The sequence below is a fragment of the Microcebus murinus genome, chromosome 21, assembly GCF_040939455.1.
Source record: "Microcebus murinus isolate Inina chromosome 21, M.murinus_Inina_mat1.0, whole genome shotgun sequence".
Lineage (NCBI taxonomy): Eukaryota > Metazoa > Chordata > Mammalia > Primates > Cheirogaleidae > Microcebus > Microcebus murinus.
In genome coordinates, this window is record NC_134124.1 from 12,896,807 (window position 1) to 13,142,718 (window position 245,912).

The window sequence follows — 245,912 nt, forward strand, 5'->3', positions numbered from 1 at the left end:
TGAGGCCAGGAGTTTGAGACCAGCCTGGGCAATGTAGTGAGACCCTGTCTCTCAAAAATAAATTGTTTAAAAAATTGCTGTTCTTATAAAATCACTTATTCTTCAAGTGATTGTGCATTAAGAAGGGTCATTCATACTAAAGAATGAGTAAATTTTCATTCTTTTCAAACATTTTATTTTTATTTTATACATTATGTAATTGGCAAATAAGCTGTGTGTGATCATTTGTTTTGAATTGATCGTAATTGATCCTATATATATTTATAATAAATATTAGTTCTAGGAATTTTTGGAGGAGGCAGGCATAAATCTGAACACAAGTTAACATCTGTTTAAGAGTAACAAGTTAAATGTTTCACTAAAATTGAGGTCTCATTAATAAAAATTAATGATTTCTTGTGATGTTTTTACAGATTTTCATATAAATTGTGCTAAAGCCAAGGATAAATTTTGAATCATGAACCCCAGCATACAGTCTAGTCTGGATCTAGTTGTGTTACAGTAAACAGATATGATTGTGTATCTCAGTGTATGAGATATTGGATGACAGAGTCACGGTTGCTTTGGACCAAATAGACTAACATTATCTTGCAGGGCAGACCTCATTTTATATTCAGTTTTAGTCTTAGAGACCTACTTGAGGGGCCAACCAATGCTGACTCAAAACAAAAAAAGGGGGAAAAAAGGCTATATACTACGATTGCCTTTGTTATGAATCACCTTCATTTATGCTAAATTGATTTTATTGCCAAGATATCTCCTTTCAACAGGATGATCTATTTGGCCTCTTACCTTTTCTGCAATCGACCCTAGGTTAACTAAACCATCCTAGCATTCTGAGATAGGCGACTTGATACAGGTGAAATTAAGGTCAGAAGAGTGTTTGATGATTGTTTGAAAGATATTTGTAGTTTGCATGTAAGCTTTTGCAAACAGATTTTTTGTTTTTGGTGGTTGTAGGGATGGCCCTTAAACATGATAAATATTGCTGTCACTTTTTTGTATTTATGTTATATTATCTTTTCCTTTGTGAAAGAGCAGCAAAGAAAGAAGGCCTTAATCTAATAGCTGTTTAGAGTTGGGGTTATGATTTAGCACTTGATTGTTCAAAATTATTCTTTACTCAATTCTTTGTAGGAGACTAGGGGTGGAAACAAGCTTTTTGATTGCTTAGCCATGTTTCTATTGATTAAATTCTTAACACTGCTTTGTAAAAACTGTATAAAGATGAATGTCTTATTAATAATTTTCTAAAGTCCTTGTGATTTCATTTCTTCTTAGTTTGCCCCCAAACTGCTGCTATTGTGTGATAGTGATATATTTCTTCCAATTATGAATTAGATAGTAAGGGCTAACACAGATCTTGCCTATTTAATTTTGTTTCTTGAGGATGATTTGGCTTCAAGATTGAGGCTGCTCACATGTTCAGTTTGAGTTCTTAGACCAAGTGCTGCCTATTTATTTATGTAAACATATATTCCTGCATAAATTACTGAATGCTAATTCTGAACCACTCTCCAACAGAAGGGTTATTTATTTACTGTAGGATTTAAATTCTTGACATTTAGAGCCTGTAGAGGGCTCCAAAAGGCAAAATTTAGTCTTAGACCAGTGACTGAATCTTTCACAGCAACTCACAATGAGATGTTTTGCATTGCAACACAGTACACGCACACCCCAAACAAAAATTTACAACACCCTTACTACCCAATACCCAGTACCCTTACTACCCAATATGCACCTGGCTTTCAAAATTGCAGTTTGGAAAACTAGCCTGCAGGGTAGACTGCATTTTTACATCACTGTCGTCCTTGCTGTGACATCATAGTTAACTATTATGTTCTGTATTTTGCTTGAAAAAATAGTCTGGAATCTGAAGTTGACCTTTAGTCTAAAAAGTGAAAATAATGTATACATCAACTTCTTAACTAGTTACTTGATGCTCTTCTTGAACATGAAGGGTGTTTTTAATTTTAAAAATAGACAACTTCTGAGTGACTTTTTAAACTTGCCTATACTTTTATATTTTGTCATTATTTGTCCTGGGAAAGAGGTGGAATATTGGTATACTGGTGCTAATTTTTATGTAATTCAAGTCACTTTGCAAAAATTATTCATATATTTAAAAGGGAGGTGGCTATGAAGTCCATACAACTATGACTATTTAAGGTTTACAAATCAATAAAAAATTATTTGGCTTTGAATTTAATTTTGCACTTAATTTAGAGTTCACCTTAGTTATCAACTATTCAAAACCAATTTTGGTCTGTGGGAAAATTGTACATACTCTAGCATTGTGCCATTGAATTTCACTCTTTTCAAACATACCCCTGTAAGTTTATAAGAAATAGACCCTTGTATAAAAAATAATTACCTGTCTTTGCCACTTTTTTTAAAACCTTGAGCAAACATGTCATTTGTCTCTTTACATGCCTGAGCTTTTCCAGTTTTTAAAATGTGAAGAGAAGATTGGGAACATGACCATGACAATGTTGCAGTGTCTTCAGAAATGCATAGAAGGAAACCATTAAGTCTGCAAAGTAATGAAATCAGCACTAACCATAGAAACATAAGTTCCTTGTACATTTCCATATTTCTACCCTCTTGTCCAGGTACTTTCCTTTTGGGATTCCTTAAGCAATAAAACCTAACTTTCATATAATACCATGATACCAAGCAAGTATTTTCAATTAAACTGGTTTATAATTTCAAACTCACTTTAAAAAAAAAAAAATAGCTGGCATGTGTTGAATGCAAGCTGTGATTGAGGTGGTGGGCTAAGTAGTTTGCCTATCGTTTTGTGATTACAACAGCCTTTGAGGGAGGTGCTCCCTGTTAAGCTTTGAAAACACTTTTGGAGGGATTAAGGGGCTTCCCCGAGGTTGCACAACCTGTATTGGGGGGATAAGGATTTGAACACAAGTCTGACTCCAGAGCTCGTGTTCTTAACCTCTGTGCTCTACTGCTTCTAATAAAATGGAATATTGCAACTTTGTAGAATGTCACTGGTCTTTTTTATTAATGTCTGTCAAACACTGCCATTCTGGCTCCATCTGTCTCATCTGCCTTGTATTGGCCAGACTCCCTTGGGGAGCAACACCGTGTTTTTAGGTAGCATATTGGAAACCATAGAGAACAGTGCTTACTTATGCTAATTTGTGGGGAAACATTTTGAAGTAATAATTTTCTGTGACCTCCATAATGTACAGCCAGCCACTTTGATAACATTTCACAATAATTTGGCTGTATCATAACCTATGTTTATTTTATTTTCAATTTTATCTTAAATATTTTCCCTGTGACAAACTAAATTATGATAATCTTGCAGTATTTCTTCTACCTTGCTTCTGTATGTTTTTCAATATTTCTGGTGCCTTCTTCCTTTTAACCTTGGCTTTAAAAAAATCATGTTGTACATAAGTAAGTTTACATGCTTTAATTTAATGATGTTTTCATATAGTATACTGAATTTTGTAGAGCGAAAGTGCTGAGAATAGCAGTGTTCATTTATAGTTATGTTTATGCCATAGATTTTTTAAAAATATATTCTCAGCGAATAAAACCAATGTTAATGTTATTGTTCTGCTTATGGAGTTATTTGATTTCTACGTGTTTAGATTTCTTATTTCAGTAAGGTCATTCCAAATCTTTGTGGATTTCTAATGTTTGCTATTTTGGCAACTAGGAAATTTTTATTGGCCATGGCTCAAACCTGTAATCCTAGCACTGTGGGAGGCCGAGGTGGGAGGATCCCTTGAGCTCAGGAGTTCGAGACCAGCCTCAGCAAGAGTGAGACCTCCATCTCTACTAAAAAAAATAGAAAATATTAGCCCAGCAACTAAAAATAGAAAAAAATTAGCCAGGTGTGGTGGTACGTGCTTATAGTTCCAGCTGCTCAGGAGGCTGAGGCAGGAGGCTCACTTGAGCCCGAGAGTTGGAGGTTGCTGTGAGCTAGGCTGATGCCACGGCACTCTGGCCTGGGCAACAGAGCAAGACTGTCTCAAAAAAAGGAAAAAAGAAATGTTTATTGACTAATCGTTGTTACTGTTTTAATTGTCATCTGAAAAAAAAGAAGAAAAGATGTAAGTAGCCTTAGGGGAAAGTGAACTTTTTATTCTTTGACAGCCCGTGAGAAAACTAGGTGTGTTCTAATAGCTTAAATGGAAAGCTTTTTATTCTTGATAAATTTTGTAGCCATAGGGAATATTTCCAGTATAACAACTGTATCAGGGAAATTGCTAAGACAGAATGATTATAACATTCTGTTGGCAACGTAGTACATGTTTTAAGGAAGGTGTTTTCCCCTAAAAATAAAATTATGTCATATGTTTTAAAAAAATGTTACTGTCATTGAATGCTATTAAAAAGCATGCATGTTGTTATTAAAGTATTGTCAACATATTTTTGCCTTGGCATATTTATGAAGATAGGGAAGGAAGCTTTTATACATAGAAATTAATTTCTTAGAATTGTAACTTCCTCATATTTTGAAAATTTTTTACCACTACCTTTAAAGCACTTCTCTCCCTGATTTATTTAAATCCTAATAAATTATACATTTCTGCACTTTAGCCATTCATGTGAAAGTTATTTGGAGTCATCTCAATAGAATAGTGCTCCGTGGTCTCCTGAGGACTCAAGTATGTCAAAGAATTTTCATCCACTCTTAGTTTTAAGTTTTCAAGTGAATATTATTGGTAAATCAGATAAAACTATAGAAAAGTCTTTAAAGATTGAGGTAAAGTGTTAAAATCTACTTAAGAGTGAGGACTTAGGTAAGAACTCTATTTTTTTTTTTTTTTTTTTGAGACAGAGTCTCACTTTGTTGTCCAGGCTAGAGTGAGTGCCGTGGCGTCAGCCTAGCTCACAGCAACCTCAAACTCCTGGACTTGAGTGATCCTTCTGCCTCAGCCTCCCGAGTAGCTGGGACTACAGGCATGCGCCACCATGCCCGGCTAATTTTATATATATATATCAGTTGGCCAATTAATTTCTTTCTATTTATAGTAGAGACGGGGTCTCGCTCTTGCTCAGGCTGGTTTTGAACTCCTGACCTTGAGCAATCCGCCCGCCTCGGCCTCCCAAGAGCTAGGATTACAGGCGTGAGCCACAGCGCCCGGCCAGAACTCTATTTTTATGGAAAGCTTCTGTGATGAGTTCCTAGGATTTTTGGAAAACTATTTGTGAGTGGTAGACACCTGTCAATTTCTCCGAAATGGCCTCACCCAGGAAAAAAAAGTAGAACCTGTTACATTCAGACACATTCAGAAAACTTTCAACATCACCTGTAAAAACAGCTACACAGCATATTTTGCCTCTCCTGTTTTACAACCGAGCAGGATTGCCTTTTTATTCATTTTGAGGTTTTGCTTATTGCTGGCAGTAGCTTCATGCTTCATAGACTCAGGGTGGCAAAATTGGTTACAGAAAATGGTTTCACCTGTTTTCCTTTCTTTGTGGCCTACATGAATCAGACTCCAAAGAAAATCTGCACATTTAAAATAGGAGAAAAGTATCATACAGTGAATTCTGTATGATACTTGTTTTGAACATTTTAGTAGGGTCAGCTTATTCTTGCCCAGAAGTATGATGGATTTTTGTGTGTGCCACAAATGAGAAATTAAGATAATAGATGAGACTGGAGAAAATATTCTGCACACAGAAGCCCTTTAATAACTGTTGAGTAAATGACTGAAGAACCAGGAGAGGTAACAAAAAACAACCTATCTCTGCCTTGTATTTGGTTAAGTCTTGGTTTCTTTAAGCATGGCTCCATTTTCGTTCAGTACTTTCAATGTCAGTATTCTTGATCTGCAAGAGGAATGGCAAGCAGAACTCCAAGGGCCCACCGACCTTTTCCCACAACTTGGGCATTCCTCAGCCTCGATGATCAAAATAATATTGTTGCCACTCCATTGCTCATTATATGACTCACTGTGCTGAGTGGTTTTTAAACATTTAATCCTTTCAACAACTCTGGGGTATACTATTATTTTTCCTTTTTTGTACAAAGGAAAACTGAGGCAAAGAGGTTGTGTCCTCCATAGTCTCAAAGCAAAGTCAAGAGTTGAAAACAGGTTGTGTCTGACGTCAAAGTAGGGCTTTTAACCATTGCTTGATACTATGTTTACATCAAGATTCTGGCTACCGGTGTGAGCTGGGATTAATCACTTAGTCTTTTGAAGAACTGTTTACCATAAAGGGGTTATTATAATATTAAAACCCATTTAACATTCACAGGACTGCAATGAGCATTCCCTGAGACACCACTGTGTCTTTGTGAAATGTGTATCACTATTCGCAGATCTAAGTTTCATCAAGTTGTCTAAATGGAGTGATTTTCAAGTACGATTGAATTTTTTACCTTGTGGAGTTGCTCAAATATATGTGTTCGTAATACTGGAGAAAAGAGAAGGGAATACTGCATACCTGAGTTTGCACCTCTATACTTCTCTAATGCTGTACACCACGATAATCGACTGAATAAAGACATCTAGACTCTAGGTACTGACACTCTCTAATCCTTAGCAATTATAAATGGACATTACGTGTAGTCATGAGGTAAGCCAAATATGGTATGTTTGACAGTCTTAAGAGTTACTTAGCAAAGCTGGTAGAAGGGGCTCACTTTCATGACTGGAATCCTCTCTTGCCAGTTTTCCTTATACAACATTTTAAAAGCATAAATGTTTCCCTAGTATTGAGCTCTTTGACCTGGGTATTTAATAGAGTCATACTTCAGAGTCACCGTTACCAGCTGTTCTGTTGTGTCATAAGATCTGTTCCAGCCTGATAAATCTTTTTTTTTTTTTTGAGACAGAGTCTCACTTTGTTGCCCAGGCTAGAGTGAGTGCCATGGCATCAGCCTAGCTCACAGCAACCTCAAACTCCTGGGCTCAAGCAGTCCTTCCGCCTCAGCCTTCCGAGTAGCTGGGACTACAAGCATACGCCACCATGCCCGGCTAATTTTTTCTATATATATTAGTTGGCCAATTAATTTCTTTCCATTTATAGTAGAGACGGGGTCTCGCTCTTGCTCAGGCTGGTTTCCAACTCCTGACCTCGAGCAATCCGCCCTCCTCGGCCTCCCAGAGTGCTAGGATTACAGGTGTGAGCCACTGCGCCTGGCCCAGCCTGATAAATCTTATAGTGTGAATCTTTAAGTTTTGTAAAGTGAGATTTTTCTTTGTAAAGTGCATATACATATACTGTAAAAGGTGGCCAGTGAATTATGCTTTAGGGTGTGGCCAAAGGAAAACAAAATAGAAAACTTATTTTGCATAGAGAATAGATTTGTTTGGGGGAACACTAGAATGGCTATTCAATAGATAGATCATTAATACAAAATATGTGAAATAACTTCACAGATCATGGATTTTTGTTTTTCTGGATAAAAGGCAGAAAAATACTTAAAAGCAAGCTGTCATTTCCTCCACCTTGTAACTTTTATAAAATTATCATCCAAACAATACACGCTGTGGAAAGAATCGTGTTATTAAAACTATCCAACATTTCCTCTTTTTTAGTGGGTTCTCTCGTGACCATTTAAGCGAATGTGTTGATTTATTGAGCATCCTGGAAGATAAAGATGTTTTAGACACTCGAATGGAAAATACACATTTTTGCCTGGAAATGATGAATCTTTATGATGCTTTCTTTCCTCTCCTCATGTCTAACATCCACGCCATGAAAGTGACCAGAGGAGACTTTTTCTTCTGTAAGACTGTGTTTATTTTACACTTCCTTAGGATATCATCTGTATTCATAGAACTCTAATCCTTTTTTTTTTTTTTTTAAACCCATTCCCAGTAGCAAAGAATTCCCCTTAGGAAGAAAGAAAGGTGTGGCAGTACAGGTTCCCTTGGCCAGGAACACTGCTTCACTCACAGGTGGTCCCTCTTCATTTTCTGCCTGCTTCTTTCTATTGTTGGAGTGATCAGCTTACTGTGACCACCCAGAAGCCAGAGGCAAAGTCGTTCTTCAAATTTAAAATCAAAACAGGATAGCAGGTATGCAGTTTTTGATAATCGATAGTATTTGTGGATTCCATTCTAGCACCACACTGTAACCCAAAAGGGGAAGCACATGCAGAAAAAAAATAAGCCTGCCTCATAACCGACACACTTTTTTTTCAAGCAGCAAACCTAAACATTATGTGATCATTCAAACCTTTACAATGTTAAGAGTACTTTCCAGGCCGGGCGCGGTGGCGCTCGCCTGTAATCCTAGCACTCTGGGAGGCCGAGGCGGGCGGATTGCTCAAGGTCAGGAGTTCGAAACCAGCCTGACCGAGAGCGAGACCCCGCTTTCTATTTATCTACCCCTTTCTATTTATTTAAGACCCCTTTCTATTTATCTACTATAAATAGAAAGAAACTAATTGGCCAACTAGTATATATAGAGAAAAAATTAGCCAGGCATGGTGGCACATGCCTGTAGTCCCAGCTACTTGGGAGGCTGAGGCAGGAGGATTGCTTGAGCCCAGGAGATTGAGGTCTCTGTGAGCTAGGCTGACGCCACGGCACTCACTTAGCCTGGGCAACAAGATGAGACTCTGTCTCAAAAAAAAAAAAAAAAAAAAAAAAAAAAAAGTACTTTCCACTATGAGATCACAAGTTACGTGGAAGTTTCGGCTTTCATGTAGGAAATTCATGTATTGGTAGTAATACTGAAAACCAAGTTACAGAATTTTTATTTATTTTTTTCTTTCTTTTTTTTTTTTTTTTGAATGTCTAGGTCTAGAGAACAGAATTTTTGAAGAACTTATCACACTCCCTGCATCATGTCAGGAACAAATGCATGTTATCTGCACATTTGTTTCAGGAGTATATTCAATTCTCCGATAAGCACAGAGGAAGCTCCTTTGGGGATTCCCTATACATGCTGACTTTGCATAACCTTAGTAGCTCAGTTTTTTATGAGAACTATCTCCTTTTTCCAAACAATCCTCAGCTGGCAACACTGGGAACAAGAGAAATTCTGGAATAGCTGTTTAATTTGTTTTCCTTTCTCCCACTAGCTGGTTTAATTGTTATTTAAAACACCTTGCAGATATTTTAGTAATCATGGTGCGATTCTGGATGTTGCTTTTTAAAGGTGATAGTGTATCTGTCCTAGAGTAAAAATACTCAAGCATAAGTTTGTGAAGATCAATTAACAAGTCCAGAAATCAGCACTTTGAATACATGCATAGGCAAATCAGAAAGTTTTGCTGCCATGTGGCACAAAACACATAAGTATCACCAGTTTTGGTAGTCATCAAAATACTTAGCTCTTCACTCAACCTTTTTCCATTTTTGTGGTTTATAAAGTGTTTGTGATTCCCCTTCAGATTAATTGCTTTCTGCTCTGTGAGAGCTTATGTGTTTTTATAGACCATACAGCAAATAAGCACGTACTGTGAGTTAGGGAGACAGAAGCGTGACCATTGTGAGTAGAAAGACCTAAATACAATGTTGCCATGCAGCAGAGCAGCTCTTGGAATTCGGTTGGTCTTACACAGAAAACAGTGCCAGTTACATGGCCTGACAGGTCGTGGTGTTTAATAAAACATAGAAGTGACACAGAAAGCTTTGGCTGCACGTTGGGTTTGGTTTTGTTAGTACAGCTAATGGCATGTGGGCTTTGCCAGCCCACATTTGGACAAATGAGCTAAAGTGCCACTTCCAGGGAGCTTGGTTTTCTGTCGTAGGCTCTCTTCTCCTTGTGGTTTTTCTAATTTAATTTCACAACCTAACAACTGCTTCTGGAATCATTGATGCTAAATGGGTATGTTCATGGGGGTGGGTGGAAAACAGATGGAGGATGCTACTGAAAGCCATCCATTGTTCTTGTGTTGTTTCATGTCTTTATTTCCTCTATAGCCTCCTATAAGTTGGCAACTGAGGTCATCCCAGTTGAGCAGGCACGGGGAGGAAAGCATACAGGGGCGCTACGGAAAGGTTGATTGTGGGGTGAGGGAGGGCCCATGGCAGTGAGGGGGTCTAGCTTGAAAGGTGAGACAGTCATTCCATCTCACAGTAGAATATGCCATTTGTCAGACTAGACTAGAGCAGGGTCCTGCCTTGCCCCCATCGGTGTGTCTGGTAGGATCACATGAGCAGTGCATTGTCCTGACAAGCTATTGAAGATACCACCGGTCCACCTGTATTCTTCTGGTAAGTGAAGCAGTATTTCAACCGCCTTTATTAACAGCCCATCAGTGGCATCAGTCATGCAGACTCCTGGGGAGATCAGACAGGATGCCAGTTCAGGAGTGGCAATAGCGCTCCCTCTTCCCCATGCAAGACGGCAGTAGGGAATTCGAGAGAGGGAGAGTGACTTCCATGGAGGGCTAGCCTTAAATCTACCCTATTCTGTGACAGCGGATCCTTCACAAAGGTTGGACACTTTTTAGATCAAGTGTGCCCTGACACGGGATGTTGAGAATCACTGCCTTGGAACAGTAGCTCTGACATCAGACTACGAGCCAGAGAGTTCCTAGGGAACTTTTCTAAAAATTCAGGTTACTGGGTCCCTAATTCAGTAGTCCTAGAGAGGGGCTTGAGTACACAGGCACACACGCACACAGTACGTGTACATGTGTGTGTGTGCCTGTGCCCATATTCAAACTTCCCCCAAGTGATTCTGTCATGGGAAGTGCTTCCTAGGATCACTCCATATACTGATGACACACAATACAGCAGGCAGGACATAGGTGACCTTCCCCAAAAGGGGTAAGGACATACACCCTTGACAACTTGGATACAAAATCTGAGTGTGGCAAGTGCCCCAGTCACCAGTGGGGGCCGGGGCACAACACTGAAAAGGACAAGGTTAGCAAACCACGTCCCCTGTGGCCCCCATTCCAGTCATCACGCTGGTACCAACCATCCTGCAAACCTTCCTCAGAACGCGACGGGAATTGTGTCCTGCCCAAAGAACCGTGAGAGAAACATCCTCAGGTCGGGGAATATGAGTTAGGAGGCAATGCGGAGCCCGCCACCATCGTTCCATCCTGAATGCTGCAGCTGCACAGCTTGTGAATTTCATGTAAAATGCCAGGGCCGTCATTCTTTTAGATTCACCACGGTGAGGCTATCTTGATAATAATAATAGCAACTCACATAAACTAAGCACATGTTTTGGGCTGTTCTAAAAACTCATTTTATAACTTTTTGAGGTGGGTACTCTGATTTTTGCCAATAGGGAAATTGACGTACTGAGAGGTTAACTTGCCCAAGTTACTACCAAGCTGGTAAGTGGTAGAGCCAAGATCTAAACCCAGGTGGTCTGGCTTTCAGAAATAGCCCCACCTTACTGGGGGCTGTGTTAACAACCTCTATGCATCTCAGAAAAAGGGGCCAACAGATTTTATTCTGATCAAATTTGGATGAAGGCAAAAATGAAGGTTTGAATCATTTTGGATTTGTGTATGACGATTTAAAAATTGACAACCTTGCCATTTATTTAACACCCATGAAAGAAGCTCCTTTTAGAATGTTTATGGGAATCGGGCAGCTACCTAAATGCTGTTTTAAAAAGGAGTCTAATTCTCTTCATTCCGAAGCATTAGTTTAAGTTCCCACAAATTCAACTCCTATTATTATTGCTTAATATAATATTTAAATATTAGAAATCAGGAATAGAACTCTCTCTGACAATTTTACTGTGCCTTGCAGTTTAAACAAATATTGTCTTGGGGGCAGTCATGCATTCACTATTATTATTTCCTGCCATTGCTGTATATATACATATTTTTTCTACTTGTGCCTCTTTCATACTCATTCTATTCTTCAAGAATGTCTTTATGAAGATACATCTGTTTAGCTTTGGTGATTAGCAGAAACATTAGCAGACCTACTGTTTCAGGGCATAAATAATTAATGGATGTTCCTCATTAATTTCTTCTGAGAGTGACTCTTGTTAGAATACAGTTAGATATATTTCTTGAATTAAGAACAGATATAAGGAGCAGGGACTCTCAGCCTGTTTTGAAAATAAGCCATTTACTTTTGAGGGAAAATTATGACATCTGAGTCCCTCGGTGGCAATAAAAGAAAATCTATTTTACTGATATGCAACACATGTCTTTTGTTTGTGAAGGGCCTTATATCACAAGGTGTCTGTCCTACAATCCGTTTCTCTAATTCTCTGCACAAACCTGCCTTTTAACCAAACAGATCTAAAACACAACTGTCCCTCCAATTCCTACACTTAACATCCTCCCTTTGCTTCCTCCGTTCATTGGCTGCTGGGGGTATCCTCTGACCTTATATATATGTGTATATATATATATACACACACACACAGTGGAACCCTTGCCCTGCTTTAGTTTTTGGTTCCCACCTTTGCTATTTATTAATATACATCCCTTTAAAATAATCTGTTCCAATTAATGGCCAGACAATAAAAATACAGGTTCTGAGGCAAATAGCCCAGTGAAATACTTCCCTGAGGGCTTTAGCCTAATTAATAGTTAGGTTTCCTCATATGAAAAGAAAAAACTCAATTGCAAGTCAGTGTTTGGCTGGTTCCAACACCCGGGGTGTTGGAACCAGCTTATTTCCCTAATAGCAACAAAATATCCTCTTGGTCTTTCCAAAGACCTCAAGAAAGTATTCAGCCTAGCTGTAAACTAGGCTACATTTTACCCAAACAAAGGCAAACTGTGGTTGGTCTAAAAAGAAAACAACAAACTAAACGAGTGGAATAAATTTGTTACACAGAAGTGGGAGCCTCAAATGTAGTGCTAGCTCCCCTATGGCTGTGCTAAAACTCCAAGTAATGGCAACCGTTGCAGGAGAGAGAGGCTGTATTTCTTAAACGTTTTCTTAGCCACGCAGGCACCTGAAGATTTACCCCAAGGTAACAACGCCAGGTAGTAATGAGAAATGTTGGTGTCAACCTGAAACACCAGCAAAAGCAAGGTGATTAAATAAATTATAGGCGGGTGATACAATCAAATAGACCCCCACCCATTATAAATGACATTGTCATAATAAAAATACCTATTTTTTTGAAGACACGTCAGTCATGGTGCTAAGTGTTAAATAATAGTTTTACTGTTTTTTTTAAAGTCTCATTTGGTTTTACGATTTATGATCCTTAAGGTACATATTATTATGCCCATTTTACAGATGAGAAAATTAAAGCACAGAGAGATTAAGTGATTTGCCCAGGATCACACAGAGAAGAAATGGCAGAAATGGGCTGTGAATCCAGGTAATATAAAATTTTTTCAAATGTCCAAATGGATTGTTAAAGGAGAAAAGCCATGTAAAACTGATTATCCAGCAAGCTCTCATTTTAATTTTTAGAAAAAATAGGTTTTTTTTCTTCTTTTATTAGTGATCATGTATCACCTTTGTATTTTTACAATTGGAAAAAATTACTTTTATATTTGAGATAAAACGTTTTGGGTTATATTTGGCACAGAACATGGCTTTTTATAGGTCTACACTACAATGTCTATTTGGTGTCCATTTAATGACGTCAAGATGACATTCCTTCCCTTGAGACTACTGTCTAAATTCAGAAAAGAGCAGGCAACTTGTAAAAAAAAAAAACTCTAGAAAAAATATAAAGCCTTAATTTGCTGTTACGTTCATTTTTACTATAATTTAAAATTTATGTTTAGATAAGCATAAATGCATAAAAGCATTGATGCATAAAGAAAAAACTAGGCAATGACTCTTGCATGTCTAACCAACTGCAATGTATCCTTCAGGTTGTGGCTGAGAGCCTGCATGGCAAGAGTTAGATGAAGGTATACAATAGGAAAAGTGCACACCAGTGCACTCACAACTCAATCTCAATATTGGTTTTTTTAATAAATGGAGTCATAAAGTTGTATTGAAGTGAATATACATTATTAGTATCGCTTACCATGTTTATGATCCACTCCACATCAAAGTGACATAAAAAGCAGAGTTAGTACCAATTAATATCCAATTGCTCATCAAACTTTAATTTGTATTTGCTTTCCCCTGATTGATACATCTTTTATAACTGAAAGGCTCCATCTCTTTATAACATATGCTATCATTCAAGGCCACTTGTTTTAATCACTCTGCAAACCAGCATGAAATTGTCTAATAATTCACCCAGGTTTTGTCACAAGTGCCTGAAGTTACAGCAGTCTTTTAAAAAGAGCAGCGGTCTTCCTTAGAACACTTGGAATTATTAAAACAGCAGATCAGATCCTTGGTTAGGAAGCAATCTTGTTTGACTGATTAATAAAATGGTGATTTTTTTTTTTTTCAGAGGCATGAAGTTTATTTCTTTTTTCACCCACTGGTTTGGATTGCGGTAACACAGCTGCAGGATAGAATTAATAGCTGCAGGGCTGCTGAAGGTTTTGGGGGGAAGGTTGCAGCTGAGAAGTGTTACCTGTCAGCTGGGCCCTGCAGCAGCAATTTGTAATAGTTACTGATCCACAGCCAGTGCTAATTTGGATTGGACATATGGCAAAACAAACAAATACACAAACAAATACACACTGATACCTTTCAGTTCATCTTCTATCAGGCCTTCCGCAGATAGTGAAATCAGAATTATCCGAGAGTTTTCTTCTTGTTAGGGTGTTGCACCAGCTTCAGAGTCCTCCGGGGCACCGGAGAGAATTCTCAGCACCCAGGGAATGAAATACAAGACCCTGGGGCCTTCCCCTCGCACCAGAGAGGAAGTGGGCCTTCTCAGCGGTCCAGGACACTCCCAGGTTTTAAAGGCTCCCATATATTTTTTTAAAAACATGAAAAATACCAAAATGGCACTATGACATAGGCATATTTAAAATCTTCACATAGGCCGGGCGCGGTGGCTCACGCCTGTAATCCTAGCACTCTGGGAGGCCGAGGCGGGTGGATTACTCGAGGTCAGGAGTTCGAAACCAGCCTGAGCAAGAGCAAGACCTCATCTCTACTATAAATAGAAAGAAATTAATTGGCCAACTAATATATATATAGAGAGAGAGAGAGAAAAAAAATTAGCTGAAGCCGGGCGTGGTGGCTCACGCCTGTAATCCTAGCACTCTGGGAGGCTGAGGCGGGCGGATTGCTCGAGGTCAGGAGTTCAAAACCAGCCTGAGCAAGAGCAAGACCCCGTCTCTACTATAAAAAAATAGAAAGAAATTAATTGGCCAACTAATATATATAGAAAATTAGCCGGGCATGGTGGCGCATGCCTGTAGTCCCAGCTACTCGGGAGCCTGAGGCAGAAGGATTGCTTGAGCCCAGGAGATTGAGGTTGCTGTGAGCTAGGCTGACGCCACGGCACTCACTCTAGCCTGGTCAACAAGCGAGACTCTGTCTCAAAAAAAAAAAAAATTAGCCGGGCATGGTGGCATGTGTCTGTAGTCCCAGCTACTCGGGAGGCTGAGGCAGGAGGATCGCTTGAGCCCAGGAGTTTGAGGTTGCTATGAGCTAGGCTGACGCCACAGCACACACTCTAGCCTGGGCAACAAAGTGAGACTCTGTCTCAAAAATAAAAATAAATAAAATAAAATCTTGACATAAAATAATGTAAATGCTCTTAGCATTCAAAGAGCAAGAAGAGGAGGAAGAAAGGTGAGAAGGGAAAAGAAGAATGACAATGATGTTAAATATATGCTCATTTAGAGAAAAACCTCAAAAGTCTAAAGGCCTGGCCCAAATGAGTCTGCTGGCCAACCCCCGTGGCAGGTCCCAAGCCCTCCTTGTGTAGAAGGACAGAAACTGGGCAAGTGTCTGCATTCAGTGGGGTGGCAGTCAGTGTAGGGTGGTTCCTGGTCCTTTGAAGTTTTCTTTTCTTTTTTTATTTGTTTTGGAGACAAGATCTCTCCCTGCTGCCCAGGCTGGAGTAGAGTTGTGTCCCCAGCTCACTGCAACCTATAACTCCTGAGCTCACGTGATCTGCCTGCCTCAGCCTCCTGAGTAGCTGGAGCTACAGGTGGGCATTTCCAGGCTTGTCTAATTTTTAAATTTTTTGTAAGGGTCTCACTATGTTGCCCTGGCTGGTCTCAAACTCCTGGCCTCAAGTGATCCTCCCACTTTTGCCTCCCAAAGTGCTGGGATTACAGACGTGAGCCACCATGCCTAAAGCCTTTGAATCTGAAAGTGTTTTCTTCACCACGACTATAGTGAAGGAGGGTTCGCATGAAGGGTACCATCCCTGTGCTCCTTTTACCCTTCCATCCTACAGTTGGTGTCTGGGTGAGAGTATCTTGGGGAGGGAACAGGCAAACTGAGAATGTCCAAACCAAGCCAAAGGCGACTGGGAAGTTGCTCTCCCAACTATGAAGCAAGGTTATGGTGGGGAGAAGGAGAATCCTGGAGGCCTTTCAAACTCTGGCTCCACACCTTCCTAGCTGTGAAATGTTGGCTTGTCACCAAACTTCTGAGCCTCAGTTTTTTGTTTTTTTTTCTTAGCTAGAAATGCAGGATAACAATGACACCCTCCTCCCTGTAGGACTGTTATGAGGATTAAACGAGATCACCTTCTCAAAGCACTGGGCACAGTGCCTGGCATAGCATAAATGCTCAATAAATACAACTAGGTATTATTACAAAACAATGACAGGCTGAGCTCAAGCCTACAGAGCTGTGGCTGAATGGAGAGCTGTTTTTTGCCACCTACCAGCCGCAGTCAAGTGTGGCAGCAAGATGTGTTATGTTATCCAGAAAAACCCAAAAGATAGCACTTGCTTTATTTTTTTTTTTTTTTTTTTTTTTTTTTTTGAGACAGAGTCTCACTTTGTTGTCCAGGCTAGAATGAGTGCCGTGGCGTCAGCCTAGCTCACAGCAACCTCAAACTCCTGGGCTCGAGAGATCCTTCTGCCTCAGCCTCCCGAGTAGCTGGGACTACAGGCATGCGCCACCATGCCCGGCTAATTTTTTTATATACATATCAGTTGGCCAATTAATTTCTTTCTATTTATAGTAGAGACGGGGTCTCGCTCTTGCTCAGGCTGGTTTTGAACTCCTGACCTTGAGCAATCCGCCCGCCTCGGCCTCCCAGAGAGCTAGGATTACAGGCGTGAGCCACCGCGCCCGGCATGCTTTATTTTTTAAATCATGAAATATTTCAGACTTCCTATGAAGTTTAGCAAAGAATATAACAAACACCAGAGGTACCCATTCCTCAACTTAAGAAATAAAACATTGCAAACAATAAAATTCTCTGCAGCCATTAAAATGAATAAACTAGAGCCATGTGAATAAATCTCAAAAACATAATGTTGATCAAAAAGAGCAAGTGGTCTCTCTGGGAGGCCAAGGGGGGTGGATTGCTCAAGGTCAGGAGTTCGAAACCAGCCTGAGCAAGAGCGAGACCCCGTTTCTACTATGAATAGAAAGAAATTAATTGGCCAACTAATATATATAGAAAAAATTAGCTGGGCATGGTGGCGCATGCCTGTAGTCCCAGCTACTTGGGAGGCTGAGGCAGAAGGAATTGCTTGAGCCCAGGAGTTTGAGGTTGCTGTGAGCTAGGCTGACGCCGCGGCATTCACTCTAGCCTGGGCAACAGAGTGAGACTCTGTCTCAAAAAAAAAAAAAAGAGCAAGTGGCAATAGGATACATACAATATGATGTCATTTACATCAGGTTTATAAACTTGTGCGGTGATGCTGGATACGCATTGTCCAGTGTTGGATGTGCAGGTGTAAAAGTGTCCGGACGTGCAGGGGAATGATAAGCAATGCTTTGAAGGACGGAGCCCTTTAATTCTCAGGTGTCCTGGCTTTGTTCTCAGCAGGGCCTAGGTCAGGAGCTCCCCTCCCCGCTGTCTGTACACAGATGTCAGCCCCTGCGGAGACAGAACTCCAGGGAAGCAGTGTTAAATATACTGAAAGCAAAATTCTTCCTTTGAATGTGCTCGCTCCCATTAAAGTCCAGGGGTGCTCGCTCTGCAGGCCTCAGTTTCTTTCTGACGCCGCACGATGCCTCCTGTACATCATGACATGACACATCCAACCTGATTTCTGAAGGTTGGATGTAACATAAAAGCAGCCAACCAACAGCATAAATGTATATGAAATGAAATCAATAACAAGTGTATTTTTCCCCTCTATTGAAGCTGGTCCTGGGAGGGTACATCACAGGAGCTAGGATGGTGCTAACAGCAGGCAGGAGGCAGGGAGGGTGTGAGCAGGGGTGGAGGAGGGGGGCGGCCAGCGCGCACGGTCACTGTGTGAATCAGGGCTTAGTGAGAAAGGGCCTTCCCTTCCCCTCATCACTTGAAAACAATCCCTTATCCATACCCATGTGATGAAATAGGAAATTCTGCTTTTGTTCGTTCCACTTTATCCTGAGAGCTCATCGTAATAAGAATTTTTTCTGAGATCCCATTGATTTCTGTCCCAAAAGGTTGATAGCAGATCATGAGCTCCTGATAACATTAAAAACTGAAATCAGGCAGAGAGAGAGAAATGGTTTTGTTCAGGCATTTTTTGTTTTCCTGCTAACACCGCAGTGGAATTTTTATATCTTGTAATAATAAAATGCCAGGCATTGCAGCAAGTCCTCCGTGTGTCGGTGATTTCATTTATCCCTCGTGATAAATATATAAGGTGGTGTTGGAGAGCTTACATGCAACCAGAGACAAACTGTAAGCTCAGAGTCTGACTCCAAAATCCACGCTCTGTCTATCAGTGCACAGTATACCTACCTGCGCCGGCACTCATGCTGCCAATAAATGTTCTTTATTTAGTAACAATTATTCTCAAGCTGGTTTGGACTGAAACTTTACCACAGTGCTCTATGGCTGGCAGGGCTTTGGAAATTATCTAACGCGAGCCTCTCTGTTATCAAGCTTGTATTATAAGGGATATAATGTGTTCAGGTAGTTGACCTGGGCACCCTTTCTCTAGTCCCCTCTCCTGTTCTAAAATTACCTCCCACAGCGGACACCTCCTTCCTGGCTCTTGCCATCACCTCTCATAACTGTCCTCTCCTCTCCCGGGGCTGTGCCTTTTTATATTTTTATGTTACATGACACTGTCTGTCTGTGACCTCAGATGATTGCACTATACAGGTGGACAACTGACCTTGGGGAAAGCAATCATTACTGGGCAGAATCAGCCAGACTGTCTTCTTGGAATTTGGACAGAGAAAAAGAGAGTTGAGAAATAATGTCGTCTCCTTTCTTTTTTTCTTTTCTTTTCTTTCCTTTTCTTTTCTTTTCTTTTCTTTTCTTTTCTTTTCTTTTCTTTTCTCTTCTCTTCTCTTCTCTTCTCTTCTCTTCTCTTCTCTTCTCTTCTCTTTTCTTTTCTTTTCTTTTCTTTTTTTTTTGAGACAAAGTCTTGCTCTGTTGCCCCAGCTAGAGTGCCTTGGCATCAGCCTAGTTCACAGCAACCTCAAACTCCTGGGCTTAAGCAATCCTCCTGCCTCAGCCTCCCGAGTAGCTGGGACTACAGGCGCTCGCCACCACGCCCAGCCAAGTAACTATTCCTAACGAAGTCCCTGAATACGTCTACTTGAAGTCAGGAAATACCTGCTCCCCTTTACTTAACTTCTTTCCAGTGAAAACAAATCTTTCATATTACTCATTTGGATCGTGTCCATATATATACAACATAGCAGCTTCCCGGTTTATTCTCTATTTAGGTTCACAAAGATCATTGTCCTCTAAAATATTCATCACTTACTCCAAAATAATTTTTAGCACTCGGGTAATTTATGTTCATTGTAGAAAAATCAGAAAATATAGATAGGCCAACAGGAAGAAAATGAAAACCTACAGAAAATGACTTGATAATTTTTTGTGTGTATGCCTCTGGATTTTTCCTCCTATATGTAATGTATTAAATCTATATGTGCTCACAATTTTCAAAGATGGAATCATACTGCTTTCATTATCTTTTTCATTCAACAATAAGTTATTATCTTTCCATAACTCTAAACAAATAATCCTTGTACATTGTTTTCATACTTCCTATGAGCTTCATATTCTAATATTACTTTTGCTTAATTGTTTACTGTGGAGATAAAGAAAAAAAATTTCCCCACTTCTTATTTTTCATTGGTACCTTCAGTTTGATTTGTCCTCTTTAAGTTACCTTTAAAGCTAGACTTTTTGGAAAGTGGCATGACAAAAACTCTGACAAAATGGGGGACTAAAAAAATTAATTGCCCTGGATGCCGAGAAGTGTTAAAAGTCTTCAAGCACTTGCATGTATTCTGTAAGTGGAAGCATTGTTGTTTCCATTTTACTGCTAAGAAAAAGGAGACAGACAGTATTGAGGCCATCGGAGAAGTCATTGGCAGAGCCCAAAAGAGAACTCCAAGTTCTAATGGCCCAGTCCTCTAATCAAACCACAAAGCCACACTGCTTCCCCTTTCCGCCTCTTCAGGGCTGGGCTCAGAACGGAAAGTGCTGCCTCCCACCGAGGGCTGAATGGTGATTTGCCATTCACAGTCTGGGTTGCTCAGTCACGAGAGGCGCAGACAACCCAGCTCTCAATTGCGGGCGAAAGCTTGTTATCATGCGCAGGACCCATTGATCTGTTTCGACAATGACTCCTGAATTATATGGCCCCTAAATGTTTGCTGCTAGAGAGATCTATACTGTGGATTTGATGATGGGTACTTACTGGAAACTATTGCGTGATAGATGAGTTTTGCTGTTTTGTCTCAATGAAATATCCCTGTGCGCTTGGAGATCTCTTTCCTCCAGACTCTTTCCCTGGCCTCTGCTATAAGTCATTGAGCTAGAAAATACTGAAAGAAAATGGCTTTCAAATGTTCTAAATGTTTAAAGTAAAGCCAAATTGGGTGTGAGTACTGAGCGGCTTTGCTGAGAAGGATCTGTCAGTGCATGGAAGGAAAGAAAGAAAGAATGAAGGGAAGGAAGGAAGGGAGGGAGGGAGGGAGAAAGGCAGGAAGGAGGGGCTTTGAAAACCCATTGCATACCCATTTACCCCGTAAAACTGCTTTGAGTAATGTATCCAAAGCAGATAATGGTGGAAGAGTGTGAAGATTTAATTACAAGGGTCTTCTCTTTCATGTCATTTACTGTAATGAAAACATTGAAGCCATTTCAAAATTAGACAACAGGAGATTCGTTAAATGAATTATGACTTGACTATGTAATGACATGGTATCATTACAAATTTGTGTTAGAGTTTATCATGACAATGAAAGTTGTTTATGATATAACATTAGGTAAAAAAATAAGCTATGAAACAATTTAGGTTTGATACCTGCTTTGTAAAAATAGTACATGCATACACACTCTCTCCCTTGCACAAATGCACAAGCACACTCGGAATCCTGGCCCCGAGCAGGCCTCCCTTGCTCTATCTCCAGCCATCCTTCCCCTTGATTTTTTCCTGACACCCCTACCATGGGTCCATTACCAAGGACGTTTGTTCTGCACAAACATCTTCCTTCTCCCACCTGGGCACTTCCTTCTGATCTCAGCTCAAGCACCACTTCCCCAGGAAAGCCTTCTGACCCCACCAGGTAGGGTTCAGCTCCCTGTTATTTGTCCTTTGAGTCACCATAGATGAGACAGACATTTTCTGCGTAGCACCGTGACAATCCTTAGTGCTGTTGACCCAATATTGGGTGGCCAAATCTCTGGAAACAACATAATCCCATCACATATTAGAATTCAGTAAACTATGTATTTATTTATTTATTTATTTATTTATTTATTTATTTATTTATTTTTGAGACAGAGTCTCGCTTTCTTGCCTAGGCTAGAGTGAGTGCCATGGCGTCAGCCTAGCTCACAGCAACCTCAAACTCCTGGGCTCAAGCAATCCTCCTGCCTCAGCCTCCCGAGTAGCTGGGACTACAGGCACGAGCCACCATGCCCGGCTGATTTTTATATTATATATATTAGTTGGCCAATTAGTTTCTTTCTATTTTTATGGTAGAGACGGGGTCTCGCTCAGGCTGGTTTTGAACTCCTGACCTTGAGCAATCCGCCCGCCTCGGCCTCCCAGAGTGCTAGGATTACAGGCGTGAGCCACCACGCCCGGCCAGTAAACTATTTATTATGCGTTCTCTTATGCTTTTAGATTTTATGGACATGCTGTACTTCTTTTTTTTTTTTAACATTTTTATTAGAAATTTAAGGATACTAAGAGATTACTAATAATTTTCTTAGGTGAGATAAGTTTTGTGATTATGTTTTAAAAGATTCTTATCTTGGAGAGATATATTCTCAAATATTTAAAGAAGCAATAACCCAATGCCTGAGGTTTGCTTCAAAATAACACAGGAGGGGACAGGGTGGGTTGTGGGCAGCTGGTGGTCACAGCTGCATTGTAGAGGGGATATGGGGATTCATTGTACTATTCTATGGATTATTGAGTTTGTTTGAAATTCTTCCTAATTCAAAAACATAAAAAGAGACTTTGCCAAGGTCTGACTTCCCATTTCCCTTTCCAGTCTTACTCAAACTTTTTTCTCCTGGACTAACCCTGTAATTTGGGGAGCATTCATGTGTGAGTCATCCCTGCCCCCAGTGCCCTGCAAATAGGAAGCTCCTCAATGGCTCAGTGATTTGTGGCCCTTAGGCATTCAGCCTGAGCACAGATTCAGCCTTGCCCATGCATGCTTTATTTTATTTTATTTTTTTGGAGACAGAGTCTCACTTTGTTGCCCAGGCTAGAGTGAGTGCCATGGCGTCAGCCTAGCTCACAGCAACCTCAAACTCCTGGGCTCAAGCAATCCTGCTGCCTCAGCCTCCCGAGTAGCTGGGACTACAGGCACGTGCCACCATGCTCGGCTGATTTGTTTCTATATATATATTAGTTGGCCAATTAATTTCTTTCTATTTATAGTAGAGACGGGGTCTTGCTCTTGCTCAGGCTGGTTTTGAACTCCTGACCTCGAGCAATCCACCCGCCTCGGCCTCCCAGAGTGCTAGGATTACAGGCATGAGCCACCGCACCTGGCCTCCATGCATGCTTTTGATGTTGCTCTGCTGACACTGGTCCCTGTGTGCCTTGCCCCGGGCTTACTGTGGGTTGGGGAGGCCCCAGGCATCAGGGAGCCCCAGCCAGGCCAGGGCTGGAGCTGCCTGCCACCCAGCAGGGCTGCCAACCTATGGACTTGGCCCATTAGGGGACTCAGGGATCCGGCCAAGAAAGGCAGGTCCAGCCTAGTCATGCTGTCCCCTCTGCCCTGCCCTGTACTCCCGAGTCCCCTCCATCTAGGCACAGGACTGGATCATGCTTCTTTGCCTCCATGGAGTTAATGTGGCCATGTGACTTGCTTTGGCCTCTGAAATGGGAGCAGAAATGATAAGGACCAGTTCCATGTAGAAGCCTTTAAGAGCCCAATCTATTCTAATCTCTTCCCCCTGCCAGTGGACTAGCAACTGTCCAACTATAGAGTCTCAGTCAGCCTTCATCACTGAGTGAGGATGACCCTGGCAGAGGCTACCTCCCACCCCACTGGCGTATGATGGAATGTATTGTGAGAGAGAAACGATTCTTTGTTATTTTAGATGACTGAGGGCTGCAGCAAAACCCAGCCTATCTTGACTAACGCAAACACTTATCACAGTTGTGGTTTTGCATTTGCTAGTGCAATTCTGAGTCAACATCTGTCTCATCTGTGGTGTGTTTCCTATGAGACAGTCACCGTACTAGAATTGAGAACCACGGCACTGAACAAGATAAACAAATTCCCTGCTCTCGTGGAGTTTCCTTCTGGTGGAGGAGACAGACAATAAATGAAAAAAAAGCAGAGAACGGTGTGGAAACAGGTCATGCACATACTTTGGGAGCAGAGAGTTCCAGACAGAGGGATGAGTATGCTCAGAGTGGCATCCTGCTCTTGCTGTGGCTGGAGCCCAGGGGGCAGAGAGGGGAGTGGGAAGTGGTGGGGACGATTAATGCAGGGGCCATGGGGTAGGGGAGTAGACCTGGTAGGACTTTGCAGGCCCTAGGAAAGCCTTGGGATTTTATTCTGAGTGTGCTGGAAAGCTATCGGAAGGTTTTGAGCAGAGATACGATGTGATGAAACTCTTTTAAAAAGGGTCAGTCTGGCTGTTGTTTTCCCAGACCGTCTTCCAGTGGAGCCAATGGGTGTCCTGTGTGTGCATCTTCTGGGCCCTTGTGTAGGAGAGGAACATTCCTTGCTACTCTTTTGCCATTTTTGTACTGCTGTGAGCACATCCTGATGTGGCCTTTCCCAAACTGTAGGACTATCGGCCAGAGCCCGACAGAGGCTCAACGGTTTTATCTGCACCTGCGGTTTTCAGCTGCAGCCACTGCTGTGGGCTGACTCCACACAAGGGTCTATGGGGGACCAACTCTGTCACTGCCTGGGAGCACTTCATCTCAGCCTCTGTTTTCCAAATCTGTGAATCTGAAGACTTTTTGGAGGTTATTATAGTACCAAAAGTTCTTTTCAGGGGTGGTTGGTACATTAATTCTCTCTCATCCCATTCTGTTTTAAGGAACAGAATTGAGGCACCAATTTTTTTTTTTTTTTTTTTTTTTTGAGACAGAGTCTCACTCTGTTTGCCCGGGCTAGAGTGCCATGGTGTCAGCCTAGCTCACAGCAACCTCAAACTCCTGGGCTCAAGGGATCCTCCTGCCTCAGCCTCCCGAGTAGCTGGGACTACAGGCATGCGCCACCACGCCTGGCTAATTTATATATATTTTTTTTCTTTTTTTTTTTTAGTTGGCCAATTAATTTCTTTCTATTTTTTTTTTAGTAGAGATAGGGTCTCGCTCTTGCTCAGACTGGTCTCGAACTCCTGAGCTCAAATGATCCGCCCACCTCAGCCTCCCAGAGTGCTAGGATTACAGGCGTGAGGCACTGCACCCGGCTGAGACACCAATTTTATTACCACCACACACATTCATGCCACAGACAGTTAAGTCATGCTCATAGTTTCACAGACACAAATCTGAAATGCCAAGTGCAAAGGGTCTAACAATTATGCTTTCATTCACAGGAGAGCAGAATGGATCCCGCGGGGAAGGGCCGTGACACATGCGTTATGGATGGCACGTCCTCCCATGTCCTCACGGCCCCTGTAGTGGACTGAAATGGCCCTTTGCAAAGTGTCGCTTAAGTTGCCTGATAAACCTTCTCCCTCCTACACCCCAGAAGCCTTGATAGCTGTGTAATTACAACAAGGCAAATGTCACAGCAAAAGTAATGGGAAAGGCCGGGCGCTGTGGCTCACGCCTGTAATCCTAGCTCTTGGGAGGCCGAGGCGGGCGGATTGCTCAAGGTCAGGAGTTCAAAACCAGCCTGAGCAAGAGCGAGACCCCGTCTCTACTATAAATAGAAAGAAATCAATTGGCCAACTGATATATATATAAAAAATTAGCCGGGCATGGTGGCACATGCCTGTAGTCCCAGCTACCAGGGAGGCTGAGGCAGAAGGATCGCCCGAGCCCAGGAGTTTGAGGTTGCTGTGAGCTAGGCTGACGCCACGGCACTCACTCTAGCCTGGGCAACAAAGCGAGACTCTGTCTCAAAAAAAAAAAAAAAAAAAAAAAAAAAAAAAAAAAAAAAAAAGTAATGGGAAGACACAATAAAATATATGGCAAAGCTGTAACCTATGCATGCAGTTGGAAGAGAGACACAGTTTTCTTTGTTCTCATTACAGTGATTTCAGAAAAGTCTTCAAACTTCCAGGGAAAAATAAAGGCTGTTACTTCCTTTTAGAGCTGGCTACATGATATATTCTTCTGCCTTAAAAAAAGAAAAACCAAAAAACCTTGTATATTGGGAGAAGCGATCCATTACAATAGGTTTGAAATTATGATATGCCTTTAAAATGTTTATATGATATTTAAAATGTTAAATGTCCAAAGTTAAATACATAAGGAACTGCCTTTCAGTGCCCAGATGAGTCCCAAATGAAGCTGACTCATAATCACACCTATTTGCACGTGTCTGTGGATTCCTAAATAGACCATGTGCCCATCTCAGTACAGAATGGGAAACACTAGGGAGGACTCCGTGTTTATGTGAGGTTTGGGGCCAAAATTCACACTCAGGCTCTTAAAGACATTAGTTAACTAGCAGAACAATAGTGTTTGCCACTAATTGCAAAGAATAAATGAAGAGATCTCGTTCCCAGTTTAGAGGGGCATCACCATGTGCTTGATCTCTCTAGGGTGCTTAATTAGTAATAATATGGGAATTTGTTGTTGTTGTTATTTAAAGGTCAGCTAGGTGAGGCTTTCTTCAATAATCCTAAAATAGTATTCCACTTACATCTACAAATGTGTGTGTTTAATGAGTCTTTTCAATATCTAATTATGTTTTAGTAGCCAGAACAAGTGGCTGCAAGTACAAGCTTTAAAAAATATTTTCTTATTATTTATGTGATACATAATACTCATTCTAAGAAGTTCAGAATATACAGATGAACAAATAAATCACGAACTTTATCTTTACAATGGAATACTATGCAACCACTAAACAGCGAAGGAAAAGCTTATGTACTGACGCGAAGGATGCCCATGGTAGCCACTGCACCACCATAACCAAGGTAGCGGCTGCTATTCATTGAGGGCCTCAATGTTTCTGACACCCAGCACTTTGCAGACATTAATTTATTTTTCCCCTGAAAGCAGCCCTATGATTAGAATTAGATACTAAATATTATTCTGTGAATGCAGACAAATTACATCATAAATTTTTTTTTTTTTTGAGACAGAGTCTCGCTTTGTTGCCCAGGCTAGAGTGAGTGCCATGGCATCAGCCTAGCTCACAGCAACCTCAAACTCCTGGCTCAAGCAATCCTCCTGCCTCAGCCTCCCAAGTAGCTGGGACTACGGGCATTCGCCACCATGCCCGGCTAATTTTTTGTATATATATTAGTTGGCCAATTAATTTCTTTCTATTTATAGTAGAGATGGGGTCTCGCTCTTGCTCAGGCTGGTTTCCAACTCCTGACCTCGAGCAATCCGCCCGCCTCGGCCTCCCAGAGTGCTAGGATTACAGGCGTGAGCCACCACGCCCGGCCCTACATCATAACTTTTTTACCCAAGGGTAAGACTTTCTGGGCCCTAAGCTTGAGCTGTATTTGGGACTGAACAGCTGAGCTCCATCTGGGCCCGTTGTCCATCTATCCATCTATAAGTCTCTGCAATCACTTTGTGGGAAAAATGGACACAATTTAAGAAGTGAAGTTGCAACAAGATATTTTGAAACCAAAGGATATAACGGACCTGTCAATCTAATAAACTTTACCCAATGTTCTATGTCAAAACAGTTCCTTTTGCTGGTGTAGACAGGCCCAAGCATTTGCACTATATATAGACTTTTGCTAGTTCTTAAGATGCATGTGATGGGAACTTCTTAAAATTAATGTTATTTACCTGCTAGGATGTAAATGCTAAAAGGATGTGGTCTACATTATGGACAAGGGCTCTGTAAAATGTGATATTAGAAAATGGAAATTTTACGAGTTCTGGGAACAGAAACAGGTGATGAGATTGAAATGGGGGAAAATTCTAATTTTTGGCTGCATTGTTAGAACTTAATAACTCAAATACTTTTTTATAAAAAATTATGAATAATAGAACGATCACATTCCACTACCAGGGTTAATTGTGCTCACTTTGGTTCCATTAAGTTGCTTGTTCCTCAAAACTAATCCTTCTGCTTAAAACAATGGTTCTTTACATGGCTGTTTGGTGTTAGTGGGGCTAGATGCATATAATTTCAAACTATAAGGACACTCAGGGTTGTCAAACCCAACCCTGGTCTGAGGCATGAGTTTTTCTTTGTTGGGTGGTTGTATCACTTTGCATGGAGACTTTCAGGATGAGTGGCAATAGAGTATGAGACCTCCACACACTTTGTTTTCATATGATCCTCAATAGTTCTGTGACTTTGAGTGTTGCTTGGCCTCTTAGGACTTGGTTCAACTCATCTCTAAAATGAAAATAGCACCTACCTCACAGGACTGTTGGAAGGGTTCAGGCGTCCTCAAACTACGGCCCATGGGCCCCATGCGGGTGTTTTTGCCCATTTGTTTTTTTTACTTCAAAATAAGATATGTGCAGTGTGCATAGGAATTTGTTCATAGTTTCTTTTAAACTATAGTCCGGCCCTCCAATGGTCTGAGGGACAGTGAACTGGCCCCCTGTTTAAAAAGTTTGAGGACCCCTGGGTTAAATGAAGAAATCTCAGTAAAGCCTTTGGTACAGTGCCTGACATATATCAATAACTATCTTCACCTTCATCATCATCATCATCATCATCATCATCATCATCATCATCATCGACATCACAATGAGGGTTGCCCATGAGACAGCTGTCACTATGTGGGGGACCAAAGATGTCGGCTGCTGAGGTAGTGACAAGGCCCCAGGGCAACATTAAGTCACAAGCCACCCACCCCATCTTGAGCTGGGGGCCAGTTGCCATGAACACTCACTATGCCTGGGTTCTCATGAGAATTCCGCCCCTCACTTTTAAGGAATCTTTATAATACTCTTCTCCTAGTTCGAATATTCCTTGGCATCAGAAAGAGCTACTTCAAAGGCTTTCAGTAATACGGACAGAATAGGAAAACAAAATAAAATCCGCAAAAAAAGTAAATAAGCTGATTGATCCTCCAACCCTCAGATTAAATAAAGCCTAATTCTGTGGGTATGATGCTAACTTACAATGTAATTATGAGTCTTTTATAAATATATGGTGATTTACAGTTTGCAAATGCTTTTTCATACTTTATCTCATTGACTACTTGCAAACTTGGGAGGAAGACAGAGTAGAGCATATATTATCATCCTTGTTCTATAGATGAGGAAACTGAGAGAAAGAAAGCTGCCAACTTGCCTAGGACATGTGGTTATTACTGACGGAATTAAAATCAGAGTATCTATGTGCAGGAATACCTTGTTTTATTGCACTTCACTTGATTGAGCTTTAAAGATATTGCATTTTTTTACAAATGGAAGGTTTGTGGCAACCCTGTGGGAAGCCAGTCTAAATTTTGACTTTCAAGGCTTCTTATTTAAGAAATACATTTTGTAAGGCCATAGCTGCCAAAGGTAGTGATTCCTCTGAGAGATCTGGGCAAAATCAATTGAAAACCTTCTGGGGATGTCACCATTCTTGATGCCTTTAAGAACATTTGGGATTCATGGGAGGAGGTGAAAAATCTCAACATTAACAGGAATTTGGAAAAAGGTGATTCCAAACCTCATGGATGACTTTGAGGAGTTTAAAACTCAGTGGAGGAAGTCACTGCAGGTGTGGTAGAAATAGCAAGAGAACTAGAATTAGAAGTGGAGCCCGAATTGCTGCAATCTCATGATAACACTTTTTTTTTTTTTTTTTTTTTTGAGACAGAGTCTCGCTTTGTTGCCTAGGCTAGAGTGAGTGCCATGTCGTCAGCTTAGCTCACAGCAACCTCAAACTCCTGGGCTCAAGCAATCCTCCTGCCTCAGCCTCAGGCATGAGCCACCATGCCCAGCTAATTTTTTCTATATATATTAGTTGGCCAATTAATTTCTTTCTATTTATAGTAGAGACAGGGTCTCGCTCTTGCTCAGGTTGGTTTTGAACTCCTGAACTCAAACGATCTGCCCGCCTCGGCCTCCCAGAGAGCTAGGATTACAGGCGTGAGCCACTGCGCCCGGCCTCATGATAACACTTGAATGGACAGGAGTTGTTTCTTATGGATGAGCAAAGAGAGTGGTTTCTTGAGATGGATACCCTTGGTGAAGATGCTATAAACATTGTTGAAGGCCGGGTGCTGTAATCCTAGCACTCTGGGGGGCCGAGGCGGGCGGATTGCTCCAGGTCAGGAGTTCGAAACCAGCCTGAGCAAGAGTGAGACTCCGTCTCTACTAAAAATAGAAAGAAATTAATTGGGCAACTAAAAATATATAGAGAAAATTAGCCGGGCATGGTGGCGCATGCCTGTAGTCCCAGCTACTCGGGAGGCTGAGGCAGTAGGATCGCTTGAGCCCAGGAGTTTGAGGTTACTGTGAGCTAGGCTGACGCCACGGCACTCACTCTAGCCTGGGCAACAAAGTGAGACTCTGTCTCAAGAAAAAAAAAAAACATTGTTGAAATGACAACAAAGGATTTAGAATGTTATGTAAATTTAGTGGACAGAGTTGTAGCAGGGTTTGAGAGGATTGACTTCAATTTTGCAAGAATTTCTATTGTGGGTAAAATGCTATCAAACAGCCATTGCATGCTACAGGAAAATATTTCATGAAAGGAAGAGTCAACCAATTTAGCAAACTCATCTGTTGTCTTATTTTAAGAAATACCACCATTCCAACCTTCATCAGCCACCACCCTGACCGGCCAGCAGCCATCAACATTGAGGCAAGACACTCCACCAGCAAAAAGATTAGGACTCGCTCAAGGCTCAGGTGATTGTTAACATTTTTTAGCAATAAAGTATTTTAATTAAGTTATGTACATTGTCTTTTAGATATGAAGCTATTTGCTTACTTAATAAACTACAGTATGGTGGAAGCATAACTGCATAGTTATATACTGGGAAACCAAAAAAATTTGTGCGACTCACTTTGTTATAATTTTCACTTTAGTGGGACGGTCTGGAACCAAACCCACACTATCTCTGAGGTATACCCGAATAGGTTCCTAGTCTGTTGTCTTTTCGCTACACCAGAGAAAGCAAATATGTAGCCATTCCCTCATTCTTTACCTATAATAGACATCAGTAATCACTCATAGCTTTCTTTCCCACCACCTGAACTCAGGCTCAGAATCATTCTTATCACAAGTCTGCAAACAGCCATTGCCAGTTGAATATAAGTGGCACAGGAGCTACAACAAAGCTATTAGCCATTGCTGGGCAAGACTATCTAGGCTTCTTCGTTGACTGAATCATTCAGTTAACTTAGCATATCAAAGCTGGAGGGAGAATTTTTTCCATAGAAACCTTATGCCAGGTCCTATTTCCAATGGGCTATGTGGTCGACGTTGATTGTGTGCTCCTCCAGGACAGAATCCTGGTCATTTTCATATCCTGTAACCTAGAATGGAACCTGACACAGATAGACACTAAACTACAGTTTGATGGATGGATGGACGAATGGATGGATGGATTTAATGATTGAAAAGGCCCATAGAAACAGGTCCAGGGTAGAAAAGAGCCTCCACTACTGATGGTTTTATAGACTTTCACTTCGGATGATGGCTTGACGCCCTTGTGTCTCCTAGGATCGAGCTGTCAGTCTAGAAAGCACTGTCCATCTTCCAAACACCATTTATCTCCATTTATCAGAGGATATTATTAGACATTGTGCTGCTGAGGTAGCAAATCAGTTAGGGCTTTTAGTTCTGGGCCTGCGATAAGGATTTGGGGAAATGTGCTCTGCCAGGGGAGGGCAGGTACATGGTCTCTCTATTACTCTGGCCCGATGACAGCTGCCAGCACTCTGCTGAAGGATCAATAACTGGCTGCCAGTCCAGTTACTCTTTGCTGGCTATTTTAAGGACTGCCACAGAGACCTACCATGGACTCATGCGAAAATGTTCTAGAACAATGAAGCCCATTGTGCTTCCTTCATACCAGGGTCAAACTTTGACCTCGGTCATAGATCCTAGAGATGCGTGCAAACCAGGAGTCCCTTCAGAGGGGTACAACTGAATGCCACTTATGACAGAGCAAAGAATCAGTCATTCCCATATACTTAACCATCGATCGAGGAGCTGTCCTGCCGGCGCCTGGACTTTGGCATTGCTGGTGAGAATTTGAGGTGAGAAGGCTGCTTCTGCCTTCCCTGGCTTGCTTTTCATTTTGGCTGCCTCTACCCCAAATAAAGATAAAGAGAATTTTCCAGGGGGTCCAGCCAATCACCAAAGGGTCCTAGTTTAGAAGAAGAGTTGCTTTTATAAGGATAGTTTCAAAAGAAAAAAAAAAAAAGAGCATTTCTTTCCTTTACTTACTTATTTTATATAACAGAATCCCTGGGAAGAACTTATAGGACTGAAGAAAAGTTTTGACCCAATAAAAATTTTTGTGAGCTTGCAGTTTATTTACCCCGCGATATGTGATAGAATTGGTACCACCTATGTATTTCCATTTCCCATACTCTCTTGGAAATCAGATGTTACAATCTCTTCTCTGGTAATGGTGGCTAATAAAAAAATACTCAGTATAGCTTCAGTTAGTTTTTTTTTTTTTAAGTGAAATACTTTAAATATATAATAAACTGTAGTGAATAAGCTCATGTATGTATCTCCAGCTTAGAAATAAAACGTTATAGGCTGGGCGTGGTGACTCACGCCTGTACTCCTAGCATTCTGGGAGGCCAAGGTGGGCGGATTGCTCAAGGTCAGGAGTTCGAAACCAGTCTGAGCAAGAGCGAGACCCCGTCTCCACTATAAATAGAAACAAATTAATTGGCCAACTAAAAAAATGTGGAAAAAATTAGCTGGGCATGGTGGCGCATGCCTGTAATCCCAGCTACTCGGAAGGCTGAGGTAGGAGGATTGCTTGAGCCCAGGAGTGTAAGGTTGCTGTGAGCTAAGCTGATGCCACGACACTCTAGCTCGGGCAACAGAGTGAGACTCTGTCTCAAAAATAAATAAATTAAAATAAAATAAAATAAAATGTTATAAACACAGCTGAGCCTCCCCAGTGATACTCTTTTCTCAAACCTCACTCCCTACCCCCAAGGGAGCCACCATGCTGATTTGAGTGTCCGTCATACCCGTGCTTGTCTTTTTACTATATGTATGTATCAATACACAGTAATAGCCTTTTGCATATTTCAAAATTTTATTTAAATGGCATCAAACCAAATATATCTTCCTGGGAATGGACTTAACTCATCAGTATATTTGTGAGAATTATTTTTTTCTCACTGATACATGTAGTGTAAGTTAACTTTTGACATCAAGCAATGCAATTTTTTTTTTTTTTTTTGAGAGACAGACTCACTCTGTTGCCCAGGCTAGAGGGCCGTGGCATCAGCCTAGCTCACAGCAACCTCTAATTCCTGGGCTACAGCGATCCTCCTGCCTCAGCTTCTTGGGTAGCTGGGACTACAGGCACGCACCACCATGCCCAGCTAATCTTTCCTATTCTTAGTTGTTTGGCTAATTTCTTTCTATTTTTAGTAGAGACGGGGTCTCGCTCTTTCTCAGGCTGCTCTCGAACTCCTGAGCTCAAGCGATCCTCCCGCCTCAGCCTCCCAGAGTGCTAGGATTACAGCGGGAGCCACCGCGCCCGGCCGCACGCAATGGATTTTGCCAGAGATCTGAAAGTCAAAAGTGGTGGGCATGGGGCTGGGGGAGTACATTTCTGGAGTCCCAGACCAGGTGAGGTCTCCTGGTTTATGAGCTCCCCCACACACTGTTCTTCTCTCTAATGTGGAATCACAGGGTTTTTAATTATTTTTGTTTAATGGTAAAATAATACGTAATTTTGTATTTATGTTAAGTCTATCTTTCCTGCTAGAAGGTAAGCTCTGTGAGGGCAGGGGCCATGTATGGCTTGCTCGCTGCTGTGTCTGTTGCATTTAGCCCACGCCTGGCACACGCCAGACAGATAAATGGAAGACGTTTTATTGCCCAGAGTATAAAACTTAGATTCCTCAGAATTACATGCAAGGTCTTTTGTGATCTGGTTCCCATTTCCATCTTGGGACCCAGTTCCTGTCCCTCCTGTCGCCTGCCCCCTAACCCTTTGTCCTGCTAAAACACCTGCAGTTCTGGACACTCTTGGGCCTCTTGCTTTTGCACATGCTGTCCCCCGAGTCTGGATGTGCCCACCTGTGTCTGCTTGTTGAGCCCCCTCTCAACCCCCAAGGCTCCTCCGAATGGCAGCTGCCCGATTTCAGGCAGAATGCAGTGCTTGGCCTCTGTGCTTCCACAGCACCATCAAACTGCCCTGGTACTTTATTCATATGTTGAAAAATATTTACTGTGTTCTTGGCCGGGCGTGGTGACTCACGCCTGTAATCCTAGCACTCTGGGAGGCCGAGACGGGTGGATTGCTGGAGGTCAGGAGTTCGAAACCAGCCTGAGCAAGAGCAAGACCCCGTCTCTACTATAAAAGAAAGAAATTAATTGGCCAACTAATATATATATATAGAAAAAATTAGCGGGGCATGGTGGCACATGCCTGTACTGTAGTCCCAGCTACTCGGGAGGCTGAGGCAGCAGGATTGCTTGAGCCCAGGAGATTGAGGTTGCTGTGAGCTAGGCTGACGCCACGGTACTCACTCTAGCCTGGGCAACAAAGTGAGACTCTGTTTCAAAAAAAAAAAAAAAAAAGAAAAATATTTACTGTGTTCTTATATCGGCCAGGCCTTGGTCTTTGTTCTAAAGACACAGGGATGACCGAGATACAGTCTTGTTTACCAATACATCAACCGGATCTAGGAAGAAAATAAATGGGGTGGTGTGACAGAGTCACGGAGCAGCCTTCTTGGGGGGTGGTGGCTGAGGAAGTCCTGTCCGCGGGGCTGATGTTTGAGCGAGACCTAAAAGGATGTGCACAAATGAGTCATGTGAAGAGCTGTATGTCCCCGTGGCCACTCTGCCACCTTGAGGGTAGACATTGCATATAATTTGTCTGCATTCTCAATGCTTGACATAGTGCCCAGCACCCAGTAGGTGCTCAGGAAATGGTCATCATAGTGTTTCATGAATAAATGAACCAACCATTCGTTGGCTCAGAATGAACCTGAGTGATCAAGCTCGCAACGGCCTCGCTTCACATGAAATATTCACATCAACCTAAATCAGGCCCTTCTCAGGTGCTAATAGTTGTGAGGAGAAAAGAATCCCACTGAACACTGAGCCCAGGCGACAGCCAAGTGCAGAGAGAGAGAAAGGGGTTTGCCTCGTTTTGGAGTCTGCATGCCTCTATTGCAGCTGCCCCATGCAGAGGCTCGGTGCAGCCCGGCCCCAGAGCCACTAACTTGTTAACACGTCCACAGCGTTAAAGAGAATTGCCCCTGATGGAGTGGTTACCTGTGCCAGGCACGGTCTCATTCAGTCCTCACCAAACCCTATTATTATTTCCAGTTTACAAATGAGAACATGGTGACACATCAAGGCCTTACACCCAGAAAGGATGAAGCCCAGGCTCTCACCCTGCTCTGTGTCACTCAGGAGGCTCTTAACCCTCCAGCCCCAGGCCGGCTTCCCAGCGCAGTTGCTCAAGGCCCCGTGCGGAGAGGGACTCAGTGCTTGGTTGAGTGCTCTGCTGTCACCATCTGGAAATTCTTAACAATTTTTGAACCAGGGATCCACATTTTCACTGTGCGCTGGGCCCTGCAAATTATACAGCTGATCCTGCCCACCCCACACCGTATCGACACGTCAGACGTGGGGACGTGCTGACCTTTTGATGACCCTGTGTCTCATGCTGTATGCGCTGAAGCCCAAAACACAAACTCCTTTCCTTAAGATCCGTATGCTCAAGTCTAAAAATACTTAAGTCTTTTTTCTGATGATAAAAGTGATACACACAAGCAATGAGGGTGGTAGCGAAGGGGACTATCGTTCTATATAGAATGCAACGAGTTTGCATAAGAAAAAAAGTTAATCTCATTGACCATATAAAGCTCGTGTCCTCTATATAAACGTTTGTGTCCTGTTTTTTTATTTTTTTATTTTTATTTTTTTATTTTTATTTTTTTATTTTTTGAGACAGAGTCTCACTTTGTTGCCCAGGCTAGAGTGAGTGCCATGGCGTCAGCCTAGCTCACAGCAACCTCAAACTCCTGGGCTCAAGTGATGCTCCTGCCTCAGCCTCCCGAGTAGCTGGGACTACAGGCATGCACCACCATGCCCAGCTAATTTTTTTCTATGTATATTAGTTGGCCAATTAATTTCTTTTTTATTTATAGTAGAGACGAGGTCTCACTCTTGCTCAGGCTGGTTTCAAACTCCTGACCTTGAGCAATCCACCCGCCTTGGCCTCCCAGAGTGCTAGGATTATAGGTGTGAGCCATGGCGCCCGGCCCTGTGTCCTGTTTTTAAATTTCCTTATCCTTAGGAAGATTTTTAGATTCGTTCTCAGATGGATGACCGAAGAGAAAAATACAAGAATTTGTATCACCCAGGGAAATATTTGTTATATTTGTTGTCTGCTTTTTGTTCAATTACAGGGAAGATAAGCATCTTTAACTTTTAACTAAGATATTAATTAATATGTGTTGTGAAATATTCTTATTCCTCCTGGTACAGCTCCACCTCATTTGGAAAAAGGGCCTGAGCTCGTATCTTGCACATTCCTTCTGCCTCCTCTAAATCCAGCCCATCCGCCCTCAGCCCCCTTCCCTTTGCTAAAGCCAGAACGAGCCCCAGTGGGGTTCACCACTTGATCTCTCCTGCTGATGATCCCGGGGGCCCTCTCTCGCCATGAAAAGACTCATATTGTGGAGGTTGCAATGTTGTGACTGGTCGGGTGACTTCTGTTACTTAGCAACTTTCTCCAGCTTTGTTAAGTTGGGCTGTTCAATCTCCTTAATGAATAAGAGCATCAAGCCAGGTAATTGATGCCTGGACGTTTAGCTCATGAATAATTGACTGTCTGGGTAATCCTAGATACATTTCCTCGATCAGAGTGTACAATGGAACAGTCATGTCATAGCCAGTGTCGACTTTTTTTTTGTTGTCTTAATCAGTTTTATGATGTCAGAAATCTGCTTTCTTGACCCAAAGGCTCAGGTGAACAATGGAAGCAGTGATCCTCCCAAAGCCAGCACACGCTTCCTCTTTCCTCCACCAGAGCTCAGCATTTCCCTTTTCGTTTGGGCTTAGAACAGGTTCAGCTGTTCTTGCTTATCTTTTCAGGTATCTTTTCCCACATACATCGGGAAGGCAATGTGGCCCGAAGGGGAGGAGGCAGCTGGGAATTGAGTTTCCTGGGCAATGCCAATCACTTTGCAGCTCCAGGCCAACCTCAGCTTGTCTGACTCACTTACTCATTTATTCATACACTCAGCACACATATTGAGCACCTGCTGTGTGCCAGGCACTGGGCGTTCCATGACAATGACAGTCAACCTTATCTGCTTTCATGGAGCTTATACTCTAGTGAGAGCTCACTGGTAATAAACAAGTAAACCAGTAAAGGAACAGATTATTTTCAGGTAGTGGTAAGTGCCAGGCTGAAAAATAAAAATGGAGTAATGGGATAGAAAGAGACTGATGGAGGGGTGGGGCTGATGGAAATAATTTCGATTGGTGATCAGGCAAGATCTGGGAAGTCCTCTCTGATGAGGTGACATTTGAGCTAAGAACTGAATGACCCAGAGGAGCCAGCCAGGTGAAGAAAGGGGGAAAGAAGATTCTAGATAGGGGAACATGAAGGCTCAGTTTCCGAGGTGGGAATGGGCTTAGCATGTTTGAGGGACAGAAAGAGGGCCATGGGGCTAGCGCACACCTGGCCACTCACCTTTGGTAGTACCTTCCAAGACCACGAAAGAAATGTAGCCTTCCCTGTTAATCACGGGTGGGCTGAATGAGGTGATATGGATGGCATATCAAAATATGTGCCTTGCTAGTCATATAGACAGTGGCATTCTTTATATATGAAAATCTGATGTTGTCAAAACTCAGCTCAAACTGGGCACAGTGGTGTGCACCTGTAGTCCCAGTTACTCAGGAGCCAGGAAGGTTGGCATCAATATGGTGACCTTGTTCAGGAGCAGGGAGACCACTAGCTTGCCTAAGGATGGACGAACCCACCTAGGTTGGAAAAGAAGCAAGTCAAAACTCCCATCCTAATCTGTGGTGGGATTGTACCTGTGAATAGCCACTGAACTTCAGCCTGGACAACACAGCAAGATCCTGTCCCTAATAAATTCTAAAAAAAAAATCACTCAGCTCAGGTTAATTCATTTATCCAGCACATATTTATTGGATTCTAGGCAGTGTTTGTGGCATTAGGTATACAGAAATGACTAGAATTAAGTCCCTACTTTCACTGAGCTTTATCTTCTATTAAGAAAATAGACAATATACTAATAAATAGGCAAAATATAGCTATAAGGTATATAAAATGATAAGCGCTTTGCAGAAAAATAAAACAGGGGAGGGACATAGGAATGGGGGAGGCGTGGAGCAAGATGCTTGAAATGTTATATATGGTGGTTAGGGGAGTTTTCACTGAGAAGGTGACATTTGAGCTGGCACGTGAAGAAAGTGTGACTTGTGAGCCAAGTGCCTATCTGGGAGAAAGAGCCTTCCAGACATAGGAGGCAGCAAGAGTGCTACCTTTTTCTGGAGAACCCCTCTGCCACCTGCCTGCCTCTAGTCTGAGTTTTGTCCTCTTGTATGAGACTTTTATCAAAATATGTATCACTCTTCTGCTTAAAACTTCCCACTGCACTTGGAATAAAACATAAATTGCCTACCAGGGCTTATTGGGTCCTATTTCATTTCTTCGCCCATCTGAATTTATCTCCCTTTCTTCTCCTTATTCCATTGGCTTCAGCCTCAGTAGGCTTCTTCCCGGTCCTTGAACATGCAAACCCATTTCCATCTTGGGGGGCAGCGCTAACTATTCTCCCTGCCTAGAATGCTCTTCCCAGAGATTGTCGCATGGCTGGTTCCTTCTCACGGTTCAGGTCTTAGCAATTCAGAGAAGGCTTCCCTGGCTCACCCAAACCCTCTGGCCACTTCCCACCACGTAGCCACTCCCTGCTCATAGCAGTTATCAGCGTCTCTCTGATCAGGGAGACTTACCACTTATTCACAGATGATGTAGTCATTTCCTTCTGCAATGAAACTGGCCGGTTATGTGTAATGTGCTCTTCGGAGAAAAAGGAGGTTATAAATGTGAAATGAAATGAAACACAGTACCCATCTACCATATTGTGAAGTTTACGGCCCCTGGAATGACGTTCATTTCCAGGTCCTTCTATTTACCAGCAGACCTGGTTTTGAATTTTAAAAAGATTCATTTACAAGTGCATGCACAATTTTCTACACTGTTCCAGAAGATACACGAGAAGAAGAAATGGACGAACTTCCCTTCTTACAGACATTAAAAGAAAGCCTGTAAAACCAGCAGAGAAGAGCTTTTAGGTTTTTCATATTTATAATCAACTACAACATGGATGTGGAACTCAATGATTGGGCCGGACCTTCATTGTCTTATTTGTCAGATTAAAAAAAAAATTGTTTGAGAAACATAATAAACCCTAGATAAATATACATGGGAAGAAATGAAATGGAATAGTATTTCCTTAGTATTTTGTTTTGTTTACCAAGTGGTGAAGAGTAAGGGGAAGACAACTGTCTGCAAAACCCTTCTTGGGTAATGTATTAAAATATGTCAGTGGTAAAGTCAAACCATGTCAAAAGCTGACATAAATCCTTGACTCCAGTTACCCCAAATGGGTTAGACCAGACAGAAGACATGAGTCTTGGAAGGTGAGGTCTCCACCACCACCAACATCACCACCAACACTCCCGCTCCAACTCCTACAAATGAATTTACTAAGTGGAAATATCGCCATTCCCCAGACGGGCAACTTTCAGTAGTCCTGTGTTTACGGCCACAGGACAAGTAGTGGGGCAGGGGTGGGATAGGTGGATCAAAACTAAACAAGCCCACAGACATTGGTGGAGTCAAGAGGTCACTGTGAACGTTTCTTTTTTTTTTTTTTTTTTTTTTTTTTTTTTTTTTGAGACAGAGTCTCACTTTGTTGCCCAGGCTAGAGTGAGTGCCGTGGCATCAGCCTGGCTCACAGCAACCTCAATCTCCGGGGCTCAGCGATCCTACTGCCTCAGCCTCCCAAGTAGCTGGGACTACAGGCATGCGCCACCATGCCCGGCTAATTTTTTGTATATGTATTTTTAGTTGGTCAATTAATTTATTTCTATTTTTGGTAGAGACGGGGTCTCGCTCAGGCTGGTTTCGAACTCCTGACCTTGAGCAATCCGCCCGCCTCGGCCTCCCAAAGTGCTAGGATTACAGGCGTGAGCCACCGCGCCCAGCCCTGTGAACGTTTCTTTTAAAGCTGCTTTGGTGATATGTTACCAGAAGATGGGAAATCAAAGAGCCTGAAAAAGAGAGCTGTTTGGTTTCTCCTCAACAAGGAATGCCTGCTTTGGGAGGCCGAGGCGGGTGGATCGCTCAAGGTCAGGAGTTCGAAACCAGCCTGAGCAAGAGCGAGACACCCCCCCCCCCCGTCTCTACTAAAAATAGAAAGAAATTAATTGGCCAACTAAAAACATCTAGAAAAAATTAGCCAGGCATGGTGGTGCATGCTGTAGTCCCAGCTACTCGGGAGGATGAGGCAGGAGGATCGTTTGAGCCCCGGAGTTGGAGGTTGCTGTGAGCTGGGCTGACACCATGGCACTCTAGCGGGGCAACAGAGTGAGACTTTGTCTAAATAAATAAATAAATGGAGAAGGTTCTCTCTGAGCCACATCCTGACCAAAAAAGCTGCTCAACATGCCCCACTGGAAGGAACCCAATCAAGGAAGAGAAACAAGGTGGCTGCTCCTCATCCCCTATCCTCTCCAGCCCCAGCACACACTCTCCCTCCCTTTCCAAAGGTTTAACCACAAATGAGTCATCACTGTTATTTCCAATTTGGTGTATTTTTTTTCCCTTTTCAAATTCAGGAGACCCATCAATTATTTAGGGCTCTGCGATGATCTCAGGCAGTGACACCTCTGTCAGTCTGTATGGCTTTTCTGAAGGGAAACCATCTGGCCTCTCTTAACTTGTTCCTCCCTGGGCTTCTCTCCCCACTGGTTAAGGTGTGGCAGTCACAGTGAGTGCCAAAACCATCAATATTTCACAGCCGTAATTAAAGTAAGCCGAGAACTGTCAGCCTCTTGCAACTGGCTCCCTTTTCCAAAACAGGAACCCGCATCTTGAGCTGGGGGCGCAGAGAGAGAAACAGGGCATTTTGGCTAAAGTTGGGGTAGGGGAGTGAGGGAGCCCAGGATTTCATTTAACCAAACCTCCCGGAAGTATAAACCGGCTGGCCAGCGTGGGGCAGTACATTCCCTGGTGCTGGCAGAGGGCTGGGAGAAGAGAAGGGGGGCTGGCCTTGTGGGCTCTTTTTTGGCAGTTCTAGAAAGGGACTAGAGAATGGGCACTGGGGAGCCGGAGCATCCTTCAGTCCTACGTGAATTAAGCCCAGGACCCTAGCAAAGAGTTCCCGAACCAAGGGGGGCGGGGTTGTGTGGGTGAGTTGTGGTGCAGATCTCTTTGCTGCTGTCTCCCCCTCTCCCCCTTCCTGTCCCCAAGTGCCAAGACCTGCGCCACCATCCTGCCAGGCGGGCAGGAGAGCCCGGAGCCCTGCGATTTATACATCTATTAATTACCTCCAGCATGGAAGAACTGCCTATAAATACAGTGGCACTTTAGATAAAACTTTCATGCAGCTATTTAGATCCTTTAAAATATAAATGATTTCCTCTAAATTTTTTATCATAAATCAGGGCATGGAGCTAGGCGACAAGACGCCGATTTCCCCCCTGATGGGAGCAAAGCCTTCGCTTGTTTTCCCTCTTTCTTTTTCTTTTCTACCTTTCTTTTTCTTCTTCTTCTTAAAAAATTTACAGAGGCTGGTTAATGGCTCTGCTTTTTCCTTTCCGAGTCCAGGGCCCAGGGGGAAGTCATCAAGTGATGGCAGGTTGAACTCCCTTTTCCCGGAGGCTGCCTGTGGTGGGGAAAGCCTGTGGTCTCTGCTCAGCAGACCTGAGCTCAAATCCTACCCCTGCCACTCATTCCTGTGTGACTTCAAGGAACACACCTAACTTCTCTGAGCCTCAGTTCTTCCCTCTGTAAAAGAGGGAATAACAGTACCTCCCTCATAGATAAGGCCCTGTGAGGATTGACTGACATAATGCACTCAGCCAGGGACCAAAAGAGCCCAAAAAAGCAAAGAGCTGTGTGCTGGGAGACAAGTCATTTCGCCTCTCTGAGCCTCAGTTTCCATATCTATAAAGATAAGGTGAGGGAATAACGCTCACTTCTAGGGAGTTACTGTGAAGGCTGAATAAGACAACAGTGGTCTCTAAATTTCTTGAAGCAGGAATCACGTGGACCTTATTCAGCATTGTGTGCCCAGAGCTGGGCATGGAGGAGGTGCTCAGTAAGCTTGTGATGAATACATGAAGCAACAGAGCTCTGCTTGCTGAGGACTCTACCGAACCCTCCGAACTTGATTTCCATTTATGATGATGGGTTTGGCCTTCATCCTCTTTCCCAGATCCACACTTAGAACCGTTTCTTCTTTTTTTACAATATTACATCTTATTTTATTTTTAATTATTATGGGTACATAGTTGTATATCTTTTTTTTTTTTTTTTTTTGAGACAGGGTCTTACTCTGTTGTCCAGGCCACAGCAACCTCCAACTCCTGGGCTCAAGCGATCCTCTTGCCTCGGCCTCCCAGAGTGCTAGGATTACAGGTATGAGCCACTGTGCCCGGCCTAGAACCTTGACATATCTCCACTAGAAGGGCCCATGGAGCCTGTCTCCCTAGCCTTCTTGTAGTGAAGAGAAAACTGAGGCCCAGAGTCCATGAGTGACTTGTCTCGGGTCATGCAGCAGATTATCCGTGTGTCCATATTTGATTCCAGACCTCCTTTGCTCTGTCTACCTTTCTCGCTGCCTCTTCGTATCCAAGCTGGCTGGGTAAGAGAAATAGCCTAATTCTTTGGCCATGGAAGAGATAAAAACCAACTAGGTTGCCTGGGGATTGACCTTATGACCTTGAACTTTAAGATGCCTATGAACCAGAGAAGAGGAAGGCACAACCAGTCCTCACTTGCCAGGAAGAGGACTATGTGATCATTGAGTCCAGACAGCACAGAGCTAGCCATGAGGCTGACGAAACAGATACTCTCAAGTCTAGAGTTCAAAGGTGAAGGCACAGCAGGACCTATGGGTAGAGGGGGAGTTTAAAAAAAAAAAAACCAAGCACTGAAATGTAGGATGTTGTTAGAGTCTCTTGAGCAATGACAACTCAGATCCAAACTATTGACACTGATTCTCCACGAAGCAGTAGACTAGACCCAGAAAATGAAGGAACCTCTCTCTCTTCCACTCTGGTCCTCTAAAACCCAATTCCTGCATAGCCACCAGAAAGATACTGTGACAGTGGACCTCAAGTCCTATCACTGGCCTGCTTAAAACCCTCTGATGGGTCCCAATTCTTCTCAGAATAACCACCACCACCCCCTTCCCGGCCACAGGATCTCACTCCTGGCCAGCTCCTTGCCCACCGTTCCCACTGTGCTTGCTACACTCCGGCCCCCACCGGTGCCTTCTTGCTCTTGCTTGTCTACCCCAGCTTGCTCCCCCTGCTGCATTTGCACTTGCTGTTCCTTTTGTCTTTCATTTTATCTTAAGGTCACTTCTGCCTTTTATGCCCATATCTTCTCTATTCCATCGCTCTGATTTATTCTCTCTGTAGCAATTGTCACTATCTGGGGCTATCTTTTTATTCCTTACTGTTTGCAGAAACCTCAGCTCCAAGGGGGTTCTGGGAGGGTGATGATCTGTCCTGTTTGCAGCTGAGTTCCTATCTCCTATCCTAGTGGGTGCCTAACAATAGGTGCTCAATAAATACACGTTCAGTGGAAGAATGTAACTGGGAAGGGCTCCCAGAGATCCCTTGGCTGGTCTGCTCACTTGTCAGATGGGGAAACTGAGGCTGGGAGGAGGCAAGCACCGGCCTGGAGTCCTACTGACCCGGTCCCAGGGCTCTGTTCACGGCGGGGCACGGGGGAAGGGGAGGGCTCCCGGCGCGCTGCTCCCCTACGGATGCTCAGCCTCCGCTCAAGTCCCTCTGGGCGTCTCGGGTCGTCGGAGCCCGCGCAGACAATGCGAGGCAGCGGCCGACAGGCGAGTCCCGCGGCAGCTGCGCAGGCGGCCTGTACATGTGAGAAGTTTGTGAAAGGAGACGAGAGAAAGGAAGAGGGAGGCGAGGCAGGCGGCTGCGAACACCTGGCCAGGCAGCCCCGCCAGCTGCCTCCTACGCTGTGGCATCTTGAGTTCGAGCCTTCCTATCTGGCCATCTCCCATTCCATCCACCCTGCCCCCCTCCAGCTCTCCAAGCTGGGGCTTGGCGGGGAGCGAAGGTGGTTGGGTTGGTAGTGCTGGCTTCTCCAAGGGCTGCCTGTGCCGGAAGCAGGCCTGGAGCCCGGCCAGCCTCTGAGCCTCTAGAAAGGAGAAATAAAACCTGCTCACCCCACTTCCTCAGCCCCTGAGCTTGGGCAGCAGGTAACTGGCGCCAGCCCAGGATGCCAGGATATTAGCTAAGTGTATGGACTCAGGAGTCAGATGAACCTGGGTTCCAGTCCCTGCCCTGCCACTGCCTCATTTGTGGCCTCGGGCTACCTACTTAATCTTTCTATGCCTCAATTTTCTCATCTGTAAAATGGAGATAATAATATCAACATCATAGCTTTGATGTGGAAATTTCCACAGGCACTGGAAACACAGAGACAGCTAAGACTCATCCTCAAAAAAGTCTTGGAGTCCTTCAAGGACCAGAGACCACAAAATATCATGTTCTTGTTAAGAGATAATAGAGGAAAATGCAAAAGACATTGGGAGCTCAAAGAAGGGAAACTCTCTTTGAGTCTCTGTGAATAATGAGACAAGTGACAAACATCCAGAGCAAGTTTTTCAAGTTGAGAGTCTGGGTCACCTGCATCCAAATCATGGATGTCTATTGAAAAGCACTTTATTCCTTGCGGTCAAAATCTTCGCATGTGGGCCTGGGCTGTTGTATTTTAAGAGGCTGCAGATGATTCCTATTCACGCTGAAGTTGAGAACCACTGGCCCATGGGGAAAATGCCTCCGCCCCTCTCGCACCCCTACCCCTTTGCATCTCTACAAGGCTAGTCCTTCTGGAGGACGCAGCACTCTGTGCCCTACCTTGGCTTTGTATATGTCCCCGCCAGACTCGGAGATGCTGAAGCAGTTTCCTCTATAAATGAGGGATCCACCACAAGACTCTTTAGAAGTTTCTTGTAGAAGGATGAGAATGTCCCTCTTTGTGCCACTTGCATAAATGCTCATGTGGACCTTACTTGGTTCCTCAGACGGATTTTTTTTGGCCCATAAATACTATATGTGTGTGTGTGTGCGCGCGCGCGTGTGTTTAAATTGTAATTTAATGCCATGGGAGGGGCTTGTGCTCTTCAGTTTACCACAGTCCCAATCTCCCCTTGTATTGGCCAGCTGGAGTCACTAACTTATTTTACTGGACTTGCCTCCAACAGAATTTAAGTTTGCAAATCCTGGAAAGTGTACAGGCTGTTGACAACTATCCTCTAAGGTTCTCCTTCCCCATTCCTTTCTGTATGTGTGATCTTTTTTTCCTCTGGTCTTCTGTTAGCTGCAGGGGCTTCTCAAAAACAGGGTCCTTAAGGATGGATGTCATCTTACTGTTGGCTGCCCAGAGCTGCTAGTAGACCTTCTTAGAGGAGAGCACGGGAAGAACTCAGGAAACACAGGGGGCTAGGCACAAGTGTTTTTTAAATTTGTGGTCCTAATACTAGGGGATGCTAGAGTGGGAGCTGGTAAGGTAAAAATTGGCTTTAGAGGCATAAGAGGGCCAGTTGGTTTTGTCCTGTCTCTGACCCTTGCATGACCTCTACCCTGGCCAGTATCTCCCAGGCCCCCTGAGGGGACAGAGCAGAGAAAGGAGATGGATGTGGATGGACCTTTCCCTCCCAGTTTCTGGGATTTTGGCTTCACAGACAACTAGAGTATTTTATGCAGTGAGTGTGGGTCTCAGGGCATCCTGAGGCCAGGCAAGATGCATAACCAGTATCCACACTTTTCATCCTCCCTTTCCCTTTGGGCTTCTAGTGTGGGGCAGAAAACAAGACTGAGTGATCCCAAATGCTGGTGAGTGATAAAATAATTCTGCATTTAGCTTCTGGGGAAATGAGGCTCCCTGGAGAGAAGCTCCTGATTTGCTGAAAATATGTTGCATTCAAATTAACCAGAATAGTAGTCTTTTGTTAAAGCTAGAAGTGCTTAGCAATCATCTCATCCGGATGGGTAAACTCCTTGTGGGTAAACTGAGGCCCAGCCAGGGTCACCCAGACTAAGTGTCAGAATGTAGCCCAACACCCAGCCCTCCTGAAGCCCATGTTCTGCTGTGTATCCTGCATTTCAGTAACCCCACTACCCATGCTCTGTGCCTTGTTCATGAATCTACATGTTCTGCACTGCATTGCCAAGTTTCCAGTCAATCTTCTGCTATCGATTTTAGACTGGCCACTCCTTGAGGGCAGGGGTGGAGTATGAACCACATATTTGTCCCAGCCCTCGGCATGGGGATCTGGCACAAAGCAAGTGTTGGATGAATGGAGATCAAGGAACCAGCTGTGCACCTGCAGAGAAACCATTTTCCAGGGAGATGCCTCTGGCCACTCCCACTCCCAACTTTCTTTTTAAGTTGAGAAAGAAGAGAGGAACTAACATTTATTCTATGATTTCAATGTGCCAGGCACTGTGCCAAGTGCCTATCTCAGTGTTGCCTCACGACAATCTGTGGGAAAGAAACTGCCATCCCTGCTTTATAGATGAGGACACTGCTATCCAGAGACTTTGAGATCGTGTGGTTGGTGTCAGGGTCTCATGGTCATGGCCAGCAAGAGGCAGAGGCACATTCCGAATCCAATGGCAGGACCTGCGCCCCAAGGCCCCAGAGGGTGAGGAAGTTTACTGAGCACTAGCTTCCGTGCTCAATGCTTTTCTTACTCCCATAGCTGGAAACATCTCCACCAAGACCCAAGGAGGCAGACAGCAGCGCAATTCCCATTTTAGAGCCAAGGAAACCAAGGCTCAGAGAGGTTTAGGGCTGCGCTTGGCCTCCCGCACTTGGGCTGAGTCCTTTTCCCCACTCTTCCAGCAGGATCCAGCTCAGGAGCCGGCTCAGGCCAAGAGAGAAGCAATTGGAGGGCCCCGAGGTGAGCAGGGAGCCCGGGTCTAGCCAGGGCTTCCTCTTAGGCCCAGGGCGGTCCTTTCCACCACCCTGTCCCCAACTGAGCTAAGACTCTGGGAAACCCGTACCTCTCACCCCCTCCCACCCCCCCGCACACGTGACCTAGCAGGCTGGGTGACATCCCCAAATCCCGAAGACTCCTCCCCCGGGGAAGGCAGCCATCGTGGCGTGGGGGGCTCAGCTGGGAGCGTGGGGTTTCTCTCCCCACCGGCGAGGAGTGGCAGTCCCAGGGTTCCCCATCCATTATTCACGACGTTTACTAGGGGGGTGGGGGGTGGGGGTAGCAAGAAAGGAGAGGGAAGGAGAGGAAAAGAGGGCGTAAGGAAGAGGAGTACTAACCCAGGGCCCTCAAGTTCCGAAACTTCAGGTAGGAAGACCAGGAGGCTGAGTGAGTAAGAGCCCAGGAAGTCAGGCATGGAACCTGGTTTACAGTCGGCCACCAGGAAATACTGGTGGGGTGGACGACTGGAGGAGTGGGTGAATGGCTCTGCTCCCAAACAGCCATGTGGTCTTGAGCTCAACACTTAACCCCTCTGACCCTTATCATCCTCATCTGTAAAATGGGATAACAGCGCCTACTCCATTCGGTTGGTGTGAGGGTGGCATAAGCTAGTAGCCTAAATGTCTAGCACTTATTAGGAGCTCTTAAATGGTGGTGGTTGTTATGGGGAGTGGGGCTTGGAAGCGCTGGCTGCCCCCCTGAAGTGCACTGACTGTCTCCCAAGGCCCGGGGGCCACCCTGAACTGTCACTAATCTAAGAAATACTCAGTAAGCTTCACTAGGCTGAAGGGTCGAGGAAAGGGGGCCCAACTGTCTTTTTCAAATGAAAGCAAGAAAGGCAAAGGTGGGGAGGAAGCCACTCCTGGACCTGGAAGGCAGTTGCTGCCCCTACTTCCACCCTGGCGGGGGGCTGGCGGGGAGGGCGTCGCCAGGGGCTCATTCTGGCAGCCCCTCGCCCTCCCCGGGCCGTCTGGGCACTTGGAGGCGCCTGCTCGCTGCGCCGCGGGGCCGGACTCTGGTGGACGGCTCGGGCGTGGGGCCAGGAGCGCCCTGGAAATGGGCAGTTTGGCGGCAGCCGGGCCGACGGGGGCTGTGTGCGTGTGTGTGTGTGTGTGTGTGTGTGTGTGTGTGTGTGAGCGGTGGGGGCTTAGAGTAGGGTCAGCTTCCGGTCCTCTGCTCAGCCCAAGGCTTCCCTTCGATCCCTGCAGTTCGAGTTGGGACAGGACAGAGAGGTTTGGGACTTTTGGAGGAAAAATAGTGCAGGAAGAAAAAAGGACTCGGAAGGTCTGCAGGGCTGGAGCCGGGCGGGGCGGGGCGGACTGGAAGAGGCCAGGCCAGGCCGGGGTATAAATGCCGCGGAGGGGGCGGCCGCCGCGGGCGCAGAGAGGCGCGCCGCGAGCTGCGGTCTCGCCTCGCCTCCCGGGCCGCCCCTGCGAGTCCCGAGCGCGCGAGCACGCCTGCGCGCGCCCGGGCCCTTCCTGGCAGGCTGCTTGTAAGATGAGTGAAGAAGCAGGTGGGGGAGAGGGGAGGCAGCGAGCGAGAGGGCGAGGGGAGCGCGGGCGCTGAGCGGCGCTCACTTGGAGCGCAGCGAGCTAGCAAGACAAGCCTGATTCCATGTCCCCCGCTGCCACCCTACCAGGCGTGCGAAGATGATGGCCATGAACGCCAAGCAGCCTTTCGGCATGCACCCTGTGCTGCAAGAACCCAAATTCTCCAGCCTGCACTCCGGCTCCGAGGCCATGCGCCGAGTCTGTCTCCCAGCCCCGCAGGTACGTAGTGGAGCATAATTACCGCTCTAAGGCACATTTTTTGACAGGCACTAGCTTCATGTTTTTTTCATGTCGCCCAGAACAATCGCCGCTGTCTGAACCCCTCTCCTTGTCTCCCCCGCGCTCTCTCCCGGCGCGCTCTCTTTCTCATTCACGTCTCTGATCCACACGTCTGTTCCAGCAGAGCTGCTGCCTCCGTATTAATTTTTATGACCTGGGCTTTGAGGAGAGGCATCTCGGTTGCTTGAAAATGTGTTTTAATCCTGAGTTGACAGTATTCCCCACTGACCGTGCTGTGCGCCTTCTCGCTTGCAGCTGCAGGGTAATATATTTGGAAGCTTTGATGAGAGCCTGCTGGCACGCGCAGAAGCTCTGGCGGCGGTGGATATCGTCTCCCACGGCAAGAACCATCCGTTCAAGCCCGACGCCACCTACCATACCATGAGCAGCGTGCCCTGCACGTCCACCTCGTCCACCGTGCCCATCTCCCACCCGGCCACGCTCACTTCACACCCGCACCACGCCGTGCACCAGGGCCTCGAAGGCGACCTGCTAGAGCACATCTCGCCCACGCTGAGTGTGAGCGGCCTGGGCGCCCCGGAGCACTCGGTGATGCCCGCGCAGATCCATCCACACCACCTGGGAGCCATGGGCCACCTGCACCAGGCCATGGGCATGAGTCACCCGCATGCCGTGGCGCCTCACAGCGCCATGCCCGCGTGCCTCAGCGACGTAGAGTCAGACCCGCGTGAGCTGGAGGCCTTTGCCGAGCGCTTCAAGCAGCGGCGCATCAAGCTGGGGGTGACCCAGGCGGACGTGGGTGCAGCTCTAGCCAATCTCAAGATCCCCGGCGTGGGCTCGCTCAGTCAGAGCACCATCTGTAGGTTCGAGTCTCTCACCCTCTCGCACAACAACATGATCGCGCTCAAGCCGGTGCTGCAGGCTTGGCTGGAGGAGGCCGAGGCGGCCTACCGGGAGAAGAACAGCAAGCCGGAGCTCTTCAACGGCAGCGAGCGGAAGCGCAAACGCACGTCCATCGCCGCGCCGGAGAAACGCTCACTGGAGGCCTACTTCGCCATCCAGCCCCGTCCCTCCTCCGAGAAGATAGCAGCCATCGCTGAGAAACTGGACCTTAAAAAGAACGTGGTGAGGGTCTGGTTCTGCAACCAGAGACAGAAACAGAAACGAATGAAATACTCGGCTGTCCACTGACTGCGGTGGGGCGCCCCGTTGGGAGCCGGGAGAGCCTAGCGCACATGCCCCCTGGGTTGGGGGGACGGTTATGGGGAACTCCAAGGCGCTTCCGGGCAGGTTAGGCTCTCTCCCCCGAAGCCACAGACTTTTCCCTTTATCCCGCCTGGTTGCCTCCCGGCCTTCTCTTTCTCTTTCCTTTCTGTTCTCACCAAAAAAAGTTTTGGCGCTTGGAAAAAATTCAAGAAGGGCGGGCCCGGAGGGACTCGCGCTGTCCGTGGTGCTGAAATTTGCCCCGGCGCGACCTCAGGGCGGGAGCTCCCGGGCAGAGGGTGGTGAATTGGCCCCACCGCCCGAAGCTAGGGTTAAAGCGCCACTTTGCTAAGCGCAATTAAGCGAGGGGTGAAGGGATGGAAAGAAAGCGATAAATAACAATACAAAGTTTAGGATATCTAAGTGGGACCCAAACATGTACTGGAGATTTATTAGAGTATATAAAAAATACACGTATGTTTCCAAAGGATAGCCTTATACTCCCTTCTTTGCCTAAATTCTATCCATCTTATCCTTTGGTTTGCCGTAAATTCTCATAAGGTAGCATGAAGATTAGGTTCAGGGAAAGTGTGCGGGGAGTTTCAGGCTTCGAGCTGTTATTCTCCGCGGTAGGTAGGACTCCAGAAAAATGTGAACCCAGTCTGGCGACTGAAAAGGCTGGGATCGCTTGGCTGTCTGCAAGCCCAGCGAGCACCAACACCGGCCCTGGTCATCCCTCACGACCTGCTGGCGTTTGAGAGGTAATTACCGCTTGCTGGAGAGCCGGGGTTGGCAGTTTTCTGTACTAACTGAAGACTCGCCCACCCCAGCTCTCTGCTTTTACCAGGTTGCGAACTCAGCGTGGAGTCAGCTGCTCGAAAGTGACTGTCACTTCTCTGAATCATATGCAAGTCCTTCCAACACATCTAACCTCGTTGCCCGTTTATTATTATTGTTGTTGTTAGCATTATCAATTCCTATTATTTATTTAACTCTGTTTTCTTCCATTCCCTCTATGTGGGTCTCTTGGTGGAGGTTCACTTATAATTTTGTGAGAGAAGAGGAGCAGGACCACTGGCCTGGGCCCTTCTCTCCCCAGCCCCTTTGGACCAGTCATATTTTATTTTTTCATTCCTTCATGTAGTTTGCGTGTTGCTGTGTGACCTTTGGTTTCGTTCTCCGAATAGATACAAATAAAATATTAAGTTTTCTTCTCTCTTTACCCCTTGAATTAACTTCTTAAAATAAATGCTTTATTTTTCAACCCGAATCGCAGTGGTTTTCTTTCTCAAAGGCTGAGGGGTACTAGTCTTGGAAAGGACTTAAAAATGAGAACCCAAAAGGGCTAGGCTGTCATTTACTGCCGAGCAGCCCCCAGCCATCTCTCCTCTTCCTCCATGGTCTCACGCACACACTCCCACCCAGATCTCCTCTAGGGAGATCCAGCCGCGGTCTCTGGTCCTCAAGGTTTCAAGGCACTTTCCTCCATGCTTCCCTCTCTGTGCCGTATCCATCAGACTCTGTTCCTCAATGCGACTCAGAGAGCAAACTTTGTAGCCTGACTGATGGGGGTTCAAGCCTCAGTGTCTCCACTCACCGCCTGAACCATCCTGAGGCTAGTTTTTCTTTTTCTTTTTTTCTAACTTGTGTAAGTTTCCTCTAAGATTGATTGCAGAAGGAAGGTGCTAATACTTATCTCTCAAGATTACCATCAGGACTAGGCAAGATTGTTTATTTAGGGTGTTTAAGAAGTGCTTGGACTTAGAAGGAAACAAATAAATTATTTTAAAAAATTGAAATGGCTGGAGAGGAGGTGTGGGGATAGAGGCAAAAGGGAGGAAAGTGTTTGCTGGGACAGAGTCTCTTGTGGCCCCTTCGAAGTCCCTTCAGAAATGCATTTGGCATTGTCACCCAGAAGGGTACTCCCTCCGTGGTCTCTCTTGGCTTCTCTGTGGGAGGGCTGATATATCTGCTGCAAAGCACCTGGCATAGTACCCTGGGTGTAATCAACAGATGCCAGGGCTCTTGTCTCTTTCTGCTCCCTCTGAAAGGGGACGGAAATGTTTTTATTTGTGAACCATAGAAACATCTTCCTGATTTAAAAATTAATGCTCGAAATCCAGGATTCATCGGCACATTCCTCTGCTGCGTCCTCAAACAGCTCTAGGTCATCAGACCCCAGCCCGAAATCCGAAATTCGGAGCAGAGTAGGTTTCCCTTCCTAGCAGCGCGCCCCTCCTCCACTGCAAAAGCAAACTTGCGGATCGCCCCCAGCTCCCTGGGCCTCAGCCCCTCGCCCCCACCGCGTGCAACAGCCCCAGCGATTCCTCCACCTCTCTCTCCATCGGGTGTCCTTTAATAATAAATGCCCTTATGCCATTACATTATATTGTGGGTTTTGAAAATTTAAAATACGGCTGATGCAATATTAATTGCCTATAGTGGTATAAAACACAGGGCCGGAGCCCAGCCGGGATGCAGAGGAGGTGGCCTCGAGCGTCCCGCGCCGAAGTGAAGCGCTCCAGAAGTACGCGCTTTTGCCGGCTGCGAGGTTCCCTGCAGGTAAGAGCATTCGCATTTTCTGGCCCGGGAAAGAACCAGATATCTGCCTCCACTCCCTTTTCTAAAAGTGCACTGCTGTTATTTATTTAGTTTTTTTAAAAAACTAACAATCGCAAAAGTTTGGGAGACTTTTTTGGAGAGGACGAGAGCAGTCGCCTTCATGCAAAATCTGCTCCAGGACCGTCCGGATGCGCCAGGTTACGAGTACCAACCGCGCCTCTGCGCTTAGTTCCTTTCGGGCGCCAGGCACCCTGGCGGGCAGGATCATTTTGACCAGTTTCTACCTGCAGACTGGAGCTGCCGTCCGGTCTGCGAAGCGCTTCACCCTCTCCCTCCCCCTGAGTGCGCCCGGCCGGCGCCGAAGTCTCTCTCCTCCGGCTCGCTCAGGAAGCAACCGGAGATGTGGTTTCCCCTGGATTGTGTGTAGTCGCCTCTGCCACTTGTCCCGCAGAGGCACAGACCTCTGGAAGGGTGGGGCAGAAGGTTGGGAGTTCAGGTAGGCCTAGTTTGCCTCCTCGGTAGACCATTTCATAACCGTGCGACCTTGGACAAGTCCTTGTGTTTATTTCATAGCCCTTACTCTCCCCTGACAGTACCCTCTGCTGACTGTAAAATGTCCCAACATTTATACTGAAGAGTAATTGAAAGTGAATCCCAACAGCACCTGGAGCAGGTTTTCCTTCTCCCAATCCTGCCCGCTTGCAACACTCACTGTGCAAGGCTCACTCAGCTGAGAGTTTCTTTAACCTGTGCAAAAGCAAGTGAGGTCAGCGCTTTGGGCTGTTGACATGGAAAGTTGCATGGAGCCTTGAGCCCGCCTGGCTTGAACTGGGGCCTGATGTGGAAGGAACCGGGGGTACACACTCCAGCTTGGCGGAAGTCCTGGCAGGCAGAACTTAGAGGCAAGAGGCCTGGGCTCCTGTGCTGTGTGATCTCCGGCCAGTGGCTGCCTGTTGCTGTGCTTAACGTGGTGTCAGTTTTGTTCACTATTTCATGCCCAGCGTCCAGCTCCGGGTCTGGCCCAGAGTGGCAGACATTAGGTATCTGTTGAAAAAATGAATAAGGCTTTTGTTTTGTCAAATGAAAACACACCTTCTGGCCCAATCCTCTCTCCATTTTAGGGACTGTAGGGAAGCTAGAGAATAGAGACCATCAGGGGTAGGTGAACATCCCTGGGAATGGGGATCAGGGTCAAGGTGGTGGTCTGTGTCAAGGAGCTTTCCTTCAAAGGTGGCCAGTTTCCTTCCTGTTTAGGTGGAAGAGGCTGTACCTCACCCTGTGGTGGCCGTGAGTAAGGCAGGGGGTACTTAGAGACATGAGTCCTTGAAACTTAAAAGAGATGTTAAGGAGAAAGACCAGGGGGGGTAACCTCTGCCGGGGCCCTGTCGCCTGATCCTCTCTTGGCCTGCCTTTGAGTTTGAGTTCTTTCACTTTCCTGCTGGGAGAGAAATAGCTCCGGCTCTAGCGTGGACAGACCTGGAGTGGAGTAACTGCTCCATCTCCTGCTTGAGCAAGTGACCTGATCGCTCTGACCCTCGGCACCCTCATCTGTGATACTGGGAAAAAGACTCTCATGGTTGCCCTGATGATGCACTGAGCTCGTGCAAGGCCTGGGCCTGACACAGAGCAGGCATTAGTGGATATTTAGTTGCTTTAAGCCATCGTTTCTACTCAGGAAAGTGAGCGATAGCGTTGCGGTGCAATTTCAGGGTTTGGAATCAGGGGGAATCAACGTTTTCCCTCTGTGAGCCACAGTCTGGTCCTCTTTAAAACGAGGGCAACAGTGCCTATCCGCTCGCTCGCGGCGTGGTGGTCAGGGGCGAGACTGGACGTGCTTCGCACACGGGGCGGCCAAGCTACGGAAGGGAGCATGGATTCGCTCTCCAGGAATGCGGGGTGCAAATGCACCGTTCCCACTGAGAAGCGTGGCCCTAGTCAGCGGCTCCTTGAAACCCAGACTCTCCTCCCACCCCTACCCCCGCCCCGTCGGAATTTCTGCAGGAGTCAAGCGCTCTGAAGGGCTGGAGACTTCGCGCTGCGCTCCTCTCCCAGGAGGGGGTGGGGTGGGGTCTTGGACTCCCCTTATCCCATCCCGCCCTGCTCCCACCTTTTGGCCCCGGCACTAGAACAACTGAGCCAAAGAGCAGAACGCCTAAAAGCCCGTCTTTTTACCGAACGAGAGACAGAGGCCCAGAGAACGGGGATGGATTTAGCCGGCTCTTTCTACCCAAAATAGCTCTTCCCCAGCCGAGCTATCACACCACCCGTTTTATCTATTTCATAGTCCTTACTACTTCCCGATAGCACCCTGTTTATTTATTTAGCATTTATTATTACTTATAAATGCGCTCCGGGCGAGCACGTTCTCCCAGTTCGCCCTGCCCCCCTGACCCCAGCGCAGGCCCTGGCGCACAGTGAGCGCTCCACAGATGTTTGCTCGATGAATGAATAATAGTATCTAAAACGTACGGACGGATTCCCGTAAGCCAGGTACTGTTCCAAGCTCTTCATGTGCGTTAATTTCTTAATTCCTAAGCAACATCATCAGCAGGTACAGTTTTAAATCCCATTTTAAAGATGGGAACACGGAGGCACAGAGGGTTTATGCAACTTGGCCAGGGCAAGCTGTGAACACAGCAATTTAGAGGAGGGATCTGGCAAAAACCCGGTTTCTTCGCCTCTTCCGTTCCCAAGCGAGACCCAGCCCAGGCAGGGGCAGGGGAGTGGGCCACGGGGAGAGGGGAGGCGGAGGGGGTGCAGCGGGGGTGAAGGCGGGGCGAGCAGAGGGGCGGTGGGAGCTGGGGACGCCCGCTGTCCTCCCCAGGTTTTGGGGCCCTCCTCTCCCGTCTCCCCCTCTCCTGTCTCTCGCCCCTGGCCCCGTCTGCGTCCGCGAGTTCCTTGCCTGCCGCTCACCCTGCTCTGAGCTTCCCTCCAGGCTCGCGGGCGCGAAACTCTGACCTCCAAGTGCGGGAGCGAGGCGCGCGCGGAAAGCCCCTCCCCACCCCCCGTTCGGCTCTTCCGCCCAGCGGCGGGGGCCCCCGCGGTAACCCCGCCTCGCCGGGCAGACGGAGCCAGCGAGGACCCCGGCGGACAGATTAGTCTCCCCTTCGATCGCTCTTTTCCGATCAGGTCAGGTTTCCCTGCGTCCCCTGACGGCGCTTCCGCACCGGCCCGGCTCGCAGCGCTCCCCGGCGGGGCCAGGGCCCGCCGGCTCCTCCCGGCGCCTCCGGAGGGGGCTTCCCCTCCGCGTCCCGGCCCGGGGAGTCCCCTGCGCCGCCCGGGGGCCCTGGAGCCTCCCGAGTGGTCCTCCCCACCCGCCGCTTCCTGTCCCCTGCGCGTGCAGCTCTGGTCTCCATAAACCCTCAGCTCTCTGCCTGGCCACCCCTCGGTTCAGCCCCCGCGGCCCGCCCCGCGGTGCGGGCAAACTGGGATGGAAACGGCTCTTTTTGTATGGACCGTATACGTATTTTAGAATGTAAAAGATTTCAATTTTTAGGATTATCATACACACACACATTTCCAAGTGGTCATCCTGGGGAAAAAAAATCAGATTTTTGTTGGACTTCTTTATGCATATTTAGGATAAAATACTGTTTCTACTTTGAATTCCATAGGGAAGGGGGAAGCACAATAAATTCACGGAGGGGGGGGGCATGTCTCTGGCTGAATCCCATCGCCAATCCCACCATCTTCCTTTCCTCCACTTTCCTTTCTCCTCCCTCCCAAGACACACATCAGACCTGCTCTAAATCCCAGCACCCCCGCCCGCGCCATAGCCCACTAGTGCCTGAGGCTTTGCTAGGCGGCTCACCTCTTGCCAGATATAGTTAATGTCCAGCCCTCATAAATCAAGACCATAAAAAGCTTACTTTCATATGCACTCAATTTCTACCAAACCTAAACTAATTGCATAAATTCCTTTAGGCCACTCAGAGCTGCTCTCTGGGTTGGGATCTGATCAATTAGTCATTAGGCACTCCATTAGCTGGGGTTTAAGCTGCCTCATATAAATGTCTCCTGTCAATTTGCTTGTAATTGAATGAATAAAAAAAGGATACAATTATTAGCACAGAGGATCAGAATGAGGAGAGGTCAATTTTATTCAAATATTCTAAAAATGTATTAATATAATAATAACGACAATAACAATAATAATTAGAAAGCATTTACACACCAGCCTCTCCAAGAGTCCCCATCCAGGTTAAGCAAAGATCTGGCCTGACGCACAGAAACTCAAATGTGTATCTATACCCTGCCACCTTAGGAGGCTGTAGGTCCCACCCTTGGGGCCTCAGTTTCTTTTCCTGTAAAATGAGTTGGCTAGAGGTAATTCTCTTTTCTTTTTTTAAAACTAGTTTTATACTTTGTCAAATTAATTTATGCATATAGTTTAAAAATGGAATAAATAATACAGAAGGGCAATTTGACCAGACCCTCACCTTCAACCACTTTTAACTGTTTCTTCTGGAAGTTTATGAAATGTTTAAGTTAATATATTTTTGACATTTTAAATCATATAGAATATACATTTCTTTCTCTTTTCAAAATTCAAGGTTTGTTTATTAATATTTTAATTAACATGATTGAAATTCAAAAGAACTAAAAGGTTTGCAGTGAAATGTCTTTCTACTTCCCTTGACTCAAATCACCCAGTTCCCTTTGCTGAAGGTAAACAACATTGTCAGTTTCTTGTGAATATACCAGAGATATGCTATTGGCTGCCGTTTATTTCTTGATTTGTTATTCTTAGTCGTTGGGCTTTAACTTTTTGCTATGATATCAGAAAATCAGAGATATAATAATCTTGAATGGTCATTTCACACCAAGGATCATAGGAAGTTTTACATAAAATCAATAATTTTAAAAAATGAACTGAAGGGGCAGTTGAAAATTCTGTGATTTTACAAAACTTTTTTTTTTGGAGGTTGATTAAAAAGAATTCTTTTGAAAATAGAATAAAAAGAGAAAAAAATTATATTTAAAATATTATTTAAAAAAAACAAAACTTTTTGTTTGACAATTTGGAGGTGCAGACACTATAATGTATAAAAATCACCTGCTCGCAAAGACAAAGAGTGTTTACAAGTTAATTCGAATTCTATCTCACCTCCCCCTAAGTAAAATTTAAAGCAGCCTACCTGTTACTACTATGGAATTAGACACTACACCTATAATTTTGCTACCTTTATCTACTGGATGTTTCAGTACATGCAGTCCTTAGTTTTATTCAATTTCCTTAAAAATGTATCTTCACTACTTCAGCTCCTCCAAGTGAGCCCACTTTTCCAATTGGAAGAGCTTTTCTTCGGTGTACACAGCTGTGATAGGATAGGGCTGGGGAAGACACTGAAGACATCATTTAATGATCCACTTGATGTTGGGATTGGGCTAGGACTGCAGACTGCAGAAACTAGCTGAGCTCCCAGCTGTGAGGTAGCTAAGAGTCTTGAACTCTTGGACAGAACTCCAAGGTGGTCATCCTGATTTCCTGCTGGCAGGTAGCAGGGAACCATTGTTCTCCACCTTTAAGTGATTTGTATTGAGCCCTGCATATTCCCTCCCCTTAAGAATTCCTCTTCTAGCAAAAAGAATGGGTTGGAAGAAAGCTAACTGAAAGAGATAGTATCATTTCTGCTCAGAATATAACACCCAGGCCTCCTGGTATAATGAGCAAGAACCTGGAATGTGCACAGAGATCTGAGTTCCAGACCTTACTCTGTTCTGTGTGACTGTGGCAAGTTTATTCACTCCTCAGTACCTCAGTTTCCCCACCTTTAACTTGGGGAAGTCCAACTAGATAGTTCAGTTTGGTGAGGATTCATGGACTCCCCTGAGATTATGGGGAAAACTGTTTTCCTAACTGAGAAAAATACACCTCTGTGCACTCTCAATTTTTGCTAATTTCTTGAAGTTCAAACATGGATCCCCTGGATTCAACGCTGTAAGTTCCTGGGTCTCAGAACTAGATGAACCAAAGCCCTTTCTTTATGTGACTATCCAAATTTAGGGCCAAATACCCGTAAGCAATTAAACCAGTTTAGCAAACTGGGAAGAACTTTACAGAAGGCTAAAATAAAGTGCCAATTAAATGATGAGATAATTGCCAATCAAGACTCCAAATGGCTTTGACAAAGTTATTTTGCAGATCAACAGTCAGTCTCCCAAGAGACAGCATGGTAGAGTGAAAAAAGAAAAAGCACCACCTCAGGAGTCATAATCTAGGTTAAAAAAAATTTTTTTTTTAACTGTTTCTGCTAACAATTAGAGTTGAAATTTTGAGCCTGGAGCTACCCTGCTCTGGTCCCGTCTCTTCTCTAAAGCTGCCAGATGTGACATTATATGAACTGAATTATATAGGCATTGGCATGTCTTATATTTGGTATTTATTTTGGCTAATTTTATTTTTCTGTTTTGTCTGAGAAAAGATAGTTGTGCAGTCAAGTTAGAGCTGGACGAAGGGGCAGTCAAGTGGCCGTGCTCTTGCCCATAAAGGAGGCAGGTAGTTTTAACCCCTGGCATGGGACGTCACAGACAGTGGTTTCCACATTGTTGGGGATCCACTTAACAAAATAGCCGCTGTTCTTGTTTTGGTCATTAAGCATTTGTTTGTCCACCTCCTTCACGGACACATGGCCCCTGAACGCTGCAGCCCCCAATGAAAAAATAAAAACACCAATAATTGTTAAGTTTAAAAATAAATGGCAAGGTAAGTGTAGGAGGTGGGGTGAAATTAAAATATTTTGTGAGAATGGTCCTGGCACAGCCAAGCCAGCTCCTCAGTAGTTCTGGGAAGACTCAACACAGCGGAGGGCAGAGGGACTGGGGGTTGTTGTGGGCTGGGCAAGGTAGCACCTGAGCCTGTCCCAGCTCTGGCAGGAATTCACAGATAAGAGGATGCTGACCAGGAGGGCGGAGCAAGATGGCGGCCGAGAAACACCGCCAGCCGCAGTGTCTCTGCCAAAAAGACAGATTTTAGAAGAAAGTGGAAGAAATAAGCAAGCAGACAAGCATACATCCGATGAGGGTCGGAAGGAGGGGTACCTGAGATTACGGGAGACTCCATGGGAGAGGAGGTTAAGGAGGAGAACTGGAAGCAGAGAGCCCCCGAGAGGCTTGGAGACCAGCAGTAAGGGTAGGTAGAGCTGTTAACTTCCCCCTCCTTTGCGTCTGGGACTGCTGGTGAGCTCCCCGGTGGTTGGAGGGACCTGTGGACGCCAGCCCAGAGACAGCTGCTGCCAGTGAGCAGTGAGCCTCTTGTGGACTGGGCACCAGGCTCCCAACTCCTTCAGGGCACATCCCTGTGCACAGACCCCAGCAGCTCGGCAGGCGCCATGTTGCTACATTCTCCCCTCCCCCTTCCCTATCCGCGGCTGCTGAGAGAGACAATTTAGCCACCACCTGGAGGCATCTCCAGAAATTGGGACCTTTCGTTTTGGGGCCCTACAGCAGCCTGAGGGGTACTGAGACTGTGAGCTCCCTACCCGCCAGCCCTCCCAGGTGCTGCTGGCCTGGTGACTCCAGGAGAACAGGGCAGATCCTGAGGCTGAGAGACATCCATCCAGCTTTTGCACCCTGTGGGTGACTTAGGACAAGCAGGTATTGAATTCTGGGGCCCAGAGGTCAGACCTGCAGGCCAGATCCCGTGCTGAGGTCTCACATTGCTCCAGGGCACAGAAGGGATATTTGTGAATGACCCTACTGAGGTGTGTGTGCCTTCAGGGGCAGAACAACGTGCTTGAGGGGCAACCCTCCTCCCACAGGGGGGCCTAGCCCAGGCTGTGATCCTGCACAGGGAACCTCCTGGCCCACATCACAGCCAGGGGAGACCCACTGGCATGAGGTCCTGCCTGCTGGCAGAGGCCCAGGAGAAGCCTCGGAGAGGGGGAGGGTGGAAAGGAGCAAGGTCTGCTCCAGACTGCAGGTCTCGGACAACCCCACCCCCACACACAGACTTTCTGGCTGAGTGGAGCCATTCCAGCCCCTCCCTGACAGCTTTCCCTCCCCCCTTCAAGAAGAGAACAGAACTTTGACCCCTGGTAACAGCATTTGTGGTGCTTGAGGGCAGGCTTTCCCAACCCAGCTCTACCCAGACTCACTCCAGGACCAGCCCTCACTGTGGTAGAGAATAAGGACACACCTGGAAGTCCCAGGGCCCCACCCCATCACCTGAGGCACAAGAGTGCCTCTCCAGAGGAACAAGAGCTGGTTACAGGACCCAAAAACAACAATGTAGCCTGCTCCTCCCAGCAAATGCCACCTACTGACAGGGAGGTCCTTCTGTACATCCTTTTAGTGCATCTACTGATTCATCATACAGGGTGTGGTCGAATCTTACCCACAAACACCACCTACTGGCTCAGAAACTAAACAGGGAGTGTCATCCAAACAAAAATCTAAAGGTAAGAAGCAACAACTGATCCAGATGGGAAGAAATCAGTGAAATGACTCTGGAAGTGTAAAGAATCAAACAGAAAGCACACCCCCAAAGAGGAACGCCAGCTCTCTAGAAATGGACATCAACCAAAGTCAGAACACTAAAATGACAGAAGAATTTTGAACACGGATTGTAAGAAAGCTCAATGTCATGCAAGAAAAAATGGATAACCAACACAAAGAAACCACACAAAAAAATCCAGGACCTGGAAGAATTTGAAATATTAAAAATCAAACTGAATTCCTGGAAATGAAAAATCTATTCAGGGAACTAAAAAACACAGTGGAAAACCTCAAGAACAGGGTAGATCAAACAGAAGAAAGAATCTCAGAGATTGAAGATAACACCTTCCAATTAAATAAGTCATTCACAGAGAAAGAGCAGAGAAATAAGAGAACAGAGCAAAGCCTACAAGAAATGTGGGATTATGTGAAGAAACCTAACAGGGTGGGGGATGGCAGAAAGGGAAGAAGAAAACACACAAGGGTTGGATAATCTATTTGAAGATATAATAGAGGAAAATTGCCCAGGCCTTGCTAAAAAATCTAGATATACAAGTACAAGAAGCTCAAAGGACCCCCAGGAGATTCAATGCAAACAGGAAGACACCACGACATGCAGTCATCAGACTGACCGAAATATCAACTAAAGAGGTCCTTCTACACGCTGTAAGGTGAAAGAAGTAACATACAAAGGAAAGCCAATCCGAATAACCAGACTTCTCTACTGAAACCTTACAAGGAAGGAGAGACTGGGGCCCTATTCTCACTCTTCTGAAACAGAATAATGCCCAGCCTAGAATCTTGTACCCTGAAAAAGTAAGTTTTGTACATGAAGGAGAAATAAAGACATTTTCAGAGGAGCAAAGACTGAGATAATTCACCAAGACAAGACCAGCCCTCCAAGAAGTACTCAAAATAGTGTTACCCTCGGATCAGCACAATAAACACTCACGAATGTAAAACCACTCAAAAGCTAATGATCAAAGGCCAGATACCACAATGGCTCAAGAAAGAAAAGAAAGCAACAAAGTTCAACCCAACAGAATGAACAGAAATCTGCCCTACCTATCAGTTCTCTCAATAAATGTGAATGGCTTGAACTCCCCACTCAAGAGACATAGGCTGGCCAAATGGATAAAAAAATACAAGCCAAGTATCTGCTGTCTTCAGGAAACACATCTAACCTGCAAGGATGCATTTAGACTAAAGGTAAAGGAGTGGAGAACAATATTTCAAGCAAATGGAAGCCAAAAGAAGGCTGGTGTGATGGTTTTGATTTCAAATAACTTAGTTTTTAAGTCAAAAGTAATAAAAGACAGAGAAGGTCACTATATAATGGTGAAGGGTACAGTTCAACAAGAAGACATAACAATTCTAAATATGTATGCACTCAACTTAGGTACACCCAGATTCATAAAGCAAACTCTACTTGATCTAAACAAATGGATAAACAACAAGACCATATAGCCAGAGACATTAACACCCCGCTGACAGCGCAGGAAAGATCCTCAAACATAAAATTAACAAAGAAATAATGGACTTAAACAGAACTCTAGAACAAATGGGCCTGACTGACATTTACAGGACATTCTACCCAAAAAAACACTGAATATACATTCTTCTCATCAGCTCACGGGACATTCTCTAAGATTGACCATATCCTAGGACACAAAGCATGTCTCAAACAATTTTAAAAAATAGAAATTATACCATGTATCTTTTCAGATAACAGTGGAATAAAAGTAGAAATCAACCCAACAGAATCTCTCATTTCTACACAAAGTCGTGGAAACTAAACAACCTTCTGCTGAATGATCACTTCATAAATGAGGAAATCAAGATGGAAATCAAAAGATTCTTTGAACTAAATGACAAAGGAGACAAGTTATCAAAATCTGTGGGACACAGCTAAAGCAGTCCTGAGAGGAAAGTTTATTTCCATAAATGCCTATATCCAAAAGTCGAAAAGATCACAAATAGACAACCTAATGAATCGACTCAAACAGCTGGAAAAAGAAGAACAAACTGACCCCAAACCCAGCAGAAGAAGTGAAATCATTAAGATCAAATCAGAACTAAATGAAATTGACACCAGGGAAATTATACAGAAGATTAATAAAACAAAAAGTTGGTTCTTTGAAAAAAAAACAAAACTGACATGCCTTTGGCTAGACTAATGAAAGGCAGAAAAGAAAAATCTCTAATAAGCTCCATTAGGAATAAAGGAGAAATGACAACTGATGCCACGGAGCTACAAGATATAATTTGTGAATACTACAAAAACCTTTATGCATACAAACTGGAAAATGTGGAGGAAATGGACAAATTTTTAGAAACACACAGGCTCCCTAGGCTCAGCCAGGAAGAAATAGAATTCCTGAATAGACCAATATCAAGTACTGAAATTGAAACAACAATAAAAAAGCCTTCCTAAAAAGAAAAGTCCCAGACCAGATGGTTTCACACCCAAATCTTACCACACCTACAAAGAAGAACTGGTGCCTATCCTGCAGAAATTATTCCACAACATCAAGAAGGATGGGACCCTCCCCAACACATTTTATGAAGTGAACATAACCCTGATACCAAAACCAAGAAAGGATGCAACAAAAAAAGACGACTATAGACCAATATCCCTTATCCCAGATTTAGGAAGAAATGTCTTATACTTAAAATTTTTTTCAACCAACGTGCCCAACACTGGAGTCTAGGTATATAGCCTGAAACACAACATTTCTTGCAATTCTCATTACATTAAAGGTGGTATAAATTTTGCGTTCCACTTCAGAACACATCTGTGACTTTTTTGCCATGCACACACAGACATGCATGTACTTGCACATGTCAGCTTGGACTGCAATAACAAATGCTACAGACTGTGTGACCGAAACAGCAAACATTTATTGCTCACGGTTCTGGAAGCTAGGAAGTTGAAGGTCAAGGTATAGCAGATTCGATCTTTGGTGGAGGTCCTCTTTCTGTTTTGCAGATGGCTGCCTTCTCACTGTGTCCCTGCACGGCCAGGAGAGGGAAAGATCATTTCCTCATGTCTCTTCCTACAAGGGAACTAATGCAATTCATGAGGGCACATCCTCATGACCTGTTTACCTCCTAAAGGCCCTGCCTCCAAATATCATCACAGTGTGGATTAGTACTTCAGCATATTAATTTTGGGGTACACAAAAATTTAGTCCATAGTGTGCACACAAATGTGTGTACTCACATGCACACACACACAGATACTCAAACTGCTGTGTGTCGTGGAGTACATTATTGCAGCATCCAGAACCGTTGGCAGAACTACAGCCCTGCACACTGACATGTGGTTCATAAGAACAACTAGCCTAGTTTGAAAGCAAATTCTAGTGCAACCTTTTTGTAGGGCAAAATGATATGTTATAAAAGCAACTTAGTAAATATATAGTAAATAACAATAAAACAAGAAAGTTCTCTACTGATCACTTTAGAGCAGGCGTTCTCAAACTACAGCCCGAGGGCCACATGTGGGTGTTTTTGCCCGTTTGTTTTTTTACTTCAAAATAAGATGTGTGCAGTGTGCATAGGAATTTGTTCATAGTTTTTTTTAAACTATAGTCTGGCCCTCCAACGGTCTGAGGGACAGTGAACTGGCCCCCTGTTTAAAAAGTTTGAGGACCCCTGCTTTAGAGGAACAAATATTTTGCGAATATTTGAACTTTAGTCAACGAGTGAGCTGTTCTTGCTTATTATCCTCCCCACGATACCCCTCTCCCAAAAGGGTTAGGCAAGAAAGGAATTTTAAAAGGTCTGGGTGTCTCTATATTCAAAGTGCTCACCCTTTTAAGATGTTTCATATACTTAGGTGAAGTATATGTATTATATCATGTATTTTATGAATGAGGTACCAGAAAGGTTAAACAACTTGCCCAAAGTCAAACAACTGACAAAAGATAGAACCCAGAAGTCAAACCCAGGACTGCCTGCATTGAGAGCTGTACTCTTCCTACTAGGCTTGCAGGAGAAAAAGCACTTATGTTTCTAGGGGTGAAATCTGAAAAGCTTTTTTGTGAAAGAAGGCTTACTCTTTTTCTATGGGGCCCCTAGGGATAGAACTAGATAGGAAATAAAAGTCCCAGAGAGAAATGCTTTCCACTCCATACAAGGAAGAAAGCTCTGACAGTCAACATGGCCCAACCAGCGTGCTGTCTGTGAGTCCCTGTCTGAGCTGCCAGCAGAGATTCCAGGGTTATACTGTGGGGGTGGGGGAGAGATTTTGGCATGAGATATGTATGGTTGGGTGAGATGACATCTTATTCCGTACCGAGAACTGATGCTGCTATAGGTGTTCATTCCTTCCAAGATCCCTCCAGTGAAAAATAGAAAGATACTGTCTCAGCTGGGCGCGGTGGCTCATGCCTGTAATCCTAGCACTCTGGGAGGCCATAGCACTCTGGGAGGCCGAGGTGGGCAGATTGCTCAAGGTCAGGAGTTCGAAACCAGCCTGAGCAAGAGCGAGACCCCGCCTCTACTATAAATGGACAAAAATTAATTGGCCAACTAATATATATAGAAAAACATTAGCTAGGGATGGTGGCGTATGCCTGTAGTCCCAGCTACTTGGGAGGCTGAGGCAGGAGGATCGCTTGAGCCCAGGAGTCTGAGGTTGCTGTGAGCTAGGCTGACGCCACGGCACTCTAGCCTGGGCAACAAAGTGAGACTCTGTCTCAAAAAAAAAAAAAAAAACAAAAAGAAAGATACTATCTCATTAAAATTTTTTTATAATTTCCTTAAAGTAGCATGGAATATTAATATTACTATAATGTTTTCATTTTTTTGTGTTTGCCTTTGGAATACCAAGATATATACTTAATACTACTTCTAATAAAAATCTTACGCCTGTAATCCTAGCTCTTGGGAGGCCGAGGCGGGCGGATTGCTCAAGGTCAGGAGTTCAAAACCAGCCTGAGCAAGAGCGAGACCCCGTCTCTACTATAAATAGAAAGAAATTAATTGGCCAACTGATATATATATAAAAAATTAGCCGGGCATGGTGGCGCATGCCTGTAGTCCCAGCTACCTGGGAGGCTGAGGCAGAAGGATCACTCGAGCCCAGGAGTTTGAGGTTGCTGTGAGCTAGGACGCCACGGCACTCACTCTAGCCTGGGCAACAAAGCGAGACTCTGTCTCAAAAAAAAAAAAAAAAAAAAAATCTTAGACTGTGTTCCTTTATTAACTTACTATAGTAGAAAAACTCAAACACTTTACAATCTAAAGTGTCAGTATACTAGACACTTTACAATCTAAAGTGTCAGAAGCTACTAGAAACTTCAGGGGAAATGCCACTTCAGAGCTTTCATTTAAAAATGGTTTTGAAGCCAGGCATGGTGGATCATGCCTGTAATCCCAGCACTTTGGGAGGCTGAGGAAGGAGGATTTCTTGAGGCCAGCAGTTTGAGAATAGCCTGGATGACATAGGGAGACTCTATCTCTACAAAAAAAAAAAAAAAAAAAAAAATTAGCCGGGCATGGTGGTGCATGCCTGCAGTCCCAGCTACTCTGGAGGCTGAGGCAGGAGGATCCCATGGGCCCAGGCATTTGAGGCTGCAATGAGCTATGATTGTGCCACTGTACTCCAGCCTGGGTGACAGAGCAGGGAGAGTGAGTTTTATAGAGTAGGGACTAGAGGGCTTTGATTGCCTTTTGCCTACTAGCATCTTCTCTCCAATCTTTTCTTCCTTTTTGTAAAAAGAGCCTTCCATTTTTGTCCCCTCAGTTCTTCCTCACCCTCATCCTGTCCCCCTGTACCCTGTCCCCATCTTCTTTTTCCTGATCACACACTGTGAAAGTGCTTGGGAAGACTGGCGACTGTTTTTAAGTTTTTCATTTGGGCCTTCGAATTCCTGAGGCAACAGGCTACGTAGAAAGCTCTCAGACGGGGCTCCATTACCTAAAGGCAGACTAAGTGTGCACTTAGGGGATTTGCAAGACAAACATGCTCAAAATGAGAAAAGGTGTTTTGGAAGACTTCAACATTTAGTATTTAAGTAAAAAAGCATCCTGGTAGTCAAATTCAGAATTGTGCTGGGCCTCCTCTTCTGTATTTTATGAGGTAGTGTTTTTGTATTTAATTATATACAGGGGAGGCTGGGCTTAGTGGCTTATGACTGTAATCTAGCACTCTGGGAGGCTGAGGCGGGTGGATCGCCTCGAGGTTAGGAGTTCAAGACCAGCTGAGCAAGAGCGAGATCCTGTGTCTACTAAAAATAGAAAGAAATTAATTGGCCAACTAAAAATATATAGAAAAATAAATTAGCCAGGCATGGTGGCACATGCTTGTAATCCCAGCTCAGCGGTGTGTGCCTGTAGTCCCAGCTACCTGGGAGGCTGAGGCAGGAGGATCACTTGAGCCCAGGAGTTTGAGGTTGCTGTGAGCTAGGCTGACGCCACAGCACTCTAGCCTGGGCAATAGAGTGAGACTCTCTCTCTAAAAAAAATAAATAAATAATAATACTTATATACTGGGAAAAGGGTAACATAAACTATTCAAGCTTAGGGTTTCTAAAGACCTTCATTTGACCCAACATAAAATAAATACATTGATTAAAATGATTATGAATACCCTGAACTGTGCATTTATTTAGTTTAAATGGCAATAAGTTATATATATTTATCATATATAACATATATGAAATAAGTATACCTTGTGGAATGGCTAAATTGAGCTGATAACACATGCATGACCTCACCTACTTGTTATTTTTAGTGGTGAATGCACTTGAAATCTATTGCTACCAGAGATTTTCAAGAATACAACACATTGTTACTAACAATAGTCACCATGTTGTACAACAGGTCTCTTGTACTGAAATTTTGTATCCTCTGACCTACATTTCCCCAACCTTCCCAGCCCTTGGTCACCACAATTCTACTTTCTGCTTCTATGAGTTCAGCTTTTTTAGATTCCACATATAGATGAGATCATGCAGTATTTGTCTGTCTGTTCCTGGCTTATTTCATTAACATAACGTCCCCTAGGTTCATTCATGTTGTCGCAAATGACAGGTTTCCTTCTTTTTTAAAGCTGACTCCTGTGCCCTTGTGTAAATATGCCACGTTTTCTTTATCCATTTATTCATCCATAGATACTTCGGTTGATTCTATTGTGCTGCAATGAACATGGGACTGCAGATACCTCTTTGACATACTGATTTCATTCCCTTTGGACATACACCCAGTAGTGGAATTGATGAATCATAAGATAGTTCTATTTTTAATTTTGGGGGGAACATTTTTAAAAAAAATTTTCTAGCACAAGTTGACCAAAGATCTGAAGAAAAATGGAGTCTCTTTCAATGCCTCTGTAGATACCTGGCTTTATCAGAAATAGCTATGGTCTGGAAATACAATGAGTTAATTCAAAAAATATTTGTTATATTACTACTCTGTGATAGGCTCTGCTCAAGGTGCTGAGGACTCAGAAGAGAACTTGATCTTCAGCCCCTGCTCCCATGGAGCTTACACTCAAAGTGGGGACTAGTGATACCTCATTTCCTGGGGCTCAAGACCAATTCATGGGCTGACCAAGTTAACCAGATCTTTACCTCTCTATAGTGTTTAGGAACCAGTCCCAACCTTCCTAAATGCCCCTGTTAGCATACCAATAATCTATGAATGCCACCCCCCACCCATTTCCTCTTCAGAGAGAGAGAGAGAAGGCGTGGAGCTATAAAGTGACAGAAAATAGCCTCCAAAGCCCTGCGATTTGGCTTAATATTGGATGGCACCATGTCATGGAACTTGACTCTGATTTTTTTTAAACAGTGACAGGAAGAAGTTACCAGTCACCTGGAAAGGGAGGTGTGCATTCTTGGCAACCAAACTAGACCACTGCACTGCTGGAGCCACTTCTTCTGTCTCCCCAGTGGCCACCAACTGCATGGGCGAAGCTTTCGTGTGGAGTGCCAAGACGGACACATCTTCTCCAGAGGAAACCATCTGCTGGTCTGTGTGTAGCTGGACCCTTCAGAGTTTAAACCCAGTCCCCTCTGGTTTCGTAGGGTGGGTGGGGGGAATATAAGAAGAGTGGCATCTTTATGGAAGGATGGGAGGTTGGATGCCTACAAGGGAGTTGTCACAGGCTGTGTTCTAGGACTGAGAAGGTTAGGGAAGAACTAGGTGATGCTTATGTTATTCTCAAGAGTCAGAGGAGGAGGCCTTTATTTTTAATTTGTTTTTTAATGAAGTTGTACGTGTCCATAGTACAAGGATTCAAATAGCTTAGCAAGGCTTGGTATGAAAGATAACTACCATGTGGTCTTCCTCCTCTCATAGTTTGATTCTTCAAGGCAACCACTTCAGCTCTTTTAGCCGATGTTGATATTTACATCACTGTCTCTAAATGGTGTGTTTATAACGCTGCCTCATGATCGTTCAGTTGTAGGCATTCTATTCACTGCCCTTTCATAAAGGTGAGGATGGAGCTCTCTCTCATTCCCTACCCCAGTTCCCATCCCCTCACTATTCCAATATAGTTGAATCTTAATTTTGGTTAGATCAATATTCAGTGGTCATGTTTTGTATGCAAACGACACTTATTGTTAAGCCACGTAAGATACTATCGTTACTTTTCCTTTCCTGTATAATATTTTATTTTCTGGGCATTAATAATTATGGTTTTTTTCTTGGTTTTGTTTTTTTGTATGTTTATTACTAATTAGCTCCAATTTCTCCCCACTTATGTAAATCTCCTCTCAATACTCTCAAACTCACCAAGTGTTCTATCAGTTTAATCTTGTTGAAGAAACCTGTACTGGCACCTTCTGACCTGCTTCAGCCTAAACTATTTTTTTTTTATGATTTTTTTTTCTTTTTTTGAGACAAAGTCTCACTGTGTTGCCCAGGCTAGAGTGCCGTGGCATCAGCCTAGCTCACAGCAACCTCAAACTCCTAGGATCAAGGGATCCTTCTGCCTCAGCCTCCCGAATAGCTGGGACTACAGACATGTACCACCATCCCTGGATAATTTTTTCTATATATTTTTGGTTGGCCAATTAATTTCTTTCTATTTTTAGTTGAGACAGGGTCTCGCTCTTGCTCAGGTTGGTTTCGAACTCCTGACCTCAAGCTATCCTCACGCCTGGGCCTCCCAGAGTGCTAGGATTACAGGCGTGAGCCGCCGCACCTGGCCCAGGCTAAACTATTAATAGTTAGTTTCTTTTTAGGCCTACTGATAGCCATTCTCATTCTTGACTTTTGTAGGAAACCTATTGTATCTCTCTGGACACTTATAGGATATATTCTTTTTGTTTATGAGTAATTTTTAATATTGAAACTCATGATTTTCATTCTGGGGAATTTTCTTGCATGACATGATTTCTTTGAAGTTTGCTGGGGTTTTTTCCCCTCATATTTTCATATTTGTGGAATGCCTATTATTTTGATATTGGACCAACTGGGTCAATTCTCTGATATACTTGTCATTTCTTTACTATTTTTTCTCTTTGTCTTTTTGTTCTTTTGAGCCTTCCTTGATTTTTATCTTTCAGGCCTTCTATTGAGTTTTGCATTTTCCCCTATCATTTAAAAAAGTTCTAATGGATATTTTTGCACTTTAAGTTAAAGAAAAAAATGTTTTTTCTTATTTCATGGGTGTTATCTCTTCAGTTATATCTCTGAGGATATCACTAACAGTTTTGTTTTATTTTATTATTATTTATTTATTTATTTTTTGAGACAGAGTCTCACTTGTTGCCCAGGCTAGTGTGAGTGCCATGGCGTCAGCCTAGCTCACAGCAACCTCAAACTCCTGGGCTCAAGCGATCCTCCTGCCTCAGCCTCCCGAGTAGCTGGGACTACAGGCATGCGCCACCATGCCCGGCTAATTTTTTCTATATATATTAGTTGGCCAATTAATTGCTTTCTATTTATAGTAGAGACGGGGTCTCGCTCTTGCTCAGGCTGGTTTTGAACTCCTGACCTTGAGCAATCCGCCCGTCTCAGCCTCCCAGAGAGCTAGGATTACAGGCGTGAGCCACCGTGCCCGGCCTAACAGTTTTGTTTTAGATTCTTCTCTCAGATTCTTCTCTCAGAGCCTGTTTCCTCCGAAGTGTTTTTATTATGTTTTAAATATGTCTGTTTTGGTCTCTGTCCCTTGTATCAGACACTGTTTAGTTACTTAGGTAAAAAGTTTATTGTAAGCTCTGTGCACATGAGTTGGTTTTGTTTACTCTGGTTTTCTATTTAGAGTGATCTGGCTGGGGTGTTTCCATGGGGATTCTCTAATGGTAGTATTTTCCCCCCTTTTTTGAACTGATTCCCAGAGAAGACTCTTTCAGTTTCCTGCTTGGAGTATCTATGTCTGTCTGCTCATGATGAGTGAGTGAGTGGAGGAAGAGGAATGGGTTTTGGAAGAGGAATGGGTTTTTTAACATTTAGAATGTGTTATTAATTCTTCTGTTTTCAGTATGGTTTCCCACCCTTAACTGTTGTTGCTGTCCCAACCATAAAATGACTTTTATTATAAAATAACTTTTTCCAATACATAAGTTGCTAGTATTCTGACAGATTTGAGGACAGGCAGTTGCCTACTGTGCCAAATGGCAGGAGTAACCTGGGAATCTAACTGCTTCTTAAACAGAGTCTCAACCAATCCACCCATTTGCAGCCTCTTCTTAACTCCCACTTCCAGACATAGCAGTACTGTGTTTCCCCGAAAATAAGACAGGGTCTTATATTTATTTTTCCTCAAGAAGACACTCTAGGGCTTATTTTCAGGAGATATGTTATTTTTTTTAAGTACGGTTCAACAATCTACATTGGTTCAAATATAGTTAAGTCATGTTCTTCTGGAACATCATCATAACTCTCCAAACCCCGAATTCCATCCTGAATTTCTTGTGACTCTGTTTCCTTTAGAACCATTGGCCCCAGTCTCTCATGTCAAGTAATAGAGCTCTCATGAGATGGCTGAGAGATGAGAAGGGCTGCTCGTCTTCTTTCCCGCTCCAGACGAAATCTATGGGTTGTGCAGATGCGCTGCGTAGCCACGTCCATCACTAGGTCTTATTTTCGGGGTAGGGCTTATGTTGCACAAATGCTTAGAAATCCTGCTAGGGCTTATTTTATGGGTAGGTCTTATTTTCGGGGAAACACGGTACCATCACTTCACAAGTCTTTTAGGGAATCTGCAGTGTAATTCAGGTTGCTTCTCAACTTTTTCCACTGTGTAGGATTCAGGTTTCTTGAGTCTATTATACAAATTACCTCTTATTTATTTGCATCTTTTTTTTTTTTTTAAATTGTGTCCCTTCTCATTTTCTTTGTCCCTGGGGACTTAATGCTTTAAAAATCCTTTCATTGTTATTTTAAGGTTAGGTTTTCGGAGAGAGTAGAGCTGAAGTATGCATCCAATCTCTTATTTTTTAACTGGAAGTCTCCAAAGCAGGGGTTCTGAATGAAGATCTGAGGAGTCTGGGGAGAGGTAGGGATGTGGTGGGGTGCTGTACAATAAAGGCGCGGTGGCTCACGCCTGTAATCCTAGCACTCTGGGAGGCCGAGGTGGGCAGATTGCTCAAGGTCAGGAGTTCAAAACCAGCCTGAGCAAGAGCAAGACCCCGTCTCTACTATAAATAGAAAGAAATTAATTGGCCAACTAAAAATACATAGAAAAACTTAGCCGGGCATGGTGGCTCATGCCTGTAGTCCCAGCTACTCAGGAGGCTGAGGCAGGAGGATCGCTTGAGCCCAAGAGTTTGAGGTTGCTGTGAGCTAGGCTGATGCCACGGCACTCACTCTAGCCTGGGCAACAAAGTGAGACTCTGTCTCAAAAAAAAAAAAAAAAGAAATGTTCTGAATCCGCACTGTCCAATATGGTAGCCCCTTGCCACATGTGGCTACTGAACACTGGAAATGTGACTAATGCAACTGAGGAAGTGACTTTTTATTTAATTTATCCAATATATCCCAAAGAGTGTTATGTCTCCCTCCATGGTGGTATATAGATAATTAAGTAGGTACACAGAAAAACATGTCTATTTTTATAGCTACACCCACCACCCTGCACATACACACACACACATGCACATGAAACACAAGGGTTCATGGATATTGTTGCCTAGTTGAGAACAAGTTGAGAAAAGGAGTAAATTTAAAGAAAAAATGTTTTTAGTAAATGCATTCAATAAATAGTATGTAGGTAGTACATACATGTGGCAAATAACATAAAGGTCATAAAATGACTGAAATTTTGGAATCAATGAGCTACATAGATACTTATCAAATTCTGATCTATATATCACTGGTAACTCAAAAAATATTATTTTACCATAAAAAGCATTCCATAGACAAGTAAAATAAGTTTGGCAAATTTTCCAGGAGGTTTTTTTTTTTTTTTCCTATTGTTGTTGCTGTTTATTTTAACAGTAGAACTTTTGAGTCTTTTCAGAATAGAGCATTTCTCAAATATATTTGATCAAACAATGACCTCTTCCCTTTAATTTTCTTAATGGCCACCGTTGTTTTGAAGGATGCTGGTGTTTCTCAGAACCCAGTTTGGGAAACAATGTGGCAGACTTTTTCTACAACAAGCTAAATAGTAAATATTTTAGGCTTTGTGGCCATATGTCTTTGTGGCAACTACTTAACTCTGCCCTTGTAGTGCAGAAGCAGCTGTGGGCTGCACAAAAACCAATGGGCATGGCTGTGCTCCTATAACCCTTTATTTATAAAAGCAGGCATTAGGCCAGCTTTGGCTCACAGGCCATCATTTGCTGACCCTTGGTCTAAATGTGCTCCGGGGGTTTCCCAGGTCTTTTCTATCCCAGACCTTTCCCAGTCTTAGGTGGTTCCTAGATCTTCTGAGGCTTCTATAAGCATCCTGAATATTCTGCCCCTTGCTCTTTGGGTCATATATGCTCACTTGAGTGGTCTTTGGTAGAGACCATGGTCCCGGACAATGCTAAGGTAGAATCTTACATTTTCTTTGTCTTTTTGACTTTTCACTCTGAAAAAAAAAAAAATACTCCTGCTCCACAGAGCCTCCCCTAGCATGCCTTCTGATTTTAAAAAGCCCCTTTAAACAGAGAACAGCATGTTCCTATGCAAGGAAGAATGAATGGCACAGACTCTTAGAAAAAACTCTGGATGGACAAGAAGTCTTCTATGTAACCCAGGCAACAGGTCATTTGAAACATTGAAGAACCATGCTACATTTTTGCAAAAATCCATTCCAACCTCCCGACAGACTCAGCCTGGAGCAGAGTGGTTGACACTTTCCTGTGACTCGTGGCCTGTGTAGAGTTGTCCTTTGACAACATTGTGCCTTACTGAAACCTACTGAAGCCTGTCACGAACCCAGTGTGGAGAGCGTTGTGGTGGAGCTCGAGAACTTCAGAGCCCTAGGAAGTGGAGGAGGACATGCTTCTGAGCATGGACTGCTCGGTCAGAAGCAGCCGCTAGGAAAGGTAGCCCCAGATCTTGGCCACCGCCAAACTACAAAACTAGATAGAATAGGGAGGAGGATGTGGTAGAAGGAGCAGTGTCACAAGGATCATTTTCCCAGTTTCTACTTTTGCTATTAACCTGAATTTCATCTCATGGTAACTTGGAAGTTGGCGTAGTGGAAAGAGCATGGCTTTGGGGTATGAACGCCAACTGTGCCACTTACTAGGGACATGACCTTGGGCAAGTTACTCAGCCTGGCCTCTGTGCTCCTATCTGGAAAATGGGAGTGATCGTAATAGCAATTCACATTTGTTGACAATCTACTATTTGCCAGTTGTGCAGTGTGCTAGGATCTGAACACGGGCCCTCAGGGTTCCTGTCCTCACGGAGCTTATGTTTTAACTGGGGCATGGGGAGAGATGGGGCAGTACCCAGGTAGTCTCAAGAGAAATGGACTGTGATACCACATGAAGGAAATAGAGAGTAGTAGGATAGAAAGTTACTGCCAGGGTTGGAAGTGCCCACTTTAGCTAGGGTAAAAAAAAGGGACAGGCTCTCTGTGGAAGTGACATTTAAGCTGAGGCATCGAGGGCATGAAGAAATAAAGAATCAGCCTTGTTTTTTTTTGTTGTTGTTTGTTTGTTTTTAGAGATGGGGTCTTGCTATGTTGCCCAGGCTGGCCTCAAACTCCCGACTTCAAGTGATCCTCCTGCCTTGGCTTCCCAAAGTGCTGGGATTACAGGTGTGAGCCACCACACCCAGCAGGAGCCAGCTTGTACTGATGAGTCTTTAACATGAGCCAATCATCCACCCTTAAATGCAAGACTGCATTTGAGGTAAGCACTAATATTATTCCCGTTTTACAAATGAGAAAACTGTGGCATAGACAGGTCACAAGCTGTCCATACAGCCAGGAGGGGCCAAGTAGGGACTTTAATCAGGACTTTCTGACACCAAATTATCTGCTCCTTTCTTTACACCCGACTTACCTCCTAACGTGTGCTGAAGCTCAGATAAGATGATCTGTGGTCCGACTGACACACAGCAGGTGCTTACTAAATGTCAGCCCTGCCCTTCCTCCCACCCCCCGAGGTCTGATCCTTCAGGGTGACTTCCTAGAGTCTTCAGGGTAAGCCACTAGAGAGCAGACCCCCACGCCTTGATCCTGGAGGGTCCTGTGGGTGTCTCCATTGGAATAGATCTGTATGAAATGGAGGAGGTTCTGCAGCTTGAACCCCGCCTCTTCCTGACTGCAGCCCAGCGAAGGGGCGAGGGAAGGGAGGGTTAGATCAGGGCAGGAAGACATTAATCGCTACCTAGACTTCCAGGCGAGCTCAACAGAATGTGCATGGTGGCGAGACCGAAAGTGAGGGACAGGCTAGGTCTCTCAAGGCAGGCTTCTGAACCCTGCACCGTCCTTACCACCCCTTCCCATTCTGGCTAGCTCCCTAATCCAGTACCCTGCCCTGCCTCTCCTGAGAGCTGGTGCCTGGGAGATGAAAGCCAGGAAAACGCAACAAGCCATCGGCGGCGCTCACTCAATTGATTTTTACACAAAATTTGCCTTCATGCACGAACGATGGAAAAATGATCCCATAAATAATGGATAACAAAAACAAATGCAGGGAGGAAATCAATAGTCACACACTTGATACTGCAGGGAGATGGGAGAGGAAAATATGGAGCCCGTTCCAGCTAAACGGCACCCCGGGGAACCCCTTTCTGGCTCTTCCTGCTGGGGAGGGAGAGGCGCATTTTGCCCTGGCGAGTCCCTGGAGCCAGGGAGCTGGATCCCCATGGGGAAACTGGGAACAATAAGGCCTAAGGAGCCTCTGGCTTCAGGGGGTCTTTGGGAGGCCTGGGCTCTTCCCAGTGTCTGAGTCAGTCTCAAGACATTGGAATCATCTGTCCCTCAGGGGGTGCCCTGATTTTGAACCCCCAGACCAGGGTGCATAGCCTCATTCTTTCCCTGAGCCATCTATGATTTCAGGAACTCAGGAGGTCTTTCAGAGCTGCCAAAAGCCTTTTATGTTCTCCCCAAAGTTTCTCCTTTTATCCAGCAAATTGCCCCCAGATCTGGTTACTAGCTCTGGTGTTACAAAACCCCCCAGTGTGGTGTGTGTGTGTGGGGGGGCCGGTAGGAGTTTGAATCCTGGTTCTACCATGTACTGTACCTGGGTGACTTTCGTTAAATCACTTAACCTCTTTGACCTTTAGTTCCCTCATCTGTAAAATGGGACAACTAAAATCTCTTATGCTGGTAGGAAGGATGAAATGACTGCATGCGCATAGAGTGCCTGGAATATAGTAAATTCTCAACATAAGCTAGGTAAAACCATCTCCAAATGATACCTGAAACCCGCGCCCTTCCTCCATGCTCGAGACCACCCAGTTCCGGGAACCACACCGTCCGTGACTGCACATGCGCAGACGCCTCCTCCCCGCCCTGCCTCTAGTCTCTTTCCTCCTGGGTTCTTGCTCCTTCCAGTCCTCACTTTCCTGAAAAACATGTCTGACTATGTCATATGTCTTTTTGAAAAAGTTTTAATTGTATTTGATTTGTTTGACTGGGTCTTGTGTTCACATGGTTCAAAATTGAAGAGGTGCATAATAGTATATGGTGAAAATTCTCCTTTGTACTCTTCCCATCCACCCAGAGCGATTATCAATGTCCTGTGTTTCTTTCCAAAGAATTTTTATTAATGTAAGCATATATTTGCTTGTATAGGTGTATATGTATACATCTATATCTACGTGCATATGTTTTCATGTGTTCTTTTTTCCCCAGATAGTAACAAACTATGCATACTGTTCTACACTTTTTTTTTTTTTTTTTTTTGAGACAGGATCTCACTCTGTCACACAGGGTAGAGTGCAGTGGCATGATTATAGCTCACAGCAACCTCAAACTTCTGGGCTCAAGCGATCCCCCTGCCTCAGCCTTCCAAGTAGCTGGAATTACAGGCACCTGCCACCACACCTGGTTAATTTCTCTCTTTTTTTAAGAGGTTGGGTCTCACTATGTTGCCTAGGCCGATCTTGACCTCCTGGCCTCAAGCAATCCTCCTGCCTTGGCCTCCCAAAGTGCTAGGATTACAGGCATGAACCAGCCAACACTTTTCTTATTACACTTAATATATCTTGGAAGTTGTTCCCTATCAAACCCCTATACAAGGGGTTTGCTCATTTTTTTTCCAGATGCCATTGTATTTCATTCGACAGATGTATCATAATTTATTTAATCAATTCCTGTTGATGGAATTAAGTTTTATTTTGTTCTAGTCTTTTGCTTTCGTGAGCAATGCTGTCATAACTAAACTTGTACATGTGTAATTTTACGGTATATCTACATAGTTAAATTCCTAGATGTGTAACTTCCGGGTCAAAGGGCTCATACATTTTTACTTTAGATAGAATTTGTGCTCCATAAAGGTCATGCCTTAGGAATACGCCCAACAGAAACGTGGGAAAGTGCCTATTTTCCCACATTCTTGCCAGCACTCCCAGAAAATCTTCAGCATGCCATACAAGTTCCTTTACCTATTTTTTCAGCCTCCACTTCACTTATACTCAACAGGAGCGCTCTGCTCCAAATATTCAGAAGTATCACTGTTTCCCCCACTGTGTCATGCTCTTCTGCTACCATCACTCACATGCTGTTCCCTCTGCCTGGCAAAATTCCATTCATCCTTCAGGTCTTTGCTCAAATGCTACATCCTCGCTGATACCTCCCTCTCTTCCCTAGGCCGGGTAAGGCAGTAGCTCCTTCCTCTCTTCCCCCACAGTGCTGCGTGCCTGCCGTTTTTACAGCACTTACCACACTTATCGTACTCGTTCACATGCTAACACTCCAGACCTTACTCCTCTTTGTATACTCAGTGAGAGTTGTAAGCGTTGAGTTAAAATATACTTGATGGATGTGCAAGGTGCTATACTAAACTCTGTTGGGAAAACAGTGATGAAAAAGACAGGATTCCTGCTCTTGAAGAACTTGTAGAGCTTTTTAGAACTCCCTGGCTCTGGATAAGTGGATATCTGTTCATTTTAATAATTTCTGTAGCTGTCAAAGAATTCAAATGAACCTTGCTGTACATGTACACAGAGATGCTGGAATGCATTTGCACCCTAGAAGAAAATATACACCCAAGCTCATCCCACCCTGGTATTAAATAAGCCTCCCTCCCTCCCTCCCTCTCTCCCCCCCTTCCTTCCTTCCTTCCTTCCTTCCTTCCTTCCTTCCTTCCTTCCTTCCTTCCTTCCTTCCTTTTCTTCTTTCATAGGAAAGAAAAAAAATGACTTTGCCAAAATAAATAAGAGACTTTGATATGTTAAGGGCATGACAAAAACACATTATCTAGCTCTGTGCTTCTCAGAGAACATATTGCATCATAGGCCAAATCAGACAGTCAGATGCCAAGAATAAGTGATAGCAAGCAGAGTTTACAGTTCAAGAAACCACATGAGGAAGGAGAAAATGTTGAGATGAGAAAGAAGCAAATAGTAAAAAGTTAAGCTTAAGCATGCCGGGACCACTCACTTAACTGAACCAGAAGAGAGTTTTGAGCTTCTCATTCTCTTGACTACCCGATTTGAAACCCCAAACCTATCAGAGGAGCTTGATCCTTAATGTGGATTATTATTTTATAAATTATTAAGAAGAGCAATATCTCTCCATTTACTGAATGTCATAACAAAAGAGATAGGAGGGAAACCAAGACATTGTCTACCCAAAGAGCCCAGCATTTGGACAGTGTAAAGTCACTAAATAATTCAGCAGCTATTTGAAAGTATAGTGTTTTGTAATTTCGACAGAACCGTCTTAGTCTGGCTCTCTGTAGTGCGGAATTTTAAAAAGATGCTCGCCTCCGTGAAGATCTATTTCTAGGAGGAATGGGAGTCGGTGGCAACGCTCGTCAGGAGAAAGAGGGCTGTCTAATTAGAGAGCCTTGTGTTTACTCTGATTTTAAATTTTCATGAGACTGACGAGGTCTAACCATTTTCTAGTAATATCTTTTATTTCCTTCCCTGTGCCCACATGTCTGTGCACTAACTGTACCTATCTGTGCCCTGTTCGCCCATGGAAGGGGACACTGCTGTGTGGAAGGTGATTGTCGCAGACTGGCAGAAAGAACAGCGGCGCAAGCAGATGTAGCCACGAGGAACTGTTGCAGTCAGGTTGATCATGTCCTGGTCTGGCTTATATCAGAGCAGTCGGAAACTCCATGACACCTGGGAGAGGGAGGTGTCACCTCCCCGACAGAGCTGGGCTGGGATGAGACAAAGCAGGGAAGGACTGATCCTAAAAGAAGCTACCATTTGTCACTTTATTTTTTTAATTTTTAATTTTTTTATTTTTTGAGACAGAGTCTCACTCTGTTGCCCAGGCGAGAGTGCCCTGGTGTCAGCCTAGCTCACAGCAACCTCACACTCCTGTGCTCAAGCCATCCTCCTGCCTCCCAAGTAGCTGGGACTACAGGCATGCACCACCATGCCCGGCTAAGCTGTTCTATGTATTTTTACTTGGCCAATTAATTTCTTTCTAGTTTTAGTAGAGACAGGGTCTCGCTCTTGCTCAGGCTGGTTTCGAACACCTGACCTTGAGCCATCCTCCTGCGTTGGCCTCCCAGAATGCTAGGATTACAGGCGTGAGCCACCGTGCCGGCCTTGTTTGTTTATTTGTATCTGACCTTGCTATAGACAGGATTTCATACAGCTTACCATGGTACATAAAATTAAAAGAAAATATTCTGAGGATGACCGGAAGACAGAATAGCATTGTAAATAAGAGGCCACCTGGGTTGGTATCTGGGCTCTACCACTCACTGGCTGCATGAACTTGGGCAGGTGGCTTAATTACTCTGTGTGCTTCAGTATCCAGATCTTGAAGAGGCGGACCATAATCACTCTTACCTCCCAGGGTGGTTGTGAGGATTACTCTAGAAAATAAAGTAGAGTAACAGAACAATGCCTGGCACCTGGTAAATGCTCAATACTTGTCAGCTGCTATCATTCCTTTGTCCTCTGCTCCTCTGACCCCAAAACTTAGGGTAGGTAAGTAGCTAGTTACAGAGAACAGAGCTCTGTGTTTAATGTGGCTATTGAGTGAGAGCCTTCTACAAGTGCTTATTGGCAAGACAGACTCCTGTGGATGAGTTATGTAAGTGGCATCCCAGAGGTCCCAGCATGGATGCAAACCAATTAAGTTAAGCACTTACCGCAATCACAAGTGCAACTCATAGGTTTAAAAGTGGGAAGAGAGTATATGTGAACTTGGCTTTGTAGTACTTTCCTTTGTCAAATCTATTAGAAATATAGCCTGTGAATCCTTCACTCCAGTTCTTCTAAAGTCTGGAGTACTTTGTGTCTAATGAGGCATAGAATTCTGGATCTGCCTCTTACTAGCTGTGTAACCTTTATTTATACTAAGACTTCATTTCTTCATCTGTTAAAAAATTTTTTTCATATCCTTAATGATAGCATTTTAAAATAAAAAAATAAATAAATAAAAAATTTTTTTCAGTACAGGAAACAGAAATCATCCTAGGAATTTTGAAGCACAAAGGGAGTTACTACTGGGAATTAAGTGCTTTAAAAATTATTGGAAGGGCTGAAGACATGGGCTCTAGGTTGGGCATGTAGAAATGACTCCTAAAACATTGTGAAATACCTTGGGAGCTACTTACTACCTTTGTCACAACTGGGATGGTGAGGAATCAGCAGCTTGCCCCTGGAGCAACTGAGGTCTAGGACATACCATCTTGGCTACGATTCAGACATCAGGAAACCTCTATTGCCACTGCAATTAGGAGGACACTGCAACCACTGAAACCAGCTGCCAATACTGCTACAACTGCCCCTGAAAGCTGAACACGAGACAGTAGAATCTCCATGCTTTCTCTTGCTAGGCGGAAACAGGAAACAGCAGGAAATTGCCCTTCCCTTCGTTTCTGCTTTCTGAATCTTACCCAGATGCTTCCACTTCATAGAATCTGTCTCACATCTAGACCCTAGCTGCAAGGGAGTCTGGGAACGAGTTAGCTTTCTAACTCCTGGAAAACAGGAAGGCATCTTAAGGAAGGTGTTGCTGAGAAATTGATGCTGAGTGCTAATTGACCATACCCATCTCAGAAAGTAGTGATTGTAATTACCTTATAGAGTTAATGCGGGCGATTACATAAGATAATGAAAAACTTTGAACAGTACCTAGCAAAACGTGGGTAATCAATAAATTAATTATTTCTGCCATCTCTACGGCAGTGGGATTCAATACTTTCAAAAATATCCAGAGGGAGTTATTCTTTCTTGAGCTGCCAGGGTGACTTTCCTGCTAGGGTTGGAGAGTTCTCTACCTGGCCAGTGCCCTCACGTTAATGGCTTTAATGGCTTCCTCCCTACCTGAGATCATGCCACAGGTACCTATAAAAGCCCTCCTTGTCCATGTGCCAGAGCCCAGGGGGAACATTTGTAGGCCAGGCCTCTTCTCCTCCATTCAAACCCCCCTCTCTCTATCCTGGAGTGTGCAGTCCCCATTCTGTCGTTACAGGCCAAATTTCTGATTCTCGCCTTGCCCCCTTCATGGTGACACGGGAGTAGAATGAATTGCTTGGTTTTATTCTGGTCTCATCTTTGGCCAGTATTTTTCCCACTCCATACCCAGCTCAGGCCTCGGAACCCTCTTCTAGAAATGGAACCTAAAATTCCTAGGAGAGGAGTTCAGCAAGGAAACTATACATAATTAGATGGAAGAAGGGAAGAAAGTACCCCGAACTCCAAGATAAATCTCTAATAAAACAGGTTGGTCCAAAGCAAACAAAGAAAGAAAATTTATCTTCAATGTCTTCCCACTTCCTTTGTGGTGTTCTTGAGTGTTTTCCATTTACATATTGAGCTTGGGGGTTGTCTTTTTACTCAGGATCATAGCAGCCATTCTCAACAAAGCTTACTTATTCTACATTTCAATTTTTTCAGAATCTTATAAAGTGGTCAGTTACTTCGGGGATTCTCAAGCCTGCCTGGGTCTCGGCTCATCTCATTTGAATCGGAATCTCAAGGGGGCAGGTGAGGTCCAGGCAGCAATATTTTAAAAAGCTACCCAGGAATAATAATTATAATGGACAGCTAGAGTTGAGAACCATGGGGCTAACTAATTTGACAACGTAACTAGGGTTGACATGTTAATGGGTGCAAATGTATTCATATACTGCCCTGACTAGGGCACTTCTACCTCTCTTTCACAGTAACTGTCTGCAGATAATACCATAAGTCAGAAAGCAAATTCACAATGGCACCTCCAGTTCCCGTGGCAGTATAAACCAATAGGTAAAGTTTAGGGCAGGGCAATATTTTAATATCCCTTGGGCTATATCATTCAAGCAGGTAATTTTTCCATCTATGCAGAGAATCAGTCCTGGAAGCTAATGGTTAATTCTTGGTAAAAAAAAATATTTTATTCTATAAAAGGAAATTATGTTTTATTCTCTATTCTTCTGTGTAATCCTGGGCAAGTTACTTAACCTCTCTTAGTTCCCATTTCTTTCTTTATTCAATAGAAACAGTAATAGTAGCTACCTCAGAGAGTTGTCCTGGGAACATTATATGTAATGTATCAGACACCTTAGAAGTGAAAAATAAATTTGACCTATTACCGAATTATCATTTATTCACTGGCACCGTGTCTAGGAGCCATTTGAAAACGAGGTGATGTCAGTGGGTAAATAAATTGGATATTCTCAGGTCTGTGATCAGTGGAAGAAATTAAAATGTGTCCCCTCCAGGAACCCCTGGAATACTATTCAGCGTGGAATAACCTTAAAGGAAATTTCCTGTAAGGATGGCAAGTTTAGGGTTACTCATTGGGTTTGTATATCCAAGTCGACCTGCCCTGCTTGTAAGTTGCAGAGCCAGTGGACTAGGGAACCTGTTCTGAGTTACTTGCTCTTCCACTTTTCATGTGAACTAGATTGCCAGGGTTCATTATATGAATGAGGCCAATACAGATGCAGAAAGAGAAGGGGTGATGGGAAATCTAAGATGTCTTAAATATCGTGTGTACACCATGGCACGAATGACAATCTTGAAAATTTGGAAACAACTATACAAAAAATGCCAAAGTAAATTAGGGTGTGTTTGCTCATTGGTTTAATGAGCCATAATGAGCACTTCATGTTTGCTGGATGCTGAGTTAGTGTTATGAAGAGAAAATAAGACATAAACCCCAGCCCTCAAGAGGACAGGGACCTCTGGAAGAATGAGAAAAAAGATAATTTTTAAACAATGCCATTGAAAGTAATGGTTTGGGGACTATTTTATAACATTGAAAGAAGAAGGAGACATTAAGTTAAAAATGTAAGATATAAAGTAGTAGAGTGTAATTCTCTTGACATTAAAATATACCTAGAAAAAAGATTGAAAAGAAATACAGTATATAAAAATGGCAGCTAGTAAATTTTATTAAGGTGGTGGGATTATGGCTAGATTTCTCCCTTCAATTCTCTATTTTCCAAATTCCTAAAATTTTTTCATATATTACTTTCTTAATAAAGAATTTAAACAGAGAATATTTTTAAAAGGAACACTGATTTGCAAAAGATGTCCTGAAATTAAATCAGAAATTATTCCTTTTCTCTCTCTTTGCCATCTCCAGCTTCATCTCTGCCCCAGTTTATGTTTTCTGAAAGCAAAGACCAAGACACAAACTTGGTGCAGTTATTTTCTTTGGGAGGAAATCCCAGGAAGCCTGAATAAAAGAATAAGGAAAGTGAGACACAACGAAGAAAAGCTAATAAATACAAAGTGCATCCTTGAGCTGGTTACCATCAGCACACTGGAGCTCAGCCTCCCTGGGGACCCTCTGGGGACTCATGTAAACTGTGCCTTAGTTGCATTGTCCCTCTGAAAGATGGGAAGCTGGGCATTTATCCACAGACCTCCATGCCCTATTGACTTAGGATTGTTCTTGGAAGCTTTAACTGTCCCCCACTTCCAGGCTGTGCTAGGCCTAGAATAAGTGGCCATCCTTGGCTTTGGAGAAAGACTGAAAGCAGAAGAGCAGAGAGACACCAGAGGTGGGGCTTGAAGTGAAATGCTGCCCCTGTGGGCCAAGTTACCCACCATGGTGGCGAAATCAGGTGGACAGAAGGCATAGGCAAGACACACAAATCCCGCAACATCCAAACATTGTGTCAACTGAGAGGCTGTCTTCATGTCTCCTGTTCATGTTTATCAATGACTCAGAAACCTGGAAGGGCAGGCAAATTTGGGAACAGTACAGAGTTGGGAGTGAGAACAAAATTCAATGAGTAACCAGGTTCGGAAAGATCTCAAGAGATCAGAATGATGAACCAGATTTAAGGGCGGAATTTAAATAGGGACTATGGCAAATTAAAAATTTATATATAGTTCCAAACAATCACAAAACAAAGGATTGGAAAAACATGGCTGAACAAAAGAGAATTTGGTGGAACAAAATAGGTGTGGGTTTGAGTTAAACATAAAATATGTTTAGGCTTCTGTTTCCAGCAGGGATTTCATTCCACTTCACATTGCAATCGCTGTGCCGAAGGAGTGGATGAGAGGCCCGTGGTACTCTGAACTAACCAGGCAGAGATGCTGGGCTGGCTTGTGGGCGCCACCCTAGAAGCCGGGCAGTGGGGCGTAGACCAACTGGAGTGGGGTACAGAGAAGAATCCCTGGCGTTGGCTATGAGTAATAGGGAGGCAGAAACTAGGGGCTGAGGAGGTTTAGCCTAGAAAAGAGAACCTTCAGGGAGGCAGGCAGGCAGGGAGGTGAGACATGAGCACTCAATTCAAATAGCTCAAGGACCCTTGAGGGGAAGGAGTAAGGGGAACAGTGTATTGAACAGTAGAGGCAGACACACCTGGTTTGTAGGAATCCTGTTCTGATGCTTACCAGCTGCACAGCCTTGGTCAGGTTATTTGTAAAGTGATAGACTACTGATACCTACATCATGTGGTGGCCGTGTGGGTTAAACGATAGGCGTATGTAAATTGCTTAGCACAGTACCTATGCACGCATAATAGGGGCACGAATAATAGTGACAGAGAGAAACTAACATAAAAGAGGAATTTTGACTTGATCTCTGTGGCCACAAATTGTTCACCTAGGACCACCAGAAGTGAGCGATTAGAACTTCATCTACAGAAGGCCTCTGGCCAAAAATTGGTCCAAAAATTGGTCCAAGAAGTGGTCCAAAAATTGGATAGGCTGCCTTCGAAAGGGCGAGGTCCCTGACACTGGCCGTAGCAGGTCAGATGGCCTCTGGCTGGACCCTTGGAGGAGATTCAAGAGCTCTTTAAGTCTTCTACATCTGGGCTCTTCACGGGGCCTTTGCGGTCCCCTGTGCTTGACCGGGAGTCACCAGTTTTAAGGGTTTCCATGGGAACCATGAGAGGTTCAGAATTCTGTGTCTGAACACTACACATCCCAGAGGGAAGAGACAAGCACTGAAGCAGACTCCCAGTAATAGTATGCATTTTTTAAAACTGTCTAATTAAATATTAACCCCAGAGACAGAGCACTAACGGGTCTCCTATGTAAACTTTGCGCATCTCATAACCACCCGGGAAAGGTGGAACACACCAAGGAAATTAAATCTGTGTGCACATCTCCTTTCTCCATGTCGTCACTGACAAAATGGCACACAGGGCTGCCCTGGGGTCTCTGCCCTCTCCGTATCTCCTTTATTGACCAGAGCCGCTCTTCGCCCGGTGCTTGGGGTGAGGGTGGGGTGGGGGTGTCAGGAGGGAGGGCCCGGAGCAAACTCAACGACTTTGATCCTTTCCTGCCTTTCCTTCTCATTTGCTTCTTTTTCCATCTCTGGAGTCCCAAAGTACTGGATTCGCTGGAGGGGATGGAGGCAAGAGGCGGAAGAAGTAGGGGGTGGCTGCAGGGTTAGAGAAAGTAGAGACGGTGGGAGACAGGAAGGTTCGGTGGAGTAAGTGGGAATCAGGAGACAGGCGATTTGGCCTAAGCTCCGTGATCCTGGACAAATTTCATTGATCTCTCTGGGCCCCAGGTTTATCTTCTGAAAAAAGAAAAGAGGATCTGAACTTGCGACTCATGGATGTTTTGAGCAAACGCTTTTGAGGCTCTCCTATGTGCCTGGGTTACCAGTTATTAAATAAGGCCCAGTTCCTACCTTCGAGGAGCTCACAGTGTAGACCAGAGGGTCTTAATCTGGGGTCCATGTATCCTTCAGTGATCAAAGTGTGGCCTCCCAGGAACCTGTGAAACCCTTGCATTTGCACCCCAAATTTGTGTGTGTATTTTTTGGCAGCGGGATGGGTTGGAGAGGAAAGTCCTCTGCTTTCATCAAGCTCTTACAGGGACCCACGACCCTCCATACAAATTAAAAATCCCAGCCCCCTTGCAGCTCTGCCCAAACCTCTGTCGTCTGTGCGCCCTTTATCATCTTTGCCACATCTGCATATCACCCGTGCATACTTTAATTTTTCTTTTTTCCTTTAAAAATAAAATTGGATGCAAGATTTTACCTACTTGAACAACAGTACCTATGAAATGGTGGGTTTGGTGATAGATATAGTATAGATACATAGGTATATAAAATAAACTTTACAATACACACAAATCCATTAAAATAAAAAGCGCTCCTTAGTATGCGACCCCAAATTCTCTGGTTGCCACCAATGCTACCCATCTCACCAGCGGCATACTGCGGGGAAACGCGGGTCTGGTGGGTCCCCCCCAAAACCACTCTAGCCGTAGGCACGTTAGGAATTTTCCACCCACTCCTACCACCTACCCACTCCCCAACCCCCCACCCCCCGCCCCTGCAGCCAGTCCAGGGGCAGATGTTCCCGTCTCGCCTGTCCCTGTCGCCTGACTTTGCGGTCAGATCAGACGTCGTGCGAGGCAGCCGCCAACCCCCCGCGCTGTCCCCAGCGCGCAGGCTGGCGGCCGGGGCCCCGCGTTTCCACCCTGAGGTCCCCTCCCTGCCGCGGAGGCCCGCGCTCCTGGCCTTGCCGCCGCCCGGCTGGCTGTCGTGTGAATGACAGGGGCTGGCAGGAGGCTGGCAGTGAGGGGAAGCAGTCCTGACACCCGAGCTGCGTGCGGCGCGCTAATTACACTGGTGCGGGGTCCGGGCCGCGCAGCCCTTCGCTCAGAGGAAGGAGGCGACGCCGGCGCGGGGAGCGGGCGGCACTACAGAGGAAACTGGGGAGCCGCAGCACCTAGGCGCATCCATAATTTATAAAATGCCAGCAGCAACAAAGGCAAAGAGGGACCAGAACCAGGAGAACAGAATAGCATAAAGCTTTTTAATGGTCTTTTTCTATTAATGTCAGCTGGGCGACCGGTTTTCAAGTGGGTGGAAGGGTTCCAAGGCCCCCACAGTTCAGTCACAAAAGCTAAATGCTGCCATTTACCCCTCCTCCCCGAGCTTTAGCAGTCCTGCAAGCCAAATGCAATATTTGAGGTGCAAGTGGGCATCTGATCCTTCTAGAGAAGCTGCCTGCTCTTTGAAAGGAGTTTCTAGCAGGAAAAGGAAAACGGGTTTGTTGTTTTTTGTTTTTTTGTGTAATGGCAATATCACCAACAATTTAGTATTTCTACCGTTTACAAGAGGGCCCCATAATGTGTATTTTAAGACTGCAGGCTCTGGAGTTAGAACTCACTACCTTGAGATCTTGGAAACCTCTTTAATCTCTCTGCGGCTCAGCTTCCTACCACCTACCTCTTGAGAAGATTGGGACGCCTTGGTGACAATGTGTGTAAACTTGCAGCGCATGTGGTTAGCAAGCTCAAAGCTTTTGATGCTTTCCAAGTGCTTCCACATTTGGTCTAATTTTTCTGCTATTCACATTCCCCTAGAAGTAACCACTATGTTAAAGTTATGTTGTGTTTTTACCCATGCACATTAAAAAATTGTTTTTGCTGAATAAATATTTTTAACTCCACATTTTTGAGATTTGTCCATGTTGCTACACGCGGCTCTGGTTTATTTATGAACTCTGTTGTACAGAATCCCATGATTGATTTTTCCATTCTTCTATTGCTACTCAAAATGTGCAATAATTAAGCCATTCAAATTCCTTTCCTTTACCTATAACCCCACTCTGTCTGAATTTCCCTCTACTCTTTCTTGTATGGATTTTTTCACTTGGCTTTCAAGTATGGAGCCTGCATCATGCCCCCGGAAGTATCTTGCCCATTGGATCAACATGTCTTAGGCATTCAAAGTAGGAAAAAAATGCCTTTGACCAAGATTTTCTTCCTGTACATTTTTTATTGGCAAGTTTTCTCCAAGGGCTTCCCATTGAATCCAGGAACACCTTGGAATAAAGGATATTTCTTATGCCTGATGTATCCTTCCCATACTTGGCTAAGTCACTGAATACTAAAAGTGAAAAAAGTAATCTTACATATCAAGGAGGAAAAAGGTGAATACTCTCAGTTATGTCAAATAATAACTAATCACAGAAGGACTGTACAAATGTTTTAGGATCAAAGGAAATTCAAGGGCTCAGTGGATGGAATCAGGCTGAAAGAACAAAGGAATGGTAAAGAGCTAAAAAACAAAAGACAAAATAGAAACCACCCAGGGTGACAAAAGGAAGAGAAAATGATGCCAATGCCAATTTGAAATATCCACGAACCTCAGATCATTGATATTTAATTTGATTGCCAAGATGAAGCATTCCAGCATGTGTCAGTTTCCCAGGGTTGCTGTAACAAAGTAGCACAGACTGGTTGGTTTAAACAACAGAAACTTACTGTCTCACAATCCTGGAGTCTACAAGTCCTAGATCAAGGTGTTAGCAGGGTCGGTTCCTTCTGAAGGCTGCGGGGCAGAATCTGTTCCAGGCCTCTTTCCTAGTTTCTTATGGTTTCTTGGAAATCCTTGGCATGCCTGGATTTGGGGATGCGTGCCTCCAATCTCTGCCTTCATCTTGGCATTCTCCCTCTGTGCATGTTTAAATTTTCCATTTTAATAAGGACACAGTCATTTTAACTTGAGCATCGACAAAGATCCCATTTCCAATTAAGGTCACATTCACAGGTACCGGGGGTTAGGACTTCACCATCTTTTTTGAGGACAAAGTTCAACCCATAGCACAGTGCAAATTGTATTCTTTTTATACTTTCCCACAATTTCTCAAGCCAACGTCATCATTCAGTCCATGTAACAGATTAGATGGGCCCTGCATTCAAGGAGCTTACAATGTAAGCAAACCACATGGACACAGCTAGCAGGTGTGCCTCAAAATAAGGAAATCTGACTTTTGAGAGCAATTCGGTAAAATCTATTAAAGTTGAAGACGTGCATATCCTATAACCCAGCCATTCGCATCTAGAGATAGGGAAGACATGCACAAGGATGTTCGTTACACTATTGTTTATATTAATAAAAACCAAGAAACAACCTAAAATTCCAGCAATAGGGGAGTGGATAAATCCGTTATGTGATTTTGCATGACAGATTAAATAAATGCACTCGAACTATGTGTAGCAACACAGATAAATCTCAAAAATATAGTATTAAGTATACTTGTATAGCAAAAATACCTTCTTAATTTACATTAAGATAGTGGTTTCTTCAGGGCAAAGGAATGAAACGGGATGGGGGAAGGATTCAAATGTTATGCTCACTGTAATATTTGGATCTGGGACAAATATGTTAAAATATTGATTTGTAGTTTGTGTGGTAGGTCCTTAGTTTTATTACATAATTCTCTGTGCTTTTTTCTTTGATTGAAATATAATAACAAATTAAGCTGCTTTACGGAAAATATTTTAGAGATCTACTACAGACTTTTAAAAAGTTTTTATTAATACTTTTTAGAAGAATTCACTACATTTATTTACACAAAAACACATACATGAATGTTCATAGTAGCATTATTCATATTAGCCGAAAAGTGGAATCAACCCAAATGTCCATCAACTGGATGAATGCATAAACAAATAGTTTTACACTCATAAAATGGGATATTATTCAGCCATAAAAGAGAATGAAGTACTGATATATGCTATGATATGGATAAACCTTAAAAACATCATGCTAAAGGAACTAAGATAGATGTGAAAGCCATGTATGATATGATTCCTTTATATGAAATTTCCAGAATAGACAAATTCATTCAGGCAGAAAGTAGAGTAGTGGTTGCCAAGAGCTGGGGAGAGTGAGGAATGGGAGAGACTACTAGTGGGTATGGGGTTTCTTTTGGAGATGATGAAAATGTTCTTAAATTAGAGAATGGTGATTATCGCACAACTTTGTGAATATACTAAAAACCACTGAATTGTACACTTAAAAAGGGTAAATTTTATGCAACACGAATTATGTCTCGATTAAAAATTTTTTTTTTAAGAATTCACTTATATGAGTAGGGTTCCCTTAATTAACAGTCAGTTTTCTTAGTATTCTGAAGAAATCAGCACAAAAGGGGCATCTATATGCATAGAGACATCAGAATGTTAGGGATGGTTACCTCTCAGTAGTTGGAATAAGGGTGGCTTTTTGGTCTTTTTAAGAAATTCCTTTTCTATATTTTCCAAGTTTTCTATAATACATGTATCCTAATTTCATAGTAAAAAGTTTTTAAAAGAATTGTTTTCAATTGTTTGCAGAACATAGCTGGAGAGCACAGAAATGTAAAGAGCTAAAAGTAAAATTGGTAGGGTGCTCACTTCATGCCAAGCTTCGTGCATTGTGCATTTCTCACTGAGACAAGAACAAACCTTGTTTTACAAATATGGAAGATGGGGCTCAAAAACATTAAGTGACATGCCCAAGGGGATATAGCTGGTAAAAAGTGGAGTGAATTCCAACTCGGGCTGGCTGCCTCAAAAGCCATAATATTTTATTGCCACATTATCGTGCTTCTAAAGACTGAAGGCTTAGGCAAAAATGAAGCCATTCTGAACTCATTAGCCTATGGGAAAATGAGTACTAGTTAATTCAACAGCAGCAACAACAACAAACTCCTTAAATCATTGACGTGTATCTTTCCAGAAACACACCTGTTTTGCAAAATAAGACACACTTGTGTAAGAACAGTCGTATTTGCATATAACCTTTTTTTGCAACTATTTCTCCATAACCGAGTTAAATAGAGAAAGATCTGGACATTTCTTTTTGCATGCAATTAAGCAATGGCCGGGATACATAAAGGGCCATTCTAGTCTGGGATAACAAGGAAGTGTGTGAGGTTATTTAACTACAAAGGCATTAGGATTCTCAGCCTGCTGCATGTGCCCAGCACAAAGAAAAGTGGGTGTTTGATTGCTTTCCAGTTCCCCTGTCTGGGGACTGAGCCAAATGGAATAATCCATACTCAACACATACTTTGGGGTCTGAATTTTCTATTTCACCTGTCTCCACTAATCCAATGAGCCAGGTAGGGGAGGGACACAACTCAGATGCCCCATACATCAGTGTCCCAGGCTGAATGTTGGGATTTGAAACTCTTATTCAGAGGACAGAGAAAGATTGGTCAGAGAGATGGCAACCGCATGTCCTGTTGTAGTGCATGAAGATCTGTCTATGTGTTTAAGCCCGGGAAGGAGATGGAGCATGAAGAGGCAGGTAGTAAGGAGGAGTGTTGCTAGCAAGGAAAGCTACACTGTAGGAAATCTTGGTGTAAATTTTTGTTGTTCAAGGCTCAACTACATGAGGTGTTGCATGTAGCTAAATACTCTAGTATTTGATCTCCTTAGAGGCTATAGTGAATGTTCAGTCTCTGTTCCCTCTTGTGGCACCTCAGTTTTCTTTGGGGGACATCCACTCCCCCTCTGGATGGAGCTGTCAATTAAGGCATCCTTCTCTCTCCTGGCCAAAGGTTAGTGTTTTATCCAATCAGGCTGCATCCTGAGAGTGTTACCTTCAAGAGACAGTTCTTATAGCTCCTGCTACACAGACGCCCAAGACTGCTTTGGTTTCTGTCCCTTCTGGCTCTTTAGCTTTGTGTTTGTTTGGGTGAGCTCCCCCATAGCCTCTGGATAAATCCCCTTTTCTTTGTTTTGTTTTTTGTTCGGCCAGTCCATTTCTGTCACCTAGCTGGTGAGTCCCTTTTACGCTGCGTATTGCCATGGTGTTTCAGTGGTTTCAGGGACACTTGAAGAATTTGGAAACTATTCTGAAGACAGTCACATAAAGGATTAGAGGGTGATAGATTTGTGAGGACTGCATAAAGAAATACAATTTTATTCCAAGAAAAGAAGTTCGAGATGAGTCCGGTTGACTTTGGCTGAGCATATGCCCTGAAACGAGATGGAGTGTTGAGGAAATGATCTGGGAAAATCACGTGAAGATGTTTCTCCTGAGATATTTTGACACCTGGGAAACACTGTGTTTTTTAAGAGATAATCTGAGTGAAGATTTCCCGCCAATTCTCTTTTCTTCCTTCCCATGTGGACCTTAAACACTTCTTCAAAGGATTGTTTACATTTGTTGTCTGCAATGTTTTATCTCTGAGTTACTCCTTAATTCACTGCAGTCTGCTTTCTGCCTTTGCAGCCACCAGAGCTAAATCTAACAGGCCCTCTCCAGGCTCTGTTGTGTGGCCTCTTGGCCAAATGGGACACTGTGGACCACTCCTTCCTCTGGCTTCCATGACTTAACATTCTTCTGATTTCTCCCTCCTACTTACCTGGTTGATTCTTCTAAGCTTCTTTAGATTCTTCTTCCTTCTTCTGCCCATCCCTTAAATGTTAATGTTCTTTAGGATTTTGATTTAGGTCTTCCTTTCTTTGCCTTTTCTTTTTCCTTTTCCTTTTTTTTTTATTGAGACAGGATCTCACTCTGTCACCTGGGCTAGAGTATAATCACAGCTCACTGCAACCTCAAACTCCTGGACTCAAGCAAACATCCCACTTCAGCTCCAAAGTAGCTGGGACTGCATGCCCATGCCACCAAGCCCAGCTATTTAAAAAAAAATTTTTGTAGAGACAGGGTCTCACTTTGTTGCCTAGGCTGGTCTTGAACTCCCAGCCTCAAGTGGTCCTTCTTGCCTTGGCCTCCCAAAGTGCTACGATTAACAGGCGAGAGCCACTGTGCCTAGCCTAGGTCTTCCTTTCTTCATGCCCTACACAAGTGATGGATTGTTCTATTTACTTTTTTTTTTTCCTTTTGAGACAGAGTCTTGCTCTGTTGCCCCAGCTAGAGTGCTGTAGTGTCAGCCTAGCTCACAGCAAACTCAAACTCCTGGACTTAAGCGATCCTCCTGCCTCAGCCTCCTGAGTAGCTGAGACTATAGGTGCTCGCCACCACACTGGCTGATATTTTCTATTTTTAGTAGAGGTGGGGGTCTTGCTTTTGGTCAGGGCTCAGGCTGGTCTTGAACTCCTGAGCTAAAGAGATCCTCCTGCCTTGACCTCAACAAAGTGCTAGGATGACATGCATGGGCCTGTTTTATTCACTTTTGTGGCTTCAATAACCCTATGTTTGCAGATAATTCTTTTATTTTATTTTTTATTTTTTCAGTATATTATGGGCAGATAATTCTTAATATGCATCTCTCTCCCTTTCCCTCCCTCCGTCTCCTTCTCTCTCCCTCCACCCCAGCTGTCCTCTCCCCTCTGGGATATTCTTTTGCCTATCTCACAGGCACCTCAGACCCAAATTTCCAAAACAGATTTATTCTCCTGTGTGCCGTATTTCAGTAAATGGCATTACTCAGTTTTCAAAGTCAGAAACTGAAGCATCCTCTTGACTCTTTCCTTCCCTTGACTCTCCAAAGCCGACAAATCACCAAGACCTGGCGATTCAACCACCTGAAACATCTCGAGTCCATCCGTTTCTCTCCGGCTACATTGCCACCTGCCTAGTCCAGGCTGCCATTGTCTCTCAGCTCCATGACTGCGACAGCCTTCTAGCTAGTTTTGCTGTCCCTAGAGGCATTTTCCTCCAACTCTTTGACCACATCCAGCAGCCAGAGTGAACCTTCAAAGCACGAATTAATGATGTCGCTCTTCCGTTCAAAGCCCATCCAGGCTGCCCCGAGGATAAAGCCCAGATTCTTGGTAGAATGGCTAACCCTTCCTAACACGCTCCTGCCGCCTCTCTGGCCCATCTCCATGTTGTTTCCTCCTGCTTCCTTGTGCTCTGGGCGCCACATCCTGCTCTGTCTCCCGACCAGGCGTTAACACATGGTCTTGTGGCCTGGAACCCTTTCGTCCCTCTTTCTTTTCACCTAAATCCTGCATGTTTTTTTCCTGGAATCCTTCCATGAGCTTTCCCCTCTCTTCTTCTCCCCCTCAACTGGGTCAGTGTCTCTGTTATGTGTTCAGGTAAGACTCTGCTTCTCCCCAGTCATATCCCATACTTACAGCCCAGTGAAATCACCTGTATTTAGCCACGTGACTATAAAGTTGGGGAGACAAAGGAGCATGGTTTCCCACCACTGTATACCTGGTACCTAGCTCATCGTGAGTACTCATTACACATTTGTTGAATGAACCAATTACTAATGTAAAAAAGACTATAAGAAAAGTTGGGCCGGGCGCTGTGGCTCACGCCTGTAATCCTAGCTCTTGGGAGGCCGAGGCGGGCGGATTGCTCAAGGTCAGGAGTTCGAAACCAGCCTGAGCAAGAGCGAGACCCCGTCTCTACTATAAATAGAAAGAAATTAATTGGCCAACTGATATATATATAAAAAATTAGCCGGGCATGGTGGCGCATGCCTGTAGTCCCAGCTACTCGGGAGGCTGAGGCAGAAGGATCACTCGAGCCCAGGAGTTTGAGGTTGCTGTGAGCTAGGCTGACGCCACGGCACTCACTCTAGCCTGGGCAACAAAGCGAGACTCTGTCTCAAAAAAAAAAAAAAAAACAAAAAAAAAAAAAAAAAAGAAAAGTTGACCAGTTATTTTTTTATCACTACCAAGAATGCAAGGAAAGGAAATGTTTAAATAGGAGCAAGTGGCCGGGCGCGGTGGCTCACACCTGTAATCCTAGCATTCTGGGAGGCCGCAGTGGGTGGATCGCTCGAGGTCAGGAGTTCGAAACCAGCCTGAGCAAGAGCGAGACCCCGTCTCTACTATAAATAGAAAGCAATTAATTGGCCAACTAATATATATAGAAAAAATCAGCCGGACATGGTGGCACATGCCTATAGTCCCAGCTACTCGGGAGGCTGAGGCAGGAGGATCGCTTGAGCCCAGGAATTTGAGGTTGCTGTGAGCTAGGCTGACGCCACGGCACTCACTCTAGCCTGGGCAACAAAGCGAGACTCTGTCTCAAAAATAAATAAATAAATAGGAGCATGGGAGGTTGGATTAAGCTCTTTGAGAAATAGTCCTATACGTTTGAATTAATAAACATTAGTCTTGCTCTTTCTGGGGAGTGGTGGTCATCTCCTTGGAAATATAAAATACAAAGAGAGAGTCTTGTCTGCTTAGGAATGCAGACGGAAGAAAGGACTAGGTGACATCTCCAGACCTATATTGGTCCTATGAATTCATGAAAAACTCGCCACATTTGGGATCTAGCTGATACAACAGAGTGCTTTCTACCTACTTCTTTGTTCTAAAAGTATACCTACATTATAAAAATGCACATTATTAAGAGGTGAATAGCTTACATTCTGAGAGACATTTTTGTGATTATTCCTTTGCATCTGTCAATTACCACGTTCCTGCTTCACTTCATCATACCCAATCTAACATCTCCCCACTCCAGGCAGCCCGTATCCATGCAGCTGCATGTGCTGGAGAAACCCCTATGACCACATTGGCAGGTCTCAGTTTAAAGATGACTTTGACACTTAAGCGGCCCCTTATATGCTGCCAGGCTATCATATTGTTTGCCCTTGATCCATCCACTCTCCTGTATCCTAGGCAACTATTTCACACATTTTCCCCTCTAGGTCTCCACTGCCTCCTCCCCGGTCCTCATTTTCAACTGGTGAGCTAGTTTTTTACTTCATTCAGAAAACCAAAGCAATCAGCAACCAAACCTAAACCTCCCAACATTTTCCTCTGTCTACTCTGCCTTCCTTCTTGTTACCATGGATGAAATTTCCATACTCTATTTCTTTCTATTCTGTACTAAATCTTTTCTCCTCTCACCTGCTCCAGCAAATCTGTCCTCTCTCCCCACATCATCAATGTTTTGCTCTCTATGACATATTGTTCCCATCTTACAGAAACCTTCTCTTGGCCCATTCCCCTTGCCAGCTAATACCCCACTTCTTTGCTCCCCTTTTCATCAAAACTTCTCAAGAGCTGTCTGTGCTCTTTTGTCTTCTCCCAATCTCTCTTGAACCCGATCCAGCCAAGCTCCACCCAAACCACTCTCATCGTGTTTACTGATAACCTCCACTTGGCTAAAGCCAATGGTTGGTACCCATCAACCCATGAGCCATATTTGACCAATGGGTGAAATTCTCTTCGATACACTTTTCCACTTTGCCTTCTCTTGGTTTTCCCCTACTTCACTGGATAATCTTTCACAGTCTCCTCTCCTGGGAACTCCTCTTCTCTCCAAGCTCTTAATTGCAGTGTCCTGGGCCCAGTCCTTGGGGCCTCTTCATCTACATGCAATCTATGTGTCATCATGTCCCATCTCAATTCTGTGGACTCACACATCTTCACCTTGAGTCTTGATTTCCCTCCTGAACTTAAGACTTATATATCCAACTGTTGATTCAATATCTCCACATATATGTCTAGTAGGCACCGGAGACCTAATGTGTCCAATGCCCAACTCCTGGTCTTCCTCCCCAAGCCTGCTCTAGCCCAGACATCCTTCCCCAGCTCAGTATATTGCAATTCCATCCTCCAGTTGTGCAGCCCAAAACCTTAGTGGCATTCTTTCCTCCAGTTCATCAGCAAGTTTTGTTAACTTTTCCTTAGAGATACATCTGCCCACACTTCTCAGCACCTCCACAGCTACCACCCTAGTCTAGGATGTTTCTTACAGCAGCCTCCTAACGGATGGGTTACCTGTGTCCACCCTTGCTCCTCTTTGGGCTATTCTCAACAAAGCAGCTAACATAAATCAGTTCATGTCTTACATCTGTCAGGGTAAGTATTCATGTCTTTACAGTAGCCCACAAGGCCCTGCATGCCTAGATTCGTGCTCCCCTCTTGTGACCCACTGCTTCCCACACTCTGGCCTCCTTGTTGTGACATGAACATGCCAGGTCACTCTGCCTTAGGGTCTTTGCTGTGGCTGTTCCCTGTGCTTGGAGTGCTCAGAATGCTCTTTCCACGGATGTCTATTTGCCTGTCTCTCACACTTGCCTTAAATCTTTGCTCCATTCTCACCCTACCCCCACTTCTGGCCATCCTATACAGTACTCCTCATGCCCGTACTGTTGTTCTCCTTGCCCTGTTCAATTTTGTCGTTTTTTAAAAAAATAGTACCTAACACTTTCTAACTTACTTATTATTTTTATAGTCTATTTTCTGGTTCCCTCTAGAATTTATATCCTACAAGAGCAGGGATCTTTGTCTGTCTTGGGATGTAATTTTCCCAAGCCTGTAGAATAGGATTTCTCATCCTTGGCACTATTGGCCTTTGGGCTGCGTCATTCTCAGTGGTGAGGGGCTGTTCTGTGCATTGTAGGATGTTTAGCAGCGACCATGACCTCTAATCACTAGCGGTCAGTAGCACCCCCTTGTAACAACTAACAAGTGTTTTTAGACGTTGCCCAATGTCCCCTGGGAGCACAAATAGTCCCCAGTTGACAACAACTATTCTAGAAGAGCACTTGACACTAACAGACATTCAATAATCATTTGTTGAAAGAAAGAAAAAAGAATGAGCAATTTTTAGGTACATGTATTCCTCCAGCATTCATGACTTACCATAGCCATCACCAGGAGGGCTTTCAACCCAGAGCAGTGAAAGGCTAAATCTCAGGCACCCACAGGGTGCAATGGCTGCCTGTGTTATTGCTTTTGTGAAAGATGGTTTGTGGGGGAGAAAGGTATGAAGTGAATGGTAGTCAAATGAAAGTCGGCATCAAGATAAAGACACACCGACAGGCGTGTTGCCTAGGAAGGTACTGCTTCTGGGAGTTCTGTGCATTTGCTCGATAGGATTTACAGACCTTGAGACGATGAGCATTCTTCCACACTGCTTCCGTTCCAATTCATCGCCATCTTTCTCCTCAGCATACCTGTGGACCAGTTTGAGGTTTCAACATTTGGTTCTCTCCAGGTATACTCGTAATAAAAATAACATTAATAATAGCAATAGTGCTTGTTGAGCACTTACTGTGTACCAGACCATATGCGATAGCATTTAATTTACAACAATCCTGTGAGGCAGGTCCCACTGTTAGCCCCCATTCTACAGATGAAGAAACCAAGGCTTAAATAATTTGTCCAAGGTAGCACAGCTAGTAAATGTTCAAGGTGGCACGGCTGAAGTTGAGAATGGGCTGGAATTATATATAATAAGTATATGCAATATTACTGTATATAAAATAGGTATAGTATAAGTAATATAGCAACAATAATAAGACCTGTGCAAGAGCCAATTGATAGCTATGTATGCCATCTGAGGCCATCAACTCTTTTTTTTCAGAAAAGAATTGCGCATCAAATCCTAAAGACAATAGTATTTGAAGACTTCTTGCTGGTTCTTTGATTTGAATGTTTTTTTTTTTTATATTTTCAAAGGAACAATATTCTGTAGGAAAGAATGAGGCTGTCAGTCTTATTCAGTGAAAAAATTCAGTGGGCATTAGCATGATTTGAGGGGTAAGGATAGGTTGCCTGGATGGGCACAGTGGCACATGCCTATAATCCCAGCTACTCGTGAAGTCGAGGTGGGGGGATTATTTGAGTTTGAGACCAGCCTGGGCAACATAGCAAAACCCTAGTCTCAGAAAAAAAAATTGGTTGGCCGGGCACAGTGGCTCACGCCTGTAATCCTAGCACTCTGGGAGGCCGAGGCGGGCAGATTGCTTGCGGTCAGGAGTTCGAAACCAGCCTGAGCAAGAGCAAGACCCCATCTCTACTATAAAATAGAAAGAAATTAATTGGCCAACTAAAAATATATAGAAAAAATTAGCCAGGCATGGTGGTGCATGCCTGTAGTCCCAGCTACTCGGGAGGCTGAGGCAAGAGGATGGCTTAAGCCCAGGAGTGTGAGGTTGCTGTGAGCTAGGCTGACGCCACGGCACACTAGCCCAGGCGACAGAGTGAGACTCTGTCTCAAAATAAAAACTGGTTGTCTGTTATGGAAGAGTATTTTCCCTGAAGGGTGTGTCCCAGGTTCCAATATTCCTGTCATTTAAATTATTGTTTTTTATGTTGAAGGGAAAATCATGCACATGGTACAAAATGCGAAAGAAATGAAAGGACCCAGAGTGAAGATCAAGTCTCCCTCCCTCTCCTGTCTCCTAGCTTCCGAGTTCCTCCTTCCAGAGGCGACTCCTGTCTCAGTTCCACGTGAGCCCTTCCAGCTCATGGTTACACAAGCACATGGGTGAAGTCAAGGCTTCATCGGCAGAGGGCTTCCCTGTTCCCAGAGCAAGCCCACATGCGTGTTCCCATCCGATCCTGCCAGCAAACACCCCAGCTGCATGGAGGAAATTAGTTGACCATGCTTGTCCCCTTCACACCCTGCATCCAGGGTCCTGAAACATTTAACAAGGGCTAGTGTTTCTCCTACAAGTCGCTGCTCCCTCTCAACCTTCCTGGAAAAATCTGAACACGAAGTGTCCCATGGGCATTTAGTCATAAACCCAAATAAAATGGATACACACTTGCTGAGGGTTGTTTTTTATTTATTTTATTTTTTGAGACAGAATCTCGCTTTGTTGCCCAGGCTAGAGTGAGTGCCGTGGCGTCAGCCTAGCTCACAGCAACCTCAGACTCCTGGGCTCAAGCAATCCTCCTGCCTCAGCCTCCCGAGTGGCTGGGACTACAGGCATGCGCCACCATGCCCGGCTAATTTATATATATATATATTAGTTGGCCAATTAATTTCTTTCTATTTTTTTATAGTAGAGACGGGGTCTCGCTCAGGCTGGTTTTGAACTCCTGACCTTGAGCAATCTGCCCGCCTCGGCCTCCCAGATGTTTTTTAGTTTTAAGGTAATGATCCTCGAATTTCCTTTCACACGCACGTTTCTCCCCTCCGTGGCTGGGCTCAGATGCCAGCTGTACGTTGCCATGGTCCGAAGAAGGACCTGTGGGTCTCCCCTGGCAGATGCTGCCACTGTTTTAGCCTCAGGGCCCTGCAGGCAGCCCCTGGCAACATTTTTAATTCAACATCAAACTTCAACTTGAAATCTGAAAAAGAGGGGGAAACATGACAAGATGTCAGTGTCTCAGAACCTAGCAAGCAGGGCTTGTGAATGTACCCAATTTGGATTTCTTTGAGCTGGGGGAAGTTTCTCATTCTTTGTGGCCACTGGGAGTGACTATCCCCCATCAAAGAGACCCTAAAGGATGCTGGCAGAGCTCAAAGGGGATACTTTGTCTTTCAAAGAGACCTCTAAATCTGGTGAGAGAGCGTTTTAAATGAAGGCAAGCAGAACGCTGGCCAGGGGTCCATTTTTAAGTAAAAAAAAAAGGCAGGTCACAAAACAACACATATGAAGGTCCCGTCTTAGGAGGGAAACGTGTGTCAATGCACACCAAAAAGTTTGGAAGGCTGTACTCCTAAAATTCATACTTCTAAGATTGTATAATATTGAAAATTTCTTCTTTATGTTTTTTTCTATTGTCTGAATTTTTTTTACAAAGATCCTATATATTATTTTTATAACAGAAAAAAATGCTATTTGTATAGAATTTGAAAATAATACTATTCCTTCAGTACCCATGGTCTCCCAGGACAGAAAATAGCCAGTCCTCAATCACCCGCCCAGGCAGCTTGGCTTAGTGCTTGAGTCTCCAACTATATACTGTGTTTCCCTGAAAATAAGACAGGGTCTTATATTTACTTTTCCTCAAGAAGACACCCTAGGGCGTATTTTCAGGGGATATGTTATTTTTTTTTAAGTACGGTTCAACAATCTACATTGGTTTAAATATAGTTAAGTCATGTTCTTCTGGAACATCATCATAACTCTCCAAACCCAGAATTCCATCCTGAATTTCTTGCAACTCTGTTTCCTTTAGAACCACTGGCCCCAATCTCTCATGTCAAGCAATAGAGCTCTCATGGGGCAGACGAGAAGGGCTGCTCGTCTTCTTTACCGCTCCGCGATGAAATGCATGGGTTGTGCAGATTTGCTGCATAGCCACGTCCATCACTAGGTCTTGTTTTCGGAGTAGGGCTTATGTTGCCCAAATGCTTAGAAACCCTGCTAGGGCTTATTTTATGGGTAGGTCTTATTTTCGGGGAAACACAGTAGTTCAGGGAGGTGGCTCACCTGGCAAAATGCTTGGCACAATGTGAACAACAGTTTATAACTTCCATGTGAATAGAACCTCACAGTCACCATTGTTTTCATCATCTCCTTTGACCTCCAAAGCTGCGGAAAGTATATGGAGTAGATGCAACCATTATTTTAAAATGTTTTTTTTTTTTTAGAGACTGGGTCCTGCTGTGTTGCTCAGGCTTGTCTTGAACTCCCATACTCAAGGGATTTCCACTCCCCACCCCCGTGCCCCCGCCTCAGCCTCTTGAGTAGCTGGGACTGCAGGTGTGCCACTATTTTCATTCTCGATTTACATAAAAGAAACTGCAGCTCGGAGGAAGTTAGGAAGTAAGCAGAAGGCTTGGACTGAAACCTTGTCTGCAGGCTTGAAGTGCACAGCATTTACCACTCCAAGCTTTAAGCTGTTGTGCATCAGAGAACAATCTTGTTGATTCCTGACCATATACACTGGCCATTTGGATGGTGATGTGAAAACTTTCCTCCAGAACCAGAAATGTAAATTTAGGAATCATTCGAGGCTAACGCTTCTCAAGGCAATGTCCTATTTCGCCCCTGGGAGTCGCATCGCTCGAGAGAAGGCTTGCTATACGCTCAACCGTGCCATCCCACCTGGCCACCAAAGATTTCACAGGAGTTTAAGGAGCTGAAATTCTGGCAGGGGCTGTCTCTTGCTCACCAGCCTAGCTCTGGGACCTCGCACGGTGCTTGATGCCATGTGACAAATGAATTTGGCTCAGAGCTTTAGGGGAGGGAGAAACTTTCTTCTCTTCTCTAGGCTCCAAGTCTGGTTCTCCCTCTGGCTCACCTCTGCTCCTCTCTGCTCCTCATCGCCTACCAGGCTGACACCTGTCCCCTGATTAGAACTTTGACTCCGAAATGAGTGAAATGGGCCGGGCACAGTGGCTCATGCCTGTCATCCCAGCACTTTGGCAGGCAGGGGAGGGGGGATTGCTTGAGCCCAGGAGTTCGAGACCAGACTGGGCAACATATAGATATGCCTTCTCTACAAAAAGAGAGAGAGAGAGAGAGAGAGAGAGAGAGAGAGAGAGAGAGGTGAGGGAACACGGGGAGTACAGGAAAAAAGACATGCTTAAGAAGAGAGGTGAGTAGTAAAATCCAAGATGTTAAAAAAAAAAAAAAAAACAACTAATCCTTTTGCTCACTCCTCCCCCAGAAAAGAAATGCAATTTCCCCTCAGTTCTAGCTGCTCAGAGCACTAGCTATAAAAACAAAAAATGAGAAATGGAGTCAGTTGTTGTCATTTCAAATACAAATGGGCATGGACATTCAGCGTTTATGGCCAGATAACTTCCACTTCCAGTGCTCGGTATTTATTGGCTTTGACTTATTGATAGAACATCCTGGGGCCTGAAGTCCTCCTTCCCACAGAGTAAAGACACCATCAGCAACCGCTTTCTCCTCTCAACCCATGAATAATAATGCGGATGATGATGACGGTGTTATTATTATCATTTGGTATTTAGCCAACGTCTTTCCCCGAAGTACTTAAAGCACTTTATAGGCATTGCCTTATTATTCCTCACAATACCTCCCTGGAGAGAGGGTCAGAACAGAGATTTTGATTTCCATTTCGCTGAGAGGAGAAGCTGAGACCCAGAGCAATGAAAGGGCTGCTCCAAGGTCACCTGGAGAAACTGGGCTGAGGTTAGGACAAGAACCAAGGGCCACGTAATGGTTGTTTAAGGGCGCCTTCCACCCGCCCCCGGGGAGGATGAGCTCATTCACTGAGTTCTAAGTGTAATAAGACATTAAGGGGGAAATTTTGGCAGAGGTATTATTCTAAAGGGAGGTGCCGGAACAAAATACAAACATTTTCAAAGTAGGTGGCTGAGAAGCCCCTCACTTACCTCAATGGTATAAAAAAGCCAGGAATTGGAGTTTAGAGGATGTTTAAAGTGGATTTCTTTAACCCCAAGGGGAGAGGTGGGGGCTGCCCTTTATCTCAAAATGACTTCACGGATATCACTCAAAGAGCTTCAGATGAGTCCTTTGCTGTTTGTGGCATGTGGTGGACAGGTGTGAGCTGGGTCTGAGAAATCTAAGGAACAGGGTGAGGTTGTTGGAGTGGCCTCTGGCCCCTGGATGGAGGCCTGAACTTGGCAAATAATTGCTCTCCTAGAGTTTAATGGAGCAAAGGATGCATTTGTGTTTCCCTTGACCAGAGGTGGATTTTGCCCATCTTATCTTTTGCCCAAGAGGACCTTGACTGAAAGAAGGCGATCCAGGATGCCCAGGGGCTATGGGCGGGGCCACGTGCAATCAGCCAGCATAGCAAGCCTTCACGTCAAGGAAATTGCAGCGAGCAATCGACATTGATGGGGAAAGAGTCAGGGTCACACTTCTGCCCAGGTGACAGAGCGAGACTTTGTCTCAAAAAAAAAAAAAAAAAATTCCACTGTTGGTTTCCTTGCAGCATGGACAGTGTCCAGAAGTTCCCATGTGCTCTGTGGAGGGATGAGGTGGAGCTGTTTGGAAACGTTACTGGTCACGGAAGAGCTGTGGGCTGCAAGGGTTGAATGGAGGTCAAGGGCAGACTGCCAGGGGCTGTTCAGTACCAGCAAGGCCAAGGTCAGGGTGCATCAACAGGGCTGGGGTGCTGAGTGTCGAGGAGCACTCCTGGGGTTCGACAGACACGCTCGGCAGCCACAGCCTTCTGTGGCAGGGGAGTAGCGGGAGGAGACCAAGTGCCCACCAAACCTCAGAGGCCACGAGAGTCTCACCACGACCTACACACGGGTCCAAGGCCCTCCCTATGCCCCAGAGGCTATCTTGGGCAGGAAAAGGAATAAATCCTGGCACTTTCCTGAAAGGCAACTGTTTAGACTGGAAGAAACTGAGATATGAATCTTGAAAAGTCATGTTTTCTGCCCAAGTTAGGAAAAGTTTAAGATTGGATCCATGTGAGGAAGTAGCTACTTTTTTACACATCTCAGTGCGGTTGAGTAAAATGTCAACCCAAGTGTATAGCATCCAGATGACATTATCGCCCTACGAAAAATCCTTCAAAGGTTTCCCATTGCAGGTGACTTAAATCTAAGCCCCTGCCCACGGCCTGCAGGGCTCAGCCTCACCTGGCCAAGCCAGACTCCCGCAGCTCATCTCTGATCTTGCATCGGTTCTTAGAACATACACACCGCTTTCCGAGGGAGTTGTATTTGCTGCCCTCCCTCCCTGGGATCCTCTCTGCCTTGCAATCCCACCACTGGATGCTCCTCTCTCTTTTTGCTTCAGGTCTTAGCTGAAAGGTCACCTACTCAGAGAAGCCTTCCCTGACTACCCAACCTAAAATAGGCCTCTCCCCGCTTGGCCATTCCCCTTTATCACGATGCTCTGTTTTCATCAGAGCGATGATCACCATTTGGAATTATTTTGTGTTCGCTCATTGGCATGTTCACTGCCTGTCTCTTTCCTTACTCTCTAACCTCCATGAGGACAGGGTTGCTAATAAATATCTGTTGAGGGAAAGAAGAGAGGAAGGGAGCGAGGGAGGCGGGAAGCTCCTTTAAGGGGCATTGCTTGGTCCTTCCATCAGACAGTGCCCAGGTGTTGGCTGCTACTGGCTCACATGCTTGTTCTTTTCTAGAAAGGTCCATCCTTTGGGGCAGAGCCTCTTGGTGGGAGGTGCCTGGGAGGTTACACCCCACCTCAGGGGCAGCGCATGGCACTGGCTGATGAGGGGAGCATAAGAGCCCAGTCCCTTTTCCCGGGCAGGGCCCCCCTGACATGCCACCGATGCTGCAGATCTCCCAGGGGGGCCAGGTCTAGGCAAGACTTTTCTGTGTGTGTGTGTGTGTGTGTGTTTTAAACAGAGTCTCACTCGGTTGCCCGGGCTAGAGTGCCGTGGCATCAGCCTAGCTCACAGTAACCTCAAACTCCTGGGCTCAAGCAATCCTCCTGCCTCAACCTCCTGAGTAGCTGGGACTACAGGCATGCGCCACCATGCCCGGCTAATTTTTTCTATATATTTTTAATTGGCTAACTAATTTCTTTCTAGTTTTAGTAGAGACGGGGGTCTCGGTCTTGCTCAGGCTGGTTTTGAACACCTGACCTTGAGTGATCCTCCTGCCTTGGCCTCCCAAAGTGCTAGAATTACAGGCTGAGACTTTTCCTAAACCCTACCTTTGCCCACTCCTTTCTCTGCTCTGTCCTTCTTCCCTCCCCGCCCCCAGCCCCCACCTCGGGTTTCTTGGGAGGACCTTCTCTCAGTTAATTACTTGCACAAGAATCCTCTGAGTCCAGAGAACCTCGGATGAGCCTCTTTCCCGGGCGTTGTGCTGGACGTGGGGCAAGAAGAGAACAGGGGGTGAAGCTGGGCAGGGACCGCGGCTGTGTCGCCTTCCTGGGCCCCATCCTTGCCGCCCTGCTTCTACTGTGCAGATGCCATGGATGTGCCACTCAGAACGCCATCAATTATTGAAGAAGCTCCGAAAGGAAGGAATGTAAGCGAAGATGAAAGATTCCAGCGGAAGACAGACAGGTCCCACTGCTTGGGGAGGACCTAAGCTATCATGTCTGGGAAAAAAGCATTTTAGTTTCCTGCCGTGAGAAAGCTCCAAACGCTTTGCAGGCTGAACAAGAAGCTCTGACAAAGACAGGAAAGAGCGGGCAGGGCTGATGGGCCCTTTTCATCTCCCCCCTTTTGCGGATCAAGAGGCAGTGCTGTAAACCTGATGGCGAGGCCCGAGATGGTGGCAAGCCTCCTGTTATCTCCCCAGCTGGTTTTTGGAGACAGGAAGGAGTAGGAAGGCAACCAGGAAGGTGACAGCCTCCAGGACGGGGAGGGACCAGGGCAGAGGAAGTCTAGCCCTGGTCCTCCGGCTAGGTAGGAAATGACGGACATGCCGTGTGAGGCATGAGACCTCGGTCCCTTCTGAGCCATCCTCAAGGTCACGTCAGGCACTTTTGCAAGCGAAGGAAGGTCAAGTGTAAGATCAAAGCCGAAAACACTGATAAAGAGATATTTAGATAAAATGTTTTCATCTGAGGCAACTTACCCCCTTTCTTTTTTTGGAGGCTTAATTGTCAAACAACAACTACAAATATTTATGAAGGACTTATAATAATTCAGTCACCACACTGGGCATTGAAATAAATCCTAACCCCAAGCCCAGAAATGCTCGGCCAGGGTTTTAAAACCAGCTGGGGAATCCAGTCGTGCCAAAGATGTGGCCCTTCCACCAAATCTTTGTAATTCAGGCTTGATAGGGAAGCTCAGTCGATTGTAGCTCCCTGAGAGCAGGGAGCTTTGTCTGTCTTGTTCTCCCTGGAGCAGTGCCTGGGACCTAGACGGGGACATAGACATCTGTGAACGAAAGAATAAATGGTTAGGATGTAGTGCGCTGACTTTGGATTCAGTTTATAACCCAGTTCCTTTTCTCACTAGCAAGGTTTCCTGGGTAAGATTTCTTGAACTTTCTGAGTGTCAGTTTCTTCATCTATAAAGGGAGGGGAAAAAATAGTACTACCTTCAAGGCTTGTTACGAGGTTGGAATGAGCTGGGATGTACACGGCATAGCAGATAGCAAAGTAGGCGCTGGCAAAGGGCAGTTACTATTACGATTAAGACTTGTAGATTTCTTTTGACAAATGAGCAAGGAAAACAGAATTTCACAGGAATAAAAACTAAGTTCTAAGAAGATCGGTGAATAAATAAAACAAAACACGGCAGTGAAATCCCAATTTTCCTGGCCAATTGTTGAAAAAAGTACCAGAAAAAGATAAAGGCCATTCCCAGTTGTCGAGAAACCTAAAATTTTGAAATAAAGCGGTTTTGAAGTAAAGGAAGCGGTAATGTGTTACACAGTCCAATGTGTCTGTTCACATCTATTTCAAAAGACTCAAAATTAAATGATCATAAAAAGGTCTTTGAGAAATACCATTAAGGGAAGAAAGCAAGTTATCCAATTATGTATTGTGTGAATGATATCTAATTCTAATCTGAATTTAATATAAATATATTCGCTTATAATAGAAACCTAATGATGATTTAAAAGCATCCTATCCGGCTTTGATTTTAAAGTGAAATACTTAATCCCTCACACAGATTTGATGTGATATGTCTAAGAGAGCCTATGAATATTCATAGCCAGCATATGAACGACACGTCCACATCCATACAGTAATACATTTCTTACTCAAGCTGAAAGATGCCCCCTTTTTCCTCTGGAAAGAAAATAATTAGAGTGCAGTTGAAAATTGAAAAGCCGAGGCAGTCCCCTAAATAAAAGTTGCAGCTTCCAGAGGGGCTGCCAGGCTAATAAATTGTTTGTTTAACCGGTTTGGGAGGATGAGGTTGACAATCCAACATGAAGCTTAAAAAGGAAATCTGCCAAGGTGGCCGGTATGCCTGGGGCTCAGGCTGCCTCCGGTGCCTCCAGCAGGCACGATGAAATTCTCAGAAGCCCCACAAGCTCTGCTGGAAGCAAAGCACAAATCGCTGACCGGTGTCAGTCAGAGATCCTGCCTAGCCCCTTCCACCTGCAGGCAATCCCGACCCTGGGGCCAGGAGGCTCTTCTGCACTTACTGCTGCATCTGGCTGCTCCGCCTCTCAGAGGACAGCCAGGTGAAGACGTCTCAGATAATAGTTTGGGGTCCTGAGCAAGGAGGTGCCCATACACCGGTGCACTACCTTGTACTCACGAGCTGTGGTCCTCCAAATCATTTGTGTGGTCAAAAAGGTTTGTCTAACTTGCCGGCTGTTTTCCACTCGCAGTGGAATATATTGTAAAAGAATGGAATGGTGAGCTCTGTTGCACAACAAGGGTTGTTTTGGGAATGCTGCTTTCTGTTCTGTAGTGATGGGGGGGGAGTCTGGCACTCAGCGAATACTGGGGAATGGCCGAGCCATGAAGTGCACGATCAATCTTTGGAGTCACACACCCTACATTTGAGTTGAGATTCTGCCACTGAGTTGGGCAGGGTTGTTTGCCCTTGCTAAGCCTCAGAATAGAGAAATCTTCATCTCTAAAATGGGCGTAGTAATAGCTGCCCCATAAAAGAGCTGAAAGAATGGAAGGAGCCTGGCGACACAGGCAGCACCTCATTAAGTGTTAGCACTGGTTGATTCTACTTGAAGTGGGAGACGCATCCCATAGGAAGGCAGAAACTCCAGGCAGATCTGACTCATCCTTCCCTGCTCCCCAGCCTTGGCTCGAGCCTCTGTGGATCCTCTAATTGCACTCTTGCCTGGTTGTTTGCATGTCTGTCTTCCCATACAAACTGCAGCTCTTTAAGAGTCTTAAAGAGCTCTTTAAGATGTTGGATGTTGCGTCACTAGGGCCCAGCACAGTGCCTGGCATACACTAAGTGTGGAACTGAATTAGTTCAGATTGCTATTTTAAACATCCCGAAGTGTGGTTTTGGGCATCAAGAAAAAGGGAAAAGAAGATCCTGTGAGTTAAGATTCTTTTGCTTATCATCACAATAAACCCAATTTAAATGGGCTTAAAACACAGGTAACTGAAAAGTCCAGGAGTAGAGTTGGCTCAAATGATCCCTCCAGAACTTGGTCTCTCTTCCTCTATCTCTTGGCACTGCTTTCTCTGGTTGGCTCCATTTCAAACAGGCTTTGCCTCTAGCTAGCATAATTACTGCATAGCTCCAGATCTAACACCTTGCCACTTTCCAATCCAGCAGGAAAGAAAAATCATGAGTTTTTGTTTGAGCAAAAGACTCATTGCAACTTTAATGTAGTCATGTGTCCATTTCTGAGGCAATCACAACGTGATGTGTTGATTGGCTTAGATTTGGGTTGTATATTCTTCCCTGAGATGCAGGTTAGAACCTCTTCTCTTTAGTTAGGAATTGAGATTGCAGCTGCAGTGGGCTCTCAGGGTTAGTACTGGTTTTAAAAGGGACCTGTGATTCTGTTTTTATACAGGTATGGTGAAGCTAACAGATAAGGAGACGATAGCCCATTGAAAAGACAGTTGTTTATTGGCCGGTCGAGGTGGCTCACGCCTGTAATCCTAGCACTCTGAGAGGCCGAGGCGGGCGGATTGCTCAAGGTCAGGAGTTCGAAACCAGCCTCTCGCAAGAGCGAGACCCCGTCTCTACTATAAAATAGAAAGAAATTAATTGGCCAACTAACATACAGAGGAAAAAATTAGCCAGGCATGGTGGTGCATGCCTGTAGTCCCAGCTACTCGGGAGTTTGAGGCAGCAGGATTGCTTGAGCCCAGGAGTTTGAGCTAGGCTGACGGCATTCACTCTAGCCTGGGCAACAAAGTGAGACTCTGTCTCAAAAAAAAAAAAAAAAGACAGTTGTTTATTCACAGTTCCCAAGAGAAGGGGCCATGCCATGCTAGGCAGGGCCCCACAGGGAAGCATCAGGGTTGGTGAGGAGGCAGGAGGGAGGAGAAAGTAGGGGCAAGAACCTTTGTCATTGGTTTTCGTGGGAAGGAATGGAGGAGGCATTGTCAGCAGTTGAGCACGACCAGGATTGCACAGATTGAATGATTTTGACGAGCTCTGGGCTATGGGCGTGGTCCCTGGTTGTCTGGTGCCTGGCCTGGGAGTGACTTAGGGCAGGGGGACAGTGTCCTGGACCGCTAGACCTGACACAAGAAGGTGGGTGGGGATACGGGCTAGGGATTAGTTCCTTTGCATTTCAAAGTGGTGCTCAAAGGCAGGTTGTTTGCTGTCTCTAGGAATCAGCTACCCCTGGGAGGAGCAGGCCCTCCCCAGGTCCACAAGGCCTCAAGAAGTCAAACCATCATAAAACACAAAATACAAAAACACAGTACTGGGTGGCAAAAAAACCCCACAGATATCTATTACATAAAGTCCAAGGTCTAACAGAGAGACCATCTTGGCCTGGCGCGGTGGCTCACGCCTGTAATCCTAGCTCTCTGGGAGGCCAAGGCAGGTGGATCATTTGAGCTCAGGAGTTCGAGACCAGCCTGAGCAAGAGCAAGACCCCCGTCTCTACTAAAAAAATAGAAAGAAATTAGCTGGACAACTAGAGACCATCTTATTCATTTAACCATGCATTAATTCATTTACTCATTCATTTATTCATTCAACTTCTTTTTACAGGAGTGCGGCATTCAACGTTTATTGAGACTCTCCCTTGTGCTAGATGCAGAAACTAGGTGCAAGGGACATAGAAGTGAACAAGCCAGATGTGGTTCCTGATTATTTTGTCAGTGCATTCTGGGCCATTGTAGAAAAGATCTGATACTCATAGATAAAAATACCCCCACAAGTGAGGATAATTGTTCATGACTTGTGTGGCATTTTAGAGATTACAAAATGCTTTAAGTGTTCTCATTTATTCCTCACAATATCCCTGTTATATAGAGATTATTATCATCTCATTTTTACAGCTGGGGAAGCTGAGGCTTTAAGAAGAGGTGAAGTGATTTGCCCAAGGATTTAAGATCAGCAAGTGGCCAAACAGGGCTCAAAACCAAGTCCAGTTCTCTTTCCACTTTACTGGTATTTTCCAAACTGTGGGCCCCCTGCCAGTGGCACACAGAGCATCAAAATGCACGGTGCCTGTGATCCTAGCACTTTGGGAGGCTAAAGCAGGAGGATTCCTTGAAGCCAGAAGATACAAAAAAAAAAAAAAATCGACACACTTGCCAGGTGTAGTAGTGAGTGCCTGTAGTTACATCTACTAAGGAGGCTGAGAGGCAGGAAGATCGCTTGAGGCCAGGAGCTGGAAGTTGCAGCAAGCTATGATGACTCCACTGTACTCTAGCCTGGGCAACAGAGTGAGACCCTGTCTCGGGGAAGGGGGTGGGGTGGGGGGTAGAAAAAACAAACAAACATGACTTCACATAGTGAGAACTTTATCTTCATTTCAATTCTCCCTCAACACTTTTAGTTCTATGGAGGGCAAAGTCTCATATCTGTGCTGATATATCTTTAACACCTTTCGCTTACTCATCTTTCTCTCTTTAGGAAACAAGAAAGTACAGGACTCAGGCTCAGAACTGTTGGCAGGCACAGCTGAGGAGCTAGACCTTAATATCATCATTTTGTTTTATTTATGGCAAGCAACATTGGTTTTTCCATTCGTGGTTGAGATTATTAAGTTTCCCCTTTGAAATAAGTTTATTTGTGAAGTTAAGAAAGTGTCGATTAAAAACAATACCAAATAAATAATAATAGAGGTGGTTTGTGGCTGTGTGCAAGTCATGGTACCCAAATTACTGCCACCTGGGGACACCTCGGAGCCCAAGCAAGTAGAAAGAGCCTCCTGGAAGGGAAAGTAAAGGGTTTCTATTATTTCTTTCTTGTCCAGGGAGGAAAAGAACTGGGCCAGATCCCGCTCCTTGTAAAAGACATGATCATGACCCCCTAAAACGAAGGTTCTCAGGCCAAGGTCCAGAGACTGCTGCTGACCCAAAACGAGGGTTTTCAAGTCCTTTGTGAAAAGAAAAAATCAAGACATCGTATATATCAGTGCAAGAATGCCAGTTGTTCTTTCTTAGGTAAGGATGTACTTTATTCTGGAATTTTCTTCTTATTTATTTTTGTATGAGTGCATGTGTGTTAAAATGCTCGTTCTTTAGTGATTGGTTTATGAAAATAGAAGCCCATCGTTTATTGTGATTGTTCTATTAATAATATCTTGGCAAAACAAAAAGCTGGTGACCCCTTTTCTTAACCATGCCCCCCAGCCCCTCGCATTTTTTTTCTATCACTGAAGCTCTGTTCTAGGAGACTTCAATGGCAGGAAACAGCTTGCCTTCTATTGCTAGAGGAAAAAGATATTGATAGACCCAGCATTATAATTGTGGTTACTAGCAATGCAAAACAGCAAACCATAAATCCTTACTGAACTCAGGCGCTGCTGTTTACCATTGAAGAGATCCTTCTTTCTCTCCAGTGTAACTAAATAAAGACAGGAGATTAGAGAAATAAGATAGCTGTTAAATTAAAGAGGAAAAAAGTTCAAGTTTCAAGGAGGCTGTTACAAAAACAAACAAACATGCAAACCAACCAATCCCTAAACTCCTAGACCAATATGTAGCCCTGGGTGACCTAGCAGACAGTCTTACTTGAGCTGGGCTAGCTGACAGCCCCTTCAAAATGACAGCCCCACCCCTCTCATACTCCAGTGGTGGAAATGTAAACTGGTACATGTATATCAGGCTAACTCTTTGACCTAGCAATTCCTTTTTTTACTTTATTTGTCCAAGAAAAATATCATAGGTGGGCACATATAGTTACAAGGATGTCCTTCAAAGCTATCATTTATTACACACAAAGGCTAGGTACAACCTTACATATCCAACACCAAGAGACTGGCTGGGCAAATCATGGCACATTCATAACACTAGAATACTGTGTAAATATATAAACGATGTCATAGAGGGATACTCAGTATTATGCAGAAATGTTAAGAATGTATTGTTAAATGAGAAGAGCATTAAAAACCCAAAAGAGTGAAACATTTACAGGATATCGGATACAGTATGATTTAATTTTTATTTAAAAGACTAGTATAATACACAGTACATCTGGGTGGTGAAATTATTGAGGAAGTTCTATTTTCTTAGTGTAAGGGTATTTTCTAAATTGTCTAAAAATTATTAAAAATAAATGACTTTTACTTTAAGAAAAAAAAGTGATTTCTTTAAATCGGCCCCATTTAACCTGTTTAAAATGGGTCAACAGCCCTTTGCATGAGCTTAAAAGTGTGCATTTGTGGACCTGCATTTTGCAGTGCTGACGTGCTTCCCCTGGAACCGAAGGGAGACACGAAACCTCTCTGTAAACTCTTTGTAGATTCCCATCTGTGACTTGATAAATATTTGATGCAGCGGCCAGTCAACATCCCTACATTAGTGAAACTTCTGCCCAGGAGCAACTGCACAGCTCTCAGCGATGAGATCGGAGTAAGTTAAAAAGAGTGTATTCATTAGCCACTTCAAAGGGTTTGGTGTTTTTTTTTTTTTTTTTTTAGCTGGCAATTTTGCAGCCTGGATTATTGGCCCTGCTGTGTACTGCGTGATGACCAAAAATCATACTAGTGCAAGGAGGAGCCCGCTTCTTGCCTTAACAACATTTTCTTTCCTTTGTGTTCACAGCCCAGGAGGCAAATGCAGCATGCATCACCTCCCTGTCTTCCCCTTGGTTAAACAGCTGCGAATATCTTTAAAATGAGTTCAGGATCTGCCCGGCAACTTTGATGCCAAAACCCTGGACTCTGGTTCCCATAGCTGATGTGGTTTTGTACAATGGGATGGACCACCTTTTTCTGTTTACATCTCTACGGTTACAATTGATAATTAAAAAGTCAGCACCTTTGTCCTTAAATATCATGCATTGACAAGTCAAATGGATGAACAAAATGTAGCAGGGCAGAGAAAGGATCTGAAGCTGCCCCGAATTAATCACAACGGCAGGAGTTTTCAGACGGACCTGAGCAAACTCCTACTCATTTTTCAAGCCTCATTTTAAATGTCACCTCTTCCTAGAAGCCTGCCAGGATCCATCTCCACTGTCCCAGGCATGGGACCCCTCCGCTGAGCTCCCATAATGTCTGTGCTGCTCCTGTGAGTCACTCGGCTGTGTTAGAATTACCTGCTTGTTTTTACCTCCCCCCAGCAAGCTGAGTTTCATGAAGACTGTCCTGTCCCATCACTGCCTAGCATAGTATCTGACACTTAGAAAAGTGCTGAATACATATTTATTGAATGGAGTACATTTTTCTTGAAATTACTGCTGCAGTGGACTTAGAAAATTGTAGGATTATGGGGCATTGAATTTGAATTTCCCCCCATTCATTGCTTGAAGCCCTACCCTGCTCCCCGTAGCTCTCCGAGCAAGCAGTTGTCTAGTCTGCCTGCACACTGGTAACGGCAGAGTTCACCTCCCTTCAAAACAGCCCAAAGGTAGGGCCGGGCGCGGTGGCTCACGCCTGTAATCCTAGCACTCTGGGAGGCTGAGGCAGGTGGATTGCTCGAGGTCAGGAGTTCAAAACCAGCCTGAGCAAGAGCGAGACCCCGTCTCTACTATAAATAGAAAGAAATTAATTTTAATTGGCCAACTAAAAATATATATACAAAAAGTTAGCGGGGCATGGTGGCACATGCCTGTAGTCCCTGAGCCTAAGGCAAGGAGGATCTCCTGAGCCCAGGAGATTGAGGTTGCTGTGAGCTAGGCTGACGCCATGGCACGCACTCTAGCCTGGACAACAAAGTGAGACTCTGTCTCAAAAAAACACAAACAGGGCCGGGCGCGGTGGCTCACGCCTGTAATCCTAGCTCTTGGGAGGCCGAGGCGGGCGGATTGCTCAAGGTCAGGAGTTCGAAACCACCCTGAGCAAGGGCGAGACCCCGTCTCTACTATAAATAGAAAGAAATTAATTGGCCAACTGATATATATATATAAAATTAGCCGGGCATGGTGGCACATGCCTGTAGTCCCAGCTACCCGGGAGGCTGAGGCAGAAGGATCGCTTGAGCCCAGGAGTTTGAGGTTGCTGTGAGCTAGGCTGACGCCACGGCACTCACTCTAGCCTGGGCAACAAAGCGAGACTCTGTCTCAAAAAAAACACAAAAAAACAAAAAAACCACAAACAGCCAAAGGTAGACTTTGAAATGACTAAGGAAGTTGAGTGAAATAAGAGACAAACAGGGCAGATAAATCCTCAACTAAATTGAGAAGCAGTTAATCCAGGTGCCTTGTCACTTCTAGCTCCTGTCTCCACCTTATTCTTGCTTCTTGAGCTCTTTCTCCTCTTCCCCCTTTTCTGCTGGGCCTTGCTCTCCGCGGAGAGTCAAGTAACACCCCCCCCACCCTCCCACTCCTGTGGCTGCCAACAGCAGCTTAAGGCTTTGCTTCTCAAACCAGATCAGACATTATGCCAAGGAGTCCAAAATGAGTTTGGACTCCAAGATGAACACGCAGTCTCTTCTGAAGCATCATTTTTATTTGAAGATCTAACGTTTTTATATTAAAATGTGTATATATATATATATATAGTTTAGAGAGGAACATGTGCATGATTTTAAACAGCACAGACTGCAAACAAATTGATCAGACTCTTTTGGGCTGAGCCCTCACACTTCTGGGGATTAAGAGTTCACTCTTGGTCTGATGGGTTACTTTGGTGGAGAAAATATGAGACGTACTGGTGGCTTAATATGCTATCATATTATGCCCCCTGGGGGCATTTGCATTTCCATTTTTTTCTTTCGGAGACTGATAAGGCTTTAAAACCAAAAGGAATCAATGCATAATGGTGGAATTTCAGGCTGCATGAACTGGGGTCGAGGGACAGAGATGACCCGGCAGAGGCATCGCATTTATAAAGCCCATTCCCTAGTAATCTGTCAGCCTGTAAGAGGCAGTCCCATTTCAGGATGGGTACAGTCAATGTCCGTGTGATTCAGCTTTGACAGTGTGTGTGCAAGGAACTTAACACCTCCCAGCCTCAGTTTCCCTAGATGGAACATGAAATTAGAATATTTACCTCATAGAGGTGTTGTGGGCTACTGTATAAAACGTACCTCACTCAGTGCCCGACATAGAATAAGCACTTAAACAGTAGTTCTTATTAGCATTAACTGTAAAATTAATGTATGCTCAATCAGACCTACTCCTAAATTCGTGGGCCTGGTGCAAAAATATAAATGGGGACCCATACGTTAACAAACTGTTAACAAGCTAACAAACAAGCTAACAAACTGTTAAATGTGATAAAATATATTCTATCCTTTCTACTCCTGAAACAAAGTTGAGAATTGTTTTTTATATGACTGAATATCAGCAAATTTTAAAGTTGACTGATTTTAATTTTTTGCACATAGCTGGGAGTTCTGTTGTTTGGATGATATAAGGAGGAATAATAACAATAATAACTCATACATTACTATATATTTATTACAAAAATTATTTTTTCTTATCTTCATTTGAGCAAAATTACTAGTTATGCTGTTATAATCAGGATTTTTACATAAATTTGTGTTCTGATGACAGTAATGCCAAATTAGACACCCTTTCTTAAGCCATTGTTGTTTTTATTTTTAAATTAATTCCAGTATGGAGAAAGCTTGCTGTTCAGTCAATAGCAACTGACATTGTCAATAAAGTTATTGTAACATTTACATACAGAAACCAGCAATGGATTTTACATCTAAAGATAAAATAGTATGATGGGGTCTTATAGTAAATTATAATAGAAAATATTATACAATATTTTAATTTGATAATATAAATCTACCACTTATATTGCAATTTTCACCTTCTCTCAAAGCAATATGCTGGATCCATAAAACATTTTGCAAGTTCTTTTATCTCAAGGATGGAATATTATAAATAAAACCAAAAAATGGTAATATGTTCCATGATTTATTCAAATCTCTCTTTAAGACTATACCTTGATCTTTAATAACTCCAAAATAGTCTCAATAGAAATTAGTTTGAGGATTATTTGTATGTGAATATTCTCTTTTATAATGTTGCAAACATTTTTGTTTACTTGTTCTAATTTTTTAATATTTTATAGGAGTTTATTTCAATTTAGGGAAACTGTTTTCTCTAAATTTAAAAAATTAATCTTAAAAAGCCAAAATAGCCAGACTCATTATTCATTCAAGATTTTGGAGTTTCTGCAAGCTTTTGCTAGCATTATTAACAGCAAACAAGAAGAATTCACTCCAAATAACCATGGCTATCACAAATTCAAAAATAACTTTTTGCCAAAGATCACAATTTTTAAAATTTAAGCATTACATCTTATTTTTCACATTCTTCCAGTATATCTTATACAAAGTAAATTTTATTATTTTAATAGCATTTAGTCAGCATTCATTTTGTGTGTCTAAAAGTAGTTACAGTGACAAATGTGATGTGTTTTTCAAGATATTTTATCTTTGGGCAGATACAGAAAGTATTTCATATAATCATTGAATTGTTTCAAAAATGAAATTACCTATTGGCACAGTTGAGAACGTGTCTCTTAATAAGAAAATCAAACTATGCATTGTACAAGGTTCACAAAAAATGTTTGTTCCTTACCAACTCCCTTTATCCTTAGCTTGCCCTCATTCTTTTAAATCAATGCCTAAAATTCAAAGTTATTTTTTCAATTCTACCTTTTACAATGGATATAAAACCAATAAAATACTCAATTTTGACTTCCTCAATTTTGATCTTCTGATGGTTTGTCATATGATCAATATTACTGTTCAATATGATTTTATCCTAATATAATTTACTTAAATTAATTATTATTAATTTATAAAAAATTATATCAATAATTTCTTTTTGTCACTTTTAATAGTATTTTGAGTTCCTCACTTTTAAAAAAATCTTTTTTTTTTTTTCTTTTTCTTTTTAATCATATTTTTCTTCACTACAAAAAAAAATCTTTTAAAATTAGTTTTTATCTATCATATGCCTGGTCATTCTGGCATCGAATTTGAAAGTTATTTTCTCTACTAGACTAGAAAATTTCCATTGTTTTTTATCAACATTGTGCTGTTACTGTGTCACACAGGCTTCACTAAATATGGAATATTCAATACTATTCTCTTAAGAATCTTAAGAATATCACAGCAATAATGTTTGTTGAATACTATTGATCATTTGCTGTTATTTCAGGCTTTTTTTTAATTCTAGTATTTGTAGGGTTTTTTTGGAGACAGGCTCTTGCCCTGTTGCCTAGGCTGGAGTTCAGTGGCATCATCTTAACTCACTGCAACCTCAAACTCCTGAGCTTAAGCGATCCTCCTGTCTCAGCCACCTGAGCAGCTGGGACTATAGGTGTGTGCCACCACGCCTGGCTAATTTTTCTATTTTTTGTAGAGACCAGGTCTTGCTATAGTGCTCAAGCTGGTCTTGAACTCCTGGCCTCATGTGATTCTCCCACTGCAGCTTCCCAAAGTTCTAGGATTATAGGTGTGAGCCACTGCGCCCAGCTGTGTTCTTTTCATTGAGAACCTAAGTGTTTCCAGTCACAAATTTCTTCATTGGACGAAGCTAACTATGAAGAGAGACTATGAAATATGTAATAATAGCAACAAAATATTTTGTCTTTCAACTTAGAATGTACAAAAAGTTTGTATAGTTTCTTTCTCCTTTGGAAAAAAATTTCTGATAATATGAAATATTAAATTTTCTGCTGTGTTTATTCAATGGAAAATTCATAACCAATAATTCAATTCAACTTATATTTTTCTCATGATTTCAGGAGGATATTACAGACTTTTTCCAGGATCACCTTCCAATAAACAGTAAAAAAGCAAAATTTTTATCTTTCTTGTCAAATTTGCCAATTTCCCAGCAATTTCTTTGTCTTCTAATTGGCAGGACAGACTTGCAGCATTTGTTTCTTCTGAGTTGTGAATTTGATATGAAAAATTATCTTTTGCATTGTCTTATAATATTTTGATCAGGAAAGAATTTTCATTAGTAGTAAAGAACATGAAGTTACAGGTGTTTCATCTGTCTTGTCCAAGTTGTGGATTTGCTAAGAATACTTTTCTTGCTTATTTTCATTGTTTTGCTCAGTAACTAAATCTTCATTAAATAAGGAATGTGTAATGCTGGTTTGTGAATTGTATGCAGGTAGAGCTCGGTGGACTTCTGCTTACTCTCATTGTCTGCAGTTGAAAAAATGGAAGCAGACTACCTGTCAAATGTTCTTTTTTCTTTTCCATCTTTTTTTTTCTGAACTTCACTTTCTTATTTGTAGTTCTATCCCAATCTCAACTTGTTCTCATTCTCAATGATCCAAAGAATTAAAAGGTAAAATGTAATCATATTCAAAGGGTTCCAAATTTAAATATACCCCATCAAAAAATGTGATTGAACTGTAAATAGTAAAATATTTAAAAATTTAAAGTTTTCCTATGTGTCTCAGAAAGTTATTTTTCTTGTAAAATATCTATAATTATGTATTAAAATTCAAGTGCAAAATGCAAATAGTAATAAATGAATATTAACATTTATATAAAAAATTTCAAATAAAGCTTAGTTTTTATTTAGTTTTAAATTTAACTCATTAAATATTTGTATAGATATTAAATTATTTGCAATTCTTACATTAGTTGCTAATGAAAAGAGTTGATATTATGCTTCATGCTTCAAGCATGCCATGTCTAGATTATGCATAGAAAAATTAAGAATAACATTGCTTAAAATTGCAAAATGTTCTTTGTCTGCCAAGTGTAACTGCTGCAAACACTGCAGTAATTTGTGAGTCCTTCTAGGCCCACAGACTGGAACTTGAAGAAAGCAGGAAAGTGGATGCTCATCACTCCTGGGAAATGATACCATATTATGCAAGAATCTATAGTATCCATGACATCTGGGAGGAAGGATTTGACAAATTAATTAATTTGTCTTTTCTCTTACCTAAATGCTTCCACAGCTTAAATTCTCCTCACACATTCCTAAGCAGTGAACTTCTGGGATTTGGGAACAGCATAACCCACAATTCTTCGTGGCATTTAGATAAAGTCACCTTTTGTTTCCAGGACAGAAGGCAAGAGACGGAGAGTAGTATTTCTGGTGGCCTGAACAGTGTCTGTCACCAGAGTGGTTGTTTAGGGTTATGGCTGCTGTGTGCTCAAAAGGGTCACCCAAACTCACGTGTTCTTTAATAAATTTACCTTTTCATTGTGTGTGATTTTTTTTTTTTTTGATTCTCTAAACATGAAGTTCAAGGTAGAAGCCCTTCGTGACCGGGCCCAAGTGCTGTCTTGAGCTCAGTGAAGAACTCCAACACTACTTGTATGTACAACCCACCTGTATAAAATAGAAACAGGTTCCCTCCAATAATTACCATGTAAGTGGTTTGGTGATTATTACCAGGAGGATCGCTTGAGCTCAGGAGTTCGAGACCAGCCTCAGCAAGAGCGAGATCCTCATCTCTACTAAAAATTAAAAAATTAGCCAGGTGTGGTAGTGCACACCTGTAGTCCCAGCTACTGGGAGGCTGAGGCAGGAGGATCTCTTGAGCCCAGGAGTTTGAGGTTGCAGTGAGTTATGATGACACCACTGCACTCTACCCAAGGCAACAGAGCAAGACTCCATCTCAAAAAAACATATCGGAAAGACATGCTTACAAAAGTGATGGAAAGTGTAATTTACTATTTCAAAATGAGCTACAAGGCTAACAAAATAATATTAGGTAGAAAGGGACTATATAAGTCAGAATTAGAAAATCTTAGAAACAAGGTAAAAGAACTCAGAATTAGAATTAATATTAATCATTTCAGAAATGGAAGGTACAGAAGTAAAATAGAAGGTACAGAAGAGTGAACAAATTCAGCATATAATGCCTGAAATAAAAGGTAAAAAAGAGAGGATTTCAACAAATCAAGGAGAAAATAAAGAGCTAAAAAGGATTCAAGAGAAAGTGGTAAATATAAACAGTAAGCAAAAAATATACATGTATATTCAACATATGTATAAAAGGAGAGCCACAAAGAAGAAAATAAAAAGCAATGGAAATTAAAAAATAATTAAACTTTTTTTTTTTTAGGGACAGGGTCCAGCTCCGTTGCTCAGGTTGGCATGTAGTAGTGCAATCACAGCTAGATTCCAACTCCTGGGCTCAAGCACTCCTCCTGCCTCAGCCTCCTGAGTAGCTGGAACTACAGGCACGCACCACCATACATAGCTAAGTATTTTTTAGTTTAGGTGAGGTCTCAAGGTCTTGCTATGTTGCCCAGCCTGCCTGGCCTAAAAAGTACTTTCAATTTGAAAAGCTAACATTTAAGAAAACCCAAAACCTCTCTCTCTCTCTCTCTATATATATATATAGATATATGTATAGATAGATGGAAATATGTCCAATAAACAAATGTAGCTAAATGTTAACAATGGGTGAGTCTAGGTGAAGAATATTTGGGAGTTTGTTGTATTATTTTAAAAATTGTACCATAGGTTTAAACATTTTCAGAATAAAAGATTGGAGGTGGTGGAGACATAAACACATGGGCTGGAGGTGGCTGCCTGGCCCCAAGGCAACCAATCTACAGACCTGCCGGCTCGTGACCCAGGACCTAAGTGGCCTGGCCTGAAAAGACGAGCTATTCAATACCTGCCAGGATCCCTTTGGCTTCAAGTAACAGGACACCCGAGTCAAAGTAGCTTCAACCATAAGGACACCTCTTGCAACAAGAAATCTAGAGGCAAATAAATGGCTGCAGGGTTGGTTCATTTGTCAGCTCAAGGATGTTCATGCCCTCTTCTGTCAGTTTCTCCGAAGTTCTCCTGGCTTTACCCATGGGCACGGCAGCTTCATGTGTTAGTATCATGTCCTCAAATGGCTTGTCCAAAGCAGGCAGGAAGGGGATGGCTAGCTCCCGCCTGGCTTTGTCCTCCTGGATGAAGGATAAGAGGACACTCCTTCCCACAGTCGCACCCCCAACCCAGAGATCTCTCATATGTCTCATCACTCTTACACTCCCGTAAGGTTCAGCACCTGGGCTCGTTCACCTGAATAAAAGTGCCGAGGAGGGATGCTTGCTAGTGGGCAGCCGGCAGTGTTGGCCACACAAGCCAGACTCCTTTGCTTGGGGACCTGAGCCCAGCAGCCCGGCTGCACTTGCTGTTAGCCGTCCGCTAATGGTGAACCGACGGCAAGAAGTTTAGTTGAGGCCGTGGCACTGCCAGGCCAGGCACAAGCCAAGGTTAAGACAAGGTAAAAATGCTATAGAGAGGGCAAGGAAGCCGTTTGGGAGAGAAAGGAGAATGGAGCACCAGGCTGGAGTCAGTAAAGCTGCCCTGAGGGTTAGAAATGGCTCCCTCTACTGGGGAAGGTGGCTCACGCCTGTAATCCTAGCACTCTGGGAGGCTGAGGTGGGAGGATCATTCAAGGTCAGGAGTTCGAAACCAGACTGAGCAAGAGCGAGACCCAGTCTCTACTAAAAGAAAAAAAAAATAGAAAGAAATTAATTGGCCAACTAAAAATATATAGAAAAAATTAGCTGGGCATGGTGGCGCATGGCTGTAGTCCCAGCTACTCGGGAGGCTGAGGCAGGAGGATCGCTTGAGCCCAGGAGTTGGAGGTTGCTGTGAGCTAGGCTGATGCCACGGCACTCTAGCCAGGGCAACAGAGTGAGACTCTGTCTTGGGAAAAAAAAAAAAAAAAAAAAAAAGAAATAGCTCCCTCAACTGCCAGGAGCCGGATGTATTTTGGTTATGGAGTTGAGTTCCAGACCACATGGAATGTCCTAGTTAGAACTTCTTATTTACCAGTAACAGAAAAAAATGCTGCCCTAGCACAAAAGAGGAGTTCGCTGTAAAGGTATAGGAATGTCTTAAACTACCCAAGGCAGGAAGTGTAGCCAGGCTTTAGGAAGCGCTAGAACAGGAAAGTGCTGGCACCAGGCAGCTCTCCTCTCTTATCTCTGTCTCTCTGCAGTGCATTTCATTCTTATCTCTGCAGGAGATAAGCAGATATTCCTGGTCCCCAGGTTGCTACGAATCCACCCACACCTCCTGTATTTGCACTAAAGCTTTGACCCACTAAGAGTCCACATGGAGTCAGTCCCTCAGTCCTACTTTCGAATTCCCAGAGGAGAAAAGCTGAGAGGACTAAGTTGGAGCAGATGTCCAGTCGGCTTCAGGTCACAGCAGAGAAGCACGGGGTAGGGAGGAACAAACAGTGCAGGAGTATAGCCCCAAAGGTATCCACCCTAGTGTCCTTAAAGAAGTGGTTCTCTAGATTGGGGGCAGGAATTTTGGACCCCCACCCCTCACCTTCCACCAGCTACCTCCAAGAGAGTTTTGGCAATGTCTGGAGATATTTTTGTGTATTACAACTTGGGGGGATGGCTGCTACTTGCATCTAATGGATAGAGGACCAGGGATGTCGCTAAACATTTTGGAATGCTCCCACAACAAAGAATTATCTAGTCCAAAACGTCAGTAGTGCTGAGGCTGGGAAACCCTGGCACCCTTTTCCTTCTAGTAACAGTTTTTTCCACCCCATGGAGCATGTGTATTCACAGAGCACAGACCCACGCCTGGCATGTATGCAGTAGGACTCTAAGTATTTGTTCCACAGCAAGTGAGTGAAAACACTGTTTCCACTGCTGATGACCTGGGCTTCAGTGTGCACTCTTGGGGACAGTCCCCTGGGGGCCCACAAAGGCAGGGGACATGGCAGTGCTTGCCTTGAGAAGTGAGGGTGTCTTGGGGGTGTTAGACAGGAGGAGAAGATGGAATAAGCAGAGACAGATGCAAACTGAAGGCGGAACCGTAAGCACACACACACAACTCCAACTTGCAAGTGCTCACAGCACAAACGGCAGTTGCCTGGCTGGTTTCCGCTCGTCCCACACGCCAGAAGGGAGAGCTGTACAGCCTTAGGTGCTGAACACCTGGAGGCCGTGATACAATCATCTCCCCCCACCCCTAATAACATGTCAGACAGGCAGGTACAGGTCCCAGGCCAGTGGGCTTCTCTTTGGCTTAGTCCATACAGCATGTGCTTTTTTTTCATTGTCAGCCTGAGATCTTTAAAAAAAAAAAGAAAGAAAGAAAATCCTGTAAATGATTCAAAGCGGAGAAGACGCCAGGAAGAATGAGAAGGAAGAATTTGTGAGGCTGAATATTTCCCTGAAATGTCTAATAAACCCGAGTGTGCCATTTGGCAAAGAGGAGCAAGTTTTCTCAAGTTGGGCACCAACGCTGTAAGTTAGCTAACTCAGGGTCTCTGCTGCCCTCTACTGGTTGACATGAAGACTAGCAGGCGGTTTGAGAACGGGAGAGAGGCCTTTCCATACTCCGTTTCTTCATTTAGTTTTTCAACACCTATTTACTGAGCCCACACTTTGTGCGCAGGCGCTGTGCGAGGCATTGAGCACAGTGGGGGTGGGGGGGGATGCGGAGGAGATCCCTGTTCTCATGCAACTTCCATTCCAGCGAAGGGGACCGATTTTGTATAAAGGTCAACACATAGGAGACATTTTAAGGTTCCTCAAAGTGCTCTGAAAGGAAAGATCCCTGGGTCCTTGAACTCCTGGCGGGAGCAGAGGGCAGTGTGGAGGGGAGGCCAGAGAGGCCAGCCAGGGCCACATCACAGAGGGATCCAGCAGTTTGCAAAGGAGCTGGGATTTTGGGGGGGTTACATTTTATTCAGAAAATTGTCTGTGGCCATACCACCCTGAGCAAGCCCGATCTCTCTCATCTGATCTTGGAAGGTAAGCAGGGCCGGGCCTCGTTAGTGCTTGGATGGGAGAAAAGGAAGGTATCAAGGGTTGCTATTTTTGCTTATCACAGATTCTTTCTTTCTTTTGTTTTCTTTTTTTTTGAGACAGTCTCACTCTGTTGCCCAGGCTAGAGTGCCGTGGCGTCAGCCTAGCTCACAGCAACCTCAAACTCCTGGGATCAAGTGATCCTCCTGCCTCAGCCTCCCAAGTACCTGGGACTACAGGCGTGCGCCACCATGCCTGGCTAATTTTTCCTATATGTTTTTAGTTGGCCAATTAATTGCTTTCTATTTTTAGTAGAGACCGGGGGGTCTCACTCTTGCTCAGGCTGGTTTCGAACTCCTGACCTTGAGTGATCCTCCTGCCTCCCAGAGCGCTGGGATTACAGGCGTGAGCCACCACGCCCGGCCAGATTATTCCTTTTCAATAGTACGGACTCCCTGTACGGTATCAAGAAAGACTCTTTTCCAGAAATACCAGAAAGTTTAAAAAGTGCATCCATTAAATAAATACATAAACATCTAGAGGATTACTCCGTTTCCCGTGTGGACGAAGGATGGTGGGGCAGAGGGACGGGAGGAGACAGAGCTGCGAGGTGCTGCGTGTGACTCAGGCGGGGGAGATGGGCAGAAATGCATGGATTTAAGGTGCCTCTCGGGTTTCACCTTCAGGACCTGCTGGTGGGCTGGATGTGGAGGGCAGTGGGGGAGAGCCAGCGAGCGCTGCCAAGGTTGCCAGGGCGAGAAAATCAGCTCCCACGTGCATCTGAAGAGCAGCAGCACCGCAGGCTCCCTTCCTGGCTCCTTGCAGGCCAGTGCTGGAGGGCCACTTCCTGTGCGCCACGCTGTCTTTCCTTCTGCCCAGTCTGGGTGACTCCACCTGACAGGGCTCAGGGAGTCGATGGCTGCGAAGCCTTTTGCTAATACAAAGCCTCCCATAAACGTCAGGTGATGAGAATTACAGCCCCGCAGGCTCCTAAAAGAGAGAGCGTGTCGCGGCTTGAGGAAGCCGCAGCGACAGTGAGGGCACCGGGCTGTCTTTCCCAGCCGCGTTTTAGTTTCAGGGAAGATATGCCTGGAGGAAGCGGAGTGCTGGCTGAGGCCACCGTGGCTCAGGGCCTTTCATGAAAGGTCCAGTTATCAAATCTGTCAGCAGAGCCTCCCTTCGCCTGGCCCGGGGCTCCTTCAAGGTGAAGTGGAGCTTATTCTGAACTTGTGAGAACTCAGCTGGAACCTGGCCTCAGGCAGCCTCTGATTCTGGGGAATAAACAACACACCGTTTCCCACCTTTTCCAATCCTCGACCCACCTGGCAGCTAATTAGTACATAGCCCAGGTGTTCTCTCTGCCTTGAGCGGCTCCCCTGCTCACCATCTGTCTGCAGCCCTTTCATGCACCCCATATGTCGAACAGCCCCGGCCCTCGACCCCTTTCTTTCTCCCTTTTTATTTCTCTCTCCTTAATATGCACTCAACATTCAGCTAGAAATCACTGGGATCCTAAGATAAGCACGGCATTGTGCTGAGGTCACGGAAACTAGGCTGGGGGCAAAGAAATACAATATAAAGGACCCCTCCCAGAAGGAATTACACATTTAGCTGCCAGCCAGCTAGATGAGAACTTCTTCTGTGTGCACGTACGCACGTAAGAAGCAGAACATTGATAAACCACTGTGGCCAGTGTCTATATTAAGGGTTGACTGTATGTCATGCACCTGCCAAGGGTATTATCTCAAGTGGTCCTCATAACAAGCTGGTGGGGTGAGTTCTATTGTGATCCCCATGTTCAGATGTGGAATCTGAGGCTTGGGGAAGTGGTGACTTTTGCAGGGTGACATAGCTAGTGAGTGGTGGAACTTTTTTCAACTCCAGTTGGCCTGATTCTGAAGCCTGTATGAGGCACTGCTCTGCTCTGGTGGCGCGTCAGCTGGGATAACATGGATTCCTTTTGTATTTATTCATCTATTTTTAATTTTATTGTTTTTTAAAGATGGGGGGGGTCTCACTGTGTTGTCCAGGCTGGACTTGAACCCCTGGCCTCAAGCAATCCTCCTGCCTCAGTCTTCTGAGTCACTGGGATTACAAGTATAAACTATTGCAACTGACTACATGGGATTCCTAATAGCACAGGGGTATTCTGCATGCTGCTCCAGTTCTAAGGCTACTCTGCCTTTTGTTCTCCCCTAACTGCTCTTCTACAAGCCTCCCCATCTTGATCCATACCTGCCTCCAATCTCTTGAACCCTTAATGATATTTTGTGGGGTTTTTTTTGAGACAGAGTCTCACTCTGTTGCCCAAGCTAGAGTGCCATGGCATCAGCCTAGCTCATAGCAACCTCAAACTCCTGGATTCAAGCGATCCTCCTGTCTCAGCCTCCCGAGTAGCTGGGACTACGAGCATGCGCCACCATGCCTGGCTAATTTTTTCTATATATTTTAAGTTGCCCAGATAATTTCATTCTATTTTTAGTAGAGACAGAGTCTCACTCTTGCTTGGGCTGGTCTCAAACTCCTGAGCTCAAGCAATCCTCCCGCCTCGGTCTCCCTGAGTGCTAGGATTACAGGCGTGAGCCACCACGCCCGGCCCCTTAATGACATTTTGACATTGAATCAAAATTTTATCAACATGTTGCATGCTCATTGAGGGAGCATTTTTAGGAGCAAACACCAATAATCCCAATTAATTTCAGTAAATTCAAAAAATAATAAACCTTAAAAAAAAAAACCCTATACATACCAATAAATTTCTGGACCAATTTTTCATATTATATACATTTTTCAATTTTTGCTATTAATTTTTTTGTTTATTAAAGTTATTTCTTTTCATTTTTTCTTTTTCCTTTTTCAGACAGAGTCTTACTCTGTCTCCCTGGCTAGAATGCAGTGGTGTCAGCCTAGCTCACAGCAACCTCAAACTTCTGGGGTCAAGCAATCCTCCTGCCTCAGCCTCCTGAGTAGCTGGAACTACAGGCATGCGCCACCATGCCCGGCTAATATTTTTCTATTTTTAATAGAGATGGGGTCTGGCTTTTGCTCAGGCTGGACTCGAACTCCTGAGCTCAAGTGATCCTCCCACCTCGGCCTCCCAGAGTGCTAGGATTACAGGTGTGATCCACTGCACCCAGCCCAAATAACTTCTCAAATAGTGAGTTATTGCTATGGCAATAAAAAAATTATTTCCTCGGCCCATATCCTGAGACTGGTGTGGCGCTTAATGACATACTGCTGGCACTGAGTTTTGTTAACTGCAAGAAACAGATAAGGCTTTCAGTCAGATTTAATTGAGGAAGCACAATGTTGAAAGACCTGGGTTCTGGGTCTCTCTCTGCCACTGACTGTACTTGTGATATCATAGGAAAGTTAAAAATTAAACTCTCACGGTCTCTATTCCTCATCTGTAGACAAATATTATACAGGATGATCTCAAAGATTCTTTCAGCCCTTCAATCAACAGCTTTTGTGACTTCTCAAGGTGGTAATTTGGGAAACTGTATATGAAAGAAAATATATGAAACAATTGCATTATAATAGAGTCTTAGCTATTGCCTTTTATGTAATATTCATGACATTTTATTGTTATTGTTTTTAATTTTGAGAACAGAAAAATATTAACAGTAGGATTTTAGAACTGGAATGAACCATAGAAGAGATGCAAGAGAATAAAAGAGAATCTCCCCACCAACCTCCCACCCCCAAAAAAAAAATTCAGTAAAAGAAATAGCACTGACTTCACACAATGGATTTGATTAACTCTTTATGTTAATAAGCCAAGACACCGTAAATGTGTCATTAATTGTTCTAGGACAAATTCAAAATTTCCTGCGAGTAAAATGCACATACAATGCACTTAGATATAGTCATCTATGTTAATAAAAGAAGAGATTGCAAATGTATGGTCGGTTCTTTCAGGAAAAATACAAATAAGGGTGATCTTAGAGAATGTGATCGTCGTTTAGTAAGTGGAAACTTAAATAATCATATGGTATCTTACTGGGAAAAGGTTGTGGAAACAAACATAGGTGGTCATCCTGGAGCAGTGTACTCGAATCTGTGGCTTACAGATTCCAGGTGGTCCCTGAAATTGCCTTAAGGGTTTTTGCAAATCCCTGAGTTCACTAAGCATTCATTGTCTGTTGACTGAATCAACCAATGGTGCTAATAATACAAATAACTCTCTCTCTTTGTTTCCTGTAAAGCACAACAGAAAAGAACATACTTCTTTTTTTTTTCCTTCTAGCTGGAGAGGTAGGTTTAGCTATCTATGCAAGGAAGAGGTTCTTGGGTAGGGTAGAGAGTTCCTCAGTGCAAGGGCAGGCACATATGATCCCAATGGAAGGTATATATCTATTTTGAATATTGAATTATCAGGCTATCATGGCCCAAAGCTATTAAAAATTCAAATCAAATAACTTACTGCCCTTGTTCTGCTTCCAGTCTCCTTGAGCTGCTTTTTGATGATTTTGTTGGCTATCTAAGTTTGCCCACAGGGAGGACAGGAACATCTGGTCCACATGACTGTTGTGATTCGCTTTGTAAATTAATCAACTGACATTCTGTTTATGAAGATGATTTTCTTTAAGTGCTCAGTTTAATGTGTGTGTTATCGACTTTGGTTCCAGTCTCATTTTGCCAACAAAATCTATTTGGGGGACTCTAAAGCTAGGAGTGCAATCATTAACCACCTGTATTTCTCAAGGTCAAGGGTAGCTTGAGGGCGCTCTTGGCACCCACATAGCTGAGCTTTTTCTGGGGATGCCTCTGTGTACCGTGGCACATTGCTTACCCTTACCACGGGATGAGCATCTTGTCTGATCCTCCCATTTTGTAGATAGATAAACTGAGGCATACATCATAGTATGGCTGTGGTTTCCACCCTCAGTACTTAGCACCTTTGAGAACTAGCTCTCTGAACACTTAAACTTTAAAAAACTTATTATTTTGAAATTATTTTGGATTTACAGAAGACTTACAAAGTTAGCACAGAAATACTCCACACCCAGCTTCTCTTAACATGTTACAGAACCATGGTGCATTGATCGGCATGAAGAAGTATGACAGTAACTAACAACAAACTTTATTTGAATTTCCTTAGTTTTTCCCCACTGGTGGCCTTTTCTGTTCCAGGATACAATCTGGGCTACCTCATCACATTCAGTTGTCATATCTCCTCTGTTGCCTTAAACCTATGACAGCTTCTCAGTCTTTATATTCTCATGACCTTGATACTTTTGAAGGGCACTGGTCGGGTATTTTGTAGAATGTCCCTCGGTTTGGATTTGTTTCCCGTTTCCTCAAGTTTCGTCTGAGGTGGTGGATTTTGGGGAGAACGTCACAGAGGTGAAGTGCCCCTCTCATCACATCGTGGCAGGGGTGCATGCTGTCACTGCTGACATTAGCCTCGATCACTTGGTTAAGATGGGGACTGCCAGGTTTCTCCACTGTAGGTGTAAACTTTTTTGGTTGGAAGCCAGTCATGAAGTCTAACCCACACTCAAGGAGAGGGGAATTAAAACCCATCTTCTGGAGGGAGTGTTAGGTTGGGACGAGGAGGAAGGGGAACAGGTGCTTTGTCTAGGGGGTGTCCATTGAGGAGCAGGTCACACAAGGAGATGCTTTGTGTACAATAGGAGGAATAAAGTGACCAGAGGGGACTTCTAAAAAGAACAGATGACGTGTCAAGGGGTTTCCAAGAACTGAACAGATATTTGGTCTTCAAGGACTGACCAACCAGAAAGAGGTAGAAAGGCCACCAAGTGGAGATATGATCAAGGCCACCAATGAGGGTCTTTGGAGCATGCGTACGAGTAAGTTACCCTCAAGTGACCTACCCTAATTACCATAGTAAAAATCATACCCATAACAGTTTACAAATACCATGGCAACCCCCAGAAATTGCCTTATAAGGTTAAAAATGGGGCAGGGTTCCTACTTCTCGGAATTCTCTGCTCCTTTCCAAGAAAAACCATGAATATTCTGCCCCCCACTTAACATAAAATTAGGGAATCAGCATAGAAGGGAAAATCTTGTTAAACTCAGGGTCTCCTGCACTCTCAGGGGTTGACCCACTCCTTCTCTAGAATGTTCTATGCTTTAATAAACTTTGGCACTTTGCTTGCAGCTGCTTGGTCTGCTCCTTTGTTCTGTGCACTTGGTACCAGTAACCATTCATTCTTCGGTACTGGGGACCAAGAGCCAGGGAACACGGGCCTGACATCTGGTTCCCACACCTGACAGGACAAGTATCAAAGAATTTGTTGACTTATGTTAAAACCTCCACAGTATTTTATAAATTTTGGGTGGAGATATTTTGAGGCTATGAAACATCCTGTTTCTCCTTAAAGCTTTGTCCACTCATTTTAATGTTTGTCAGTAGTTCTTGCCTGCAGCAATTATATTGTGATTGTTCTAAGAGTGAGTTTTTCTGTTTTTCTAATTTCTTCTACATCTATTAGAAACAATACCCTAGCACGTTTTGTGACCTGGCCTATCTTTTTATCTGGCTCCTCAACTTGGTCGACTTGGGTAATTCCTTCTTTTGTAGGTAATCCTTTCTTCTAGAAGGTTTTTCTCTCCCTCCCTTTTGTGCTCATCAGATTTCCTATAAATTTTGGTGTTTAAAACAGAATTACCTCTGACATCATTGTCAGCTTTCCAACATAAAGTCAGACATGAGATTTGTGTTATCATAATGTGCTTTATGAAGATGCTCTTATTCTTTATGTGTCTAACTCAGCTTGCATTGGGATAGCTGGTATTATGATTAATCTTTACTTCCTTAGCTGTTGTTAGACTATAGACCAATAATGTAAGCACATACATTTTGCTGTATATCAGTTTAAATACTTTCATATGGGGGCCGGGCGCAGTGGCTCACGCCTGTAATCCTAGCACTCTGGGAGGCCAAGGTGGGTGGATTGCTCGAGGTCAGGAGTTTGAAACCAGCCTGAGCAAAAGCGAGACCCTGTCTCTACTATAAATAGAAAGAAAGTAATTGGCCAATATATATATATATATATATATATATATATATATACACATATATATATAGAAAAAATTAGGCGGGCATGGTGGCACATGCCTGTAGTCCCAGCTACTCGGGAGGCTGAGGCAGCAGGATTGCTTGAGCCCAGGAGTTTGAGGTTGCTGTGAGCTAGGCTGATGCCACGGTACTCACTCTAGCCTGGGCAACAAAGCGAGACTCTGTCTCAAAAAAAAAAATTAATTAAAAAAAATAAATACTTTTATACGGTATTCTGCATAAAATGTTCTTTACATTTTAATGTTTCAAGGGCCTAGGATATTTTATTAATGAAAAATTTCAAATATTAAGAAGTAGAGAGAATAGTACCATAAATGTTCATCTGCCCATCACCTAGCTTCAAAAAGTATCAAAATATAGTCAATTATACCTTTTAAATCTATAACTACCTCCACCCACCCCCCACTCTCACCCCACCCTTCCTGCTTCCCACTCTTGTATCTTTTGAAGCTAATCCCAGATATTATATTATTTCATCTGAAAGTATTCAGGAGGTATTAGAATGTTTTTTGGTATCAACTAGAAATGATAATCAATTAATTAATTTGTCAATTGACTTATTTATTGATTGGCACTGAGCTACATTTAGGGGAAACAGTGATTAAGAAACATGAACACATTCCCTACTCTCTTGGAGTCTAATATTCAACTGGACATTGAAGTTACTATCTTCTAGTAACCTTAGTTACTTAACTTCTTAGCTCCTTAGTTCTTAGTTGCTTAATTTCTCTTTGTGTCAGTTTCTTCATATATAAAAAGGAGATAGTAGTAATACCTTATTTAGATGACTGTTGTGAAGAGTAAATGGATAATGTTTGGAAATTTGAGCATGAAAATGATTGTAGTTGATCGAAACTTATTTAACCTATTGAAAATCCATGAGTCCTTAATAATATTTAAAGAAAGAAGAAATCAGAAAAACTCATTTGTCTACAGTGGAGATGCATATCAAACCATCTTTTTCTTTTTAAAATTGATAAATAAAGGAAAAGAATTAAGCATTTATCTACTTTTTAAAAAGAAACTGTATTTTAGGGTAACTAAATAGCCTCTGTTATTGAAGGAAATCTCTAATTTACAGAAGACTGTCAGGCAGTAAATGTAGAAGGTAACATATAATTAGAAAATCATTAGTTTGTCACCCCTAAGGAAAGTATTGATTCAAGAAAGGGATAAAACCATTAAATCATTAGGTTAATGGTTGACAGGTAGGTTGACCATTTATCTCATTTTGCCTGAGATGGTCCTAGTTTACGACTGTTCTCCAAGTGTAATTATTAATAGCGCCCCTTTCAATCTCAAATGTGATGGTTCAGATAATAAATTATAGGGTCATCCTATTGATAGGGAACCAGACATTTGTATTAAGCCAAAGTAATATCATGCAGATAATATTGTGGTTACAATGGAAGGATTGAACTGTCATTACCTTTAACCCAGTGTTAATCTTAGCATCACTTGAGATATTCATGTATCTCTTGATATGATACAACTGAAGTACACAGCACTACCTATGAAGTTCTGTTGATAAAAATTTAAATCTGATCAAATATTCAGATCTATCTTCTTGCTTACAAGAAATACAAGGGTTAGAAGTAGCAGTCCAACAGATCCAGAAGGTGAAACTGGCCTGCTATTTAGAAAGTCAGTATCAGGCCAGGTGTGGTGGCTCACACCTATAATCCTAGCACTCTGGGAGGCTGAGGCAGGAGGATTGCTTGAGGTCAGGAGTTCGAGACCACCCTGAGCAAGAGCCATACTGCCATCTCTACTAAAGAAAGAAAAAAAAATTAGCTGGGCAACTAAAAATAGAAAAAAATAGCTGGGCACATTGGCATGCATTTATAGTCCCAGCTATGTGGGAGGCTGAGGCAGGAGGATCCCTTGAGCTGAGGAGCTTGAGGTTGCTGTGAGCTAGGCTGATGCCATGACACTTTAGCCTGGGCAACAGAGTGAAACTGTGTCAAAAAAAAAAAAAAGTATCATGATAAAAGGATAAAAGGTACTATTCTAGGTTAAAAATATCTTAAGAGACATAGCAACAGAGGCATTGCTTGGTTCTGAATTGAATCCGGATTTGGCTAAACCAGCTGGAAAGGATGTCTTGGGGACAGTTGGGAAAATCTGAATATGGATTTGGTATTAGTGATAATTTTGTTACGTATGAAAATATTATTGTTGCCATGTAGAAAAACTGTGGGCTATTCTTTTACAAAGAGATACATTCTGAATTTCTTAGGGATGGAATATTATGATGTCTATAATTTACTTGAAAATACTTCAGCATTAACAGCAAAGTGAGTTGGCAGGCAAAGAAATAAGATAAAATATGTAAAACATATTGAACACATAGTAACTGTTCAATGTTACAATATGTAGCACAGTAACAAGTGGTTGGAATGTTGCGGAGATATCTAGGGTGCTTAGGGGAAGAATTTAACAGGTGAAACTACCTAGACAGTGGTGGCAGGAGGTCGGATTTTGCTCTCTGAAGAATGATGTTGAAGGATCTGCTTCCAAGTTCACTCTCCTGGTGGTTGACACGCGTGAGTTCCTTATAGGTTGTTAGACTGAGGACATGCCACAGTGGCCCCTCCATGGGGCTAATCACAACACAGCAGTGCCCTCCTCCTGGCACAAGCAATCTAAGAAAGAAAGGAAGAATTATCTCCATGAAAGCCACAGACTTTCTTCTCCACTGCCTGGAGGAAGTAATGTGTAAGCCGAGATCTGAAAGACAGCGTCATGGTAAGGTGGTAGGGTCCCAGCGATCCCGCCATCCCATATTCAGCCCTTGTGTAATCCCCTCTCCTCGAGTGTCTGGACCTACTGACTTGTTTCTAACTAACAGACATGGCATAGAAGTGATGGAATTTCACTTCCAAAATTAGGTTACAAAAAGTCTGTGGCTTCCATACAGGTAATTCTTCCTTTCTTTCTTAGATTGCTTGTGCCAGGAGAAGGGCACTGCTGGGTTGTGATTAGCCCCATGGGAGGGGCCGCTGTGGCATGTCCTCAGCCTAACAACCTATAAGGAACTCATTCGTGTCAACCACCAGGTGAGTGAACTTGGAAGCAGATCCTTCAACATCAGGTGGATGAGTCTTCAATCCTGGCTACACTGTCATGAGAGACCTTGATCCAGAAGCACTTTGGCCATGCCTGGATTCCCGACCCATGGAAGCTAGGAAATAATAAATTGTGTTGCTTTAAGCTGCTAAGTTTTGGAGTAATTTGTTATGCAGCCACAGATAGCTAATACAGGTAGGAAAGAGTCATTTGGGTGAAAGATGGCAAGAAGAGCACTGTAGGCAGGCATATTGAAAACACATGAACTAGCATCCCAGGGAAAAGGAATGTGAATCTTTAAGGAATGGAAAGAAACCAAATATGATTAGAATTTAGAGAGCAAATGAGGAAACATGAAGCTATAGAGATGGGCATGGTGTAGATTTTCAGGCCTACAAAGACCTAAAGTCTGTTTTTTTTTCCCTGCTGGGCAATGACAAGCCACTGAAAGGATTTCAGAGAGGGCTGTTTTAGCAGCTTAATTGGATGCTTCACAGATAACAGAATAGAGGGCGCAGAGGTGGAAGCTAATCTGGGGGAAGAGCTGAATCATCCAGGGCCGGGTGTGGAAAACAGATGCCGTTGCCTTTCTCATCTCATGGACACTGGAAAGGTCAGAACTGCTCTGGCTCTCATGCTGGTTACACAAAATTGGTGCAGGGAGGGACATACATATCAACGACAGGTAACACACTGGCTGCTCCCCAATGGCCAATCAGGTTTTGTCTCTGAAGGATTTGCACCTGCAGATATCAAGAGATCTGGCAGTGAGGTGAGCTGGACGCTGCATTTAGACCCATGTGGAATGGGATGAGTGAGAGCAGGAAGTAGGTTTCCAGAAAGAAAGAGAAGACCAGAGCAAACGGGCAGAGGTCATCCAGAGGAGAAGCCACGTGGCTCCCGAGGAGGAAAGGAAGAGGAAGGGAAGCTCTTTAGGTCCTTGCAGCTTCCTAGGCCCCATGGAGGTCAGGACAACCACTCTTCCCGTCCACAGATCTCGAGAGTTCTCAGTTTCCTCACCAACACTCATTTCACAGGAGCTCATTTGGGATTTTTTCCCCTTGCAACTAAAAGATTGTCTTGACTAGATTAGATGTCTGCACCATGATTGAAGAGATAGTTTGACCTCCGTAGATTTAAAAAAGTATGTGTGTGTGGGTGTGTGTGTGTGGGGTGGTTGGATAGAATGCAAATGCCCTGTCTTCTGTTATTCCTAACACTTGCATATTACTGGAGACATATCTTGGGACTCGATATACTCATAAAAATGCATTTACTTCAATTCAGGAATTCTCAGCCCCATCCAGGCAGCCCATATGCTGATACTACATAAAGGTTGGAACATAAAACAATGATTTCCTATTTCTCTCACATCCTTGGATCCAGTGGAGATTTAGGTGATGGGAGGTGAAAACTTCTTGTTCTAAATTCCATAGTTAAGTCACAGGCCCATGAAGGGACAGATAGAAGGTAGATGCAATTGACATGCCGTCTGCAGAAGTATTGGTTGCTGCCTTCAGACAACCATACAGAAGGGCAGTAGCCCCAGAGAGACTTTATACCCTAATGATTGGTTGGGAGTAGAGCACATTGGTTATGAACGTGGACTCGTGGCCTGATGGCCTAGGTTTGAATTCCAGTTTTGCCACTTACCAGCCGTGTGACTTGGGGTGCATTACTTAATCTTTCTGTGCCTTTACTATCTGTAAAGTAGGATAATAAAAGTGCTTACCTCATAGGGTTTTTTTTTTTAAAGGCTCAAATGTGTTAATACATGTAAAGGGCTTAAACAGTGCCTAGCACATGGAAAATGATTGGTAAATATTACTAAGTAAAATGGTTATATAACATGCTTAACATACTAGGGGCTCAGGAAATGTAAGACACTGTTATTGTTTTCCGCTCTAATCCTGTATGTTGATTTAGTATGATGTCTCTTATTCATAGAGTAATATTGTTTTTGTAGTCCTAGTTTCTTGGCTCTCCTAGTGTCTTCACTTATATGTGTGCAAGAAGCTGGAAACTATCTTGATTTTGACCATGTTGCTAAAGAACTAGCTAGCAAAATGCCCTATCTTAGTCTGTAAGTGGGGGCTGGTGTAACAAAATACCATAGACTAAGTGGCTTATAAACAACACAAATTTATTTTTTACAGGTCTAGAGGCTGGGAAGTCCAAGATTAAGGTGCCAGCAGATTTGGTGTCTGATGAAGGCTGGCTTCCTCACAACCTTCTCACTCTAACCTCACATGGCAGAAGGGGGTGAGAGTTCTCTCTTGGACCTCTTTTATAAGGGAACTAATCCCATTTATGGGGGCTCTGTCCTGAGGACCTAATCATCTCCCAAAGTCCCCACCTCCTAATATAATTCACCTTGAGAGTAAGAACTTCAACATATGAATTTTGGGGGGACATAAACATTCAGACCATAGCAGCCCCAAATCACCCCCATGAATAAGTATTGCTTATTGATGATTTTTAGTTGCTGCCTATGCCATGGTAAATAGTTTACTTATGAAATCTCACAGCAACTCTTTGTTTTCCAAATAAAGAATTTGAAGCTACGAGAAGTCAAGTAACTTGCCCGAGATTATACAGCCAGTAGTCAGTAGAGCTAGGACTAGAATCCTAATGTCATTTATACCGAAGCCTGTTAGCAACTGCTATCTACACTGCCTGTGAGGTAGCTAGCAGGTGTATCCAGTCCAGTACTCTCCATTTCTGAGATCTCTTTAAGTGTTTCGAAGACCAATATTTCCAGTCAGGAATAATATAGCTTCACAGTAAGTAGACATTGTTGACCATGTGAACAAACACCTTATTAGGAGCTGGGGATTCAGCAAGGAAAATAGCCTTTCTAAAGTATTTACAGTCTAGGAAAGAAGAAGAAACGACATATTAGCTATAGTATTTTTCCGATTTGGGTGAGAATCGGGATTTAGTGGTCCCCAATTGTCTTTGGTGAGAGACACACTTGTGTTTGAATTCTGGTTTCCCTTTTTTTCAGCTTTGTGAATGTCCCCTTGAACCAGTCCTGTAATCTCTCTAAGACTCAGTTTCTCCATTTGTAAAATGAGAACAATACATCTGCCTTGCAGGGCTGTTGAAAGGATTAGAAATCATGTATGCAAAGTACTTATCATGGGTTTAAGATAGGTGTCCAAAATGGTAATGATTTAAAAAAAAAAACACCCTGATTCTTCATTGGAACTCCGTCTCAAGAGTCACTTCTGAAGAGTGTCTTCATAGTAGGACTTAAGCCCTCACAATATTAATTTGTTTTAAGCCAACACTGTCTCTTCATTTCACTTTGATGCACTAATTTTGGTGGCCTATGATTCAATTGCTGCCAAGTGGGCAAGGCTATTTTTTGCTACTCTGTTCTGTGCAGCTGTGTACATCATCAGTATCCTAAGAGTGATCAAGCGTTGACTAAAGGAAAGTCCATTTGATCTCTTAAAAGATGCCCTCATTCTCCTCAATTCTTTTCTCACATTTGATTCCACAAAATGGTTCATTCTAGAATAGCTGTGTAGACACAGCTCAGGTCAGATATTTGCAGCATGTTTTATGCAACTATTGAGCACAAACTACCTGAATCTTAAGGACATGTTTATGGGAATACACTATAGCAATGAAATAATGAAATGAATATATATGAGTACCATATATATATATATATACATACATATACATATATGTATGTATACTTAATCTATTTAAAAATAAGATGGCCAGGCGTGGTGGCTCACGCCTGTAATCCTAGCACTCTGGGAGGCCGAGGCAGGCAGATTGCCCAAGGTCAGGAGTTTGAAACCAGCCTGAGCAAGATCGAGACCCCATCTCTACTAAAAATAGAAAGAAATTAATTAGCCAACTAATAATATATAGAAAAAATTAGCCAGGCACTCACTCTAACCTGGGTAACAAAGTGAGAATCTGTCTCAAAAAAATAAAAAAAAATAAAAATAAGATAATACAATAAAATATAAATATCTTGAAGTATATTTAGATATAAATAACATAATAAAAACCATCAGATAATAAAACTTTAAGTACATCTGCAAGGAGTTCCTTCAGATTGACAGTTTGTTTTCATCTTTAATATATACCAGTGACTCACTTTCTATAAGGAGTCCATTTTGAGTTATTTTTTTCAGTAGGAATTAGTTTATAATTAGCCACCTATAACAGTATTCTTTTGAGAATAGTTGGTCAGAACTTGGTGATGTACACTGGTATTGAAAAAAGGGATCTAACCTCCCCCACTTTTAGTCAGATCACAGTTTGTCCAAATATCACATCTTTTTTTTTTTTTTTTTTTGAGACAGAGTCTCACTTTGTTGCCCAGGCTAGATTGAGTGCCATGGCGTCAGCCTAGCTCACAGCAACCTCAAACTCCTGGGCTTGAGTGATCCTTCTGCCTCAGCCTCCCGAGTAGCTGGGACTACAGGCATGCGCCACCATGCCCGGCTAATTTTTTTTTTTTTTTTTTTTTTTTTATCTCCTGACATCCAGTTCACCGGCTAATTTTTTATGTATATATCAGTTGGCCAATTAATTTCTTTCTATTTATAGTAGAGACGGGGTCTCGCTCTTGCTCAGGCTGGTTTTGAACTCCTGACCTTGAGCAATCCGCCCGCCTCGGCCTCCCAAGAGCTAGGATTACAGGCGTGAGCCACAGCGCCCGGCCAAATATCACATCTTTAATGAAATTTTCACCATCCTTTCCTTCTCCAATTAAGCATGCTCAGAACTCTGTATTCAGCCCTTATCACAATTTATCACATTTATTTTGAATATTTAAATGGATTCAGTATAGCATAGCGGTTTATTTTTTATTTTTATTTAAAAAAAAATTTTTGAGACAGAGTCTCACTCTGTTGCCTGGGCTAGAGTGCCGTGGCATCAGCCTAGCTCACAGCAACCTCAAACTCCCGGACTCAAGCAATCCTCCTGCCTCAGCCTCCAGAGTAGCTGGGACTATAGGCATGCACCACCATGCCCAGCTGATTTTTTCTATATATATTTTTGTTGGCCAATTTCTTTCAATTTTTTTTTTTTTTTTTTTTTGAGACAGAGTCTCACTTTGTTGCCCAGGCTAGAGTGAGTGCCGTGGCGTCAGCCTAGCTCACAGCAACCTCAAACTCCTGGCTCAAGCAATCCTCCTGCCTCAGCCTCCCAAGTAGCTGGGACTACAGGCATGTGCCACCATGCCCGGCTTTTTTTTTTTTTTTTTTTTTTCTATATGTATTAGTTGGCCAATTAATTTCTTTCTATTTATAGTAGAGACGGGGTCTCGCTCTTGCTCAGGCTGGTTTCGAACTCCTGACCTCGAGCAATCCACGCGCCTCGGCCTCCCAGAGAGCTAGGATTACAGGCGTGAGCCACCGTGCCCGGCCAATTTCTTTCTATTTTTAGTAGAGACAGGGTCTCGCTCTTGCTCAGGCTGGTCTCGAACTCCTGCACTCAAACAATCCTCCTGCCTCGGCCTCCCAGGGTGTTAGGTTTACAGGCGTGAGCAACTGCACCCACTAGCATAGTGGTTTTTGATTAGAATAGAATTCATGGCTGGGCATGGTGGCTCATGCCTGTAATCCTAGCACTCTGGGAGGCTGAGGCGGGCAGATCGTTTGAGCTCAGGAGTTCGAGACTAGCCTGAGCAAGAGTGAGACCCTGTCTCTACTAAAATAATAGAAACAAATTAGCTGAAAAAAAAAAAAATATATATATATATAAATTAGCCGGGCATGGTAGCGCATGCCTGTAGTCCCAGCTACCTGGGAGGCTGAGGCAGGAAAATCGCTTGCGCCCAGGAGTCAGAGGTTGCTATGAGCTATGATAATGCCACGGCACTCTAGCCCAGGCAACAGACTGAGACTCTGTCTCAAAAAAAAAAAAAATAGAATTCACATACAATAAAATTAGTATATTCACAAAGTTGTGCCATCACTGCTATCTATTTCCAAAACATTTTCATCATCCAAAAAGAAACTCCATATCCATTAGCAGTCACTTCCAATTCCTCACTCCCCTCTACCTTGGTAACCACGATTCTACTTTCTATCTGTATGGAATTGCCTATTCTGGACATTTCAGATAAATGGAATCATACAATATGTAGCCTTTTGTGTCTGTTTTCTTGCACTTAGTACAATGTTTTCAAGATTCATCCATGTTATAGCATGCATCAGTACTTCATTCTTTTTCATTCTTTTTTATGACTAAATAATATTTCTTTGTATGGTTATACTACATATTCTAACCTTTCATGAGCTGATGGACGTTTGTTGGGTTAAGGCTATTAGAAATAATGCTGCTATGAACATTTGTGTACACGGTTTTGTGTGGTTCCAATTACTTTGGCTCATGGTGTTTAAGAATGGGACTTTGATACCACACTGCCTTGGGTTTAGGGCATTTACTAGCTATGTGACCTTAGGGCATGTGAACTATGTGAACTATGCGAATTTAGGGCAAGTTACTTCTCTGTGCCTCAATCTCATTTATGAACTTTGACTATGTACACTGCTCACCTTAGTGTTTTTTGAAACTTAAAAGAGATAAGACATGGGAAATACTAAGAACAGTGCCTGGCATACATGGTTAGGTCCGGGTAAAATTTATTATCTGTTATTTATTTTAATGTTTGAGCTCTTTAATTATAGAGTTCATCTTTATTTTGAAATTCTAGAGTGTTTCAAACGTTTTTCTTTAATAAAAAGTATTCAGAATTATCTGGATATAAAAGTGTGCTAATTTTAGGCAAGTGCATTTTGATATTGAAGGAGATATTAAAGCTATAAATTGCAAAAAAGGCTTGTCTTCTCCAATTTACCTCTCTTAATGCAGAGACTTATAACACCCAACAGACATCAACTAATTATTTAGTATAATTTGGGAGATATCCTTGTAATTAATAAAATATCATTTAATAACATGGATATATATCCGGGTGGTGACTTAAGACTGCTGTTACTGTAAAGCTGGGGAAATAGTTCCTTTCCACAGCAACTCTACGATGGGTTTAGGCGCGACCCAGGTCGATTTTGATTGGCTCACCTAATGGAAACGGTCTCGGCCTGACCTACTCCTGGCCAATATGGCTCCACAATTGGCTCTCCGGGAAGCCGCCGGACACGTGGCCACCACAGCCTGGGCCTAACGTGGGAGGACTGAGTTATCCTTACCGCGAGAGGGCGCCGGCGGTTCCTCGTTGCCAAAGTCCCATTTCCCATAAAGCCTGCAAGCGACCAATCAACTGGCTGTCTCCATACCGCTTTCAAAGTCGGCGGGCCCTGTGCCCAATAGTAAGGCAGACACCGCCCCAAACTCGAGGATTGATGGAAAGCTTCACCAATCACATCGTAGATCTCCGTTGTCTCCGCCTCTCTTGTACGGGATTGACGAACTTTCCGGCCAATAGAGGACGCCGAGTCGGCGGGTGGAGGAACGCGGCCCTCTGTAATGGCGGAGCGTGGCGGGGACGGGGGGGACGGCGAGCGATTCAATCCTGGGGAGCTCAGGTAAGGAGTGCTGCCCTCCCTTACGTCTCGGCTAGCGGGGGTCTCAGGGGCTGGGCCTGCTGTGCGGAGAGCCGGGGCGGACAGTGGGCAGCAGAGCTGCGGTGGCTCTGGGTCAGGACCGCATGGGGTTTGAGAAGGTGGAAGGGGAAGGTGGCTTGAATGAGAGAGTCGGGCCGGGGCTGGGCCGCGGCCTCCAGCGCGTTCTCGGGGCGCTCCCTGCGGCCTCCGCGGGGCTCCGCCGCCCCTCGCGGCCCGCCGAGCGGGCCCGGCGCTCCCGCCTTGGGGCCCCGCCTCGGCCGCGTGCCGCCTCCGCCTCGGCCGCCCTCAGCCTTTCTCCTGGCTGCGCTCCGCCGCGGGCCCCGTTTTCCTCATCGGCGCCCCTCCACCCTGCAGTTAGCTCCCCGGGATCCCTCGCCACTTCTGGCTCGGTCCTCTCCACGCTCTCCGCGGCTATTTGGAGTCCCACGTTTGCCCTTTTATCTTGTCCCCCCCCTCACTTGCCTTTCTTAACTTCGTGGGGATTTTCTTCCTTTTTCTCATCTCTTTATTGCTTATTATTCTGCAGTTGTGAACAGTAAACAATAGCAGCAACCGTTTCGTAGGCGCTTACTGTGTGCCAGTAAGACCTTTTTGCTTAGAGTTGTCTCATTTAGTCCTCACAAGCCCCCTTTTGGAGTAGTTAGCTCTTCTCATTTTGCAGGCCCCACGCCCGAGGCATCTTCCGTTAAGTTACTCGCCCATCTTACAGGTGAGGAAACTGAGCCTCTCGTAGAGGTTGAGTCAGTAGAACAAGATTGCATAGGTGGAATGGTGGCTCCAGGAAGTGGCTTGAACCCAGGCAGTCGGGGCTCCAGAGCTTGCGATCTTGATCGGTGTTCTATTTGTCTGCCACCCACGCCATTGGTTGGCCTAAAGAGTGCAGTGACTTTTCTTCCTCCCTGACCTTAGTGCCTATGGAATTTATAGTTAAAATTTGATAAAATTAAGAGTGACTTGGAAAAAAACATATATCTTTTGGTCAGTGTTTTTTAAGAGAAAAAGAGGTACTAATTTTATATATGTTTGGTACATTTTTTTTTTCCTGGGTGGGAGAAATGTCATTTCAGATGATCAGCTCCCATTCTGAATTGTGCTATTGTCAGCATTTGAAAATGAAAAAGAGCAGTGTACATTCTGAGGACTCTGTAATGTTGTCTAGAGCTTAAGATGAAATTGTACATGGGAATTATTATTCAGGGTTTTAGAAGCAAGTAATGTCTTTCAGATTCTGAATTGGCATACAAAAATCCCTACTTTGGCAGGAATAAAATTTTGCCTTATGTCAGAGATGTATCTCAAATCCTTTAAACCCCACACGTACATGTTAATAGTGACCAAAGTGTGTTGTGTCTTTCAGTAACGATGGAAAGTTTATTCTTGATTCTAATCTTAAAGAGAGGTTACTTAGCTAGTGTCAGATGGATTTATTAGGGAACATTATTTTGTGTTTTAGAGAGTATTTTTCTTCAGTTTTGCAACAATACATCTTTTAGATTTTATTAATAGTCTAGACATTGTTGTAAACTGATTTGAATAGGGCTTAATGTGCAAATTAATTTGCTCTCCTGCAAGTATTTTTTACCTTCGCTGTTGGGTTGGAAGTTGCCTGCAGAATATATTGTATAGATCATTATTTTAGTATTTCTCATGATTTATGAGAAATCAGCTGTTTATGTGACTGCTTTGATAGCTGAAGTGGGGCTTAGTTTTTGTATTTGCATCTTAAGTGTATTTGATGGTGTGTCTATATAGTGCCTGGCAAATAAGGTTTTTAGTAGGTTAATGGTAGATAGATAAAGATAGGAGATTTAGAGATGGTTCACTTATTGGGCTGACATTTGTTGTGTACTATGTGACAGTTACAGACCTAGGTGCTGGTAGTAGAGCCCTGGACCAGACCAAAAAAGTCCTTTGTCTTCATGGAGCTTCCAGCCTAATTAAGGTTGATCTGAATTCTAAACTAAACAGAATGATAGAATTAGTCTGCAAGTGTGAAGAGACTTATGCAAGGTCAATGAGTAGTTGGTAGAGTCTGGACTAAACCCTAGGTTTCCTCAGTTAGTTTATATAAGTTGTCTCCCATATATCAGTAGCATCTTTTTTATTCTTGCAATTTAAGTATTAGCAGTAATGTCTTCATCATTGGGAAGATTATATATCCAGATAGAGTATTCTAGAAAAAGAGATTACATTTCTGTTTCCCTGGTGTTCTTATGAAATATTTTTATTGTTTCTGTTCATGCTTATAGACTTTCGTTTTCCAAAAAGATTGTATGGTGATAGGAATGCAAATCATCTACAATAGATGGAAAATTCAGAGATTACAAATGCCATTCATCCCTTTATTGTTGAGGCCATTTAAGTAACTTTTAAAGTCATATTTGTATAGAGGCTTTATATAGGGCCTTTACCTATTAAAACTAATGACAAGGTACTTGCATTCTAAATTTCCTCACCTATAAAATGAGAGTAAAAATACTCTGGTGTTACCACTGACTGGCTGCCTTAAGCAAGTTTTTCTATGCAGTAGTTTCCCCTGTAAAAATGGTGCCAAATTTACCTCATTGGGTCGTGAGAATTAAAAGTTAGTACAGGTTATGTCCATGTAACTGTGCCTAGTATACAGGAACTTCATTGTTGTTAAAACAGTGTGTTGTAGCAGTGTACCAAAGGGAGCTATATACTGGTGGATAAAGCTAATACAAAAGTAAACAAATTAGATTTCTTCATAGCATTTATCATAATTGAAAACTCAAATTGGATAATGAATCAGAGAGGGTCTGGGAGAGGCTAGAGGTAGGGAACCAGTGTGAGGCGACATTTGAGCTGAGGCTGAATAATGAGAAGGAGCCAGTCATGTAAAGATCTGGGGAAGAACATGCCAGGCAAAGGGAACAAATGCAGAGGCTTCAAAGTAATGAACTTGAAGTATTTGATCAGAGAGACTAGAGTTTGTGGAAAGGTTAACAAGGGCCAGATTATATAGGGCCTGGTAACAGTAATTACAGTAATAATAGTTAACACTATTACTAGTGTTAATATCATTTAACACTTACTAGTACTATTACTGAACTGATGTTATAGGAACAGTAATAATAGCTAATACTTATGTAGCACTTATGTGCTGGATGCTGTTTGAAATACGTTATTAGCTCATTTAATCCTTACTGCAGGTTCTGGTGAGGTTGTTATGGTGAAACTGTATATAAAGAGCTCAGCACACGTTCTACACATAACTGACATCAGAAAATGGCAACTTCAGGCTGTTGAAGCAGGAAATTATGTGAATTTTAACACCATTTTAGGGGTAGACTTTTGAAAACCATCTAGTCAAATTAACAAAGTGCCTTTTACAGGTAAACATTGCTAGGTTTTGTGGGGGAACGAATTAATAACAGTTAAAGTAGTTTACTGTGTTCCAGGTACTATCCTAAATGTTTCACAGGGATTATTGAATTGAACAGAGATAAGAGGTAGCTTTTATTTCTATTCTTTACTCCTTGACATCTGAGGAAACTCAGACTCAGAAATTATGTAACTAGCTTACAACAAAAAGCAGAGCCCTGATAGGACTTTTTCGTGATTCTAGATCCTAAATGCTTAACTTTATGACCAGGAAGTATGAAATTGCAAAGAAAGAAATACTGTAGATTTTTTGAAGAAGAAGAGGCAGGTGGAAAGGAAATCTAAGATTAGGGTACATTATTAACTCAAGGCTGAAACAGACTATTTTTCTTGGTGGTTTACTTTTTTCCGCCCTAAAAGTTAAGACATTCCTTCAGTAACGGTGACCCTCTGTCTTTTGGGGATGCATATAATATGAAAAAGACCTTCTGATTATTTTGATGCAATCCATATTCCTTTTTGTGATGACTGTTGTTAATTGATGTTTTCCAGTCTTTGGATCGTAGGATTGTTTGCAAATTTGGATAAATGTACCTGCTATAGTAGTTCTGTACTTGTTTACAATTTTGGGTTTCTCCTAGAAGGCAAATTGGTTCTTTATTAGGGTTTTTTTTGGGTCAGCATTGGATTATAATATGGAAAATTTAGAGAAAGTTCGAAGGGTAATTGTAAGCAAAGGGTTGAAAAATGTAGGAAAGTTGAAAGAGTCTGGTGAGGAGAGTCTATAAGAATGGTTATTTTCAAATATACATAAAGAATATAATTGTTAATTCTCTCTTGAGGACAGGAATGTAGATTTCATGTGTAGTGTAGAGATTTATAATAGCTACTGGGAAGACCTCATGATAATAATTTTTATAAGATTCTATAATGCCCTACTTGTAAGGTAGTTTAGGTACAGTATCCCCTAGGTATTCATTGGTTCATGCATTGTATTTATTGAGTCCTATTATGTACAGATCATCTATGTGCAGGGGATACAAGAGTGAACAGAATCCCTACTTCTGAAGGGGCTTATGTGGGACCATGGTAATTAAGAGCCATTTGCCTGTGTTTGAATCCTGGCTGATCTACTGAACCAGCTTTGTGGCCTTGGGCAAGTTACTTCTGTGAGCTAGTTCCTCATCTGTAAAATGAAGTTAATTATAGTATCTGTCTCATAGGGTTGTTATGATGATGAAATGACTAAATATTTGAAAAGAGCTTAGAGAACTGCCTGGTACATAGTAAGCACTTTTAAGGGTTAATAGTTTTCTTAAAAGGGCACTTGGGGGAAGAGATAGATAATACCATTTTGTGTGATACTATTTATACGTGCTATGGAGAAGATACACTAGGGTATTCAGTTAGAGGGAGAGGGGTGGTGGGACAGGGTGCAGTGCAGGGAAAGGCTTTCCCCTTATATAGAGAATACTAATGCTCTTTTAAGGTGTCCCCCCCTTAAAAACCTTGTATTTGGAAATAATTCCAAACTTACAGAAAGTTGTAAAAATAAAGATAGAATACTTAGTGTTAATATTTTACCTTTTTTATTTTATTGTTTGCATGCATGCATGCTCTTTGTTACTCTGAACCATTTGAGGGTAAGATACATACACCTATGGCCTATTACCCCTACATACCTCAATGTGTATTTTCTAAGACTAGAGATATTCTTTTACTTAATACAGCCTAGTTATCAAGTTCATAAATTTATAGTTATATAGTACTTTAGTCTGACAGCATATTCCAGTGTTGTCAATTGATCCGATAAATTTCTTTATAACATTTCATCCCTTTAGTACAGAATCCAGTCTAGAGTTAGTACTGTGTTGCCATGTCTCTTTAGCTTTCTTTAATCTGGAACATTTCCACAGTCTTCCTTTGTTTTTTATGCATAACATTGACATTGCTGGAAAATAAACCCTCCTTTAATAGAACATTCCTCACTTTCCTCGTTATTAGATTGGCATTATATATTCTTGGCTGGAATAGGTGGTGTTGTGCCTCTCAGTCACACGTGATCTGTCTGTCATTCTTAGAAGATACTAATTTTGATCATTTGGTCAAGATATTGCCCAATTTCCCTATTACATAGTGTTTTTTTAATCCTTTCTTACAACTATAAGTAGACATTTTAAGACCATCTATTCTCATCCATATTTCCACCTACATTGGGCCTCCATTTATCATTCTTAATTGATCTAGTTTTTACCATGATGGTTGCAAGCTAACTTTTCAAATCTACCTGCACATAAGGGCTTTTAAATTTGATGTAATTGGAGATCAGTAGCCACATTTTTGTAATTTCAAGAAAAAAATGTATTGCTTTCCCACACAGGATGGCTCAGCAGCAGGCCTTGAGGTTCCGAGGCCCAGCTCCCCCTCCAAATGCAGTGATGCGGGGCCCACCACCACTCATGCGACCTCCTCCGCCTTTTGGTATGATGCGAGGCCCGCCGCCACCACCTCGGCCCCCCTTTGGACGTCCCCCTTTTGATCCTAATATGCCGCCAATGCCTCCTCCAGGGGGGATACCTCCGCCTATGGGCCCTCCACACCTCCAGGTAAAGAACGTAGAGGTTTCCATTTGTTTGTTGGCATTACTGTCAATATTGTATATGGGTTTTGCCTTAAAAACTTGTATCTTAAATAGTTTCAATTTATAGGAAAATTGTTGAACTAACAAAAACATCCATATATTAACATGTTACTCCTAAAGTAGTGGTATTAGTGATTAATATAGAAATTCAGAATAGAAGTTGGATAGTGATAGAAAAGTATACATACAAAACTAGGATTCAGTAGGATAGTTCTTGCCTACCTTTATGTCTGTGAATTGTCTTTTGTGATGCATCTTTATGGGAAGTGAAGTTTGAAATCTTAAGGGATTGAGTGGAGAAAATTTATTTTCAATGATATGCAGGCAATATATATGTATATTCCTGAGTAATGCTTCTCCCCAGAAATGGTACCTAGGATAGAATCTGGAAAGTGATAACAAACACTTTTTGTAAGCACAGATTTGAATTTTGTTATCTCCTCTGGAAAAAAATTTGGGTTATCTTATTTTATTTTAGAAAAAGATTTAATTATTTGATTTCTTAAATAGAAACATTGGTGGTATTTTAACCTGAGGCATATATCCTTCTTAAGTGTATCTATGCCTATTTATTGTCTGAAGTGAGGTCTTGAAGACATCAACTCTCAAATATCTACTTTTGCAATTGTATTCTTTTTGTTTGAGTATGTATCTATGTTTTCTTAGATAAGCCTATACAATTCTGAAATCAGATATATAGTGGTATCATCCACCTTCTGTTAGCTTAATCAAGAATGAATTATACTAGAAATACAAAAAAATATATTTAAGTGATGTTAATTGTTTAGATAGGGTTGTGTTTTTGGAAGAGACACAAAATTTTAATACTTTGCTTAATAATCTTATTGCCTTCCTAATAATGAGTAGCCCCTCCCCCTTTAAACACATTGTTGAATGGTTTTATATTTGTTTCAAGATTAGACTAAGAAACGGGTTTTCACCTACTGATTCTGTACCTTTAAGAGTTAAACCTAATTTAACCGTGAAATATTATAAAATGTAATGGACCAACAATGTAACTCTCTAATGGAAATGTATCAAATATTGTAGGTGGGATACTTACTAATGTGGTGGTGCTTTTCTTTGTCTTGATGGATAATTGTGTGCCTTTACATTATATCCAAATGATTTCTAGGTAAGGGTGCATGACAGATATTTGAGGTAGATATTTTTTATATTACATGAGTCTGTGTGCTAATGCTTGAAAGACACTAAACTGACTCCAATAAAAATTGGAGTATGTGAAAGAAAATTTTTTAGGAAAATGAAATATAGTTTCACATTATTAGCTAGTTTCAATTCCATTCAGATTAAGGTGCTTTAGATAATTGGATTTTAATGTAACTTATAGATTATAGAAGAAATCTTTTTAATCCTTGTTCAAAATCTGTTTTTAAAATGTCATACCAATATTCATTTTTGATTTTGAAACTGGTGTTATGCACGGTAAAAGGATCCTTATATTAAAGAGATGGGGTATATATGTTAAAAAAAAGTCAGACCACTTTTTTGCTTTAGTAAGTAGGATACAGTAATTACAGTTAAATTGTTTGGTTTGGAGTTTTGCATTGTTTCACCATCATTGAAGAATGACAGTGAAGGAATTATCAGAATTAGGACTGGATTAGTAATGGCCCTGGAAAATTTAGAACAAAAATTAAGGTATATCCTAAGTTGAATTCTAATTTTCCACTAAAAATTACAATGGATAATTATTTTATTGTATCTTTTAAGCTTTTGATGATCATGTCTTTGATGTGCTTTATTATTATTATATAGAAAATAGGAGATGGTGAATATTTTCCTAGCTAATAATTTTTTTTTTTGGTAGGAAAAGAGTAAAGTGTTAGGTAAATCTGATTTTTCTTTTTTGATTATTTCTGTGTTATTTGGTAAAATGTTTCTCTTAAGGTTGTTACCTATTATAGGTGAACTCTGTGGAGGCTTTGGTGTGTCTGGTGTTAAAACAGATGTAAAAATCAATTTAAAAACAAAAGAGCAAAAGTAATCCACTGGCATGTCTATTGCTGTGGGGCACCCAGGTTCTCTGTGGGCTGTGAAATTCACCAGGACTCCTAACCTGCCAGGAAAGTGACTTTCTTCACTATGAAGAAGATAAAATGTGGTAGGCCACAGAGTGGAGGAAAAACCAATTATGGGAACGATTTGCAAACACTGATTCCTCTTATAAAATATCTTGATATCTCAAAAAAAAAGTAATAGAGTGCCCAGTGTATGAAAAATGCAAGTCAAATATAGAGAAGAAAGCAAAATTCACCCATAGTGCTATAACCCAGAGTTGACTACTGTTAGTATTTTGATGTATTTCCTTCTAATCCGTTTGGTAATCATTTTTGTTACAGAAAACTTTGCTTACACAATGGGTGAATGTATTTGAATAGACTATAAAACTAATTTCTCTTTACAGTGCTTTACTTTTGGATAGAATTCAGTAATAATTTGAAGGAAAAGGGTAATTACAAGTGACCATCATTGTTCTTGTGAATTAACAGAGACCACCTTTCATGCCTCCACCCATGGGAACCATGCCTCCTCCTCCGGGTATGATGTTTCCACCAGGAATGCCTCCTGTGACTGCACCTGGTACTCCAGCACTGCCTCCGACCGAGGAGATATGGGTTGAAAATAAGACTCCAGATGGGAAGGTAAATTATAAAATATACTGCAGTTATCTCTTTAGCAAAAGAGGAGTAAAAGTTAAGAGTACTGGTAGGTTGAGGTGCATGATGTTAACCTTGTCAATTAAGAATGAGCCTTGGGTAAGCAGGGCATAGGGTAGGACTCCAGGAAAAGTTGACTGGATTGGACTTTTGTGCAGCAAGTATAAGGTTGGCTGGAATGCTAACATACATTTACCTGTGGTTCTGGAAGCTTCTGATTACATAGGGTCCATCTGACTAGCACATACTAAAATACCAGATTCCCAGAAGGAAAGCACATGTTCAGCGTAAACTGCATTGTTTGCATAAACAGAGACACTGAGCTGTTCTTCTCAGTGAGGGAATGCTGATAGCTCTCCTGAAATCCAAGTTCCCAGACTCCAGCTAGGGGCCAGCTTTGTAAGCAGGGCTTTCTAAAGACAGCAGTCTCAGGCCTGCTGTGTTAACTTTCTGCCCAAAATACAACATTGGTTTTCCTTTTTTTGTGTGTTGAAAATAAGATGTGCTCTTTATAGAAAATTGGAGGATGGGATAGAATGACCTATAGCCGTATTTTGATATACTTTCTCCCTTTAAAGTTATTTTTAAGTAGCTTTTAAGATAAAATATTGTTGCATTATTGCTTTTAATAGTAGTTCACAGATTTTGTGATACCTGTGATTTTGTTTCCTCTGCAGGTTTATTATTATAATGCTCGGACACGTGAATCTGCATGGACCAAGCCAGATGGAGTTAAGGTTATTCAGCAATCAGAACTGACACCTATGCTTGCAGCCCAGGCACAGGTTCAGGCTCAAGCTCAGGCGCAGGCTCAGGCCCAAGCGCAGGCACAGGCACAGGCCCAGGCGCAGGCCCAAGCACAGGCCCAGGCCCAAGCTCAGGCTCAAGCCCAGGCTCAGGCGCAGGCGCAGGCGCAGGCCCAGGCCCAGGCGCAGGCTCAGGCTCAGGCCCAGGCCCAGGCCCAGGCGCAAGTGCAAGCACAAGCAGTTGGAGCTTCTACCCCTACGACCAGTAGCCCAGCATCTGCAGTGTCCACTTCAACATCATCATCCACCCCTTCCTCTACCACTTCTACCACAACAACTGCTACTTCGGTTGCGCAGACAGTATCAAGTGAGTATCAGCCAGCATGTGTTTTCATTTAGGGGCTAGAGAAATGAAGAAGTAGGGACTGCATTTCAAAATGATCCTAGTGTTTCTGCTATTATCTTTGATATTATTGAAAATGCATTTTTGACATCAAAACTTTTGAGTTAGCGAAAAATAGAAATTTACATTAGTAGAAGAAATTGTTTGCCCAGTTGCAGTTCATGAAGCTAAACTGGGAGAGTGCAGGGTTAGCTGTTCAGCTTGGTCAATGGTAATGCTGAGTGCTGTGAGGTTTGCAAAATAAGTATAAGTCTTGGTCCCTACCTTACAGAGTTTCCAGTTTTTCTGATTGAGGTGGCAAGAAAAACACATGAGAAACAATTAGAGAATGGTATCCAGAAGTATACAGTGAAAATGAAAGCTGTAAGAATTGGAGAAGTGGAGAGATGAGTGGGTGGACCATGTGAGTATTGAGGTTTATCATGAAGGATATGGAGCAGGATTTGAGTAGGTTCAGAAGTAAGGAAAAAATTTTCAAATAGGAGAAACAGCATGAACAAAGGTCAGGAAATAAGGATAATTACGGTTTATTGGATTGCTAGGATTGCTGTTCTGAGGTGAGAGGGTTTACATTGGTTAATAGATTAAGAGTGAGACTGGGTTTTGAAGGATCTTAAGAACCAGGCAAATGGATAAGACAGGCACTAGGGGGCCTGTATAAATGCAGTATTTTGGTGATTTTTTTTTTTGTTTTTTGGGTAATGTTGAAATCAGGGACACTTATTAGGAACTTTTCAGTAATCTATTTTAGGGTAGGTAGGTCCTAGAATGGGATGCAGGCACATGAATTGAGTTATAGTAGAAGCAGTCAGAAAGGCAAGAGAATTTTCAGGTATAATGTCTCAGGTCCAAGGGTTTGAAAATGAGAGTGGATTAATAGCCGATTTCGGAAATGAAGAGAGGGATGAATCTATTAATTTGCTTAAAACACTCATTAATATCTACTCCGCTTTGTTGTTGTTGTAGTAGTTGTTTTTTTTTTTTTTTTTTTTTGTTACATGGATGTAACTATTTACTCTCCAGGCTGACACTGAGCCCAAAAGTGTTTAAAAAAAGATTTTGATTTGATTATTTGTTATGGTACTGTTTTGAAGATACGTAACTAACCCTGTAGGGTGATTATAATTTGTATTATTTTACTACCTGGATAATAGATAAAAATAAGGAAAAAAAAGATTTTTTACTTTTTCCTGGTAGCTTCAGGGCCTTGGAAATTATTAGTGTGTAAAAGCATGTATACGAATATCATTTAATCACAGTGGATTCAAATTTGAATTTATTTTATTGATATAAGAAATAACTGGCCGGGCGCTGTGGCTCACGCCTGTAATCCTAGCTCTTGGGAGGCCGAGGCGGGCGGATTGCTCAAGGTCAGGAGTTCAAAACCAGCCTGAGCAAGAGCGAGACCCCGTCTCTACTATAAATAGAAAGAAATTAATTGGCCAACTGATATATATAGAAAAAATTAGCCGGGCATGGTGGCGCATGCCTGTAGTCCCAGCTACTCGGGAGGCTGAGGCAGAAGGATCACTCAAGCCCAGGAGTTTGAGGTTGCTGTGAGCTAGGCTGACGCCACGGCACTCACTCTAGCCTGGGCAACAAAGCGAGACTCTGTCTCAAAAAAAAAAAAAAAAGAAATAACTGAAGAATTAAGGTACATGTAATATGGGGACAGTTTTTAAAGACCTTACTTAATATTTTTTAAACATTTTGCCAGGGGGAAATGTACTTAACAGGAAAATGTAAATAGTGCTTTACAAATCTGTTTTCTTTTTTAGCTGAGGTGAATTTAGATATAGAAGTATAACAGTTGTACTAGCTAGCTTGTTGAGGGTCTTTACCTTTTTATAGGCTTAGTCCTTCTAAGACCTGTGTGGCAAGGCGGAAAACTGCCAGTTTTTATGGGTACCTGTGGCAGTAATGGGAGAGGGGATTAATAAAAGCAATGTAGTTCTTTGTAGAGGCTCTGTGTTGCTTAAATTTTCTTCTCTGCCTTCTTAGGAAGGAAAAATAGTAGCACTTTATTTTGTTTCTGGAAGGTGGTTAGCAGGTGTTTTAACCAGCCTATATATATTCCATTTCTGTCATCTGAGTGGTCTGTAAGTAAGCTCATAGCTATCTTGTGATTATCAACTATTCTATTAATCCCATTTGTAATTTTTTGCATTGCCCTTTAGTGATTGAGAGGCCTTTATTCTGAGAACAAAATAGCAAAATCATGTTCTTTTTACTGCTTTTAAACATCAGTTTTGATGCCTGATACTCTGATGTCTGTTTCTGATTCTGTTTAACTTGATTCAGTATCACAGTGTTGTCATACTATAGTCTTAATACTTTTGTAGTTAAGATCTGAGGCCGGGTTAGTAATATATTTTGAGGCCTAGTACTTCACTAGTTATTTTAACAAATGGAATTAGCAGGAATTTACCCAGTAAAGTCTTAGATACTATTCTCTCAGTTTCCCATTTAATTCTTTCACTCCTTTTATTCCTTCCTCTCATGACTCATGGCCACTAATCAAATTCAGAAACTCCTGTGCTGGAAAGTAAGAGGAATAGATAGAATGAATACTTTTTGCCATCTCCCTTGGTGTTCCTTTCCACTTGAAATTTGAGACCCTTATCACTTATTTGATTTTCCTGACTATAATTACTTTGGGATATAATTTTAGTAATTATTGGAATACTATCATAATATTTTTAAAAAACTTAATTCCATGAACTGCAGCATAGAACTATGGGCAAATGGGACTAAAAGGAAATATAAGATTATTTGTATTTTACTCCCAGTTGAACATAAACTCATTTTGTGCAAGTTTGTGAAAATGGTGGTGAAATCCTTCTTCTCAGGAAAGTTGGGAAGAATAACTAGAATGTTTTTAGCCATTACAGTAGATTACAAATGCTAAATGATATATGTATGGGACTGGGCAAATGTTGCATGTAATTTGTATTTTTCACACTGTTATAAAATTATATTAATATGATACTGTACCCTAAGGCTAGGTCTATGCTAGACCAACAATTCATTCCTGGGCCGCTGAAGATACTTGTTTGGCCCTGCTGTCTATTTAGCCAAGGTGAGTCCCTTATTAACAAGTATGAAATTGCTCACATCTTCCCAGCCTAAGTGAGTTTTTCATTATTAGAAGCTGGAAAAAGATACTGACAGATTTTGTTGTCAGATGGATTATTGGGTGGTTTGTATTAAACAGTGTGTTTTTGCTTAGAATAACATTGGCGTAAAGATTGGGAAAGCATTGTTTTTATTTCATTTAATTTGATAAATTCATTCTTAGTCCAATACAGACAGGTGGAGTTTGATACTTTTTCTTTACATCAAGAAAAACAATGAAGTATTTGTTAGTGATGAATTTTCAAAATGAATTTTATTTTGCAACTAGATGTGTTATGAATAAACAACAAAGATATTTTGTAAAACGTGAGAACTGAAACTTTTTTAAAAGTACGAAATATGGTTTTTATTTATTTTTTAGTCAGTTTGATTTTAAAAGTAATTACTAGGGATGAAATATTTTATTTTTTTATATTTAAAAATAATGTATTAGCAGAACCCAAATTATTCTGAATTTCACATTTTCCTGATCTCTCACAATGGAAACCTGAGTTGTTTTTGACTCCATTCGTTCATGTCCAGTCAGTCAGTCATTAGTTATTTGCATCTTTTTCTCTCTGTTCTTCCTTGCTTGGACAATTCTAGTAGTGTTGTGATTGGTTTTCTCACCTCTGTTCTTTTTCTACCTATGCATCTGCCAGGTTAATTCATCAAATGAACACTGATTATTACTCTTCCATGCAGAAACCTTTAGTTTTCCTCCCCCATGCTTCTTTTACCTTCATGAAATCACACAAATAACGTGTGAATGCAATGCATTCTTATAAAAAATTCATACTCTAATGAAGCATATATATAGTAAAAAGTAAAAGGCATACTAGAGGTAACTACCATTAATGTATTTTGGTGTGTATTCTACATCATTTTCTCTACATGTACATAAGTTCTGCTTTTTTCCTACCCACTAAATACAGACTCCTTAGCCTTTTGTTCAAGGCTTCTTGTTTTCTGCCTCTGGCCTACCTTTCTAGACATAACTCACTGGTTTTATGGGCATGCGTGCTGTTTCACTAGTTAACTACTTACCTTCAGTTTTCTAAACAGTTGTTAGAGTCTTCTGCCTTTATTCATACTTTTCCCAATACTTGTTTATTTTGTCCTTCCAATCCCCCATTTTCCTTGTTGAATCTTAATCTTTTAAGGCTCATCATCTCAGTATAAAATTTTCTGTTCCCTCTCACAGTTAGGAATACTCTTTGGGTTTTGATTTCTACCACTATGCATTTATCCCATTTCACTTTATATTTTATTTTCTTATGTTTCATTTAACTGACTACTTTCATGCCTCTTGAAGATAAGACCTTTTGACAATTTTCTTGCAGTGCATGGAATGGGCCCTTAAATATTATTAAATTACTGAATGAGTGAATGATGAATGGATGTAGTAAAGTGGTTTATGAAGGAGTGATACATGTTTTTGTTTTATCTCTTATCAGCACCCACAACACAAGATCAGACCCCAAGTTCTGCTGTTTCAGTTGCCACGCCTACAGTTAGTGTTTCAACTCCTGCTCCTACAGCCACACCTGTGCAAACTGTTCCCCAGCCGCACCCCCAGACGTTACCTCCTGCTGTTCCTCATTCAGTACCTCAGCCAGCAGCTGCAATACCTGCTTTTCCACCAGTAATGGTACCTCCGTTTCGGGTTCCCCTTCCTGGCATGCCAATTCCACTTCCAGGTAAACCAACAGATTATAATGGTCTTTCCAGCTATGTTTCCATATTGTCAGTTAGTTTGTTCTCATGTGTCTGTTGCGTTTGAAATTTGCCTTGAATCTCACCTGTTTGAAATGTTTTTGAAAGATTCATGGCTAACTGCAATATTTTCTCTTAAGTTTTGGTAAATGTCTTTTTTGTTGTTGTTGTTTACATGTCTTAAAATTAGAGCCACATTTAAAGCTACACTTATTTTGGATAATGGCCTCAATTAAAAACGATCATCTTTTCATGTAAATATGTTCTAAATGCAATATTTTAAGGGATTGAGTCTGTGAAGTTGAGAAACCACAAGTCACAATAGCTAACACAAGCTGAATGATTTATACACAGTGCATTTTTCTAAGCACTTTACATGCATAACTCCTTTAATTTTCTCCTTATTTTATGAGGTAGGTGCACAGACAGGTTAAATTACTTGCCCAAGGTCACATAGCTAGTGATGATGTTAGGATTTGAGTCTGTACCCTCCAGATCCAGATACCACGCTCTTAATAACTGTATTAAAACTGGGAAGAAAATGTGAGTTACTTAACTATAAAAAAGTCATATGAAATAGAAACATTCCCTTGTAACACTTGTGGTGTACACTGTAACATGCATCATTTAAAAGTTCATTATGGTGAATTCATGTGTTTTATTGTCTTAAGATAAATCATTAAGATTAGAGAAGGACTTAGAAGATTGCGGAGTAGAATTCTTACCATAGGGATTAAACAGTGATAGTGTTGGGCATTCTAAATTTGAATGCATTTGCTGTTGTCAGAAACCTTTAATCCTTGATCTATGGTTCATTCTTCTGTATTATAGTTGAAAATGTTGGTATCTTAGGTCAAATTCACAGGGCTGACTTGTAGCAAAGATGAATAGAACCTAGACCTTTTGTCTCTATATTTCACATTCTGCCCACTATTTATTATTGCCACTTTATTATATTTCTGTGTGAGAATATTGTGATACAGCTATTTATTTGCACACACCTTAATTATCATTATTGCTCCAGTTGTCTTTTTACTTGTGACTGCTTTGCAAAGGATACTTTCAGATATAACTTGGCAAGAAAGAAACAAAAATTTCAAGTCTTAGTTTTTTGTTTGTTTTTTGATTTGATAGAAAAACCTTTTATACATTGATGTAGTGTTAGATAATTAAATGACTAATATATGGTATTAATTTAAAAATAAGAAAACTCAATATTTTCTTTAATATTAGGGATTATCTTTTTTCTAAATTAAATTTAAGACAAGCAGCTGGATATTTTCTTCTGGACATAATTTTTTTAGGAAACTAAATGATAAATGGGCAATAACTTGACATTTGTCACAACCTCTTTTTGCAATCTTGGTCTGCTTTTGGAGTTAAAGACAGTTTTAAGACCAAATCCTGTATTCTGAGTGATTGGAGCTGGGGTGGTTAATTCTGTAGAGAGAAGACTGAGAGGTAGGTAGCACGAAAATGTTGTCAAAGTATTTTCACAGGCTGTCATTTTAAGGACTTTTGCTTTTCTTTAGAGGTTCTTAGTAGGACCAGTGGGTGAAAAGTAACAGAGTAGCAAAATTCATTTTTATAGAAGTGGAACTTTGTCATAATAAATCCTTCCAGCTCTAGCTGCATTTTGATGTCATGGTCTCCTCTGACCCTTGCCCCATCGTTAAAAGTTTTAAGACAGGTAGTGATGACTATTTGGATTACCAAATGAGGTGGCACCTGTGAAGTTTGGCAGTAAAAGGCATTCAATAAATGGCAGCCATTAGTGACATTTCGTAGGTTAGTTGGAAGAGAACCTGAATTGGATACTCTGTTAAGATTTTATCCAAATACCAAGATTCTTTGGAGAGGGAGCCTAGTGTCTTACAGAAAGTGATATTAGTATGTGTTTATATATTAAGGCATTTTTGATATTAATATTAATTCATTTTTCTTATTTTCCCTTTTAATTCAGTCCTACAAGATGTTTAGTGAAAAACAAGGACAAAGATGACTTGTTTTTTTCCTTTCCAAATCGTCATTGGTTATATGTACAATGAGATCTCTCTCTGTTTTTCCCTCTTTATTTCAACTCAGCAGTAAGGTGAACAGGAGGGATTTATATGTAATTTGTCTTGGAGCCTTAAATTCTATTTGAAATAGCATTGTCTGGCTCTAATGAGCATGATTAAGGAAGTCATAAATAAGATGAAAGGAAGGAGTGGTAGAATTAGGTAAAATACAGGAATGAGATGTGGAGTTTATCTTTTTGGCCTGAGAAAAGACATGACCTTTCATGTCTATGGTGTATATTTTGGTAGTCAAATAGAAGAGTTCTGTGTTGGCCCAATTATTTATTAACAACAACAGTGAAATATGAATAGGTTTGATTTTATTCTATTCAAGTTGAGTAGTTAAAATTATTTATTGGAGGATGGTTTTGGAGATCAGTCTTTGAGTATAAAGTTCATATATTCTTATGAATTGAATTTCTAGTGCTAGCTTTTATAGGTTCAGTGATCCTGCAGGTGGCAGTATTTATACTAATTTAAACTTACTATGTGCTATATAACTTACTTGACCACACTTTCTTTTTTAAAAAATTCTTTTTTGAGACAGTCTTGCTCTGTTGCCTGGGCTAGAGTGCAGTGGTGTCATGACATAGTTCACTGCAACCTCAAACTCATGGGCTCAAGCGATCCTCAACCTCCCCAGCAGCTCGGACTACAGGCGTGTGCCACCATGCTTGGCTGATTTTTCTAATATTTTTAGTAGAGATGGAGGTCTTACTCTTGCTCAGGCTTGTCTCAAACTCCTGACCTCCAGCCCATCCTCCCTCTCGCCTTGGCTTCCTAAGATGGTAGGATTACAGGGGTAAGCCACTGTGCTTGGCAATTCAGTATTTTTATTTTAGTTTTAAGAGTTCGTATTAATAGAAAGTTTAGCTTTGCTATTCTTTATATAAGATAGCAATTAAGAAATTAAAGGCATTTTTCAGAAATTGGCTGTATTTTTGTGTGTGTGTGTGATCATATTGCATTGTATATAAATTTTAGTCTCTGAGTTAGGAGAAATCTCTTTTCCTGTTCGTTAGTGGGTAAAATAGTTTATTATTATTTTTAATTTTTATGGATACCAAACTAAGTTTTTTCAGCTGAAAAAATTATTTCCCCTATACTTTTCTTTGGACTTCAGCCTTTTCCATTTTAAAAAAATTAAAGGTCACTTTTAATTTTGAGTTTCCTCAATCAGCTTTAGTTTTCCAGCTTTTCCTTTCATTCCCTTTTTTAATCGCCATTGTAACGCATCATGATGAGCCTTCATTCTTCTAAGAAATGTATGTAATTTCCATTCTTTAATAAAAGTGCAACTTCTTTAGCTGGCTTGAATTATAGAGGTTTCTGCAACCATCAGCCCATATAGTCACTAATGATATTAAAGAGGCTGTATGTTCTTAATGTTTTAGCCTGCCTCCATGGTGTTCCAAGCCCATGGGATTCCACAGAGCAGGCACTAAAGATGGATTTTTTTGTCATTAATTGACTGCTTCTCTCTTCTTCATCTTTGCCTTTTCTTTTATTTAAAGTATTATTTGCAGTGCAACATTTGGATCCATTTCATACCTTACTTTCTTCCTATCTCTACTACCCCTCTTTGTCCTTACTCCTTTTCTACTTCTGCATGGTTGTGCCCCATGCCTCAGCTCCTGCATGTAGTTTCAACTTAGCAGCAGCATAGAGAAAGTGTCTTGTCAGTGTCATGCTGCATCTGCCTTTCACTGGTATCTAAGCAACAGCAGCATGGGTTTGATGTCCTGTGGGAAAATGTCCCACATGAGAATTCGTTAACATATATAGTGAAGGGGCTTTGTTTTGTTGAATTTAAAGTCCTGAGACTCCTTCAAATATTTTCAGAGCTGGTTTTATTAAAAGGTAATTGATGCTATTGTTTAAAATCATTGGATTTGGCGCCACTTCCCACAAAATGTCAAACAAAAAGAAATTTTACTCCATTCTTGGTCTTTTTCATTAGAAATAGCGTTCTAAATTGTAGTCTTAAATTATTTCCCTGAATCCCAGTGGTAGCTGACATACAATGGCAGCTTTCCAACGTATGCTTGCTTATCCATTTTACAGGTGTAGCAATGATGCAAATAGTCAGCTGCCCGTATGTAAAGACAGTCGCTACCACCAAGACCGGTAATTTTTAAAACCATCTTAGTTTGTTTTGTCTGTAAGTTGGCATGGTAGTGAATGTTGTTGTTTATCCTTTTATTTATTCTTTTGCCCAAGTGAGTGGATTTTTTTATATTTTTCTTTTTAATGAGCAGTATAAATGCAGTTGTCATATTTGGCCAACACTTAATTTTCCCAATTGCCTATAGTATTAGCTTCTTTGGTTCACAAAAGCAAATAAGGTCAGATCACTTTATATCTTAATTTATGTAATAAGTGTAAACAACTTCATTCTCATTTTCATAACATTTTATTTTATTTTAGATGTGTGTTTTTAAGTTAAATATAAAAAAATCATTTTCATGTGTAAAGTGATGTGATTATACTTGCATGCTAGTGAGTATATGTGTGTGATTATTTGTGTGTGTAGTATACATTTACATTTTAAAGTTATTGAAGTAATATAACTACCTGAAACTTAAATTCAGGTGTAGGGTTTGGGGATTTTTTTCCCCGATTTTGATTCATGTTCCTTATTTTAATAGTATTTTATTTATATAATATCAGCTTATATTTAGCTATATTGTAAAAAAATAGAAATCTTGGCTTATCTTCTAAAAAGTAGAAGCAGCTTTGCTTTCTTTAGGAAAAGAGTAAATTGATGCAGATTACAAGGATATCTGACTTAATCATTTAGATTTGATAAACTCAGTCATTTGCTTTAAAACTGAGAATTTTATTCATATCCTTTTGGGTATCTTAGAACTAGAAAATAATTCTGCCTCAAGAAATATGCTCAGTAAATATATTGTTTTGATTTCATTAGAATTTGAGAAACTATTTTTGTAAACATACATTTTTCTATTCGTAAGTGGAGAATTATACCATGATTTTTATAATTTATTATGTTAAGACTTTGTCATGTGAGACCCAAATTTCTGACTGTCCTTAAAGTGCTTCTTGGGTTGAATTTCTGTGTCTCATTGAATTTAGGTATTAGAACTAAAAAACCAGAGGAATAGAATTAAGTAATATTTAAACCATCTTTTTATATGATTTTTTTGGTTTCAACTGGTTCATTCATTTATTAACATTTAATAGAAAGATTTAGCCGATATTTTAGAGTTTTATTTTGTATTACAGTTTGATACTTGGATCTAATTTTTTATTACTCTTTTTTTAGGTGTATTGCCAGGAATGGCCCCTCCTATTGTACCCATGATACATCCCCAGGTTGCTATTGCAGCTTCACCTGCTACCTTAGCTGGAGCAACAGCAGTTTCTGAGTGGACTGAATATAAAACAGCAGATGGGAAGACATATTATTATAATAATAGAACATTAGAATCAACCTGGGAAAAACCCCAAGAACTAAAGGAAAAAGGTAGAGGTTATAATGACTTGGAACATAGTATGACTATAATAAGTAGAATGCTACTTGAAATTCTGGATTTAATTTCTTTTTAAGAGTTTAAGAGATTTTCCAGTTTAACATATTTGTGGGATTATTTATTTCTACTGAATTGATAAATATATTTATTTAAAAGGCTAATTCTACTTAAATGTTTATCATCATTTGTTTCCACTTGGAAAAATTAAGTTATATATGTATATATTTTTATTATTTTCAGGAATTTCATAATTATTATATAATAATCCTTATTGAAATCGATAGTACTGATCAGGAAGGAAACCAACTATTTATTTTATGTTTTCTGAAGGAAGAAAAAGAATTAAGCCCTTGAATATTTAGATGTTGTGGAAGACTCATAATTTTCTATATCACAATGTCCTATTTCTGTTCCTAAGTAGCTTAGTATTATATCTTATCCCATTCAGGAAAATGAATCATTGCTACAAATGATATTGTGACTGACCTGAAAGACTCTATGCCCCTTTGAAGTCTAAGTAGGTTTTCTTTAAAGACAGTTTTGTGACTGTTATAGCAAGATATTTGAAGTAGAGTATTACATTAGATTCATATCAGTGATATTACAAGGAAGGGGCCAGGCGCGGTGGCTCACGCTGTAATCCTAGCACCCTGGGAGGCTGAGGCAGGGGGATTGTTTGAGCACAGGAGTTCGAGACCAGCCTGAGCAAGAGCGAGACCCCGTCTCTACTAAAAATAGAAAGAAATTGGCCAACTAAAAATATATATAGAAAAAATTAGCCAGGCATGGGGGCGCATGCCTGTAGTCCCAGTTACTCAGGAGACTAAGGCAGACGATCACTTGAGCCCAGGAGTTTGAGGTTACTGTGAGCTAGGCCGACGCCACGGCCCAGGCACTCTAGCCCAGGCAACAGAGTGAGATTCTGTCTCAAAAAAAAAAAAAATGTTATTATAAGGAAGGACATTTTATCTTTATGGTTAATACCTAGAAATGGAATAGCTTAACTGCTTACTCTCTGTTCTTAGAAAATTATATCAAAACTTTTGAGTGATATCATCTTAATTTCTTAATAGAAAAATTAGAAGAGAAGATTAAAGAGCCAATTAAAGAGCCTTCTGAAGAACCTCTTCCAATGGAGACAGAGGAGGAGGATCCTAAAGAAGAGCCTATAAAGGAGATAAAGGAGGTAAAGGGCCACAACCCATTAAGCTGGGATCCACATTGTTTGGTACATTTTACTTGTAACTAAATACCTATTTGATATATTTTTAAATAATTGTTATGAATTTGATTTTTGAAATCTAAGTGTTCTTTGAAGTTTCTAATTCAATTTTTCCTTTGAAAATTTCATTAAATTACTTCTTATACTAAACTCAAGCCCATAGAAAGAAAGGGCCTTGGACCAGAGCTTGGAACTGATCTCCAACATCTTGACTTAGAGACGGGCACATGTTATAATCATAAGCGTAACTTCATATTTGGAGGATGTTAATCTGTCCTCTCTACTGTTGTGTTCTGTCTGATTGATCACTTTATAGCATGAAATGAGTTGCTTTTCGGAAGCTTTGTTTATTCAGTGAAGGACTAATGGTAGTCATATTTTAGTAGTAGGACAGTTAGCAGAAATCAGAAACAATGTTAAATGAAGAGATTTCTAATTCTTTATACTGTAATTCTCCATTTCTGTTCCTGATCACATGGTTAGTGAATCTATGAGATAAGACCAGATGCTGCTGCTGGGTTCTGTTGTTGTAGAATTAAATTCTTCTGTGGGCAAGGATTTAGATTTTAGATTTTTTTTTTTTTTTTTTTTTAGAAATTTCTACTTGAAGTCCCCCTTCCTCTTCTAGCAACAAACCTTGTGTTGGTTACACTTGGAGTTGTTTGCAGTTACAGTCTTTTTTGTGGAATGTTCAAGTATAGTTTTGTGATAGTAATTAAATGGGAGTAATATTATTTCCCATAGGAGCCCAAAGAAGAGGAGATGACCGAAGAAGAAAAGGCTGCCCAGAAGGCAAAGCCAGTAGCTACCACTCCTATTCCTGGTACTCCGTGGTACGTATTTAGCTTAATTAGTAAGTTTTCTTTCTTATTTAAATCGTACTTGATTGTTACATGATTTATTTTGTAGAAAAATTACTTTTAAAAAAGCATATATGTCAAATATGTTTTTATCTACTGAAAATTTCAGTTCTTATTTGTGGTATTTGGGGTGTTCAAACCTAAATTTCAGTTATTGCAAGTGTATTCCTTCATGATACTCTCTATTAATGTTCATTGTTCTTAATTATAGATATGAACTGTGGATCCGAATATGTCTTTTTATCTGAGTACAGGCATACCTCATTTTATTGTTCTCTGCTTTATTGTGCTTCACAGATACCTTTCTTACAAATTGAAGCTTTGTGGCAACCCCGCATCAAGTCTTATCAGTGCAATTTTTCTAATAGCTTGTGCTTACTTTGTGTCTCTGTGTCACATTTTGGTAATTCTCACAATATTTCCAAATTTTTCTTTATTATTACATCTGTTATGGTGCTTTAGGATCAGTGATCTTTGGTATTACTATTGTAATTCTTTAGGAGTACCACAAACCCACACCCATGTAAGATGATGAACTTAAAATGTTGTGTGTGTTCTGATTGCTCTGCTAACTATCTGTTGCCTGTTTTCCTCTACTTGGGCCTCCTTGCTCCCTGAGACACAACAATATGAAAATTAGGACAATTGATAACCCTATGGGGCCTTTAATTGTTCAAGTCAAAGAAAGAGTTGTGTAACTCACCTTAAATCAGAAGCTAGAAATGATTGAGCTTAGTGAGGAAGGAATGTAAAAAGCCAAGATAGGCCAAAAACTAGGCCTCATACACCAGTTAGCCAAGTTGTCAGTGCAAAGAAAAAATTCTTAAAGGAAATTCAAAGTGCTACTCTAGTGAACACATGAATGATAAGGCAAAGCAGCCTTATTGCTGATATCGAGAAAGTTTGAGTGGTCTGGATAGAAGATCAGACTAGCCATAACATTCCCTTAAGCCAAAGCCTAATCCAGATCAAGGACCTACTTCTCTTCAATTCTTTGAAGGCTAAGGGAGGAAAGAATGCTCCAAAAGAAAAGTCAGAAGCTAGCAGAGGTGGGTTCATGAGGTTTAAGGAAAGAAGTCATTTCCATAACATAAAAGTGCAAAGTGAAGCAGCAAGGGCTGATGTAGAAACTACAGCAAGTTAACTAGGAAGTCTAACTAAGGTCATTGATGAAGGTGACTGCACTAAACAACAGATTTTCAACATAGACAAAAAAGCCTTCCTTTGGAAGTAGATGCCATCTAGGACTTCTAGAGCTGGAAAGGAGAAGTCAATGCCTGAATTTAAAGCTTCAAAGGACAGGCTGATTCTTTTGTTAGGGGTTAATGCAGCTGTTGGCTTTAAGTTGAAGCTAATGCTCATTTACCATTCTGAAAATCCTAAGGCTGTTAAGAGTGATGCTAAATCTGCTCTGCCAGTGGAACAACAAAGCCTAGGTGACAGCAGATCTGTTTACAGCATGGTTTGCTGAAGCCCGCTGTTAAGACCTACTGCTAAGAAATAAAGATTCCTTTCAAAATGTTGCTGCTCATCAACAGTGCACTTGATTACCCACAAGCTCTGATGGAGGTATATGAGGATTTAATGTTGTTTTTATGCCTGCTAAAGCATCCATTCCATAGCTCATGGATCAAGGAGTAATTCTGATTTTTAAGTCTTCTTATTTAAGAAATAAATTTTGTAGGGCTATAGCTGCCATAGACAGTGATTCCTCTGATGGATATGGACACAGTAAATTGAAAGCCTTCTGGAAACAAGTGACCATTTTAGATGCCATTAAGAACCTTTGTGATTCTTGGGGGGACACGAAAATGTCAACATTAACAGGAGTTTAGAAGAAATTGATTCCAACTCTCGTGGATAACTGAAGTGTTTAAGACTTCAGTGGAGGAAGTCACTACAGATGTGGTGGAAATAGCAAAAGAACTGGAAGTGGAGCCTAAAGATGCAACCGAATTGCTGCAGTCTCATGAGCAAACTTAAATGGATAAGGAGTTGCTTCTTATAGATGAGCAAGGAAAGTGGATTCTTGAGATGCAGTCTACTCCTGATGAAGATGCTGTGAACAGTGTTGCAGTGACAACAAAGGATTTAGAATTTTACATAAACTTAGTTGACAAAGCAGCAGCAAAGTGCTCCAATTTTGATTTACTCCAGATAAAGTTCTGCTGTGGTTAAAATGGTATAAAATGGTGTTGCATGCCCCAGAGAAGTCTTTTGTGAAAGGAAGAGGCGATTGATGTGGCAAACTTCATTGTTATTTTAAGAAATTGCCACAGCCACCGTAACCTTCAGCAACCACTACTCGGATGTTAGCAGGCGTCATCATCCAGAGCAAGACCCTCCACCAGCAAAAAGATTATGACTCACTTATGGCTCAGATGATTGTTAGCAGTTTTTTAGCAATAAAGTATTTTTTAATAAAGGTATGTACATTGTTTAGATATAATGCTATTGTACACTTAATGGACTGTGGTATTACGTAAGCATAACTTTTATATATACTGGGAAACTAAACATTTTTTTTGCTCACTTTATTGTGATATTTGCCTTATTGGGGTGGTCTTGAATAGAACTTGCAATATATGTGGGGTATGCCTGTATTGAATAGTCTACTTTTTTTTTTTCCTCTCTGGCTTGGTTTCTACTTTTCTTTCTCTTGTCATATCATGCTTCCTTTCCTATTCCTGCTTGAACTCATTTTTTTATATAGTCCACACATTGCAATGAATTAGCTTGTTTCTGAAGTCTTGTAATCTATAGGTTCCCTTTCAACTTCTTTTTCTTGTTTTTTTCTCCTTGTTTTTGTCATTGAAGAAATAAATGTTTTTCCTATAGCATTCCCAAATCTGGATATTATTATTGTGTCCCCATGGTACTGTTTAATAGGATCCTCCATTCCTGAATTTCCTACAATCCCACAAGCAGACCCAGAGGTGTGATTAGATTCAGGTTTTGTTTCTTTGCTGCAACTTAGAAAAGAATAGCTGAATTCATAAGAAGGCATAAAATAGGAAAAATTACATAAAAAATCATGGAATTCCACCTTCATCAAACCTTCCCGTTAATAAAAGGTTTGGTACAACTTTCTATACCTTTTGCTTGATTATCTTTTTTTTTTTTTTTTTTTTTTTTTGAGACAGAGTCTCACTTTGTTGCCCAGGCTAGAGTGAGTGCCGTGGCGTCAGCCTGGCTCACAGCAACCTCAATCTCCGGGGCTCAGCGATCCTACTGCCTCAGCCTCCCGAGTAGTTGGGACTACAGGCATGCGCCACCATGCCTGGCTAATTTTTTGTATATATATTTTTAGTTGGTCAATTAATTTATTTCTATTTTTGGTGGAGACGGGGTCTCGCTCAGGCTGGTTTTGAACTCCTGACCTTGAGCAATCTGCCCGCCTCGGCCTCCCAAAGTGCTAGGATTACAGGCGTGAGCCAACACGCCCGGCCTTGATTATCTTTTATGTATATGTATAGGAGTGTGTGGTTACATGCCATTATATAGTGTCTTTTAAAAATATATTATTCCTCGGTTTTTTTTTTTTTTACTAAATATTAATGTGTAAGAAATCTTGCACTTTTATTGTGTAGAAGTCTATTCATGACAGCTAGTTCTCTGTTGCATGAAAATGCATAATTTTCCTAAAAATGTGTGGTTAGGTTGTTTTCCCCTTTATTTGTCTCTGGCATTACAGAAGTTGCTATTTAGGACATCTTCATACATATTTCTTTGTGAACATATGCAGGTATTTCTGTTGGAGTCATTCCTAGAGATGAAATTGCTGAATCAAGTGGTAATAACTATTTAAAATTTTGGTGGATATTGCCAAATAGAGCTCAGAAAATGATTTTTTGCGGGGCGCGAGGGTGGTGGTTGGAAGGCTTTACCAGTTAATTTTCCTACCAACAGCCTGAGATTACCAGTTTTCCCACATGCATAGTAGTATAGTGATATTATATTCCTTTTAAATCTTTGGTAGCCTGATAAAAGGTATCTTATATTTCTTGAATACTGGTGTGGTTGACTTACATCAAGTTTATTGTCTGTGAATTTGCCTTTACATGTTTCTGCCTTTTTTATGGACTTTTTTTCTTAATGATATGTGGGAGATTTTTATGTATATTATTACTAATCCTTTGACTTTTATATGTATTAATAGTTTCTCTCAGTCTATTTATTTTTGTTTTGGTGTCCTGTCTTACATAAATTTTGTATTTTAATGAGGTCAAATTGATCTTTTAAAGCTTCTAGGTTCAGTGTCTTTTTAAGAAGCATCTCCATCCTCCCCATCCCCAAATGCATGCATATATTCCTAGTGCTTTATTTTTTATTATTATTATTTATTTATTTATTTTTTGAGACACAGTTTCGCCTTGTTGCCTGGGCTAGGGTGCCAGGGCATCAGCCTAGCTCATAGCAACCTTAAACTCTTGGGCTCAAGCTATCCTCCTGCCTCAGCCTCCCAAGTAGCTGGGACTACAGGCACGTACCACCACCCCCAGCTAATTTTTGTTTCTATCGTTAGATGGCTGACTAAATTGTTCTATTTTTAGTAGAGACAGGGGTCTCACTCTTGCAGGCTGGTCTCGAACACCTGACCTTGAGTGATCCTCCCAACTCAGCCTCCCTGAGTGCTAGGATTATAGGCATGAGTCACCATGCCTGGCCTATTCCTCGTGCTTTTATAATTCATCTGAATGCCATTTCTTATTAAGTGGCTAAGTGCTAACTTGAAGCTAAAGAGATTGTTCAGCTAAGTGGAATATGCTACATCATTTGGATAATCACATTTTAATCAGTATTTCTTTCTCTTGATTTTCTTTTTTTTTTTTTAAGACAGAGTCACACTCTGTTGCGGGATAGAGTGCTGTGGCATTAGCCTAGCTCACAGCAACCTCAAACTACTGGGCTCAAGCAATCCTTCTGCCGCAGCCTTCCATGTAACTGGGACTGCAGGCATGTGCCACCATGCCCAGCTAATTTTTTCTATATATTTTTAGTTGGCCAATTATTTTCTTTCTATTTTTAGTAGAGACGGGGTCTCACTCTTGCTCAGGCTGGTTTCGAACTCCTGACCTCAAGCAGTCCGCCCGCCTCGGCCTCCCAGAGTGCTAGGATTACAGGCATGAGCCACCGTGCCCAGCCAGATAATTGACATCTTAACAGTGTTGTCTCTTCCAATTCATGAACATGATTTATCTTTTCATTTGTTTAGGTCTTTAATTTCTCTTAGAGTGTTCAATGTAGAGTTCATGGATATATTTTGCCAAGTTTAGCTCTAGGTATTATGTTACTTGGTGCTATTACAAATTATATATTTTTCAAAAATTTCATATTCCAATTGTTGTTAATATATAAGAATAGAATTGATTTTTGTATATTAACTTTGTATTATAGAACCTTGCTAGATTGGTTTATTACAGTAGTTTTGTAGATTCCCGGGGATTTTCTGTGTAAACCATCATGTGCCAAAGGAACATTTTTATTTCTTCTTCTTCTTCTTCTTTTTTTTTTTTTTTCTGAGACAGTCTCATTCTCTTGCCCTGGCTAGAGTGCTGTGGCATTAGCCTAGATCATAGCAACCTCAACTCCTAGGCTCAACAATTCTTCTGCCTCAGCCTCCCGAGTATCTGGGACCATAGGCATGCGCCACCATGCCCAGCTATTTTTTTCTATTTTTGGTTGAGTTGGGATCTTGCTCTTGCTCAGGCTGGTATTTCTTCTTTTTTGATCTTTTATGCCTTTTATTTTTTTTTCTCCTTATTGCTAGGCCTTTTAGTGTTTAGTGTAATGCTAAATAGAGCAGATGAAAGTGGGCATTCTTGCCTTGTTCCTGATAGTAGGAGAGACAATTAGTCTTTTACCATCAAATAATATTAGCTGTAGATTTTTCAGAGATACCCTTTATCAATTTGAGGAAGTTCCTTGTTTTTTAGTGTTTTTATCATAAATCTGAATCTATTGAAATGAGTGAGTTTTTCTCCTTCATTCTTCTAATACGGTGAATTACATTGACTTTTGAATGTTAAACTGGCGTTGCATTTCTGGGATGTGTATTATTTGTCATGGTATCTTATTTTTATATATTGTTGCATTTTCTTTGATTTTCTAATTCATTAAAGATTGTGTATCTATATGTGGGATATTAATCTGCAATTTTCTTTTGTAATGTCTTTCTTTGTTAGGTTTTGGTATTAGGGTTATGCCAGTTTCATAAAATGGGTTTGGTAGGGATTGGTGATTTCCACTACTCTACTGAAAAAGCTTGTAAGATGGTATTACTTTCTCTCTAAAGTAAAAGTTAATATTACAAAATTAACAACTAAAACTCGCTGGTTCTAAAGGGTTTCTTTTGGGAAAAGTTTTTGTTAAATTAAACTTCTTTACTAGTTCTACAGGGTTATTCAGATTTTCTATCCCTTCTGTTGATTTTGATAAGTTATATTTTTTTAAGAAATTTACTTTGTCTTAAGTTGTTGAATTTGTTGTTGTGAAGTTGTTCATATTATTTTAATGTCCTTTAAATGTCTCTGTGATCTGTGGTGATAAAACCTCTTTTTCATTCCTGATAGTTAGTGGTTCGTGATCTCTTTTCTTATCAGTCATCTAAAAGTTTGTTATTTTTTTTCTTTGATCTTTTCAAAAAAACAATTGTAGGCTGGTTTTCTTTCACCTACTTTGAGTTTACTTTATGCTGCTTTTTCTGTTTTCTTGTGGTGAATTCTTAGGTTATTATAGTTCTTTCTAGTGCGAACATTTAAAGACTTAAGTTTCCTTTCAGTACTGCATTAGTGGCATTCCACAAATTTTGATAAATGTATTTCATTTTCATTTAGTTTATGTTATTTTAAAATTTACTTTTTGATTTGTCTTTATGTCTCATGAATTATTTAGAAGTGTGTTGTTTCTAGATATTTGGAATTTTTCTAGATACTTTACGTATGTTAATAATTGCCCTGTAGTCAGAAAATGCACTTTGTATATTTTGATACTTTGACATTGATTGAGACCTGTGGTTTTGCTTAGCATATGTCTGTTGTTTTGAGTCTTTTGGTCTATCAGTTGTTGAGAGAGAGTGATATTAATCTATTATAGAATTGTCTATTTTTCTCTTTAATTTGGCGCATTCTTGATCTATTTTGAGGCTCTATTAATAAACTTATTTAGGGGTGCGCCTCGGGCCGCGGGACTCGCAGCCGCCGCCTCTACAGCTGTGTCAGAACTGAAGAGAGGAAGGGGAGGAGCTGAGTTGAGCAAAAAAACAAACAAAAAAAAAACCACAAAAAAACAACAACAAAAAATAAATAAACTTATTTAGGTCATTAAATATGAAATGTCTGAGTTTGAATCAAAAGTTTAGTTTATTATATCTCAAACAAAAAGCAGTATATTAATTAAAGCATGTGACTATTGACACAGTTTTGCCATCTTAACAGTAGCTTGCTTATGCCCGAAGCGAAGAAGCCTGGAGAGCAAGTGGCCATGAAATCGTGAAAGGCATTTTCCACAGCTTGTTGAGAACTGAATATTTTTTTTGTTTTGTTTTGTTTTTGAGACAGAGTCTCGCTTTCTTGCCTAGGCTAGAGTGAGTGCCGTGGCGTCAGCCTAGCTCACAGCAACCTCAAACTCCTGGGCTCAAGCGATCCTTCTGCCTCAGCCTCCCGAGTAGCTGGGACTACAGGCACGAGCCACCATGCCCGGCTGATTTTTATATTATATATATTAGTTGGCCAATTAGTTTCTTTCTATTTTTTTATGGTAGAGACGGGGTCTCGCTCAGGCTGGTTTTGAACTCCTGACCTTGAGCAATCCGCCCGCCTCGGCCTCCCAGAGTGCTAGGATTACAGGCGTGAGCCACCGCGCCCGGCCAAGAGAACTGAATATTTTTCATTACAAGAAGTGGTCCAAAGCCTGGAAGAAGTAGTAGTTAGTTGGTACAAGGTCTGGTGAATAATGGTAGATGACAGAGAGTTTCCAAGTCCAGCTGCTGTAGTTTGAGCAGCGTTGTTTGTGGAACATGTGGTCGAGTGTTGTCTTGCAATAGGATTGGCCTGTCTCTATTGACCAGTCTCGGCTGCTTTATGGCAAGCATCCTCATCCTTTTGTCCAGTGGGTTGCAGTAGAAGTCCGCTGTAATGCATTGACCAGGTTTCATGAAGCCGTAGTGGATAATAGCAGTGCAGGACCACCAGACACCATTAGCTTTTTTTGGTGACTATTCAGTTTTGGACTCTGTTTCAGCACTTCGTCTTTATCCAGCCATGGTGCCGAACACTAGTGATTGTCAAAAAGAATACATTTTTCATCACACATAACGATACAGTATAGAAATGGTTCACCTTTATGTCATGACAGCAAAGAAAGGCAAGCTATGAGATGATTTCTCTCCTGATTCTTGTTTACTTCACGTGAAGTAAACAAGCATCTTAACCTTGCCGATTTGTTTCAAACGGCCCAATATTGTTGGCATAGTAACGTCAGACCTTGTTGATAATTCACTCATAGGTCAAGGTGGATTCACTTTCACTCCAGCTTTCAGCTCATATTTATCCACTTTGGTGTCAGGTCACCCACATGGCTCATTCTCAAGATTAAAATCACCAGAACAGAATTTCTCAAACCACTGAGGTACTGCGCATTCATTAGCCACATCCTCTCAGACACTTTGTTGGTATTTCAAGTCGTGTGCGCTGCATTGTTTCTACGACGGAGCTCGTAGTCAAAAATAACAGGAATTTTTTGACTTATCCATGCTTTCACAAAAATTGCTCTGAAAGTTTTTTTGAAAGATAGTTACCAAGCCAAACTGCTTTTGAAAGAATGAGGATGTACCTTCACAGCAACAACAACAAAAAAGTGTCCAAGTGAAATGTCAGAGATTAACAACTGGCAAGCTTAAATTACTTAAATTGGACATTCCATATTTAATAACCTAATATATACATTTTACAATTGTTATATCTTTGTGATGAATTATTCCTTTTATCATTATGAAATGAACTTCTTTATCTTCATTCTACTCTTTGTCTTTAAGTCTATTTTATCAGTTGTTAAAAACAGCCATTTCTTTTATGCTTTCTGTTCCTGTGGCATATCCTTTTCCATCCATTGACTTTCAGCCATTCTTTGGCTTTCTATTTAAAGTGTGTTTCTTATAGACAGCTTATGGTAGCGTTTTGTGTTTTTATACACTCTGTCAATTCTTGCTTTTTAATTGAAGTATTGAGACTAACATTTAATGTAATTGATATGGTTAGATTTAGGTGTACCATTATTTGTTTTCTTTTTGTCATCTCTATTTTTCATTCCTCTTTCTCTCTTTGCTACTTTCAGTTGAATTATTTGAATTCTATTTTGCATTCCATTTAATTTGTCTCTTGGCTTTTTGGTGGTAGCTCTTTGTGTTATTTTTTTGTTGTTGCTCTAGGGATTATAATATATATACATATCTGTCACAGTCTATTTAGAATTCGTAGTGTACCACTTCATGTAAAATGCACCCGATATAGTTGTCAAGTATATTACTACTACCTACATGAAAACCCCATCAGGCAGTGTTATAATTTTTCATACATATTTTTAAAAAACTGAAGAGGAAAAGAATCTTTTTTATTTACCATTTCTGTTCATTTTTTTCTTTATTCCTAACAATCCAGTTTTCTCTTTAGTATCATTTCCCTTCAGCATGAAGATTGGACCTCTGGGAAATGAAATCTCAGTTTTTCTTCACCTGAGAATTTTTTTTTTTTTTTTTTGCCCTTGTTTCTGAAGGATAGTCTAGCAATTCATTTTTTTTTTTTTTCCAAGAACATTAAAGATGTTGTTTCACTGTATTTTGGCTTCTGAGGTTTCTGCTAAGAAATCCATGGTCTTTGGAATCATTTCTTTGTTTGTATTGTACTTTTTATTTTTTATTTTTACTATCTCCTATCAAGTTGTTTTTTTTTAATGTTTACCTGTTTGATTATCTCATGTGTAGTTTTGAGTTTCTTAAAGTTTTTCCTATTTGGGGTTTGCTGAGCTTCTTTAATGTATATATTTATGTTTTTTAACAAATTGGGAGATATTTTTGGCCATTATGTCTTTAAAATTTTTTCTGTCCCATTCTTTCTCCTCCTTTTGAAACCCCATGACATGCATATTAGACATTTTGTGATAGTCTCACAGGTTCATTCTATTCCTCTCCCCATGTCAGTTCTTCAGGTGGGATAATTACTGATCCATCTTCTGGTTCAGTGATTATTAATTCTGTCAAATCTGTTCTGTTCTTGAGCCAATCCAGTGAAATTTCAGTTATTTTCAATTTCTAAAATTTCCATTTGGTTCTTTTTTATAGTTTCTATTTCTCTACTGAGAACTCCTATCTTTTCATTTATTTCAAGTGAAATGTTTTTCTTTATCTTGTAAAGTCTAGTTATTACTAGACTTGTTATTACTATCTTGTAAGGTCTTTGTGTGACTATTTCAATGTAGGAGGCTTTGTCTGATAATTTCAACATCTAGGTGACCTTGGGCTTGACAAGTAGTGATTAATTTTTGGTTACCTGGCTACGAAGCCCTGGTTTCTGTTGGAGTTTTAGCTGCCTGTGCTGTTGTCACCATGCCACTCTACAACCAGGAATCACCCTCAGGGCAGAGTTATAAGCGGGGAAGAAATGGGAAATTTTCTCCCTTGCAGTTACTTTTCCATATTTTTACTGTCTTCCATACTTTTTTCTGTTTATTTTTTTAAGACTGTACAGAGTCTGCACATATTTTTTTTTGTCCAAGTTTTCTACTTGTAATTAATAGGACCAGTGAGCTGTCGTGAGCTATGGTGGTATATGGTGCCTCAGCACAATTGGTACTTCCCTGTTTATTGCAGATATAATTAGATGTAAAAGTCTTCATGGAAGGTTGCATTTGAGTCGCATTTGAGTCTGTAATTTTGGTTTGTTAAAAAATATTAAGAACTGTTGTGTAATAGGGTGCTATGGTCTTTCATTTAGCTTTAGAATTGCTTAATAGCATTATTATTTCTTGCCATTAAACTGATCCTTTGTGATAGTTTAAAATTTACTACTCCCTTGGCTGGGTGCGGTGGCTCACACCTGTAATCCTAGCACTCTGGGAGGCCGAGGCAGGCGGATTGCTCAAGGTCAGGAGTTTGAAATCAGCCTGAGCAAGAGCAAGACCCTGTCTCTACTATAAATAGAAAGAAATTAATTGGCCAACTAATATATATAGAAAAAATTAGCCAGGCATGGTGACACATGCCAGTAGTCCCAGCCACTCGGGAGGCTGAGACAGAAGGATTGCTTGAGCCCAGGAGTTTGAGGTTGCTGTGAGCTAGGCTGATGCCATGGCACTCACTCTAGCCTGGGCAACAAAGTGAAACTCTGTCTCAAAAAAAAAAATAAATTTACTACTCCCAAATAGAGTGTACCAAACCAAGTTCCTAAGCACTCTAAACTCTGATCACATATTGCTTTGCCTTTTCCTAATTTTCTCAATTAATATGTTGAGCTGCTGTTTTTACCTTAGTAGCCTACTCTTTTCTGTTCTAAAAGACATGTTTAGTTTTTTTTATAGATAACTATTGGTAATAAGAACATATCCTTCCTCACTGCCTTCCTCTTCCCCCTTTGACAGGTTGACAGTAGAAGATACTAGCTACAAAATATGTTCTATAACATAAGAAAATGATATTTTGAATCAATTCTTAGGTGTGTTGTTTGGACCGGGGATGAGCGAGTCTTCTTTTATAATCCCACCACTCGTCTTTCTATGTGGGACCGACCTGATGATCTGATTGGAAGGGCAGATGTTGACAAAATTATTCAGGAGCCCCCTCATAAAAAAGGAATTGAAGACATGAAGAAACTAAGTAAGTTTTAAATTAGGAATGTATCCACCAATTGAAACATTCTTTTAATATCTTGAGAAAAAAATGTGAAGGCCATTTCCAAACTTTAGTTTTCAAGGAATATAAGAAATTTTAGGGAAAAAACTGCTATGCTAGTTTGAGTGCGGTAATAGAGATTTAAAATTAAGAACTTGGATAAGATTATGCTTTGTAAAATATGTGTGTTTTTAACTTCTTATCCTTCTTAAGACTCAGTTCAACATATGTTGGTACTATTGCTGCTTACTTGATGCTTACTAATACTACCAAAGTGCTCCTTAGTGAGGTTTTCAGCACCTTTTGTGACTAGTAATATATTTTTTGAAATAAAACTGTCCAGAGGTTTTTAAAAATATTTTGTTTACAAAATTTTGTAAAAATACAAAAACTTTATTACTGAGAGTATAGAGACACCTAAACCTTAACTAAGAGATTATCTTTGAATCTATCTCATGTTGAGATGGAATTGCAATGTATTGAGTATATATATATTTGTACATGATTTTTGTTGTATATTTCTTGTTGCTAATTTGCCCTTGTATTGATATGATTGTGTTTTTATTGAACCCTGGCCCCCATGTAGTACAGATGCAAGATACATGAATCATTTAATACTTCTAATGAAATAAATGCTAATATATATCATTTGTAGTGATTGAGAAGTTTTCATGCATTGTATGTATGTGGTACTGAGATTTTCAGCCTATAAGTAGTTTCCAAATCACTATGACTTTGCCTATCTCGTGCTGAAGATATTAGGTACCTCTTCAGCAATATTTGTTTTTTATAGGTATGGTTTAATGATACTTTATAATCATAGTATTGAATGATAACTTTTTTTTTTTTGCCAAACAAGTCAGTTGTCTGATGAATGATAACTTTTGAAACATTTGATTCATTCATTTGATAAGTACATTAATATGCATCATAAAAAGGTAATATAAATCCTGAATCAAGAAAGTTTTATTTTTTTGTATTTGTAAATTTAAGGTTTGGGCAAGAAATCATTGAAGATGAATTAAAAATTTAATGTAAAGAGAGGAGAAATAGAGGAAGTATAGAATTATGGTTTGTTTAGTGTTTTATAAAGGAATGAATATTGAGAGGTGGGCATTTTATACAGATAGTAATTTAAAAAAAAGTTTGTGAACTACATGCATATAATTATTCATAACAATATTTGAAATGTTTTTGCCAGGGCACCCGACCCCAACAATGCTGTCCATCCAAAAGTGGCAGTTCTCTATGAGTGCAAGTGAGTGAACTAACTATAGATTGTAGCTTCTTTTTAATACTATTAAAGCAAGTGTTCTGGTAGAGATTAACTGAAGAATTCATGCCTAAATATTTTAATTAAATTTTGTTCAGTTAAAGAAGAACAAGACCTAATGGAAGAGATTAATGAAGATGAGCCTGTTAAAGCAAAAAAACGGAAGTAAGTAATACATATAGTTTGTGTGATTCAGGTAGACTTTATCTTTTTAAAAATTGATTAGGTCATAATCAGTTTGTGAAAGGAAGGGACAAGTAATGTTAATGTTAGGAGACAGAAGTCGTGATTACATTCTTAGGACTGATATTAAATAGCTTTATTTTACAGTGTAGAAAATGTGTCCCTTCTGTTGCTAGATTTGTAAGAGATTTGATTATTCAAATATGTATTATGAAGCCACTGACATTTTTTAAATTGATTGATTACTTCTTTAGGAATTCATTAGGTCTGAATTTTATAAATAAGTTCTTCCTGGATAAAGATCTCAATAGATAATTCCCCAGCTCTCGTAATAACAGACACAGACTTCTCTCTCTTTATATATTATCTTAATTTTGTGTCTTACCTAGTCCTGGAGTGTGTTATCATTACTATTTGCTAAGGAGTGAACCGGTAGGCTTAGAAAGCACTCTGAGAGAAAGAAAATGTTAGAAGTTAAAGTATTAGCTTGGCCAGTGCTCTAGAGTTGGGTAAAATGTAAATGTTACTTATTATGGGGGGTGGAACGGTGGGGTAGAGGGTGTGTGTGGGGGTGGGGTAGAATGGGACCATTATTTAGCAGCAAAAAGTAAAGTTTAAAGACATTAGAGACTGGTTAATCATAGTCCTTATCTGAAAAGGACAGATTGAATGCAGCCAAATCATGGCAAGGAAATCAGTAAGACAACCCTTGTCAAGGGCTATTCTTTTTTAAAAATTGTTTATTGGCATCAGTATGAAAGAAACTAAGATATTAAAGATAATCAGTCATAATCTGTTACCGTAACACAGCTGTTTTAATTTCTGCAATTAACTTTTTAGTTCTTGACCAAATGTATAAGTATTTTTATTAGTTGTGATTAATGATTTTGTGTTCTTTTAAAAAAATCTAGACTAAGACATGTTTTCTTAATTATTATAAATGACTGTATTCATTCTGTTTATGTACCATAATTTTGGATGTTTCTACAATGTTAAACTTTTAGGTTGTTTTTAATTGTTTGTTCTTATAGACAACTCTGTAAGGTTTTTAACTGCTTTTATCAGGAGAATGTCAAAGAAGTCCTTTATGTGGATTGCCCGAGCTTCTCTATTTAGGTACAAAGCTAAAAGCCTGTTTTTCCTGGCTTAGTTTTTCTTTTATTTCTTTAATTGAGATAGATAGTGATAGCTTGTATTGTGACATTTTTATTTAATATAATTCTGTAAAGGTTATTTGTTTTCATTAGTTATTGTATTTCTTGGATGTCTTTTAACTCTTTATTTAAATAGTTCTTAAATAAATTATTTTAAGAGGGTATATTGTTTGGCAAATTGCTTTTACCTGTTTGTTTTATGCATATCTTAGGTCACAGAGTATCTCGCTAAGTTCCTGCAGGTCATGGACTATGTCTTCTGTTTCTTTTGATTCATTCCCTAAGTTGCTGATTACCTCTCAATATTTGCATTTGTGGGTTAGCCTTAGTTCCATTTAAATCTCCTGGGCTACCTACAGTTCCTTGTATAGTGTCCTTTTGAATTTTCCAGATATTCTGTTTTCCTGATTCCATTAAGTTTGTATAGAGAATATGGGCCAATTTTATTAATAAACTTAGCAGATCATGTTTAAGGAGAAAGATCTGCTGAAATATATTTGAGTGTTATTCAACTACTTACTTTTTTGGATTCTTTACATGAATGGGCCTTTTTCATAGTGCATGTTCTGAGAGGTGACTTGATTTTTGTGTTTACAATCTCACTTGAGTACCACATAGCAACAGGGTTGTCCTTAGCCCTGAGGTGCATTTTTGGAGGAACAAGAAATAGTTTAGTTGATGCATAGTTCTAATTCTACCTAACTACTCCTGGGCCCATGTTGTTCTCTGGGACCTGTCCTTCAACTTAAATCTCAACTTATCACCCAGAAAGTGAGTAATAAAAATGTCAGGTAGGTAAGGTATATATCTCACATATTCACTTGGCCAAGTTTACAGATATTTTAATTTTATTTTCAAGATAAATGCTTGAGATTACTAAAATATAATACCACTTAATTATAAATTTTTATTAGATTTTAAAAATATATTTTACATATTTAAAAAGTAAAAACATTTTGAAAAATACTGTTTTTTTCTATATTACTTTAAGAACTAGAATGATATTCTGTGCTGTTTGATTCTTACATATAGTTTTACTGCAGTGTTAGCTAAGCATTTTTTTTTTTAATTAGGTAGTTCACTTTTTGTGTATCAGCTATTGTTAGGGAGATGTAGCACATTATAAAGTTATATATTTTTCCTTAACAATGTAGCCATTGTAACATCATTAGAAGCTCATTTTAATTTTATTATAAAGAAAGTTGCTTATCCTTTAAAGTTCATTTGAAACCCTCAGTATAATTTATTTTTGCCAAAAATATGCTGCTCAGTAGTGAGTCTTGGAAATTCCATTGATTTTAAGATTTTAGTAAGATTCGTTATTAATATTTTATCAATTGATGCCTTATATTTTATTTTTTATTTTTTATAGGAGAGACGATAATAAAGACATTGACTCAGAGAAAGAAGCTGCCATGGAAGCTGAAATTAAAGCTGCCCGAGAAAGGGCCATTGTCCCTCTGGAGGCTCGAATGAAGCAGTTCAAGGACATGCTGCTAGAGAGAGGGGTCAGAAAACAATCTTTGGGGGAGATATTTCTGTTTTGTATAAGTAATATAAATATGTCTTGCTAAAAGGTCAAATCTAAGGTTAGTGCTCATGTTTTGGGTGGGGGATAAGGGAACCCTATCAAATTACTGTACTTTTTTTGCGAACAGCCTATTTCTTGGCTAATCATGTCATGTAACTAAATGCCATTTTACTGTCCTTTTAAGTACAAATAACATTTAACATTTATTGGGTCATTAAATTTTGGTGAGTAATATAAGACGAGTATTAACATTACAGAATGGCGGACTACTTGGGATAGGTAAGGTACATATGATTATTCTTCCTTTAATTTTTTCAGAATGGTTTTGGTTAAAGGAGAACTGATACTTTATGATATTATTAGAAGCTCAATTAAGAAGGGATTTCAACCTTTGGATTATATTTTGATTCATTTGAATAAGTAAAATTGTTCGATTTTAAATCACAATTTTGTTCACAAGATTGAAACAAGCATGGGAAATCAAGATGCAAATCTTCAAGGCTTTTTCTGATGTACTGATTTTTAAAATGTCACACAGTGGTGGTTATTTTAATGAGTAATTAAGTGTGTGTTATTTCTATATAATATAGAAATGTTCAGAGCCAATTAGTGTGGAAATTTGCTATTGCTAGACTCCCACTGCTTGTCATTTATTAGTGATGGAAACTTCAGTGTGGTTTTTATGTCTCCTTTATAAACAGATATCCTGTAGATTTCAAGCAAAATTATGACCTTTATGTTTTTAGAGCAAACTTAATTATGAGGCAATACGTTTTTATTTTAAAGGTATCTGCTTTTTCAACATGGGAGAAGGAGTTACACAAGATAGTTTTTGATCCTCGGTATTTACTTCTCAATCCTAAAGAGAGAAAACAGGTAAAAGGAAAATGACTTTATTAAGGAAATGTGTATCTCCTGCCACCATACTTTTTAAATTGTAAGGAATGAAGTACCATCCTTTTTTTCCCCCTAACATAGTACTTCAAAAAGATAGTCTTGCATCTTAGAGCACAGTTGTCTGTGTGTCTATGGACATTTCAGAAATACTTGGATATTTTTGCCCTCATGGATGTGGCTTTTGTGTGAATGTTTTGTCCTTGAGCCTTTTATACTGAGGTTATCTGCTTTAAAATTTCATTTCACATGCACTTATTAATTTGCCTTTTTTGGTCAAAGGATGCAAATTTAGAGTAGAAAAAATAGCAAAATATGATGCGTAAAAGAGGGAAAGCAACTGTAGTCCTGTCTATCCGATGGATATATCCAGTCTCAAACCCTTAACCTTGACTCTTCCATATCAGAGTGTACATGTATGTATGTGTGTGTATTGTAGATAGACCATACTTACAGACATACATTTGTCTCGTACCTTTCACACACACACAGTTCACATCTAAGTACCATCTATTAAAATAGCGGTTTTCATCATGTCAGAGAAAGGGCTACTTCAGGGTTTCTGTTGAACTACAGTCGCACAGACTAGAGTTGCCTTGTTACTGAGTTGCTGTTTATTCCCATAATGATTCGGTTACATACCATTTCATGGTGATTGCTTCTTCTAAAGGATTGTACACTTCCATCTTAACCAAATTTCTGAGTTACCTGAATCATCCTTACAATGGTCTCTGTAAAACAGTGAGTATGTTGAACCACTTGGTGCAGTGCTGTTGAGCTATAAGATTTCATTTGGTAACAGTAGTGTCCATCTCCGTATTTATAGTTGTAATGATTGTAATAATTCTCTATATAGTTTGTGCCATTATGTATGTCTAATCATGGACTTTAATGAAGAGGAAAAATTTGTAGTGTACCAGATATTTATTTTAGTACTTATAATAGATATGGCTTTCCAGATATATTTGCATCTGCATTTCAAGCCTTACAGCCTTTTTTTTTTAAAAAAATCTGTTTCTATATGATTTCAATCTTGTTTTAGTCAGTGGCTCTGTCAAGACCTGTAAATCAGTCTTGATTCTTTACTTTTCCCACTGCCTATTTCCAGTCTATCTGCAAATCTATCTTCAAAAAGTTTTCTAAATCTGACCTTTTATCCATCAGTTTCCCCACTAACACCTTAATCCAAGCCACCATGATCGCCTTTCATCCCCATGTGCCCCTAATTGATGTCCTTCTTTCTTTCTCTTCTTGCTTGTAATTTTTAGTTCTTTTTCCATACAGAAGCCAGAGTAATTTTAAACTTTAAGTGAGATCAAATTAAGTCAGTGTTCCCTTGCTAAAAACTATCCAGTATTTCTCATTTCATTTAGGATAAAATTGAAACTTTTTCATGGTTTCTAACATTCTACATGTACGTCTTCCTGTATATCTTTTGATGCTCCTTTCTTATGATCATCCATTGTAGCCACACTGGCCTTGATACTCAGCAAAGCAGGCACATTCTGATGTTTCCTATTCCCTTTACATGGAATGTTCTTTCAATTATCTCTTTGCCTTCTTTTCTTTCTTCATAGTACTGATAGCTCTAATTATTTCAAATTATGTTATCACCTGTCTCCTCCTGTGAAATATGAAGTCCGTAAGGGCAGGAACTTTGTCTTGTTCATTGCTCTGTGTGTAGTGCCTGAAACAATGCCTAATCTAAATATTTCTAAAGACTTTAAAATTTTTATGAGTTATTCTTTGTATCATTGAGTGTTACAGTTTCTGTTTGAGTAAAATTATAAGTAATATATTGAGAACTACAGTTCCTTCCTAATTTTGAAAGCATTCTATAAGCCGATAGTGGTATCTTCTTAATAAAATTACACTTAAAAAGAGAAAGTATTATTATTATTATTTTTGAGACAGTCTCACTCTGTTGCCCAGGCTAGAGTGCCATGGCATCAGCCTAGCTCACAGCAACCTCAAACTCCTGGGCTTGAGCAATCCTCTTGCCTCAGCCTACCCAGTAGCTGGGACTATAGGTGCACAGTCCGCCACACCTAGCTAATTTTTCTTATTTTTAGTTGCCCAGCTAATTTTTTTTCTATTTTTAGTAGATATGGGCTCTGGCTCTTGCTGAGGCTGGTCTTGAACCTGGTCTGACCTCAAGTGATCCTGCCACCTTGCCCTCCCAGAGTGCTGGGATTATAGGTGGGAGCCATTGTGCCTATATTATTGTTTTGCTATTTGTATAAAAATTTTACCTAAAATTTCTCATGCCTTTTATGTCGATTTTTAAAATTATAACTGGAGTATAAGAACTGAGGGGAAAGAGAAATTAACCTCTGACATTAAAAAAAATATTTTTTTGACTATTTGGTTTTATTATTTGCATAGGAGTATAAAATCAAGGAAAAACCAGAAAGGTGCTTGGTTATATATTGGTACTTTATAATGAATTTCATATTTGAAAATTATACTTTGATTTTAAAAAGACTAACAGCTTCATTGATGCCTCATAATGTAAAATTATATTTCAAGTCTTTCCTTTTCTAGTTATTTGTAGATTTACGTATATTTTGAATCATTATAAAATATGTATTTAATATAATTGTAACTGTTATAATTTTTCTTATTCTTGTTTTTGATAAAAAAGTGACTTAAAGGGTCATAAATGTTTTTACTTGTTTTATTGACAAATTTTCAATGAATAACATTTTTCAAAAAAACCAGATTGTTTCCATGCTGTTAAAGGCTTCTAAAAATTTCTTTTTAAATTATTGATTGATTGATTGATTGATTAATGTAGGCTTTGATGTAGTTAGTAGTTATGCTAACACTTTAAGATAAGTTGTCTCTTATTTTAAAATAAACATCTTAAAAGCATTTATCCTAAGAACTAGACAAGGATGCCTACTTTCCTGTTCTCATTCAACATAGTGCTAGAAGTCTTAGCCAGTGTAATTAGGCAAGAAAAATAAAGGGCATCCAAATTGGAAAGGAAGAATTCAAATTGTCCCTGATCCTATATATGGAAAAATCTAAACACTCTACCCAAAACTCATTAAAACTGGGGTTGCAGGATAAAGTTGCAGGATACAAAATTAGTATAAAAAATCAGTAGTATCTCTATACATAAACAACAAACTAGCTGAAAATAAAAAGGCAGTCTCATATACAATAGCTACCAAAAAATTAAATAATTAGGAGTAAATTTAACCAAGAAGACTTCTACAAAGGAAACACTGATGAAGGAAATTGAAGAGGATACAAACATGGAACGACATCCCCTGCTCATGGACTGGAAGAATTATTATTGTTTAAATGACAATACTTCCCAAAGCAATCTACAGATTCAGTGCAATTCCTATCAAAATACCAATGATATTCTTCACAGAAATAGGGAAAAAAATCTTTAAAATTTTTATGGAACCACAAAAGACTTCAAATGGCCAAAGCAATCTTGAGCAAAAAGAAGAAAGCTAGAGATATCACAGTAGCAGACCTCAAAATATGCTACAAAACTATAGTAACCAAAACATCACAGTACTGGCATAAAAACACACATAGATGAATGGAATAGAATAGAGAACCCAGAAAATTAAGTTGTGTATCTATAACTAATTGATTTTTGACAGAGGTGCCAGCAACGCTCATTGGGGAAAGGACAGTCTCTTTAATAAGTGGTACTGGGAAAACCATTCTGGATATCTATATGCAGAAGAATGAAACTAGAATTCCACCTCTTCATATAAAAATCAACTCAAAACAGGCCGGGCGCGGTGGCTCACACCTGTAATCCTAGCATTCTGAGAGGCCAAGGCAGGCGGGTTGCTCAAGGTCAGGAGTTTGAAACCAGCCTGAGCAAGAGCAAGACCCTGTCGCTAATATATATAGAAAAAATTAGCCGGGCATGGTGGCGTGCCTGTAGTCCCAGCTACTTGGGAGGCTGAGGCAGCAGGATTGATTGAGCCCAGGAATTTGAGTTTGCTATGAGCTAGGCTGACGCCACGGCACTCACTCCAGCCTGGGCAACAAAGCGAGACTCTGTCTCAAAAAAAAAAAATCAACTCACAACAGATCAAAGACCTAAATGTAGAACCTGAAATGATAACATTACTAGAAGAAAACAGGAAATGCTTCAGGACATTGATTGGTCTGGGAAAAGATTTTTATGAATAAACCTTCAAAAGCACAGGCATCAAAAGCAAAAATAAATGATTGGGTTTACATCAAATTAGAAACCTTCTGCATAGTCAAGTGTGAAAAGAATACTACATCATACAGAATGGATGAAAAGATTTACAGACCACTCATTCAATAAGGGATTGATATCTAGAATATATAAAGAATTCAAATAATAGGAAAAAAAATCTGATTTAAAAATGGGCAAATGATCTGAATAGGCAGTTCTCAAAAGAAGACATTTCATGTTGCCAACAAGTATATGAAAAAATGCTCAACATCACTAATTATCAGGGAAATGTAAATCAGTACCACAGTGAGGTATCATCTCACCTCAGGATGATTGTTGTCAAAAAGACAAGAAATAACCAATGCTGGCCAGGTTGTGGAGACAGGGAAACACTATTGGTGGAAATGTGAACTGGGACAGCCACTCGAGAAAACAGTGTGGAAGTTCCTCAAAAAACTACAAATAGAACTACCATATGGTCCAGGAATCCCACTTCTGATCTTTTATCAAAAGGAAAGGAAATCACTGTAAGAGGTCTCTGTACCTTCCATGTTTATTGCAGCATTATTCACATAGCCAAGATAGGGAATCAACCTGGGTGTCCAACAGCAAATGAATGCATAAAGGAAATGTATTTATGCAGTGGAATACTATTCAGCCATATGAAATAATGAAATCTCATCGTTCATGGCAACATGGATGTAACTAGAGAGGACATTATGTTAAGCCAGGAATAGAAAATTAAACACTACATGTTCTCATTGCTGTGTGGAAACTGAAAAAGTTAATCTCAAAAGTAAAAGATAGACAGGGTACTAGAGGCTGGAAAGGGTAGGGAAAAGGGAGGGATAGAGAGGTTTGTTAAAGGATACAAAATTACAGCTAGGTAGGAATAAGTTTAGTGTTCTATGTGTCGTGGGATGACTATACTTAACAATAATACAGTTTGAAATAGCCAGAAGGAGGATAGTGAATGTTCCCAACACAAAGAAATGATAAATGTTTGAGATGACGGATATGCTAATTACCGTGATCTGATCACTATACATTATATGTATTGAAACATCACTATGTACCCCATGAATATATATAATTACTTTTAGTCAATCAGAAAAAAGTTTTGAAAAGCCCTGCCCTTGAACCCTAATAAAAAGCAAAGTAAACATTTAAATATATTGTGTGTTGGCCGGGCATGGTGGCTCACGCCTGTAATCCTAGCACTCTGGGAGGCCGAGGCGGGCGGATTGCTCGAGGTTAGAAGTTTGAAACCAGCCTGAGCAAGAGCGAGACCCTGAGACCCTGTCTCTACTATAAATAGAAATAAATTAATTGGCCAACTAATATATATAAAAAATTAGCTGGGCATGGTGGCACATGCCTGTAGTCCCAGCTACTTGGGAGGCTGAGGCAGCAGGATTGCTTGAGCCCAGGAGTTTGAGGTTTCTGTGAGCTAGGCTGACACCACGCACTCACTCTAGCCTGGGCAACCAAGCGAGACTCTTGTCTCAAAATAAATAAATAAATAAATAAATTGTGTGTTATTCACGGCTTTTAAAGATTGATGGTGTTACATTAGGGTAATCCATTGTCAACATGGTTAATCAGCATCATCACTGTTCACTGAATCACTGTCAAATTATAAATCTAATTAAATTGATATGAGAATCAAATAATGGAGACCCATACTTTTAGTAAACTTACGTTTTTTTTAAAAAGAATTTAGTTTTTATATTTTAAAATTTTAGAATATTTCACTTTTTTTGTTTTTTTTCCATTTAAAAAATTATTTCAGCATATTATGGGGGTACAAATGTTAAGGTTACATATATTGCCCATGCCCTCCCTCCCTCCTTGAGTCAGAGCTTCAATTGTGACCATCCCCCAGACGTTGCACATCTCACTCATTATGTTTGTATGTACCCTTCCCCTCCTGCCCCCTCCCACCCACCCGACACCCAATAAATGTTATTCGTATATGTCCACTTAGGTGTTGATCCGTTAATACCAATTTGCTGGTGAGTACACATGGTGCTTGTTTTTCCATTCTTGAGATACTTCACTTAGTAGAGTGGGTTCCAGCTCTATCCAGGAAAATACAAGAGGTGCTATATCACCATTGTTTCTTAAAGCCGAATAGTACTCTGATATACATATACCACATTTTATTAATCCACTCATGTATTGATGGGCACCTGGGTTGTTTCCACACCTTTGCGATTGTGAACTGTGCTGCTACAAACATTAGAGTGCAGGTGTCCCATTTGTAGAGTGTCATTTGATCTTTTTTTTTTTTGAGACAGAGTCTCGCTTTGTTGTCCAGGCTAGAGTGAGTGCCATGGCGTCAGCCTAGCTCACAGCAACCTCAAACACCTGGGCTCAAGTGATCCTACTGCCTCAGCCTCCCGAGTAGCTGGGACTACAGGCATGCGCCACCATGCCCGGCTAATTTTTTATATATATATCAGTTGGCCAATTAATTTCTTTCTATTTATAGTAGAGACGGGGTCTCGCTCTTGCTCAGGCTGGTTTTGAACTCCTGACCTTGAGCAATCCGCCCGCCTCGGCCTCCCAAGAGCTAGGATTACAGGCGTGAGCCACAGCGCCCGGCCGTGTCATTTGATCTTTAGGGTAGATGCCCAGTAGTGAAATTGCTGGATCAAATGGTAGATCTATTTGTATCACTTTAAGGTATCTCCATATTGCTTTCCACAGAGGCTGAACCAGTTTGCAGTCCCACCAGCAGTGTATGAGTTTTCCTATCTCTCTGCATCCACGCCAACATTTATTGTTTGGGGACTTTTTGATAGAGGCCATTCTTACTGGAGATAAGTGATACCTCATTGCAGTTGTGATTTGCATTTCTGTGATGATTAGAAATGTTGAGCATTTTTTCATACCTTTGTTGGCCTTTATTCTGTCTTCTTTTGAAAAATTTCTGTTCATGTCCTTTGCCCACTTTTTGATAGGGTTGTTTGATTTTTCCTTGCTGATTTTCCTGAGTTCCAAATAAATTCTGTTTATCAGCCCTTTATCGGTTGCATAGCTTGTGAAAATTTTCTCCCATTCTGTGGTTTGTCTGTTTGCTCTCTTGACAGTTTCTTTGGCTGTGTAGAAGCTTTTTAATTTGATCAGGTCCCATTTATTTATTTTTGTTGCTGCTGTGATTCCCTTTGGCGTCTTCATAAATTCTTTGCCTAGGCCAATGTCTAGAAGAGTATTTCCAAGGTTTTCCTCTAGGATTCTAATAGTTTCACACCTAATGTTCAAGTCTCTTACCCAGTGTGAGTTTATTTTTGTGAGAGGCGAAAGGTGTGGGTCCTGTTTCATTCTTCTACATGTGGCTATCCAGTTTTCCCAGCACCATTTATTGAATAAGGATTCTTTTCCCCAGTGTATGTTTTTGTCTGCTTTGTCGAAGATTATTTGGCTATATGAGGATGGTTTTATATCTGGGTTCTCTGTTCTGTTCCACTGGTCAATGTCCCTGTTCTTGTGCCAGTCTCAAGCTGTTTTAATTACTATAGCCTTATAGTATAGTTTGACATCTGGTAAGTTGATACCTCCTGTTTTGTTTTTATTGCCTAGGATTTATTTTGCTATACGGGGTCTTCTCTGGTTCCATACGAAGCGTAAAATTATATTTTCTCTCTGTGAAAAATGGTGATGATATTTTGATAGGGATTGGATTGACTCTATAGGTCACTGTGGGTAGTAGAGACATTTTAACAATGTTGATTCTGCCGACCCATTAGCGTGGTATATTCTTCCATCTGTTTCCGTCCTCTGCTATTTCCTTCTTCAGTGTTTCATAGTTCTCCCTGTGGAGGTCTTTTACCTCCTTAGTTAAATATATTCCAAGGTACTTTATTTTCTTTGTTGCTATTTTGAAGGGAATTGAGTCTTTGATTTGGTTCTCACTTTTACTGTTGATGTATATGAATGCCTCTGATTTCTGTGTATTGATTTTGTATCCTGAGACTTTACCAAATTCATTTATCAGTTCAAGGAGTCTCTTGGTTGAATCCTTGGGGTTTTCTAGATATAATATCATGTCATCAGCAAAGAGTGAAAGTTTGATCTCTTCTCCTCCCATTTGGATGCCCTTGATTCCGCTCTCTTGTCTGATTGCTGTAGCAAAAACTTCCAGCAATATGTTGTATAGAAGTGGAGATAGTGGGCAACCTTGTCTTGTTCCAGTTCTAAGTGGGAATGCTTTCAATTTTTCCCCATTCAGTATGATATTGGCTGTGGGTTTGTCATATATGGCTTGTATCATTTTTAGGTAAGCCCTGTCTCTGCCTATTTTCTTGAGCGTTCTTATCATAAAAGGGTGTTGAATTTTGTCAAATGTTTTTTCTGCGTCTATTGAGAGGATCATATGGTCTTTTAAACTTATGTTTTGAAGAAAAATATACATGTAGAAAAGATTAAAAATCATAAGTGAAATTCACAAAATTAACATAATTGCCTTGATCAAAAAATGGATCATTACCAGCACCCCAGAACCTGCCTTTGAAGGCTTAGACAGCATAGCCCTTCAGTATGTATTTTTGCTTATGCCTATAAAAGTGAACTAGGAATTGTTCTTAAAATATACAAACTTTTATGGTATTTATTATAACATTTTGTTCATGAGTTAAAGTTAAAATAACTGCCTAAAATAGGGAACTTAAAGCCAAGTATATTTAGAAGAGTGACATAGTTAATCAGGAGATATTTGAAAGAAGAACAGAACCCTTCATTTTTCTATGAAATGTTCATGTAAGTTCCCTTGGATTTTATATATCATTTAATACTTTTATAAGTAAGAAAGTATGTACTGAGGAAGGAGAAAGGAGTTGGAAGTGTTCTCTCCCTCTTCCTTCAGCATGCACATACTTTTGTATGGTTTACTGCAATGCTATATTTAATGGGTATTGATGGTGACCTATATGTCTAGCAGGGGGCTGGTGAGGTAATCGTAGATAGGGTAGTACCCCTTTATCTGTTGGGGATACATTCCAAGACCCCCAGTGGATCCCTGAAACTGAGGATAATACCAAACTCTATATATACAATATGATGTTTTTCCCTATACATACCTACCTCTGTTAAGTTTAATTTATAAGTTTGACACAGTAAGAGATATATAACAATAACTAATAATAAAATAGAACAATTGTACCAATATATTGGAATAAGTTATGTGAATGTGGTCTCGTAATCTCATAGTATCTTATTGTACTATACCGTGAGTAACTGCATAGTCTTTGTTTCCACTGTGTTTTTTCTATTTAGGGCTCGGCTCTATTTTTCATGTTCAGGAGTTTCTGTATTCCTTAGGTGTCTTGTAGACCTTGACTACTCAAGATTAAGAATGAAGCACTAAAACACAGTTTGGGCACTCTTAGCATCTGGGTGGGCCCCATGATTTTGGGCTTTAGTACAGGGTGGTAGTTTTCAACCAGGAACAATTTTGCCTCCTGACATTTTTGATTATTATAACTGAAGTGGGTGCTGCTGGCATCTAGTGGGTAAAGGCCAGGGGTACTGCTAGTTGTCTGGCCCAAAATGTCAGTAGTGCCAAGGTTGAGAAACCTGTAGAGTGATTTAGGCTGGTTTGTTGAGCATCCACCGAAGCCACTGTTTTTTAGACTGGTCAGACTTCTAGTCTCTTGGCTGGAGGGCACAGATCTTTTTTGCTTTGGTTGTGAGAGACCTGTCTGTCAGTATTTGGTATATAAGTTTTTGGTTAATCCCCATGTTCTAAGTCTGGTACTCCTCATTACCAATTCATATTTTATTTTATTTTATTTTTTTTTTTGAGACAGAGTCTCGCTTTGTTGCCCAGGCTAGAGTGAGTGCCGTGGCGTCAGCCTAGCTCACAGCAACCTCAAACTAACTCCTGGGTTCAAGCAATCCTCCTGCCTCAGCCTCCCGAGTAGCTGGGACTACAGGCATGCGCCACCATGCCCGGCTAATTTTTTCTATATATATTAGTTGGCCAATTAATTTGTTTCTATTTATAGTAGAGACGGGGTCTCGCTCTTGCTCAGGATGGTTTCGAACTCCTGACCTTGAGCAATCCACCCGCCTCGGCCTCCCAGAGTGCTAGGATTACAGGCGTGGGCCACCGCGCCCGGCCACCAATTCATATTTTAACACTTCAGAGACACTCTGTTCTACCTTCTAGACCAGGAGTCAGCAGACATTTAGCAGAGTATTGTAGGCTTTGTGGGTGATATAGTCTCTGTTGTAACTGCTCTTTTAGTATGAAAGCAGCCATAGATACGTGTAAAGGAATGAGCATGACCATGTTTAAATAAAGCTTTATTTATGGACACTGAAATTTGAACTTCATTTAATTTTCATGTGTCATGAAATTTTCTATTGATTTGTTTTTTTCTCCGGCCCTTTAGAAAAGTAAAAACTATTCTTGAGTTGTACAAAACTAGCTGGTCGCCCAGATCTTTGGTTTGCCAAATCTTTGCTTTATAAACTAAGGCATTTGTCTTTTACTGGGGTCCAGGAGTGGCAGTGCCCAGAAATACAAAGTTGGTGAGGGAATCTGGCAGTTTAACTGCTTCTTAAATAACCTTTCATCAATTAAGTCGTTACTGTAGTCATCCTTATTGTACTATCTATTCCTGAGCCATTTGAGGATTTTCTGATTTGTAAAAGAAATAGGGTTGCTTTTTTGTTTCTTGACTGTTAGACTGTACTCAGTTCGCTTACATTTATCACATCCTTTTTCACTTGTTCATCTGTTTGGCAACTTCCCAAATTGCTGTTTCTCTTTTTTTCATTTTGCTGTCCTTGTTGGTTTATGACTTAATAAAGAAAGAAATTCCTCTGCTGTCATTTTATTAGGATTTGAAGAAAGCTGGAAATAGATGTTGATGTTTAGTTCATTATCTTGGCTGTGTATTATTAAGTAGGAGAAAATACCACAGAGTAGATACAAAGCATAATCTTAGTTTGGTGAAAATGATTATGCCCTAAGAGAAGCATAGAAATAAACTGTAGATTCTATACCATTGATGTTTCTAGAACGGATTACAGAGGACTATGATTTCTCTTAAACATTTCTAAATAGCTTGAAATGTTTATAATAATCATGTATTTAATTTGTAATTAGAGGAAAAATTAGAGGCTTTTTTCTGTTTTCTTTTGTTCTGGAAGCCTAAGCAGAGAGCTTTATACTTGTGTAATATTTCAATGAAGCTTTAAAGTGAGACTTGCTATATAAATAATCTGCATATAATTATAGATAATTAGTATATTGTTCCTATTATATACAGTTTAGTCAAAAACCGTGGTTTAGTAGTCTTTTTTATACATTCAATGTTTTGGTAGTTAAATTACCTATGTGAAAAAGACTAACTTGTCACATTGGTATATTTTTATAATAGGTGTTTGATCAGTATGTAAAGACCAGGGCAGAGGAAGAACGCAGGGAAAAGAAAAACAAAATAATGCAAGCCAAGGAAGATTTCAAAAAAATGATGGAAGAAGCAAAGTTTAATCCAAGGTATGTTTATTCATTTCTATCAGATAATCAAAGTATATGTATTTTCTACTAAGATCAGTTTTTAAAAATAAAAATATATACATATGTATCTTTTGGAGATTTGGACATTAAAAGGTCCTTATTTGATTATTGGTTTCTGCCTTTCAAATCTTTATTCTTAATATGTTTCTGTCAGAGGAGTCCTAGGTGCTTTTAGAAGGATACCTTTGATTTAAATACTTCCCTGTTAGAATAAGTTATTCTCTAGAAACTGGTAAATTATAGAAAAGCTCTCCCTATCTTTGTAATGCTTTATACATAATAAATTGCAGAGGAAGAACCTTAAAATAACCTCCAGTTAAAATAAGGAAGAACCTTATTTTGATTGGAGTGCTGAAGGACCTTTTACTACTTCAATTTCAAAATTTCCTAAGTGTATAGATTATGATTTTGTCTGACATTTGCAATTAATTGTTAATGTGTATTCAACATATGTAATAGGTTGGAGAAAATGAGACATTTTAAACTTTGCCTAGCATTATAATCACAACAATAATAGTAGTACTTACTGGGTATTTTATGTTCTTGTGTGCACTTAATACATATATGTAAACATATGTGCACTTAAAGGATATATTTTTAAATGTATGCACACACATACCTTACGGTCTTAGGAACAGCCGGTATAATTTAGGTACTCAGTGTAATACCTGTTTTACAGATAAGGAAAGTAAGCCAAGCAAATTAGGTAGCTTGCCCAAGTGAAACTGGGATTTCATCTTGATTCCAGTGTTGTACAGAATTACAGTCAGAGAGAATTACTCTTATTTATGGCTTAGTTGTGACAGTAGTGGTATTAGGTTACTGTGAATACCTCAGCAAATGGAGAATTTCTAAAACTGTAGAGTAGAATCAGGGCATCTCTGGGTTAAATGCCACGTTTTATAGAAGTTGATCTTTAAACAGTTATTTTCTTTTTTATAAATTTATTCATGTCATCCTTGTGTTAGGGACCATGCTAATCTTCTCTGTATCGTTCCAATTTTAGTATATGTGCTGCCAAAGCAAGCACTAAACAGTGCTGAACATTTTTGTCCATGGAGATAGTGAGGACTGATGTTTGAGAAAGTACATTTACTATTATAGTTTTATATTTGAAATATGAGGGAACATCTATGGCATTAATACAAATTAAAAAAAATAAAGCTAATAGAGTATTTGTGGCTAAGAAGAATATAATATTCTTTATGGAGTAATGGAGGTTCAGACTCTCCAGAGGCTTTTGAGCTTTTTCTTAAGAGTGAGTTCATGGGTCAAAGTAGTTGAGATTGGATTATAAAGACATTTTGAAGGGCAATTGAGGAAATTTGAATAAGAACTGGATATCAGAGAATTAGTAATTTTTCTTGGGTATTATGGTTATAGAGGGAAAAGGCTTTACTCTTAGGAGCTACATGCTGAAATATTTATAGATGCTTTATGATGTCTGTAGCTTATTTCCAAATGATTCTGTAAAATTATTTATTAAAACTTTTTATGGTTCTGGGCATAATTAAGACTCCAAAGAGGTTTCCTTTTTGTATATCTGACTAAATCTTACTCTATCACAGTTCCCTACTGTTGTTCTTTTTGGGCAGATAGAATTGTTGAAGTTATCTGTACTACGTAGGTTACATCAGAAAATAAAACCATCAGGCACTTGGGGCATTGTGCTATATTGCTATATTTATACATCTAACTCCAGAATATAGATCAGGACCATTTTTAGTAAGTAGAAAGAAAAAGGAGGAAAAACTTAAAAATGAGAAAATACTGTCCATGGGCCTAATTTTAATTTTCTTTTTGTATTGGGAGAAACCCACTATTAAAAAACTCCAGTAAACGTAAGCCACTGGAGTTTGTTACAAGGGGAAAGAATGATTAGGGAGAATTACTTAACTGTACCTGTCTCGTCTAAGTCTTTTTTCTTTTTTAATGGAAATTTAAAACATAACCTCCCACGGTCAACTTCTGATCATTATACTATCTTCCCATTCCCTCCCACCAACCATTACCTACTTCTCCCTAAAAGATCTTTTTCTACATCCATTTCAAAGTAGGACTTTTCAGTTAAGAAGTAAGTCATATACAGACATCTCCATGAGCTGGGTACAGTGGCTCGTGCCTGTATTCCTAGCACTTTGGGAGGCTGAGATGGGAGGATGTCTTGAGGCTTGGAGATAGAGACTAAACTGGGCAACAAAGCAAGACCTGATCTCTGCAAAAAGTAGAAAAATTAGCCTGACATGGTGGCACACACCTGTAGTCCCAGCTGCTTGGGAGGCTGAGGCAAGAGGATCACCTGAGTCCAGGTGTGTGAGGTTGCAGTAATATTGCACTCTCACCCAAGGTACCAGCAAGACCCTGACTCCAAGAAAAAAATGCATCACATTTCCAAGGGAGTCTAATGCTATTAAAACTTCATTTTAGCCTGTTCTGATTAAAAATATTAAATATTTTACTTATTATTGATAATATAAGTTATAAGAATTCAAATCTCACTTTTGCAAATTGATTTTACATTTTTGAAAAAGTTTATTTTTTAATCATCATAATGCAGATTGAGTATCCCTCTGAAATGATTAGGACCAGAATTGTTTTGAATTTGGCGTTTTTTGGGGGGTGTGTGTGTGTGCGTGCGCAATATTTGCATTATACTTAACTGGTTTTGAGCATCTGAAATCTGAATTTAGTGTCATGTTGGCACTCAAAAGTTTTGGATTTTGGAACTTTTGGAATTTGGGATGCTTAATCTGTACTTGCTTTTTCTATTTTAAAATTATAAAGCAAGATGTTTGATTTATCATGAAAAGAAAATAGATTGAATGGAGAACATGTGATCCTTTTTCTGCAATGTACATTTTTATTTTATGTAAAATTTTCTTGTGGTTACTTATCTATTGTTCAAACCAGATTTGCAAGACATTCTGTTGTTAAAAATGTTAAATTAATGATATTTGATATTGTGAGTAATATTCGTTGCATACAAAATATTAATAGAATCTGGCTTTGGCCAGCAAAAGTTAAACATAACAAATGTTAGCTCTGAGTGATTCTCTTAACCTTCAGTTGATGTTTTAAATTCTAAATCCTGAATTTAACTAGACAATTTTTTCTTTATAATTAAAGCTGATAACATAACCTTTGTTATAACATATAAGAGGATGTGTTTTATTTTTTTTGTTGTTGAAATAGTTAAATAGTTTTTTTTTTTTAATTGAGACACTCTGTTGCCTGGGCTAGAGTGCCATGGCGTCAGCCTAGCTCACAGCAACCTCAAACTCCTGGGCTCAAGCAATCCTTCTGCCTCAGCCTCCGAGTAGCTGGGACTACAGGCACGCACCACCATGCCCGGCTGATTGTTTCTATATAATTTTAGTTGACCAATTAATTTCTTTCTATTTTTAGTGGAAACGGGGTCTTGCTCTTGCTCAGGCTGGTTTCGAACTCCTGACATTGAGCAATCCTCCTGCCTCGGCTTCCCAGAGTGCTAGGATTTACAGGTGTGAGCCATAGTGCCTGGCCTAGTTAAATAGTTTTTAAAGGGGAAAATAAGCTTTATTTTTTCTTCTAAAGCATGGTAAATATGGGAGAGTCATTTATGAGAGTAAATTTTTACTATACAAGGTGAAAACTTCAAACATTAACATATATACCACATGTATGAAGTACCTTTTATTTATAAAGAAACTTCTTTTTTTTATACCTATGTTAATTAGTCCTCATAGGCTTCATCTTTTTATTTAACCTGCTTGGAGTTTGCTGAGCTTTTCAGATCTATCAATTGGTGTTTTTCATCAAATTTGGGAAGTTTTTGGCTAGTAATTATTCTGCCCTCATTCACTCTTCTATTTTTTGGAATTCTGATTACATATATATTAAAGTGTTTGATATTCTAACATTTCCCTGAGACTGTTCCCCTACCCCAGTCTTTTTCTATCTCTTCTTTTGATTAGATAATTGTTACTGATCTAACTTCATATAGTAGTTGACTTTTAGTCTGTTATGTCTATTCTCATGTTAAGCCTATCCAGTTAATTTTCCCTTTCAGTTAATTTTGGGTTCTTTTTTATATTTTCTGTATCTCTGCTGAAATTCCCTATTTGTTCATTAATTGTAAAACTATGTTTTCAATTCTTTGTACCTATTTTTCTTTAATTCTTTCAACATAATTGTAATAGTTGTTTAAAGGCAATTGCTTACTTAGAACATGTGGATATCTGAGGTTCAGTTTGTATTGACTTTTAAGTTTTTTCCCCCCTATGGGTCACATGTTTGTTTGTTTGTTAGTGATTTTTGATTGAATATTGGACACTGTGGATAATGTATAAAAATCTGGAGTCTGTGACCTGCAGAACAACTGGGATTCTTGTTTTAGCAAAAAGTTCAGTTACTGGCTGCCCCCTTAATTTTAGGCTTAATGTTATGCTTTGTTATTATGTTTTGTTTTTTTTTGTTTTTTTTTTTTTTGAGACAGAGTCTCGCTTTGTTGTCCAGGCTAGAGTGAGTGCCTTGGCGTCAGCCTAGCTCGCAGCAACCTCAAACTCCTGGGCTCGAGCGATCCTTCTGCCTCAGCCTCCCAAGTAGCTGGGACTACAGGCATGAGCCACCATGCCCGGCTAATTTTTTATATATATATCAGTTGGCCAATTAATTTCTTTCTATTTATAGTAGAGCCGGGGTCTCACTCTTGCTCAGGCTGGTTTTGAACTCCTGACCTTGAGCAATCCGCCCGCCTCGGCCTCCCAAGAGCTAGGATTACAGGCGTGAGCCACCACGCCCGGCCGCTTTGTTATTATGGATTTCTGAAAGTAGAGTGTGGTTCTCTCAGTCCATCCCCCACCCCCAAGTCTCTTTTCCTGTGGATCTTCTGTAGACTTTGTTGGCTTGATACTATTCTTCCTCCAGCACTCTGAAATCTGTATTATCTGTTTTTCACTCTTAATCCCATGGCAGCTATAGGGAGTGATTTTTTTCCCCCCGCTATTGTGCAGCTTGGCCTTGGTTGTGAACTTGTGGGAAATCCCTAAATGAGATTTTTCTGGGGTGTCCTCTCTTTATTGCTTCCTCTTCTGCTGTTTTAGAACCTACGCTCTGATCTTAGGGTTTTGCTGTCTGCGCCTTGGAAAACCGTCCTAAGGTCGAGGACAATGGGAGAGGAGGTTACCTCAATAATTTCCCTTCTTTAAGGTATCTTGGTCTTGCTCTGCCTATTGTCCACTCCTTGAATTCAGTTGCCTCATATACTTTGCCCAGTGTTATAGTTGTTTTTAGAAAGAGAATTAATCCAATAAGAGCTATTCCATTATGGCTGGAAGCAGAACTGTTTCTTCCTAGGGTAGAAATAGATGAACTCTTAAGTCTCTTGAAGCACAACAAATTCTTTATCCTCTGATCTCCTGCCTTTTTTATAATAAATGTACATTCTCCTAATTTTGTGCTGATAGTGCACAAATTGCTAATCACACGTTCACTTTTTAGCCCTATTTACTCCTTCTGTAGTTCATTGTTCACTGTTTAGCTAGATGCTGGGACCCAGTGTCTCTTTGGCATATATGGAAAAATGGTATTTTTGCTGGAAATACTGGAAAAATGGTATTTTCCAGTGGTATACTTGCTGGAAAAATGGTATTTTCTGCTATACCTTTCTACAAGCAGAAATAGCTCTACCAAAGTTAGCACACTTACCATTTTGTTTCAGAGCTACTTTTAGTGAATTTGCAGCCAAGCATGCTAAAGATTCAAGATTCAAAGCAATTGAAAAGATGAAAGACCGAGAAGCATTGTTTAATGAATTTGTGGCTGCTGCAAGGAAGAAAGAGAAAGAAGATTCGAAGACCAGAGGTGAGAAGGTAAGATGGTTTTGGTTCCAGTGGTGTGATTGATGTGAGTGTGAATGGGAAAGGACTAAGCTGGTGCTGTGTTTCTAATTTCATTTGTGGACATAAATAATAGGACCTACTCTGTTCTTTAAATTAACTTTTACAGTTGTTCATATATGTATGTATTTTCTCTTCCAAAATGCTTATTTTAGTAGTTTCACTAAGCTGTATAGTTTTGCTTGAAATTATATTAATATTAAGGTGCCTTGTAAACCCAGAACTGGTTATTAAGACTGCCAGCTCAGTGGTGCCTACTAAGATTTTAAGATTCTTTATAGGTGGTAACATTTGAATTTCAAAGAGCTTCTTTATCTTTTTTGCCATCCAAAAGATAGCATTTTGGTGACTTTCTAGTCTTTCAGTAAGCATATCTTACATATAAATTATTGCTTATCAGAATTAAAGGTCAGCTATTAAAGATTAATGAATTCCAAATGTCATCTGATAGCAGTGCAGGAGTGGAGAGGAGCTCACCACTGGGGAGGCAGACTAGTAGGGAAATGACACCAGTGGTGTGTGAACCATCAAAACATGCAGCCACTGTCTTTAGTGTCCTGGTATGCTTTGTGAATGTAGAAGAATAACCTCTGGAGCCTAATCATTCTTGACATTTAAAATTGCCTGTTATTTCAAAAAGTTACAATATTACAAATTCTGTTTAGAAATGTTCGGGAAGTAATGATGCTCTTATTTGAGAAGAAGCCTCTTTCATTTAAAATAGTAATGGTATTAGATAAAACAATTTTTGTCAGAAATATGTGAAACTTTCTGAGTATCTGCTTTATTGTGCTTCAAAGTAAATTTTTCCAGAATTATTTCACTCTTAACTTTTATTAAAAAATGATTATGCTTCTCAGAGGAAATGTGTAAAATTGGGTTGTACTACATAATTTTATATGTTGAATTAGAATCATGTTAATCAGTTGTTTGCTATTTCTGATTTTTAGAATACTGTATTTGATTAAAGAAAATCAAGTAAATAAGTGATGGTTTGATATTGTACGATTACCTTTATACAAATTGAATGTATTTCTCTTTTTGTAACTGATTTTCTTTTTCTGAACACTTTTGTAACTGTTTTATGTATTCTGTTTTATAACAAGTGGATAGACTTTACGGTTTTGTGCTGTGCGGCCTGTCAGTCAGTTCAGTGACAGCTGTCAATCACTGACACGCAAAGTATTATGGGATTCCCTAGTGAGGAAAGAATTGGTATCTCTGTGTGGTGACTTTAGCCTCCTACAGTTGTGGTACTTTACATTTTTTTAGTTTTTTTCCTTAAGAAGTGATGAGAGTTGTGGCCAGAATGTGTTAATTTAAAAAAGAAATTAAATAGACACAACATCTAAATAAACTTAATATATTGAGCTTTATTTCATTTTGATTGTAAAGTTTTAATTATCTATGGGTTTAGTTTTTTACCTTACTAAATTAAAAAAAATAAAGTGGGAAATTGGTAAAATGAAACTTTCTCAGCCAATTTAAAGTGCAAAATAAATTACTGACTAGGCTATCAAAGCAGAGATATTTAAAGTGAGGGTTTAAATATAGTAGATTTTATATTCAAATTCTGAGGATATTTGATTAATGAAGTTTTATCATTTTTTCTATGATTTCCACTGTATTGTTTATACCATTCTTTTTAAGTATATTGTCTACACTGTTTTGTTTTTTTTCTCAAATTACACTCTGTGTAATTGAATAATAAGACAAGTGCCAATAGCATGATACTGGAATTGATTTCCTTGTTCTTGTAATTCTCTAACTGGTCTTTGTGACATTGAGATAGTTGAATTAATAGCTAAATAGTAAAGGCTTAAAAATAATTTTAAAATCTTGTGAAGAACACTGACTTCTGGTGAAATTCTCTTTTTTTCTTAAGTAGAATTTTCAAGCTAAAGAGTACACAGTCATTAGTCATTTTCATGTAGTTTTTACCCATGGTTTTTCATTTTATGAAAAATACTCTTAAAAGTCTACTTATTCTTATTAGACATATATTTTATTTTGTTTGCCAAAGTAGCTAATCTCAAGTTTTTATTTATTTTAATTTATAATAACCAATTTTTATAAAATTATGGTTTAAATACTTTACCTTTTGAAACAGCACATTTGAAGTTGCATGTAACAAAGTTAATCCTTTGTTAAGAATTTGGCATTTTTTCCTCTTCTCTCTTTTTAAAATTTCCTGCTGAACCAATTAAGTATTTTTGTTAGTAATGGAAAAAACCAGGGAGAATAAGAGCCTTGAATTGCAACTAATGGTAAACGATATTTTTTGATGTTTATACAGCTGTCAGATAATTTTTGTCCTACAGATAGCAGCCTCAGTAAGCTTTTTATAACCTGTCATGGTAATATCTACACTGAAAGGAAGTTAAAGTTTTAATTTATATAAAGTTTGCTTTGTTTATACATCACACATTTAAAAAACTATGTAATAATCTTTATATGCTTCGTGTTTAATATTTGAAAATTATTTTAAGTTAATATAAAGTCCTATGGCCTAGAAAGATTTATGCCTTTTTGATAAGCCTTGTGTTTTTTATTTAATATAAATATTGTAAATTTTGCCTTGTAGTTATCAAATGCATGTAGGAATTTGAAATTCATCATATCAAATGCAAAGTAGACAATATGAACAAAAATTACATTATATCGATACATTTAAGTGGTTTCTTAATCACTCTCTGGAAATACTGGGTTTATGAGTGTTTCTCATTAATCCAACAAAATTCAAGAGCCAAGTTTAGCAGTGGAGAAAAATCCACAGCTGCTTAGCTCTTGTCTTTAAAAAATTTTTTTCTGACACCGAAATTCTATTTCTTTCTTCCTTCCTGCCTTCTTGCCTTCCTGCCTGCCTGCCTTCCTTCCTTCCTGCCTGCTTTCCTGCCTGCCTGCCTTCCTTCCTGCCTGCCTTCCTCGCCTTTCTTGACAGAGTCTCACTCTGTTGCCTGGGCTAGAGTGCTGTGGCATCAACCTAGCTCACAGCAACCTCAGACTCCTGGACTCAAGCAGTCCTCCTGCCTCAGCCTCCTGGGTAGCTGAGACTGCAGGCATGCGCCACCATGCCCAGCTAATTTTTTTCTATATATTTTTAGTTGGGCAATTAATTTGTTTCTGTTTTTAGTAGAGATGGGGTCTTGCTCTTGCTCAGGCAGGTTTTAAACTCCTGACCTTGAGTGATCCTCCCACCTCGGCCTCCCAGAGTGCTAGGATTACAGGTGTGAGCCTGTAACTCTATTTCTTTCTCTTTTTTTTTTTTTTTCTGACCAATTCCCCTCAGGAACAGAAATTCTATTTTTTATAACCTTACAAAAGTTTTCTAAAAGGGACATCAACCTCGTTTTTAATCCTTTAGTTGGAAAAGTGAGGTTGTAGGGGGAAGTGGTAGGGTTGGAATAGGCAGAAAGAATGATTAGCTTATCTTTGGGCTCACACATCTTAAATTCTGATTCTATTCCTAATTTCTCATTCCCCTGGTCAGGAGGGACGGCACCATATTTAGTCCCTATTGGTGGTGGTAGTGTCTTAACAGCATCAAAATCTTTTGTTGAAATGATCTTGGCTGCCTTGGATATCTTCTGTGGTAGAAATACAAAATAATATAAGCGAGATTAAATTTTAAAACAGATCTTCAAAGATTCGTAAAAGTAAATACTCCTTTCTCTATTTAAAAAGAATAAATAAGTACAGTTTTGGAGAGGGGTTCTGAGTACTTGTATATGTTGTTACTAAAGGATTAATATTATTTAATACCTTTGGTATAATGTTACTAACTTGGTACTTGAGTTGTTGAATATAATATTTGGTAAACACTTATATATTCTGAGTTTTATAATGGTAAAGATGTACATATTAATGCTAAAGAGTACAGAATACCTGAATGCAGTTTTTAAAGTGAGTCTTAATTATGACCAACATATAAATTCTGTGGTTTTCTTATATATTAAGGAACAACTGCCTTTTTTAAAAACAAAATAAAAATTTTCACCTTATTTTGATTTTTAGACATTTGACAGTATAGGTTTGTAATGACGCTTGTGCTCAGTGATTTCTAAATTTCCCCATTAATTTTAATGAATAAAAGTTTTATCCATCTAGTTTTTTTTTTTTTTTTGAGACAGAGTCTTACTGTGTTGCCCAGGCTAGAGTGAGTGCCATGACGTCAGCCTAGCTCACAGCAACCTCAAACTCCTGGGCTCAAGGGGTCCTTCTGCCTCAGCCTCCCAAGTGGCTAGGACTGCAGGCATGTGCCACCATGCCCAGCTTATTTTTTCTATATATATTAGTTAGCCAATTAATTTTTTTCTATTTATAGTAGAGACAGGGTCTCGCTCTTGCTCAGGCTGGTTTCGAACTCCTGAGCTCAAGCAGTCCGCCTGCCTCAGTTTCCCTGAGTGCTAGGATTACAGGCGTGAGCCACTGCACCCGGCCTATCCATCTAGTTTTTGAAACAAATCATTCTTACTATCTTGATGTTAAAAGTATTTAATTATCAGTTCATAAGCCTGAGTCTTATCTAAAAATAAATAAAGCTCAAGGCAAAGTCGTATTCCCTATGAAAACATGGCAGTTCTTGTATCAAAAGTTAAACACCTAAAACAGTTTTGTTCTCTATTTGAATAATGTCTTTGTAAAATGTGATTTATTATGAATTTGGCAGATTTTAGATGAGAGAGCCTATATGTTTGTTGCTGTTTATATTTCTAATAAAAGAGCATTTCTGATATACTTTTACTAAGATTTATTCTATTCTAAAGTGCATTTTAAAAGTTACTATTCTCATTTTTTAAGGTAAGTGAATCTTTTTCTAGATGTAAATATTTAGATATGAGGAATTTCTCATGGTACATTATTTTTTCCCCGTCCCACTATCTGTTTTAAAATATAGATTAAATCGGATTTCTTCGAACTATTATCTAATCATCACTTGGACAGTCAGTCTCGGTGGAGCAAAGTAAAAGACAAAGTAGAAAGTGATCCACGTTACAAAGCAGTGGATAGTTCATCAATGAGAGAAGACCTTTTCAAACAGTACATTGAAAAAATAGCGAAGGTAACTGTTATGTTTATTTGTATTGTTATCATTGAATAATAAGATTCTTAATTGCATTTAAGAGTACATGTTGCAATTTGGAATTTTTCTTGTTGGAGGTTTGGAATTTTTCTTTTTGTTATTAACATAAGAATCTATAGTTGCTGATTTGGAGATGGAGATACACAGTGTTAAGGCATATTCTTGGTAAAAACAAGATTTGGGATTTTTTTTTTTTTGGCAAGCTAGTTTTTGTGTGAAAACATTTTGATGGAGTTGGTAAGGATAATGTAATTTTACTTTTACAGAATTTAGACTCAGAAAAAGAAAAGGAGCTTGAACGGCAAGCCCGCATTGAGGCAAGCCTTCGAGAACGAGAAAGAGAGGTTCAAAAAGCTCGTTCAGAACAAACAAAAGAAATAGATCGAGAAAGAGAGCAACACAAACGAGAAGAAGCTATCCAGAATTTCAAGGCGCTTCTGTCTGACATGGTATATATTAATCTTTTTTACTTTTTTTCTCTACTCGTTATTAGAAATTCATTGTATTACCCGATTATGCACATTTTAATGTTTTTTAAATCGACTCTGAGAGATTATTTATAAAGCGTTTAAAAATTGAATGCTTGGTATTAGCCCTGTTAGTATAGGAAAACCCCAGTTACTTAATAAATTCAGAGGTTAGGTATTTTGCATATACAAAGTCATAATCTTCTAGTCTCAAAACTTTATTTTTCATTCTTAATGAAAGTCATCTTAAACTGTTGCACACTTTACCTTCCATAGTAATAAAGTGGACTGGACATAATTTAACCTTTTTCTTGATGATTTACTGTTATCATTGTGATGATCAATTATTGGACATGTAGAATGATATAAGATGTAGAAAGGAAGATGTACTGACCCCAGGATATACCATGTAATTTTCTTGAAAATCTTTCTATGTTACCTTTCAGGTTTGTTGAGGTATGTAGGGTTTTCTTTTATCCCTACCCTGAATGCACCCAGATTGCTATTTTTTTGCCTTCTGTTTGTCACCATCTCTCCTACACTTTTTCTCTTTCAGTGGGGCTTTTCTCTTTACTCCTGTTGCTTCTGATTTCCTCCCTTGAGTGGGCTTGTTTTTCTACACTCTAGACAATTACAATAGTTTCCTAATTTCTCTCTTTGCCTCTAACATTCCCTCAAATTCATCTACTCTTTTTTGCAATCCTAGAAGTCTTTGTAAGATGCAGATCTGATTTTGTTACTCTCTTGGTTACTTCTACAGGGTTAAGATTCTCTGTACTTGAGCAGTTGCCTACAGGTCAGATTCAGTCTCCTTAACATAATATAAAAGACTGCTTGTTCTTTGACTCCCCCGCCTTCATATTACCTTATCACCTTTGCTTTCTTCATTTGGTTCAGCCTTGCTGAGCTTACTTAAAGAAACTTTCTGTCTTAACATTTCTCATGGTAATCCCTCCACCTAGGATAGTTTAAAACTGTTCCTACTGCAATGACAAACTTCCTCATTGTTCAAGAATGCACTCAAATATCTCTTCTGTGAGGCTGCCGCTGACCCGTCTGGGCAGATTTGGCCTCACTGTGTCTTTTACACATGTTCTGCAGCGCTTATTACATGCTGTTGCAATTATTTGCTTACATGTCTGTCTGCCCTAAAAAAAGCTATCTGAGCTATTTGAAGAAAGGGGCAATGTCTTATTTGTTTTGTAGTCTTAGTGCCAAGTGTAATATTTACCTGACATGTATTTAGATATTCGATAAATATTGGTTAAAGAAATATTTTTCTGTTTTTTTCTTTCTATTTAGTGTCTCCCCTATTTCTTCACATTGGCAGCATTGTAACTTAACTTCTAATGCCATTATAAGCAATGAAACATACTTTTTGTTGGTTAGTGAGCCAGCCAGACCTGTTATGTCTTCTTTTTTAAAAAAAGTATTTTTATTTGACAGATCATAATTATATATATACCTACAGGGTACAATTTATCTTTTGAAATCTGTATGCATATATATATATATAAAAAATATGAAATGATTAACCAGAGCTAATTAACATAACACTTTTTTACTTATTGTTTGTCATTAGACATTTGAAATTTTCTCTTATTTTGGATATACAGTGTTTTATTATTGATGTTTCTTACCCTGCTGTGCAGTAGATATCAAAACTTATTCCTGCTGTCTGAAACTTTGTGCCCTTTGACCAGTAATAACTCCTCATGCCCTCCCTCCTCCTGCCTCCGTTGACCATCATTCTACTCCGTGTTTCTTTTCTTTTTTTTTATTTCAGCATATTATGGGATACAAGTGTTTAGGTTACATGTGCCCCCCTCCCTGCCCCCCGCAGGCTACTCTCTATGTCTGAGTTCAACTTTTTTAGATTCCACATATAAGTGAGATTCTGTGGTTATTTGTCTTTCTGTGCCTGGCTTATTTCACCTAGCTAATATCCTCTGGGTTCATCCACGTTGTTGCAAATGATAGATTTTTTTTCTTTTTTAAGGCTAATAGTATTCCACTGTGTGTATATATCATATTTTCTTTATCCATTCATCTGTTGATGGACACTTAGGTTTATTCCATATGGTAGCTATTGTGAATAGTGCAGAAATGACAGCTGATTTTCTTTTACATACTGATTTCAGTTCCTTTGAATAATACCCAAAAGTGGTATTGCTGGACCACATGGTTGTTCTATTCTTAGTTTTTGAGGAACCTCTATACCATTTTCTATAATGGGTATACTAATTTACATTCCCACCAACAATGTACAAGAGTGTCCTTTTCTTATATCTTTGGCTCCACTTATCCTTCATTTTTTTGATAAAACCCATTCTTACAGATGTGATGTGATATCTCATTGTGGTTTTAATTTGCATTTCCCTAATGATTATTAGTGATACTGAGTATTTTTTCACATATCTGCTGGTCATTTGAATGTCTTCTTCTGAGAAATGTCTGTTCATGGCCTTTGCCCATTTTTAAATTGAGTATTTGTTTTCTTTCAGTTGAGCTGTTTGAGTTCCTTACATATTTTGGATATTAACCTCTTATTCATTGTATGGTTTGTAACTGTTTTCCCCCATTCTGTGTGGTGTCTCTTCACTTTGCAATTATTTCCATTGTTGTGCAGAAGCTTTTTCGTTTGATGAAATCCTATTTGTTTGTTTTTGCTTCTATTGCTTGCATCAAAAAAATCACTGCCCAGACCAATGTCACGGAGCTTTTCCCCTATGTTTTCTTCTAGTAGTTTTAGTTTCAGGTATTATATTTAAGTCTGTAATTCATTTTGAGTTGATTTTTACATATGGTGTGAGATAAGGATTGATCCAGGTTCATTCTTTTGCATGTGGATAATCAGTTTTCCAAATACTATTTATTAAAGAGACTGTCCTATATCCCTATTGTGTATTCCTGGAACTGTTGTTGAAAATCAAGTGACTATAAATATGTGGGTTGATTTCTGGGCTTTCTAGCCTGTTCATTCATTGGTCTGTGTGTCTTTCTGTTTTTATGCCAGCACCATGCTGTTTTGATTATAATTGCTTTGTGATATATTTTTTAATGAGGGTGTGTGATACCTCCAGCTTTGTTCTTTTTTTCAAGATTTGTTTTGGTCCTTTGGGGTCTTTTGTGCTTCTATATGAATTTAAGTGTTACTTTTTTCTATTTCTGGAATTTCAGTAGGGATTTCATTGAATCTGTAGATTGCTTTGACTAGTATTATGAACATTTTAATAATCTTCCAATCTATGATCATGGGATATCTTTTTATTTATTTATTTTCTTCATTTTCTCTCAGAATTTATAGTCTCCAGTGTACAGGTCTTTTTCACTCTTCAGTTAAATTTACACCTAAATATTTTTTTTGTTGTTGCTATTATAAATAGCATTTTAAAAAAGTTTTCTTTTTGGATAGTTTGTTACTATTATAGTATATAGAAACACTACTGATTTTTTTTATGTTGATTTTTGTATCCTTCAACTTTACAGAATTTGTTTATTGTAAATAAATAATATAATAATTTTTGGTGGAGTCTTTAGGGCTTTCTATATATAAGATCATGTCATCAGCAAATAGAGATAATTTCACTTTTTCCTTTCCTATTAGGATGTCTTTTATTTTTTTCTCTCGCCTAATTGCTCTTGCTAAGACTTCCAATACTATATTGAAAAAAAGTGGTGAGCAGCATTGTTTTGTCCCTGATTTTATAGGAAAAGCTTTCAGCTTTTCACTGTTGGGTATGATGTTAGCTACGAGTTTGTCATCAATGGCCTTTACTATATTGAGTTACATTCTCTCTATACCTATTCTGTTGAGAGTTTTTATCATGAAAGAGTACTGAATTTTGTCAAATGCTTTCTCTGCATCTATTGAGATGATCATATGGTTTTCATCCTTCATTTTGTTTATGTGGTATATCACATTGATTTGCATATCACATTGATTTGCATATGTTGAACCATCCTTGCATCTACTGTCTTCTCTTCTAGGCTATGCTAATTCTTATGCTTGTAAGTGTCACTGTCAGTATGTAGTCAGTAAGTCCACATTTGAACTCAAGATTTGCTATTGCTTTTTTCCCCTCTAAATGCTTAATGCTTAGCAACAAGAAAACAAAAATATTTCCTTTTGGCATTTCTATACATTCCTTCTACCAGAAGTTGATAAGGTGTTAAATAGCATAGGTGCCTAAGTAGTACTATAGATTGAGCATCCCTAATCTGAAAGTCTGAAATCTGAAATTCTTCAAAATCTGAAACTTTGGCCGGGCGCTGTGGCTCACGCCTGTAATCCTAGCTCTTGGGAGGCCGAGGCGGGCAGATTGCTCAAGGTCAGGAGTTCAAAACCAGCCTGAGCAAGAGCGAGACCCCGTCTCTACTATAAATAGAAAGAAATTAATTGGCCAACTGATATATATATAAAAAAGAAATTAGCCGGGCATGGTGGCGCATGCCTGTAGTCCCAGCTACTCGGGAGGCTGAGGCAGAAGGATCACTCAAGCCCAGGAGTTTGAGGTTGCTGTGAGCTAGGCTGACGCCATGGCACTCACTCTAGCCTGGACAACAAAGCGAGACTCTGTCTCAAAAAAAAAAAAAAAAAAAAATCTGAAACTTTTTGAGTACTGGCATGGCTCCACAAGTGGAAAATTCCACATAAAAGTACTTAACACAATCTTTGTTTCCTGCACAAAATTATTAAAAATAATTTTATAAAATTATCTTCAGGGTATATATGATGTATGTGAAACAAATGAATTTTGTGTTTAGATTGGGTCCTATCCCGAAGATATTTCATTATGTATATACAAATATTCCAAAATCCCAAATAAACTGAAATCTGGAATACTTCTGGTCCCACTATTTTGCATAAGGGATACTTACCCTGTCACCCTGTATTAAAGTTCTTGGAATATGATTGATAGGAAATATCTTCTTTTCATCCTTCTCCATCTTCTTTATCTCTAAACTCATGTTTGGTAGCTTAGGTGAGTTGCTGGTATGTAAGATTTCTGGCTTAAAATAAAGTAGGTTTTCAGTGACTTCTAACTAAGGCAGAGTCACCAGGAATCTCTTTTCTAGATTATTGGAAATGCACACTGCTTAGGTATTAAGTTAACACTATTCTAGTGTCTTGAGCTAATTAACTTGCTAGAAGTTCTTTTTAAATGGCCTTTTAACACAAGATGCATTTATGATATATAGTCTATTCAAAAGGATATATTTATTTTCAGAAGATACTATTTTCTAGTTTCTCAGTGACTCTACTTTTTATAAATAAAAATTAGGCTTATCATTCCTAAGGTAAATTATTGAGCCTCTTATTGTTGGAAATGTGAAAAGATAAGTCTCTTTGGTGACACATATAGTTCTCTTTTTCAGGTACGTTCTTCAGATGTGTCATGGTCTGATACTCGTAGGACCCTCCGAAAAGATCACCGCTGGGAATCTGGATCCTTATTGGAAAGAGAGGAGAAAGAAAAGCTTTTTAATGAGCACATTGAGGCACTTACCAAAAAGAAGAGGGAGCACTTTCGGCAACTTCTGGATGAAACTTCTGCGGTAAGAGTTTCTTATTTTTCTGATTTTAATCTGGATGAATCTTTGTTAATAATTCCAAAACATAAAGCATTATAGGATTTTTAGTGTCATAGTTTTTAGACTCATTACTAGAATTCATTTTATGACACTTTCTGATTTTCTAAAAAAATGTTATATGGTATTCCTACTATTTAGAAATGACCTCTCTTTGCAGTTTTCAAATTCATAACTGCTGCTATGGTAATTCAAAATGTTGTTAGCTCTGTGTGATCAGTGATCTCTCCTGATAATAGATTTAGTAAATTCCTTCTTTTGCTCCATTTTCAATTTGGTACTATGGCCCCTTCCTTGTTTGGCAGTTTGTACACTTTGTTATCCAGGTTTTGTTCCTGTTTATCTGCTCTCTTTTTGGTGATGGTTTCTTCAGAAGTTATGATGTTTGCCCATGTAAATACAGGGTTTGCAGGTGATTGTCTTAGGCCACCTTGAAAGTATGGCCATGAAAATAACTCTTGTGGCAAGCCAACAAAAAGAAATTGCATTAACGCTGCTTCCCTGTCCCTAACTAGTCCAGTTACGCTTGGGCATTACAAGAGATCGCAGGTCAGTGTGTAATATTATGTACCATATGTGCTGCAGTTTGACCCCCTAAATAAAAATGAGTTGTATTTATGTTTTTTATTCACATGTCTTTTCAAAGATTACCTTAACATCAACGTGGAAAGAAGTGAAAAAAATCATTAAGGAAGATCCTCGTTGCATTAAGTTCTCCTCCAGTGACAGGGTAAGAGGATTTTTTTGTCTGAGATTTACAGTCAGTGTACAAGATGTTAATTGAGTGCTTGGTCAGCAACACTAGTATCTTGGCCAAATTGAAATTGATGGTTTTAAGTGAATTAAGTGTGTAAGAAATGAATCTGGATTTTAATTAAAGTTCACATTTTATTTCTTACATGATATATTAACAGGAATAGACAGTTTAAAATTTTAATCCTTGATGTTAAGGTTGTGTTTTTAGATCTTAGAGATTTAATGAAGCTAGAGTTTTACTTTTATAGTCAGGTCCCACTATACAGATGTATTCAGGCTGGCCACTTGACTCTTAAGCCATGCTAACAAGGACCCCATAACAGGATCCCTCGTTCTCATATGCTCCATTGACTTTGCAGTAGAAGAACCTCTCAGATGTTTGAGGTTTATAAAATCTGAGGCCTGATCTTGTACATTTTGACTCCTCTCTAGAAACAAACTCACCAAAGGTCTGAAACAGTGAATAACTTCAAATAAAGTATTTGCTTACTATAGTCCATTTTATTTGTTGGCCTTTTGTTTGTATGAGTTAAATTGTGAGTGTTATCTTAAAGTTAGTGAATCTCTAAATTATACCACAGTACTGGTTTTTTGCTTGAAGATACAAATATAATCTATAGGAAATGAATACTTAACCCTTAACTTTCCTATTTTAATTTAAGAGTGTCTACCTCTTGAGGTTGTCACGAAGATTGGAGGAGGTGATCTTCATTAAATACTCAGTAGTGCAGGACATACGAAGTCCTCAAGTTTTAGCCACTACTAGTATATGACTCCTCATTCTTGCTTTCTTTTTGCTTTAAAAATGTGAATAGCAGATTATGCATTTTAGTGAATTTTATATGAGCAAACATGTACCCTACTACCTTTTTCTTTTGAATTTTTAGTTTTATTACGGGACATTATTGGTTTAATAAGTAATTGATGTTTATTTTGGAATTAATGGATTTTCTTTTCCCTAATCTTACCTTTTTTTTTTGGCAGAAAAAACAAAGAGAGTTTGAAGAATATATCAGAGACAAATATATTACAGCCAAAGCTGACTTCAGGACACTTTTGAAAGAGACCAAATTTATAACATACAGGTGTGTGCAATGAAATGTTTTATATCGGCAGTCATTGTCTTTACTAGTCTTTACTCTAATGGCCAGAGCATTCTTTGCATTCACACACATGTTGACATTATTAAATTTTAGGGATAAGAAGACGCCAGCTTTTATTCAAAGTCGAATACAGCTACAGCCCATATCTACCATACCTTTTTTTTTTTTTTTTTTTTTTTAAGAAAGGGCCCAGATGTCAATTCTTATTTTGTGTTAACCCACCCATCTGCTTTTTAAAACATAGCCTTTGTTTTTACTTCACTGCTTTTTTTAGGAGTACCCCCAACTATATAAGAATTGTATTTCATGAGGAGACTTTTAAAATAATCCTCCACTGTCAATTATCTTTGTCTCCTCTGAAGATTATTCAGTATGGTTAGATCATTTGAAAGCTTGAAATCATCTATTTAAGCTCAGCAAAACCATTTTTTTCTCAGAGGAAAGCGTTTTTCTGGATATATTTAAATAAAAATTGTAAATTATAAGATTGGAGCCTTAAAATAAGATATCTCTATAACATACCCTACTCGACAGTTCTCTACCCCCAGTGATTTATTATCAGGAAAACAATTTTGCATTGCTTACCAATCAGTATGCAGGAAACCATTTTTGTTTCATGCTTCAGCTTTTCTTCCTTTAAAATAAAAATTTGAAACATCTTAATGAAGGGTATGTGCATGGGAGGATAGATAGTGCTGAGGGTGTGGTTTTTAGATATTTTGTCATTTGGATTTTTTGGTCAGGATCCTTAATGTTTTGCATCAGCTTGGGCTTTTAAATTAGATGTGAAGTAAGACTTCTTTCTACATTTTTATAGTTAATTTAGTGAAAGATGTGAAAGTGAAAGCTTGTGAAAGATGCTGGGATTGGCAGCCCCGCAGACTGAAGTCCTCTGTTCATCCACAGAACAGGTACAGCACGGGCAAGATTTACCCACCCACCCTCAGCCCTGATCTGGAGGGACCACCAGTAGGGGTGGGAGGGTAATTCAGCTTCTGAGGCCCTTTCACTCCTTGGAGTCTTTGCTGAGGCGACTTACAAAGGTGACCACTGCAGTGAAATTTTTCTTAAAAAAAAAAAAAAAAAAAAAAAAATGGAAACACAATTAGGAAGTAGATGGACATTTCCAGCTCATTTCTGAAAGACCTGTGAACAGCAGTCAGTAATTCTGGGACTTCTTTTTCTTATTTCAGATCTAAAAAGCTAATTCAAGAATCTGATCAGCACCTGAAAGACGTAGAAAAAATTTTGCAGAATGACAAGCGGTATCTTGTACTGGACTGTGTGCCCGAGGAAAGGCGTAAGCTGATCGTGGCGTATGTCGATGACCTGGATCGCCGGGGCCCACCTCCACCTCCCACAGCGTCAGAGCCCACGAGACGATCAACAAAATAATTCTAAATACTCTTCCACAGGGGTATATATTAATTCAAAATGCTTGCATGAGCCAACTTTCAGGTTTCTACATGTATGTGCATTAGTCAACCTATTGCAAACCATCTGACGAACAGAAGGAGAAGCATTCATGAACAGTTTCTGAACAGGATACTTTGGAAATATTTATGCTTTTCTTTGTGTGGCATGACTGACATACATACTCAAATATAGGCTGTCTCTAGTAAATCTAAAATCTTTTGAAGCTAAAAATCATCCTTTTATGAGGTGTGGAAGTCAGTGACTTGGTGACGTTCTTTCTAGCAGTGTTACACATGCAAGACATGAGAGCATTTGTGGTTTGAACTTGCCAGATGCAAAAACCACAGACTCCAACAAAACCTAAGTTGGGGTTTGTTTTGTTCTGATTTTATTTTTTAAAGCGGGTAAAAGAGAAAACACTGAAAATTGAATTCTTATCTTCCAGAGGCTAAGATTATTATAATGGACAATACTTTTACCTTCGTCTCTAAAGAACAATTTAGTTTTATTTGTTCATTGATGTGCTTTGATTATCCCCTCTGAATTATAGACCAAGTCTTGTTGTTTAGCCTATGAGAAGATTTATGTAGTAATTTCTTCTCAGGTACCACGGTTGTAACTAACATGTTGGCCAGAATAGAACCACTGGTTAAACATACTTTATTCACCATTAAGTGATCTTTATCAATATTCTGGATTAGACAACAAATTACCTTTCTGGGTATTCTCTGTAAACTATATTCCTGTTTGAATGTTAAACTTTTGTTTCTAAAGTTTAATTTTAAGATGTTTGAATGTTCAGTTTATGTATTTGAACTACAATAAACCAACCCTTTTTATATATGTGTATTGTATATTATTGTTACATTATTTATAAAAACTTATTTTAAACTTGTTTTTTAAAGCAGCAAATGTAATTTGGCACAAAGAAAGTTGACATTAAAATTTGAATATTATATAGTTTTAAAAGGCTTTAACACAGTATCTGTAGCATAAAAGGGGAGGAATTTTGTAGAGAACCTTTTTGGAACTTAAGTCTCTTAGCAGGACCTGACTGCTTCATAGCAAGAAGATGATGGCTTTTTTTGTTTTTTGTTTTTTCTTGTTTTTGTCTTTTGTGTGAATGTGTGATGGTTTGTGCCTTTTTGGCATCCTTTCAGCATGTCATGCACATCGTACCGAAACTAACTTTGATTCCCAATTGCTGTTTCTAGCTTTACCTCCTCAGTTTAAAAAAAAATCCTTTTTATTTTATCCCTTCATAGGATGTCAGTTTCAGAGTGCCACACAAATAAAATGTTTACGAAAATGTATGTACTAATAGAATAATTTATTTTCCTGTTGTCTCATACCTACTATGATTGCAACAAAACCTAGAAAGGGGATACCAACAGCTCTGTATTTGTATATTGTGTGTACACAGTCACAGATACACATTCATATCCATGTTTCTCAGTTCTTAGCTTTAATCTATTAAGTGCCAGAGAAATTATGTGAACTCTTGTCTAGAGGAACCTAGTATTGGTCAGACTAAGGTCTTCACCTGTAAAATTGATAAACAGGATGTCTTTTGTTTTTTTCTCTTTTTTGAAATGCATTTTTGTGAATTCTTTGAGCGAGTTTTGAGTTTTATGAGTAGTGAAATTGAAGTGCTTGCCAAAAGGAAGACAACTGTTAAGGACTATGACTCAAAGGTACAGTTTCTAGAATGCCTTATTTTGTTATTTTGAATTCCATGAGGTATTATTTGCCCACTTACTACATTCTGTTTCTCAACAGTAGAGAAGTGAAAAGAAAATGGTTTGGTGATCTCTATTATAATTTTGTACTTTTGTCTTAAAGTATTTGGGTTTGTTCACATAAGGTGCAAATCAAACTTTTCTAGGCAGATTTTTAAAGAGATTAAGTCAAGACTTAATATTAGGTTCTTAATGAAAGGTTCATTGTAATTACACTCTGTTCTAGTGTCTGTATCTTGATTTGGTGCTTATCAGCAAACTGAAAAGCAGGTTACCCTGAGACCTATGCCAGTGTTACAGTCAGACACCCCCATAAAGTCACATTGTTCCAAATGATTTTGAAATGATAATTGAAGACAAAGACAGCCTTAACTTGTCATATCTGAAGTAAAACATAATTGTTTTTATTTCTTTATAAGTGTCAAACACTGGAAACCTACATTTTACATTTACTATATAGAATGAACGTAAAATCTTTAATTCAGATAATCACAATTTTAATGGTAATCCCTTGTATATCACAAAACAATATTTTGAATCTTGGGTTAAATTGTACTTCATTTGAACACATGGGCTTCAAATAATATTTGCACTGAACAAAGTAAAAAAAACAGCCGTACCTCTGGGTTGAAAAGCAAACTATGGCCATTTGTAAAAAAAAAAAAAAAAAAAAAAAAAAGTCCCCCAATCCACAGACTGAACACTAAAATTTTTTTTCATAGCATATTCTTTATATTTCAAATTCTCCATTGCTTGCCCTAAGGGCATTTTTATTCTGAGGGAACCCCTCAGTGAAAATACCCCAGAGTTCCACTATAAAATGATCCAGAATCATAGATAAATGTTCTTACATTTAAAAGGGAAAGAAATGTATCATCATTATGTTTTATTGGGTATGCTTTACCTTGCTATAAAATGAATAGTTACTGCCTGTTATTCAAATTTTGCCATCTGGTTGGGAACACAGAATTTTAATTCTATTGCTTTTCTTTCTTCATTGCCCTTATGTTATTTTTTATTCTTAGCCAAACTCTGCCTTTTGTCTGTTGAATTTTCTCTTTTTGATGATAATCTTTTTCTTATGTATTTTAAAAGCAGGGTTCAAGTTCAGTGTAATGGATAAGTTTAATGCTGTTTAACAAGTAAAATCACCATCTCCATCCTCTCATTATGTTTGAGGCTTGCCTGTAATCAGTAATTAGTACTTATGTCATTAACCATAACTTGTAGTTTATCTTGGGAAAAAGGAGATATTGGGAGAAAAAAATTTCTGTTTCTAAAAGAATATCTGTTTCCTGTGTTTTAGAAGAGAAGGAAGGGCAGTTTTTAGGTTCATTTTTTTCCTTGTCAGAGTATAGAGTGTCCTGGGTAGGCTGCTGAAATTCTCAAACTGAAGACTGATTCAGGTGGTTTTTAAAAGATCACTGAACCATACTTTAATATAAGGCAAAGTTTGAATTTAAGCTTAGCCAAAAATAGCTGTGGTTTGAAATTAGCCCAGAATGGGAATAAAGTTGTGTTTCCTATTATGTAAACTCTGGTCATGGAAATTATGATACAGATTTTCTTTAAGTAAATTAATATTAAGCAAATTAAGATAACTCAGTAAAATTTACTCATTAATATGTTAAAGGAAAGTTTGGTAGGTGAAGTTAGGACCTGCAGGTTCAGGGGAAACTGAAGGCAAAGGGGCTCAGGCTTTGACAGAGATAAGCTCTGCTTCAAGCTCTAGCCAGGGTAGTACAAGGCTGGTGCTAAGGGGTTCCTAATAAAATAGCCATTGTGAACTGAACAAGTGACACAATAGCTGGGCTCTCTCATCACATTGACAGCAACATCTTTACACAGCACTTAAAATGAATTCTTTGGACAGTCCAGGTTATAATTCCGAAACGTAGTTATTACTCCCAACATGGTGTTTCACTTACCAAATTGCACATTTTCAAAATGTAAAATATGAAGCATTTTTGTATTTCCTAGCAATAGTAATTTTGTCATGTTTGATATGGTAAAGTCAGCAATATTGATAATGAGCAGTACAAGTAAATACAATAATCACAATTTGTTTTGCTTTGAAACGCGAATCTAGTTATCTCCACTCCCTGTCGCTTGATCTTCATGTTCCCAGGGGATAGGGTCATTGTCTTGTACTGAAGGGACGGTGTCCCTCTCATGCCAAAACTGCTCCACGTCAGGGAGGATGGGAATCTCCACCTTCTCAGTTTTCCCTTTGCCCAAGGAGGGAAAGCTGGGTTTCTCTTTCTCTGCTATGGATGTTGGGGACTCTGGAGATGGAACCTTGTCAGGAAGGACCTCTGAGTTACCAGCTGGTGTTTCTTGAGAGTCTGTGACAGTGACAGGTTTTTTGGTTATCAGCCATTTCCATATGCCTTTCAAGCCTTCCTTGAACTCCTCTGACATCACGAGAAAAATGAAGGGATTTGCCGAAGAGCTGGAAAACATCAGGACTTGAGACAGGGCTATGAAACCCTGCGGTGGGGCCGGGCCTCCAGCCCTCAGATGCCAAACCCACAGCCACGCTGTCCATTCAGGGAGCCACAGGAGAGCAGAGGAGGCTGCGATGCCCAGCAGCATCACCGTGAGTTGCTTGGAGCGGATCTGGTTTCTAAGATTTTGAGTCTTAGTTCCTCGTTTTTTACATTGGCCATAAGCTCTCCAGAAATAAAAGCTGGCAAAGAGTAATGGAAGGCAGAATACCAGGAGAGGGTAGAGCTTACCAAACAGTGACATGAACTCTTCAGCCACAGCCGGTACATCCACGAGGCACATTTCCACACCCGCATGATGCCTGGTGGTGCTGAAGAACCATTCCGGCAGAGGTAGCAGGCCAGCCACGGCCCAGATGGCCGCCAGCACTGACCAGATGGTGCGGCTGTGGATACTTACTTGCTTGGCTGGGTCACTCGCATACATGAAGCATACTTTGGCCACTACAACGATTGTCAGGCTCTTTGCTGCCATGCATGTGTGGATGAACCAGTCGGAGGACTTGCAGACAAACCAGCCTAGATCCCAAACACCTTTGGAGTATGCTGTAGCTCGGACAGGCGCAGAAAACAGCAGGAGAGAGAGATCAGCCAGGCTGAGATTCAGAATCAGGGAGTGGATCATGGATGGCTTTCCTTTCCAAGCGCTGTGAAGCAGGATGCCAATCACGCACAGGTTTCCCATGAAGCCCACCAGGCAGACAGCCACCAAGAGAGCTGGGACGATGGTTCTCCAGTCCTGGGAATCAGAGGGCAGGTACCCTCCGGCAAAGTGGAGGTGAGCAAAGGACAAGTTCATGGTGCTGGAGTTGGAGTCTGCAAAGGCAGCTGCCAGCATCACCTTTTCCATCCAGTTCCTCCTTATGGAAGTTAGCTTCTTATTGAGGGTTCTTTCTGCCTTGCCTCTTTTGCACAGGAAATAAATATGTCCTCAGTGTCAAATGACACCTCTGGACCCTCCCCTTGCTAATTTCCTGAGAGCAGAGTGTGGAAGAAGGGTTGACTGCTAAGCGCCTGGCCACATACTGCACTGAATGACAGGCAGCAGGGGTGCGCGGCTGCTGCTCATTAGCAAGTCTAATACCAAATTGTCAGCCCCGTGGAGTAATGAGAATATACCCATAAATGATGAATGAAGAGAACATACACGCAAGCGGGGTGTGTTTCTGGGGGGTTGCTAGAGCCAGTCAAGGCAATTATTTTCAACCAGCTGTTTCTAAAATCTTGACTGCAGTCAGTCTATAGTCCAGTAAACACTACGTCTGCACACATCAGAATCACCTGGATGGCCTGACACGGTAGGTCTGGAGTAGGGCCCAGGAACTTGCATTTCTAACAAGATTTGGGGAGACCACACTTTGATAACTGCTGTTTCAAGCTGAGGGCCAATGCTGCTTCCACCCGCCCCCTCTGTAGAGATGAGATTCCCTTTCCCCAACCCTCACCACCACCTCAGCCCCATCAGCAGCTGGCTGGGATCAAACACAGCTGGCTAATGAAAACGAGTTGGAAAGAAGTCCTACTAAAAAATCTATGTATGACTCTAAGTGTATTGTGAATTTTTAGAGGTAATTTTGGAGCTCAGAATTAGAACTGCTTTCCATACGAATAAGACTTCAACAAGTGGTGGTGATGAAAGGCAACCAAATGATAAATTAAGCTGCTTTTCAGGGAGCACTCCTAAAGGATTTACTGAGATGAGAAAGTAAAAAAATATCCCAGGTGGAAGGCATTTAAGGGATTTTAAGGAAAATAATATTTTAAAGCTGGGAAAAGAAAAAATTCTCAGATAAAATGATTTTAGGATCAGTCTTGAAATTTTATAACAGTGTTTAAATTTTGTAACTCTGCAGGGGATCAGAGGAGTGAGAATTGTTCAGAGAAAGGGGTTGGTGAGGTTGAAGTACAGATACATCCTACCCCGAGTGTGGCTGAATCAGAAATGCTTTTTGGCATGATACAACGCAGAGTGTGCTGGGCTGAGAGTCGGGACTCTGGGGTCTGGATTCTTGTACTGACTCTGCTTTCCCTGCCTTTTCACAGCAAAGGAAGGGTCTGACTTAAAATTCCTCAAAGCCCCAGAACTCAAGCTATTGGAAAAGCTGTCATTGGTGCTGGGTTTGTTGGTTTCTGTTTTTGTTTCCTTTCCCTTTCCTTACCTTTACCCCTGGGAAGTTGTTCCTATAAAACAGTAAACTGGGGCAATGCCTTGGCAAGGCACAGTAACTCCCAGTTAGTACTGTGCACAGTGAAGCATCCTTCCATCTCAACAGCACCGCACGACAAGGGGACGAGGCCACACCGTGTTATGGGCAAGAAAGGGGAGGGGTAGAGGAACACCTTGAGTGACACTTAGAGCAAATGCATGATTTGCAAATTACAGACTGCAAGGAAGGTATAACATGCCTGATGTATGTGGGAGAGATCAGTTCAGGACTAGAAAACAGATACTACTTTGTACCATGGCTTATGTGCTTATGATATCCAAGGCTCCTGAACATGTGTAAGACAAAAAGCTAAATGGGTTCAAGATGGCTTTAATATGGAAGTTTGATCTCAACAGACAAGAGGGAAACTGAAGACTATCATGCAATGCTTCCCAAATCTATTGCAACTGACTGAGGGAAGAATCCCCTGGTGCTCCAGCTAGAGACAACTGTGGCCTGAAGGACTGGTGCATTGAACTCTACATTGTTTCGGAGGAAATTTATCTTAACTTTTTATTTACAAGTAAGTGCAAATTTATAGTAACAAATGCAAAGATAGAACAAAGAATTACCCTATATACTTCGTCCATATTCACCAATTATTAGCATTTTGCCACATTTGCTGTCTATATATGTACATAAATCTACATTATACACACACACACACACACACACACACACACACACATTATTTTCTGGACCATTTGAGAATTGAAAATGAGTTTTTGTGTTTTCTTCCTGGATTATCATTAGCTGAAAAATCAAAATGAGATTATATGCTTGTAGCAAAAAGGAATTCTCTCCTTTGGCAACTCTCATTACACCATTTGTCCATTTGGGGCTGCTAAAACAAAATACTACAAATTGGGTGGCTTCAACAAAAGAAATTTATGTCTCACAGTTCTGGAGCCTCGGAATTCTCAGATCAAGGCACTGGCAGAGTTGGGGTCTGGCGAGGACCTGCTTCCTGGTTGGTAGATGGCCATCTTTTCCTTGTGTTCTCGAATGGCAGAAGGAGGGTCTTTCTTGGGCCTTTTTTTATAAGGATGCTAATCTCATGTATGAGGGCAGAGGTAATCACCTCCTAAAAGTCTCACCTCCTAATACTATAACCTCCATGGTGAGAATCTCAACATGAATTTTGGGGGCATGTAAACATTCAGACCACAGTACCATCCAACTTTCACTTTGTCTTTTGAATATCAGCACTCGAACATCTGAGTATCTGACAAATGTAGTATATAGCCTGCATCCACTTTTCATTTGAAAATCATTTCCATTTCAAGGATAAATGTAATTGGCAAACCTAAAAGATAAAGAACATATGCTTTCCTCATATTTGCATTATAAGTTGAGTTATTTTAATCTTTGTCGATAGCATATTTGCTTAAAATAATTAAGTCATATCGGTAGTGGATATATGTCAGGTTTCCTTTTATTTCGGGTTGCCTAGTATTTGAATCTCTTTCCTGTTCCAAAGAAGGGATTCTGGAGAGAAATGGTATGAATGAAGTGGAAGGAATAGAACAATTTTTAAAAAATTAGGAGTTATTCGAAATGAAAACTGGAAACAACCTCCTCTCTCCCCAAATTCTGGAAATAACCCACATGTCTATGAGCTGGTGAATGGGTTAAAAAAAATGGCTATGTTCATACAATGGAATGTTATTCAGCAATAAAAAGGAATGATAAATGCTACCTGGATGAACCTCAAAAACATCATGCTAAGTAAATGCACCCCAGACACAAAAACCACGTACTGCAAGATTCCATTTATATGAAATTTCCAGGAAAGGCAAATCTACAGACAAGAGGTGGAATAGTGGTTTCCTGGCTTGGAAATGGGCTTTCAGCAAAATCTTCTCCTTCTACTTCCACACTCACGCTAAGGCTCCAGCAACAGAGCCAAACTCAAACGTGTCATCTGCGTCCTAGTTTGCTTTCCAGATAGACACGTCACCCACAGAGATGTTGCCAACAGGTAACTCCTGGAAATTGAGAAGCAGTAATAAAAAAAAAAAAACACACACAAAAACTGAAAACAACTGAGCTATAGCTATCTTTCTTTTTTTTTAAAATTCTGCTTTATATTTGAGTTATAAGGGACCTCAGCCAACTTAATCTTCAAAAGAACCCAGACAAGGCAAATGGGTGGCCAGGCTTTTGAGTAGCTTTTGATAAAAACAGAGCTAAGTGTGACCTCTTTTCAGGACTGGACAAAGTTTGTCCTATAGCTTCATTCTGGAGAAGGGCTAATAATAATGACAGTTATTTAGGGAGTGAGTCCCCAGTGGCAGCCTCTGTGCTAAGTGTCCTCGGCACTTGGGCCCCCTGACAACTCCTGGAGAGAGGCAGGATTACTACCCCATGTGCAGATGGTGGCACTGAGGCATGAAGAAATGAAGTAAGTTGCCTGTGGGTCTGTGGATCACCCATGCAGATGACAGAGTGGGGACGGGAACCCCCGTGAATCTAACCCCAGAGCTATTAGTAAGCAGTGTGCTATCCTGCCCCACCAAGCAAGTTGTGGGACACTGCTCTTTTTTTTTTTTTTTTTGAGACAGAGTCTTGCTTTTGTTGCCCAGGCTAGAGTGAGTGCCATGGCGTCAGCCTAGCTCACAGCAACCTCAAACTCCTGGGCTCAAGCAATCCTTCTGCCTCAGCCTCCTGATTAGCTGGGATTACAGGCATGCGCCACCATGCCCGGCTAATTTTTTCTATATATATTAGTTGGCCAATTAATTTCTTTCTATTTATAGTAGAGACAGGGGTCTCGCTCTTGCTCAGGCTGGTTTCGAACTCCTGACCTCGAGCAATCCCCCCGCCTTGGCCTCCCAGAGTGCTAGGATTACAGGCATGAGCCACCGCGCCCGGCTGGGACACTGCTCTTTAAGCAATCGATTCTCAAATTTGTACAGTTCAGCACTTACTGCACCCTTCGGCGCTGGCAACACGAAGCTCCTGTACTTTTCTCTCAGTGAACATTTACTGAGCCCCGTTCTCCTCTGTGCCAGGAACGATGCTAGACCCTGGGAATCCAGGGTGGAAGCAGAGTGCCTTTTCTTGAGGAGCTACAATCTAGTGGGGGAGACGAAGAAACAAATAAGAAATCTCAATGTCAGCGAATTGTCAGAAACTGACAGCAGTTTCTTATCACCATTGGTTGTCGCAGATGTGAAGATGCGCGAAGGAGTCACAGGTGGCCCAGACAAGGAGTTGGGGGTCGGGAGGGGGGGAGTCAGGCAGGGGTTCCCTGGAAGCCATGGTCTTTAAGCTGAGACTTTAGTCATGTGCTTCCTTACTCATCGCTGCCAGAGACGTTTTGGAGAATATCATTGCAACGTATTCAGCACTCCTGTATTAAGCGCACCAGAAAGCAGCAGTTTCTTGTCACACAAGTGTGCGTTGTTTATTTCAGGTCATTGAGAGTTAACCTCTGCTACCTGTTGCAGGTAGGAGCGGGATGGGCTGGGCTTTCGATCAGCTGCAATATATAGCCAGGGCTTGGGGAAGCGTGCTCAGCTCCACTCTCTGTGGGCACTTTGCAAGGTGGCTTTCACTTTTCATGGTTTTCCACCGTTGCTTCGCCCCTACGTAGGCCCAGTAAGCTTGTGAGGTACCGGTTAGTGTTCATTTTTTTTTGCTGGCTGCTTTGCTTGGCTGAGGCTTCCTTTCTTTAGTCCCCTGGTTGTGTTCCTTTTTGGACTGTGGTTATCTTGTTTTTGCAGAGTATCTTTTGCTGTGGGGCCTTCTTGAGTAAACCATGCCCTTGGTTTACTGTCCGGTGTCCCGGAATGGTGTTCCGGGCTACAGGTGCAAGCTGAGCGACCATACATTTCTAAGGTAAGAGTTTGCATGGGTGTGGTTGGGTGTGAGCGCCCACTCCTACAAGAGAGCCCCTCCTGCTTTTGCTGTTGGTTAGGTAGCTCTTAAGTCACACTGTAGGGAAAACAGATGCAAGAAGATGGTGCTGTTTGTTCCAAGGTGGTCATCAAGTCTGGAAATGTATATTATTCTTTTATCACGTTATTTAATCAGTAAGCCATTTATTATCTGGTTATGTTTTCAGACTTGATAGCCACCTTGCACATTCTAAACTCCACAGAGCCAGGTCTAAGAGCCAGGTGCGGGGAGTTAGGGGTTCTTAACCAAATGTTTCTGAGAAATGAGACTGTTGGATCAGAAAGGGACCCTTTTGGATTGTCTGTGTCAAGCCTGTTTCCAGATGTGAAGGCAGTTGCTCTGAATGTGTGAGTCACTTGTCCTAGGTCAGCAAGGAATGAGCTGGTGTCCACAAATCTCAGCTGCCAGGTGGATGTGTTTTCCTCTGCACCCTGTCTTGCCATTTTTTTCTGCCAGGTTTTTTTTTTTTTTTTTTTTTTTTTTGCCTTTGTTAATGTTAATAACTGCTCATTTTGGCTGGGCGTGGTGGCTCACGCCTGCAATCCTAACACTCTGGGAGGCTGAGGCGGGTGGATTGTTTGAGCTCAGGAGTTCGAGACCAGCCTGAGCAAGAGCAAGACCCCGTCTCTACCAAAAATAGAAAGAAGTTAATTGTACAGCAAAAAATATATATAAAAAAAAAATAGCCGGGCATGGTGGCGCATGCCTGTAGTCCCAGCTACTCAGGGGGCTGAGGCGGGAGGATTGCTTGAGCCCAGGAGTTTGAGGTTGCTGTGAGCTAGGCTGACGCCACGGTACTCACTCTAGGCTAGGCAACAAAGTGAGACTCTGTCTCAAAAAAATAATAATAATAAAAATAAATAAATAAAATAACTGCTCTTTTTGACTTTACGGAGGATAAAATTTGGACAGAGATGTGACGACTCTTTGGTCACAAGGATGGTAAGAACATAGGGAGGTGGCTCTATTGTGCCAGTTTATGTAGAACTTTAAACTTTTCTTGAAAAACTCCTTCGTAGTCCTATGTGAATAATAACTGCAGCTATGATTTTTGTCATAATGTAATGAGGGGTACTAGTCAACCAAAAAGACCCTAGGGAGAACTGTCTTGGGGACTGATTTCTCCACCATGAAGATGACATGGGTCACTATTTTGTTAGGTGCGCATTGTCCTAAAAGAATAAGGCCTTTCTAGAAAGTGAATCGCTAAGCTATCCCTGTGGGCCCGGACTGGTTAACGTGTTAACGTTAGTCATGATAAGCCTATCCCTGCCTCCAGGTTTCTTGTTTTTGTAGGGTATTATTTGCTGTGGGTCCTTACTAAATGACCTGTTTCATAGTTTCCTAGTTGAAAAAAATAAAAATAAAAATTCTACTGTCACAACCACTTTGTACAATAAGATTTTTCACATTATTTAAAAAAAACAAAACAGCTTTCTTGAGATGTAATTAACACACCATACAACTAACCCATTTAACGTGTACAATTCAAGGTTTTTGGTCTGTCACTCTTTTCACAGCTCGCCCACCTGGAGGGGCCAGTGTGCTTCTGAGGCTGTCTTGAGCACGGACAAGAGGTTTCCATGACTACCAAATCCAGCAGGTGGCGTGGTGTCTTCCCATACGTCTACACATCCCAGGACTAGGTGAGCTGGGGAAAAAACTTGCAGTGTTTACAGTTCCAGTGCTAACTTGTCTTCCTTTTTTAAAAATGTCAGACATTTTGCTTGATACTTTATTATGCTAATATAAAAAAAAAACAGGAGAGGCAGCTCTTTTGGTCTATAAAGTTTGCCTTTCATGTTTACTCCTGGGAGAAAAAGCTTTATTAGTTTTAAAAATCCCTGATAACAAAATATCATACTCCGAATCTTTGAAAGAAAGGTCTTCTGATGGAATAGGGAGCCTATAGAACCTGACTCCAAATGTTTCCACCTGGGTACAAAATGTCTGTCAATCACTTTTTCTGCTGAGTACATTAAAACCAAAAACAATGTAATACCTTCCGACCCCCCAATACAAATCCTTGTTGAAACTACAGGCAATTCTGCTAGTAGTCTTATTCTAAAACTTTTCTACCTTAGGTGGTGTTTTATCCCCTTGTTGTAATCGAGAAGTTGAAGTATGCAAGTTTGAGGTTTTTCTGGCAAAATATGTCTATAGTTTTTACCTCCATAAATTTTTAAAAATCAGGTTGAGGAGGTGGTGATGTTACCATTTTACGGAAGAAGAAACTGAAGATGTGACTTGGTGGTGGTTACAAAGCTGGCTGGTTGCTGAACTGAGTTAGACCCTGTATTCCTGATTCTGGTTCTAGCTCTTTCTATCAGACCAGCCTCCCAATGGGACATTAGCATCTCTAGAGACATTTCCAGGCACTCCACGTTAGTGTCCTAGTGCAGCTGTAGCACATTACCACGAATTTAGTGGCTTAAAACAACACAAGTTGGTTTACACTTCTGAAGGTCAGAAGTTGTCAACTCAAGGTGTCAGCAGGGACGTGCTGCTTCTGGATGCTCCAGGGGTAGGTCTGATTCCTTGGCTATTCCAGCTTCCAGAAGCTGCCTGCCCCTGCAGCTTGGCTCTTGGCCCCATGCCCCATGTTCAAAGCCAATAGCATAGCATCTTCCAATCTCTCTCTGGCTTCTGCTGCAGCCATCACGTCTTCTCCTGACTCTCCTGCCTCCCTCTGGTGAAGGACCCTTGTGATTGTATTGGACCCACTTGGGTAACCCAGGATGATCTCACCATCTCAAAATCCTATTCCCATCACACCCGCAAAGTTCCTTTTGCCATGTAAGGTCATACGTTCACATGTTCCTGGGATTATCAGGATATAGGCATCTATGGGGGGCCGTTCAGTTGTCTTTAATAAATTCTCAAAAACTTTAGTGAATTTGAGAAATACTGGACTAAACAAAGTTAAATAGGACTTCTCCGAACTCTGAAGAATAATTACCATAGCTTATATGTATTGAGACTTTATTTGTGAAGCACTTTAAGTTTTACATGCATTATCTCCTCTCATTCTCACTGTAATACTGAGGAGTTCTATTCTCATTTATCTAATGAAGAAACTGAGGTTCCAAGCCAAGTAATTTGAGATGACCCAATAGGTACTACGTGTGCTAATTGAGTGACGGTTATGCAAAAAGTCCAGACTTCGCTATGCATTATATCCATGTGACAAAACTGCACTTGTACTCTCTGAATCTATAATAATAAGTTTAAGTAACATGCTGAAGGTCACACTGCTAATAAGTGGCCAAGCTGCGACTCAAACTCAAATGTATCTGATACTAAAGCCTGAGTCTTGGAGAACCACAGTGCTAATATTCTAACATGTAAGGCAGGGGATTTAGGATGCAGAATTTTCCAGGGTAATTTAGCCAGGGTCTTGGTATTTTACCAGGCTAGTGCTCTTCAGAACAGACTTTCTGGAATGATAAACTGGTGATCTCTATATCAACGTTATCCAGTAGAGCTTTCTGCCATGCCGGAAATGATCTATATCTGCATTGTCCAATTATGGAGCCTTCATGTACTACTGAGCACTTGAAATGTGGCTAGGAAAACTAAGGGGCTGAATTTCAAATTTAATTATTTAAATTGAAATAGCCCCATGTGGCTAGTGGCTCCATGGGTGATTTCCAATGTTTTGGTGCATTTGCAAGGAAAACGGAAAAAAGTGAGTAATACCAGTGGTCTCTTCAGCCCAAAATCTTTGTCAGTGCTCTGACAGTACATGTAACTTTGCATCCTGCCTTTTATTTTCCCAGTTTCCATTCATTTCTAATATGTCCATGTAATCGCACAATTTTGCTACTGTACTGAGACGCTGCTGCTGAGTGTGAACTGTTGATTAGTGGGCAGTGCCCCCTTGTGACAACTCAAGATTGTCATCGTTCAGCGGATGGAGAAAAGACAATGTGATGTTCTCAGGGCAGTTTGTGGTGTCATTGAGTCACATACCAAAATAGGTTGAATGAAGGCTAGCGACTGTTGATGAACAGGACATAGATGGAGATACAGAAAAATGTTTTTTATTCGGATAAGCATGTTTGAGTATTTATAGACTAAGGAAAATGAACACAGATTTTAAAAATGGTTCCAGATGCCTGTGAGGGCAGAAGTGGACAGACAGTCCATCAGACTGTGGACAGACTCAACTGTGGTTTGAGGATTCCCAGTTGTACTTGAAATTAGTGAAACAGAATTTCTGTAAGAATTGTAATTCTTAATTTTCACTAATTCGGATTGGTCTTACACACTGGGTTTTACTGTACTTCCACAGGTGTTTTTGATTAGGTGAATTTGGCAATTGCCTTTAGATTTGCAGTTCAGCTGCAGGAAATCTGTTTGGCACTTTGGTTTCTTGGGCCATTCCTGCTGCTAGTTGGGAACGTGGTGAGTAGCTTGCAGGGTGTGATCAAAGTGTAGCTTGACTTTCACGTCACATTTTATCTTCTGGAGAGAATGAGATGGTGGTAAAATATACAGCAGAAATCTCTCTAATTGAATATGTGTTTCTGAAAATACAGCTGTCAAAGTGTATTAGATTGCAGTGGGCTATAAAATCCTTGCATGCAGACTGGGAATGCCCTGTGAGGTTGTGATTTCTTCCTGCTTACAGGATTGTACTTCATGGTAACTCAGTGACAAAAAGCCTCCTGTTTCATTGTGGCCCCTGTGATTATTAATGTGAGCACTTTGCTGTGACAAGTTTAACACCACAATCTTTGGGATAAGTGCAGTACATCTCACGAAAACTTGAACTAATTAATATGCAATATTAATAATTGGGAAATATAGTATGATAGGAAATTAATAGATCGAATATTTTTTGGGGAAATTAAAGCTGTTATGTAAATCAAACAATTCTGAATTCTCTCCATAAATCTAAGGCATAAGAAATTTTTATTTGATGCTTGACATCCTCATTTACTTTTTAAGTGGTGGTCTGTTAAAGTCTAATTCAGTTTGCATTTCTTCAATGTATATCATCTGATGCTTGCACATGGCTCTAGCTCAGGGTCCCCAACCTATGGTGAGCTGTATGATGATTTCATATATTACAATGTAATAATAGAAATAAAGTGCACAATAAATGCGATGTGCTTGAATCATCCCGAAATCATCCCCTTCCTTCCCCAGTCTGTGGACAAACTGTGTTCCATGAAAATGGTCCCTGGTGCCAAAAAGGTTGGGGACTGCTGTTCTAGCTGATGGTTGCCTGATGTTGCAGGATTTTCTGATTTTTTTCAAGAGAAGCAAACATTCCAGAGTTCTTTGTGAAATTTTCTGATTTAAAAATACTGCTTAATTTTTTTATAAAGCATCACTTAAAGAAAAAGAAAACAAAAGTTATATCAGTGGGTTGAATTTTGCCTGTACGGAAATTCCCATGTGTAGGAATGCTATACATGGCCCAGACTTACTCATCTTTTTATAAAAGGAAATTACCATAGTATTTTAAAAAGGGAGGAGAGGGGAATACTATAGAAAACAAAGGCAGAGTGGCTTTAATATTTCAGGAGAAATTCATGCAACATCTCCTTCACTCATGTTTCTTACCATGTACCAACAAAACTTTTTGCCTGTTAAAAGTTAACTATTCCTTTGACCAAAGGAATAGTTCTGGGTGGCAGGTGGGGGGTGGGGCAGGCTTAAAATAAACTTTTTGCAAAGCGCTGAGGTGGAAGACAACATGGTAAACACAAGCCTGAGGTGGCTGCAGTAAAAAGAAGAAAAGAACAGTTAAGACAAATCAGGAGAAGAGGCATGGGCCAAGCTACAGAGAGTTCTGTCTTTAACCCAATGTGCAACTGAACCCAACTCTCACCTTCTGGGCTTTGCGACTCAGTGACTGCAAAGCCCTGCAACTATCTCAGCTGAGATTCATTTTTATCTGGAAGGGACCAGGGTTATTGCACGCTGGATGGGTTTTGGTGGTCAGTCCACAGGTGAGTTGTTTCTCATGGGGGCGCCCAGCTGGCAGGGTGAGTGTCCTCCAGGCAGGTGGTAGCTGGGATGGCTCAGCTGTATGTGGCTTCAGTCGGGTGTGGTGAGAAGCAGCTCTGGAGCCCGTGAGTCTGTCCAGCTGCTGTTTCATTAGACCATCTCTTGCTTGCTTTATTTTCTTTTTTTTAAGACTGAGTCTCGCTCTTGGCCAGCCTGGAGTGCAGTGGCATCATCATAGCTCACTGCAACCTCCAACTCCTGGGCTCAAGCTGTCCTCCTGCCTCAGCCTCCCGAGTAGCTGGGGACTACAGGCGTATGTCACTGTGTGTGGCTAATTGTTCCTAATTCTCTTTTTGGTACAGACAGGGGTCTCGCTCTTGCTGAGGCTGATCTCAAACTCCTGACCTCGAGCGATCCTCTGTCCTTGGCCTCCCAGAGTCCCGGGATTACAGGTGTGAGCCACTGCACCCCCCCTATAGAGGGAAATTAATATGTCATAAACAGCTACTAAGTGCCAAACACTGTGCTAACTACTTGACCTACATGCTCTCATGCAAAGCTCACAGTAACCCCATGAGGGAGCTGTTGTTCCCATCATGCGGATGAAGACACCGAGGTTATTAGTGTAGCTAGGACTTGAGCCTAGATCTGTCGCTCCAAAGCTCATGCCCTTCCCACCGCCCCAGAATCCAAAGTTTCCAGCAGTTTTCTGCTCCTGGGATGCTACACAGTTGGGTTCTTTGAAGATGCACAAGCAAATAGTTTGCCTAATAAAAAATGCAGGGCTGGAGTGAGGTTAGTTGGGGGTGTCATCAGGCCAAATGGCTTCAGGAAACGCTGGGCGCAGCCTTACCCCACGCTTGGTAAAATGAAGTGACACCCTCCCTCCTGGTGTTTGGGTTACAGCCCATCAGCTATTGATTTCCACCTCTGAAAGCGGCGAGCGCGAGCGAGGGGGTCCCACGTTTCCCCGGTGGCGCCAGAGCAGGCAGCACAGGACCTGCCCTGCCGGGCTCCCTGTCGCGCCACTGCAGACGTCCTCCCGGGCTGGCCGCGCTTGGCGGGAGATCACGCGTGTGCCGTGTCGGTGCATTCAGAAGGTGGGTGATTCACTTGTGAAATGAATGCGGCAATTATTAATTTCAATTTATCCTGCTTATTGGGAACAGCTGTTCATTAGCATTTATTTAACTGCTAATTTTAGAGCCAAACTAATTTACCTCAAACACACAGCGCGGTGACATCCTGTAAAGAGAGAGAGAAGTGCGGGCTGCCCCGCCGGCCAGAGCACGCGAGACAGCTCGCGCTCCGGGTGCCGTTCTGCAGGCGGCCAGCTGGGGGCGCCCCGCACCTGGGGTTCAGAGCGTCTGCTGCAAACGGGCCCAGCAGGACAGGCATCCACAAGGTAGTTTAAGCCCAGCCTGGCCAATTGTCCCCAGGGGGACATAAAAATGAACACAATGGGAAGGTGGAAGAAGCCACAGAGTCTCACTGGCTTGTCTTTGTTCTACCACTTTTGATCAGCATATGTAGTTACAAGGATTTTTCTCTGCAGTGAGAAAGGCTATTTCAAACAAGGTGATAAATGGCCGTGAACCCTCGGCCTGAGATTCTGGAAGGCGCTGAGGGTTGGTGGCGCACTGGGGAGTGCCAGGGGACTTGGAGGTGGATGGGTCAGGGTCAGAGGGGAGGAGGTGAGTCAGCAGCTGCTGCCCGGAGGAGCCCATTGTTGTCAGTTGGGAACGTGGGACCAAGATGGCGACACCGTTTACTTACCCAAGGGGAAGCCAAGTATATGGGTTGTTAGGTGAAATTTCCCAAATTTTAGATGGTGGCTCAAATTTTAAAAGAATACTGAGTAGAACAGCAAAATGCACCTCGGGCTGGAGGGCTGCCCGTTAGCAGCTCCCGAGAGAAGAGTCTGTCTGTGGGTGTACTCAGGTGGCTGGTGAATACATTTGTCTGGAGGCCAAACTAATTTATTTGGTTTTCAATCTTTTTTTTTTTTGGTCTGTACAATTATCTCTCCCACTACAACATTTAACCTTAACCTTCCAGTGCTTCCTTTTGCATACCGTTGGAGTGAAAGAGTTGGGTTTTGTTTTCTGCAAAGTCTAAATCTAACTCTTACGATCCACAACTTTAGTATGACTTAAAACTAAACAAGAAACAAAAAACTTATAGGAGACATTAAAATATTCAAGTAATTTTCATGTAGGTGCTGTTTTACTTTGTATCTTTTCTTTCTTTCTTTTTGTTCTTTTTCTCTTTCTCTCTCTGCTATGGGCAAATCCCCTTTGCCGTAAGCCAGAAGGCCTCAAACGTCACTGTGTGTCAGGCTCAGCTGGGGCCCTTGTCACATGCAGATCCCCAGGTCCTGGGATGCCGCCCCTGGGTGGTTGACATCTGCAGGTAGCACCCACAGTGACGGATGGTGAGGGACCGGGGGCACGCTCTGAGGATTTGCACCAAGTCTTGTTGGCACTCAGCATCTGTTTCTGTCAACATCTGTGTTGCCTAACTCCTCCTTCATGGGGCTTAGAAGGCCAAAAACATGCCCCTGACCCCTTGGCCACTCGGATTCTGCATGCAATTTAGATTGTGACAGGGAGAAGCCATTGTGATTTTGAAGGTAACAGGGAGGCAAAAGCCATTTTTTCTTCAGCTTTGTGCTGGTAATATACATGAACGTTGCCGCAGCTGGGCTCACGTTCGCTGTTTGTTAGCTTCTTGCTGTTGGGAAGCTGTGGCTCCATCAGTAGCCATGGAAACAGCAAAGGCCTGGCATCTCGGTAGCAGTGATCCTCCTGTCCTCTGGACTGTGGCTGTGGTGGTTTATCATCTGGAGGTCAGAACTCATCTCAGCCAGCATAGGCTAAGTTCTGCCGCTGTAACAACCAACCTCGGAATTGTAGGCAGTTGACTTCTCGTTCGTGCGGTGTGCCTTCTGTGATTTGCCTAGGGGCTGTGCTTCGTGTCCCCTCACTCTGGGATCTAGACTGATGGAGCCGCCATGGACTCACTCTTTGCTGGGTACCATGCCAGAAGGGCGGAGAGTTCCACAAAGATTGCTCTGGCAATTCAGTGCTCCGGCCTGGAAACAAAATATGTCACCTACTGTCAAATATCAACGTCTAGGTCTTGTCCCATATCCTATCCAACCGCAGAGGGGCTGGGAAATGTTCCCAGAAGACAGAGCTGGAGATACTTGGTGATGAGTGCTCGTGACTCAGCACACAGCAGACGTGGAATAGGTAATGTTTGGAAGAAGGAATGACTACCCTGTGCATTAACTCTTAACTAAATTCTGACTAATTTCTATAATTTAGCATCGTGACTATCCCAACTTGGATTACAACTTGACTATATTAGGACAGGTCGAACACTTAGCAAGGTGGAGTGTGGAGCCAGCTATCTCTAAATAATTATATGCTCTATAGTAACCTTAAACTCAATATTGAATTTTTATTTCTTTAACCTTTAGCACTCGCTTGCTTTTTTCTCGATTGCTTTATTCTACTCGGGATTTAATTTTTTAAATATCCCAGATTTTACAAAACATGGCAGTAGAATAGAAAACTGGAGTTTCTTTTCATACAAACTTATTTGGATTTTTTAATATTTCAAATTATGGATACATTCAAAGAGTAATTTTATTTATTTATTTTTTATTTTTATTTTTTTTGAGACAGAGTCTCACTTTGTTGCCTGAGCTAGAGTACCGTGGCGTCAGTCTAGCTCACAGCAACCTCAAACTCCTGAACTCAGAAGATCCTCCTGCCTCAGCCTCCAGAGTAGCTGGGACTATAGGCATGCGCCACCATACCCAGCTAATTTTTTCTACATATTTTAGTTGGCCAATTAATTTTCTTTCTATTTTTAGTAGAGACGGGGTCTCGCTCTTGCTCAGTCTGGTTTTGAACTCCTCACCTTGAGTGATCATCCTGCCTCGGTCTCCCAGAGTGCTAGGATTACAACAGGTGTGAGCCACCGCGCCCGGCCAACAAGCTACATAGTCTTGTGTCAGTTATTTAACTTCAAATGTAGGAAATAATATCTGTCCGGAAGTTAAGGATGCAAGAAGTTAACCTATGACATACACTTATTGTTGCGGCAATGTGTACAGCTAGTGCTACAGCTCTCGACCTGGGAAAGAACCAAGCGACACACGAAGAGTTGGAGAACAGCCTTTATTCAGCCAGCAGGCTCAGCACAGCTAGTGGTACAGCTCTCTCCCCGTCTTCTGATCTTCTGACCCCCTCAAAGAGTAATTTTAATCTCTATAGTTTTTGCTAACCGTCTCAAGTCACACTTGACATCCGAGTGCAAAGGGTTAAGTTTTACACAATACTGAATATAACTTCATTTTGGGGGCGGTGAGGGGGGGATGCAGAGGCCCTTCTGAGCCATCCAAGAGCTCAGGTTCATCATTCCTGTGCCGTTACGTACTTTGGCTCTCAGAAAGGACCAAGCAACACGAGGACACCTCAGGCCTGCCGGAAGCAGCTCAAACCACACATTTTAAAGAGAACGATTCTCCTCCTCTGTAACATCAGAGTGACTTCAGGATCACGGTTTCCAAGGTACTTTTTCACTTTTAATGTTAGCTCTAAGCCACTGCCTAATATGACTTGGACCTACGGGTGAGAATTTTGCTCTTTAAAAAAAAAAAAAAATCCACCTTTGTGTACAGAGAGATACAAAGAATTAATTGCCATGTCAGCCTTCATTTTCTGCATAGTTACACTGGGCTAATATTTAGATTTCAGCTGTATTTTTGATGCAAACAATAGGCAGGCGTACCCGTGGCCTTTCTAAATTGCCAGGTCTGGACCTGCGCGTTAACCTCAGGACGATGCAGATCTGTCTTTCCTGCACGTGGGACGGGAGGCCAGCCCTTGCCGTGGAGGAGCTCGTGCGTGCAGAGCTGCGGCACCTGCTCAGGGCACGGTGCAATCTGGAAAATGACAGGGAGGAGCTGGCACAAGGGCACCGGTTTTGCTCAAGAGCAGGGAGCCCCCTCCTTGCCCCAGCATCCAGCCGACACTGGTACCAAGGCTCGTTCACGAGTGGCCTTGGCATTCTTGGTGCCATTCCTCAGAGGCCTTGGGACCATACGTTGAATGTCTCTAGTTCCACCCTCTCCCATGATCCCTCATCACAAACTCATCTAAAGTGAGTCTATTTTTATCATCCCACCTGTATCATCCCTGCTGGCCAGAGTGGTTGTTGTTAAAAATAATGCTAATTATTGCAATGATAATAGTTGTCATCTATTGGCCATCTGCGGCATTCTAGTAAGTTGCTAAGGGGCTTTGAGTGCATTCTCATTTATTCTTCACAACAATCCTGTTGTCCTAGAGGCTTTTAATTTCGAGGAGTGTTGCCTTCGTATCTTCATGCGACTCTCTGTGGGGAGGAGGGACCCAGATAGGGCCCTGCCTCCAGGGGTGCCCGGCCTTCATCTCCCTGCCTCCAGCCCACGGGCAGGCTGCCAGACGCTCGCGTTGGATGCTTTTGAGCAGGAGCCAAGAGACGAAGGGCAGAGGCAGGGGGATGCATGGGTCCGTCTGTGCTCCTGGCAGCCGCGTCCGGACAGATAGTCTGACTGCTCCGGCTTCGGGGCGCTCACGGCTCCCGCTGGCTTTCCATGTGTGCACGTCTATGTTTCTGTAGATTCTCACCAGCTCCTCTTTCACTTGAACTCCGTTGCTGACATTTAAGTGCCCGATCACATCTACGAAGCGGTGACTGTTACCATCTCTGTTGCACAAGAGAAAAGACTGAAACTCGGATCAATTCGGTGACTTGACCAAGGTCACATAGGAGTATGCTGTAGGGCTGGGGCTCAACCCATGCACGTCAGATACTGATTTTGTTCCTCCCACTGGCCTCTGCCAAGTGCAGGGACTCAGCTCTGCCAGCTTAACCCAGCAGATGTGGTCACAGCGGCTGAGAAGGACAACAGGGGCGGCCCAGTCCTCAGAAGAGACACACCGCATTGGGTTTTCTCCCCATTTAACAAGATAAGAGCTGCCTTGATTATCTTTACCCAAGTTGATCTATTTTCTTTTCTTTAACCCTCTTCTCCCCTTTAAATGCACCAAAGGCTTGCAAACCATGAGTGATTTTTAATTAAACACCAACGTTTTGTTTCTTGCAACCTAAACCTCCAATTAAAAACAAAAAACCAGAACTACATAAAACTTCATCGCTTGAGCCCTAAGACAGGAAACAGCCATAAAACAGTGACATACTGGAGACGAATTACACGCATTTATCAGTAAATGGAGCTTTGTATGCTAATGGGCTTAGGTTGGGAACTCGAGTCCTGGCTGCGCCAGGCTGGTTAAAAGCTCAATTCATTAACAGGAGCCCCTGAAGGATGGACTTGCTACATCTAGAGCCTGCTGTGCGACCCACAGGAGCAGCTGCGTGTGGACACTCCTCTGGGAGGAATTCTGCGGAAATGTGGTCCCCAGGGGCTAGGATGGAGTGGAGACTTTGGGGGGAAAACAGGACCACGCTGACCCAACCAAGCAACAGTAGCCTAAGACTAGCACATGTTAAACAACTGGGATGTGTCAATAACCGTTCCAAGAGCTTCATATTTTTTTTGTGTGTCATTTAATCCTCAAGGAAACTTTTTGCTACAGGCAGTATTAACCCTTTGCACTCGGATGTCGAGTGTGACTCGACACGGTTAGCAAAAATTGGAGATTAAAATGCCTCTTTGAATGTATCAATAATTTGAAATATAAAAAAATTCAAATAAGTTTGTATGTAAAGAAACTCCAGTTTTTTTATCCTACTGCCGTGCTCTGTAAAATGTGGGGCATTTAAAAAATTAAATCCCAAGTAGAATAAAGGAATCGAGAGAAAAGCAAGCGAGTGCAAAGGGTTAATCCCATGTCATAGGTGAGGAAGTTGAGATTCAGAAGGGTCAGCTGCTGACGATGATAGAGGGAGGAATAACTAGGGCACGAACCCAGTTTTGACTTGAGAGCTATATCCTGTGGCCTTGGCAGTTGCTTTCTTGCTGGACCTGTTTCCAAGGTAGAGAATCCAATAGTCAAAGGACTCAAGTACATGGGGTTTAAAATTAGACACACCTGGTATCAAATCTCTTCCTCTTACTGCTGTATATCATCTGACAACCTCTCTGAGACTCGGAGGTTTCTGTTTCTGTTTATTAAATGGGGTTTTAATGAGTTGTCATAAGACATAATGAGAGTGTAACAATATATGCCACAATGTGGGATGCAAGTTGACAATCAGTGGTTGTTGCTATTGCTATTACTTGTTTATATGCTACTTATTTATATGTTACTTATCTGGCCTTTTGGGGTCATGCATTTCTTATGTTTATTTCTCTCTGTACATCTAAAGGACCACAGGGAATACTTTTCTAACTCTAAATTCTTCAAACTGTTGTCCTAATTCACGGGCATTTCTAGTGCCCTCCTGTGTTCGTGCTGGGCGCTGCCAGGAACGCACGTGGGAATGGGACTGTATCGGGACTTTTTGTTTTAATTGCATGTAATAGATTATATATAGATAATGTAATAGATTATATATAGATAATTATATATAGATAATAGATAAATATAATTCAAACAAATTTAAGCAAAAATTGATGTTTTGGCTAGAGAGACATAAATAATGAGAAGTTCAAGAGTGGATTTAGCTTCAGACTCTGAGTGATCTGGCCTCAAACATTGTAGTCAGCACCTGGCTTCTCTCTCATGTGGCTTCTCTGGCTCTGTGTCACCTCAATTCTCAGATGAGCTCCCTTTCAGGTGGCAAGATAGCTGCAGTTCTAATTCTGCATCAACTCGGGTTCGTGTCCTGGGAAAACATGAGCGAGCTCTCAAATGTCCCGGAATTCACTCCCGGTCGTGTACGGAGTGAAAAAAGCGTGTTTGGGTGTGGCCCACAAAGACCATTCTCTAAAGAGACTACCTAGGCAGAAGGAAGCCAGAGGCTGTGCATCAAGACAGTGAGAGACAGCCTGAGCAAGAGCGAGACCCTGTCTCTACTAAAAATAAAAAAGAAATTAATTGGCCAACTAAAAATATATAGAAATTAGCCAGGCATGGTGGCGCACACCTATAGTCCCAGCTACTCGGGAGGCTGAGGCAGGAGGATCACCTGAGCCCAGGGGTTTGAGGTTGCTGTGAGCTAGGCTGACGCCATGGCACTCACCTTAGCCTGGGCAACAGAGTCAGACTCTGTCTCAGACAGACAGACAGACAAACAAACAAAACCCCCAGAAAGACAGTGGGTGAAAGAGCTTGAAGGCATTTCAGAGATTTTGAGGCTGCCACTCCCATCACAGGGCCTTGAGCTTTGGGAGGGCAGAATGGTTTTGAGGGAACAGGTGGCCCAGGGTGCCCTCCATGGGCTCACTGCCCAGGGCCACCTCAGGTCTCTGTCTCCTGCATTCTGGAACAGCACTCCTTAGCTACCTCGCTGTGGCTTAAGCAACCCCAGGTGTGGCGGCTTGCCCCACTGCTCTGGAAGGTACAAGTGGCAAATCTTGGCAGTGTCCATGTAGTATTAATTCTGCAGGCACATAGAATGCAAGAGCTGTAGGGGCATGGCTTCCTCCACCTAAATTTCAAAGGATGTCACAGAGAGCATGGGGGTCCAGGCAGAGACTCACTGGAGGGTGGAGCCACTGCAGTGAACCTCCACTAGGATAATGCTCAGTGGAGCCGTGGGAGCAGGATTGGTACCAAGACCCTAGAACTGCAGAGCTGCCAGTGTGTGATGCCAGCCTGGGGGAGCTTCAGACATGACAGTCCAACCAGTGAGAGCTGAAATGTGGGCTGAGCCCAGCAAAACCATAGGTATGGGCCAGGTGTGGTGGCTCATGCCTGTAATCCTAGCACTCTGGGAGGCCGAGGCAGGTGGATCGCTCAAGGTCAGGAGTCTGAAACCAGCCTGAGCAAGAATGAGACCCTGCCTCTACTATAAATAGAAGTTAATTGGACAGCTAAAAATATATAGAAAAAAATTGAGCCAGGTATGGTGGCGCATGCCCGTAGTCCCAGCTACTCGGGAGGCTGAGGCAGCAGGATTGCTTGAGCCCAGGAGTTTGAGGTTGCTGTGAGCTAGGCTGACACCATGGCACTCACTCTAGCTCAGGCAACAGAGTGAGACTGTCTCAAAAAACAAAAACAAAAAAACCCCATAAGTGTGTGGCTACCCAGTGGATTGGGGTCCCAAACCTCTCAGTGTGTCTAGGAGGTGGCAACTGGAGTGAAAGATTATTCTGGAACTTAAGATTTTATATTGTTTGCCCTGTTGCATTTTGGACTTACTTGAGACCAGCTACCCATTTCTTTTTGCTTGTTTCTCCCTTTTGGAATGAGAATGGTGTGCTTCACCATTGTATTTTGGAAATATTAATATTTTGAAATTAATATTTTACAGACTCACAGCTAGAAGAAACTTGCCTCAGGACAAATCATGCCTTGAGTCTCACTCATACCTGACTTAGATACAACTTTGGACTTTTGGTGCTGGAGTGAGTTAAGACTTTTGCCTATTGGGATGGATTGACTATATTTTGCATGTGAGAAGGACATGAATTTTGGGTGTCAAGGGTGGAATGCTGTGGTTTGAATGTGTCCTCTAAATTTCATGTGTTGGAAACTTAATCTCCAAATTCATATGTTAATTGGAGGTAGGGGCTTTGGGAAGTAATTAGGATTAGATGTGATCATCAGGGTGGGGCCTTCATGATGTGACCAGTAGTGGCATAGGAAGAGAGACCTGAGCTGATACTCTTGCCTTCTCACCATGTGATGTAGTCTGTTGTGTTATAATGCAGCAGATAGGCCCTCACCAGATGCCGGCACCAGGCTCTTGGACTTTCCAGCCTCTAGGACTATCAGACATTTTTTTCTTTATAAGTTACTCAGGTCTCGGGTATTACTTATAGCAACAGAAAATGAACTAAAACAGGGAGCAAGATCTAAACTGTTGTGTCACAGAACAGGGTTAACCTAATATAAGACAATTTAATATTTCTTAACCTCACTTTTTTTCATCTATAAAGCAGGGTTAACAGCACCCTTTATGGCATAATAAGATTATAAGAGACAGTGAAAAGCTGTGAGTACAGTGTCTGGGACACATAAGATTCTGTTAATGTTATCTGTCAATTCTGCCCTAATGACTAAGATACTAATACTAATACTTTGAAATTTTGTCAGATGAATGTATATCATATTCATCATTATTTTAAAGCAATTTTATCACTTTGAGACTAATTGAGAAGTTCAAGACCATAGAATGCCAAGTGGCAAAATTGTAGTTAGAAACATGTGGTTCCAGTTCTCTTGGCCCTTGGGGGAATGGATTTTATTAGGGATACTAGAAATGTTAAAGTTTATGGAACAGAATAATTATAACAGTAACCTCAACATTTTGTATTCATAGATATTGGTCTTCTCACTGCTTAAAAGGCTTTTTGTTATCATTACTGCTAATCAAATAGGTTAAATGGGGTCCTATTCATAAAAGCAAGCTGAGAAACTTCCTAAAATTATAATGCATACTTGTCCTTGGGTTGGTCTCATGATTCCTAAGAATTAAAAGGGACCGAATCTACTTGGGTGAATACGAATAAATTCTTCAAAACTAAGACTCACTGCAAATACCATGTTTTCCAAACTTGGGAGATTCCCTATCTCTTATTCCAAAGACAAAACCTAACCTGTACTCATTTTGCTTATTTTTTTTTTAACCTAACCAGGGACCTAGCAGGCCTTCTAAAAATTAAGCAGGCTTTTACCAAGGTCAGGTGGGGTGTGTGTGTGAGAGAGAGAGAGAGAGAGGGGAGAGAGAGAGAGAGAGAGAGAGAGAGAGAGAATGAGAATATTTGCATATATCTCCTTCTGTGTGCGTGCATCTGGGTGTGTATATCCATCTGTGCATTTCTGCATCTGTATTTTTTTCCCAGTCATCTGATGGCTGAGAAGAGAAAGGCACTGAGAAATAAAGGCATGAGAAGTCCATTCATCACTGGGCTCTGCCTTTCTGCCTGACTAGTGGCTCCCCAGGGAGTCTTAACAAGGTGCCACTGGGTCCAAGTTCTTCACCCCACCCCCCAAAACAATCCTGAAAACAGTGTAATTTGAGGCTGTTCTGTCACCTTTATCCCCAGGCTCGCTTGGCAGGGCCTCCCCTCCCCCATCCATCTCTGGGCCCAACAGGGATGTGGGCAAAGGCAGCATGAGAACGGATAGATTGATAGCCTCGCGATCACATCGGTCTTCATACGTGTTGAGTATTATGTCAATTATTCATCATTCAGAGATATCATTGCAGGGGAAAAATCACATTAAGAGGAGCCAGGAAAACTAAAGGTTATAAATTCTGAGCCGACAGTCGCTAGTGGCTCTGGAATTCGATGCCAGCTGCTCTGTGGTGGTCTCACTGGAGTGCAGCAGTCTCAGCTCTTCTCTTAGTGGTGTTTCTTCCCCAGACCCAGCCTCTGGCAGGCCCAGAAAGAGCAAAATAAATCAGTAAGCACTACTAGAAACTCTTAAGTTTCTTCTTACTTCGGGCATCACCTTGACTTTGCTGTGTGTGAAAAAAAACGTACTTTTCTGTCGGTTGACTCTTCAAGGATTTTGTACCGTCCTAGATGATACCAAAGACAGGGTCTGGGGAGATGGCAAATGGTGCACAGTGGATGTCAGAGTGGTTGGCAGAATGTGGGAGGGCACAGACTCTGCCCCAGGCGGTGGCCCGACCTCTCCAAGCCTGCCTGTCCTTGTTTTGGGAGGAAGGATTATACTGACTTCAGAGGCTGGTGGTGAAATCAAATTAGATGATCTAAATGGCATAATTCTGAGTCCCCCAATCTCATGGAGCTGCTGATTTTTTTTTTTTTTTTTTTTTTAATGCCATACATTACGGGAAGACCACCAAACTATTCTTTTTTTTTGAGACAGAGTCTTGCTTTGTTGTTGCCTAGGCCGGAGTGAGTGCCATGGCATCAACCTAGCTCACAGTAACCTCAAACTCCTGGGCTCAAGCAATCTTTCTGCCTTAGCCTAATGAGTAGCTGGGATTACAGGCATGAGCCACCATGCCTGGCTAATTTTTTCTATATATATTAGTTGGCCAATTAATTTGTTTCTGTTTATAGTAGAGACAGGGTCTTGCTCTTGCTCAGGCTGGTTTCGAACCCCCGACCTTGAGCAATTCACCTGCCTTGGCCTCCCAGAGTGCTAGGATTACAGGCGTGAGCCATCACGCCCGGCCTGTGGGATTTCTTATGGGTGTACATTCTGGGAAGGTGTTTCAAGAAATATTAGCCATTCAAGGATCTGCTCAAAGACTGCTTGGTCCAACAACCAATAGAAACTGCATATTAAATCCCTTTCTTAGAGATTCCTGACTCATTTATACAATCCAGGCTCTGATGAGTCCAGTAATAAAGAAACCCACCAGACGTGGTTTATTAAAGCATTTCCCACTCACTTTGGTTGGAAAACCCTTTCATGCGTAAGTCTTACTAACATCCTGTAGAATAGTGTGTTCCTTGAAAATGGATACTTGAGCTAAAGGAAGCCACATTTTGAGACACCCCCAGAAGCAGAGGCTGAAGCAACCATGAGGCCTCTCTTGACCAGAGGCTGGAGCCAAGAGACGATCAGTGGGTGGCTGCAATTTCCTCCTCCCTTCCAGAGCACCACCTGGCTTCCCTCCGTCATGCCTCCACTTACTGGGATATGCAGATTCTCATCAAGACTGGTCAGCAGGGGCATTTTAGCAAAAAGAGGGATGCCATGGGATTTTACAGGTAGGAAGACAGCATCTGCCCATACAGGTTGATTGGCAAACTTATTCTACCCGTCCCTCCCAACCCTGTTGTAGAACTTTATAGTCTGAATCAGCCAGAGAGTGTTTGGTTGTTGGGGAGTGATTGGGGGAGAACATTTGAGTGGTGGGGACTTGGAAACTAAGGCAGAAAGCCATTGAAATGGGATAAATAATGGAGTTTCCTCCCTTTAAAAATGAATAAAACTCACAGAATAATTTGAGAGAAATAGACAAGCTCTTTAGGGAAAAAAATAACAACAACTTGGCAGGTTGAGTATCACTTGCTATTGGTCCAGGAAAACTTCCTTTGAAGATTTTGCATTTCACATGGTGGTGGCTGTAGCAAAGAGGCTGATAACCCCACAAAAGGATTCGGGTTCATTCTCATTACTTTATCACCCAGAGAGGCCTTGCCACAGGGGAATGTCTTTTTCAGATTTCAAGCTCAAACTCGTGCATCTTCCTGTTCTAAAACTTAATAATAATGTCTTCTTTCTCCAGGGACATAGTCTGGAGTCACAGCTAGAGCAAGGGAGAAGCTCACCTGTGCCCTTACAGAGCTAGTGGCCCATAAAGGAAGGCAGAGGGAGTTGATAGCTGTAGACGCACCATTTATTTTATGGTCTTCAGAGGTTTAGAGCTTTTGTCAAATATTTGAGCACGGAGGGTCAACAATGTAAATCTGGGTTGATTTAATTCAAGGGCTTTTCGGCTTTCCAGAAACCACACTTCCAAATTCACGGACTTCTGTTATGGCACTTTCCATATGGCGTTGTAACACTGTGTTACGCTTTTATGAGCATTAATATAGTGGGGGTGACTGTGATCCACAGGTAGGTGGTTGGTCAAGGCATTAGGTGGGACAGGAGGGAGCACACAGGCCTCTGGAAGCCTGGAGAAGGAGAGACCTCCAGTGGCTGGGTTGACTGGGGTAGCTTCACGGAGGAGGAGAGGCCCTAGCTGAACAATTACTTTTAATTGCCTCAAGCAATTTTTAGCAATCAATGCATATAAGAGTTCTACACAGCATGTGACTATGGTTAATAACAATGTATTTTATTCTTGAAAATTGCTTAGGGCATAGATTTTAAGTGTTCTCACCACCAAAAATTAAATATATTAGGTAAGGCTTAATTAGCTTGATTTAGTGATTCCACAATGTATGTATTTCAAAACACGTACACGATAAACATAAATAATTTTTATGTCAGTTAAATAAATTGAAAATTAATACACATGGTAGAATTTAAATACCATAAATATTTAATGAAAAATAAATTTCTTTCTTCTCGTGGACCCCAGGACACCAGTTTGATAGTGGTAGCTAAGTTTTTTTTTTTTTTTTTTTTTTTTTATATGCCCTTTCAGAGGGATTCTATGCTTACAGGAGCTTATAGGATTTTTTTCTTCTTCCTCGTTTTAAAACATAAACATTACAATAATCACTATTCTTCATCCTTTTTTCCACTAAATGTTTGCCTGCTGGCTATTTTTCCATACAAGTAGAGTTACTCCACTCTTTTTAACATCTGCAGAGTTTTCATTATATGCATATATCATATATCAATCTTTCAGTCCCCCCCTTGATGGACATTCAGTTGTTTCCAGGCCTTAGCTACCAGTAACAGTGCTGCTATAAATATCATTGAGCATATGACTTTGTGTACCCATATGAGTATATCTGTATAGTATATATTCATCAAAGTGACATTTATGGGTCAAAGAGAATGTAAGTTTTAGGTTTTAATAAAATCAAGTAATATACTAGAGTTACATTTCCTTCCCTAAGTCTATAATCATGATCCCTGTTCGTACTGAGCTTTGTGGAATGGATAAGGTAATGAGGGGTATGAACATAATTTTCAGAAGAGAACAATTTGAGCAAAGACTTAGATTTAAGAGTGAATGCAGTGTGTTTGGGTGCTACAAAGAAGCCAGTTATATTAATAACGACAGTTCATTGAATTCATCCCACATTCTAAGTTCTTTATGTATACTATTTCATGTAATCCTCACAACTGGACTCTATGGATCAGGTTCTATTGTTATTGCCATTTGACAGATGAGGGTAGAGATTCTTAGGTTAAATAGTTTGCTCAAGGCCACACAGCCTGTACAGTGACAGTAACTGAGACTTTCCAACCCCAAGCCCAAGCTCTTAGACATTAGATGCAACTGCTCAAAGTGAGTGTGCGTATGGGAGGATTGAAGAGAAGATCAATCTTCTTGCGAAGTTCTACCAACTATTGGGACCTTATCTAAAATAAGGGAACTTTAGGGACAGGTCATTTAATGTTTTGCCCTACACAGAAACCACGTCTACAGCGTCCCTGCTGGTGCTTCAGTCTTGTGCAGGCTGCTTGATGTATCTAGTGCTTCTAGCTTGGAACACGAGTAGGATTTTTGTGTGGCCATAAGTCTTTCCCTGCCATGGAGTGTTCCAATGCATGTCTCACAATTCACTCACGGGGCCCTGAAGCACCTCTCAACAGTGACCCCATCTTCTGCCTGTCATTCCCTCGCCCAGTCTGATGGACATCTCCATGAGAGGATGAGATGTCTGAAGTTTACTGCCTCTGACGGTTGGATACTGTGATGAAGGAGAAAATCCTTTCACATATTAGGTTGAAATTTGACTTTGTTCAATTTCCACTAATTTAATATTAGTTCTGGCTCTTTAAGCCATATAGAATAAGGTTAGATTCCTATTTGAATTCCACCACCTCTCTCTTTTCCCCTCTGGTGGCTGTGGTGAGTTAGACTATAACTAGGAAAAAGGAGGGGATTTCCATAGGCTTTGGGTTTAGCAGTTTGTTGAACTTCCAGTTTGTGGTCCCATTTAGGAATCCCTGGTATGAACAGAGCCTGTGGTCAGTGTTATGCTTCCCATGGTCCCAAGCTTTGACTTTACCTAGTTGACCAGAGACCCTACATCTTCTACTGGGTAAAACCTGTACTTCGTTTCCTGGAAGAGCTGGAACCACCTCACTTCTAGAATTTTCTTTGCAATGTAGGGCCCTGCAGGTCCCATGCTTTCCAGGGAGAGGGAAGCTGTGGAAGGCACAGGGGGGGCTCAAAGGGCGAGATGCTCATCAGTTCTACAGCCCTGGGCATTCTGGGCCAGTCTTGTGCAAAAAGTGGTTT

The 245,912-nt window shown here is 41.3% G+C and overlaps 3 protein-coding genes, 1 long non-coding RNA gene and 1 other non-coding gene across 14 annotated transcripts; 2 read left to right on the forward strand and 3 right to left on the reverse strand.

Moving 5' to 3' along the window:
* Positions 1-48,224: 48,224 nt before the first annotated feature.
* POU4F3 (POU class 4 homeobox 3) lies at positions 48,225-51,112 on the forward strand. Its single transcript, XM_012774169.2, has 2 exons — positions 48,225-48,618; positions 48,934-51,112. Exons 1-2 carry the CDS (start codon positions 48,499-48,501, stop codon positions 49,828-49,830), a joined length of 1,017 nt encoding a protein of 338 aa, XP_012629623.1. The 5' UTR covers positions 48,225-48,498; the 3' UTR covers positions 49,831-51,112.
* A 76,898-nt stretch (positions 51,113-128,010) lies between these two features.
* Positions 128,011-142,291, reverse strand: LOC142863098 (uncharacterized). The gene is made up of 4 exons (XR_012913977.1): positions 142,116-142,291; positions 141,901-141,999; positions 134,223-134,414; positions 128,011-128,218 (listed from the first exon to the last, which is right to left on the reverse strand). It is a non-coding gene; the product is annotated as an uncharacterized LOC142863098 (long non-coding RNA).
* On the forward strand, positions 142,275-214,451 carry TCERG1 (transcription elongation regulator 1). 10 transcript variants are annotated; one of them, XR_001156493.2, is made up of 24 exons: positions 142,275-142,364; positions 148,129-148,354; positions 150,903-151,055; positions 151,748-152,183; positions 156,791-157,033; positions 161,174-161,236; positions 162,396-162,596; positions 163,677-163,789; positions 164,570-164,658; positions 176,391-176,551; positions 177,768-177,824; positions 177,938-178,004; positions 179,088-179,138; positions 180,549-180,684; positions 181,494-181,583; positions 193,176-193,294; positions 199,014-199,164; positions 204,089-204,253; positions 204,541-204,723; positions 210,121-210,300; positions 210,980-211,063; positions 212,074-212,174; positions 213,010-213,103; positions 213,386-214,451. XR_001156493.2 is itself a non-coding variant. In XM_012774170.2 (23 exons), the coding sequence occupies exons 1-23, from the start codon at positions 142,306-142,308 to the stop codon at positions 213,585-213,587; spliced, it is 3,330 nt and encodes a 1,109-aa protein (XP_012629624.1). In that variant the 5' UTR covers positions 142,275-142,305; the 3' UTR covers positions 213,588-214,451. The 10 variants fall into 10 exon arrangements, 6 of the variants coding, with proteins under 6 accessions (XP_012629624.1, XP_012629625.1, XP_012629626.1 ...); XR_012913974.1 differs by lacking the exon at positions 179,088-179,138; XR_012913975.1 differs by lacking the exon at positions 161,174-161,236.
* LOC142863413 (U6 spliceosomal RNA) lies at positions 194,234-194,345 on the reverse strand. Its single transcript, XR_012914181.1, has one exon. It is a non-coding gene; the product is annotated as a U6 spliceosomal RNA (small nuclear RNA).
* Positions 214,452-216,985: 2,534 nt separating the features above from the next.
* GPR151 (G protein-coupled receptor 151) lies at positions 216,986-218,774 on the reverse strand. The gene has a single exon (XM_012774176.3). It carries the CDS (start codon positions 218,702-218,704, stop codon positions 217,433-217,435), a length of 1,272 nt encoding a protein of 423 aa, XP_012629630.2. The 5' UTR covers positions 218,705-218,774; the 3' UTR covers positions 216,986-217,432.
* Positions 218,775-245,912: the final 27,138 nt, after the last annotated feature.

Bases quoted from the DNA above. Each gene is read 5' to 3' on its own strand.
- POU4F3 (XM_012774169.2), top strand. From the start codon at position 48,499: ATGATGGCCATGAACGCCAAGCAGCCTTTCGGCATGCACCCTGTGCTG. The intron at 48,619-48,933 runs GTACGTAGTGGA...TCTCGCTTGCAG, and splicing joins TCTGTCTCCCAGCCCCGCAG to CTGCAGGGTAATATATTTGG.
- TCERG1 (XM_012774170.2), top strand. From the start codon at position 142,306: ATGGCGGAGCGTGGCGGGGACGGGGGGGACGGCGAGCGATTCAATCCT. The intron at 157,034-161,173 runs GTAAACCAACAG...TCCATTTTACAG, and splicing joins CATGCCAATTCCACTTCCAG to GTGTAGCAATGATGCAAATA. The intron at 211,064-212,073 runs GTAAGAGGATTT...TTTTTTTGGCAG, and splicing joins AGTTCTCCTCCAGTGACAGG to AAAAAACAAAGAGAGTTTGA.
- GPR151 (XM_012774176.3), bottom strand. From the start codon at position 218,704: ATGGAAAAGGTGATGCTGGCAGCTGCCTTTGCAGACTCCAACTCCAGC.